Here is a 279,177-nt window from a genome sequence, read left to right as displayed (position 1 = left end):
GGCAATGCAGCTCTATTTGCCCAGGCAGAACCAGAGCTCCTTGCAGAGATGCTCTCAATCACTGAGCCGCACTCCAGTGCTAGGACAGAATGCATCTGTGAGGTTATGGATTCCCAAGGCAGGGAAGGCTTAGCAGGATCTCTATGTGCTCTGTATCCAAATATGCCATGCAGTCTAATTCCAGCAAGAAGCTAAACCCTTGCAGACAGGCTGTCATTTGTTTAATGGTAATGATGGGTTGGAGATTTGTACCAATAGAAAGGCGATGCTGCCGTGAGACCTGACCATATTGCAGACAGATGAGCAGGTGATCGTGTGCCCAGGTAGCCCGGGGCTCTGCATAGCCTGAATTTTCTTGTTGGTTCTTTACTCCTATTACTTTACATTCTTTGTTTCACACCCATTAGAGATGTAATGTGGTACAACCCTTTCCTATGGATCTCCTAGAAATACGATCTTGGGAAGCAGGCAGCTGGAAGATGTGTTGGTGTCTTTTATTCTTTGATTTACAGCTGTTCTGAGGGAGGAGCTGGATTTTCACATCTGATGTCCTGTAGGCACATGATGTGAGAAAAGCAAGCAGGCAAACTGCATCATCTGAGATCAGAAATCACAGGTGGCCCTTTGCAGCACCATTAATAACGCCCTGACCTTGTTTGGTCCTTTCCACCCACACGTCTGAAGGTGCTTTGCTAATGAATCGAGCATCCCGGTGTCTCCAGAAGGTAGGGAGGTGTTCAGCCCCGTCTTGCAGGCAGGCAGTGACTGCCCAGCTTGTCCCAAAGATGCTGTGATTGCAGCTGAAATCAGCGGGTGCTTCATAGGAGAGTTGCCTGTGGACATCGAGGCTTATTGTAATCCAGGGACTCACTCCCTGACTGAGCCGGGATACGAACTCCCATTCTCTGATTCATAGTCTTGTGCTCAACCACAGACAAGTTCTTCCTCCCCTCCATCCTTTTGAAGGTGGAAAGAAGGGCCCAACTCGCTCGGTACTTTGTTATTAATATCTGGGATGCAAAACCTGCAGATTTAATTTTGCTCAATCAGGGCTTCCCTCCCCCCGGCGATCTCTCTCATAGTTTTTCATTCCACTTTGTGTTCCCACCTCCCCCTAATCTCATGTGTTCCCTGGATGTCATTTCTGTTCCTGCTTGGCTCTCCCTGTGGGTAGTTCAGGTTTCAGTCTGCCCTCCAGATTTCCATCCCCGTCCTGTTTTGCCCTCCTCTCGAGGGGAGGTTCCCATCCTGCTTCCTTCTCCCCTCTGGGGATCAATTCAGATTTCACTCTCTCTTCTTCTCCGCATCGCCCCGGGGTCTCAACCAAAGTCTTGCAGCTGCTTTTCATCTCTTGAGCCTCTTCTAGCTGGAAATGGGCCCGGCTGTCCATATCTACCTCGGCTGACACTGGATCTAAGCAGAGCACCACCTTGGGTCTTTCCCTTTTGAAGTTCCCTTGCTCCATCCCAAGGATAGACTGATTGCATAAATTTGTATGTGTGCTGGTTCTTCATTGAGATGCAACCCCTTGGGAAAGCGTCAGAGAAAGCCCTGGCTGGAGGGAAAGTCCTGTGTTTCTAAATATGGCACTGCTTTGCTTAGAACAGAGATGTAGAGGAACCTCTTCTGCAGGCTAGTTTTGTTTTGGCACCTCAGAGGCCCTCAGATGAGATTGCTGGGAACCAACTCCAAAGCACGCTGCTGACTCTCTGGAGATGCTTATGGGGGGAAACGATGGAAATAGGAGGAAGGATTTGGATTTGTTGGGTTTTTATGTATTCATTATTATTGTTGTTTCTCAAGGGTTGGATTGAAATCACTGAATTTGTTTGGTTAGCCACTCTGATTTGGGAACAGCCCAACATTGCTTCGGAGTTGCTGGGCTGTACCAGGTTCTAATGTCCAGTTGCAGTCCATTCACAAACTCCATCCGTCCCTCTCTGACCTGTATTTATAAGGTATTTCCTACACTTGTGGCCTTGGCCCAATGGAAATGCATCTCGTGCTGTTGTTCCAACACAGTCTTATAAATCAGGAATGGACAGGCTGGTTTCTTTGTGTGAGTTCTCTGTTCCAGTCATGCTCTTCTCACCCTTTGGTCAATGTTTTCTGAGCTTACAGGGGATTAGCTCTGTTTTCATGTGCTAAAGAGACATAATGATCTCTTCCATAATAGAAACTGAGCTCAAGGCATAGTTGTCACCATCAAGGCGATATTTAGGTTGCCCGGCACCTTTTTAAGCATGGATATGACTCTCTTGCCTGCTGGAGGATGGCTCATTGGTAATAAAGAGAAGACTCTAAATTCTTGAAGGCCTTTCATCTGGTGAGCTCCGAGAATTCAATCAAAGCCTGCACCACCCAGCAAGGGTGGGGCCCTGCACCCATTTTGCAGAAGGGCAAGTCATAGCATAAGAAGGTGAAGGCGATGGGGTTTCAAGCGAGGCCTCTAATTTTGGCAGCCTGACATCAGAGCACACTTTCTCCCGTCCCGGAGGTGATGTGCTCACACTCCATGTGAAATCAGTGGGTTGGGCTGGTGGAGCTCAGCCCCTCGGGGGGCAGACGTGGGGTTCTCCCTATAGCACACCCAACACGTGGAAGTCACCCAGAGTTCTGTACCCTCCATCCCCTCCCTGCTTTTCATATCGCTGCCTATAGTGAGGGGTTGGAACTAGATGATCTTTAAAGGTCCCTTCCAACCCAAACCATTCTATGATTCCACTCCAAGCAGAAAATGATGTGTTGCTGTCCAGCAATGTCGATCTTTCTCACTCTCCCATAATAAGTTATATTCCCTGTGTGCCTTTGATTCCATTCCTTTCCTTGTGTTCCAGTTCCCATGGGCTGTGGGTGCCAAAACTCCTCTACCCCAGTCAGAGGGACCTGCAGAGCTGGGTTGGAGCCAGTTGATTGCAAGTGAATTCCTTACCAATGCGGGATGTGGTGAGAAGCACCATGCCACTGAGGGACCCCCCAAGCATAGCGCTGCTGGTGGGTTGTCAGACCTGAGCACTGCCTTCCCACAGTCCCAGGTATAGGGATGGTTTGTGGCTGGTTGGCAGCCAGAAGGCATGGAGAACAAGCAGAGTCTGCTCCCCATCGGCTGGAGATCTGTGGGAAAGGGGAAAAATTTCATGAGCGGTTGAAGGTTTGGTTCTGGCCCCAGCGAAGCTCTATCAAACAGCTTTGCTTCTGACTTCAACAGGAACGTGGTCAGGTTCCAGGGAACCTGTGCAAGCACGCAGGAGGGCCTGGGAGAAGCCATGTAGCCTGATGTGTGTGAAATCGGATTGATAAGGAAAGGGGCAGGGATGCAGCTCAGGGTGGGAGAGGAGATAAGCACCAAGGTGTAGGCAGAGGTGGAGTTCTGGAGAGCTTTGGAAGTTGGGCAAGTGGAATTGAGTGCGTTTCAGGACCAGTGCTGCAATGTATGGGGAGATTGGTGCAGGAGGGCAGCGCTGGGGGGCAGTCCTGGAATGGAGCTGTGGGAGAAATTGCAGCCTTTATGGTGGTAAAGCAGTTTTCCATGCTTTGTTTGGAGGTTCTTGCCATTCTGACTGAGAAAGTGACATCCTTTCCTCCCTTTTTAATATAAATACTTCCAATCTGCCATGTCCACAAGTCCTGGCAGGGAGGCACCACGTGCCTGAGTACCAGTAATAGGAGTGAAGATGCTCTGACTGTCACTATCCCTTGGCCAGTTCTGTGTTCTCTGGATGCCAACAGCCACCCCAAAGCCCTCAGCTCACACAGGGACAGTTCAGCTGTGAGCAGTGACCATTAGGGGTTGGTGCTCATCCAGCTCTGACTCCAGTTCCCCTCTCAGTGCTGCACATGAGCATTTTGAGTCCTGTTGCTTGGTGCAGAGAGCATGGGGGACTTTTTCCTGTTCTATGCCTCAGTGCAAAAGCAGTGTGGTTAGGCTGTACCAGAAGTGCTGTGAATGCAAAGTGGAGTGTGGCTCCATCAGTTCCCCTTTGTGGAGCACATCTCTCAGCCACGCTCAGTTTTGATTTCCCACCCATCCTTTTACTGCAGCCTTGGCACAGCCAAGAGCGTCCTGCGCTGAAGCTCAGAGGGTTAAAGTATTATCAGATCAGACCTCAATTGATAAGCGCCAAGGCCTCTTAAAGCTCTGATGCAGGTGCATTGAGTTTAGGGATTGCACTATAATTTTTCAGTGCGCTGTTATTACTGAGCAGTAGGATGTCATCTGTAGGCATTCAGCGTGGGATTGATTCTGCTTTTGTCATGCTGTCAGCTCCTAAAGATCCCACCCTCTGGTGTGAGAGGATGTCAGTTTTTATAGGGGGGGATGCTGTTGTATTAATGTTGGAGTTTTCTGCTTTCTTCTCAGTGTCTGTTAAGCCCTGCTGTGTGTGCAGGATAGCACACGTGGAAATAGTAATTGCAAGCCCATTATTCTTATTGCAGTAATTTATTATTAGCGTGTGTTTTATTTTATGGTGCCCACATATGCAGGTAGTTCACAGGGAAGCACGCTGACGCCATGGGAAGGTGGGAAGGCTTGGTGATATTTGGTTCTACCATAAGGTATCTTCCCTTGACTTCAGGCAGTGCTGCTTTAGGAAATGGCACTTGGGAAGTGATTCAGCCCAGGAAGAAATGTACTGCTTCCTTTTTGGTGAAGGGCAATTGGCTCAGACCCTCTGAAGCTCTGTGTGCCCAATCCCCTCCCCAGCAGCCATACCCACTCCTCTCTGCAGCTGTAGCAGGAGGGATACGCGTAAGTCAAAGGCTTAAACAGTCATGAATTGCTGACTGTGAGATAAGCTAGATACGAGGGCAGATAAATACCTGTTTCAAAGAAGTTACCGGCTAAATAGAAACTACCCAACACGTACAATTGTCTCCAGCCCTAAAAGAACGACCGCAGCTCCTGCACGGTGCTGGGGAAGGCTGGTGTGGCTTTTGGGGTAGCTTTTATCTCAACATGGGTTAAGCATCCCAGGGTGGGCTGAATCACTCAAGTCCCATCTGTGCAAAGAGGGGTGCTGCGTCCCATCAGTGCTCTCCCATAAGAGGTGGCTTAGGGCTGTGTGCGGGCAAGGATGAGCCATGCCAACACACAGTGCCCTGCTTTGCTTCTTTCTGGTCTAGGGGCCGAAGCCAGTTGCTTGTTGTTCATTACCTGAATTGCTAATTGAGGCAACGTGCAGCACCTCCAGCCGCCCCTGGCATTGGCGCTGGGTGGATGCCAGGAGCTGCAGCCAGAGCTCTGTCCAACCAATGGCATCCTGCTGCCAGCTCCCCGCCGTGCACGTGGCTCTCTCTGTCCGTCTGTCTGTCTGTTGGAAGGGCACGGCCTTCCACGTGCTGAGACCGGAGCTGCTAATATGAACCTCTCCAACTTCCTCGTGTAAGGCCAGCTCCGTGCAGCTTTGCAATATGTCTGCAGGATGTTTTCACCAGCCGAATGTTTGCCAAAAGTTCACAGATCAGTTACAAAACAGATGTACTTTTCTTCTTCTTTTTTTTTTCCTCCCCTTCTTCCTACTGGTAAGGAAGAGTTTGTGCAGTAATTGCAGGCAGGTTGGGAGATGTTTTCTTCATAATTCTCCTTCTTATGAAATGTTTATGAAACACCATCCACAAATCAGTTACGCAAGCAAAGCCGAAGAGCTTTGATCATTTTCCATCGCCCTCAATATGTTTCTTAGTTTGTTTTGCTTTTTGTTTTTGTTTTCGGGCTAGAGATAGGCAAGAAACAATCCATCATTGGCCATGCCCAGCAAGTGCGCTCGCCAACTGAAGGAAGGGACTCTCCTTTCTCCAGTCACCCTTCCTGTGTTTTTTTTCGCTTGCATCGCTTGGGGGCAGCTGACCCTATTTTAAGGCTGTGAAAACATCCACCTGAGATTTGCAAGTGTGATTCCTCTCCCCAAAGGAGCTGTGAATGCGGGTGCCGCCTGCCGTTACCTGCTGCAGCCCGGGGCAGGCACCCAAAAGCGAGCAGGGAGCTTTGTGCTGTTTGATCTCATCCCGTTTTTCCTACCAGGTCGCTTAGCCTCGTAGAGTGCAGTTATCCCAAATCCAAGTCAATGGGAAGAAATGTTGGTTCTTCCCATGCTGAACATGGTCGTGGTTGGGGCACAACAGCAAGAGCTGGTGCTGACTTCAGCTCTCAGCCATTGCTCTCTTGCCATGCTGTAGCATGGAGCTTGGCCAATACCAACATAGGGTGACCGCGCAACAACTTCAACCTCATTTGGTTTCTTAAGTAAAGCTCTCGTGTCTGTAGAAAATACCTCCAAACACAGGTCAAATGTGCTGGGAAAGGAGAAGGCAACTCCTGCCCTTGTTTTATTACTTTGAAATTAACATGATTTTAAGGGAGTCTCATGATTTTGAGTGGCCGCACCCACAATGTGTGTGGTTTTGGGGGGGTTTTTGGTTTGGGGTTCTTTAACGTACGGTTGGTAATAGTGCTGGTTTAGCTGGGGAAAAAAAAGACAACAAAAATGAAGGTGTGGGATTTGCATAAACCAACCCAAAAGTTTTGGATATCCCCCCAAACTCTCGCTAATGAACAATTAGCCAGCTGCAGGCCTGGTGGGGAGAGGAAGAGGAGGGAGAAGTAAAATTGAGTTTAAAACCAATGAAAAAAGGTGCACGGGAGGATTTGTCAAGAACACCCAGGATCCCGCCCACTGCGAAGCAGGGAGCCAGAGAATTCCAGGGACGGGGGAAGGAGCAGTGGGAGATGTTGTTGTTTTTAAATGGGGAACCGGTCCTTTGCCAAACCCACCTCCCGTTCTCATATTGTGCGATGCCGGGATGCAGCTACACACCCCTTTCAGGCTGGAAAGCTTCCAGATCATTCCGCTTGGCAGCTGTAAAAATTGATTTCAGTTTGGAAATGGCTCGTGCTCCTTCAACGCTCCGCTCCTGTTGGGATCCTCACCCAGGCGGGATCGATTGCTGAGACACAGACAACTTCATTTCTTTCTTCTTTTTATTTGGGTGTGGGTACTGTTTGGACTTGGATGACGGCGCTGTGTTGTGCTGACCCATGGATTGCCAGCAGGGGTGACGTTTATTTATTTATTTTTCACTTTTTTGGCTTAATTTTATTGGTATTGTTTAATTTTTTTAACGTACCCTCAGGGAAGGAAAAATACCAAAAGCCATTTCCCTCTGCCGAGCTGATGGCTTAAGGGTAGCGGTGCTTTGCCGAACCTTTTGCTACCATTTATTCAGTCCTTTAAACGCATTGATAGCAATCAAAGAAGCTCTTCCATCTGATTTCTTTCTTCGCCAGGCCGTGCAGGATGATCATGCCAACCTGAGAGGTAGGAAAGAACTGGAATTCATAGCATGTACAGCCCTTGTCGCAAGGAGCTCATGTTATTGCAAAACGAGTTTCGGCAGCATCCAGAGCTGCAGTTGTAATGAAAGGAGGTGTTGTAACTCCTTTCCCTCCTCACAGCCCTTTCCAAAATGTTTATTGGGTCTGCAGTGATCGCATCTTCTCTTTCTCTCCTTGGGGGATGTTGTGCCTTTGTTTGCTTTACTCCAACTGAAGTGAAAACTCCGTTCAGGCTGAAAGTACACGCTCGGGCTGCGGTCTTTAGAAGGGACATTTCTTGCTCCCCTCTGCTGGTTGGAGGCCGCATCACCTACAGCACAACTCCAGCAAAGCGACCCTACTCTGCTTTTGGGTGATGTTGGGTTGGGGGCTATTTAACGGGACGTGGAAGGTGCAGCCTCAGTAGTTGGAGTGAATCTGCAATGCTGAGGCCGTGGATGAGGTCTTCAAGACGTGTCCTCTCAGGTTTTCTCCTGGTTTTTCCAGTTTGTGGGAATGGGAACCTCTCACATTGCCTTAGATTAGTACAGGGGTGGTTGAGATGAGCCTCGATCTGAGCACTCTCACACTCGGGCAGAACTTAAGCTGAAATCTGGGAACTGTTTGCTTGTATCTTTCCTTAGAGAAAATGTATTATAAGAGATCTATATGACTTTTTCTTGTGTACAGCACCTGCATGTAGAAGCTCCTCAGCTTTCAGGAATTAATCCATAAACTTCTAAATTGAGTTTCACCCCATTTCTCTCCCAGCTAAAAAATGTCAGCTAATGTGAAATGATGTAACGTTACCATCATTATACATAGAAGCAATATTAGAAATGAAGGTGGAAAGTATTCAGTCCTCACATCCCCGGGTAAATTATTCTCTGCTGATCCATTACAATGAGACCTCCCAGATTCTTGATGTTTTCTCATCGTTTGGTACATTTACTGCTGAGGGTGGTGCATCTTTAAGTCTGGAAGATAACGCTGCTTTTGGGGATCCTGCTCTTCATAACCTTTCCTCTCCTGCTCTGCTCTCCATTCACTGCTATCTACAGAGAAAAGCGTGAGGCCGCCCACAGCCAACAAAGGGCTGTGAGTCGTGGTCTATAGAGGGAAATAGCTGTGTCTTCCTAATAACATTATAGAATGCCTCAATGTTTTGTCTGAGGATAGCTTTAAAGCCTGCTAAGTCACTGGAAACTTCCTTAAGTGTTTTAATTAACGTGCTTTAATTGAGCAAACTGCAAATCCCCCCCCTTTGGTTTGGCAGAGCAGAAAACAATGTGTTGTAAACCAGAGAGCAGAAGTGGGGAACCACCCAGCCAGGGGTGGAAGCAGTGGGTCCAGACCTCACCCCCCTATTCCACAGCCATCCCTTCCCCATCTCTCCCATTTCCAGCTCTAACTGCCCCCCATCCCCCATGTCTGTTTCCTAACACCAGCATCACTTTGCTCTTTTCCAGATTAAAACTGAAGACCTCAGTGACTCCTTGCAATCTACAATCCCCCCCAGGTCAGGACACCTTGTACAGGGATCCTCAATGATGCCTGGAAGCCAGATAGCAGGGGTGAGTGCCTTTGCTGTGTGAGAGGTCAAGCCATACCCAAGGGAAAAGCCATTTTTGAGGCACTCAGTACATCTTTTGGCAGTGACAAAAAGAGATGTGAGGATATGATGGACACTGAATCAAAACAGTGAGTCTGTGCTGGCAATCAACATTCAGCAGGTCTGTGTAGTGCTGTGCCAAAGGATGCAGAGCGTTTGACATGGACCCAAAGGCAGACTGGATGTGTGCTTGGGAGAGATTTCTGTTGAGGGTTTGCTAAGGAAAATCACACCACGCTCAGGAAATCCCTTGAGCTGAAAATAATTGGAGGCTGAGACAGCACCAAGGGGAAGTGTTGGCTATGTTTGCCTTTGCCTTCCTCTTTGCCTGCTTAATGCCATCACTGGAGTTATCAGCCTAGACTAGATTAACTTTTAATCTGAACCAGCATAGCCAACTTGGTACGTGTCTGCTCCAATCGATATACAGCAGAGAAGACATTTATTCTTTGGTCTTATTGGAGCATTTTTCTCCCTATCCTAAACAAATGCCAACTCTTATTCCCCAGTCCCTAAAGATGATGCAGGGACCCTGTGTGAAGGAGCACCCAGCATCTCTCAGTCCCTATTGGCTGTTCTGTTCAGGGCAAAGTGGGGAAAGCCCAGCAGAAATGTGGCAGAGAATGGAATTTTTCTTACAAAGCCAAGAGCTGGAGCAGCTCTGGACCTGCAGCTCTCCTGTGCACAAAGGACACATGTAAGATGTGCCAGCAATTAAATGAGAAGCGTGAATAGGGCCAAGGACAGAGTAGAAGATCGGGGAGTGGGGAACCTCACAGGGAGGTGATGCTGTGTAGAGAACTGACATCTCTGAGCTTTGTTGTTTGCTTTTCCCGTAGGACATGAGCTCTCTCCACACCCTGCAGCAGCTCGTGTTGCTTCCCGGCCACATGCAGTCCGTCCCCCAGTTTCTCCTCTCCCAGTCCCAGGCAGGGCAGCAAGGTAAGAGCAATGAAAGGAGCGTTGCCATCGGCAGATCCTTACTAGGAAGAGCCCTCCCTTCTCTTTAGTCGCTTTAACTTGAGCCGCTGGGTCTCCCCAACCCTATGCTGTGTCACCAGATGGGTTTCCCCGTCCCCCGTGGGGTTCCCAGCTGCGGACGGCTCTTGGATGGGTCCGGGGCGGAGGCGCTGCGCTGTGCGCTCCTCGAGTGCCACCTGGGGGCCGCCCCAAATCCTGCTCCGTCTGTGGGGCCGGGTCGTCTATGGGGAGAGAAAGGACTGAAGGCTTAACCCAGTGCTTGTGCAGGTCCTCCTGGCGTTGTCTTTATCTCCAGCATTTGGATGGCGTTGCTCCACCAAGCGCCGCACAGACATGCCATTGATGCAGCTTGTGCTGCTTTCGGACGGATATATCCCTCAGCTCCCAGCCTGCCCTTCATTCACATTCTTATTTATTCCAGCACAGAAGTCCCTCTCTACAAGCCAAAACTCAGGGCTGTAAACCCTAAAAGTTCTGCGACTTGAGTGCAGCCATACACACACAGCTCTAAAGAAGTATTATAGTGTGGGCAAGTGGGAAACCTGTCTCTTACCTACACTGTACTGAGTGATGTATCAAGAAACTCTCTGATGTATGTTTGACAATAGATGTACATTTGACAGCAGCCCAGAATTTAGAGCTGGCAAAGCCGGGATAATCTATTTCTCGCTGCCTGGGTTTGTTCATATATAATAAGAAACACATGATGCTGGAAAACAGAACTTTGCTTCCTTTGATAGAGTTACGTTTTCTGCTGTTAAGCAGGCTGCTCTGGCAGCTGCAGCCCTTCCAACAGATGGCCACTTGTTTGGTTGTGACCCCTTCTGCTTCCAGACTTGATGGAGACGGGATGCTCTGGCGTGTGGCCAGTGGGTTGTGCAAGAGCACTTCCATTTGAATAGATGATTGTCAAGCGTTAATGACCCTCTGCTGTGTGCAGGCACAGCCACTGCAGAGTGAAAGTGGAGGCACAGCTGGGTTTGGTGCAAGGAGAAGCTTGGTGAGGGTGAAGCACCTCATAGTGATGAGGTGCAATGGGGCAGACCTGAAGTCATCCCTTAGGCCTTGCATCCGGAGTTCTGACTGATGGGTACATTAGGTTATGCATTTCGTGGCCAAAGGGTCTTGGCTGTGGCTTCAACCTTTGCAAGAGGCTGCTGGTTTTAGGTCGATTTTAGTGCATTCGAGCTGTTTTTAAGGCTGAGAAGTTCCCAGGGCTGATTCATTATGCGGTGGGTAGCAATGCTGGATGAGAATGGGAGAGCCCCGTGCTGTAAGGGTAGAATCCAGCAGCCGGGGAGATGCTGGGAATGCTCTCAGCCAAAATATTGCTGTTGAAGACTTCATCTCACGAAAACAGCCCGAGTCTCATCAGCTGTCAGACCGGTGATTCCTGAACCCAGTCCGTAATTTTCCTTTCAGCTGGAGCTCAGCTCTTGCAGAGGTGTTCAATCATGTTTTTAAAGACTCCAAATGACAGAGCATCCGCCATGTCCCTAGGCAAGCCATTCCTGTGATTAATTACCTTCTCTGTTAAAAATGTGCACCTCATTACCAGCCTGCATTTGAAATTCAAAGTTGTTCCAGCATTAACGAAGGCTTATTGAGGCCCCAATCTAAATAAATAAATGGGATCCTGCACGTTCAGATCTGAATTAAAATAGGAAAGAGAGAGAGATTCTGGAGATGATCTTTTTTTTCCCCCTTTTTTTCAGCACAAGTCCATAAATGTCTGCAGATTTCCATATAATTGTCAGTTCCAATCAATAGAAAATATTGCCTGTTTCAAGAAGGGCCATAAATCCTCACTAACCTCCTCAGCCTTCACCCACAACAGACATCAAGAGCCCAACTGAATGTCTATGGATCTACAGTGCTTTAGTTGCTACTAAATCCTTTAGGACATTCCCTGTAGGATGTATGGGCTTGTGCACGGCAGCTTGTCAACTAAACAATTCCATGGCGTCCATAAATACTATTTTTTGTTAGTTTTATAGATTTCCTCTCCTTTTTTTTCCCCCTCCTTTCATCATCTCTTGTCGGCGTATAAACATTCCAAGAGACATTCAATTTGTTTGAAATAGAGCAGGGCAGAAAAGAAAGGGTCAGACCAACATGGCGCTTGGAAATGAAATGTATTGTGGAGAACAGATTGGGCAGGTTCATGGGATTGACTGTAGGATCAGGATATTTCTAACATGATCGAGTACCTGAAAGCTGGAGTCAGCAAAGCTCCTCTTGGAAATAAGGTGCACTATCACTGCCGTTACAGTGATTAAGTGCTAGCAGAGATCACTGCTAAGAATGTGATAAATTCTCTGCAGCTTGACATCTAAAACCTAATTTAGATGTCTATAGGAGATGTCTGTGTCCTACCTGAACCTGATGTTAATGAGCTCCATACAGGGATCGATGACTGAAGTGTTTTACCCACACCATTACTCTCATAATCCCTTTCAGGCTAAAAGACCATGAAGTAAAAAAGTAATAATCACAAACAAAACCCAAACTTTCCTGTCTTATAATCCGCTTTGGAGCCACTCTCATTCGTAATGGCCATAAGTCCTAAAAGTCAGGTATTCTGAACACGAGCTGGTTCAAGTTCTCCATTTAGAGCTTCTTGGACCTTTCCTATGGAGCAACTCTGGGTGCTGACAGAGGAGTCCATCTGATGAGATGTCTCTCTTTTCTCTCCCCAGCCTTGCAGCCCAACATCCTTTCCTTCCCCCAGCAGCAGGGCAGCCTTCTCCTCTCCCAGCCAGGACCCAGCCTGGCATCACAGGTAACTTCCCCCATCATATGTTGCCACCTGGGAAGCATCCATCTGTGTAAATCACTGCTTCATGAATGACAATAGAAGTTGACCCTATGCATTTCTGTGGTTGTTTCACAGGCCGTGGGCCGCTCTGGGCTCCCTGGCTCATCTGTTGAACCCCACCTGGATGTACCCCAGCACCTGCAAGTGGCCAAACACCTCACTCCATCCGGAGCATCCGAGGAGCCCAGCGACCTGGAGGAGCTTGAGAAGTTCGCTAAGACTTTCAAACAAAGGCGGATCAAATTGGGGTTCACACAGGTGAGCAGCTTCCTCTATAGGAACCACCAGTGTCACTCAAATGGGAACACGTTGGGCTGGGGGAGTTTGGGGTGGAGGAAGAGTGTATAGGGATGGAACAATGGCAGATACAATGGTAGATATAGGTTTGCCTTCTTTGGAATTGGAATATCCCCTTCCAAATGTATTGTTCCCTGGCAGGGCGATGTTGGGCTTGCCATGGGGAAGCTCTATGGCAATGACTTCAGCCAAACCACCATCTCCCGCTTCGAGGCTCTCAACCTCAGCTTTAAGAACATGTGCAAGCTCAAACCTCTGCTGGAGAAGTGGCTGAGTGACGCGGGTAGGTAACATTCAATGCGTTTATTCACTTTATGAGGTGCCACAGCTCCCAGAAGGGGGCTGGAAATGAAAAGAACTTGAGAGATTCAGTATCTTCCCTTTTCTCTTCCCCTAGAATCTGCTCCTTTGGATTCCTCCATGAGCACTCCCAGCTCCTACCCCTCCGTGAACGAGATGTTCGGACGGAAAAGGAAGAAGCGAACCAGCATTGAGACCAACATTCGCTCCACGCTGGAGAAAAGATTCCAAGATGTGAGGAGAGAATGTTTCAATGTGTTGGGAGCTCTCCATCACTTTTCTGTTTGTTTTAATGGCAGGTTAGGAGTGTGCTTGGGAAGATGCCTCCTTGCGCTCTTCTCTTTGGGAGCTGCTGGGGGGCTCCTGTAGGGTGTAGGAAGGAATCATTTGTTTTCATGACAAATCACTACAAAGAGCTTTTGGTTAATTGGGATATATCACCCATTGAACGTTATTCATCAGAGCTCTTTCTGCCCAGCCCTTGTTTTTTTTTTCCTGTATTCTCCATCACTTCTGATCATGTCCAATTTTCCTCCTAAGGCCGTTGATGAGAATGAAAGACAGTCACTTTCAGGTCTTTCCAGGCACTTCATTCTTTAGCTAGTTCATATTGGTAACAGGAAAGCTGCCCTGGCATTGCCATGCTGGGTTGTCTTCAGCTCAGATCAAAAACCACAGAGCTAAAAGCTGTCAAAGTGTGCCAGAAAATGAGTGAGTTGGGGGGAAAAAGATGTTGGGGTACGTTTATAAACAGGGGATGGAGGAAGAAAGAGGTGAAATGGTTTTGTGAGGTGGTGCAGGGGGTACAAACAGCACTCGGAGCTGTGTCCTATAGCCATGACCTTCCTCTCCAGCTACTACTGAAGGTGCTGCTGGGTTCAAAGCATCGCGTGCTTTGTGCAACAGCAGAGCCAGGCACTGTGACTCATCCCCGCTGATTCCTTGCAAGCTGATGTTGAATCAGAGGCGCTTTTCTGGTTCACAGCACGTGATCTCTCGTACAAATGTTTACCTTTTGCCTTAGAAGCAAATTTTCTGCCATCTCCAGTTTACAACCCACCCCACCCTTGTCCAGCAGCAGAAGAATGCACTGATGCATTAAGTCAGAGATCTCTGGAGCCTTCTTTAACCTCCTGCTATTTCTTAGCAGAACCCCAAGCCCAGCTCAGAGGAGATCTCCTTGATAGCAGAGCAGCTCTCCATGGAAAAAGAGGTGGTTCGGGTCTGGTTCTGCAACCGGCGCCAGAAGGAAAAACGGATCAGTTGCCCCATGCCATCCCCCATCAAATCACCCATCTACAACTCCAGACTGGTGAGATACTTGGGGTTGAGGAGCCAGCTTCCATCCATGCAGAAAGCCCTTCAGTGGTGTTATCTGTCCTTATCTTCCATTGTGTCCATTGTGTAACCCGTGACACATTGCATGTTCCCATTTTGGCAAGAGTATTTTTCATTCCCAAGACAGAAGGAATGGTGAGAGTTAGTAGCAGCACATCCTGTGAATGCATCATGCAAAGTGCTCATCAGTCACCCTGACCAACGCATTGCCTGTAGTTGAAGTATCTCAGTTGGACTCCGGATGCCCCAGGCTCGCTTTGATTACAGCCATCACATTAGTAATAGTCACATGAGAGTTCTTGCCAATGAAGAGCTCCTCATAGGAAATGGGGCTATTTGTGCTGAGACCTGAACAAGCTGGGGCACTGCTGAGAACATCCAGAGGGCAGCAGTTCCCACTTACTGGGCATCAGCCATTCCAGAAAGCCTCACCTCAGGCTTTTCCATAGCTGACCTATACATTAAATCAGGCACGTGTAATACTCGTTCTGCTTTCTTTGCATGACCCTGGGTGTGGGAGTTGTGTTTGTCCAACAGAGTATGAAGAGGTGTATGGGGGGGTAGGGATCCACACCCTGACTGCCTGCCTCTGTTCCTCCTCAGGTCTCTACCTCAGGGTCCTTGGGGCCCCTCTCTGTCAACCCGGTGCACAGCACCATGCCTGGGACAGGTAAGCCCTTACCAACCACCTCACTCCCATTCCTTCCCTCCCTCCTGTGCTCTTGCTCTCTGGCCACTTGGCTTCCAGGCCAGGATAACCCTAGGGAAGTAGCCCGGCATAGTGTTATCTGAGGGGTGAGAAGAGCAGAACCTTTTTATTGGCTGGAACAAAGCCATGGAAAGCATCACGGGTGTGCTAACACCTCCAAGATAATCCCATTGGGATGCTGAGCTTTGGGAGCTGCACATCAAGCAGCCAAAGGAGGGCACTCCAGCACAGGGTGGGAACAGGAGGCTGGAGGGGCTGGGGCAGAAGGGAGTTTCCAGCCTCATTCTGCTCTCTCTGCCATGCAGTAACATCATCGTGTTCTCCAGGGAACTCCAGCAGGCCCTCATCCCCTGGCAGTGCCCTCCACGCCAGCAGCCCCAGCACAGCCCAGAGCAACTCTAAAGCTGCCATGAACTCATCCGGTTTCAACTCTTCAGGGTAAGGTGGAATGGGGGTGGACGTGGTGCAGTCCCATAGGTAGAGAGAACAGAAAAGCAGCGGGGCTTTGGGGCAGAGCATGCAGCCCTGTAGAGGCCCCAGCAATATGGGGGCATGCCATTACACTCACAGGCTCTGAGTCTTATTATATCACTATTATATCCCCACTGCTCTTCCCTCTTGTGCCCATGGTTTCTGCTGCTCGCTGCACGTGGCATCACGGATGCTGCGTTGGGAGGAAGGCAGCTGAGAGCAGAGGGCACTGTGTGTAGCTGCTGGGCTTTGAGTCACGGATCACCCCGTGCCATGACTCAGAGATGTGCTTACGCAGAGGAAGCCCCGCAGCCAGGTGTGGGAACCAGCAGCTCAGTTCAGATAGACAGGGGGTTATATGAGCTTCCTGTAGGGCAAAGGAGGCTGCCAAGTCTAAGCAGGAACTCAAGTGGGATAAGAATGGGGTTTTTTTTGTGTTTCAAGGGGCAAAGTTACCCACGTGGTGATGGTAGCTCTGATTCATTATGTCGCACGCAGATCTTGGTACCGATGGAACCAACCTACCTACCTCCACTGAGACCGCTCCGTCCTGTGTACGAGGGGCTCTGACCTCCAGCTATGGACCAACTACTCCAGGATCAATGCTTGGGGCAACATCTGGCGGCACGGTGCCTTCCAAGCACTGCCCCATGAAGGCCGTGCTTAGGGGAACCCTGAGCAGCAGAACTGCAGGGACTCAGCCTGACCTCCCCGAGGATCTGAACACCGACAGTGACATTTTAACTCTCTTCCATGCATTCATTCACTCCAAGAACGAGCCCTTGCTTAGCTCTATCAGCATGAAACACTGCCCTCTGCTTGCAAACCTCTGCGCTCACACCGGACTGTCCAGCAATCCCTCATCTGGAAGGATTCCTATGTCAGGACCCTCTTTCCCCCCCCCCCAACTCATTTCAGAGCTTCCCACGAGAAGGGTCTGCCATGCTGTTAGTGTCACGCACACGTACCAAACCCCCCAAAACTGAGCCGAGTTCACCCAGTTCATTTCACCAGAGACCCGTGTCTAAATGGCAGCCTTGGTTTCCCATTGGCTTCCAAGGCCAACGACTGTGCTTTACCCACCACTGCGCTTGCTTTGCTTTGAGCCCTTCTGCTTTATTTCTGATTTTTTTTTTCTTTCCTTTTTTTTTTTTTAATTAAATATTTTGCATTTTTTTCTTTTTCTTTTTCATTTTATTTTATTTTATTTTTTGCTTAAAAAAAAAACATTGCCTCCTTTTGCAAAACGTGTGTCCAGGTCTTATTATTGCTCCCAGCTGCCCAATGGAGGACGGCGCTGTTTGCAGCTTCCAACTGCAGTGACCACACAGTCTATTTGTGGAGGTCTGATGGGACAAAGACAAGCATTGGCCATCTCTTCTTTCTCTCATTCATCCATTAGGCTTTGTGTGATACCAGACCTGCAGGGCAGTGATGCAACATGTTGGTTGCCCCATGCTGTAGAGGATGGAGCTGTTCTATTCTCTACCCTCCTTCCTCCTTACAGGAGGTTGCACTGCTCAGCCGTGAGAGCAGAGAGAGTTGGGTACAAGTGATACCAAAGGGTGGGAAAGATTCTATATTGCTGGGGAGGTCATGGTCATGTCATGATTCCTCACACAAAGGGGTACATATTTAATGTTGTTAAGTCAATGTGGATTCCTGGTTGGGTTGTCAATGGGCACAAGGCAGTGAAACCAGAGGAAATGGGTGTTCGGCTCACAGGTTGTAAATAGACATTTTTTGAGCTCTGGTTCCTTTTGTTGGTTTCCGATGACTCTTTTTAGGCAAATGTGAGCTTTTGGTTTGGTTTCTTTTCCATTCTCTCCTTTGATGCTTCTTCTTGGGGACAAAATGTATTCGATTCAGTTGTTTCTTATCCATCAGTGCTGTGTGATGAGGTGGTTGCCGTGGGGGTCTGCGGGCTGCACAGGGGTCTGAGCTCCTTCACACAACACACTGAGCCCCACGTTGTGTATAGAACCCCATCTGCTGCTTCACGTGAGGTGTAGGGAATAGGGGCAGACGTTGATTGGAACGAGAGGGGAGTGAGAATGACAAGGTAACCTTTCTGTTTTGTTTTGTTACTGAAAGAAATAGAAGATATTTCCTTTTGAATATTAAATCTTTCAGCCGAAACATTGAAATGAAACTTTGGTTGTGATTTAAAAGATGAAATGAATTCTATATGCTGGGAAAGTAAAAGGGGAGCGCTGAGCCAACCTCTGTATGGCCGTTCCAAGGGCAGTTCTTCCCCCTCAGCCCCAATGCATGGAGTGGGGGGTGACCAATGGCTCCGATGTGATGTATGTGTCTGTCACCTTGGGTACTGGGAATACTGATGGGATAACGCATGGGATGAATGCATTGAGATGTGCATGATGCCATCTCTCATTTCCCAGCTGGTTCCCTCACTTCCTGCATGAGCTGGGATGGATCATTTGATCCCTATTAGGTGATGGTGATGGCAATCCCTCCCTTCCCTTCTCTTGGCCCTCAACTTGTGCAAAGCACAACAGTTCACAAGTGGCAAATGTGGCACTGTGTTCTGCTCCCACCCCAGGGGGCATCAGTTATAGTGATGTTACAAATCAGTGCTGTGAAAGTCTCACATTACCTCATAGATAGGAGCATTCTGATTGCCCTCATAACCCCATCCTGCACATTTAAACAGCCAACCCCGTGCTAACCCTATAGCTGAGCTCTAAGCACTGCTGGGTTCAGGGTCAGCTAATGGCACCCTTCAACCCCTGGTAGAGGGTCTTGGAGGTTTTCAAGCCAAAAAGTGAGCTTGCTACCATACCTGGCAGGAAATATGGCTTTCCAGCCCTCCCACATCCATATAACAGCAGTGCAGGGAACAACTGCTCATGATGGCAGTGAGAACTCCCATAATCTACAGAACAGCCTGACCTGTTACCCACGCAGACCTCAGCTGTTGGTGCATTCCTATCTGAAATACCTCTGGGTCCCATCCTATTGCTGCTGAGCATCGGGGCTGTGACCCCATTCACCTCCTGCCTGCAGAATGGCCATTCACAAGCTTGCTGGAGAAATGAGCTGATCCCTCGTAGCCCCACAATCAGGCTGACACAGCATTGCTCTGGGAGCTGAGCTTTGCTCTTCTCAGCCAGAACTCAGAATCCTCAGAATGGGGTAGAAGCCCATACAGGTGCTCAGGTGCACACAGGAGGTGCTACAGCATCACGAGTGACGTTCCTGCATGACCACTGCAGCAACCAGAGCTGAGCAATGTGAACACGGAGCCAGCAGGCTGTGACCTGATCCACCCACAGGATCGAGCTGTGCCTGGTAGGGGCAGGACCAGGAATTGGATATTTTGCTATTGATTTCTTTGAACAGAGTGAGCTCAGTTTAGGGCAGCAGGGCTTTGCTCCCTGCCCTTCTCAGCTCTCTCTGTGACCCGAGGGCTGTCCCGGAGCATCCTGAAGTGTCTCAATGTCCCCTCCAGGTCCATCCCCAATGCTCACAGCCCTGGGGCTCACCTTCCTGGTGGTTGTAATGCAGCACCCAACGCTCCTGGGCCTGCAGCTGAAATTCAGCCTCAATTTATGGATCTGGGTGGCTTTGGGAAGTGGAAACTGGAGCCTGAGCTGCAATGGGACCCCTTCCAAAAGCACCCTGAGATGAGATTTGAGTGCTCGGTGCCACCACCTGCATGGAGCCCTATGGCTGTAAGGAGGGTGTGGGGTTGTTGGGGACGTGGAGCTTCTTTCAGATGGGTTTTTAAGCAAATTGAGTGAAAACAGAACCAACACGACGCTGACTCCGAGGGTTTGGGAGCAGCGTGGCCCTTCCTGGTTACTCACCTCTGTTCTGGTTCACTCTTCCTGTTCGGCGTGTTCCTGACACCTCCAGCGCATCCCTCCCCTCTCTCCAGCCCCTATTTCCATCCCCTTCTCCCCACGCCTTGAGCCCTCCCACCAGAACAACAACTCCACGACGGCGTGCGAAACCGGACAGAGAACGCAAAAAAAACCCTTAAAACAAAGTGTGTTTCCCGTCCCTATGGGGTGAGCGGAGGGCAGGAGGTGGGCGGGCAGAGGGAGGAGGGCAGGATAGGATAAAAGCAGCCGGAGAGCTCCGCACCGCCTCTCCGGGCTGAGCCGCTCCCGTAGAGCCGCGAGGGAGGGAGGGCAGCTCCGGGTGAGCAGCGGTGGTGCGGGTGGGAGGGGGGGTCTGCCCAGCCCCGGGTACCACCCCCATCCCTGGGGTACTTGGGGCTGGATAGGGCGGCGGTGCGGTGATCGGGTTCGTTCCCACGCGGCTTAGGGCGGGGGAAGGAGGAAGGGCGTTTGGGGAAGCGGTGCTGAGAAGAGACGGCTGCGTTCAGCCCAGCGCTGTGCTCGTGGGGTGGGTGAGAAGCTTTGGGTTTCGTGGATACGGGTTGGGTGAGCATCCCCCGCTCACTGCTCCCTTTCTCTCCGTTCAGCAGGATGCTCCCCATCGCACTGGAGGTGCTCGGCAGCCTCGTAGTCTGGTTGTGCCTCTATGCTGCTTTCTGCCTCTGGAACAAGCAGCGCTCCCCCGAGTGGAACTGCCGTCTGGTCACCCTGCTCCATGGGGCCATCGCCACCTGCCTGTCCGGGTACATCGCCCTCTGGGATGGCCCTTGGCCCCTGAGCCATGCAGGTGTGTGTGGGGCCTCACCCTGACATGTCTTCACGTCATCCCACGGGTGGGGAGCCGACTCCTTTTGCTGTCTGTCCTCTTGTGTGTGTTCTGGGGGCATGGCAGGGCTCCATCCAGCTCCATGCTTCTTCCTCAGCATCTCCTGCCTCGTGTTGTTGTCCTACCCAGGCACTTGCTGAGGGTTCTCAGGTTGAATTTCATTGGTGTCAGGTGTGGCAATGTGGAGAACAGGCTCGATGCTGTTTGCATCTGGAAGGGTATAATAACTGCTGGCACCAGAGCGTGGGCTTCTGTTTGTGCTTTTCTATCATTAAATCTCTAATAGTTCTGCTGGTGGGGTCAGGCACTCCCACCCTCCTTTCTACAAGGGCGGAGAGGGAGGGAGAAATGTGGTGTGGGCTGTGGGAGAGCAGAGTTGTGCATCCTGGTATTTTCCCATTGGATAAGCTTGGAAAGCAAAGAGCAAAGCTTGCAACCTGCGTTGCTCAGTGATCTAGAAGAATATCTTGAATGAGATGCCATGTTTATGCATGTTTTTCCTTTCAGGTTCACCAAACACCGCTCTCCAAATCCACGTGCTGTCCCTGACGTTGGGTTACTTCATCTTCGACCTGCTTTGGTGCTTGTACTTCCAGACAGAGGGAGACCTGATGCTGCTCCATCACACGCTGAGCATCTGTGGCATGGTGCTGGTGCTGGGGCTGGGCAAGTCTGCCACCGAGGTCAATGCAGTGGTGTTTGTCAGTGAGATCACCAACCCTCTGCTGCAGACCCGCTGGTTCCTGAGGGAGATGGGACTCTACCATTCCTTCCTGGGGGAGGTGGTGGATTTCTGCTTCGTGCTCCTCTTCCTGGTGCTGCGCATTGGCGGAGGAGCTCTGATCATGTATGCTATGGTGACGGCCCCAGATCCCAACTGGATCCTCAAGGGGGGAGGCCTGGCTATGTACATCGTGTCCTTGGGGTTCATGGTTGAGATCTGCCGCTTTGTTAGGAGGAAGATGTTGAAAAAGTACCATTCCTGGATGCACCTGAAGAGTGCGGATGCACCTGTGAAAACAAATGGGCACTTGGCAGCTCACTGACAGTGGCTGTGGATGGGGGCTCAGCTGCTGGAGCCTGAAACTGTGACAAGGGCTCCTAAAAGTGGTGTGGAACTGATATCGTGGCATTGGCCCCAAGCCGTGGGGAAGATGGATGTTCACTCAATGTGGGAAAGCTGACCAAATAGGGATTTCAGTGGGAACATAAGGAACATGGCCTGTTTGCTGAGCTGCTGTCCCTGACTGCTCCCTCTTCCAGCCCAAAATGCACAGCCTGCAGTGGGGCTGTGCTGGATCCATCCAATCCACAGCCCACAGTGCACAGCCTGGCTGATGTGTGATTGTGTTGGAGGCAGTGTTATCTCACAGTGTACTTGGAATATCTGATCTGGAACATCTCACCCTCTCCCCAGTGGAGCCAGGTAGGGGTGTGACCCAGCCAAGATGTACTCAGTATTGTTCTCTCTTCAAATGGGACAAAACACTGGACCACGTGCTTGAATGAGAGCTCGTCAACAAGGCTGAAGTGCCCATAGGTGGACAGTGGGGTTGTTCTTGGTGTGATGTGCTGTGGTACGTGAGGGTGAGGCAATGTTCTACCTCATTGTTTTTAGCAATACATTTCCTTCCTTTTAATACTTGCATTTAAAGAGATATTGATCTTGGACAGTGCACACCTCTGTTCCTTGCAAACAGGAGTCTGGAAGCAGACTTGTGCTGAACCTCATGGAGCTCATCACCTCACCTTGCACTGCTTTTGGAAGCTCAGGGGCTGTGTGTGTGAGGGCTGACAGAGCAGAACCCTCTCTGGATACTTTGCCTGTCCTGGAGCTGACTTGCTGCAGGCCAGGAATTCTGAATGCAAGGCTGACAGGAGTCTGGTGTTCATTTCCAGTGATGTTGAGGTGGATCTCGGTGTCACATCACTCCATACAGTTCTCAACATATGGATCAGTTCTCTTCTTTACCTCTCAGAATCGTGGTTCTGACTTTCCCCCTGGGGTTGTAATGTGAATTTCCCTTGACTTTTGTAGCAGCATCCTGTTGGAGCTCGAGAGTTGTGGGTTTGCAAGAGGGGAGAAGCTGTGTCACCTCTCTGCCCTTATCTTGCTAGCTGGGTTCTGCTCAGCACTGATATCTGGGCTGCAAGGTGTCTGGAGAGATAAAAGCTAATAGTATGAATGAACTGAACTTTAGGTGTGTCTTCTGGATGCCTCCCAGACCCCAGGCACACAGCAGGTCTATGGAGCCTGGTGCTCCTGGGGGGAAGGCAATTTGGAGTCATGGGTTGCAGTCAGAGCTCCCCGGGGTGATCAGCCATCCAATAAAGTTGTATTCTTGTTTTAAAAGGGAATGGTTGCCATAATGTTCTTTTGTTCTGGATCTGAAGGAGGCAGCCGGAGCTAACCAGGCTGGGCTGGATGGGGCAGCCTGGTCTGGTGGTTGGAACCCTGCTGTACCCTAATTCTTCCATGCAGAACAGCTGACTGTGGTGCCTCTGTGGGGTGGGAAGCAACGTGCCTTCAGGTGGTCGTGGCTGTGTCTCAATTCAGGCATAGCTTTAGTGTTAAACCTCTGCTGTGATGCTGGAAGGGCATCTGGCTCCACCCCCACCATCCCATTGCATTTCCTACTTGTTGACCTTGTGATGTGATTTTCTTATTGCTGGCACCTGACTCTTGTTTCTGTTAAACACCTGTGGGGGGATTTTAGCATTACAGAAAGTGACCACTGCTGTGCAAATGACTGTCAGCAGAGGTTTCTGTCCTGGGCTGTTTTGCTGATTGCTGTTAGTCTGCAGGCAAAGCATTGGGATAGCTGACTGTGCAACAAAGCAAAGGAGGGAATGAGTGGATGTGCTGCACCTCGCTGCTGCTGCCATCCATTGGGTGAGATTTAACGTGCCACCTCTCAGCTCAGTGCCCACACCCAGTTCTTTTTTTAAAGCGACCTTTAGCAATAAATGGCCCTATGTAGGCTTTGATTTTGGAGTCTCGGGGTTTTCTAGAGCTGTGATCATCGCTGCTGTTCCCACCTCGGTGAACAGGTTGCTCTTTACCCTGAGCTGAACGCTAGCACAGCTCCATCCCGTTTATTATTGGGGCTGCTACAGCTGGTCCAGCAAAGGCGGAGGAAGGATGCTATCCAACAGAGCGAGGAGCGTAAGTAGTGATGTCGGTAAGGATGCCGGGGCTGTGCGCTCTCAGCCTGCGGGTACAGCCGGTCCCATCCCCTTCCAGCGGCGACTGCCGTCCCTCCTCCCCGCCGCCAGGTGCCCCCCGCCCGCTGTCGTCGCTTCCTCTTCCCGGCGGCCCCATTGCCGCGACGGCGGCGCTCGGAGCGGTGGGTCTGGCAGCGCTGGGGCTGCAGGTGGGTGTTGGGCTCCGGGATGGTCCGGTCCGGTTGTGGGGTTCTGTTCTACAGCGATGCGGCTGTGTGCTGGGCTCCTCCGGGTATTGAGATGCGTTTAATAGCTCTACAGCCTGCTTTCACCCTCCCCCCCCTTCCTCCCAGCGCTGCTGATAGAATCAACCCTCTTATTGAAGAAATGGTGAGGATAATAATGTCATCGTTGCGCTTTTTAAAGGATGTTGCCCTTTTCGGAGGTGTAATTCATAGATGCAATACGTGCCGTGTATCCTAAGGGCAAACATTTAGTTTTGAGGCATGATTGGAAGAAGCCCCCACCTTTTGGGTGTAGGGAGATGTGTAAATGTCGCTCCTCCTTCTCCCGATGCTCCGCTCCCTTCCGTCGCTCTGGATTCCTCCTGCCTCACCCACCCTGACCCGGACGCCTCGAGCTCAGCTGCTGTCACCGGTCGGAGCGGTTCGTCGTGTCCGTGTTTCATCTCCCCGTGCTCCCATTAGAACATAATGGCTTTGTTTATCCCGCCCGAGCCCTGCTGGTGACGCTTAAAACAGGCCGGGCTGGACGGCTGTGAGTCAGCCCCGACCCCGCACCACGTGCGGTCTTCCCGGTGTTCTTCACCTCCAACGGGACCGGTGACACTCGGTGACACAGCTGTGACACGGCTGGAAGAGGTGCCATGACTCAGCTCCTTCTGAGCTCTCAGCTAGAACTATACATACCTCGTATTCCAGGTGTGTGGGCATCACTGCTAATAACCCTTTGGCATCTCACAGGTTTGAAGGTCTCGGTGCCAGGAAAAAGGGTGTGAGGTCCACAGGTGGGAGAGCTCAGCCCCATCTCACTCCTCTTTTCACCACCCCTATGCATCCCTGTGGAGGGGGCAGTGGGGTGGGAAGAGTAGTTAGCATTGGATCTAGCAAGACAACACATGATGTGGGGGCACCCGCTTATCCCAGCATGTCCAGTGCTGACATGATCAAATTTTAGAGCTCCTGATGCCTTTTGTCCTTCCATCCCCATACCAGGATGCTGCTTGCCCTGCCCCTGCGGGCAGCCTGTAGCCTGATGGCCTGGCTTTCCCTCTATGCCTGGTTCTGCCATCGCTACAAGCACCGGAGCTATGAATGGAGCTGCAGGCTGGTCACACTGACCCACGGCATCCTTGCTACGTGTCTCTCTGCTTACATTGGCTTTATCGACGGCCCCTGGCCTCTGAGTCACCCAGGTGAGTGGCAAGAGTTGTGGTGCAGATCCCTCCTGCTGCAGATCCCACCTCGTACCCTCTGTGCCCTAATGCTATGCCCTAAATCTTCATTGCAGGATCCCCAAACACAACCCTGCAGGTTCACGGGCTGTGCTTGAGCCTGGGCTATTTCCTCTTCGACCTCTGCTGGTGTGTGTACTTCCAGACGGAGGGTGCCCTGATGCTGGCCCACCACCTGGTGAGCATTGTGGGCATCACCGCATCGCTGGCGCTCGGTGAGTCGGCCGCCGAAGTCAACGCAGTCATCTTTGGCAGCGAGATCACCAACCCACTGCTCCAAGCTCGCTGGTTCCTCAAGGAGATGGGCTGCTATCACAGCCTCGCTGGGGACATGGTGGACTTCTTCTTCGTGGTGCTATTCACTGGGGTGCGGATTGGGGTGGGGGCTTGGCTGATGTACTGCGAGCTGGCCTCGCCAAAGCCCCGCTGGTACATCAAGCTGGGTGGTGTCATCATGTACGCTGTCTCCTGGGTCTTCATGGTCAGCATCTGCCGCTTTGCCCGGAGGAAGAGCATGAAGAAATACCACGCGTGGAGAAGCCAGAGGGGTGAGGAGCTGAGCCTGAGAACAAACGGGCATCTGAAAAGCCACTGATGCTGAGTAAGGACTTCCTTGAGCTCACGGGCTGGCAAGGAGGGGATCGTGCCTGAGATGCCGCTGTCGGGAGAGAAGCCAGCACACGTTGGCAGTTCTGGAGCCAAACTTATTCCTGGCATAACTCCATTGAAATGTAATGGTGGAGCTATGCCATGGGATCTGCAATGCTTGGCCTGGCAGAGGCTGGCTCAGCACGTGTGTAAGCACACCTTAAATTATATGACGGAAAGAAGGGCTACTGTTACCTCCTCAACACAACTGGTCCAGCAGCGTGGGTGTGCATAGCAGTGCTAGCAGCTCACTCCTTCAGCACTGGTGTGATCTTGGAAGAAATGGGAATATAGCACTAGATGTTGGTGTTCCGTGTTCTGTACAGTCTAGGCAGCTAGATGACACTTTGTCCTGCTAGGAAGAAGCAGGTTGGTGTGTTTTATGGGAGCTGGGGTTCCTGGCTCATCCTTCAGCCTGTTGGGTGACCTTGGGCAAGTCACTGAACTTCCTAACCCGGTGCCTCATTTCCCCATGTGTGAATGGGGGGGAAGGGGTGATGTTTCCATCTGTTGTGCACTTTCAGACCTTTACTCCAGAGGTGCTACAGAAACACAAAATGATGGTTGTATCCACTTTGCTCTTTATCCCAGTGTTTCCTTTGGGAGAAGTGGTTGAGCTACCCTTCCTAACTCCATTCTGTCACTTATTTGCTAACATAAGGATAACTCAGCAGCTCTGCTCAGTGTGAGCGCCTTGCAGGACTTGGTGCTCTGAACCCAAAAGGTGCCACCCTTGATGTGGAGCATTTTGGGGACCTTCTCCCTCCTCTTCACCCTGACTGTTAAAGCTCTCCAGCCACACATTCCTGCCTTTAGCTCTCTGGGTGAGCAGCGTTATCCTTTAGCAGGAGCCCCATCAGGACTTGCAGTTAGAGCGAGCATTGATGTTCTTCCCTAGGACTGTAGGTATCTGTTTTGACATCCAGGGATGTGTGGTGAGGGAATGTCCAGAACACATCCCCTAAATATGCTGCTTAGGGTGAGATGTTACAAAGCAAGGCTTGTCATCTGCCTATTGGGCTCCAGCATGGAATCCCAGCCCCAAGGTAGAAGTACAAAGCTGTATGGAGCACAGGGTGGGATCTGCCCTCAGGCCAACCTGCAGGCTGTAAAAGGGAGCTGCAGAACTAGCGTGAAATAATAACTCGTGTTTGAATTACTGTGTAATAGCAACTAATGTTCCACCAGTGAATGGTGTAGAAGCTTTGTATGATGTTTTATAAAATAAAGATTATTTAATTACATGAGGAATCTGGTTGATGTCTTTGGGTTGCAGCCCTTCTGCCGCGCTTGTGTTGCTGCACGGGTTGGCGTTGCCATTGGAAATCGTGTTTGATGTCAGAAGGTGAAGGTCTGTTCAGTGTAACTGATGAGAAATAACATTATTTTTCTCCTCCCCGGGTTTTACCCCAGTAATAAATCCCTTTTCCAATCAGAGAGCATTGATTCAAGCAGCAGCAAGAAGACTATGGCAGCGCTCACAGCAGCTTTGCCCTTACACATGCTGCTGCTGCTTTAATTATGCTGATGTGGAAAGAAAGCTTAGTGCTATAAAAACACTCGCTGTGGCGTGGCTTATCCAGGTTTAGGCACCGTAATACGCTGTCACAGTGGAAGCCCTGGGTAGATTAGCCTATCTGTGCCTCAACAAAGGCAGCAAAGTATTGCGTGTGTCCCAGTGACTTAAAGCAGAGAGAGGCCCTGTATGCATTTCCAGTGGGCTGGATGAAAAACAAGCTGTTTGTCTCTATAGGAAGAAAACAGTGTGGCTGTGTTAAAGCATGAGATGCTGGTGTGGAATCTGAGCAAAGCACAAAAGTCAGACTTCAGTTTTTATGATGGAGCTCAGCTATGAGACCTGCAGCTCTGTGTCAGGGCACGTTGCTTTACAAAGCTGTCTGTCCATCATTGAGGTCTGCAGGGGATGCTCTGCACACACAGCTGAGCTGTTTATCCCCAGGTTGCTCTCATTAGCCCATCGTCCTCATGTTAGAACGATGCCATACCCCACAACGTGAAGCTATCAGGGCTCTAACAGCCTCATAGAGTTGCCAACCCCTATCGGTGCGCACTGAGCTCCATTGGGAGCAATGAGCGGCCCTACAAGGTTCCCCCAGCAGGTGGCATCAGGGCCCCGGCTGAGCCCGGAGCCGAGCAGGGATGCTGAGCCTGCTCAGCTCTGCTGATAACCCCACACAGTCCCATATGAGGGACCCCCATGGATCTGTCCTTATCTTCCCACCTTTTAAGGCAGTTGATAGGACTCAGCATTCCTCCTGAGCTGAGATGTTCCAGGCTCTAATAGCTGGGATAGAGTGCTGGGATTCAGCCCCATAGCTTTAATGGGGGTCCAGGTTCAGATGGCAGCACTAACCCTAATTGTGGGGCACTGCAGCCACAAACCAAAATCCATTCGAATTGCTACCGCCCAGCATAATTGCTTATTGATTCCCCCCAAAGAATTAAAGCAATAAAGAAGTGCTGAGGCCTAATATGTCAATGCCAACCAGTGAGATGGATCTCCCAACCCTCTTTGGGTGCACAGAGGGGTTTATTGCATTGAAGGTGCAGAAATGAGCTGTAATGGGTACGGGCTCTCAGTGTTGGAGGTTCTGATGGATTCACGTCAGCACTCTCCTATTTTTCCTCTTTCTCCCCCCAAAAGGAAGCCGGGGAAGGAAGCACAGATTGCTCAGTACCATTTACACCATGATTTCATCCCACTTCCCCTCTTTACACCAAACTTCTCCAAAACAACAAAGCTCTCCCATCCTCCGGCACCTCTCACTTCTCTCCCTACATCCTCAACACCCCGAATTGGGGCAAAACCATTCCATTTCCAACCAGAAAGCTGCAGAATTACCTATATTTAGGAAGCCATACTTCACAAGGACCGAAAGAAATCTCCATCATCTCCTTCTCCAGAAAGTTTTATTTCAACTCCATCTTCAAAATGACTCTTTCGTGCCTCTTATGCTTTACTTTGAAGGTTGCTTTGGAGATAATTACCCAGATAATATGACAAGTCGGATTTCTTTAAGCAGGCGGAGGGATACAGCGGAGGAGGAGTTATTTTACCTCTCTCAGCGCAGGCTCCGTCTCTCCCAGCCGCCGGAACAGGAGGGGCGCGGCTCGCTGTGTGTCCCTCAGCCCAGCAGGACTTTGCCCGTAGAAACACAGGCCGAAAAGAGAACGGGGACATCGGGCTTCTCTGCGCTACGAGCCGGCCATGGCCCCCAGGGCCTAAAGGAGGCGGCAGGCAGCGGCCTAACCCCCCCCGCCCTGCCCGCCCCGCTCGGGCCGACCGGCGGGCGGTGGGTCGGGGCGGGCGGTTGCGGGTATGGGCGGCCTGCAGGGAGCACCGCACAGCGAGCGGAGCTTCCCTTGTTTGTGGGCTTTTTGATGAAGTTTGGCGTTGTTTTTTTTTCCCTTTGGATATTTAGTACGCCAAAAGTTGGGGATTTTTTATTTTTTTTCCCCTTTTTTTCTGTTTTTTTTTTTTTGCCCTTTTCTGAGGTGTTTTTCTCAGTGCGGGGGCCGCACTGACAGCCCCGCAGTGATCGTACCATGTAAATTGGATAACACGAGCTCTGGGCAGAGGCTCCAATGAGTGGCACACAGCCCGCAACCACGGACAGGTCAGTAGTTGGGAATCGCTCTTATTCCGGGCTTTGATTCGGGTGACAGCGCTTAAAGATGGGCTCTGAAAGCGAGATGGGATGGGGGGTTTATAGGGGTTGCTTTGGGATGTGTAGGGCTTCTGTCCTGCTGTTTCTTGGTGTCTTATAGAGTCGGTAGAGCAACTAGCACTGAGTGCTGCCCATAGATGTGCAGCCATCCATCCCTGCTGCAGCTGGGGTCAGCCCAGGTGAGGCTGCACTGTGCCCCTCCTGCCTTCCATAGCTTATCATTGGGAGGGTGGAAGAATGGGTTTTCTATCTCAAAGACACATCAGTGGCGTGGGGATGGGGCTATAGGTGCCATAGGGAGCTTGTGGTGAGCTGGGGGCCACATCCATGCTTCACATGTGTCCCTTCTGATGGGTTTTGTGCTGGGAGATGAGCTGGATAAAGACACCGAGCCTTTTTTCCCCTCTGTCACAGTGTATATGTATTAATATAGGCAGGTATGTGTTCCTGAGTTGCAGGCTGCTATCACATGTGTGAGACAGGTTAGAGCAGCATTGGGATTCTTATAAGCAGGGCGGCTGAGCGCTGCGTGAGGATGGAGAGCTGAACTCGCTGCTTGGGAACAACAAAATACTTTCCATTATTGAATTGGAATGGGCAAATTGAAAACGGAGCACAGCCCAAAAGGGGGGGGGGGGGAAGAAGTCTCCATTTCCTTTTGCGTTCGGTCACGTGGAGGGGATGTTTGTGTTCAGTGCTGTGCTCAGAGGACCTTTAATGCCAGGTAAGGTGCCCAATATCTGTATTGCCTCTTTACGTCTGGCTCTCGAGGGTGGAATAGAAAGCAGGTGCAATAGAAATAAACCTGACGCTTTGGGTGTCGTTAGAGCCGCACATGTCATGTGATGGGGTTAATTCTCCCTTTATTTATCAGTGACCTTCCTCAGGTTGGGAGCTGCCTTAAGAACATAACAACAAAACTCAGCTTGCATCTGTGCCAAAGGTGTTTGGAGCATAACACAGGGCCTGCTCTTTTCTCCACGTGAGCTTTGAATACTTGTCTTAAGAGTCTACACAAACCTATAAGGCAGCAGGTTGCACTTGTCCCATCCTCAGTGTGTCCTGTGTCTTCTTGGAGGTGGTGTGATGTATGGCAGTAAAGCACACGTGAATCAGAAGGGAAGTAAAAATGGCCATTGCTGGTGGTGTGATAAATGGCATTCTCATTAATGGGATTTCTATTTGGTCTCGTGGTGTTTGCTTCTTTTTCCCAGTGGATCTCAGTATCTGAGACTGAAATTGTCTGATAGGGGCCATTCCTGACCAGCTCCTCTGCTGCTGGAGATAGAAGGTGATCTTATAAAGTAATTCTAGAGGTTAGAAATGAACACACGAGCAGAAAGCAGCCCATGATGGCAGTGGTGTGAGCAGTGCAGGGTTCCCAGCCCTCACATTCACTTCCTCCTTCTCTCAGGAAGTTCTTTGACTTTCTCAGCTGCTGCTTTTCATAACCCAGCAGCTCGGATCTCACGGTTCATCTGCAGCCTCACTGCTCTGACGCTTCGTGTTTGCAAACACTTACACCCTCTTAATGTAATACTCTCCTTGCTGAGCTTGTGTTTGTTCAGAGGGTGGCATTTCTCTTAAGCCAGTAAGTCTTGGGGTGGGCATCTGCACTTGGGCTCTTAAAGTTGATGAGGGAAAACAGGGCCATTGAGGGGACATACAGGAGGTGTCAGGGGTTGATAGAGCACCTTCTCTTCCATTCTGGATACAGGAGGGGTTTGCTGTGCTCCTGTCTTATTACTTGGCTGCATTTCTAGTGCTGGGGTTGGAGATGGGGTCAGTCTGTGCTCTGAGGACCCCACAGTGGGTACAGCATTGGGCTGCCAGTGCTGGAGGGGGGCTGTGTGCCATGGGGAGGGGGCTGCCCCACTGTGCTGCCTTGGGGCATTGCTGGTGATGCATGGAGGGGTGAGATAAGGGCTGTGTTCTTTGCAAGGGCGTGCTGGGCTGGGATGGAGCTCAGCCATTTGCAGGCTCTGGTTGGTTGCTGAAGGATGATCACGCTGCTGCTATATCCTGTTATGACACCGAAGAAACATTAGTGTGCCATTAATATATATGTATGTTTGTCTCACAGTGTTTTTTTCTCCCTGTAATAGTTCTAAATGTGCTGCAGAGTGAAGCAATTGCTGGGTGCAGGACTCACCCCTGCTCTCTGCTGGAGCTCTCTGAAGGATGGATGCTCTTAGAGCATCTTGTGGGGCACTGGGAGCCTTTCTCAGTTGCCTTCCAATGGGTTTTATTTATAACAGCCCCATAGTTTCTGTTGCTATGGCTGAAAAACAGGAGAGGTAGAATTTACACATAATTACCCCTGGGAGGCTTTTAATTGCTGATTTGCTCCTCACTTGGTACTAAAATAGGTCCTAATTGCTTCTTATCTACCGAGATGCACTTTCCCTGTCTGAGGCTGTTTGTAAGACCCCAGTGTCACTGGGACTCCTGTAACTCTGTGGTGGGGGAAGGGCTCCTTTGGGTCTATGGGACAGGAGGAAGAGCTGGACAGGGAGCTGCAGTGCTGAGTTATTACCGGGTACCTCGATGTTATGACTGAACGTTTAGTTAAGAAACTTAACAAAACTCTTGTTTTGTTTCCACCGAAGCTGCCTGATGTTTGCTATTGGCCAGGAGAGAAGCAAACGCTCCCACTTGATGCTGCATAATTTATGAGGCTTTTTTTTTTTCCCTACTAGAGTTGAGGTGAGCTTGATTTTCTAGTTTTGAATAGAGCTGTGGGCGTCGTGATGATTTGGGTGGAGGCAGGAGCAGCATTTCGTGGTAGCCCCATTGTATAATTCTGCGTGCACACAACTTCTGTTACAGCTCTTGGATGTGTGAATCGGGAGCAGCACTGGATAAAAGCTGCTTCAGTGTCAGGCTGTTGGAAGCCTTGTTCAGCTCAGCAGCAATGGACACACTGAGCAACAGAGCTGGTCCTGGCAGCACTGAGCACCACCCTCACTCCTTAATCTGTTCCCTATCATATTGCAAAGCTGTGGGTCAGGCTCTGAGTATAAGCAGCCTGCATGAAGGTAATGCACAGTGCTACTCACCTGTACCAGTTGTATTATATATATCATAGCTGTATCTTTTAGGGTCATGATGAGGCTCTCAGCCTTCAGCCCACCCTGCAGCCTGGAGCTGTGCAAAGTGCCACCAAGAGAAGCAGTGTTTGCCTTTGGAGTCTGCATTATCTGCTCAAACATCCAGGTGGTCCTTGTGGTCACTGGGATGTGTGCTGGCCAAGGTAGGCTCAGGTTTTTGCTATCAGGTCTCCAGCCCACAGGTTTCTCACTAATACCTCTATCATCCATCTGAAAATTGATAGCAAGAGTCCCAGTTGAACTTCTAGGCTGGGTGAGCTGAGGTGCTGCTAAAAGCACAGCTGAGGCTCCTTAACTTCACTCTGTCCAATACCACTTTATCTCCTTGGAGAAAGGCAGGTCTTTCTCTTGCAGACAGAGATGATGCTTCTATGTGTCCTATTTTTGCAGCCCTGTTCTGGATAATTACCGTGTTTAAAGAATGGAAACGTTGGTTCATGTCTCAGCTTGATTAAACGAAGGGTCAGGGATGTGGAGAGACACTGGGCTGAGAGTGAGGGCGAGGGAGGGAGCAGCAAAGTTATTATTGAAATGAAAAGGGATGAGAAGCCTGCGGTGTCTGATGAGGAATGTATGAAGGGTAAAACACACGGCAGGATACCGAGAGGCAAAAAATAGGAGCAGAACTTTTAGAGGAAAGAGGCAGGAAGAAACAAGGTTTGCTTCTTTAATTAAAATAAATACGTGAAAATGGCAGGAAAAAGCAGCGTCCTTATTTCATGTTGAAATGTAAGCATCATTATTAATAGCATAAACAAAACAATGGGCAGACACAGACGTTCACAAATAGTCTCCTCGATGTCGCTGGTACATTGTGAGTGCCCTGAATCCTTTTTGGGTTTGTTCTCTGTATTCTATCTATTGCAGAGTTGTAGGCAGGAGCCCACCCGTGCCCATCCGTAAGGCTGTGGAGTAAGAAGCGATGCTGTTTCCATTGGTTGGCAGATGCTTAGAAATGATCTGCTGAGCTATTTTAGGCTTTGTTTTGACAACGCTGATGTCAGTCGGTGAAGGTACTTGGTTCAATTGCTCAGGCACTGGCAAAGCTAATGAATGGGGTTGAACATGTGAGATGGATGGAAAAGACCCTCAGGCACAGCGTGTGAGTTCCTGTATTTGAAATAATTCGGTTGTAATCTATCTGAATCATTGTCATATTTGTTACTTGGATGCTTTAGTGTCCTCCTGGAGGTTTGCCGTGTCCCTCCCTTATAGCACGGCGTGTCCTGGCCTGGAGCTGCCCCTGGGCCTGGGTTCATTTCAGGCCTTCAGTAAAACAAACCTTTTATGATCAGGGCTATATAAAGCATAGGAAAAGCTGCATGACCTGACCCAAAGAGCCACTTTTGGTGTTGATGTTGATCCTAAGAGAGAATCCAAAGGTATGGGCAAGGTGCAGCGACCTGTGCAAGGTGAAGTGCTGTGTGCTGTGGTCCTGGAGGAGGGCTGGAAATGGACATTTCCCAGCTTGCAAGAGAAGACCCATCTCTATTAACGCACTAGGCTGATCCAAGGGAGGCAGAGGATCAGGTCCACCACTCCCATAAATGTGCAAGCTTCAACCTGTAAGCCTGCATGAAGTATCTGATGGCTGTTAGGGCAGTGTGCTTGCAGGCTGCTCACAGCACTGCATGGCACAGGGGCATTGAGGGCTCTGGGGACATCCTGGGTGGGGGGGGTGTGGAGATCAAAGGTGCTGGGAATGGGAGGAGGAGGAGAGAATGGAAGGAGGGAAGCTATAACGAGCAAGGAGAAAAGGAAATAGGAAAAAGCTGCAATGCAAGACATGAGAAAGTCAATAGGAAATGAGTGAGAGGGATAGAAATGGGAGAACTGGTGGCAGCTGCCGGATATGAGAGAGGTTTCCTGCCTGCCTTTGCCTTCTAGAAGCACACATCAACAGCACAGGGCCAGGAGCTGCTGATGGAAGGTGAGAACTGCAATCCAAAGCCAGCAGCACAGCCGTGCTGACTGCAGGTTGGTGCTGGGAGGACCTCTGTGCTCCTGGAGGGGCTGTGGGTGTGCTCAGGACCTTCTGAAGCTGTTCTGCTTGGGGTAGCAGCAGTAGTAGGAGCTCCGGCCCTTTTGTTGGGGGCATTGAGAGCTGGAGGTGTGGCTCTGATCCGCACAGATAGGACGGCTTTTTCCGCCCTCTGAAACATTATTGTGCGGTGTCCGAAATTAGATGATGACTTCAGCCGACAGCAAGTTATGGGCTGTTTCGGATTTAAAGGGATGTTTCCCTCTGCTGCCACGGGGCGTCCAGCCATCCAGCCTGGTTGAGAAAGCTGGGGGAACCGTGATAGGACGAAGAGGATGAATTTGTGTGATGTGAACTGATGGGCAGCGATGTGACGAGGAGAAGAGTTTCTTAGACAGCTTAGAGGTCTCGGAGCTGGCCGTGTGCTGCTGCCTGCTGACACACAGCAATGGGCTGTGGTTTGCCCTGCTCAGTCCCTGCGGTTTCAGCTGCGGAAGTGGTTGGTGTGGGTGCAGATGAGATCTGAGCAAAGCAATGCTCCATCGTTTTGGCTGGTGGAGGTGGTATGGGGACACAGCGGGAAGAGCCGTCTGCAGTTGTTGTGGGATCATCTTTGTTTCTATCTGTGTGCATCAGGAAGGTTGTGGTGCTGTCTGCAGGTGCTGCTAACACAGATGCCTTTGTTGCATGCGAGATGCAGAACCTGCAGCAGCAAAAGGGAAGCAGCTGGTGGTGCACTTTGCTCTGTGTCCACCCCATTGCCTTGCTGCCATACCCCCTCCTCAGCAGCAGCCCTTTGCAACGTGCTGGATAGCCCCAAGTTTTACACTCTCTGAAGTTCTTTCTCTACAGTGTGCTGCCCACTTATGCTATGGGAATAAAAACCCCATAATACATCCAAAAAAACCCCAGTCCCCCCCAAATAGAAGCAGCCGTGCTCTTCTGTTCATGCTTTTCTGTTCATCCAGTGGGAAGATGGAGGAATGTTGGTGCTCGCTTTAAACTCTGGAATTTTGTTTACTTTGGATGTTAACCAGTGCAACTTCAGCTGTATGTATTGCATAGCAAACCTTGACCTCTCCCTTTTCCTCTTTGTAGGCTTATTATCAGCTTTCGCACTCGTCCATGAGACGTTAGCTGTGGGTTTTGATGCCTGCACCTGTTGTGCAGTGCTTTTGACTCCCACTCTGGAGCTGGGGCTGTGCCTGCATTCTGCTTGCAATAACCCAGCTGGTTCGGGCCAGGAAAACACTTCTCTCAGCATTATGCAGTCAGGGAGTTGTTGCTGCTCTGGGCTCAGTGTGATGAGGGGATTCCCACTGCCCTGGGCTGCTGGCACACAGCTGTATTGTGGGTCTGGGGCTGCCTGCAGAACCTTCCCCTTTCCTCCAACCTTTTGGTTTTCAAGCCCAGCAATCCCTCCCACAACATCTATGCTCTTGGCTTAGGAAATGGCTGCAGAAGCAGGGGGCATGCCCAGCTCATGGGTTGCAATGGGGCTGGGGAGGAGGGCTTTGATGCAACACATTGGGAGCTGTGCTATCTGCAAGCATGGCTGGCCTTCAGATGGAGCTGATAAGAGGAACAAGCATGATGTTTCTGTAGGTAAGCTGCATGCGTTCACTGCTTTAATGGAAATGATTCTTTTTTTATTAATGTGTTTGAACAAATGTTATCTGAGGAGTGACTGCAGTTATTGTGTTGGAATGAGTTTGGCTGTTGGCCCCGCAGAGCTGAGAGCTCCTGCAGGGCAGCAGCAGTGCCTGCTTTGGGGTGGGGATGGAGAAATGTTCCATTTACCCTATGAGCCCCATCTCTGGGGGGAGATGTCCATAGAGGTGATGCTGTATGAGCAGCCCTGATCTGGGGTTTCAAAGCAAGAAGCACAAGGTGCTCTCATAGTTCCACGTCCAAGCCTTTCATTTTCTTTCTGCCCCCCTGCATGGTGTGCTTTGCTTTTGGGGCAGGGTGAGCCCTGTGAACAGCCCTGGAAAACTCTGTTCATTATGCGCTGCCTGGAGGGCAGAGGGGGAATTGTCAATAGGGCGGGCTGTGAAATAAAATGAGTTGTGGGGGAGCTCAGGCAAAATGAGCCAAAGCTCACAGAGAGTGTCTGGAAATAGTGTGAGTTCTGAACATCAGTGCTTGTATTTCCCTTGTGCTGCTGAAGCAATGGGAGTGAAGTAGGTTCCGGTGCCCTTGAGAAATGGATCTATGCGTCTTCAGAGCCTGGGGCTGTGAATACAGGTATTGGTGCTGTGCGTTCGGTTGTCTCCTGCTGTCATGAATACCATGATTCTAAATGCTGTTGTGTGGGATTGCCACCTTGCCACTGTTTGTATCCTTTAATTTTGGGGTTGCATTGTAGGGTAAAGCCAGAGACGGATGAGAGCTGAAATGCCATGAAATGAAACTGCAGAAACCTTTGGAAAGAATGAGTCAAGCTTTTTTTTGCTTCTTCCTGGTTCTTGATATGCAGTTTATTAGGCCTCAAAGTATTTATTGCCAAAAGCTTCCTGCTCTAGAGCACACCACGGCTCCGTGCTATCGGCTGCTGCAGCCGTGCTCTTAGATTGGGGTTTGCTGTCTTTGGGTTATAACGCTGTTTTTCAGCCATGGGATTTCATGCTGGTGGGAATTGGTTAAATGCACTTCAAGGCAGGATGAGCAGGAATTGTTTATATGTGCCGTTCTGAGATGTTGAGTGGCTTCTAAAATCGCTCATGGTAAAAGATGAAGAAAGGAAACAGTGTGACCTTTAAATGAAGCTCCATGTAGCCCGTTTTCCTACACCAGGAGTCAGAGCAGGCATTGAGAGATGGGAAGAATTGGGGCTCTTGAAACGTCCTTTGCTTTTTGCTTTTGCAGATTGGTTGGTTTAATTCTCCTCCCATATTGGGCAGATTTGACAGCTGCTTGTGAACCACGTTTGCTTTGGAGCAGTTCTGAGCTCGGGTTTTGCTTGCCATCCCATGGGTGCCCTGGGCTCCAAGCAGCGAGTCCTGAAGCTGCATTAAGAACATAAGGGCATCCATCTGCTGGGGCTTCCCATCCTGTGACCAGGCCCCTGAAAGCTTTCAGGTAACGGTGCCAAACAACTCTGAATCCTGAAAGCTTGCAGGTCTTTTGGCTTTACCACATTCAATTGCATCATATATGCTAAATACCCATGGCTTGTTTTCTGCCCTGTCCAGGTTTCAGATGCAATGGCTGCTCAAACAATCCAGGCTGTGCTTGTCCTTCAGCAATTGTTGGCCTGTTCTCTTAGTGCAGAAACAATTTCCTGTTTCTCTACCTCAGTTTCCTATTTTTCAAACTAAGTTACAGTAAATGAAGGCATGTTCCTAAGGAGCTGAAACGACGCGATGTTTGCATATGGGAAGCGGTTGCTTTGTGCAGTTATTGCTTTACCTGCTGTAAGCTCTCCTGAAATTGCTCTGAATGGCAGAAATTCCTGGGGGGAGCTTCTGTATGTCTGACTTGCACTGCTCCATCCTTTGCACGCTCCATTGCAGTGCCTGTGACATGGCAGCTTCTATTTGCATGCTGCAGAGCAGCGTGCTATTCGGAGCACACAGCTGTTGCTCAGATGCATGCAGATGGTGCAGGTGATCGGCTGGGCTCTGTGTTATTGCAGCGTGCTGCTGATACACGCGGGATTTCTTGTGTATCTATACCTTCACATTTACAAGATCCTGATCATTAAAGAAGGGAAGGGCCAGCTTTTGTTGCTTTATGGCAAATACACAAGAAACCAGCATCCTGAGCCCATAGTGGGCTTGTTGCTGCTGCACACCATTAGCCTCTGAGACCACAGCTGATGCACAGGGTGGTTCTTTCAGCTGCTCAGGGCTGTATGGAAGCACAGCTGTGAGCTGCTCCTGGTGGCAGTTCCATCTATCCATCCATCCATCCTCTGGGGACCTCTTTGCTTCCGCTGGATGGAGCTCTGGGAAGCTGATCTTTTCCCATGTCTGGCTCCTTATTGGGGTAAAGGTCTGTGAATTCTGCATAAATATTTACCATATCCCATCCTAACCAGCTGAGAGCTGCTAATGCTGTTAGTTAACAACAAGAAGAGCTTTGCTTATTTTCTTTGCGGGTGTGTGGCTTGTGTATGGGCGAGAGGAAATGTGTTCCTTAATCAATAGAGCGTAAGCGAAGGAATAGGGACTGCAGTCGGGGTTATTTGCCAAAGAACAGTGGAACAGAAATAGGAAAACCCTGGAATGTTAAACCTGGAATGCAAAGGCTGTGGTAGCACTGAAATAACTTCACTGTCTTAATGTTTTATTACACTGGCTAAGTGAGCATCTGCTGTTCTTCTCTATGTTCTTAAGAGGTGTTTGGCTGTTGGCTTTCTTAATAGTGTGGAAAGTGCCATCACCCTTCTGTTTTCTCTTTCCTCTGCCATCTGAGACTAGAAGGTAAGTTTAGAGCAGGGACCAGCCATAGCCTGGCTGTCTCTTCTAAATACCTACTTGCTTTTTTTTGCTCTAAGATCTATTTATTTGTGTTTTCCAGATTGTTTTCTTCTTATGTCCTGTGGCTGAGAGAGTATGGAGGGAAGGAAATCTGGGAGATCGGAGTAGGAAACGAGATAGAAGCTTCCATTCCTGAGCCTTTCTTGTTTTTACACCGTTTCCTGGCAGCTGCTTTGGGCTGTACTTGAAAGGAATGCATTGTGTTGCTTTTTTTTAACCCCCCCCCCAAAATCTGCAGATAAAACATCAATCAAAATGCATAGTCAAAATCATAAGCCCCAGCCAGCAGTGAAGCTTCAGCCTGCAGTGATCCCACTGGGTTATAATCCTGTGTTAAAATGGGTTGTTAACATGCCCATCCTTATTGGGAGCGAGCAGGAGAACTGGAGCTCAAGTGCCAATGGAAGTCTCATTTATTTCCCATGTGTTTATGCCAGAGAGAGAGAGTTCTGATGCTTAAAGGACTGAAAATGTCCCCCTCTGAGGTGAAGGCACAGCCCTGCACTGTGGTGTATCCACACTGTGTATGTCTGTGCATTGACCTGGATGCTTTCAAACCAAATACTGGCCGTGTGGATCTGAAAAGCAAGCTGAGGTAGGGGAATGAGTGCATGAGTAGAAGCAGGGAGCAGATAGGAGCAGATAGGAGCAGGAGCTGCTGTCTTTTGCTTCCTGGCTGCTGCGTAATTGCAGCCATGATGCAGCTGTGGCTGTGAGTTTATATTTGGCATTGCATGGGGCAGCACAGGAGGGATGTGAGATCTGAGGGATTGCTGTTAATACAGCGATTGACTATGGGTTGATCTTTATAATAGCCGCTGTGATTGGGGAAGGGGGTTGTGTTGAAGCAGGAATAGCAATTGAAACCTCTAAAGATGGGATGGAAAATAGAAACGAGACAAATGGCTTTGTAGCAAAGGGGTACCCCAGGAATGTGGCTTCCCCAGCAGCCTGTGAGCACTGTGCTGCCTGGGGCACGGCTGCAGCGCTGGGAAGATTTACATTAATCAAACACAAACGGACAGCGTAGCGTGAAGAAATTTCTATCCCGCTAGCAATGCTCACAAACTTCATTAGGTTATTGGGGCAGAAAAAGAAAACAGCCCCTTCCCCCCTATGATCCTTTTGCCCAGGGCTTGGCCAGCCTGCTGCCCCTTGCTCTGACCTCTGGGTTCCTTTCGTGGGCTGGCAGCAGGCGTGCTTCCATTCTCACCCATGTATGTGTATGCATATATGCATACAGAGATAGATGCATCTACACACACATGCACATAAAGGTGTATGTAAATAGACATCAATGGATATGTATGGTATATATACACACTGTCTATCCCCACTGCACGCAGCTCTGTAAGGGTGGATGCTGCTGCTGCTGGAGGAGGAGGGGTTTGTTCCATCCCAGCAGTGGAGCAATTGAGCGATGCTGCTGGTGGATGTGTGAGCGTGCAAGGAATCAGAGAGCTTGCAAGAGGGGAGGTGCATGGGGAGGGCTGGGTGGCAGCGTGCTCCCCCTGGATGTGGGCCTTTGGGATCTCCCTGTGCTCTGAGCCTGGCTGGTGAACCAGGTAACGTGGAGTCTTTGTTCCTTTTCACGTGGATGTGCTGAAAGATGAGGGAGCAGTTCCTTGAATGCAGAGGAGGGAGGAAGGATTTGTCTTTAAACGTGTTGGAAAAAGAAGGGAGGGAAAGGTTTAGGTTTGTATCTCGTGGGGCTTTTTTGCTTTCTTTCTAATAATAGCTGCTGTGTGAACCTCAGTTCTTCTTTTAGATTTTCACTGTAAAAATGGCCAATTAAATACAATGTTAGGAGGATCTGTACCTTGGTGTCTCAGCTCAGGAACAAAGGTTTGGCAGCGAGGGAGGAAGCTGTGGGTGCTGTCACCCATCCTGTTGGATCCCAGTGCTGAATTACCCCCCAGCCCTTTCCATCAGAGCAGAACCTTCTGGCTTTCAATGAACCAATGTGGTTTTGACGAGCTGACATTTTATGCATGTTGATATTACATATCGGCATTGAGGAAACCAGCTTTGAGATGGTTTTTTCGTGCTGAAAATGGTTTTTGTTGATCTTTTCTCTTTCTGTGTTTGTGCTGTGTTTTATATATATAAATACAAAGCAAACAGCATTGGTAGAACGCAGTCATAATGCTGCTCTGAGCAGTGCTCTGGTGCAGAACAGAGGCTGTTAATACAGCAAGAGAGCATCGGGAGCCTCCTCCCCATTAGCAATAGTTTCCGTGGAAGCCGGGGTATGAAGATATGATGTGAAAGGGTTGGGGTTTGTCATCGCTGCTGGAGGGCAGCTTGCTGGCACTGGGGGCCGGTGGTTCTGTGCCATGGGGAGGGAGGAGGCTCCTGGCTTCGTCGTGGGGTGGGGAGGGAGCAGAGCTGATAGCGGTCGCCAGTAGCTCTGTGAGCTCTGCTCTGCTGTGCCACGTCCCAAGGAGTTCTGCTGCCATCGCCTTGTGACGACCGGTGGGTTTCCTAAGTCACTGCTTTCTTCTTCTATTTTAACAGAACCGGGAGGCTAATACTAACACATGCACTCGGAGGCCTATTAATAGCCATGTGTTTGACTCAGACGTCGCTCTCAGGATCTCGAGCCATTTTACAAGCATGGTAGCTTTGCTGTTGTTTTTTTTTCCCCTTCCATTTTCTAGCTGGAGAAGCAGGGTTTGGTGCTGTCAGTGCTGTGCTGCTGCTCCAGCCCTTTACAGCTGTGTGCTCACACTGTAATGCAGGGCAGGATGCAGCACCCCAGGGCACAGCGTGCCACGGCTGTCACTGTGAATGCCATCACTTTGACTGCTGTGAGCATGGAGTAGCTCTGTGCTGTGTGCTCAGAGGTGAGACGTGTGTCGGGGGTGGGGGGAGAACCAAGTGGGTTTGTGTCTCATAGAGATCTCTCCATTTTTCCTAGCAATGTAAATAAGCGAGATAACCTCAGCTTTGCTCAGCAGCAGAGCTGGTCTCTTTATAGTTCAGTTTACATCACACGTTTTTCTCTTTGAGCTGTGACAAACTTCTTGATACGCAGTCACATTTTCCATGGGTGCTTGAAACCAGAAGCTGCACCAATGTTCAATCAGTTGCATGGTTTTAATGTAGTCTCAGGCAGTTTGGGCTCCTGGTTTGGGCTCTACGTTAGTAAGACTTCACCAGGAGAATTAACTACATTAGAAGCTCTGAGGGACTGTGAGAACTAATAATACACCATTCAGGTTCAGTAACGATGTGGTAGTGATTTCTGTGCTATGGCTTTCGTTTAATACATTGTGTATATCCCATTTGTTTTCTTGGTGTATATTGGGCCACTGGGAACGCTTTGCCTTTGGGCAGGTGAAGACGTATTAGCTGTAAATGAGTTTATTGCAGCTGGCAAATACACAGAAGCTTTGCAAAGGTCGTTGCGTGCACATCCCATGCAGAATGGGTGTAGTTTGGCCAAAGGTTCATGGCTGGGTGGGAGAAGCAAAGGCTGCAAATGCTTTTTGGTTGAGTGTCTGCTTATAGCTCGGAGCTGATAGATTCCTGGTTCTGATGAGCTGGCAGGTTTGGGGCCCGAGGTGTTGGCGTTATGTTTCTAGGTAGTAAATGCCCATTAACCTTTAAAGGGAGCTGACAAGAGAATCGAAGGTAAATTTAAACCACGTCACGGTGCTGTTCTTGGAGCTGATGTTATCCATACTGACCTTTTATACTATAGGAGTAACACGATGACACAACAGAGTTGTACAGTAGGTTGGACAAACTGATGTGTTCGTTCCTTTTAAGTACATAAATCCATCAGTCAAGGTGTTGCAGATCCATGTGTTCATGTATCTGATGCTTATTTCAGGTCTGTTTTAGCAGGACTCCTAATGCTTCCTCATGCAGCAGCTGGAAAACAGAACCATTCCTTCCTGGTATCCAGAACCTGGGAGCTGCTTGTTCTTCCAGAGGTGCCGTATTCCTGTGCCAGGCGCTGTGCTCACTCACTCCCCAGAAATGCAAAGTCTGGGCCAAATATTCAAATGTGGCTCTGAACCTTGTACATAGATTTGCAAAACTTCGAGCTGGATAATTGGAGTTAGTGTTACGGTATTTTGAAAGCTACGGTTCCAGTTGTATTGCATGAGCCGAGTTGTTTTATTCTCTTCCTTTTCTCATTGCTTTCTTCTGGTTTGCTGAAGTGCTTCCACACCGGCCTTGCTGCTGGTTCTTACCGACCACGAGCTGGGTATGGCATTAATAGGGAACTGGGCTGCGTGCCTAATGAAATGCATTAGGGCTGGGCAGGCTGGGAGTGATCTCTGAGCCTTCTGCATGCATTGGAAGTCCCAGGGCACTCCGTAGCGTTGGGTTTCCACACTTGGTTTAGGAAAATAAAATGGTCTGAGGCAGCGCCCGTGTTCCTTTGTCTCTCGCTTTGATTTCTGCGTTCCTCTGCCCAGAGAGCTGCTCCAGACTCCGTGTAGGAGGAGTGCTGGGAGGGAGGCGGAGAGCAGCGCTGCTTCCAGCTCTTAACTGCAGTTCCTGGCAGGCAGAGCAAACATTGCATTTCCCCCCTAATTAGCTCCAGTTTACGGAGGCAGGTTGATGCTGAGCGTCACGCCCTGTCTGTGCAACAACCCGCCGCTGCTTTATTGCATTCCTGCACAGCAGAGCAGGCTGTGGGCAAAGGGATTTCTAGGTGATCAGAGCATCCTCTGCTGTGTTTGCTTCCCTCATAGAGCTCACACTGCTGAGATGATATGAAAATGGGGAGAGAAAGGCCATTCTGGAGCTGTTCTGCTGTTGCCGTGCCTCACTGATTTCAGCTCCCTTTCCTCCTCCAGGCAAACTTGAGCTCTCAGTGTTTGCCTATAGCCTACTGAAAAATAATTACATAAGAAAAGTGGGTCAGAACTCCTGGAATCGCAAGGCTTGACCTTTCTGCTGCATGCAGTCGGTTCTGTAACGTGTGTAATGCAATGAGTCCTTGCAGCAAACGAACAAACGAACAAGCAATCTCCCTGTTGCTTGACTCTTATGTTTAGGCTGAACCTGAAAGTGGATGCTGGAGCCACTGGTGTTACTTATGCTTCCTCCCACTGCCCCCCTCCTTGCTTTTGGTTGGTCTGTCTGCTGCTTCCCAATTGCAGGCACTCAACAATCGATGTCCTTGTGTTGGAAGGCAGCAGCTCCAGGCTTGGAGATGGAAAGCTAATGCTTCCAAGCCTTGGAAGTTGGTCAGGAGTGGCTGCTGAAAATGGCTCTGTCCCTTCCCCTTTGTAGAGTTTTCGAGGGGACTGAGAGTTCTTGCAGGGTCCTGGCTGCAGCAGCAGAGCAGCACAAAGGCCACATTGAGAATGGCTGCAGGGGAAGCCCTCCTTCCTTGCCTGCCCTGTAAATGCAGCTCTTTCTCCACGGAAAGCCCTGACATCAGCTCTTGGAAAAACCCAAGTGCTTGTGTCATGGAAAATAGCTGAGGCACTTGCTTGGGCTGGGGCTGAATGACTGAACTGTGGATGAAACTTTCTAGAGATGCTTTTCTTCAGCCCCTTCCAAATGTTACTGTTTGCAGGGAAACGGAAACCTTTCCATCTGAAATCTGACAGGGAAGGGATGCGAAGGACTGAGCTGCAGTTGGCTGTAGTATGTTCCATGTGCACTGCTCGCCTCTTCTGTTTTCTTGTTTTGAATCTGTGTTTAACAGACACTGTTAGAAGCGCTTTTCAGAGCTGAATAGATCTTGCTAAAGTGGCAACTCCAAAAGAGAACAGTTTTCCTCATAGATGGCCACGACTACCTGCATCATCAGGAAATGCCACCCAGCTCCTTACATGGAGGCAGATCTTCATGTTTGGGATGCTCTTTACCATCCTTACACTGCTAACTTCTCATACCATCTGAGCCTTGCTGGCTTTCCATGCTTGTGAAAAAGCATCTATTTTTTTACTTCTCTCCTTGATTTTTGAATTGATCTCACCCTGATTAAGCTCTTGACTCAGCACTTCTGGTTGCTGTGGGGCTGGTGCCTTGCATTGATCCATATGCTGATCCATCAAGAGGTATGATGGTGGCTTGCATTGCCTACCCTGTTTCCTGACCTAAAGGCAAAAATGAAGGGCATGCTCCACTTACGAGTAGAGATATTGCTGGGCCATTGGTAGGCTGGAGGTATGTGCTGATGCTTTCTTAGGACCAGCCAAGCACTGAAGTCACTGAGAAAGTTTAAAGGATGGGGAACAGTGTCGAGTCCCCTCAACAAACACCAGCCCTAAATTCCCTGTGTTCTTGTTCAGAAGCTCTGCTTGCAAGCTGTTAGTAATCTAAAGCTAATAATGCCACAAACGGTTCTTCCATGACTCATTGCGTCAGCTGTGGTTGCTGCCTTAGACAACTACAAAAATAACATGGAAACTTTTATTGCCCAGCTCAGTTTCGCCTCCTGGTGCACTTGCTGCAAGTTCCTGGGATCTGTGTGTTGCTCCCAGGAATCCACACCATTTGGTGCCCTCCTTCATCTGACTGCTTCTCCATCCACACCTTGCACTGCAAGCTGTTGTCATCAGTCTGTACTTGGGGTTTTATTTGAGGGGGAAAATCTCGGTGGTTTTCTGAGCTTGTGTGCTGTGCTGTGGGGAAGAGATGACACTGCTCTTTAAGTGGGTCAGTGCTGGGGCCATTGGGCTCCATGTTGGATTAGTGCAGCCTGCGGAGGGCTGTGTGCTTGCAGCTGCAGTCTGTGGGCAGCATGATGAGCTGGAAGGCTTCTGTCTGTGTTTTTTCTTGGTTGCTAATAGTAGCCCACTTGCTGCATCTGTGTCCCTCTTGACCCGCCTGTCATTTGTTATCTCATCAGTTCATTTTACTCATCTGCTGTCCTGTACAGAACACATCTACCCCGTTTTGTTGTGGCAGAAGACTGCCTTTAGCTTTATATTAAGGTCACATTGGTACTGCTTTTGTTCAAGTCATGTCTGCAGTCTCCCATAATACTTAACAGTGCCATGGTGGCTGTGCCTAGCTGCAAACTGGAGAGTTGCACAGACTATTTGTTTCTCACTGCTTTCAAGTGCCGTGCAAATGCCAATGCAAAATGAGTGAACCTCTAATTGTTTCTCTTTCCTGTTGTGTTCAGAGTAGTTGGGTGATTTTGCTGCTTTTCCCCTAATCTGGAGTTCTCAGTGACAAGCAGTGCCTTATTTAAATGAATCTAATAATGCAATGAAGAAGCTTCTGTTGCGACTGTTCATCTCCTAATTAAAGATGAGTTCTGTCAAGCAAGCAGTTTTTGGCTGCTCTCTTTTGTGTGGGTTTCACAATATTTCTTACTCATCTCGGCACAAGTTGTAGTAATTTATAATTCCACCATGGAACACGCACAGGCCTCGAAATTTCAGTGATGTGAGCAGTGAAGTGCACGGAACTGCCTTGAATCTAAATATATTTTTAGTTTGTTCGCTTCTGGAAATAGAAGTTAATTAAAATCTTGTAATATTTCAGAATGGGAGGAACAGGAGAAAAAAAAAGAAAGCCAGCAGCCCCAACATGGTTATCGGAGTGCTGTGCTATTTATGGTCAGATATATTTTCAACCTCCAGGGCTGGAATGGAATGCTTTGTGCTGCTGGAGCTGGGCAGCTTTCCTCGCTCGGGTGTGTTTGGACACATAGATCTTCAAACTATCTTTTTCTGCAAGGAAGCATGCAGGCATGGCTCCAGCACTGAATCGAGCATCCATGTGTGAGTTGTAATGTAGTGTTACTCGTTCTTGGTATGCATTTCTCACTTGGTTTTCCAGTAAATAGGTTTCATCAACGCAGCGTGACTAACAGGGCATACTTCGAGTAATTTGATGCATTTGAGTTACTGAAATTATTTGACCCGGTACTTTAGAGCCAGAATGTGACTTGGGCTTTTAATTGTTCCTGGTATTTGGGAGGAGAGAGTGGAGCAACTCGTTTGAAAATGTGCTGATGTTCATCAGCTATCAAGACAAAATGTCTGCAGGCTTTTATCGTGGAACCCGAGCGTGCCAACAACGATGGGAGGCTGAGCCTCCAGCTGCAAACCGCACCCTGACGTTTATTTCACGTGGTGCTGAGTGAAGTGACACAACGAAGCAGGTTCGGTGCTGCTTTAGGATTTAATATGAGGCCGGAGCTCCTGCGGCCTACTCAGGCCTGCGGCCTACTCAGGCCTGAAGCCTGCAGGCCCCGCGGCCTACCCGGCCTTCGTCTCTCCAGGCCCCGCGGCCTGCTCGGCCCTTGGCTCCCCAGGCCCGCGGCCTACCAGGCCCTCCCCTCCGGCCTGCCCACCTCCCTCCGGCTCCGGCCTTTCCGTGCAGCTCCGCCCCGCAGCGAGCTGTGGGCAGGACGGGGAGGGCTGGAGATCTGCTTGCAGGGTCGGCATTGCTGAGGGCTGCAACCTTAAAAGAGCGTTTGAATCCCCCTCCGAACTCAGATCGAAAGAAATGCCGAAGATCTGCATGCCGTTCTATAAAAATAAAAGCCGTCAGCGTTTTTGTTAGAAATAATTAGTGCCAACAGCTTACATGCGTTAAGCAGAAACATCATGACTTCTAGACCTCAAAAATCCCCTGTTTGTGCTTCTGCTTGAGCACATAGTAAATAACTCGGAGCTGTTTGGGAAACAGTGCAGCAGTGAAGCTGGTTTGGTTTTGTTTGTCAACAGCTCCTTTTGCTTTAGGAGCTGAAGCTCTGGGCTTCTTGCACACTTGGTAGGTGTGGAGACTGCAGAATAAGCAGCGTTGGGTCCCAGCTGGGTTGTCCCAGGATATGGCTGCTGTTGGGTCTGCTGTGTGTGGTTGTTCCCTGTCCCAGGCAGACAGCGTTGTTGGTGTCGCTGTAGGGTCACTCACCTGGTGTGTCACCAGGTGCTCATTTCAGTGCTGTGCACTGTATTCGCTATATTCAGTGTGTGCTTGGACTCAAGCTGCCTGGTCTTAGGGCTGTACACGCAGTTAGCTGAAGTGAAGGATTAAGTTGGGTGCTTCCACTGTGTGTCCAGTTATGTTTTCCAGGTAACTGGGAGGCTGTTAGTTCTGAGGCTGCTGTTTCTGGTTGTGCAACTCAGTGTATCACAGAACCTGGGTGGTGTACATGGAGGAGAAAGGAGCTGCAAACAGGAGCATTTGGGGCAGCCTTCCTGCCTGTGCTCAGGGGATCTCTGTGGGAATGCTGCAAAGTGAGTAGGGAGCTGAAACTCATGAAAGGTATTGAGAAAAGCAGAGTAGAGGTTGGTGCTTTAAGCTGGGTGGCAAAATCCTGGCTCAGTCATCTGGTTCTGGTAATTTAAGGAGAAAAATATATCCAGGTTTTGTAGGTCCTGCTTGTTTCGTTGCATAACACACATACACTTGTGGCTGCTTTTGTGTCTGAACTGTTGCATATGTTGTCTGCATCCCAGAAGTATCATCTGGGGTAGTTACTGTATTTCCAGCTTAACTTTACACTGTTGTCTCAAATTTAACAATTTCATGAATATAATTAAGAGATCTTGTTAGGGAACCCCTGCAACAAGCTGCAGGATTGCTGGGCTTCATGGAACCCGCATGGGAGGGAGCTAATGGAAGTGCTATATCTATAAGAGAATTTACAATGACAGCCTGGACCTTCTTCAAATGCTGGATAATCAGTCAGTCAGCAGGCTGGGAAATTGAGCTATGTTAATTTTCACTGATGGAATTAGTTGTTATAAGGGGAAGGTGATCCATGAGCTGCTTTGCTAATGGGAAAGATAGACCTACTGGATTTGACAGCATGAATTCTGTTCTGTGTTCTGTTGGAAACCTTGACAATTTCTTGCCTAGATGGGCCAATAATTTGCTGAAGTGGAAGAGATCAGTTATTCTCTTCTGAATGCATTGCAAGACTGTAGGATAACTTTGTATTTAAGCATAAGCATTAATATCAAGCATAATACTGAGAATCTAAAACAGCTCATTAAACTTGTTGTTTCTCCTTTTCAGGTTTCCTCTCAAAAAACCTACAAGGTAAGTTGCTGCCATTTGGCTGCTTATCTCCATTGCACGTTATAACACAGTATGACTAAAGGAGGAATGCTTTTAAAGAAATGCATGCAAACGTGGAACTACCCAGTACTGATGAGATGCAGATTAATAGTTAGATCAGGATAGAGTGCTAAAAACTTGATGTACTCCAAGTGCATGTTGCAGTGTTACCTTTTGCTCTGCATGCTGGATGGTCATTGGAGGTGGGCAGGGAAAGCAACGCTGCTGGTGCACGATATGCAGGCACTTCTTCAGGTGGTTGGTGGTGGGCATTCCATGTCTTTAACTTCTGCTTGGATGGGCATTTAATGTTTGCTAGGAAATTTAAGATTTGGGGAGGTTTTTCAGTTCTTTGGGTGATCACTTTTCATCTTGGAGGCACTCAGGAAATAGATCTAGCAGTGAGCACAGTGTGTACCATCTCTGTAAACTCATTAGCAATCAGGGCTAGTTAAGATTATTTCCAGGGACTCCCAGGTGGAGCAGTGCTGTTGTATGCAGTAGTCAGGACTCTGCTTTGCTTGCCACAGGCACGGCAGCATTCTGAGCAGAGAGTCTCCAGCCGACAAGAAGCAGAAGGTTGAGCGCTGCAGCAGCACCCACGACTTCGATCCGACAGGTAAAGCTTTATAACTCCACCGGTAAAGATCCAGGCTTGGGTTTGGAAGGTTCTGGGGATCAGAATGAATCCAGTTTGAATATGTCAACATGTGGTTTTCAGGAGTGGTGCTGTTCTGTGCTTGCAAAGCCATTCTGAGGCACGCAGGCATTGAAATGAATACAGGCTTGCTTTTAGAGACGCTCATCGACAAAGAAGCTGTTAATTGTGTGAGAATAAACCCAGATTAGTGGTGTCAGTGAGTAATTACAACTGCTTCCTCTTTCAGGAAAGTTAGTCTGAAATTTCAGGAGGCAAACACTGTAATTAGTTGTGAGTAGTTCTTTTGGCTGTTGAGTAGAAAAAAAGCTTGAAGCGTGAGACCCTTTAAGACTCAACTAGAGCTAATATTCCTTATTGGATCTTCTGAACTGTAGTGGATTTTGAACCACCTCTGTCCTCTGTAAAATGAGTTTGTATTTTCCAACGTGATACACTTTATGATGAGCTCCTATTTTTTTAAAGGCTAAGCTGTCCTGTTTTTTAACCTCCTGAGAGGTCAGCTTGGTCAACCTGTCCAGTGCTGTCATGGAAATTAGGGTGCATGCAGGGATTTTTCCTTCCCTCTATGAAAGACTAACCCAGTGACTACTGTGTGTGTTCATAAAATGCATGACAGGCTCTTGCCTGAGCCTCCTGGCCCCATGCAATGTGCTTTTCCATGTCTGTGCATTCTGCTATTTAGTCCAGTCAATTCCCTGGGGCTTGTGGAAGAGATGAGAGCTGAATTGGAAGGCTGTAGAAGTTGCAGAATGTGTTTTTGCACTAGGAGCTGATGTTTATAAACCGTGCTGCTCGTTAATGCTTCCTGCCACTGGCTGCATCACTCCTTCCTGATGTGCACAGAATAAATTGAAATGAGCTTTTGATGTCTGTTTAAAATATATATATATATATATCGTAAAGGAAAAGAGTCTGAATTAGTGGCTGTTTTCCTTTGTCCTTGGGAATATGTAATGTAAAACTGGGGTTGGCTGAGGGAGGGCTCAGCCTATGAACCTCTTTGGTAGAAAGAATTCTTTAGAAGCAAACTTCAGGAATCTGCTAATCTTGATTTGATAAAAGTAATTCAGAATTTGGAGGGCTGTTGCCTGGCACCACTGTTAGGACGCTCGTGATCTGATCTGAGAGATGAATTCTATACTGTAGCCACCATAAAACTCCCTTCTTTTTAAAGGGTGAATCAAGAACACTGTACTGTCGTGCATAGCAGAGAACTTCCTTTATTGTGTCTCAGATTCTGTGATAAATTCTTTGTGGTGTTACCTGTGTCTTCACACTCGTATTATTCACCCCTTATTCCAAGTGTTTCACCTACGTTTTGTCCCCATCTTATTTGTGTTTTGCACGATTTAACCTAATAAATCAGTCTGTGTTTTTCATGAAGTTTTTTTTTTTTTTTTCTTCTCATGTTTGGTCTCCATATTTTCTATATCTCTCTCTCCTTCTCTCCTGCTCTCGTGCAGATAGCTCCTCCAAGAAGACAAAGTCTAGTTCGGAGGAGAGTAGATCCGAGACGTATGGTAAGCTCCAGCAGCTGCTGCAGCCTTGCACCTTTGCAGTCTGCTCCATGCTTTCTGTCTGTGCACCTGAGGCTTTTATTTATCCCTTACGTGATCCGCATGGTTGGCTCCGCAGCAAAGAGTGGGATACTGGGTTTAAATGTTGCTTCAGTGTATCAGCTTGTAGTTCTTGTAGTGGCTGGAAACTAACCCATAGGTGGCAAGCACAGGTTGTCACCCCTTCTCTCTTCCTAACTTGGTGGGGCTGCTGTTCTTGGAGACCTTGTGCCATCATGTGTTTTTGGCACTGTATGAAGGTGGCTCAAGCTGGGCTCCACAAGGAGTGTGTGTAGATGAGCTGGTAGTTGATATTTTGCACTGTCTGTAAAGGATCCTCTATCACTTTCTATTCAGTATTAGTCTTCAGACTGTGACACTCTTGTCCCTACACTTATGTTAATGACCTGTTGAATTTGTGATCCCTAAAGAGATTCACACTTGTATCTTAAAAAATGAACTGCAATAAGTTTTCACATGTTGGTGGGTGCTCTCTTGAATTCTGCCAGCTTATAAAACCATTGGGCCCTTGCTGTGCATCGTGCTTCTCATCTTGTATTTCCAGCTCTGTCTTGACTCCAGTTGTGGACTGGCTTCCTTGCCCTTCCCTTTGTTCTTCCTGGTATTTGGAATAGTTGTCCTTAATGCTTTCTGTTTCATATTTTTCTTCGCTGGTAATTGTTCTTGCTGCATAACCCGCTGTAGCCTTTGAACAAATACAGTGACTCTTGAAGTATCAGCTGTGTTATTTCACTGGAATGAAGCTACCTGGTGTTACTGTGATCCAGCTTCTTAAACTACCTGAGTAATACGTGTTGCTGTCACAGCTCTGATTGTAAGGAGCATAAAGAAATAAAAGCAAAACAAACAAAAATCCCATAGAGTTCCTTCTAAACCAACACAGGCAGGCTAGCAAAGCCATTCAGTAGCTGTGGTTTAGGGAGATGTGGTCTGTTCCTTCTGTTAATAGGAGATCTTTACGATTTCCTTGGAATTTTGAATCATACATATTTCTTATTTAAAACAATAAAGTCATATGAGACAGTTGTGTTCCTCAGGGTGTGAGACTGTTCCTTGTAAACAGGTTTGAGGGTGCCTTAATTTGTTTCAGTAGAGCTGGAAGCCTGACCTGCTGCAGGTTACAGATCTGCCTCCTCTGCTCAGGAGGGGTGAACAAGGAAACAAAATACTCAGAAGGTGCCTGTTTGGGGCTGGTGTTTCTTATGAGCTTATGTTGAAGCCTTGACGAGTTCTTTCCTTTGCTGGGTCAGTGCTGGCTGGTGACAGCACAGCTGACTGCATCCTATGGCTTGAGCCTTCATAGAGTTGTGCCTGATGCTGCTTACCCATAATATACTGGAGGTGCTGTCAGACTATTCTAGTTTAATTACAGGAAACATTTGGTATGCTTAATGGAATGTATCTGTGTTTATACTTCTCCCTCAGTCTGTACAGTGTCCTGGTTTTCATGTACAGCAGAAAGAAACATGACTTCCTAACTTAAGCTTTCACTTCCCCCAAAGTTTCCTGCAGATGCTCTGTCCGTGCCCAGTATCTTTGGGAGCAGTTTCCACTCATCCTTCCTTTCCAATGGCCTTTTCTGTGTTGGACCTCGCCCTCCCTTTTGTCTCTCCCATCTGCTTTTCCCAGGTCCTGCGGTATGTGCAGAGAGGTTTGTTGTTTGCTTTGGAAGGGATGGAAATATTTGAAGACCTGCAAGTAGAAATACTGTACTGATATTTTTCTTGCTGTTAACTGGCTCTTTGTTGGGCAAGCCTTTGGAAAGGGGGTAATAGGAAAGTCCTGAGTGACATCAGGAAAAGGAGGTGTGATTTCTATGTATGTGTTTGTTCTGACCTCTTGAAATTCTTAATTAAGGAGCAATAGACCAGAATTTGTTGAAATACCTGAGTTGTCTGGGAGAGAGAGTGGTTAGGTAGGGAAAATATTTTGATACACAGAAGCTGATTTATAGTCATATCAAACTTAGGGGTATTTTCTCCCATAAATCTTACCAGCTCACATCTGCGTGCTCAACAAAGCCTAGATGATGAGCAAAGAGATTGGGTATAATTTTGAGTATGCTATAATTTAGTAATTAATGCCACAGTCTTCACAGTGCTCAATACCTCTTGCTTCAAGTAGAATTCCTGTCTCTCAAACAAACTGATAATTGAAAGTAACTCTAAGGGTGAGAGGTTGGATATTACTTACCTTTCCCCATGGCTCGGTTGCTCTCCAAGGATACCTTCTTTTCATATTCAGCGTTGATCATTTTCCAGCCCAAATGGTTGACTAGGCTTTACATGCACTCATTCACTTGTTACCTTCAACTTTGGGGCAAGTTTTTTAACTCTTTGATTTTGTTTTGCTTTGAAACTCCAAATTTTTGCTCCTGTTGATGTGTTTCTAGATGGAACCATAGAGAATCTTTCCTTACTCTTCCTGTTTTGTTTCTTACCAGCCTTGAGTCTTTTTACAGCCTATTGAAAGGCCTCTTGGGAGCCCCTCATCACTGCCCGTGTGGTAGCCAGAACCAGCCCTGATGAGAGCAAGGGACACTTGACCACAGGGACTGAATGCATTGTTGCTGTGGGAGCTGCCAGTCCTATGTTTAATGGTTAAAACACATCATTCCTTTCTCTTATGAAAGCTACTGTGCCTTGCTGTGTCAATGGCTTCTAGTGCCATTGCCATGAACAGCTCTATCAAGGGGCTGTGTGTTGCACTCATATCAGATGGTATAGTTTTTGCTTTGGCTTTACATGACTTCCGTTGCCAAGTTAGTAGAGGAATCTGAAGAATGCCGCCGATGTGGCATTTCACATGGAGAACTTGGTAATAACTAAAATGTAGTGAAATACAGAATTTCCCCCAATGTTAAAGTTCCTGTATAAAAGCTGAAAGTTGTATTTATTTTGTGGAGCGGGTTTTCTGCAAACACTGGATGGAAATAAAGCTAATAAAGCTTCCCTACCAAAGTGAAACATTTGGACGTTCTCAAAGCCCCAAGGAGTTTGTTTTTTGTTTATCGAATGATTCATGTCCAATCTCTGTACTGAATTGCATTTTCCCATTGTGGCCTCATGCCTCTGGGGAGGTTATAGTTCAGAAGTCTCCTCCCATGTAGTGTCCCACACAGTTGGAGCAGAGCAGGAACTCCTTTTTGCTATGGGAGATGTAATTTGTGGCTCTGCTCTCTGGAGAGTCATGTTTTCAGTAGGAGCTCCTGATTTATTTGGAACATGAAATTTTGTGTTTTATTGAATAGCTTCAAAAAGTTTAGCATCTGTTCAGATGGTAAAGGACCTCTTGACTAAGGAAGCTCATGGGCAGTTGAAATGTATCTGCCAAATCTGCCTTAAATGCTCATTTTTACCATAGTGTGCTGGTTACTTTGGGGTTGGGACTTCAGCCTTCCTGCTGCCCAGGAGATGGATTGTAAGGGACAGTAGAGCCATGCTGCAGTGTCCCAGAGGGCATAGTGCCACCTATTGAAGAGTTGGTCACCTTCACTTTCCTTCTAAGGCCTTTATTTTTGAGATTAATTCCTAACTGCTTTCATTTCTTGTCTCAGACCTCTCACCACAGCACACACTGAGCTGCTTTGCTGCACCCTTGGCTTGAGGTCCCAGCAGCTTTCAGGAGTTGCGATATGCATGAAGAGGAAAAAGGATTTAAGGATTTATTTTCTCTTACAGAATTTTATGAATCCACTCAAAATATGAAAATCTCCTTAAATTTTTACTTAAAACACAGCTATGTTGGCATTTCTTCATTGCAAGATGCTGTTGTGTGAAAGCAAATACAGGAATAAGATCATTATTGATTAGATTTTGATTACTGTCAGCAGTGAGTTCCATTGACCTTGTAATTTTGCTTAAGCTTCAGCTGGAAAAAGTGCAGTACCACAGAAAGAGCCTTCACAATGAACTGCTCGTAGTTTCTGTTCAGCACAAGTGAGAAATGAATGAAAACCCATCACCACTTGCTATTGTGGGCTCTTCATTGCTGCACCAAGCTGCCAGACTTGTCTTGAAGTGGGTGAAGTTGTTTCCAGGTAGTGCTTTCCATCTCTGTAAGGCTGCTGTGTATCTCTGTCGGGCTTGGCTTCTCAGCTGGCCTACATAAACCTCATCATAATCTATTAGACCCTGTTATATTGTCTTAGAGAAGGGCTGAGTACCTGCTTCATATCCAAAGTGAACAACTGCAGGGAAATGGCAATACTGGAATAAACTGGGTTCAAGCGAGCCTAATTAAATGATGGTCTTGGATGAAACAGAGACTTGTTCTGTGAAGCTGTTCAACATGGTTATTGCTGGGACTTAACTAATACTCTGATCAGCTTTTGTTGCATCCTCTAATGCTTTGCCTCTGCTTTAGCATCAGGTTCATTCTAGGATGAAGCTTATCAGTACACTAGATCCAGGGGTTCTTGGTTCTGGAGGAGAGAATTGTCATGGCAGAGCAGTGAGTATACAGGGCTATGCTGTGCCTTTAAGCAAGGAAAGTTCTTATGAGTCAAAAGCTTAGTTAGTGTCTTACTCATAAAACCTGTACGTCTGGCAGCAGGGTTTAAAACGAGCTGTTTTTATGAAATAGCATGTGTTCTCTTTCCCACACCCCACCCTGGGGCATCATTCTTGTGAAGTGAGACTTGAAGAAGCTTGGTCATATAGAAAAATGGGAGGTGCAAAAGGGAGAGGCAGGTTCTCTCACTTAAGCGTATGAAGAGAGTGTGAAAGGTGGTGGTTTTTCTTCCTCCTGTCTGCTTTCACCTTGCATCCATCTCCGCAGCTTGCATACACTGTGTGTAGCATCATTTGTTGCTACTTTCTGAGCAGAAGGGAAGTTATTGGGGCATGGTACTGGGACCAGATGGATGTAGAAGTGCTGCAGTGCAACCTTCTCCACCACTCCCACACTGCTTCCAAATGGGCCACGCTCCAGGAGAACAGGGCTGACTGGGTAGGCAGTGTTTCGTTTGTGACTCCTCATTTCCATTGGGAGTTGCTGCAAAGCCATGCTGGTGCAAAAACGATTTGAAACATGGATGTGACTGTGCACTCCCTTAAAATACATTCCTTACAAAATGAATCCAGCAAAAGCTGCCTTCCCAATTCCTTTTGTTCCTGCCACACCAAACCCTGCCACAATTCTGACTGTGGAGGAGAAATCCAAGTCTATCTCAAGATGTTGGTGGCAGAATTTGTTGCCTGATGTGGCTTGAGAAGCAAAGCAGCAAAGCAGGCTGCTGGAAGGAAGGGTGATGTTTAGTAGCTCTAGTGGTTTCTGCTATGTAAATAAAACAACATCCTTGAAGCATTTTGCAGAGTTCTAAAGTCGTTCTTCCAGATAAAGGCTCCATTGTGGTAGGTGCTGTGCAGATGCTCTCAGGGAAATGCTCTGCAATGAGTGTGCAGGGGCTGCTGCCTTCTCCTTTATTTTCCCCTTTCCCACATTCAGGTGTACAACTGACATATCTTGCACTTAGAGTGCTGCACCTACTGAGTACGTCTGTCTCTGCAACAGTATTTGCGTTCACACTGTAACACTATACTGAGCATTTCCAGTAAGAAAGACCATTTTCCTTTGATGTCATACAGCAAGTGGGAGGAGGAGCAGATTCAGACTTAGGAGATTTTGGCCCTGTGCATAGCTCAGAAATAGCTCAGTGAGAAGCTGGGTCTTGGTGCAGCATGTGTAGCAGTAACTCCTTACTGCTGCACCAATGGGTCTCTGCTCACCTGGAACAGAATTTGCCCTGAGATTTTTGCAGAAGAGCTTTTCCTGATCAGCACATCTGCATTAGTACAACCATTGGTGTTGGTGTGAGAGATCTGTGACCTGTTTGCACTTTTCTTAAGCAGCTTGTAGAAATTGTTTCTGATAGTGTACTGGACCCCGTCAGCCAATGCCATGCTTTGAAGAGCTATTGGTTCAGACAAAGAGAAATTGTGCTCATTGGTACATGCACATAGCTGCTCTTCTTCACAGGCTGCTGTTACCTCAGGTTGTGCCTGATGTGCCCAAGCTGTCTGCATCTCTGCTGTTGTATATCTCTGTGTTGTGTAACTGAAGCAATAAGCTTGACCTGCCTTGACATTCCTATCTGTTTCTGGACTGCTGCCCTGTTTCTGTCTCTCATATATATTTCCCTCTGTTGTCTTGTACCAGTTTCTTTCTGTGCTCTGTGATTATCTAGGAGGATAAGGTTTTGGACTGATGCCTAGCTTGTGTCTCTTTGTATTTCTCTCTTTCTCTTTCTTCTGCCCTTTCCGCACCTTTCTTATGCAGGTCTTGTTCAGCGGTGTGTTGTTATCCAACGGGATGAAAATGGATTTGGGCTGACAGTCAGCGGAGACAACCCAGTCTTCGTGCAGTCTGTCAAAGAAGGTAAGCAGACATGCCACATGTGCTCACCAGAGAGCAACATAGAGGGTTTGCATGTGAAACAAAGAAACATGTGCATGAGCTGGAGGAGAAAGCTCCAAATTCTTTCCTTATGGGTGGGATGGCTGTAGCTATCACAAACTGTGGAGCATATGTGTATGGACAAGGAGTGTTGCAATGCTGGGATGCAGTGAATCACCTCCTCTCAGCATCTAGGTGCATTTGCAGACTGACTCTTACATTTAAAAGGAAGTAAAGAGTTAGGGTGACGTGGTAGGATTGTGGCTTGATGTATCCACTGCAAAATGGAAACGGAACTTTCTTCAGTCTAGAGATTTTAGTCAGATAAAGAAAGGGGAAGCTGGGGTGGGTATGGGAAGTAGCTTCTCATGGAACTTCAGAAGTGCTTAAACCATTTCTGTTTCCTGTGACATTTATTGAAATTGGAACTAAATGGTTTCTTGCTTCTCTAGATGGAGCAGCCATGCGAGCTGGAGTGCAAACGGGTGATAGAATTATCAAGGTAAGAGCATTCAATTTGTCTGTGAAATTGATCCTTTCACTCAAATCAGCTTCTTCCCTCAAAGAAAGTCATTGATGTCTCTGCACTGATGTTTGCTTTTGCCTGTTGGGGAGAGGAATGGAGTACATTTTCCTGTTCTGGAGATGTACAGTAGCCACTGTGAGCCCACTGCTGAATGCTGGTTTTGTTATGGAGATCATTCTCATCTTGGGACTTGATGCAAGTCCAGCATCCTGCAAGGTTCAGACCTCAATGTAGGCGACAGAAGTAGCAGCAGGGGAGAGGAGTAGATCTGCACCCAGAGCAGACTTATCTTTCAGTCTCTAATAGCTTAGAAATTAAATCATTAACTAATGGGACTTTGTAAGTCAGTGCTGCAAAATGATGGCTGTGTTGTTGCTGCTCCAACACGGACACGCTTGTTTGAAACCCCACTTCTATAAATTAATGAGTAAAATTAACTACCCTAACTCTTCCTCTGGTGGGTTGTTTGTCTACCTTTGGTTGGTCGTTTCCTTTGGTATATGTCTGTGGTTTTCTTTTTGCAGAGCTTACAGAATGAACAGAGAGAGAGAGGTTGTTGATCTGTTAGTGTCTTGAAAGAACAAGGAATAGAGATAGGGGAAAAGCATTACTTGTCTGGAAAACTGTAACCAAACACAGTGTGCTTTCTTTCCCTCCCTCCTGTATCGCCAGGTGAATGGCACTCTCGTAACACACTCAAACCATTTGGAGGTGGTAAAGCTGATCAAGTGTAAGTAGAGGCATGTTCCTATTTTTTTTTTCACTTTGCTCCCTTAAAAAGCATGAAAGGCACAATTTAAAGGACCAATGTCTAGTTCAGCTATCAAGTGACATGGACAAGGTCTAATCACGCCCTGCTGAGAGGTAAAGGTGTGTGTAAAACAGGCAATAAAGTGAAATGTGGGGTGGCTGCTTCTGCAGTTTCTCCTTTGTTTGGCATCTGAAGTTACTGCCAGACCTTGCCTGCTATCTCTCCTTGTTTTGATTTCACCTGAAATGCTGTAGCTGCTCAGGCAGCATTAAGGCAGATTGCTTTATGCTGCTTGCAGAGCGCTGGCGTTTCCAAAGGAAGTGAATTCTTGGTTGGAAGAAAGTGTTAGCGGTTTTTTTCTGCCCCAACGCAGTTTATTTTGTGGTATGAGTGTATGTGTACAGTAAATGTAACCTGGTAGACTAGAAATTACACTGCGTGCTTTCATTAAGAATGATTATCACAAAAGGGGGGAGTAAATGGCAGCCTTAGAAATCTGCAAGTATGTCTGAAATATGGCTTCTGTTCTCCCTGCAGCGGGTTCCTATGTAGCTCTCACTGTTCAGGGGCGCCCACCAGGGTCGCCCCAGATTCCCTTGGCTGATTCTGAAGTGGATCTGGCAGCATTTGGGCATATGTCTCCCATCATGACATCTCCCCATTCGCCTGGAGCATCAGGAAATGCAGAAAGGATTACTAGCCCGGTGCTTATGGGGGTAAGATTTAAAGTGTTTCTTTCCAGAGAACTAATTCAGCAGTGGAAAAAATGTAGTCATGTATTTTTATTTATTTATTCCTCAAAGGAATTTGAGCTTCTTGCACAAATAACAAATTGGAAATAGAGTATTTGCCTGGCCACCCAGTGGGCATAGAATCACATGGGAAAAACATGGTGCGAGTGCATAGTGCAAGTACATATCTTGTCCCATCTGAGATAATGCAAGGGCAATTGAGAGGTTATTCTATTCCTAGGTTGTCTTTGAGTTACGTTACAGTTTGCATGGTGTGAGATGACATGATCATAGGATCACAGAAGGGCTGAGGTCAGACGAGACCTAAAGATCATCTGGTTCCACCCCCATGGGCAGAGCTAACTGTCTGATCCAAGCTGATCCAATACTGTAATGTCTATTAAAAATTGGATGTAAGGCATGCAGACATGTGGCAGAGAAAGGAAAGCAAATAAATGCACAAACACTTTTCTTTCTATTTTTTCCTTCTCTATAACTAACCCTTAATTCCTCCGTATTTTTTAGGAGGAGAATAATATTGTCCACAACCAGAAAGTGGAGATTCTGAGAAAGATGCTACAGAAAGAGCAGGAGCGGCTGCAGGTACTGCATTTGTTGATTACCTTCAAGAGGGGTGGAGGAAACGGGAGGGCCTGAATTATAAGGAATGGTTGTTGATGTTTAGTATTGTTTTCAGCATTCCTTAATGTGACTTGTGTTTTCATCTAGCTCTTCTGTATGCAGAGTTCTGACTCTAATTACTCTTATTGATCAGCTCTGCAGTTTTTAATCCTTGTCAGGGTAGGAAAAAAACCAGCAGTGGGTGCTTTAAGTGGAAACGTACATATATGTCAGTCTGGTCTAATCCTAGGACACGTGAGCATCTGTGACTCAAACGAAGTGTGAGTCATTTCTCGCTGGGAGCCACAGTTGGCACAGTGCTCCTTGGTGGTGCTGACTTACTGTGTCTTCAGCTGTATCCTCACTGCAGTTGTGATTATTTCAGTAGATCTCTAGAATGCAGTTACAGTCATAGAGCACGGGACAAAGGAGAGCTATTTAAAATAGGCTTTCTTTGGCATCTACAGTGGTTGTGCAAACGTGCTGAATGTTATTTTAGGTGTGTTAGTGGAATGAAGATTAGTGGTAGGCTGTAGTTGTAAGCTCTGGTACCAAGGAGATACTGAGTAATGAAACCTCATCAAACTACTTTTCAGTCTCTTCAAGAAGAGTACGGCCGGTCTGCCAGCTCACGACTGCTCAGAGAGATACAGGAAACGAAGAAGCACATTACTCAGCTGCAGGAGCAGCTGTCCAAAGCCACAGGCTGTGCTCAGGTAACCAAATGTGTCAGGCTGCTCTGTGGTATGTTCTGGTTGAAAATTCTTGGGAACTGATGGTGTTCTGGGCAAGCAGGATTTTCTTACCATGCTCTTTGGTGCTTGTACAGGCCGATGGCACCCTCTAGAGTTGAGACGTGTGATATGCTGGCAGAAGCAATACAATGCAATGTCAGTATATGAACTGTGCTTTAGAGTGGACTTCCACACAGTCTGTGAAGAGCTGCTTTTAAAACAGTAAATGCAAATTACAAAATGTATTAGTTTGCATGAAAGCGTGGCATGATTTTCTGTTATATTTTCTCATAAGACCATTGCAACCTCATTTTGGGTACGTGGAGAAAGTTTTATGAATGGTTTATAAATAAGCTTTTATAAATGGGGTCGGCTGTCCAGGTTTTGAAACAGCTAATGTTGGAGTTCTGTCTCTTGAAATATTTTACTGGCTCAGTGCTGCTCACAGCTCACTTTATCTTTTTAGGATGGAGTTTTGTCCTCCAGGTCTGTGGCAGAATCGCTGCAGGTCAGTGAAGTGGAGGCAGAGAGTGGGGATGCTCTGAGCAAACTGGATTACAGTAGTGACAGCCCCTCTCGACCAAACAGTGATATTGCTGATGTGAGTATTGCACACCTCCATGATTTTGATTCTGTACCTCTTGGATTTGCTTTCCTTGTGCAGACTTTTAAAGTTTGTGATGTTCTGTGTATTACAGATATGTGCTGTGTCTCAATAAGGCTATGCATGACTAGAACAGGCTTCTAAGTACTCACCAAAAACATTTCCCCGAGGAATCATACTACATTGGTTTTCCATTAGGGACTGGGAAAGAAGTAGTGTGGGTTTTGGGGATTAGATTTTCCTGGCACACTCCCTGTAACCAGACAAAGAAAGATGGATGACAACATCTTTCTCAAAACTGAGAGAGGCCAATTAGAGTATCTTTTTAAGAGCATGTTAATGTTCCAATTACGGTAGCTGTGACTCAGATCCAGTCACTGGGCAAGCTGCCACGAAAGTGAGGAAGAGCCTTACTTCTACCAAATAAGCTTCAATTATTGCCAACAGTAAAAGCTCTTAGTCTGTTCTCTCCTCGGTTATCAATCTGTGCTTGTATGGTCTCCTTATTGGAGTGCCTTAACACCTAATCCTTAATTAAGTCACTGTCTGATTAGTGCAGTGGAATTGACTCTCTGTGCTTGGGCTTTGACTTAAGTTTATTGTTTAAGTTAAGGATGTGGGAGCCAAATCTGTGTTAGTAGTTGGAAGTGATAGGAAGATGGGTCAGGTATACCTATAGAATGGTATTTCAAAACACTCCCCTGCCAATTCCTTACCTTCCAGCATTCCTAATGAAACTACTTCTGCACTGGGTCGTTCTGTTTTGTTGTGGGGGTTTGGTTTTTGTTGGTGCAGTTTGCCTGTTTGTACCTCAACTGGTTAAAAATTCACCCCGAGAGAAAGGAAAACATTTGTCTGTTGTGGCTGAAAAACGTACCGTACTGTTCTCATTTTCCTGGATTTGCTGTTACTCACCAGAACTGAACTTCCTTTTTTCCCAGAGTCCTCGCAGTGGCCTGAAGGAGCGGGTTTATCTGGATGAGAGCCCAGAGAAGACTGAGATTCAAGATACTGTGAGTCCAAAACATAAAGAATCGCAACAGCATCGCTTGTAATGGTGCCATTTTGCCTGGTTTTTACCCCTCTTTTTGGATGAAGCACCCATAAACTTCGCATTAGAAAATGAAATGCAATTAAAGTTGTGCAGGGAATGTTAATTAGCTGAATAAATGTTTATGGAGCTTAAGAACAGGCCCATTTAGAGACGAGAAATAGATAATCAGCAGTAAAACAGCTGGACCTCAAACAGCTAAAGCTGTTGTGCGTGTTTTATTCCCTGAAATCAATCCTAAATGAAAAACAGTGTTTTTTCTTTAGGTCATTATGGCCTCAAGAGTGGATAGAAATGGAACATGGCTGGAAGCGCTATCATTTTCCTTAGGATGACTTCTGAAGTACTTTTCCCTCATCTATACGACTTTCTAAAGTCATATTTCTCCATTGATACTAAGCTGACATTTGTCATATGCTGCATGCTTAGTGTGCTCAGAAATCTGTAAATGATGCAATTGGTTTTGAGTCATCTGCTTTGACATTTCTGAATGCTTCCAATTTGGGAGAACTATGCTAAAAGGAATCTTTCAGCTCAAAGCTTGTACAGGGTTGAATGAAGGCGCTTGGGTTTCTGTTGAATTTCGAGGAGAAATAGAATGATAGCAGTATCTTTGACTGGGTGAGGAAAGATTACAGTTCCAAGGGAGTAACTGCAGTGCACTTCCTTCCCTTCTCCCACTCCTGACTCACTCCAGGATTCTCAGTCCAGCATTGGAAGTCCTTCATCCCGTGTGGGGCCACAGATCATTGGAGCAGAGGATGATGACTTTGACACTGAGCAGGAGCAGGTGGGAATGACTTGTAGCCTCAGCCATTCTTCTTCCCACATTGACCAGAATTCTGTCTTTCTGTGCCTTAATTGCAAGTGTTCCATGACTTGTTTTAATTGAACTGTTAGCATTTTGAATTAAGAATTAGGGCATGTGATTCCTGTTACCACTGATCATGCCAAGTGGTAATACTTGGGGATTTTTGTCTTTATTTCTTTCTGTTACTCTTAAATTTCAAGACAGTTTTATTTGCTTTATTTGGTTTCCTTTTGCTGATTAAGTTACTTCTAACTGTTCTGCACTGTGGTCACAGCAGTGTACCTCACATGGCTTTTGACATATTCATTCTGTTACGTTAGCTCTCCTTTGTTCTGAGTTGTATTTCATTATATTACATTCAGTGTTGAGGGATGTGTTTAAAAGGCACATTGTCATTTGTAAGCCCTTCCTGGGATATTACAGTGATACTGTGGAGGTTCTGAAATTGATCAGTTTTCATTTCAATTAAACAAATGAAGCACTAAGCTGCTGGAAGAAGCTTCCTGGTTTTTTGCACAGTAGCTTTCTTGAATAATTCAAATAGTTTCCATGTCTCTCAACAGATAAATGGACAATGCAGTTGTTTCCAAAACATTGAGCTCCTGAAGTCTCGCCCGGCTCACCTGGCTGTTCTTCTGCACCATGTGGTGTCCCAGTTTGACCCTGCAGCATTGGTAAGATGTTCTAGAATTGTTTCCCTTAGCCAAAATTTGGAGGCTAAACCACTTGTGTGGCATTACCAACAATGTTGCTGGATTGGCAAGGAGAGAAATACAGATCCTTTGCAGTCATGAGCATGTGTCAAATAAAGGAAGAGAAGACTGAAGAGAAATGTCTCTATTACATTCAGCTATTTACAAATAAATATTTAACTCTGAAAGTGTTTAGTTCAGCCTAACGTAGTGGGATGATCCCTTAGTTCTGAGTTGTGTAGTCTGATCTCTGTGTCTCTTCTCCCTCTCCAATACTGATTATGGGGCAGCATAGCTGACCAGCTGAAGTTACCTGTGCAGACTGGTTGGCTGAAGTTAGCTAGGAAGGCTTTCAAATCAACAGTGCTGAATTCTTTGCAGGACAGCGCGGAAACATTTGAGTTAGGGGTGTTAAAAAGAGTTGTTGTAGTGTCTCTAAATTAATTCTCCCCCTGTTTCCCACAGTTGTGCTACCTTTACACAGACTTGTACAAGCAGACCAATGCGAAGGAGACTCGGCGTGTCTTCCTGGAGTTTTACCAGTTCTTCTTGGACCGAGCTGCAGTAGGTTCCAGAGCTTTCTTATGTTTTCAGGCACATCTAGGAACTTGACTTTTACCTTTCACTACTCTCTGAAGTGGAAAAAACGAAGGAGATATTCAGGCCTTCAAGATCTCAAAAGCATTTTACCATGTTGTTTAAAATATTGTCACTGAATAAAGTGAATAAATGCCATGTAGCCCCAGATGCCTGGTAACTATAAATCACAGGAAATGCATTGTCTGGTAGGAAAAATAGTTTGGTTACATGCAATCTAGCTTTAGTTGTTATACACTGCATTTTAGTTCATATCTGCTGCGTGTATTGATGTGTCTGTTGTGAGGGTCAGGCAATTTCATACCTTTGTTGATAAGCCTGAGAAGCCTCTTTAGCATCTCATGTTATACTACCACGTTGTGTTGCAGAGACTGTTATCACCTGCTTAGATGAAATCATCCTTGTGTATTATTTTATATATATATACATATGTATTCAGAAAACCCCTATGATACATTCAGCTGTTCAGGTTATATGATTTTGGGTTTGGAGGGCTTTGTATTGTGAATTTTATTGGTGTGCTGCTTGTTATATGTGTTCCTCCAGCGTTCCTTTTCTTTTGCAGAATCTTAAAGTTCCAATACCAGATGAAATCTCCATAGATCTAGGTAAGGTACTCCAACCTCGGAAATCTGTTTTTCTTCTACTGTTTGAGGCAGTCCCTGCAAATAACCACGGGGTTGCTTTAGGTGTACATTACCGTGTGTTTACAGGGAGAGACAAAACAAGTACTTGTTTCTTGTAGAGAACCTATTGCATGCTCTAATAGATGCATTGGTGGTGGGAATAACTGGCCATGTTGGCAAGTGTATCTTTTAGTCTAGTGCTGGATGTGACCAAAGCTATTTACACTTAATGCTCTAAAATTCATATTATCAATAAGTGGAAGGCAAAAGGGTATTCTTGGGTGGTTTAAATTGTGTATGAACAACTTTATTCTAAGGTAGTGTGAACTATCTTTCTTCTCAAAAGAATAATCTGTTAACTTTCTCTTCTGACTTACAGAGAAAAGAAGGCCAGAACTCATTCCTGAAGAGCTTCATCGACACTATATACAAACTATGCAAGATAGAGTCTGTCCAGAAGTTCAGAGGAATCTGGAAGACTTCAGGTAACAGCAGTTGCCTCTACAGTTTGTGTTTAATTCATGCCTGATATGAAGGGAGTCCAAACTCAGGGAATATCTGTCTTGGACTGAAGATAGCACTGGAGAGAGTGCTCACCCTGGCCAGTCTTTGAATGTTTTTGATGCTGTGCTGCATGTATCAATTCAATTGCAAGATCACTATCAAAGACTGGATTCTTTATTCTTGAAGTTATTGGAGTCACATTCAGAATATTGTTACCTAATGGTGTTATATAAATCCTTCTTAGAGCTGTAGAATCGTTTGAGTTGCAAGAGACCTTTAAAGGTCATCGAGTCCAACCCCTCCGCATTGAACAGAGACACTGTATTTTTAATAAATGTATATCATTTTATACTTTTACTTCCCTTTAGACAAGAAATAATCCACTTTAGAGAGCTGTCACATACAAATCATATAACTTGATAATTGAAATGTCCTTTCACGTACAGTCGTGAGCATTCTGTGCTGGTGTGAGAGACCATCTCAAGATAGTCTGAGTATAATTAGCTTCTTCATAGCTGGAAATATTCAAGTATATGCTTTGGATACTGCAAAAAGAATGCCCACTTTTACTTGGCCACTGCCATAGCTACTTCTCTTGATAAATGCTGTGAAATGTTTTACAGTGAGTGCAAATGTTATAAAGAAATGCCAAAAAACCAATAAGGCAACCTTTTTGACCTTCTGAGTGTCAGGAGGTTGCTTTCCCTTGTTACAGGTCAGTATTTGTTCTGAAATGATTTTGTTCTTCCCTCTGTATTTCAGGCAGAAACGTAGCATGGGGTTGACCCTGGCAGAGGGGGAGTTGACCAAGTTGGATGCAGAAAGGGTTCGTGACCGGAATGCGGTGGAGAAGGAAAGAGCATGTGCAGAACAGATTATTGCCAAAATTGAGGAAGTCTTGTGAGTATTGGCAAGTGTAATTGAAAGGGGTAGAAATGGTTTTATCCTGAACCTGACAAGTGCAGAGCAGAAGATTTAGGAGCTACTCACTGTAGTGATTTGATAACCAGGACTTTTGCATTGCTTCCCTGTTTTGCTACTGATGTATCTCTGAGTAATTACAGAAAAAAGTAAGGCAGAAGTTAAAGTTCATATATCTTTTCAAGGAGGCTACTGCACAAATAGGAGCAGCAACACTTCCGTTGTTGTCGTGTGCATTATTTGATCCAAGTCCTTCACTTGGGCTGTAGAAACAGATAGTTTCAGAACCTTGTTTGTCTTTTAATTTGATATGAACCCAAATTTCCCAACTGAACCTCCATTTTTGTTCACTCTTCTTTTTCCTGGGGCTTTTTTATATTGCAAAGGACACTTTGAACACAAGTGTTGACACTCTGGGTAGATGTGACTGGGTATTAATTGTTAATTGAGTTTCTTTTTTTAAATTCTCATTTACATTTACATTTTTACGTAGGATGACATCTCAGCCTTTGGAGGAAGACAAGAGGTAATGAAATAAGGACTCTGTTGCTGATGCTGGTTCTGCTGGCTCTGTTTTTCTGCTGAGCAAAACAAGGCAGCCCTCTGCTGGCTGTAATTCCAGACTCTCCCTTTCTAAAATCTGCTGCCATAATTATATCCAATTTGGAGCATCAACCCCTTGTTTTCAAACTCTCCTTGTTCTGCAGTTCATTGTCTTTGATTCAAAGAGTTCATCTCTTTCTTTTGCTTTTGTTCTGTGGCTGTTTCAATCCAGTCTGACGTTCATTGTCTGTGCATGCTGTGCCCCATTTGGTTTGTTTGACACCCTACAACCAGCCTGTTAGCTTTTACTGTTCTTACTGTACTGATTTTCAGTGTAACTCTAAGCCATGATCTGACCAGATATGTGCCTTATTTACGAGTTTACAACTGGTAGCATTTTAATTATACATCTTAGGCTGGTACACCTTTTATAAACTACATCTTTTGTTTACAAGAAATCAGATTCTGATATTGGTTGAGTCTTTCCCATTGTATGTAGTGCATAGTTTCATAATAATTATAATAAAGGTTCTGGTTTAATTGATTGATTTTTTTCCATGGAACCTTTAGGTTTGATCTGTTTTGTTTTCTTGACAAAATGGATTTTTCCCAGGACATTTCTCCTTAACCTCCATCTTTGTTTTTATTTGACAGTTCCACCATACAGTATGTGATTCTTACTTACATGAAGCACCTGGGAGTCAAAGCTAAAGAGGCTCGGAACCTGGAGCAGAAGCGGGGCCGTATTGGTTTCTTGCCAAAGATCAAGGTAGTAGTGTTGTAGCCATCATGCATTTGTTTAAAGCAGCCCAGCATGGATACTTCATTAGAACTCAAAATATGCTTTGGTATGATGCATTAGAAGTTGGTATGATTCATTGTGTCGAGAGCATCTAGGATTATCAAGCTTCACAGAAAGCCTAACAGTTGTGATTGGGTTATACATATGCTTTCAGATACATCTATTCAGGCTATTGGTCAGTATAGTTCAGTTTTTGTCTTTAGAAACTTGCCTAATAATGAGTTCTTTCACCCAAACTCGATCTCCATGGGTGTGTGCTGTTATTTCCCGCAGTATGGGGATGTGTCTGGTCTCAGTAACTGTATATTTTCATCAGCATTCCATCTTCCTTTGAAATGTTAAGGCTGTCATAAGCAGTTCTGCACTGACAGTGTGAAAAGGTTAGATGGAGCATTAGCAGCCTTTCTGAAGTGGTATGCTAAGTTGTATTTCTACTTCCCAGATTAGAATCTATATGGTTGTGGAGCTTTGGAGTCACAAGATGTGGTTCCTTAGAGAAGCAAAGCGCTGCTGGTTGCTGTAAATGTGTCTCTTACCCCAGGGAGGAGAGCGTTTTTTAGCTCCTGCTAAGTTAAAACCAGGGTGTGAGTTTTTGCTTTTAACAGATGCATCTCTGAGGATGCTGTGACTCCCTGCTGCTAACCCTGTTACACACCATTCATAAGCTACTCGTGCTCTCCATGCTTGTTATGCTGCAGGATGCTGACCCCTGAATAAGTTGGTACAAGTAAATTGGTACCAAAGTGCTGCTGCTGTTTGAAATAATTAACCAGTGCCTCAGTCAACAACTGAACCTGAAAAAGTGAGTTACCTGTTTGATTTGCTCTTCTGTCCTCTACATTATTGCAGCAAAGTATCAAGAAAGAGAAAGAAGGCGATGAAAAAGGAAAGAGGAGAGGCTTTCCTAATCTCTTGGGCCCACCGAGGAGACCAAGCCGACATGACAGCAGTGCAAGTATGTCAGACAAGGAAATGTATACACCCCAAGCATGAGTTTGAAAACCAATTCAACTCTGTTTTTAAAAGCAAAACAAAATACACACACACATATGCATAAAAAGCACTAAAGAGACTCAGCAGATCATTCTTCTTTAACTTAAGATTTGTCTTTAAAAACATGTTTTAAGTAGCTATCCTGAAATACTTCTAATTCTGACTGTCGGGAGCAGCTAAAAGCTCTTTCAGCCGTGTAACAACTCTGTGTTTGTTTAGTTGGCAGAGCCATGGAGATACAGAAGCAGCGCCATCAAAAGCACATCCCTGCAGTGCCTTCTGTTAGCCCAGAGCCTCCAGATTTGGGCAAGGTGCGCCAGAGTGGGTCCTCCAGTGAAGGCACAGATGCGCCGTACCCACCTGCCAACCCAATGTCTCCTTTGGCAGTGGGTCCTTTTTCATCTCCAGAGGGAAACAAGGACAGCGAATCAGGTTAGGATGATACTGTTGCAGAGGGACTGTTATAAGTTGTGTTGGGAGCAGAATATGGAAAGTACACTTCTAATGCAAGGAACCTGAGAAATGTAGATGTGTTTATGTCATAACACATAATCTTCCTGAGTGCTCAGTCATCTTTTCAGACATGGTCCTTGATCAAGTCAGGAAATCTTACCACGGCCAGAAATTACTGTCTGGTTGCTTTTGTCATGGTGTTGTTGGATCATTCAGTAGGAAAGAAAGCAGCCTGAGGTGTCTGCATGCACAAATCAGTGTTGCCTGGAAACATACCTAATTGAGATTTTTCTATCCAAGCTTACAAAGTCAGTTCTAGCTCTGAGTTGGAATGAGGCTGTGAGTGAAGAGGCTGTGAAGAGGTTGTGAAGATATACTCAAACGTGCTCTAATTTGATATGATTCTTGATGTTTCTTATTCATTCCCTCTCAGGCTCGAAGCAGACAGGAGAAGCCCCACCTGCTAATGAGTGTGTGGATGGCACACCCCGCACACCCAGTACTACTTTTGAATTCCCATCTCCCTTGGAAAACTTGCCGGAGGAGGAGGGAGAGTCAGAGAGGTAACTGGTGCCCTGGTGATTAGGATGTGGCAGTGGCTGTAGAACAGCTGTTGGTGGGCAGCCTGCAAGCTGTGGTTCCCTCATACCTCCTTTCTTTCTTTGCAGAGTGGTCGACATGGGGACACCAAAGCCTTTTCGCAAGTAAGTGTGTTTAAAACTGTTTGAACTTCACTGATTTGATTGACATTTTAGTTGGTTATGAAGTAGAATGCAGCAGTGTTCATTGTTCTGAGCCAGTGTTCTTAAGTAACACGTGGATGAAATGGAACACCTGTGCATGGGACAGGTGGAGCAGGTAGTATGCAGATAAACCCTTTGATAAGCCCTAATGTTAGAAGGAGATTTATGAAAATACTGCAAGAACAGATATTCACTTAGTTGTTCTGTGAAGGGCTTAACATTCTTGTGGCTTCAGACATCTAACAGCTTATTGGAGAGCGTATTTGTGTAATGCTTTACAACTGCTATGTGTACTTTGATTCTTCTTTCTTCCTTGTATCCATGCCTAAAGTGGGAGTGATGCAGCATATTTTTTCTCCTTAGGGTGGACAGCGTTGGTTTTGCAGATGTACAAAGTGAAGATGAGCTGTATGACTTTGATATGGACACAGACCCTCCCAACTGGCAGCAGCTTGTGAGCCGAGAAGTGCTGATGGGGCTGAAACCTTATGAGATCAAGAGGCAAGAAGTGATTAATGGTGAGATGCAGTACCAAACAGAAAGTTGAAATCTAGTCCTGCATGTGTTTGCAAGTTCATACTTCTGACTTGTATTTAGTTCATATTTGAGCCTATATTGTCACACTTCTTTAAGTCAGTGGCTATAATCCTGCCTTTCTCTCTTCAGAGTTGTTTTACACTGAGAGAGCTCACGTCCGCACCCTGAAGGTTCTGCATAACGTTTTCTACCAGCGTGTCACCCGGGAAGGGATCCTCAACTCCAGTGATAAAAAGAAGATCTTTTCAAACCTGGAGGATATCCTGGGGCTTCATGGTAAGAGTGGCTGAGGTGCTTCTTGGCTTCACAATCTGAGCTGGAATTCAGGGTACAAATATCTGAGGAAAAATTGACACAGGTATCCTGAAACAAGAAGCAGCCTCATGCAGCACTTCCCCTTTCCACACACAGTCTTCCCCTTTCTGATTTGCAAAGATACTTTGAAGAGCACATGTGCTCAGTAGTTCAGCTCATCAGTGTACACAGACTGTTGTGCTCATTCATGTTTGTCAAAAACAGCAGTGCTTTGATGAATAGCCTTTGTAGGGTAATGTTCAGAAAGTTACAGCCGTCGATGAGGAAAACATGAAAAAGCCATGGAAGGATTGATGTCTTGCAGGTGGTTTTGAAGGGTCACTGTTTCTAATTGTTTACAGAAAGGACTGTTCAGAATCACATTTCTGGCTCTGTCAATGAATAATCAGTGGTAATTTGTAGGCAGGTGGTTTGAAGCGTGTTCTGAATGAGCCGTGGGTTTTTAAAAGGTCAGTGAGGTTGAGCCTCATATAAGACGAGACTGGAAAGATTCTTGCAGGTCAGTTAAAGGCAGGAGAGCCAGAAGTGCAAAGGAGGGATATGACATTTTCTTAGATATTCTACTGAATTCATTGCATCACAGGACACTTTTTTAAATGTAATTGAAATCATTGCAAGTTTGGTCTTTTCTTAGAAGTTTTACTTTAAAAGAAACTGAAAGTAAGGAAAATGAAGCACAGAACCTGTATTAATAAAATGTTCTTTTTTTTTTTTTCTTTGTTTCTAAGTTGCATTGAATGATCAGATGAAAGCGGTCCGGAAAAGGAATGAGACTTCTGTTATTGACCAAATTGGGGAGGATTTGCTTTCTTGGGTAAATTCCATTTTTCTTCTCGAAAACATGTTTCAGAAAATGGCCAATAGTGTCAGGGGTTAATGAAGGTAATTCCCAGCTAATGGGAACTGAAGGTCTGAGAGCTGTTATTTGTGTGGAGCCAACAAAGAGGTAGGGGAAGAGGTTTAGAGAAAAGCGGAGGCAGCTCAAAGGGTTTTCATTTGACAAGAGGTCTAGAAAAGAAGAAGAAAACGTTCCTTTTGATGCATTGGTAAAATAGAAACATAGCTTTGAAGGTGTAAAACGAGAGCAGGATGTAATAGCTCAATTTACTGCGCTAATATTGAAACAAGCCTCGCATCACTTTTGATACAGTTAAAGATATTCGAAAATCATGATTTCCAGTTATAGAATTTGCATAGCTGAGTCTCTTCAAACTGATAGCGCTATTTGCAGGCTTTGTTTCAAATTTGAGATCCAACTGATGGGAGCAGGAGTGAAAATCTCTTTGGCTTTTTTTCTTTAGCCTCTCCTGGGAGTCTCCTGTTGTGTTGTTTGTTTTCAAGCCTGCTTAATATGGGATTGAAGATTGATCTGCTTCTTCTTTTCAGGCGTTCATGCGGAAGTCTCTTGTGATTTATATTTTTGTAATCCTGCCATTTCTTAGTATCCCAGAAAAAAAAGGGAGGAAAATGAAAATCAGATGTGGCTGGTAGTGAAAAATCCTCTTCTAGTTCTCCCCTGTGTGTTGTGAAGAGCGAAAAATAGCTTGTGCATTCGTTTTTGAACAAGCTAAAGCAAGCTAGACATTACAAGTGTGATCGTTACATGTCCCTGACTGGTGGCTGGTTAAGTGGCTAAAACACAAATATTAAACTAAAATCTCATTCTCCAGAGTGAGTATTTTCAGCAGTTGGTTTTGCTGCATTGCCAATTGGGCAGTAGGGATGGGGAAGAGTTGCAGTGACAGTGGATCTGTCTGTCATCTGCGGCACATTTCTCAGCTCTGCTCAAGGCTGTTGTTTTCCCCAGCCATGTTTCTGTGTTTCTATGTTATATTCTTGTCCTTAAGCATGGCTAATCCTGGAGGGAGCAGCCCCTTTGGTCTTGGCTTTGCTGCCCAGAGTCTGGTAAATAATCACTGATCATTCATCCAAATGCTGTTTTTGCACTTCTCTTACAGCCTATAGCGAGTGGCTGTATTATCTCCCTGAATCTGCAGTGCATTTGTAGAGGGAACTGGGAATGCTGGGAGTGGTGGCAGAAGAGCTGTAGGGTTTTACACATAGCAGGGCTTCTAAATAGGCTGGACGAACAAAGACTTAAAAACAGAATGTTTAAGATACTGTATTCCATGGAAGCAACTTCTTAGATATAAAACACAAATGAATGGCAGGAAGCTGTGCCATGGGAGGTTCAGGCCGGGCATTAGGCTTCCTACCAAGGTGGTTGATATCCCCAGGCTGTCTGCATTAAAGGGGTATTTGGATAATGCCATCAATGACATGATTTGATGACCATTGTAGGTCTCCCCTCTTCCTCCTTTTTGCTACTATTCCTCCCTTCCTTTCTGAGACCAGCGGTGCTAGTGGCTTTATATCTGTTAACAGCAGCTCATGCTGAAGTTGGGTCTGTCTAATTTTGACTTTCATGACTTTCTGGCACAGTTCAGTGGAGCAGCAGAGGAGAAGCTGAAACACGCCACTGCCACGTTCTGCAGTAACCAGCCCTTTGCTCTAGAGGTCATAAAGTCCCGTCAGAAGAAGGACTCTCGTTTCCAGACTTTTGTGCAGGTGAATTTTATGCATGGCTTTGAGCTGCTGGTGTGGGATAGTGAAGGGCTTTAGATTAAGTTGTTACAGTTAATGAGATTGCACTTCGCATTGTCTTCAGATTACGATACACAATGCCCTGCTGGAATGAAGGAAAGCACATGTTGCCCCAGGCAGCATCACATCTCACTTGGGTGGCTGTTTCCCAAGGATAAGTACTTCTGTGAGGAAAAACTGCTTATAGCAGTGCAATTTTGATGCATTCCAAAGTCAGAAGACAGATACTGTAAACCTATTCTGCCCACCAGGAAAGGGGCTTGAATACTTCTGGCATTTGGAGAGGAGAACATTATCTTCATTACCACCAGCTGGGAAGAACTGCAGTAATACAAAGGTTGATGTTATTTTGAAAAATGTACTGTAGTTTTTGCTATAGCATGAAGAGCTGAACTGATATCTTCCCTGTGTGGCAGTGACTGAGATTGATTGGAGATGGTGCCAGGCCTCTGTGCAGTAATGAGGGAAGGAAGCCACTGCTTTGTGAGCCCTTCCTGTACGTAATTGCAAATGGAGAAGGGATGTATTGTCTGAATGATAGATCTTGGCATTTCTTGTCTTGTATTTAATTACCAGAAAGTGAAGTAATAGACGTTTATGTGATGAATAGATGTTACACGTTCAGGTAATTATAGTCCTAATAAAAATGACAAACGTACTTATTGTGCTGTTTAATTTTAGGATGCTGAGAGTAATCCCCTGTGTCGCCGCCTGCAGCTGAAGGATATCATTCCAACAGAGATGCAGAGGCTGACAAAGTACCCCCTTCTGCTGGATAACATTGCCAAGTACACAGGTAAAGCATTTCCACCACGTAGCCAGTGGTTGGTGCTTGTGTCTCAGCAGGTTTGCTAAGCAAATGGGATTTCATTGCATTTTCCTTCTCATGAAAAATCAGAAGGGCAGGAGGGGGATTGAGTTTGGAATGGGTGAATGGCAGCGTGTGTTGGGTTAGATTTGTCATCATTTAAATGCAGCCTTGAAAAGTCTGAGGGGTGGAAGCTGAAGTTTTGAAGATGAAACCACTCTACTCATAAAGTTACTGACAAAGCACTTTGATTTGCTGATAGTTTCTGAAGGCTGGAATTCCTGACAGTCTTCTTCCTCTCCTCCCGTTCTTGGGCTGCTTCTTAATTTAACACTGTTACTATGATTACCTGCTTTCAATTATTGTGACAGCTAAACTGAAGGAAGTGTTTCCTCTGCACCCTCACATTCCCAATGGTACATGAGTACACAACAATGCCAGTAGCTGGAATTGCATTCAAGAGACGAACAGAGGAAAAAGAGCGAGTATCATTTAACTCTTCCTTATTCATGTTCTGATAAACTAAAACTAGAGCTGACAGTGAGGCAGGTTGTCTCTGTGCTGTTGTTTTTGGGTAGTCATTAGCAGGCTTGTTCTCTCTGTAATTTTATAGGCATATTTAACTCCTTTTTACAGTTTGGAAGGAAATAACTGGAAAGAATTCAGTCACTGAAGACGATACTTCATTTGTTTCAGTAAATTGATTTTCAGTAATAAATGTGCACTGAAAAAACGTATTTTTTCTTTCTTCTTTAGCACACTAAGGTAGCTAATCAGGCTATTAAGAGAAAACACATTTGAATGAATTCCAATTTCCATGTAGATGCACTTGAGAGAGAGAAAAAGAATAAGATCTTCCAATAGCAGAAATCCCTGGTTGTCCATTGCCGGCATAAAAATGTGAAGAGCGAGGAATCTAATAAAAGCTCATCAAGTTATGCAGTTACTTAAACGAGCGTGGATGGATGTTGGACATAATTCTGAGCAAGGAAGTAAAAGATAAAAGTATCAGAATCTAAGCAAAAATCAGGCAACGCTGAGGCTGATGCGTATCAGCGTGTTCTGAAGAACAAAGGGCAGATAATGCAGAACAAATTGATTGTTGTGGGGTTTTTTTTTTGTAAGGTCAAGATTTCTGCTGTGTGCCACACTGGAAGTCATTTCCTGTGTAACAGACAGAAAGGGCTCATAATGCCATGAAATGCCTTTTCAGGTTTCCTAGCAGATAACTGTTGTGGTGTAATTTAATTACTAGCAAAATAGATACTCTATTTATAAGTCACTCTAATCATAGTTAAGAAAGTGACACTCCATTATCCTTGATGAACTTGCTTATTTGTCAGTTAACTACATGTGTAATGTGGCTTGTGTTGGTGAGAATTGATGGGGCTCACCTGTGTCTGTGTATGATCTGGAGGGTGGCTGGAAAGGTAACTGCTGTGTGCTGTTGCTGTAGCAGGAGGATGGTTTTTGAGACTAGTTTGTGGACAGCAAGGAGCACATTTGTGGCCTTTATCAGAGAGTTATTGCATTTCCCTGTTCTCATGCAGAACTGCCTGAAGAGAAGGAGAAAGTGAAGAAAGCAGCAGATCATTGCCGTCAAGTCCTTAACCACGTGAACCAGGCTGTCAAGGAATCAGAGAACAAGCAGGTGGGAGCTGAACTGGGTTAGCACCAGTGGTGAAGAGAGGGAGGTGAAGGGGAAACAGGCTGTGTAACATGGCTGGAATCTCTACACAAGTGACCATATATTGTGCTTAAAGGTGCTCTGTGGCACAAGCATTGCTATGAGAGCAGGAATCCCAGGCATTTGGGAACTCGGAAATACTCACGACTGCCTGCTCTATGACTCTAGTGAGTTCTGTTAATCAAACTGACCATTTTCAATGGTTGCTTTGGTTTGTTTTTGCAGCATCTGGAAGATTATCAGCGTCGTCTTGACCTGTCCTACTTAAAGCAGTCTGAGGATCCCATGATGGATGAGTTCAGGGTAAGTGGCAGCACAGAAACAATTGCTCTGTGCATCATTATTGTAGCACTGTTGCTCCATTTGTGGCTCTATTACTTTTTTGGATGTGCAATCAAATGGCCTTTGGAGAGAAATCTTTAGATCTCCATGGATGTAACAATGTGGTTCTGCACATAGGAGTGCTGGTGTAGCTTGTAAGCTTAGTTAGATACCAAGTTGATGGTGATGATTTGATACTTTGACCACCATCGGTGCCAGTCCCACTTATGGGTTCTGTGTTGTTTATTTATCACTCCTTTATATTCTCCAAAGTCAGTGTGTATTCAAAGGAATCTTTATGTGATGATTTGTCTATAAAGCTATATCCTGTAATCTTCCACAAATAAACCCCACAAGCATTGAGTTAGGAAATGAAGAACTTACTGGCAGTTATGAAAGCTTGCTGTTATTGATTGTAGACTGAGACTTGGAAGGAATGACTTGTGAAAATTGTCACTTCTACTTGCCTGCAGATCTAAATGTCACAAGCACTGAAATGACTGAAGAATCCATTGACATTATAAAGTCCATCAGATCATTGGAATGCTTTTTATATCAGTATGTCATTCGGAGGCATACTTGACTTGCAAATAGGGTGCTGAAGCATTAACCAGTTGTAATACTGGAGCTGCAGACTTTGTATGGGCTATTGCAAAAACTCCTAGAAATCAGGTGACATTCTAGTGCCTTAAAAACTTTACTTTGAAGGGAAATTCTCCATGTAGTCACCTCAAGCATCATTAAATGAATGAGGAAGAGTGACAACAGACACCTCTTTACAAGATTTTGGTGTACAGGGGTGCCTTGTTCTCACTCAGTGGTTCTTTTTCCACACTGGGTTTAGCTGCTCAAACTGGAGCACCTATGGGTTGCCTTCCCCCCTGACACTCGTGCTTTACTACTGCTTGCTTTCCAAGACATTTCATAGTGCTACTTCTGTTTTTTTTCTTCCTCCTTCTGACAGAACTTGGATCTCACCAAGAGAAAAATGCTTCACGAAGGACCTCTGACTTGGAAGGTTAATCGTGACAAAACTATCGGTGAGTCCTCCTTGTCAGCTGATGTGGGGTTGAGTTTGTGTGTTCTTGCTGAGAGGGAGGGAGAGAGAAAGCACTTCTGCAGTTTCCAATTACAATTCGTGCTGCCACCTATAATGATGTGTATGTGTTTCTCAAAGCTGATTAAATCATTCTTGTCAATTCTGAAATGTGCTGGAGTGTCATTAAGGCCATGCAGGGACACAGCAGTCAGTCGTGAGATGATCCAATCCCATCTGTAGCTCTCTGCTTTAGTTTTGATGAGGAAGATTTGCAAGCTTTGCCTAGAATGGCATAGCACTGATTAGTGCCTCTGCATGAGTAATCAAAAACGCAGCCTTTTTTCTTTCTGCAGGGGTGTGATAGAAAACCATGAATCTTTAACTCGTTCTGGGTTCTTTTGTGCCCTGTGCAGATCTCTACACTCTGCTCTTGGAGGACATTCTGGTGCTGTTGCAGAAACAAGATGATAAGCTGGTCTTGAAGTGTCACAGTAAAATCTTGGCGTCGACAGCTGATAGCAAGCACACCTTCAGTCCTATCATCAAACTGAACACTGTTCTGGTTCGTCAGGTGGCAACAGGTCAGTGTAACCAACTGCGAAAGCAAAGGAGGACACCAGAAATGGGGATTAGATCATCAAGGAGAGGCTTTTTTGTGGAGTGTTCCAGAGTAGAACATGGAAAAATGCGTAGGCTTAATTCTTGGTTGTCCAACATCTTGTTCAGTAGCACTGCGTGAGCTGTTTAACTTCTCTGCATTGATAATAACCTTTTTAGGCATGGCTTGAGTTATAAATAGACTTCTGTGTTCAAGTAGTGTGGTTTTATTAGATGAGAGGTTCCCTAGAAATGAAAATCACTATGAGGGAAAAGTGGTTTCAAAGTAGCTTAGGCAAAAATTGCTCTTTTCTTTCAGGGCTAATAGTCAGATTTCCTGGTCAGGTAAAGACTTCTCTCTGTGTTCAGTACCACTGAACGGTTATTTCATGGTCTGTTCTTTTACTGCTTCTGAATGGGGGTTATGTCCAGTTCTAGGAATGTCAGGATGCTGTACAGAATGAGGCGTGTGATTAAATGCTTCCCTCTTTGTGTTGCTCCAGATAACAAAGCTTTCTTCGTCATCTCCATGTCAGAAAACGGTGCTCACATTTACGAGCTGGTGGCACAGACAGTTTCAGAAAAGAACGTGTAAGTAATTGGTTCAGTTCCATCTGCAGCTTGACTCGTTGTACATGACAGAGCTTTTGTATCTGATTGTGTGTAGCAACTGTGCAGGTGTTCACGAGTTGCCTAAGATTATTTGTATGATGCATAGCAGCCTTTGTAGTGTGCGCTGTATTAAACTAATCAGTGCAACGTGAAAGGTTACATAATGCTTGCATTTATATTTATACATAAGTATAAGTCGACAGCTCCTGCTAAGGTCCTGTCATTCATTTCCTTCTGCTGGAGCATCCTGGTGAGGTGAGCGTTGTGCTGTGCTGCTGCACTTGTGGCTGCAAGGTATTACAGAGGCACTGACTGTAACAGGATTTATAAGAACAACAGGATTAGACGTTTCTGTTGATAAGAAAAGCAGTAATTATATTAGCTGGATTTTAAAAGTGCTAAATGGAGCAGTATCCGTTATGCTTCACATCTTACATGTTTTTATGTGATGTTTTTATGCAGATGGCAGGACCTTATAGCTCAGATGGCAGGGAATGTGAAAATGGAGAGTAGCAGAAGAGTGATTCCATTACCACAGTCGGGACCTGGCGAGTAAGTAACAGCAGCTGGAGGAGAAAGGGCTGCTTTTCTTTCTCCAGCATCCCATCTTATGTCAACCAAAGCAGTGATTGGCATGCAGCATTCACATACAGGTGACTAAAAGTACATGTTGTTTCTTTCTTCCCTGCAGAGAAGAGCGTGAAGAAGAAGAACAGCAGAAGCTCAAAGACCAGCATGACATTCCTGCCAGTAGCCTACAAAGCCCAGGTAACGCAGTGCTCCAGGTAAAGGCTGTCAGTACAATTGATGCACAGAGTGCAGAGGGTCCTTGTGTTCCTTGTGTCCTGGGGCTCTTCTGGTAACACTTATTTGTGGAAGGAAACAAGTCATATGTAAAGAGATGATGCTGGAGCTCCTTGAAACATACCTCTTACTGTTGCTATTACAAGATACCGATAAAGGTTGTTTTTCTCCCTGGAAATGAACAGCCTTTTACCAAGGCTGCACTCAAGAACTGTTTTTTAGTGTTTTCAGAGATTACGAGAAGTAGAATCTTCTGCAGTTTAACATCAAATTTGACACAGCTGTTTAACCTGAACTCATGTTTTCTGTTTTCTAGACAAAGATCTGGGCCTAGACTCTCCATTGATACTGAATGCTCAGACTTCACCCACCATGTCTGAAAAGTCCGAGGTGGAAAGTCTTCTCGTGGCAGAGAGGCAGTTTGATAAAGTGCAACAGGCAGACCTGGCCATGAAGGAGTCTTCTCCGTGCTATGAACACACAGCCACCAATTTACCTTTGGTATCAGGAGGGCAGTGGGCATTGGATGCGTTAAGGAACCGTAAGTGCCTGTGAGCCTTGCTTTGGTGATGGAAATTGTGAGGTCGACCTTCTGAATCAATGAGCTAAAATAGTTTTAATGCCCGTTTCTATTAAGTAAAGTTTTTTGTCTGTGCTGTAGATGACAGCATAGCAAAACAAAGTGGATGTGACATGGAGGAATTCTGAGCTCTGAATTCATACACCGCTCCATCCAGCCACTGGCATCTCATTGCTTTGCAGTTGTTTTTCTGTGTCTAAAATGAGGGTAATCATGAATTGTTACTTATCATCCACCAAGTGCTTTGATGACAAAATCACATTGCAGAGCTCAGTGCAGTGCTGTAAAATGTCATTGCCAGTCAGCAGATTTCTCATAGCCATTGCAGTTACCCCATGGACTTGCATTCACAGCACCAGGGGTGCAGAACAGAAGGGGTTGCCTGAGTAGCAGGCTGTGATGCGGCTTATTTCTTTTGCAAAGTGATGCAGATGAGGTTGGATGTTTTACATGTGCAAGGCGAAGTCTAGATTCAGATTGTCAGAGCATTTGGGAGCTGGCTGGGTGCGATCAGGTTGGTACTTGTCTGTGCTGAAAGCAGGTTGTTCTGATGAACAGATAATGCTGTAAAATAGTTTTTAGAAGGTTCTCAAGCATTTCCTCTGTTCTGTGATCTACCTTTATTCAGAGGAAGAACGCGGGGCTGCGTTGATCAGACCCAGCATTCAAATTCCTTGCATTTCTAAATATATCTGCCTAAAATTTGAATGAAATCATTAATCCGTGCATCTCTCCCTGGCAATTCAGAAGTGGGCACACAGTCCCTGAATTGCACTTGAAGGGAATACTCTGTACTGCTTCTTTGTGGGTCATTTGCTGTCACTAGAATGCAGAGCATTCATATCCTTGGCCTCAGTTCCCTTTTCTCTCTCCAAGTAATTACAGTCTTCTGCAGTTTAATAGTTTCCCTCAGATCTTTTGATCCATTTTCTAGGATTCAGAGTCCTTTTCTAATTTTGAATGCCGTACAGATGTTCTTGGTACGCCTTTACGGAGACCAGCAATAAGAGGGTCTCAGTCCATGGGGTGTGTTAAGGTTCTATTAGTGACCCAGCATCTCTTGGCTGTGCCGATGCAGTAGGGCATCTGACAGCATCACTCTGGCAGCAGCAGTGGGTCAAGACAAGAGCCTTCCCCTTAGCTGAGGGACTGCTGTGTGAGCCCATGGATTTTCTTGGGTGTTACGTGAGCATTACATGATAAGAAAGAACACTATACTTGCACTCTTAGCAACGTCATATTTTTGCACTGAACAACGTGTCCTTAATATGAAGTGTTTGGTTGGGATAATTTGAGAGCTAAAGGGATGTGGGTTGAAGTTCAGATAAGAATAAATTTACATGAAATTGGAAGGAAACTTTTGCATCTGTCATTTCCAAACCTAATGGAACATACTTAATGTGCTACTTCTAAATTGGGGTCCCCCTTTACTGCCTTTTGTATTTTAGCTCATTTGGAGGGGGGTAGCACCCAGGCACTCACCTGCCCTCCAGCTCACTGGGCAGCATCAGTAGATGATTTCTCTGCTTGTTCCAAGCAAGGTGAAGCTTGGACTGATGTGTTTACCTTTCCTTGTAAGGTGAAATGTGGAATAAGAGCTTCAAAAGACCTTTGTATTTATTTTCACCCCTGTCTTTCCTCCTGAGAGCAATGAGAGGGCTGGCTGCTCTGAGATCTCTCATTTGAAAGGAGGGGCTTTTATGTCTAGTTTGATCACTGTTATGGAAGACACGGTCTGTGAAGCTTTGCCAACGTTATCTCTACTTGCAGTGGACTTGCTGAAAAAGCTGTTGGTCCAACAGCTTGGCTTTGCTGAGAAGGGGACCCTTGAGGACCGGCAACGCTTTCCCAGGTTCAGGACCGTCTCTCAGGAGGCTCAGACAGAGGGTGGAAGTGAGCTTGGACTTCAGCACTCCGACAATAACAAATTTCACCAGCCTGGAGCAGACCCCACGCTTCCAAGAAGCGGAACTAACGAGCCCACAGCTCATTATGGCCTCCGGACTTCAGCTGAATCACCAGCTCCAGGGGATGCCATGCAGCTGGGAGCAAGAGACCCCAGGCCCAGCAGTAGCTTAGCGATGGACCGCGTGGGTATGAATCTGGAGGTCTCCGCCACAGAGCTGGAAGGGGTGGGTGCTGATGAGAGTGGGGAGCATTTCTTTGATGCCCGAGAAGCTCACAGTGATGAAAATCCATCTGAAAGTGAGCTAATGGAAAGGAAGGACGAGGAGGATGTGCAAATACGGATCTCAGGTGAGCTGATTTCCTTCCTTCTTGGAATGGCACCCTCTCCCAATTCAATACTAGAGACACGGGCTCAGTTTTAATTAGGAAATACCAAAGAAAACCGCAGTTATGTTTTCCTAGTGAAGCTTCTCTTGCTGATACAATTTAGGACGTTTATTTAAAGTTATTTCTTTAGTCCTTGACAGTCATTTTAGCCCGGAAAAGAGCTGAGCAAACACGTACCTAATGAATTTTCTACCTTATGAAAGAAGAAACTAAATTCCTGTGGGGTTAATACACTGTGACAAACTGTATTTACAGAGGCCTGGGCACAATGCAAGCTCTTGATTGCTGTTGCCACTGGACCGTGTTATCTCTCAGCTGACGGCTGGAACCTGTAGGAAAAATACTTTCCCTGCAGGCAAAGCGTTGCTGTAGTCCATACACAGAGCCGTGGCTCACCTATTTTGTAGCTATTGCGTTTTGGCTTCTCCTGATTGAGCTTAAGAGAAACTTGCAGTTCAGCTTGGCACTGCAATTGTCTCCAGTGACCTCACCCCCAGTCTGAAGCTCTTAAAAGCTTATTATTATTTCCGTTGTTATATATGCTATATTTGGCAGTTGCCTGAGCATCTCCAAACCTCTCTCTTCAAGAAGGTTGTGGAGCTGTTAACTCAGCAGAAAGGCAGCTCGAAGGCAGCAGTTGTAAGCACCTTCATGGGACTTTGCACACTTTGCATTTGGAAAGTCCTGTGATTTTGATCAGCCAAAGTGGTGACCCTGCACTAAATTTAGCACACGAGCTTCTCCTATGCGTGCCGTGGTGTAAGGAGGCACTCACAGGTAGTAGATTCCCTATCTCTTATCTGAGAATATGCTTTTATTTAAAAATTGGATTCTTCATAAGCCAATTTGTGACTGTCCAAATGCTGCCTTCCAAGTGTGCATTGAAAATCATTCGCCTTTCCCTGAATTACAGCAACGCTTTAAATTATTAAAGGTGAGCCAACAACTCAAAGCATCGAATTACTTGTCACCACTCACACTCTTTACTTTCTTAACTGTGTAGGGACATCGAAATCAGACTGACCTGTTTGCAGTCAGTTCTGCTTTCACGTGCAAGTTTTGCTGTAATGCTGCAGAGAAATTATTTAATGTAATTGCTGGGTACAGTTTGTGGATGCATTTCTGTCTGTAATTGCATTATTTTTTAATGTATTTTCAGCAAGCTGGGTTTTAAAGCTAAACTACCTACAAATGTGCTCAGTGCAGGTCAGAAATGGAATGGTTTGGGTTGGCGGGTGCCATGAGTATGTGTGAAGGGTTTTCAGGCTGGAAGTGGGGAGCTGTGGGGAGGTGATGAGCTCGTCTGGTCACGTCATTGTCTGGCTGTGGTCCCCAAACCAGCTGTGATCTGCAGAGCTCAGCTCAGAACCAAGCTAGTCTGGTCTAATGTAATCACTGTTCTGCATAGCATTCACAAATGCTTTCTTTCATCTGTTAGAAAATGTCTCAAGAGATGGGCCTCTCCCCACTTGTCTTCCTTAAAGTCTGCTTAAACTGTCCACAGTTCAGCGGTTCTTGGTGATGATGGCACGGAGGTGTGAGTAAAAAGCTGTTCTCTTAACAGGAAATTATTTGATCCTTGATGGATATGAAGCAGTGCAGGAGAGCTCCACGGATGAGGAGGTGTCGTCTCTGGTTCTCCAGGGTGCTGCAGGTGGTCGCACCTCTTTGGACTCTGCACAGCAGCAGCCCCTCTCCCCACGGGACACGCAGTCGGATGGAGGGAGCTCCCCATTTGCAGAGGAGATGATGGTTACCCGCTGGGGAGGAGTGGAAGAGCCCTGCACAGTTGTAGCAAACCCTCCCTTCTGGTCTATAGAGTCACACGCGCAGATGATGCAGTATATTCAGAAGATAGAGAATGACCTTGAAAAGTTAAAGGTACTGTATTTCTATTTGCACTGTCCACGGTTTTCGTATTTCTTAGGCTTTGTTTTAGAAAATGTTCAGTTTTGAGGAAGGCTGGATGGAGGTCTTGAGATCCAGTGTGGGTCACTGTAGGAACAAGAATGATTCCAGTCCACTCTCCTGTTTCGCTTTGTTTTTCAGGAGGTTGAGGAAGACTACATCATTCTCCGTCGCCAAGGGCTGGCTGGGTCAGCCTCCACAGGAGAGCACTCAGGTATGACCTTCCAGAATGGGTAACGTGCAGCACACTGACATCAGGCATTAACCAAAGAGTACACAGTCTGTTATTGATGTTTTATACACACACAGAAAAGGGGTTCATCTGCTTCAGCATCTCTAACAAGGTGCTGGTTCCATGAAAGCCCAGATGAATCCATTGAATCTCACAAGTGCGGAGGAGCTTGTCTTACCCACATCTCCATCTAAGGATGTGCAGCTTCTCTTTTGAGAAGGCTGAATCGATGTAAACTCCCAAACAGAGATTTCTGAATGTGTGAAATGATTCCAGTCTTCCTCTGGGATTTCTGTGGCACTGTGTGAATTGGCTGCTGTGGGTTGATGACCTCTGGCTCTATGTAGTTGCTGGAATTCAGGTTATATATGTGCTCTCTCTCTCACATTGACATGCTTTCTGTGCTGGCATTCAGAACCATCAGGCACTCATCTCTCATTGCACGTCTTCTTCTCTCACCACCGTTGTTTTCTATTTCCCCCCATCAGAGAAAAGTTAGTCGTGTTTTCAGGCCGGCTGAAGATGGGATGAGGACTATCAGGACTCAGCACCCGCTTCCTTCCTTGTGGACTCTGAGACAAGAGGGTTCAGACCATCCAAACGTGAACCATCCTCTAGCAAAGCGGGCGTGGGTGCTTTTCCTGTGGGGCATCTGCACTATTATCTTGTCAGTGAGGGAGGCTGTTCTATTCTATTCTATTCCTCCTCTCCTTGCCACCAGAAATTCCTTTTTGTTTTTGTTTGTTTTCAGAACAGAAAAAAAACCAAACCAAATGTACAGAGCTTTGGGTGTAGGAGATAAAAAAAAAGAAAGAAATGTATTTAGACATTTAAAAAAAATAAGAAAAAAAGAAGAAAAAAAAAAATCATTGTATTTATTTGACTTCATTCCGTGTATCAAAAGCACATTTTAATTTCTTTTTTTTTTTTTGTTTTAATCTGCCTTTTTTTTTGTTGTTGTTGTCATTGTTGTCGTCGTTGTCTTTGTTCTGTTTTAATTGGGTAGTGACAGTTCTAGCCCTGTGCATCCAATGTGCTGTGCATCCCTCTGCTCCTGAGCCTCATTAGGTCCAAGGGCAGAGGCTGTGCCTTCATGTGAGTGCACCTTCACATCACTGGGCTGGACTCTGCACTCCCTGCTGGCACCAAACTGCCAGGCAAAGAGCTACTTATGAAGGTGTTACCATGACTTTGTGGCTGGAACTTCATGCATTCAATGGTCGCATGGGAAATGCTCCCATCTCAATGGTTTTCCATGCTCTGAGTAGCCAGACGCTTGGGCAAAGGGTTTGTTTCTTCTCCCCCCCTTCTCTCCCATTAGGATTCTCCTTTGTTGACACTCAAGACTGGGGAGAGGAGAATAGGTTTAACTTTCTTTTCTTGACTTTGTTGGCTTTGATCATCGTCTCCTTTGTAAAGTGATGAAATGACTTGGACCTGCAGCACTTTTGTAACTCTTCTCTGGATCAAAAAAGAAAACAAACATGCAAACCCAGAAGTGTTTCAAAGATGTGGGGCGGACGGGTGTCTGTCCCTGATTCACTACTGAATGAATAAGGGCTGCCATTTGAGTTAGCCGCAGGTACTGCTGATTCTAGGGCCAGTAAATTTTAGTACCTGAACGTATGTCTTGCTGAGGGCTTGGGGTGTTCGGTTGTTGTTTCTTTCTTTGTGCCAACGTGTTCTCACTGAAACAGAGGTGTGCAAAGCAAAGGGAGCTGAAACAGCTCTCCAGCACTTCTCTGGGCCTGTTCTGATGGGGGTTTGCTGTTGAAATTCCTTCCTGTCTGGGAACAAGATGTAACCATCAGCCACCAGCAAAGCCAATGCTGGGCAGCCTCTGCTGGGCCCATCCTAGCACAGGGTGGCTCTGTGAGTGGATCAGCTGTAGTGCAGAGCAGTTGAGGCGGTCCCTTTTTCCACCCTCTTTCCAGGTTTTAAACTGTTTAACGAACCCGAACTGAGCATCATGCCAAACCTGCAAATCCCATTAACCCATCAGAACTGCAATAGCAGCTGCAATGGCGTGGATCATGAAGTGCTGAGAATCTGTCTTTGGTCAGCAGAAAGATCTCACTCCCTGCTCCATTAAAAGAAATGTTTTCTCATAAGCTGTTGGCACAGAGTCACATCTCTCCTTTTTTGACACTTAAGCTGGGAAGGAGATCCTCCTCCTCCTTCTTCTTCCCATTAGAAGCAGGCAAGGGATAAGTTCATATAAAGATGGAACAATTGGAGCCTGGTGTGAAAGATGGAGCTTATGGAGTAGGGAGGAGTTCCTCTTTTAAAGAGCTGATTGCACAGAGTATCACTGTTCACCAGCAGGAGCATTGCACTGCCAACACAAGCCAAAGTGTTCTCTTCCATGCTGGCAGGAGCTGCTTCTTCCTTGGGCCCAGCTCAGGCCCGTCCTGCTCCCCCCATGAACGTACTGTCAGTATTAACCAGGCTCTTCCCTTCTTGCCTTCTGGGACCTCCCCTCCTCACCTTCAGCCCCGCGGTTCCTTTGGTTATAAGCACCCAGAAGTCAAATGCTGCCTCATGCTGATGCAGCAGCTTTACCCGATCCTGCCAAAAACTGAGCTGGGCTGCAGCCAGACCTGCTGTCCAGCACCCTTTTATTCCCATATAGGACAGGATTCTTGCTCTCCCCAGATCCCCTTGATCAGTTGGCACAGTGCTGGTCTGCAGCCCACACTCCAAACACAGGAGCAGTGCTTATGACTGTTAAGTCAAACAGCATAACAGCCCACAAGCTGCTGGAGTCCCCCACCATCCCAAAGTGCTGGATATAAGCTGGGCTGAGGAGCTGCTCTGTCCCTTTCCCCTCTCAGGATGCCCATGGGGAGATCCCTTTGCTTTCAGGTGGCAGGGAATGAGGCCTTTGGGGTGGCTGGGCTGTAGCACAGGGGGCTGCTGAGTGCTGTAAGGGATGGTGGAGAGCACTGAGCTGTTTGAACCCAGCTGGATGGAAAACAGGAGGGTCACTCCATGCTCTGTGCTGATGGGTTTTGGTTTCAGCTGATCTGCTGCTGCTGCGTTGGTCATCCTGGCAAACAGGGCATTACTCCCCTAAAGAGATGGCGGTGGGGTCAGGGATCTGTGCTCAGTAACCCCAAACAATGAGGGATTCCTTAATACTCTCTGGCACATCTACTGTATGGCAGAACCTCAGGCCGTGCCTCGCTGTGCGGAAGGAGCTGGAACTAAATGCACTTTTCAGGACTCCCCTTTCCCCCTCCAAGCCATAACGTTACTTCAATTCCAACTTCCAAGCTAAGAAAGCATTTTAATTCCCTCCTGCTTTTGGTGACTGTACATTCCCATCCTCAGACTGGACAGCAGAGCAGGGCAGCACTCTGCTTTCATTGCCCAGCCCCATCCATTGCATTCTCTCTCTGCTCCCTATAGAAACCCCCTTTATCTCCACCCTAAAGGTGCCAACTGACAAGCAGATGTACAGCAAAAGGGATCCCTCAGCCCAACCACTGCTGTCACCTTTGAGTTCAGCCTTTCAGAGCTCTCTTCGTATTAGGTTTTGACACACAATCACGTACTCTTAACACAGAGAGATCTACTATAAAGAGAAGAAATCTGGAAGTATTCTTAAAAGAAATACACGAGAATCTTTATTAATAATCCTGTATTTTTACTGATCATGTCTGAATGTCTCAAAAAAAAAAAGACTTTATTGTTCTAATTATCCAGATGTATGTTTGTAAAATAGCTCTTTTATGACGTAGCTGATAATAAGGTCGGACGTTTCTGGGATTGAAAATATTGGTCACTTAAAAGAAAAAAAACAAAGAAAAAAAATGTCGGGTTTTTTTTTCAGGACCTGGGAAATAATAGAAAATTTATGCCTTTCAAATATCATTAAAGAAGCTTAAAAGAAGCTGTGGCTGCTGGATTGATTTCTAAGGGGTGGCTCCAAGTGCTGAGCAGTGCATTGGGGGGATCCTCCCCTTTGTGTCGCCATCATCTGCTGGGTTTCTATGGGGCTTTGCTCATTGGAGGTGATGCTGCAGTGCAGGAGCTCAGTGCTCCCTTCTCCTTTCCCTTCCCTCTTGCAGCACGGCTGGGATGTTTCCGGAGAGGTTGCAGTGTTATAATTGCTAATCAGAGCCCTATTATTCTTTTCCTAATGATGCTGTTGGTGGTTTTTTTGCCTGTTCGGGTGTTATTTTATATATTCCCTTTATTGCACTGCTGTAAATAAATGAGCACATACAAACAGCTGAGCTGCTGCTTGGTGCCTTCTGCAACCCATGCCCTTGAATCCACAGTAGATCTGCCATTGTATCCCTAAAACCTTTTATCAGTGACCTTATATCAGGTGCTTTTCTTCTCCATTCAGATACTGGAAGACCCCAGCGATGCTCCTCCCATCTCTGCCCTGTGCAGCTGTAGCTCCTTATTGGGCTCTCAATGCAACGAAGCACCCGAAATATCCCAGCCTGTTTCTTGCAGCAGTTTGTTTGTTTCCAGATGTCAGCGGCTCGTTCAGCATCAAGTATTTTTCCCCCCATCAATATTTTCACCTCCTTGTTGATATTTACTCAACGCTGCTGTATAAACGTTGCTAAGTGGAGCTCTGTGGGTAGCATCTGTGTTCTACCAGCCCTATGGAGGCTTTGGCATCACTTACATGGTCTGGATTTAATAGTGATGAGCACATTTCCTACCCCCTCCTCTTAAAGGCCTGATTTCCTTATGGGTGCCCCCCTTGTTAATGGGGATGTGAGCAGCTTGGTCAAGTGGGTTGGGCCATCTGCAAAGGGGGTGGGGGGATTGCTCACAGGGTGCTGATGAGCTGTGGCTGTTGTCCTGCAGGGATTGATGTGTAAGGGATGAGCTCGAAGCTCCTGTTCCCTGTGAGCAATCTGTCTCTGGAGCAGAGGCGGCTTGTTTCTCTTGTGAAGTTGATTCTGCTTCTCTTTCATCCCAGCAGGAGGGGAAGATGAATTTTCTATCAAATGAGAGTTCATTGCTCCAAATGCAGGAGTCCGGTTAATAGATGGGTTTAGGAGCTTTGTTTTTCTTGCTTATAGAAAACAAACAACCCTTCCAACCCAAACCATTCCAAGGCTCTGTGATTCTACAACATCTGGGGGAGAAGCAGGGCTGTGGGTGACAGGAGCGAGGCCCAAAGCAAGAAATGAGGGGGGATCAATGGGGAAAAGGCAGAGCCCTTCCAGATAGCAAACATCCCTCCCAGGAGTGTTGAGTCTGGGCTTATGAAAACCAATCCCTTTTGGAAGCAGAGTCTGCATCTCTCCACCCTCAGCTTCCTGCATCCCTCTGTCCCTGCACCCATCCTCCTCCCTCCATCCTCAGTTCTCTGCCCTCCCTCCATCCCTTTGCCGTACCCCATCCTTCTCTTTCCCTGCATCCCTCCATCCCTGCGCTGCTCCCCATTGCCCCATCCTGCTCTCCATCCCTCCCTCCCATTTCTGAGCCCTCATCCCATCCCATCCCATCCCATCCCATCCCATCCCATCCCATCCTTCTGTCCCTTCCTTCGCGTCCCATCCTATTTCCATCCCACTCTCTATTCCCCCGCCCCTTCCCCCTCATCCCACCCCATCCCACCCCTTCGCCCTCCCACTGCCCCTCAACCCCTCCCCATCCCACGCCGCCCCCCGCCCCCTGTACTTCCCTTTGTGGCCGCTGGGGGCTTCGAACAGGCGGAGCGGACCCGGAGCACCGCGGGCAGAGCCGCGCCGCGCAGGTAGGAGCCGCCCGGGGGGGAGCGGTGCAGGGCGGGCAGGGGGGCAGCACCGGGGGGTGCCCACCCCGGGGGGAACCGAAGTTCGGAGAGTGCGAGGCGAAGAGGGAGGAGGGAGAACGGGCGGCGATTGGAAGGTGTTGGTGGTCCGGGATGCTCCGTGCTCGGCGGATGGGGGATGCTCCGCGTGGCCGTTGTTCTCAGCATTCGGACGGGGAAAGAGAAAGAGCTTCGTTGCGGAATGAGCGGCGGCGGAGTCGGGTCGGTGAGCGGCGTTGGGTTCGCGGTGGTGGCGGCGGCGTTGGTGTGCGCAGCCGTGCGGGTTGGTGCTGTGCGGGGACAACGGAGGGAACCGTGCGGAACCTCCCCCCCCCCCCAACCGAACCTGGGCCCAACTTCACTCCGTGTCGCTCCGAACTCCGGCTGATCCCGCCGTGCCGAGCAGTGCCGTCCCTCGCCGCCGTCGGGGGCTCCATCCCCGCTGAACCCTCGTAGCTGTGACCGTCGGGACCGTGACCTCACGTCGGCTGCGCTGCGGCGAAAGCGGGGCCGGGGAACCCGCAGCATCCCCGGGGCCTTAAAGCTCAGCTCCTCCTGCCCCGCTGTCCCTGAGCCCCGGCTGCAGCCAGCGGGTATCGACTATTCCTCTCTCCCTTCCTCGCTCCCCTCCTCCCCTCCCCATGTGGCAATAGGGCCGCGGTATCGTTTGAGCATCCCCGGTACCATCACGGCACCTGGTACCGATCGCTCTGTGCCTTCGCTTTGCACGGGAGCAGCGATGTGTTCGGTGGGAGGCGGCTGCAGTGAGGCTCGTGTGCACCGTGTGTGTGTGTGTGTGTGTGCACGGGGACCGCTGGGGTAGAAAAGTGCTGCCCAGCCTTTCCCCATCGCTCCCCATTTCGGGTCGGGGCTGCTGAGAGCAGCCAGAAGTTGGGAAAGTTGTGCGTGTGGTTCCGTAGGGGTTTGATTCCCTGTGTTCGGGGTTAAGCAGTGCCCGAGGTACTGAGCTGGGCTGGGGGCTTTGGGTCTGCTGGGAGAGCAGCTGAGTGCAGTGCAGGAGCTCTGCTTTGTGCTGGGAATAAATAGCCCTGGGGGGATGCACTGCGTTGTGTGTATGGCCCTGGGGGGGGCTTAGCCCCTCTGTGCTGGGGGTGGGAGCAACGGGGTGAGCGAAGTCTGATGGCTGTGGAGCTGTGGGTGCTGTGACTGTGCTGTATAGGCGAGGAGAGCTCACTGCTCCAACAAACTTCCATTTCCTTGGCTCTGGGTTAAGTTCATTTCGCATGCAGGCGGCGCTGGGGGCGTACAGCTGGGCAGTGCCCTTAGCAAAGGCCTGGGGACGCGGCTGGGCTGCTCGTATCGATCCTCGCCGTCTTTAGGGGGAGATCTTCATGCACAGCACAAGTTAGGGCTGAATTCTGCTCCTTTCTCCTGCTGCTGGGAGGCCTGGCGAGCCTTCCTGATGGTTGTTGGGGGCAGCAGGGACAGGGCTGGGTGTGAACATGGCTTGGGGGGAGCTCAGCCTGGATTCTATGCACACACATCCCTATGGGTGGGATGCTCCAGCACTTGTTGGCTGCTTGCTGTGCTCTATGGGAAGCATCGTGGTGGGGTCAGCAGCATCACAGTGATGCTTGGAAGCACCTGGGGCTCTGGTGGGGGAGTGGGGAGGGCAGAGGGTGGGCTGCTGTGTCAGGACGTCCCCGTGTGCAGTGCATCAATGGTGACTGAGTGGTTTAATGAGGGAGTAATGGAGAGCAGGTGCTGTAAATCTGTAGGTCAGAGCGGTGCAGCTGAGGAACCCGAGTAAATCAAGTGGTGAAAACAGGGATGGTTCTGGCCCCCTCTTTGCTGCTGCCACTGAGGCAGGGACCCCGATGGAGCTGTGCCACGGCAGGAGGGGTTTTGCCATGGGATGCCTTTACACAGCAAGCAAACCTGGGGTAGAGCACAGCAGACAGGCAAGTGGGGCTAATTAGCTCTGAATAAGCTGGATGGGAATTACGCTGGGGGTCAGACTGCCATACCCTATAGAGGATGGGCTTATAGCAGTGAATCTTCCTTCTTTATGCTGCTGCAGGTCGGAAGCTTAACAAAATGGGGGCTGAGGATGTACCCACGGATTTAATGGTGTTCATTTCCTCATTAGGTTCTGCCAGTGATCTATTGCTGGGCACTAAATAGCAGAATGGGGGCAATATACAGCTCTGGTGGGTTATGGGGCTGCACATCCCCCCCTCCCAGTGTCCGGATAGCGGCTCGGATCTCCTCCTTAATGTCTGCAGGGTTGATTTGCATCCCTTAGTGAGGGAGAGAGCCAGGCGTGTGGGTTTTATGCTCTGCTCCTCCCCACCCGCTTCCCACTTTGTTTGGCTCTCTCGGCATCTGCACGGTGATGTGGAAGCAGCACGGAGGAGCTCCGTATTGCATATGCATAAAGCGAGAGGAACGGAGCACACCTTCAATCCCAGCTAATGGCGATGCTGCTCTGACCCTATAACAACCTCTTTGCAATGAGTCTGCAGAAACTCATCCCATACACAAACAAGTCGTGTGAGCTCCGGGACCTCACGGCAGCATTTAGGGGTAGAGATGATGCTCGTATTCATCTGCTGCTCTCCAGGTTCCATTCATCGCTGCCTCGTAGCTCTGCCGTGTCGTTCACGCCGTGGGGAAGTGGGTGTGAAGTGGAATGATAACGTTTCACACTTCATCCTGCCTTAGGTTTGACATCCGAACCCGTCGGAAGGGGAGTAACGTGGTTGGAAGCTGAAAACATCTCCATCAGGTGGTGCTGATCTCAGCCCTGCTTTGGGGTCAACCCAAAGGTGGGATTTGTAGGTTCTAACACAGGATCTCAGCAGTATATTGCCTTTAGGCCGACATCAATAGGAACATGAGTTCAGTGCTGGCTGTCAGTGTTGTATTTCCTTAAGGAAACCCTATAGAAGTGACTCAGTGCTACCTGAAGTTCCATGCTTGAGAAATGGGTGTTTTGGTTTCAAGCCATCCCGACCTCCCAGGGGTCCTTAACGTAACCCTTTGTGCTGTGATTGAGGCTGACACGGCTTTTGTTCTGCTCCTGCTGGGTGTTAAACAAGATTTAAGTCCCCTCTGTTGCTATTTAAGTTATTGAGCAGCCGTCGCAGCCGCCTCAAATGCAAACAGAACTGTCTGGATGTTTGTTTATGCACACATCATTAAGAAGTCTGTGGGAAAAAAAGAAAAAGGCAACAAGGCAACGTTCCGGTCTGTTAGATAATTAATCTGCATCTTAAGAGTTGTCGAAAGATGTATTTGCAAGCTGGTCCGTTGAGCTGCTATCTAGTCAATAATCCCATATTTAATGGTCTCTAAGAATGTATTTCCATACCGTGCTGCAAGCGGTGGGGGAGTCTGAGTCCTGTTTGTCTTTGGGTGTCAGTGCTGGAGCATCTTCCGTATCAAAGCCTGTTGTGATGGTGGGTGGAACATCCAGCTGTGTTGGCTTCCATAATGTCCCTCCTGGTGTTGGATGCTGAGCTCTGGTTCTGGAATACAACGTGTGGTTGGGGGGGGTCTGTGTGACCCAATGTGTGTCACTGAGCTGAGGTTTGAGGGTTGGGTGTTGATGTTGAGTCAAGGCATCCATTATTTAGGGTGGAATAAAGGGAAATACGCACACAGCCCCAGTGGTGCTCACTTACTAAAACCTGCTAATGAGAGAAGGGAGCAGAACCCACACCTGGAGGGAGGCAGTGCTGGGAGCTGCTGCCAAGGTGAGGAGCCAGAGCTTAATTTCATTATCTTATCAATAACGAGCTGGTCCTGGCGTGGTGTGAATTCTCGGGGAGTGTTAGTGCTATCTTTGGCAGTCTGAGCAGAGAAATAATGAATCCGAGTAGGAAGAGCATTGTGTGCAGCCCTGGTATCTGTACCTTAAAAATGATGTCGGCAAACTGGTGAGAGATAAGAGAAGAGCTACAGGGATGATTGGGGGCCCATAGAGTGTGTGGGAGAGGCTGGGGCTCATCTCTGCCCTGTAATGAGGAGAGGGTTTAGGGGGGATTTGAGTGCTGGCTGTGAATACCCGACCAGGGCAGGGCATGGCTCTGTGAGTGCTCCATCAATTGTGATGAAGAAAAAGGCATGTTTGATGTTTGTGCAGCTTTGTAGGTAGGTACGGGAGCAAATTGAAATGATACATCTTGAGGAGCTGCTGTAGGTGAACCGCACAGCGTGGTGGTATGGAAACAGCACGAGGCAATAGCAAATAAAACAAGGTTCTGAATACGGTCTTTATTGTCCTTCACGTCTTTTAATTATGTCATTAATCTCCTCTTTTCTTGAGAGAAAGAGCAGAATCCACCAGCACTGTGCACAAGTTCTGTTCCTTTGGGCAGTACTGTACTACAGTCACCCATTTCTTTGTGCAATGGGCAATGTTAGGCTGCCCATCTTCCTCCTCAGACCAGCAAGCTTCTGCTTTATCAGTGGGAGGGAGAGCACCAAAGCACGTTTGGCTTAAGCTGTAGCTGTTAATTGAGTGCTCATTGATTGCCTGTCAGCATGGCGTTGGGCTCTGTTGCTCCCCTCCTGGGTGGTGACCCAGTGCTGGTAACACAACAGAGCTGCTCTGGCACCGCTCAGAGCCTTCACTGTTGGTATTTTCTCCCCCAGCACATCTATTTTGTATAATCAGCACCATCTCCTCTTTGAACCTGTGCCATCCTTCTCCCCGAGTGCTGTAACCTCATCCTTCATGGTCATTAAGTGGCCCCAGGTAAGGATTGAACCATAGACACCTTGAGCTCAGCCCAGGAGCTGCTCCCTGCCTGGATTTAGGGACCCGGTTGGCTGGATTTAGGATCCCAGCTTCCCCTGAAATTGCTTCATCCATTAGAGGTTCTTTGTTGCTGAAGGTTCAATTATGGAAGTAAAGAGAGAAGCCAAAGCCAATGTCACGCTCAGAGTCTGCTGGAGCTCCTCATCCCCACATCCTCAAACCCCAGCACTGACGATGCTCCTCCTGTACCCTCCATGCAATGCAGTTGTTGCTTTCCCAAAGGCTTATGGCTCAGTGTGGGGTGGCTGCATGGCTTTGCATCCCCCATGGCTTTGGCTTCACTGTTGAGCTGCAGGATGTGCAGGAGATGCTCTGCAGCCATCGGCCGCTCTTTGGGATCGTTGTGCTGTGTGTTTGGTGGGCTCGAGTGCTTCTGAAAGATTAATTAACCCCGGGTGAGAGACGATGACCGAACGTTTGCAGAGGGGGGAGGGAGATGAATATTCCTGCTGCTTCTGCTCTGAGTGTGTTTAAACTTCTGCTTTCGGCTCGTCTGACTTGGAGGAGCCTCTGACTAGCAGAAATGATGGAACAATTTATTTGGGATGATGAATTAGGAGAATATAGCTCATAAACCCAGAACACAGCGTTTTCAATCACGTCTTCATTGCACTGGTAAGAGGGTTGTGGGGGGAAAAAAAGAGAGGTTTTCATATCTTGACATGTTTATCCTTTGGAGACGGAGTCAATTATCGTATTGTAGGAGAACTCGTTCCGTAGCGCTCGGATCTCAGGGAATGTCTGTGTGTCAAGAGGAGGATCGTGCAGGGTTTGTTCTGGCAGTGAGGAGATGGGGAGGAGAGCAGAGCTAGGAGAGATCTCTAGGTGCCATCCAGGAATAGGAAGATGGCTCTATGAGAGACGGGAGGTAGAACCTGCTGAGGTCTGAGACGGAGCTGCCACAAGGGAGGCACGTTGTCCTCAAATACTCCTTGCTTTGATTTCGGGCTGGGATGCTGTGGCACATTGAGCTCTGGCAATGCTCCTGTGTATTGCTTTGTGCTCCATGTGCTATCAGGACCAGTGGGTGAGGAGGTGTCAGCACAGCTCTGAGCATCTCTCTGCTCGGTTGTGCTGAGCAAATCTCCAGTCCCAGCAACAGAAATACCCGAGTCCATTTTGCAGACATCGGTGTTAATGCAGTGCAGCTGACACGCTCCATTTGCTTGCATAAATGCAGCTCTTAAAGCTGTGCATATGCTCCATAGAGCTTCTACCCCTCACCTTTCCTTCTTGCGACTGTTAGGCCGTTCCCGGACACCGCAGGCAGTGTCTGTGTGTTTGCACATATGTCAGGACCAGAAATGCACCATTTCCAAGCTGCTGTTGTGAGGCATCGCTCCCGACACGATGTTCCAAATGCAGTTGTGCAGATGGGAGTTTTGGAGCTTGGCTCGAACGCTCCTGTTTCCTCAGGTTTGTTTACGTGGAGGTTTTGATTTTCCCATTATTGAGGTGGTTATGTTTTTATAGCGTTGCATTACTCACAGGTCCCTTTTATTCCCTTTCAGTTCTCCAACCCGTGACTAACAGAGGGTTTTGTCGCAGCCCTTTGGTGGAGAAGAGACTCAACTGAATGGAAAGGGGTCTTTTCCTTTCCCTTTCCCACCAGGGTTTGTTGGGGTATGAGCCTCTTAGTGGCAACAGGGTTGGTTTTATTCCCATTATTAGCACAGATGAAGGGCTCCACTCTAGGACAGAAGTGAATCTGTTGGGGAAGCATTGAGCTTCGGTGATGGTCGCCCTGGTTGATCTTCGTGGTCTTTTCTGACCTTAATGGTTCTATAAGCTTTCATTCACGTGTCAGCAGCCAACCTGGAGTAGCCCAGGAGCTCAGAGTTGCTTTGTATTTGGGGCATTGTTCTTTTGCATCAGAAATGAGGTAAGGGTGGAAATAGTTGTTAAAAGAGTCACATGGAGCCACCGGGAGCCGTTAGTCAGCGGCTGCGGGAAGGCGCCGGCCCTAATGATGACAGGGGAAAGTTCTTTATGGGGTCTGGGAGCAAAAGGCAAAGAACAAATGGGCGCAGGCTGGAGAGGCAGAGGGTGAATCCATCAGGGGAGCAGCGCTGCAGATCATTGCGTGCAGCGGTGATGGGTTGGGGCTGTCCCATCCTTCTTGGGCAGAAGGAGAGGGAAGGTTGCAGGAACCAAAGGGAGGTAAAGCATCAGCCCAGGGGTGTGTAATATAGCAGGAGCATCACCCTGTGGATGTTGATGCTCTGGGGGCTGTGAGATGGGCTTAAAGCAACTCCCTCTTTGGGTACCTGCTTCTGTTTGACCTTTGGTGCTCTGGACCACTAAGGAATGAGACCTCACTGTGTTTTATTACAGGCTGTAGGGTGTTAACCTGTCAAATCCCCTTACAGCCATCGCATTGGGTTGTGTGTCCACATCTCAGATGGGGAAAACCCTTTGGCAGAGCTGCATTGCAGGGCTGGTTCTTGGGGTGAGGTGACAGCAGGCTAAACTCACTTCTGTAGAGAGGGAGAATCTCCAGCAGGTGCTGGGAATGATTCTGCATCTCCAGAGGCCACGTGCTTTTGCTCAGAGGGAGATTTGGGGGTTGAGACCCCTTATCTATGCCCCCTGTGCCACTGGGGACTGAGCAGTGCCAGCCCTCCCTGCAGCGTGGCCCTGGCAGCTCCAGCCCTTGGTTACTCTGGCAACTCACAGAGATCAGGCAGCTGAATTCAGCCCCTTGTTCTGGGGAAAATGCTCTCATTGAAGGCAAACCGGAGCGAAACCCTCCTGCCTTCATCCCAGTGAATGGCACCGACACCCATCCGTGTGCCTGGTGGTGAGGAGAGGGCGTGTGGGGATGGGTGAGGGGTATCCCAGAGGGGAGAGCAGGGAGATGTCATTGAGAAGGGAGCTGGGAATTGTGCCCTCGTCCCATTGGAATAAAGGAAGTCTTGCACGGCGCTGTCTGTCGTCAGCTTAAAGCGGTAACAAAGCCATTACGGCGCTGGGGATGCGCTTATTCTCTGGGATGGAAGGAGCTGCCCAGAATGATAATTGGGTCTTTTTTCATTTTTTAAGGAGCTAACAGGCTACTGCACAAAGTAATTAACTGGACAGATGGGGACGGCAGAGTTTGTAAACGTCGACAGCAACAAGAAGGAGCGTTTGGGGAAAGGCCTTGTGTCAGCAGAAGGGCTGCGTTTGGGAAAGCAGTGAAATTAATGGGACTTCTTAAAGAATTGATAACGTTAACAGCTGCATCTGGTTCAGGTGTGTGGTGGTGGCTGTGAGGAGGGGCAGGAATGGAGGAGTTGCTGTGCATCTCTCTATCTGTCTATGTGTCCTTTGTAAAGGGGACGTTCCTTGCCATGTGTGTGATGGGGCTGAAATAAATACAGCTGGTGCTGCACCAAACCCCACCAGCGTGATTTGTCTGTCCTAAACCAAACATCTCCATCCCTGGAGCTGCTCAAGGTCAGGTTGGATGATGTGGGTGAGCTGACCTGATGATGGACAGAGTGTGGACAACCAGCCCATGGCATAGGGTTGGAGTTGGGTGATCTCTGAGATCCCAAGCATTCCACAACTCCTCCCTTCCTCAGCACAGCTTCTTCCTTCCCTTTAATTAACATGCAGGGCTCGGGACAAGTTGCACAACTGCAGGAGCTGTTGGGGATGGGGAGAGAGGCTGCTAAAAACCGCTTTGTGTGAACGTGGTGAGCTCTAATAGAGCGAAACACGACAGGCACGTGTGTGTCTGCTGAATGGTAATGACCCTTCTGAACCACTGCCTTGGAGGGGGGAATGGAAAGCACTTAACAGATCAAACACTGTAGGGGAAACAAGTGCAACTGTGCCCGGATGGGGCTGGTCTAATCAAGGTAACTCGTTTATGGGATTGTGATTAAAGCTTTCAACACTCTGATGGCAGAAGCACCTTTCCTGGGGTTTGTGCTGCTGCTTTCCTTTTCCTGCTCCTTGGAGAGATACCCTGCTGTTCCTCCCCTTCCCTGATAAAGAAGTTTGCAATTCAGTGCCAAAAGTGGATTGTTTTGATTAACTGAGAATGATCTTTAAGAAGTTGCACTGGGGAAGGTCCTTTTAGTTTAATCTCTGGTTGTTTTTAGAACGTACCCGTGGTCTCTGTGCCAGCATTGAGCCTGTCCTCCCCCACGTAGTGCAGTGTCTGCTTTGCTGCAAGATACCCTTGAGCTCAAAGTCATCCAGATTGGGCGCTCGCGGGGATGGCGAGAGAATGAGAACTGCGAAGAGCAAAGGGTTATACAGTCAAGATTTCCTTCTTTATTTTGATAGGATGGAAATATTTCTGATACTGGACACGGCAAAGGCTGAGCATAAATCTCCTTCAGGACAAGTTAATCTGTTTTTCCTTGTGAGTTCTTCCAAATCCTCATTCTATGGGTGCAGGCCAAGGACTCGCTCATCTTCTGGAGCCATTTATAAACTTCAATGGTGATCTTTTGGCTTCTTGAGCTCCAGCAAAGCCCTCTCAGTGGGTCCATTGGGCTCCACTTTGCAATGAGCTGAGAGAAGCTGCATCTCCCAGTCCTTCCCAGCCTTGGTAGCAGCAAAGCCAGCATATATAGGGTGGGTGGGTTGTCTGCTATTAGCTGACTCCTCATGCTCTGCCTATGGGAACAGCCTCCAGTCGTTTTGGGGTGACTTGGCTGTTAGAGGAGATGGAAGCAGATGGAGGTCCCGTTCATCTGAAGGGGCACAATAGGGGTTGTGCATCCCTTGGCTTTTTATGGTGATGCCACAGCACTCCGGACTCTGATTTGTAAGACAAAACTCATTCAGTTCATTACAGTTTGGTGATTAATAGGTGCTCTTTCAAACCTGCTGAAGCTCAATGCTGTGAGGTTGGAGCAGGATGGGAGCTTGCCAACCCTTGGGTCACTCATTGTGGTGTAGCAGAGCAGTGTGGCTTTTGAGTTGGGCTTTGTTGGAGCAAGGAGCTCTGGTTGGACCCAACAGAGACATGACTTCCCCTTGATGGAGTGATTATGCGGTTCAGAACTCCTTTTATTTCTTCTCCTTGAAGCAGTCAGGAGCGTTTTGCAAACGTTGGGAAGTACCGTGACAGCAGCACAATATAAGTATTGTTCAATGTGATTGTTGCTTTACCTCTCCTCCTGCAGCCCCCACTCCTCTCCAAACACCTGCCTTTTAGCCAATTTAATTTTCACACCTCCTCCTGCTGCTGCCATCCGTGCCAGCCTATCTCTGTGGTTCTGCTGTGGGTGTCTCTTGCCTTACTGCCTTGAAGGTGCTCATCCCATCCCCTCTGGCTCCTGTGGACAACAACTGATGTTGTCTGTCAGGATTTCAGTGAGGCCTTTGACGTGGTCCCCTATAGCATCCTTCTCTTCAGAGTGGAAAGATATGGATTGGATGGATGGATGGATGAAGAACCCAAAGAGTGGTGGTCAATAGTTCAGTGTCCTGTGCCAGAGGTCAGTGGCCAACATGATGCTGCTCTCTACTTAAGGGACCCACAGCTCTCCAGTTTAATGTCCAGTGCAGCACTAGAGAGTATGTTGGTGTTGGGCTTTTATGGAGCAAGGCTGGAAGGAATGGGAGGGAAGGGTTGGCACTGGTACAAGCACACAGCACCTCAGGGCCATTGGTACAGGAGAAAAGGAAAAAGCCCCAAAGAGTGGCAGATATGTCAACATGCCCCTTGTTAAAATGGAGAACTATTCCCCAGTTGTTTTTCTACATACTGATTTTGTTGTATGTAATATCTAGTGTTTGCATGCTAGTGATGTGCTGTGATCCAACTGTCCCTCAGGGACATGGAGAGGAGGTAACACCAATGGGATGGATCCTACTGTCCACCTGGCACCTCCTTGTGTTGTCTCTCCCACAATCTGAGCACGTCCCAGTCCCACCAGCAACACCAGATCAATTCCTTATTTAGCTGAAATCTACAGTTGGATGTGTGCAGCCCCACGCTGATTTATCCAATAAAGGCTGCAGCTCAAGATGGTTATGAGGGACCTTGACAAAAAAACCCAGAGGTTATCCTATCTGGGAGGAAGGGAAGATGGTGCAGCACAGCAGGGCTGTCTGCAGCTGGTCACCTCCACACATCTCTGCCTTTTCTATTTGAAGATGCAGGGAACAGGAGAAATTGCTATCCTTATGCTTGGGTGAAAAGAAAACAGAGTATGAATGGTCATAATTTAGTGGGCTCCTGGGTAAATTTGTATTTCATTCTGATTATTGAGTGCATTCCCTAATTGTGGCAATAAAAAGGAATAGTCCATCTTCTAAATGCAAGCAGTAGCGCTGATTGTTATTTAATTAGTTGATTCCAGTGGTCGAGGGGTGAGCTTGGAATTACAATTGCAGCTTGTGTTATTTCACTCAGATTGCCGAATTAATTAGGAGAACAATGGGATTCTTCATTGTTGGTGTCTTAAGAACTTGTGAAGATAAGTCTCTGTGCAGGACAGTGATGCTCCAATACATCTGGAGACCTGAATGGTCCATTCCCAGACAGCAGAACTTAAGGGCAAGGAGGCAGTGACCGATGGAGGTAAGGGTGAGATCAGCCTTGCTGGGTGCTGTTGGCCATGTGAGCCTGCTTAGAATCCTTCAGGGAGAGGGTGGTGATCTGGAGAGGGGAAGGAAAGAGAGCAGCGGGGAGGAGGCGGATAAAAGAACGGCACCCTGGAGATTTGGAGAAGAGCCAGAAGGAGAGCGGTGTGCGAGATACTGGGGAGCTGGCGGTTAATTTACAGCCTCTGGGAGAGGAAAGGGAAAAAGAAGAGGGGGAAAAATGCCTCTGTTGCAAGGTGTATGGAAGAGGGTTTGTGGTGATGTGGGAATACGTTTCTTCTTCTTGCCTATTGGGTTTTCTTCTCTTTCTGCTGCAGCAGACCCAGGTGGGGGCAGAGCTGGAGCTCACACAGTTATAGGACACTGCTTTCAGAATCATAGAATGGCCTGGGTTGCAAAGGCCCACAGTGCTCATCCAGTTAAAACCCCCTGCTGTGTGCAGGGTCACCAACCAGCAGCCCAGGCTGCCCAGAGCCACATCCAGCCTGGCCTTGAATGCCTGCAGGGATGGGGCATCCACAGCCTCCTTGGGCAACCTGTTCCAGTGCATCACCACCTTATGGGTGAAAAACTTCCTCCTAATATCCAACCTAAACCTCCCTTATCTCAGTTTAAAACCATTCCCCCTTGTTCTATCAAGGACGTAGGGTTTGTGTTTTGAGCAGTGCTGTGTGGATCCAGAGGTTGAGTGTTGTGGGTCTCTTCCGACTTGGACTACTCCATAAGTTTACAATTCTAAGCAAGGAGCCCAAAGACAAGATGCTTTAATGGAAAAGAGTCCTTCCCTGGATGAATCCCCATTCAGGCCAATGGGAAGCCAGGTGCTAGGGAGAGATTGGGACGCAGTGGTGATTCAGCTTGTTCTGTGATAGAAGGGGCTGCAGAGAGCTCAGGGAGCAGCACAGGACGTGTCCAGGTAGATGGCTCACCGGCCCATCAGGGCTGTCTGCTTTGACAGGAATATAGATGCAGTGGTTCTTTTTCACTCTGTCTGAAATTGCTTTGTAATAACAGTAGGAGTTGGAGAGGCACTCTTATTGATTAAACAATTGAGGCTATTTGTCTTTACAAAACCAAAAATACAGAGGTGTCTTTGGCTTCCTGCATATACGTTATGCACGCTTATTATATGCAGCAATCTCCCTGATCAGGCTGATGTCCATAATGGGTTGGGTTATAGCACTGGATTGTGATGGTGTAATACGGACTGAAGAGCAAAGGAGAGCTGATGTAAGTACACCAAGCAACAGGGGCTGGGCTGAGCAGATAGGTAGTGAGGTGCGTATTATGGCTGTGTGCCACAGTTGCCTCCAGCCCCAAGGATGCAGGGTTGGCTGAAAGCATCACACATGGCACATATGTATGTGCTGCTCTGCTGTCCCTATGGGATGTGTTGAAGGGATATTAGATATAAGCCCAGAAGGAGATGCGTAGCCCTACCTGTCTTGGTAGAACTTAGCGTGAACCATCTCAAAGCTGCTGTTGGTTTTTCCCCTTTTTAGTTTTTTGGGAAGGCTGTTCTAGATCCTTGTTGTCCTGATTGTCAGGGTGCCCCATCCATGGAGGTGCTCGAGGCCATAGGTGGGACTGTGGGCAACCTGCTCTATGGGGTGGCAACCAGCCCATAGCAATGGGTGGAGCTGGGTGATGATTGTGGTCCCCCCTAACGTGACCTATCTATGATTCTATCAGGAAAGGATCTCATACCAGGGTAGGAAGGTTTTGCTTTGGTTCTGCTTGGCATGGAAAGTATCTGATGCTGTCACTTGGTGTGTGTGCCTGCAGCTTCCAGGCTGAAGCCTGAAAAAAAAACTTCCTAGCAAAATGTTAACTTTCTATATTTGGTGTCTGAGAATCTTTTTCACCTGAATGCCTTCGTACAGCATCCTTAGAACACAGCATGTTACATACCTTGTTTTTTTCATCTTTTTAATCACGTTGTTGTATGCAGATTTCTATAGTTACTGTGTGTGGTTAATTGTCCAATATAAGCATTTTCTCAGTCCTAGGTGAAAAAAGCCCCACATCAACTACTGAACCCCACTGGGTCTGTCCCAGTGTTGGGCTGGGTGCAATGAGCTGCCATTGCTGGAGGTCCCAGTGTCACTTTGATGCTGTTTGCAATGCTTTAGGACCCACCAAGTTGTCTTTCTTCTCTCTGCGGTGTCCCTCGACGCTCGTCTTATGTCTGCTTTAATTGGGTACCGCAGCAGTAGTATACATCAAAATAAATGAACTTTGTACTGCGAAAGGGTAAGAGAAGGAAGGAGACAGACGATCCCTCAGCAACAGCTGTTTGGAGGAAGAATCCCACAGAAGCCGCTTCCTTCGCTAATTAGAAATCTGCTTTTCCTTTAGGAAGGATAACGTCGACGTTCTCCGCTCCTCTTCTCACTTCTAATTACTTCTTGGAGGGATGAAGAAAGGCGCCGTTTCGTATGTTTGACTTAAGAGTTGCTGAGGCAAAGAATGTGGGATGGGAATGTTTGGTGGTGATAGGAAGGCAGGAAGGAAGGCAGGAAGGAAGGAGAGGAAAGAAGGAGAGGAAGGAAGGAGAGGAAGGAAGGAGAGGAAGGAAGGAGAGGAAGGAGTGGCCAAATTGTAAGAAAAATAGCTTAGAAAATAGAAAGGTTGAAGTTAGAATTCTCAAAGAGAGGAAATGCACCAAGTTCACGTTTTATAAATAACATGCTTTGATTGTTTCCCATTATGGAGTAATTTTGTTTTGAAATGTGGCTTCATCTTTTTACTAAGGATATAAATACCGACTATGGAACAAAAGGGTTTTCTCCAGCCTGAAGTGATGCTGTATATTCCCAGTGGATGATGGCCAGGCTGTCCCTATGCTTCTGCACGTTGGGTTTTGTTGGTCTGGATGTAGAACGAAGCTCTCCCATCCCCACCGAGCTGCCCTCAGCCTTCAGCAGGTGTTGCTTTGCAATTCAGCAAAGCAGCCGTTTCAATTACTCAGGGCAATAAATCTCAAGGTGTGTGTGCTGGGAGCTCCATCATTTGAAGCGCCGATGTTTTTCTTTTCCCTCGCGGTCTTCGAGGTAGAATCATCAGCATTGCAAGTAATGAAGCCTGCTTTCCCATGGATTTCTTTCTCGTGGTTGGATTCTCTGATAACTAAATAAGCTTTGACTGAATGCCCCGGCTGTGAAAAAAGCTCCAGAAAAGCTGTTGTGTGTAAATTCTCTATTAAGAACGGAGCTTGCGTGGCATCCTGCCTGTCTATTGACAGCTATATTTGTGGAACCTAAATATCAAAGGGAGCCGGCCCTGCCAGGTGGGGCTGCAGGTGGCAGGTGGGTTCTGTGGGCGGCTGGTTGCCATAGGAAGGCAGGTTAGAAATAGAGTCTGGGAGGTTCTCCATTGGGGTGACCCCGGGGGAGTCGGGCTGTTGATGCAATGGCCATAAATCACTGCACCTTTTCCATTTTGGTCGATGTTAGAAGCGTATGTGTGTGTGTCTGAAATGTGTGCTCCATCTCTTGAGCACAATCCCTTCTGCTGAACCCATGGAGTGGATCTCCCAGCCCTCGGGTTGTTGGATGGCAGCTGCCATTCTTTGGCTTTGACATTTGGCAGCCAATGGGGGAGGAAAAGTCGTGGGTGTAAAGTCGGGATGACAGAGTCAATGGACAACTCTTCCTTTGCGAATAACTAGGGGTGAATTGATAACTGGCGACCCTGGTAAGCAATTAAGCCAATTGGTTATATATTAATTGATTGCGGAGGTCTCCTTTATGTAGAGCCCTGCCTGAAACCTTCGTACCCTTTCTGGAGGAATAGAATAGACGTCTACAGAAATTAACAGTGACTTTCAAGCAGAATAGATGATTAATGAGAATGTATTGCTCCTGATGGACAAATGAAGCACTTCCAGTTTTCTAGTGAGTGATATTGGACTTTCTTGTCTCCAGGAAATGATTCAGCCACTCAGACCTCGTTCTGAGCCCAGGGAGAGGTAAGGAGAGGGGAGAGGAGGGGAGAACTGCCCCCTCTCAGCTTGATTTATTATCCGACTCCTTTGTTACAAGACTTCCAGTCTTGTAAAATATTAAATACATCCTTATATTCAATATCACATTTTGAAACATTTCATGCCTCATTTGCTTCTGGAGTCAAGGACAACTTCACATTTTTCATGGCGCAAGGCCCAGATTTGTCTATTTATTTATTTTTAATCACTACATTTTTCTTTTCCTTTTTCTTTTCTTTTTTTTTTCCTTTACCTGTATCAATTCGGATTAAATCTTGGCAACCATAGCAACCTGTTCCTCTGGGTGGTTTCAGATCTCGGCAGTGGAGGTGCTTTTTTGGCTTGGCTGATCCCCATGGGATGCTGTGCCCATCCAGAGAGGATGGTGGGCAGTAGGGATTGTGATTTGGGGCTGGATGTTGAGCTCAGCTCTCCCTGACAGCATCACTTGTAAACAAAAGGCTGTTTTGTTGAAGGGCTCACGTGATGTAATGAGGAGGATTAAGTGGAATTTGCTGCCACATTTAAAGGAAGATGCATGTAACTCCCCTTAATTAGAAAGGACTCACTATTTGTCTTCCCCTTCATCTGTGTGGGAGCTTTTTTTGTTTATTGCTTCTCCTGGGAGGGATAAGCAGCTGAATCCTGATAGACAGGGCCACCACTGCACCTTCTGCATGCAGGTTGGGGTGGCAGCTGGGGGCACTGCACACCCAGTGCTGCAGCCTTGTAACTGGAATGTGAGAGCAGCCCCATTTCAGCTGTTCCACATTGGGTGCATCATATGGACCTCTGGTGTTGAGCTGTATGTGGGGTTGCTTTTTACACAGGGGTTCTGTGGAGGGAGAACTTGTCTGTGCTGGCGTGGGGGTTAGATGGACTCATAGAATCATTACAGTTGGAGAAGCCCCCTATGATCCCCAATCCCTGCCCACCCCCACCATGTGCACATTGGCTGTTTGAGATGTCACAGCTGATGCCCAAACAACTCTCAAGGGTGATAAACAAGCAGGTTTTCTCCAAAGCTTGTCTCTATATGGAGAACATCTATGACTTTGAATCAAAATAGCTTCAATGCCCTTTTAAAATGGAAGTATCAATAGGAGTCGGGGCCTTTATTAGTTCTTAACAATCCCACTAGGTGTTTATCTGCCTATTTAGGTGGCTGATATCCTTTTAAAGGCTGTCCCAGAAGTGCTTGAATCACTCCTGAAAATGGAACGGAGACTTCTAAATTACCCAGTTGCCTGCAAACGTTATCCATGGCATCGGCTTTTCCTAATGGCCACATCAATTAGAGAGAGCTCTTTGCATCATGCTGTCAGCAGACCCATGTGAATGGGGGGGAGCACAGGAGTTTCACTCAGGCTGCTTTTTTATGATCCCCACGCTTTGCAAATGGAACAAAATTTAGTGAAGGAACTTGTCTTTGTTCCCCTCCTTCCCATCCAGCAAACTAATTGAAAGCAACATGAATGTTAATGATGCATTTCGCATTTGGAAGTTAGAGGGGTGATTAATATATTGTAGACTGTATATTAACACCTTCTCAGGGGCATAATGAAGAGGAAATATGTGCTCTGAGGCGAGGCTGTTTATTTCGTGGCGTGTTTCCTGACTTCCACCATCCCTTTTTCTCATTGAAATATAAGCTTTCCAATCCAAAGGGTTTTGTTTCAAAGCATCATTTTAAATCAATCAATAAACTTTTATGTCTTAATCCCTCCTCTCCCCCCCCCCACGCTTTTGGTTGGAGAGCTGAAGCAAAGTGCATAAAGAGAATGGAGATGGGAGGCAGGAAGAGGTGGAGGATGATGTTGAAGGGCAGTGATGGGATGGATTCCTGAGCATGAAGCTGTCATCTCACTGTGTTTGTGGAAAATGGTCTTTTATTGGAGGGAAGGCTGATGGAAGTTGACCTGGTAGAGTCTAGGGAAGGCTTTTTTCCTTCTATGCCAACCTGTGAATGCCATCTGCCTATTGAGGGTCACTTGTGATGGAAGGCATATGGTTCTGTTGAGCACATCTGGTTGAGTACCCAGCTGTGCTCACTTGGAATCTTGGCATCCATTGAACTGCTCATAAACATGTAGGGTCAAAGACGTTGTAACCTGAGGGTGCCCTGTGAGCCCTGTATGGGAATGGCCCATTGACAGGTGTGTGTTTGCCTCTTGCTGAAGTCTCCTGGGCTTCCTGAGGACCACAGAAGGTGATGAGCATCTTGTGTTGGTTGTGTTGCTCATAGCAAGAAACTCTGGGAAATGACTGCTTAGCAAGATCTGCTGTAACGCCGTTGTTGGAGGTGGAAGTGTGTGGTTGTGGCTGGTTCTGTAACTCAGCTCAGAAAAGGAAGGGGACCACGCAAGTTATAACACATCTATAATTAAGTGCAATGAATGGCTATAAACCAACAAACACTTTGAAGTGTCGTTCTTGGCCACATCTGAATTATTTCTCTCCGTTGGCAGAATCGTTAAAGGAGGGGGAAAGCGTGTGTGTATCAATCCACTCTGCATGTTTGAAAGGGTTTTATTATTATTATTTTTTGATGAATGAAAATTGGAGCATGAGAATGGGTAGAAAGTCCCCGTGGGAAGGGCTGAGATCCTGTAGGCTGTAGGCAGCCTCTTATTAACAGCACTGGGCTCTGCCATTCCCACCAATGTGGAGATAAAGAGCAGCAGTTCTGATGCCCTTTTCCAGAAGGGGAGGGAGGAAGAAGTAACCCATAGTAATTAAGACTTGGCAAGCTCAGTGTTTATAGACTTTCTAAATATTGATGAATGGAAATGCGTTTTATTAATTAAAACACATTAAAATCCTTTTTCCTTTGGAACTTGACTACATTTTTCTCCTCCTTTGGCACACCCTGAGCTCTGTGGTTTCTCTCCCCCAAATTTTGATGGGCTCACATTAAGCTTCAAGCCGGCCTCTTGATTTCAACCTGCTCTTCTTGGCTCTGTCTCCCCACCTTAGAAGCAGTATCTTGTGTCCGTGTGGTTGATCACCACACCAACTTGCTGTGGCTTGGTTTTGTCTTCAATTACTTCCTTCTTTGAGTCCAATTTATCTTCTTATAGTAACGTAGCCCAGAAGATACAGCTGTGGGTTGCAGCAGTCCCATATGGGGTATGAGATTTAGAACGATGGTAGCAAGAACATTCTGGGAGAACCACGTCATCCTTCAGGATGGTGTAACAGAACAGTTTTATCCTTCTGTCATTTCCAGGCCAGCTGTGGTAGGAGGCAGAATTTACTGCTCCTCTTCCCTGGCAGTCAGGGCTGTTCCTCTGACCTTCTGCTCCAGCAGACGCTCAAACCTGGACATAAATCTGGGGTGCTGTTTCTCCCAGGCATCGTGGTGATCTCACTGCTGCCTTCTGCTCGCTGTTGAGTATCCATCTGTCTGCTCACCGCTGCTCTTGTGCTCGGATGCTAAGGATTTGGATCAGCGTGGTTATCTTTTTGCTTAGCTGGTTTGGGTTGGGACTGTCAGGGAGGGAGGGTTATGCTTGCACAGTGGCATGCTTGGTTGGCCTGAGTAAAACTTGATGCTTATAGGAGTGTGGATGATGGGCAGCTGGCTGGAGCTGGGTTACAATAGACTGGAATAAGGTGATGAAGGAAAATCTGGGTGTTGCCAAGGTGGTGATACCATCTTGGAAGCTAATGGATATTTCCTATAAGGAAGCCCTTTAGAGGAGGGAGAGGTACAGTCCTGTATCTCCAGCTGCTTGTGGTTGGATATTTGCTCTTTCATAGGCTTTGGCACTGTGGGTTGCCATCCTTCTCTGCTCTATAAGTGTCTGTACTGTGCTGGCCTGCTTGCCAGCTCTCCAAAGCCTGCGGGGATGACACATTCTAATGAATGGCTTTGCTCAATGATCTTGATGGGATCAGGTGGGATGATCCGATGACTGCCTCAGCAATTGAAGTGGGCTGGAATGGTCAGGCAGGAGCCATAACCGAGCTCTTATAGCACTTGGTGTATGGAAGTTTCCATACCTCCAAACTGTCGCAATCCATAAGCTTAAGTCCTCATCTTCAGTCTCTGTAGCAGGCAGCAAGAGCTGATTCCAGAGCAATAACTCAAGTGATAAGGAGTCCCCAGGGTCAGCTTAGAGATGGTCTGTATCTGGGCACTGGGCTGGCTGACTGAGCAGATACGGGCACAAGCCTGAATATCATGTTAGAAACCTCGATCCAAAAAGTTCAGTTTCAGAGACTCTTAAGATAATGAAGAAGGTCTGGATAAATGCTCTTTGAATGTGTTCTTGTAAAAAGGAAGAATCTGGCTTTGACTTTGTAGGCACGCTGCAGGAGAATGTAATCCACTGTACCCAAAGGAGCTGTTTCCGCTCTTCTCTCATCAAGGCACGCAAGGATTTTAAAGCCATCCAGGTTTGAGTGGGGCTGGAAAAGGAAAGAAGCTTGGGGGAGGCAGAAATGAAATCACAAATGTTCACAATAAAACGGTTACAGAGATGGAGGTGGACGGAGAAGATGATAGAATCAGCCTTCAGTCTCTGGAGACCAATAACTATTTGAGAACAGTTTCAGGCTGCTCTCAAGTCTTCTGTCTGTGTGCCACAAAGGCTGAAGTAAATCCACTGTGTTGGGGTTTGGTGGCAAACCCTGTGATTCCCACTCAGCCAAATGCTTGGGTGCCTTCCTCCTCCCTATCTGAGTGTTGTCTGAGCCCCAAAGCCAGGCAATGAAGTGAGCTGCAATGTGAGCACGTGTCTGGAGGTTGTGCTGGAGCAGGGCCAGGTGCATCTATTCACATCAAGCTTCTGTGTGCATATGTTCCCCAAATGGATGGGTTTTCCACCTGAATGCTGAGCTCTGTGTGCGTATGTATGGGAAGCTGGTTGGGTTTTTTATAATGAGATTTCATTTTTTCTTTGGTGTTTCTCATCCTAACTCTCAAACCTCCTTAGGGAGGGAGTGCGACCTTGTCAGCGTGTGCATATGTTTCTGTGCACTCTGAGAAAGAGTTGAAGGCATCTCCCCTCCATGCAGAGTCATTGCGATCCACCTTTGAATCAATGCTGGGGCTTCTAGGTAAGCATATGGTGTGACAGAGGAAGTGTTGCTGTAGCTCATTTGGGTAGATCCATACAGTCCCAAGGCAAGAAGACCCATTTTATAGATGGGAAACGGTGGGAAGAAGAGGCAGTGAGTTATTTAAAGATAAGGAACAGGGCAGTTGAAGAGCTAAAAGTGGATTTCTGGAGTCTCAATTCAGTAGACCAAACTACCACGCTGTGTGTTATCTTTTACACCAGTGCGTACCCAACCCACACAGCCTTCATCTCCATTGCTGTGTCAGACATTGCTGATGGGTGAACCCTGAAAACTGCAAGGCATTACCAAGATTTCCCTGGCTGTGAGTCTAAGAACGTCAGCCCTTTGGGTTTACCAACCTGAGCTGGGAGCCCCTGGGGAAGCACCTGTTATTTTTAGTGTCTCGTTTCTTAAGTGGATTCCCCTGCAGACTGCTGAGCTCTGATTTTGTGTCTCGCAGAGCCTAAAATGGGAAGGAAGACATGAAACTTGGGCATCTTGAGCATGTAGAGATCTGGGCTATGCTTTGCTGGGGTGTCTAGAGAATGTGTATGAGTCTCTGTCCTCTCTGTACTTTCTCCATGTTATTTCCTCCTTGTATTAGATGTTAGGGTGCATGTTTAGTGTGATTTGAGGAAGGGAACGTGCTCCAAATGCAGCTGGAAAAGTGCAGTTGGAGTTTTCCAGCCTCTGGGTTGTTTCTGGCTGGAGCTAATGATGATGGATGAGTCCTGCAGAGCTTTCTTCATCATGAGACCTCAAAGCCCTTCACTGGAGAGATCTGCAGTTTTATTCTCACCAAGTCCAGGTGGTGAAATGAATGTGTTAAGAGAGAAAACAGTTGATCCAAGCAGCAGTCCTGGGGATGAAAGCCCTTGGTGTGAGTCTTTGCCTTGCTTGGAGCCATTGCCCATCTATTCCTATGAGATGGAAGTTCCTGCAGTCCATGAGCACGAGGTCAGCTTGGCAATCTCCTCTATTTAGATAACACATGAACCCTCCCCTTTTCTGCTGAGCAGCACCATGTGTGGGTATCTCCTCTTGTAGGCTCAGGGCAGTGCTGTCATTCACGTTCCTTATGAACTTGGAGCTTTGCTCCCATTGCAGGGGTTCATTCCATCCCCCAGGAGCTGGTTAAATGCACCCACTGAAGTTATAGGGAGCTGGAGTTTGCCCCATAGCATGTTGGGCTGACAGCACCCTGAATGGCCCCAAATCCCAGCTGTGGGGAAATCTAATTAACATTTCCCAGCGTGCAGGAAAAAAAAAAGAGAAAGAGATGAAAAAAGACAAATTCCAAACAAAAAAGCCCCCCACAGAGTTCATCTGGCGGATGGGGTTACATTAAGCGAATGGAAATTAAAGGCTTTTCATAGAGATCTTCAGCGTAATTTGATGGAAGACTTTAATTATTTCAACGCGTCGAAGAAAAGGAGCTGGGAAGGATTGGGGAGTGCTCATAAAAATCTCTCTTTATAAAGTGCTTTGAGCCATTCTCAGGCTGAAAAGCTGCTGTCAGCTTAAGGAAGAGGGGATGGGCATTGGTGGAAGGCTGCGGTGGGTTTGGATCTATGGGATTTCGCAGCCAGAAGGCTCATCTTCCCTCTGGCACCCTGGGAGCTTGGGTAGCTCAAAGGTAGAGCAGCCACACTTGGATCTATGGGGTGTGAGCAGGGAGGCCCCATGTGGATCTGTGGGGCAGTAGCCCATGGGGAGCTTTATTCTCCTGCTGGGATGGCTGTTCTCTGGGTCATGGATGGCAGATGAACCTATTTATTTCCCTTTAGGTTTGGTGGCTGTAAAAGGAGCAGAACTGCTTTTTGGCCACAAAGTACTTTGTACAGGTTGAGGTGGTGGAGATTTCTTTGTTTGTGTGAGGCTGCATGGCTTTTAATTGCTATTGTTTGCTGATAGGGATAAATGGTGGGCATGGGGGAGGGATGAAATCCTGCATATAATTTTATCATCCCTATTTTTTTCCCAATTGCTTTCTACCTCAATGGATGTGAGGTGATGCCAGCCCTGCCCAAGGCTGTATCCTTCCTGTGCTCGTAGGCTGGAGGCTGGAGGTCACACTGCAAGACATCTGACTTAATTGCTTGTCTGGGTGAGGAATTGGGACGGGGACATATTGTTTTTACCCTGAAGCAATGAGGGCAGGAGTTGGTCAGGATGTGCTGCTGGAGGGGAGGAGATGGAGAGCACTGAGATTTTGCCTGCACCAATACCTCGTGGTAACGATTTACCTGCATTAATTACCCATTTTGCAGCAGAAAACATATTGTTCACGGCTTTGCATGGGTCGATCTTTCAGTTTAATTGAACTCTCATTTCAGCAGCCCTGGGGCAGATGTGTGGTTCCCTTCCCCCCACAGGTCACACAGCACATTCTCTGGCCCACAGTCACCTGTTGCAATGCTTTTCAGCCTCTTTCCTTCTCCTCAGCTCCTGAAGCTTTGAAAAGAAAAGCTTTGCAAAAGGCAGCAGCTCTCTGAAGGAATGGGGGAGGCTCTGCGAAGCCATTTGTTGATATTTCCCACCAGTTTTTCAGCATTCCTCGCTGCTCTGCAGCTGTTCAATGCATCGAGGACGGGCTCCAGCTTTTCTCGAGCCTCGTTTTCTCACCATCCATCGAGGGATGCGCAGAGAGATCCGTCAATGCTGAAGCCACCTCCAAAGTAGCATTTTGTTTGCGAGTCTGCTGCTGTAGAAGCAAAATAGGGTTATATGGGGACTGTGGGTTTGGAAAGTGAGGAGTTTGCTGGAGCAGACGTGGCACAAGCAGCAGTGCAGCTATGTCTCCTGATCACCCTTAGCAGGGCAGCTCTGGGTATGGCTTCAACTATCACTGCAGCAGCAGCAGTCACAGGAGGGATTTATTCTGCGATTCAGTGTTTTATTCTCCCTTTTGGCTCTTTGCTGTGCCAAGAATTCTTGTGTGGAAAGCTCGAGGTGTCAGGAAGACGTGGCAATAGCAACGGAGAGGAGTATTGTCGCTCGGTTGTTAAAAATGTATAAGCAGCTTCAGGAAGGCATTGCTGCTTCTGAGAGGGATATTGTCCTTAATTCTGCTTGGTATTTAAGAGACTTTTATCTCCTGAGAGAGCCCACAACTGTTTGTCGAGCCTTGATTTATTTCCTTCTGTATTTTCAAGGCTAAACGTGAAGAGAGAATTAAAGGGGGAGGGGGGAAAGAAGACAGCAAAACATGGCTGGCATTGGGCAGCCTGTGGTCCAGAGCTGGGCTATAAGGTCCTGCAGGGCTGCAGTGCTTTGAGAATGGAAGCCCTGATGCTTTGCTAAAGCAGCAGCATCTGCTCCCTGCTCTCTTTCTCATCCTTGTGTTCCACTCTTTGTCCCTGCTGCTCGGTGGCTCGTGCACGTTGCTGGCGTGTCCTGTGAGCACCTCCATCACCAGATGGTCCCTTGTAGGGCAGTGGGAGGCTGTGCAGTGCTGCTGTTTGCTGAGCACAAGGTGTGCTGCTATTGCCAGCAGCTGTCCCTTGGGTTAGAGCTCACAAAACCACGTGCTGGGAAGTTGTTCTGAGCAGTGGATAATGCTGAGGTGAAGGCAGCCTCCCTCTGTGCTCCACGTTCCAGGTAATTACAGCCCCGCCACTCACAGAACAGGGCACAGTGGGTGCCCCGTGTTTGTTATTTGCTTTTGCTATTAACTCCATGCTGGCAATGCAAAGGCAGCTGCGTGCCTGCAGACTGCGTGTTTCACCTCTTTGCCACATCAAACTGCAGACAGGAGCAGCTTTTTGTCCTGGGTCTGTGTGCTGGCTGTGCTGCATTGGGATCAGTGTGTGGGGTGCACACTATGATGTTCTCCCTCTACCTTTCCCATAAGGCTGCTGCCCTAAAGATGCAGCTATAACCCTTGCCCATTCATTTTAAGGCAGCTCAGCACATTGGGGCTTTGGGCTCTTTGTGCTCTGTATGGCCCCAGAGCCGTATTTGCAGGTGGGTAAGTGCAGCTCCTGCTGCTTTGCCAATAGCTCGGAAAGTTCTGCAATAACTGCTTCGAAGTGCTCAAATGATATGTTGCTCCACAGTCTGACTCTGCTGCTGCCAACGCTTCCGAGCAACCAATTTACCACGCACTTCACCTTTTTGGGCTTTTCCCTGGTAAGCATTGCTCTGTGACTCCCACTGAAAAGAGAAAATTGCCATTGCCCTTTGCAGGGGTGGGGTAATGACTTCCAGGTGGGATCGAGCAGCTCCTGCTGCTTTAACATGTGCTGAGCAGGAAAGCAGAGCACACTTGGCATGCCCAGCTAACACCTGAGTGTGAGGATCCCTGGTTTTCTTATATGTGATAGCAGAGGAGCTTGGATTTCCTATAGTGATGTGGTGCAGGAGGGTGAGTGTGGGCTCAACCTGCTCTTTGTTCCATCAATGCTGGGTTGGAATGGCCCCTCTGGGTCTTCTGTTGTTGGGAAGGAAATGGGGCTGGAGCAGCATGAGGAGCTCCTGTCCTGGTCACTCTCTGACTCTCATCCCTTAACTCGTGTTGTGGTATGAGTGTGTTTGGTCCTGTCCCAAACCCAGTAAGTTGCAGGTTGCTTTAAATTTAAAAGGAAAAATATATATATATATATATATACGAGGAATGAAATAAGATGTGACTCAGTATTGATTTCCATTTGTTTTTGTGGAAATGCTACCAATGCCAAGATGAAATATTTGGATTTTTCCTTGTGTTTCTCTCCCATATTTTGCTAGAAGCCGATTGCCCAATTTGACTCCAATTCCCAACCAATTCATGGTCTGTCAATTGCTCCCTCCTCCCAGTGGGTCCTTATTGTGGCTCCAGCACACCATCATCACTCCATGGTGCTAACAGTGCTGTGCTCTCCCCACAGAGTGATGTCATGCCCAGACCACCATTGGGCTCCATGAGGATTTATGGAAGATGCCCCGTGTATGGGCGCCTCTGGTGCTCCTTCTGCTGTGGCTGATGAGGACGGCTGCCAGCCCACACGCCCTGCGGATCGGTGAGTGCCACTTCTTCCCATTGCTTGAGCTCTTATTATGTTGCAAATGAAATCTATTGGGGTTTTATGGTGGTTTTTTTTGGGTGAGCGTACACGTTTGCATCGATTTTTATGGCGGTAATGTTTCCTGATGGGAAACTCTTTCTGTGTTAAAATGGGAAGTGAATGCTGCTCCTGGGGGAGGCGCTGAGAGATGGAGCTCCCCCCCCACCCCATCTCACCCCCCTTGAGCTCTGCAAAGAAAGAAGTGATTTTGGTTGCAAATGTATTTGTCCCCACGTTGGTGAGAGAGGAGCGTTTGAGCCCGAACTGAGCGTCCCATAAGAACATTAATAACTCAAAGCTGCTCCATTTGTAACCGAGTCCCAGGCATTGCTTCTCCTCTGGGCTTTATTAAAAAGTGCTCAGGAAGAGGCGCTGTCATCTCTGCTTCTGCCTGCATGGATTAGGGAAAAGAAATGCATCCAGAAACCTCGTAATGAAACTTGCTGTTGGGAAGGATCTGCCTCTCCTGGCTGTTCTCCGGAGCTATCAGCTGTTCTTTTAACTCTTTGTTGCAGATAAGCTAATCTCTTCCTGTCTGCATTTGCAGCTTTCACAGGTGATGCATGAAGTAAAATTACTTCTCCCCTTTGCTAGCAGAGCTCAGAGCGGCTCAGAAACACAACCAGGCTGTTAGACAACCCCTGCCTTTATGGTGCTTGGGGAGCATTGGGGTTGCATCTCACGTTGGTGGGAGGTCCTCCTCCTGGGGTGAGGATGGGCAGTGTGTTATGAGGGAGTCGTAGGAGGAGGATGGGTGGATGTTACATTGAAGGATGGGGATGGATGGGATGTTATGATTTGAAGGACAGGGATGGATGGGTTGTTATGAGGATATTGAAGGATGGGGATGGACAGGATGTTATGAGGATATTGAAGGATGAGGATGGCTGGGAGGTTGTAGGTGAAATCTCCCTCGTGGCACTGATGCTGAGGAGCTGAAGTGGCTGCCCTCCTGCACTGGAGAGGAATGAGGAGGTGTTTCTAAGAGCTGAGACGTGGGAGGGGGATCTGCCTGCCATGGCTGCTTTTGTCTTCTGTGCTGCTTTCCCCAACTGGCTAAAGGAAATGTTAATGCTCCAGTGCTTTACACCTCACACCCTGGGCAGCTCTTGGTGGGTTCAGCCACTCAGGTGTTTGGAATGGAGATCTTTTGCTTTCATGGGGTGAAAGCAGTCCTAGCAAGAGCTGCTCTGTCATTCCTTTCATTATTTTTTCATATATCTTATATATATATGAATAAAAAAGTCAATTACGTGAATGAAAGATACTTGGTTCCCTGCCCAAACAGCTGCCAGAATAAATTCCAGCCCTGAGCCCAAGCCAGACCTGTGCAGAAAGCCCTGGTGCAGCAGGAGCCCTGTGATCAAGCATGCTTTGCAGGTCCCTGCATGGCCCTGCCCCGGGCTCTGCCTGCAGGCAGCCAAGGAAGGATGGATTTCCTATGCTCTGAGTGGGTTTGGCTTTTCTGGATGATATCCATAGAGCTGCAGACTGTGCTTGCTGGCTGCAATGTGCATCAGGGGGACAAAAGAGAATAACTATGATCCATGCCTGAAATAGCAGCAGGTGGAAAAGTGGGTGCCCCCAGCCTGGATTCTGCTGGTTGTTGGGAAAGTCCAAGGGCAGGTTGAGGGAGCAGCCTTCCCCAGAGCCCTTTGTTGGGTGCTCCCTATGGGGAGGAGATGTGCACGGGGCAGGACCGTACAGTCATAGAATGGGAAGGGATCCATAAGGATTGCTGCGTCCAGCTCCTGGCTCTGCACAGGACCACCCCAAAAGCAGATCGTGGTCAGCAGAAATAGAAGGCACATTCCTTCCCATGCCTTTAGCATCCTTGCCTGCTGCTCAGGAGCACTCAGCTCCACAAAGCAGAGAGGCAGATGCTTGTGGATCAGCACAGAGAGTGCAGGAGGGCAGGTGAGTTTCCCCAAAGATGCTGCTAATGAATTCCCTGTGCACCTCCAGACACTGTAGGGGTTTGGAGAAACTAAGTGGGGCTTGATGTGAAAATGATGGCTGAATGTCAATTCTGCTGTGGAAACCAATTTGGGAGCTGGATAGGGCTAGAAGAATTAAGATAGTTAAGTGGAAATAAGTCTACTTGGTAGAGATGAAATAAGGTTTAAATGAGTGAAATTATCTGCGGATTTACCCTTGTTGGAGTACTGCCTTATTTAATAAACTGGGTTTTTATCAGCTGGAAGAGAAGCTCAGCCTATGTGCACAGGGTGAAGGGAAGGGACCATCTGTACCACCATCCTCCAGAGTGCATCCATGAGAGCAGAGGGGATGGTTTGCCCATGAGGGCTTTGTGAGGATGTTGTTTACTGCTTGGTACGTGCTGTGGCCTTTGTTCAAGCTTCTTGGGTACTTCTTTTCCTGATAGAATAGAAGGAAGGTTAATGCAGTATCTCCTCTGGGTACTGCGTGTCCCTGGATGGCTGTTCCAGCACAGGGCTATGCAATGTATTGTGCTTCCTGGGATGGATGGAGTCAGATCTCCTCTTAAGCAATACATAGGAGCACTGGGAAAGAACCTCTCTGTTGTCAGGAGGAGGGGAAGAGAGAGTGCTGCAAACCTTGAGGGCTGTGATTTCATTATGAAGGGAATCTAGTAATTATTAATGCGCCCTGATGATCTCCTTCTGCAAGAGCAGGTCTACTGCAAAAGAGCAGCCAGGTGCTCCCAGCTAACAGTAGCTGGCCTCAATGCAGATGTCACCTGTCACCTCACATGTGTTTCTGACCCGTCTCTCTTCAGCAATAGTCATAAAAGCATGACTGCTCCAGATGCTCCTGAATTGTCCATGGAGGGAAGGACCTGATCTCAGCCAGAGCCATCAGCTCTCAGCCCTGTAGAACTCTGCTGTGTGCTGCTGGAGCTGGAACCAGGGCATGAAAGCTTGCAGCATGCAGCAGGGCAGACAGAGAGGGTCAGAATGAGAGGTACAGAGGGCTGATGGACAAGGGTAAACGTAGTAGAACACCTGCTGTCTGCTAATGCTGGGTGCTCATGCATCCTGTGCTGCTGCACTTGTGTTCAGGGAGGGAGCTAGAGCAGGGTTGGAGGGAGGGGGCTCATTGCACATGCATTTCTCCTTGTTTTGGGGTTGCTGCAGCACATAGCAGATGCTGGGGTTGATTGGCATGTGCTGTGTCCTCTGGGATTATTCCTGCTTTCATATCATAGAGGTGCAGTCAGGATGAATGCCTGAGATCTCGCCCTAGGCTCATCCCACGTGAGCTTAAGTCTTCTGTGATGTTCCTGCCAACCCCAAGGGATAACGTAGACTGAAAACTCACAGTGTAGTGTCACTTTGGGTTTGTCTGAGGATCTCCTTCCCAGCCCCCATTTTTGTGGTTGTGCTTGGGTAAGACAAACCCACCAACCTGCCCCATCTCATTGCTATGTAGAGGCCCAGCTGTGCAGGTCTATGGCAGGAGCTCGGGGACCAACAAGCAGTGCCCCAAGCTCCCAATGGAACTCCCCCATAGTCACCAGCATTTGGGGTGATGCTGTGGGATAGCTGCAAGCGTTGTGTTTGTCCAGCTTGGCATGGCTGAGGAGCATCACCGGGGTGGGATGTAGGGCTGAGCAATTGGGTTTTGGAGCAGAAAGCTTGTTATCATAGTAATGGCTGTGGTTTGATGCCTGCTCTGCTCTCCCGCGTTTAAATCCCATGGAGCATCTCATTAGAAACAAATGATGCCTCAGGCAAGTGGAGCTGTAGAAAAGTAATCTTTATTAAGCACCCTCAGCGGTCAGAGTTGCTTGATGAGCTCCAGAGTTTTATTTGCAGGAGGTTTGGGTTGTCATTCAACAGGAAGGAGCTTTGAACTCCCTCCCTTCCCTGTCTCTAGGTTACTGTTTTCTATTTCTGTGCCGTTTCAGTCCCAACATCCCTGCAGATACTGCTGGAGGAGTTGTTGATAGTGGGAGCAAAATGAATGGACCAGCTGTGAGTAATCAGGGACATGTGGAAGGGGATAAGCCCAGAGAACACGAGGGAGAAGAAGGTGTCTGTGCTGGGTGGGTTGGCTCTGGGCTGACATGGAGGCAGCCCCATCCTTGCTGTGCACTTGGGTGATATCAGGGCATCTCAGGGTAGAAAAGGAGGGAGAAAAATTAATCCATGGCCACTGTGCTTGGCTTTATGAAAAGGAAATGAAATGAAAGCAGGAGACCCAAAGTTCATCTCGTCCGCCTTGTCAGGCATGCAGAGCTGACACAGCAATGGGCTCATTACAGGCTCCTGTGTAAATACAGGCTCTTTGCTATCTTTTTTTTTCTCCCATAACATGTCTCATTTACTTGATGGTCTGTAATAGCTGTGGAGGAGCAGGCAGTGCTGAGCAGGTAGCAGCCCCTTGGCCACCTCAGCAGCAGGAGCTGCAGGCTGATGGAATGGGGAGTTCTCCACAGCCCTACTGCAATCCCTTCTCCACCCCATGGCCTTAAACCTTTGGGTTTGGGTGAAAAGCTGGAGCAGGGATGCTTTCTAACACGAGAAGGTGCCCAGTCTGCAGCCGGCATCTGCAGGGCTGGTGCAACAGGTTGCTGTCTGCCTGTTTTCTTTCATTATCATTATTACTTTGCAGCTGTAAAGGGATAGCAAAGCACTCTGCATACAGCAGTGCAGGCAGTGATGGGGCTGTGCTCTGTATTTGCTCTGCTCGCTCAGCTCAGTGCAGACTTCCAGATGCAGAATGCAGTGAAGTGCAAGCATTACTTTTTCTTTCACCTCATTTATTTCTTTCCTTATTTTCCATTTCTGATTCTAATCTCCAGCCGTGGGATCTGGGCCCTTTGGATTGGCTGTAACATACGGCCACGTTCAGACGAAATACAGGACTGGGGTCTTTCCCTGTACAGAACATCTTTCCCTGGGTGATAAATCTGAAGGCATTCAGTTAAAAGCTGAGGGCTTTGGAAGTGTGAAGGAGAAAAAAATAAAGCTTTACTTTTATGTGTTTTTCTAGCTGGGAAATGGAGGTGTGAGCACTGAGACCGGGTGGTTCCTTGCTGTGCAGAAGAGATTGTATTGGAGAGCAGTGGGGGTTGGCTGCTGTGAGAGGGCATAGGGCTGAGCTCCTCGCTGCCTTTATGCCTTATCCCTATAAGCCTGGGCATGACACATGCCTGGTTTGGATTTCAGCCTCAGCCAGCTAATGTGCTGTCTGAGCTACGGTGGAAATAGCAAGTAATTATTTACTTACTTGGGTGCAATTCGGCTGCGCAAGAGCTTCATTAGAACAGCCAGCCTGGGTGATTAGTGAAGGAGGATTATTCTATTTCCCGTGCCACTTGGTCTTCTAATTTGGTGGGCCTGGGTTGTGCCCTTTGTAGGAGCCCTGAACGGGGCTGTGAGAGCAGAAGTTGCTGTACCACGTTCCCCTTTCCCCATATCAATCCTCAGCATCCCTCTGATCCCACTTTGTGCTGTATTCCCATGAGAGCTGGAGAAGGCAGCACCTCTCTTACAGGCCAGCGTGATTCCATTCTCATGGCTTTGGTGATGATCCCCTTCACCATGATGCTCCTCTCTGAGGAGCTCTTCCCTTCAGGGTTTCACAGGTCCCAAATCACATTTTATCTGTATTAAATTAAAGCTCTCCCAATGGCTGGAGGTCTGTGTGTCCTGTGTTTAGCTTTGGTGTGGTTGTAGCTCTGCTGCCTGCTTTGCTGCATGGTTGACCCTCTATGGCTCAGGGTAGGGATGCTAGACACGAGTCTTCAAGCTCTGAGCTGCATCCTCACAGCAGGGAGCACCAACTGGAGCTGCCTGGCAGCCCTGAGCACCAACACAGCTTGGCAGTGCTCCCTAAGGCCCTGTGCATGGTCAGAAGCTTTGAAGGTGCCATAGGCAGCTGACGGTGTTGCAGTGGAAGCAGTGCTGCCCTGAGGCTCCCATTGCTTCCCCTCCTGCTGCCAGGTGCTCGGCAGCCAATAAATATTTTGCTCACAACTCACTGGAGGTGGCACCTAACCAGCTGTGCTCCCACTTGGTATGGCAGGAGATTTATTCAGTTGTCCATTTATAGCTTATTATTTTCTTCTTTCTTCCCCCCTCCCAAACTTAATAGCAGTTTACTACCCACCAGGGTATACATTTTCTTCTGATTAAGTGCCATTTAGCCACTGGCTGCTTGCTCATTTTGCTTTTATAGACACATTTACAGCGGCACAGACAGAGGCACCAGCGCTAGGAGCAAGGGTAAGGAGAACGGAGAGCTGCAGTGCCTTGATTAGATTGGATTCTAATAAAGTTTGCAGCTGAGCTGCATCACATCCATGTCTTGAGGCGATGATGCTCCGACCTGGTGGGGTCCGGCTGCATTCAGCCCACAAAGCCCTGACCATAAGGGCTGGATGGTTTCTGCTTTGCTCCAAGCGGGTCTCTGCAGAGCGCAAAGCGATTTCCCAGCTTTCAGCAGCTGCTAATTAGTTGCAGATGATGAGATAATTTATAAAAATTAGGAACGATTTTCTTCATTGCGCTAATATCGCTTGGCAATAAAACGGCTCTTCTAAAAGGGTGCCTTTGCTCTAATGTGGGGATCAAGGCTAGAAAGAAATACACGAGAAAGAAATACATGTTGAACATGAGAGCGTAAAGCAATCTGTCTGCTTGGGATGGGGCTGCAGCTTTCAGGCAGGGCTGGGCTCAGCAATGGGGTGAAAGCAATCTGTGTCCTAAAACAGCCCTGAGGTCGTGGTGAGCATGTCCTTGAAGGATGGTGGATTCCCCATCCCTGCTGGCATTTATAAGACATGTGGATGGGATGATTAGGAACGTGGTTCATTGGTGGACTTGGGGTATCATGTCATGGTTGGACTTGGAATGTTGCATTGTGGTTTGGACTTGATGATCCTAAGAGTCTCTTCCATTCTATGAGATTCTATGGTGGTTTCAGTCACCAGGGGGTTGATATATGGAGCTCAGGGGACGTTCTGTGCGCAGAAAGTTTTCATGTTTTAAGGCTTTGGTCAAGCACATAGAAGAGAAAAGCACTTAAGGAGTTATTAAGTATCTAACCAACACCGGTTTCTGAAGTTCCCTAACCTGAGAGTAGCTGAAGGCTGGGAAGCTATTAGCAAGAGTTATTGGATGGACTTTGGGTTTGACGGTAACATTTGTTCTCACGGGCTGGATGTGAAGCAGAGACACAGAGAAAATGAAAGGAGTTGCCTGTGGCAAGCTCTCAAATGAGCACCTGCATTTCCCAAGTCTGTTGTGCTGGGAAGGGCTGTGCTGGGGGAGAGGGATGGGCAGGAATCATTGGGTGCAATGAATGCATGGCTGCACTGCCAGGAAATCAATCCCAGGTGTTGTAGAAGCAGAATTGCTTTAAACTGAAGTTCAGGTGGTTTTTTGGGTTGTTTTGTGTGTGTTTGTATATGTGAAAAACCTTCTCCTGTCTGCAGTTCCACGTTCATTTCTTGCTTTTAATGCCATCCTTAAATATCTCCTTCATCTCTAAGTGATTTTCTTTTGCACTTTACACCGGAGCTATCTTGCTCTCCCCATCTCTCCCTGCATCACATTTAGTTGCTGCTTTTCTAGGAATGCTGCTACGCTCCTTCAGCCTCTATGTAGATGTTGATACATCATTCTTGCCAGCGTTTTATTCGCCTCCCTTGGATCTGTACTAATTTAAACACCTGGTTTATAGCTGTGGGTGCCTGGCTTTATCTTCCTGTGTATACATGAAGCACTGTGAGCACAACCTGAGCAAGACTCCATTAGGAGGAGTTATGTCCTGGCCCAATCTTTCCCGTGATAAGCCTTTGAATCATTCCTTATTGCATGTCCTTTTGCAATTCAGTCTCTCTTCAGCCTTGTTTTTCAAACCAGGAGCTTTCTGGTGGTGCTGCCTTGGAATGTTGGCTGGGATGCCCAGCCTTGATGTCAAAAGAAATTCCTTTGCATTTTTCAATCACAAGGGCTTCATCAGCTCCTGTATGATGCAGCCCTGCCGTGTGTTTGCAGCTGGCTTGTGCAATGGATGGAGTCATCCTCTTTGAGTATATTGAGCTCAGTAGCATCCTATGGCCTTCCTGCTGTCTGATGCTTGTCTTTCTCAGTACAGATTCATCATCCCTTTGCTTCCACGATGCTTTGCATAAGGGAGAAGACTCCATCACTGTAACTCAAGGCTGTGCAGTGGCAAGGGTCAGCTTTTGTGGTACATTGTGAGTGCTGGAAGGTTTTGTGCTTTGCAGAGGAATGGCAGGATGAATTCAGACCAGAAGGGCCTCACTGAAACAGGGTGAATTGGAACAACTGCTGTGTGTGTTCAAAGGGGGAATAAAGTGGTAGAGAGGAAGCAGCTCGTTTTGGGTAGGTCCATGTCCCAGAGGAACGATGGGAGCTGCTCACGCTGAGCTATAGGGCTGGGGAGAGCAGGAATGGGAGTGATGAAGCAGAGTGATTTGGAGGGACCCGGCCCGACTCTCATTAGCAAATGCTGTTTGCTTTTCAGAAGGAAACAGTGCAACATGTTGGGCCCGTTGCCCTTCGGGTCAATAAAATGAGCACTTACTAATGCATGAATCAGGGACTTCACAACTTTATTACACGTGTAAAATCAATTGCCATTATCTAGCTCCCTTTCTATTGATCCGTGCTGCAGTGTGTCAACATGTGCTGGGAGCAGACCGTGCTCTGCCTCGTGGATCCATGTGTGGTTGTGCTGAGGCCCATTGGAACATGCATGGGGCGTGTTGGTCTCTTCTGATGGGTCAGACCATCCGCAGGGCTGTCTGCATGTATTTCCCACGGCAGCTCACCCTGAGCAGCAATAGAACCTTGTGCTGAGCACAGTGGCCAGCTTGCAATACAAAAGGCCACGCAGCCTTGTGAGAAGGGTTACTGAGAGGAATTTGTAGCTTCCAGGCTGCCGCTGGGAGCCTTGGATGGAAATGGCAACCTCGCTAATAAGGCCTAATTGGCTATTAAAGGAGGAAGCAGCCCCAGAGATGCAAAGGGCCAATTAACCCTGGGAGCTGGGAGCGTGGCACTATCGCTGTGCAGCGGTGTGTGCAGGAGCTCTGAGAAGTGGGTACAGAAAAGGAGCAGCAGAGGTCCTTACCCAAATCCTTTTGAGGCAGCTCGGAATGTTTCAAGCACACAGCAGGGGAAGGGCTGCTTTTGTGGCTGGGTGAGTGCTGAGCAACCTACAGAAGTGAAGCATCTCAAGGGGGCCTTTCGTTGGGGTCTGCCCAGGTTCAAGGAGCTGAGAGCTGCACCAAGTGGGATGGACCCACCGTGATGGGGAGCCTTGTTCCTGTATGTGGGTGCTGGGAGTCAGACAGCCCTGCAAAGGCTGAGATGGCTTTGGGAGCACACCAACCTGAGGCTGCTGGAGGCAATGGGGGCCAGGGAGCTCAGTCAGTTGTTGTGCCTCCAAACCCTTTCTGAGATCAGGGCCACTGGGACCGCTGTTTTGACACAGGCTTGTCAATGATTTGACTAAACAAATTGCCTCTAATGGTTTTGTCCTCTAATTGATACCGGTCTGTCTTATTAAAGGCAAACAGAGGTACTTAGCATTGCAAAGGAAGCTCCTTTTTTTTCATTGTCTGTTTTTCTGTGAGGAGAGTGCAGTCAAAGGGTTGGGTGCATGGGGAACTGGAAGCTGACATGGGCACGTATTGAAACCCATTGCCTTCCAAACCTTTGTTGCCTTGGGCTGGCAGTGTGTGCCGTGCTGGTCTTCTTTCTCTCCTCTCTGTTGATTTGATGATTTCCAATTCCTATGTTTTTGCTGCTCTGAATTGGACCATTATGTATAGCTGTGAATCCTATCCCAGCCAGGGATGGGTTGGATAGCAAGACTCGGCTTGCTGGCCTTGGGGAGCAGCAGGATAATGTTCTTTGTTTCTTACTTGGCCTATCACACTGTAGAAAGAAGACAACCATTCCTGTAGGGTTGGCCTCATAACACACCCATGGTTTGGCCCATTCCAGTGGAAGAAATAACGCTGGTGTACCACTAATAGCTTCTCACTGTAGATCTCCACAAAAAGCACTGCTGAGCAGAAGGAAAGAGTTGTCCCCATTTCCTGATGGTCTCCAAGGACGTTTCTCTTGTCACGTCATGTTCAGGGAGCAGATGGAGCGAAGATCCAGTGCTGACCTAAGCAGAATAGACAAAACTGATTTGCTGCTTTAAACCTCTCTTTATCTTAAATTCTGTGCGGGTCAGGAGACTTCTGTAATGGGGTGTGCAGTGGTTTGGAAGAGAAGTAGCTTGAGCTGAGGGCACAGACTTGCATCCTTACCCTGAGCACCGCAGCTCCATTATAAGTGCTCTTGCATTGATGTGTGCACCTGCTGGGAGCTGTGCTTGGGTTCTGTGCTGGACTTTGGACCTACAGGGGCAGCTCAGTGTGTAGGGTGCTGTGTTCCAAGCCCACCTTGGCCCCTGGGGTCTGGCCAGGCCTCCATCACCTTTGGGTTTTGGGATGCAGGGGCTGCCTGCTTTCCATCTGCACTCAGGTATGAAAGAGACCAAAGCTGCTTTTAGCCAAATAGCCCCAAGTGCTCTGCTGAAACCGTTTCTGTTATCTTTTATCTGCCTCAAAGGAGCACTTAAAAAATTATCGTGCCCATAGCGGGTAACCTGATGAACCTAATTTGGTGGTATGAAAACACAGGCTCGTCGAGCTTTCTGTTCTGTGTTCTGGCTGATTAGGAGCACTTTCCCTGCTGGCTTTTGCCCACTGTGCAGTGTTGCATGTGCTCAGACACCCTGTGGTGAGCAGGAGGTGCCTGAATGTGTGTATTTTGGCTTAATATGCTCATGGAGGTGAGGGCAGCAGCTTGCAGCAACGTCCTTCCCCAAGCTCTCCTATAGGTGAGCATTCACACACTGATGAGCCTGTCACCTGTTGTGCCAGGTATATCTTAAACCAAACCTGATGTGCTCACAAGTTGCATAGATCTCTTAAAGAAAAGATGTTTGGAAGCCTCCAACCCAACAGAAAGCTCTATTGGCCATGGGGTGCTCTGTTCAGAAGGGTGATGTGGCTGGCTGTTCCATTGCAGTAACGCATGGAGGGCTGGGCTGTGGGTGGTTTGTTCAGGCACTTAAGCAACCAATAAAGGGGAATCGGTAGAGCTGTCTAATGTCATTACAGCAAGATGGGAATGAATGGGGTTTCATTAGATCTTGTTTTGAAGTGGGAGGCTGTCATTTTCTGATGGAAAGCCTGGATGACAGGGAGCACTGGTATTTGAAGTGCCTTTTTTAAGAGTGACCTGCTCTGCCTTGTTGACATCAAACGTATGTATTGAGGAAAGAGAGCGATAGTTTGTTCTTTCTGGTGCAGCGGAAAATGGAATGCTCCATTTTTAGCCTTAGGTTTCCTTATCAAAGCATTCCCTGAGGGAGGGGAGAAAACCTGGGATAAAAAGGTGGATAAGCCCAGTCTTTGGGCAGCCTGTACCAGTGGGTATGAGCTGTATTGGTGGTTTCCTGTAGTGCAGTGATCTCCTTATCATCAGGAGGAGATGAAATCTGGGAGGCTATAGGTATGGGAGCACCAAGGAGGGTGGGATAGCAAAGGGATGGCCCTCATTCTGTTACAGCAAGGATGGTATGCCATCAAATGACTAATGCTTATGGAAAATGTAGCAGATGAGTAATGTTGCAGGCAGGGTAATTGTTTGGAGGACCGGTGTTTGGAGTAGGAGAAGATTTAGAGTGAGCTTTCAGTAAATACAGGAGAAATTGTTCCTGAAGTTCAGGGCCAAGATTTGGCAGCTGAGATTGGAAAAAGGGAGCGCTTGCTTGATGTGTTTTAAGGAAATGAAATAATTCTTCAGGCTGTCTTTCACTTAATTGAATGCAGCGTGAAGGGCTGGGTCGAAAACCTGTGTTCTGTAGACAAGCAGAACAAGCACCCACCTCACCAAGGCTGCTTGTAGCAACCAGCCCTGGTTGTTAACCTATAGAGCTCTGTAGGACTGAAAGGGACCTTCTGCATCCCCGCGGCTGTGATCCCATGTAAATAGGATTTGTTTCCCTTTTTTGTGCTGTTACAGCCATTAAATAATGCAGTCCTCGGGCAATCCCCAGTGTAAATGTGAGGGTTGCTGGAGTTAATCATGCACAGCAATGCTCGCTTGTCTGATCTGTGGGTGCTTTCCTGAGAGCTGGGTTGTGCCATCTCCTGCACCCAGGTGGGGTAGGGGAGGTGGGAGTCCCTTGGTGATGGGCTGGCTGTGTTGTAGTCCCTAATTAGGATGTGGGGCTGCCCGCAGCTATACAAGCCCTTGGTGGCTCCAGCACTGAGAAGCCATGGGATGCTCTACCCACATTTGGGAGCCAGGAATGCTGAGCCCTGGGTGCTGCCAAGTTGATTAATGCTACAGCAGGGCTCGTTGTGCTGGAAAGGAACCTTTACTCCAGGGACATTAAATATTAATAGCAGCAATAGAGACACAGATAAACAAGAGCGAGTTATAAACTGTTCATTTTGAGGGCAGCGGTGTTAACACTGGCAGAGCTGTGTTACAGGCAGCTTGGGAACACAGGCCAAGGGCTGGTGCTACATATCAATCCCTGGATGCCCACCTTGGAGCTCTTGAGCGTGTCATGCAGCAAAGCCTTCCTACCCCACCAGGTCCCACTGCAGATGGACAGCAAAGGAATGGTTAATGTTAGAGAAAACCAACCCTGATCAATGGGAAGTGAACAATGAAATGGAGTCCGCAGGCTGACCGGTGGGGTTTAAAATCCCCTCTTAATAACGTATGCAGCAGCTGGGAAAATCAGAATGGAAATCCAAAGTTTTAATATTAAAGAAAAAAGGAAGCAATAATCAGGCAAATAAATCTTTGTTTAAAAACTTGCTCCACCTGTGAGTGAATGATATTCAGTTTCTTTCTTTTAAAGCCCGTGGGACAGATGCATCATTTAATCTTTGGATTCTTGCATGGCCGGACTCAATACAATGCATTGATGTTTGTACAGCTCCTTTTAAACGTTCCATGATGGTGAAGCAGAGCTCTCTAGTTCAGGCTCCATCCAGCCCTGCTACACAGCTGGATATCAGCACCTGCCAAAGCCGTGTGCAGGTTTCTGCTCATGAGAGTTAATGAATGGCCCCAGTTACATGCCTGGGTAGTCTATACAGTAAGTAACGCTAAGCACGTTGCTATGAAGCTGTGCTTAGAAGTAACCTGCACAACTTGGTTGTAATAGATCATCTATCTGTCTTCAAAGCCCGTATCTGCCTGCTGGTGAACTCAGTGCCTACATGGAATGTGAAGGGTACGTTCTGGCCCTTTTTTGCACCTGCTTAATAATCTGTATTGATGAATTTCACCCCAGGTGTGCAGCTTTGTTATAAAAGCAGCGGTAATTGGCTGAGGAAAGCAGTGCTTCATCTTCTGTCAGAGGGAGCTGGTATGAAATAGAGCCGGTCCTCAGGCTCGGTCCTTGCTGAGCGCAGCTTTGGTCATTGGAATGAGTTGTCACAAGTGTCTTTTGATGTTCTCAGGTCGAGATTTGGCTCCTTTCTGGAAGGTCTCAGTGGGGTGTTCAGCATTGGGCTCACTGCAAGTGCAGTGGGTCAGGCTGAATGGGGCTCTGTGTACCTGATAGAGCTGTGGGTGTCCTTGTTCATTGCAGAGGGGTTGGACCAAATGGCCTTTGAGGGTCCCTTCCAACCCAAACCATTTTGTGATCCCATAACCTGCTGAGACCCATTTGAATTTGCCTGTTCTGGTCACAATAAGCAAATCCATGGAGATGTGGCTCATAATGCTCCCAGTTTGGTGCTGATGTGACAACAAACATGGACCCCTGACTTCTGTCCCTGCCTCAATCCTTCCCTGTGTCGTGATCCCAACAGCTCCTGCATGTTCCCATGCCCAGCTGTGGCGTGTGGACCCCACGGCACGATGGATGGGGAGAAGAGTGTAGTAGAGAATTGGATGGTGTACTCAGAAAATGGCCCTCATCACTTATATTTATGTTATTAATTCACTCTCCCGCTATAATTGGCCATTGTACAAGGCCCCCGTCAGCTCTTCTGGTTGGAGCACTTTAGAGCGGTTTGTTTTCGTGTGATTTATGGCTGTGGTGCTTTAAGGGTAATTGAGACTGCAGCAGCTTCCTAGAGAAATCCTGAAGGATGTTTTGGAGGTGGGGGGGATGAAGGGTACACACAGGTTTCCCCCCTCGCTGCCTGCAATGCTGGCAGGAGCATCTGGAGGTCGCTGGTGTAGAAAGGCAGGATAAAGCTCGCTGTCTCTTCTCGAGTGAGACAGCTTAAAAGGGTGAGAAAAATATGGAGCCAAGTGTTTGGCTAATGCTCGCTTTCAGTGTTATCGTTATTCCTCCCGGAATGGTTTTGGTGGCATGGCTGGAGATGGATGGAGCATTGTGAGCATTGTGATGGGAGTTCAGCACACGGACTCGGAGGGAAAAGGCAGTGAATCTCTGGGAAGTGCACTTCAGCCAAGCTCCTACAACGGGTAACAGATGCTGTGCTGGTTTAACTGTTGGTTTTTATCAATCCACGTCGCCCTTGTTTGGATGTGTTGGTAAATTGCTGCTCTTTATGGCTGCTGTTGTAGCACGTGGGTAGACTGGCTTCCTGCTGTGGATGCAGCGGGGAGAGTGGTGGGAGACTTCAGTGTTGAACTGTGGGCTCTAAAATGAACAGACCCCATGGGGATCGTGGCTTGTGTGTTCGCTTTGATTCCAGCCATGGCACTGAAATGCAGTGCAGCAGTCATTGCAGAGCACACCTGAGGCTGTGGGGTTCAGCACTGCCCCGGATCAGGGCTGTTGTTCTGGTTTGGGGCTCAGGGACCTCAAAGAACAGAATGATGCAGAGTGCAAATGGATAAGTGAAGTGAATTGGTGACAATGTAGAGCCAAGAGGCTGGAAGCTCTGGGTATTTTGTGATGAATCGATATATAACTGATGCAAAAGACTGGGGAGAAAGCAGAGCTGGAAACCTCTGTTCTCCTCCTCCATTCCTGCCAGGGGTCACATAGAGCTCCATTCCTTGTAAGGCTCTTCAAACCTTGTTGTGCCAGTGTCACACGCAGTGAATGCAGGAGCGTTAACTATAGCCACGCTGGAGGCTGAGTTGTTGTAATGCCATTTGTCTCAGTTATTGCAAAATACAGCTTGGTGCAGAGTTTGGCTGAAGGGATCATAAAGTTTGTGTGAAAAGAGCTGGAAACAAAACAGAAAAGGGCTTTAGGAGAAATAGTGGCTTGGGAGAAGGGGGGTTTGCCAGAAGGATGCTGTGGTCTGTAGCAGCTGGGACACCCCCTGGGCTCAATGTGCCTATGGGGATGCATACCCAGAGCAGCTGTCACTAACAGAGGTAGGTCTCTTCCCCCTCTGATGTGCAAAATCTGAATCAGAATCCAGGCTTCCTCCTCTCCATCTACACCGACCCCATCAGAAGCATTAAGTGCAGGAGGAAAGGAAGCCCAATCGATTGCTGCTGCACGTAAATCAGACAGGAAAGCCCCATCCTTCCCCCAGGCTCCTTCCATCTGTCACCGTGCTGTGCTGGCTCTGGGTTACCTCAATAGGAAAACTTCACTGAGGTGATGTCATGTCAGGAAGGAACGACGCTGCCGTTTCCAGGCTGCTTTGTGCAGAACCACTCTGGGCTTCTCGCCTTGCAAGATTCTTCCCTCTCTTTCTTCCTAATAATGAGCTCCTATATGAATTCTTTCTGTGCTTGTACAGGCAAGTGTCTTGGTGTTGTTGCTTCTTCTGTTTTTAATAGCTGTGCCACAGTCAGCGTGTTGAACACGGAGGTACAGAATGAAGGGAGTGCTGCCGACAGGTTGGGCTCAGGGTGGGTGAGAACAGAACATTATCTACTCTTGTTCAGACAGGGAGATGACACCAGGAAGCTAATAGGGGGTTTTAAAGGGACTTACAGCCCTCAGTGCTCTGAGCATCCCTTCCTTCGTTACCATATGAGGAAATGAAGAGCTGCTGTGTGTTCATGGTGGCTGAACCCATCATGCTTTCCCCTTTCCAGTCCCTCTCCTCTCTTTTTAGAGCTGATGTTAGGAACTGAGGAGCTGTGTTTCTTCCATTGGTGCCAGAAGGAAACAAGCCCCCCCAGCCCAGCTGGCTCAGGGCTGGTGCCATTGAAACAGGCCCAAGTGCATGGTGTTGGGATGGGATGGTGGTCCAGGAGCCTCCAGTGACCATCTGGACACACAGGCTGGTCTGCTACTTGGATGGTAAAACGTCTCTTTGCTCTGCAATATTAACCAGGGATAAAGATGCTAATTGGTTTAATTGAAGCTCTGAATGCTGAGCCATGGGTATTGGCAAATCTCTTCAGCTTTGGTGTGTGGTGGTTTGTAATATCAGAGGTGGGAAACACAGGGCGTGTAGGAGGAAGGGAGGAAAGTAGTTGTTATCCACAGTGCTTGGCAGGAGCTTAGCATCAGGTCTAGGCACAACTTATTGCTATTAAGCCCTGTTCGAAGAGCTGGGGCAGCACATGGATGTCTCATTGACCTCTCCACCCAAGGGTTAATCCATCTTGAAGCCACGGCGAGCCATGAGACACCCTGCTGCTCACACACTCAGCATCCCTCAAGATCCCTGCGAGACCCATTGGCTGATTGGTATCCAGACAATACAACTCTGAGATCATGGGTTTGAGGGTCAAAAAGCGGTCAGGTGGATGTTCTCCAGCATGCAAAACATCCTCCACCATCACCAAAGGCAGGTGCTGCAGGATATGTGTTCCATGCAGTGATGTCCCTGGGGAGGGGCTGTGTGCCAGGGCTGCCTATGCTGCTCCAGGGTGCGGGCTGCTGTCAGGAGGCCTCACAAATGGTGTTCCTACATGCTGCTGCACATGTTAATTGGACTTGACAGATGATAATGAAGAAGAGGCTGTGGCTGAGAAAGGGTAGGAGGAATGTCATAACTCTCAGGAGGAAGAGAAAACAGACAAGTCCAAATGTCCAGAAGTTACACAAGGTAACTCGAGACATTAATCTTTGCTATTTCTGGTGCCGGGGCTGATAGCTGCAGGGGAAGATTGGTGACTGTAAGGTGGGCAGCATACAAAGGTGATGTTCTTTGTGGCTTGGTTTTGGATGAGGAGCCATTGCTAATTATTCCTTGCAAGTAAGTATGGGGAGGGGGAGGCTGGGTGGGTGCTGTGTCTCGACAGACCTTGCAAGTGGGACACAACTGATTTGTGCCCATGAACTTCTCTTTGAATAGGACTTAATGGAAGTAAGCTCCTCTCACTGCTGGTAGATGCTGAATGGGGTCCTGCCCCATGTGCCACCAGTGCTATAGGCTGTTCCAAAGGGACCTGAGCAATAGGTGCACGCTTGGTTGGCCTGTGACTGTGTAATGCAAAGAGCAGCCTTGTTGATCGTCATCGAATCAGATAAAAGCAATTGCGTTTGTAGTGTGCTCAAAGGAGGATGCTGTGAGCCAGAGGCAACGTTTCCCCATGCACAGAGCCTGCCCAAGGACCGACTCCGTGAGCTGCAGCCAGGATTAGTGCACAATAACCTCGTGGCAAAGTCATCCTGTGATCCTTCCTGCAGGGCCAGCCTTCCTCCCAGCGCATCTCCTTTAGATGTGAGTTTCCTGATGGTGGGCTCTCCTGTTTCTCTTGTAATTGCCAGCAAACTGCCTGCAAAAGAGCTGAGACGTTTCTCCCTGCCTGGCAGGAGAGCAACACCCACTGATGAGTCAGGGGAGGAAGAGCTCCCACTTTACAGCGCAGGATAGTGGGAAAGGGATGGGAGAAAACAGGGAGGGAGAGCTGCCAGAGAGTTGTGGGATAAATGACATTTGTTTAAAGACACATTAGAAGATTAATGATGGGAGTTAAAGTATAAAAGCAACAGGGCCTAAGTGTAGCATTAATGGAACCCATTTTCTTTACCATCTCCTGCAGGAACTCTTGGGAAATACAGAGGGGGAAAAAATCACTTTACAGTAATAACTGTTATTTATAGAAGAGAACAACATTGGATGTATCAAAATGTGAGGTTTCAAGGTAATAACTGGACCCTCACAATCGTCGTTATCCATTTAAAAGGCAATTTCTGGGATAGTGAATAGATGGAGGAAATAGCTCCAATCCTGCAGCTGGTTGTAAATGAGGTTTGTTTTATTATTATTGTTATTAGACAGTTCCCAATCTGGTCAGATTGTGTTAAGAAAAACAGGAAAAGGCTGGGAGAGCTGATTATCATTCTTGCAGGATTGGATGGGCCCATTGGTGGATGTATCAGGTGGGTCCCATCACAGCATCATTGATTCACAGTGGGGAGGAGGGGGTCAATTGTGGTTACTGTTGTTGAGTTTCACAAGGTGAAGTTTTGCCCTGGGTTTCATTAGGACTGTGGTTTTCCCTTCTGCTCTGCCCCTATTCCAGGCCATGCCCAGCCCTGCTGATGTCGAGATGTTCAGCTCTTCTTAGAAGTAGGAGGATTTAATGATCTGAACCATGACTTGATTTAATTAATCAACACGAATGTTGCTTATTTATAACATAAACCACAGCTTATGGATAACTCTGTTGTTTAATTAAGCTTATCACTGGGAACCTGATCCAGCTCCTTGCTGCGTTAATGTAACTAATTCAGTACCCTCTCTAAGAAGCATCATAACAAACTGCAGGGGATGTAATTCACTCTGCTTTACAAGATGAGTGTGGCTGGTGCTGGTGCATCTCATCCATGACCCCACTGTTGGGTGGTGATATCCTTCTGCTCCTTCGTTAGCATGGGGCTGCTTCCATCACATCTAGTGGGAACCTGGGCAGCCTTGCCATTGGGTTTCTATCATCTTGCTCACCAAGAATTGCTGGGTCTGGTTTGATGCAGCTCAGGCAGCTCTGCTTTGTCTTTGCCTTTTGAATTCCTTCCTTTCTCTTCACCCTTTCTTGCTTCTGTGCATCGTATGTAAAACTTTGTGCTGCACAGATGCAGGAGAATCTGTAATGAGCTCCCAAGCCAAAAGCAGAAGATGTTTGCCTAAAAGTTGTTCTTTTCCTACAGCTGAAGAGCACTGTGTGGAAACCTCAGAGATTCTTTGTGGTACATTGAGTGGTGTTTAAGGATATTGTGGTTATTTCCCGTTGTAGTTCTCCAGGCAGCTCTTGTCACCCCACGTCAGGTCTCCAGCAGGGATTCACATGCACCGCCCCAGGCTTAGAAACCTCAGGACTCTGTAGGTCTCAACAAGTCATCCAGCAACAAAGTGGAGCTGCTTTTTTTCCAGCTGAGAGCATCCACATGAGAGTTAAATGCTCTGTAACTGATGCACGTTACCTGCAGATCTCTGTTTGTGTATCCCATGTATCCGTGTGCTTCTCGGCCTCTTTAAAGCATGCATGGCTGTGGTTGTTGGTTTTGCTGGGGTATCCTGAGTCAGAGGTTCAATGGGCACAGGTGCTGATGTGGGATCAGCTGTGCACGAGCAAAAAAGAGCAAAAACAGTTTTGCATTAAACCATCATCATTTTCTTAGCAAGCAAATATTAGATGAAGCAGCAGTTTGCTCTTAAGAGATGCAAAGGGAGGGAAAGCTGTCAGAGAATCCCTGTCTGGTTCTTCTATCCAGAAGCCAGGGGGGAAATGCACTGAGCAGAGCACACCAGAGGGGAAAGGCAGGAAGACATTAAAGTAACCTATTAAATTGGTGAGGGCTGAGTGGCAAAAAAATAAATAAATGGAGCCTGTGTAGATTGATGGAAATTGGATCTGAAGGGCTTCCACATCTGGTGTGGCAGCTCTTTAGCATCTCATTTCGCTGTGACTCAGCAGGAAAAGTTGTTTTTTCGACAGTAAAACAAAGAGATGAAAACTCTCCTGAAGGGCTCCAGTGTCGCGTTGTAATTGGATTGAGCTCTTCCATGGAGCTTAATGCATCTGGGTTGTCTGCAGTCGGGGCGAGGTCTCCAGTGCTGCCATTTCCCACTATTGCTTGTTGTTTGTGTGATCATCTCCTGCTTGTAGGCTGCACTCTTCCCTTGCTCATTTACACACTGATATCTGGGTAGTTTGTGTCTTCCATCCAGGCTGAGGCCGGCCCCTGACCCTGCTCCTTATCTTCACACATCCCTCTTAATGTGCCACTTCTGGAGCTCCCAGACGCTCCGCTAACAGCGCTCGCTTGGCTGTAGTGATGCATTTGGATGCCTGTGCATTGAAGCAGAAGTGCCAAGTTGCGGTGGCACTAAATAAAAAGGTGTTAGAGAAGAGCTTCTGAAGTCTTCTGGCATATTAACTGTGATTATTTGCCGTGTGGTCTTGCAAAACCTTGGGGAGACGCTTTATCTATTGGTGCTTCTGCTCTCCATCCATCACAAGAGAATGAAAGTCATTGCACCCATCATTTGTCTGTCTGCTGTCTTTAAAGGCGCTGTCATGTCTGATATCCGCACCCAGCGTGGTGGGTCCTTGTCCTTGGATGTGTGTCTTAGAGATTTGTAACAGCAGCAGTGGGTAATGGTTTGTAACAGGAGTAGAACTGGTGCAAAATATCTACAGGCTCCATACTGGTGAAAGCAAAACCCCACATCTCCCAGCTAGTGCAGTTCTTTTCCAGTTCTCACTTTGATGTTGGGGTTCCATCCAAGGCTGTTTGCTGTCCCTGTGTATGCAGTTAATCAGTGTTAATCAGCTGGGTGGGGGAGTCCAGGGCTAAGGCTGGCACTTTAGTGCTCCAGCTTTGGGTCTGAGCTGTGCATCCTCTGCAGTGCGCTCATGTTTGCCAACTGGGGAGAAATCAGGAAGAGCTGCCAAAACCCAACATTCTCCAAATGAGGGGAGTGCAGAAAAAAGAGCATGTTGATATTACATAGATCACAGGAAGGGTTAGGAAGAAAAGGCTCACAAAGAGCTTTTTCCATACCCCACTGCAATGAATGGAAATCTATTGGCTTTAGAGGAGCCTCAAATCCCTCTTGTCCCAAAGCGTGCTGGGGATTGGAGAAATGGCTCTATCTGCAACAGCAGCAAAGTGTCAGTGTTGGAAATGTTGCTCTCCTTCCGTCACTGTCAGTCAGTAAATCCCAGAGTGCTGCAGAGCTGTGTGCACTCTGGAATAGCCTTGGCTGCCATTGAAATACAGCCACCCCTGAGACGGAGCCCTGTGCTGCTGTGATGATCTGTCTGTAGGTACAGGACATGCTTTATGGTGTGTGTGTGACCAGGAAAGCGTCCTGTGTCATTTGGGGGTCTGCAGCCCCTGTCCCATGGAGCCCCATGGCCACATGATGCGTTGCCATCTCTCTGTGATGATAGCTTGAAATCCGGGTGGATTTTTCCCATTTGTTTGTTGGTTTTATTATTATTATTTCCTTTATATATTTAAGCTTAGGGTTTTACACATTGTTTCTTCCTTTGTCATTCGTTTTGTTCGCCTGGCAGTGGCACCTGGGGGTTGTATGGTTGTTTTTCTTGTATTGATGCTCTCCACTGACTTAATTAAGATCTTTCTCCTTTCCTGGGCTTGCTGAGCATGCTGGCCCCACCAGGGCTTCCCATTGCTCTCCTCCTGCAAACCACAGCTGCTGCTGGCCACCGGGGACCACAAAAATGGGCTGAAATTCTTCTTCTTGAAGCACAACTCAGCTTGGCGTTACTGAAGCAGAAGACAGGCAGAAAACCACGTTCCAAACATCAGTGGTTTTGGGCTGGTTTCCTAAGGCAACAAGATGTAGGCATGACGAGCAATTGTGTGTGGGTATGGGGACGTGTCCATCCAGGAGCTGGAATTCTGTGGCAGGCTGCAGGCTGGTTGGACAGATATGGGGATAAACAGGAACCCCCATATTGGAGATTGGAGCCCATCTTGGTGGTTCTTCCACCTGATCCACCCACAGCCTCCAGCGTCCCACTCCCCATCCCCTGCCCCAGCCTCACCTGTGTCTCAGGAAGGTGAAATCAGTCATCTTTATTTCTCCCTGCTTTTTTTCCTCCTCGTTCTTGGGAAGTCTCTTGACAGGCTTTTTGAGGGATTAAATAGGACTTAGCAGGGCATAAAGGCATGATTGGAATCCGCAGCTCAGGACTTTATCCACAGCTGCACGTGCCTCCAACCTGACTGTGCAGAAAGCAGCAGGAGCTCTGGGTGCTTTGCCAGGAGCTCAGTTTGCTGCTATGCAAGAGGAGAGCTTCATATCTGAATAAGGCATTACCGTTTTGTCCCCATCCTCATCCCTCTGCCCCCATCTCCTTGATAAAGTGCAGGAGAGGACACCCAACCTGGGAGGGATGGTCCTGCTCGGATGCAAAGCAGGTTGTCCCCACGCTGGGGAAGGAAAAGAGAGCAGCATCTGTCTTGCAGGAAGCTGCCGTCCTACAGAATGCCGTTCTGATATTGTGTACACAAAGCAATTATTAAAGAAGAGAATAGAGGCTGCATTTCAAGCAGGAGGAACTAAAGCCCTGAGCTGTTTTTTATCACGTCTCCCTTCCCCATCTCTCCTGAATTCACTCTCTCTGGATAGCAGAAATGAGAGGGAAGCTCCATTTAAATGCAGATTTCCACTGTTGGCCAAGAGCAATAAGTAGCCCTCTGCTCCCCAGACGTTATCAGGTCCCTTTGTCTGTGAAGGAGAGAGTTTATGTTTGGAGTTTTCCTTATTCCTCAATGAGGTCCCCCTTCCGTTTGGGGACAGTATATTGTCGGCTCCTGATTTTGTTCCCCATGATGGGGAATCAGCATGAGGGGGAAAGTGTTGGATCTGGGTGTCTGTGAGCTGGCTGCTGCATCTAATAGGGTGAGCTGCTGTGTCAGAGCCTGGCTGCAGAAGAAGGCTGTTTGAGAGCACCGCTGGCAGCACTGCTTGTCTGCTGTCAGCTCTGTGCTGAGGAGTGGGGCTGAGCTGCTCGCACATGTCCTTCATCCTCCTGGACAGAATCCCTGTGCTGAGACTAGAAGCATCGGCCTCTCATCATGCCCGTGCTGTGGGGTTAAGGAATTGCATCACTGCTTCCCACCCCCTGAGCAGTGCTCCGCTGCCTGTGTGCCCTTGAGGGCTGGGGACAGGGCAGGTAAGCTGTGGGGAGAGGTGATGGAGCTGCTCTCAGAGGGCACCACCTGTGTGCATCTGCACCCAGTAACACCTTCCTTGTTCTGGTTCTTGTTCAGTCCTTCACTTGGAGTGTTTAATTTGAAATCTGTGCTTGATGGGGTTTATAATTGAGAAGTCACTTGTGCTCAAAACCTGAGCTACAGAACTCTTCTGTCTATAGCCTCTAGGTTAGGTGCAAGGAAAACCTGGGTTTGTGGTCTAGAATAGAGGTTGTTACTATAACAAGGAAGTCGATCCATCAGGATTGGAACATCCCATGGGATAAGACATCTCCAGCCATCTCTTCCCAGGAGATCTCAGTGCCTCTCTCCCTTCTGCCCCCACCTGGCTCTGCTTCCCCATCCCTGTAGGATTCCACCGCCCTCATCAGGCATCTATCGCCGTCCGCTCTGCTCCCCCCATGGCCCCCCTCTTCCTCCCAGTATTTTCCCTATCATTCATTGAGCAGGCAGTTGAGATTAGGGGATGTTATTATGACGGGGAACAGAGAAGTGATTTTTGAGGCCAACAAAGTTCAAAGACTTTGCTGTAAGTTTTCAGGATTAAAGACGTACTCGATGCCGCTTCCCATATTTAATAGACAGGAAGAGATGAAAGGGAATTTATGTAAAGATTTTCGTTCATACTTAATGATGCCGCTATTAGAATGTGCTGCGTCCCGAGACATGAAGTTTTAAAACCAACCTTTTTCAAACTTTAAACGACCTTTTCCATCTGCGAGGTCTAATGCATAAAGATCAGCTCCATCTCATTCCCCAGTCCATCCCAGGGATTGGTTTAAGATTTAGTTAATGCTAACCAGGCTCCCAAAATGACCAAGTGCTGCCGTGGGGTCGGTGGGTTGGAGTAGTGCTACCATCCATGGTGGCATTGTAGGGTTTGCTCCCAACACAAGCTGCAAAGCTTGGATCCAATTGTGCTTAGGTGACCTGAAGAAATGATTTGAAACGCTTTGGTTTCAACTCTTTCCATTTTAAAACGCAGTTAACTATGCATTAGTTTGCTTTGGAAACTGGTGATTGAAGTGCGCTCTTGGAGGCGTTGTCCGGCGTTGTGATTTCTGAGCCTCTAAAGTGCAGAATAATGAGTGTGAGAGCGCTGACGCCGCTCCCCTCCGTTCTGCTGGGTCAGCTCCTGGCAGCCGGAGGCATTGCGATGCTCGGCACTACATGTGCTTTGCTTTACCCTTTCCTGGAAAGCGAGCTGCTTGCTGGGGCACCTTCCTTGCCCAATGTCTTTGTAATTAGAAGTGGTCGCTGACCGTATCAACATCTGAAATCTGGCCATCCGTGCTCCTGGCCTCAGAGGAAAAGCACAACCTTTCTCACTGTTTAATGAGACCAAGATTAACAGCCTCGGCTTTGCAGATAGTGGTGGTGCTATGTAGTGTTCACCCAGACATCTGCACATCCTCCAGAGCCCCACTAATCTGTGCTTTGTTCACCTGCACAGGCACTTCTGAACGGCATTTACTCCCTTTGGAGTGATGATGGGAGGGGGATGTGACCGTGGGTGCCTTTCTAACACCCCCAGCACAGCCCATAGGGCAAAGCAGTGCCAGTGGGGGCAGTGGCAGCGCTGTGATTTACGCTCAGCTCCCATCTCTTTTTGCCTTCCGTCACGGGAACAAAAATAATCCCACTCTCCATCTCCCTCTGCCTAACGCAGCTTTCAGTGGGTGGGCCCAGGAGCTGAGTTCAGGAGTCGAGTGCTTTCTGTTTGAAAAATATTTGTCCCTTCCCACCCACGGCTGCCCACGTGCTTCCCGAAATACTCCTGCTATGAGAGCCAATTTCGGCACCGTACCAACGCTTCCTTGTGAATAAAGTGAGGCTGTTTGGGGATGTTGTTTGTGTGCTGGGATGATGGGGAGCAGCACTCAGGTGAGCGAGCTGTAGCGGTGCAGCTGGGTGCTGTGCTGTGGGAGGGCTGCAGCATGGGCAGCACAATGTGAGTAGCACGGCGCTGCTGCAGACTTCACACCCACGTGTCTGGCGAGAGCTGGAGGTGGGCGAAGCTGCGGGAGGGAGGATGTGGCAGGAGCACAGTGCTGCTGCAGTGCAGGGTTGGTGGGGGTGTAATGGGATGTGGGGTGCCCCGCCAAGCCTAATTGCTGTGCTCTGCCCCTACAGCTGCCATCCTGGATGACCCCATGGAGTGCAGCCGGGGGGAGCGGCTCTCCATCACTCTGGCCAAGAACCGCATCAACCGTGCACCTGAACGCCTGGGGAAGGCTAAGGTGGAGGTGGACATCTTTGAGCTGCTGCGAGACAGCGAGTATGAGACGGCGGAAACCAGTGAGTATCCTGCAGGGCTGCTCCTGCCCCATGGGGCTCTGCCACCCACTGCACACTGCCTGCACTGCAGAGCATCATTCTGTTGGAGGCTTGGATCCAGGTCCCCCAGCAGCATTACTTGGCTCAGCAGCCTGGGACGAGTTATTTTCTTTAATCTGTGTGTCGATAAGCAGAAGCAATGATACGGGAGGTGATGCTCCTTGATGGCGTGCAAATAAGAGACTCTGGGCAAGTTCCGTGCAATTAAGTTATTTTTAAAGCCCTGTGGAACGCCATGTGTCAGCTAACATGATGGCTTTCTCAGTGCTGTTGATTGGCAGTGGATTTGTTTATACAAAATGGAATATTCAAGTGGTGTTTGAAGTCCCATGGATTGAAAAGGGCTGTTTCTGAATAGCAGCTGCCTCCCATGTTGCAGCAACTTCCCCCTGTGCAAGCAGGTCACTGAGGCTGGTGATCCCATAGAGGCTGGCGATCCCATTGAGGTTGGTGGTCCCGTTGATGCCCGATGTGTTAACAGCACAATGATGAGTAAAGGATCCTCAATGGGCCCCATCCCACAGAGCAACTGGGAGTGACAGAAGCCACGAGCATCCATAATAGCTTCTTTAAGAGGGGAAAAGGCTTTGGGATATGATCACTTCCTTTTAGGATCAGTTGTGAGATGACGTGGAGTTCAGAGGAGGGTGATGTATTTTTTAATTACCAATTACTTGGAAAAGCTGAAGGAATCGTTTAAATAATGGGGATTTTAGATGTGTTTCCCTGCAGCTCTTGGTTCCAGGTCTGTGTAACCCGCAGAGCATCCCGGGAAGGCTTCGCTTCCATTTCCTCAATTAGTGTTTGCATTATTTATAGACTCGTTCGGTTAATAAAGTGCATTTCAGCAAGTACCTGTGAGCCTATTTATAGAGCCTGCGAAGCAGCCGGGATGGAACCGCCACATGCAGCACTGCTTAAAACAAGCAGACCTCCATCCTTTGGGATCCCTCATCTCTTTGTGTCAGTTTCCCATTTGCTGCTAGGTCACCTGTAGGATTGCAGGAGGGATGGGGACAGTCTGTGTATCCTAAGCTGTCTCCAGTTTGCCCCCAAAGCCATCCCAACACTCCCCTAGGAAAGCAGAGCGCTGCCAGCTTTGCCGTACCCCGCTGTGCCTTTGAAGGAGTCCATTCTTTTCCCTTTCTTGCTTGTCGTGGTGTTGCTATCATCTTGGCTGAGGGATTGCAGGAAGCAGCAGCCGGATTGCTTTGTGCCATCGCTCAGGGATTGCTCTGTCGGGGTGTTTTTCAAGCAGAATACCCATTTGCTGAGGGGATGTATTCTGCAAGAAATGGTGGTTTGCAGTGAGTGTGGTGCTTGGGGAGAAGGTAGATAATGGGATAAACGAGGAAGAGGCAATTTCCCATTTTGAATTTCCACCTCGGGCTGATTTTCTTTGTTTTCTTTCCTTTGATTAAAGAGTATCAGGAGTAGAAAGTGGAGCGAAATGATTTGATTTTGGTTTGCAATACGTTATTTGCCTTTTCCTTCAGAGGGAAAAACATCTTGGAGGGTTTCTTACAGAAAGAAAAGTCTGGATTCTGTGTGACTCTGCTATGAATGCCACAAGTTACTCCTGGTTTATACAGCTGGTAGAGGACAGTCCCTTCCCTTAGCAGAGATTTCAGGACTTCCATAGCTCTCCAGTATCTGACCTCACAGCTTTAACACGCTGCTGATGTTTGCTAGCAGACGTCATGTTAATAAAAGCAGTTTAGATGTTTTAAGCTACGGCTGCACAGCATTTAGACAGCTGTTTAATCATACTGTTCTCTAAGCTCACACCTTTTGAGCTCACCCCTGACTGTCACAGCCTACATGCCTTCCTGACCACTCCAGGAGCGATGCTATGACGTCGCATCAGTGATCCTGTGTGTAATTAGGGCTGTGAGAAAGGCTTTTAGCGTAGCACTGAGCCATTTCCCTTCCCTGTTCCCTGGACTGACTCAGTGCATCTCACTGTGAGGGACTGCAGCATCACGCTCCCTGCAGCAGGTACAGCATGAGTCAGTCTTAATCGCATTCATGCATGGTTTGCTATTTCAGCTTTAGATGTGAATGAAGACAAACACTGACTGTTCCCATAAGTGACATCTGTAAAGTCCTCTGTTTTGAAACGGGTTTGTAGTGAAAGCTGTTTTCCCATTAGAAGCAGAGCTTGCTTTCAGTCTGTGTTTGACGTTTCAACTCCTTTTACAGAGACCCAAACCAGCTCATTAAACGTGTCCTTATCTAAAACACCCTATTGCTTTCAGTGCCCAGGGAGGACAGCCAGCATTCATCTTTTAAGCATCATTCTGCTGTTCATCCAAACATCTTCATGGCTGGACTTGATGATCTTCAGTGATCTTTTCCAATGATCTCAGGGGCAGGTCAGCAGTCAGCGAGCAACCAGGTGGTTTTTAGTTTCTATGTATTCACACCGGTGTTTCCAAGTCCACCCAGTGATGCTGATCCCAACACTTGTGTGATCCTTTTGCATTTCACCTTTAGGCTGCTTCTAGCTGTGGGTCAGGTTGCTTGTAGGGCACACAAAGGGTGCTCCATAGCATTGCCTGTTTATGCAGTCGGCATTTTTTGTATGAGAAACCCATCCCGGCCATTCATGATCCTCTGATATGTTTTGCAATCGCGGAAATGTTGAGGTAATTGCACGCCTTCCCTGCTCGTTTATTTTCAATTAGAAGCAGAAGTCTCTACGTGCCATTGCAAACCCCTGGATCTGTGCAGGGAGGGAGATGCTGTGCTCTGCACACAGCCAGGATTTGGCTTCATCTTTGGGTTTGTTCATCTTTGACCATGGAAAAGCACAAGAAAAATGAGTAAAGCGAGTGTGGAAGTGCACCCATGTGGATGGCACTCAGCTTTCACATGCACAACAAGTCGCCTTGGTGCCCAATGTTCACTGGGGTTTTGAGCTGTTTGATACATGAAGGCCAGGTAGGATCTTGGATGGATGTGTCTGAGTGCAGCATGGCAGCAGGGTTCTGCCTGCTGTCCCTGGGGAGTCTAACAGCATTGGGTGATGTTTGTAATGGCAAATGTGTTTGGATTACAAGAGCTCCCCCAGCAGGGCTGAGACCTTTGCCTTGGGCATCTCCACTTTGTTTTCATTCATTTCCCTTAATTCCACTGAACTCCTCAGCCTCAGAAGGCCCAGTGGGCTCTTTTTCTTCTGGCAGTCATTGCAACTCCATTGCCATGGCTACTTAACCTGATTTTTGTTCTCAATGGGCGAGATGAGAAGAGAAGCACTCACCAAAATTTGCCCTACACTCACAACCAAATCTGCCCCAGGACTCTGGCCCTAATGACCTGTGGTTGAGCAGCACTGAATTGCAGAGCACCCAATGGAGCTGTGCGTGTTGCTTAGACAGCATGCAGGGCTTGCAGGTCACTGCAGCTCTCATCTGAAAGGATCTTCTTGAAGAGGGCTAAGTGCCCATAAAATTTTAAACAGGGAGAAAAAGGGAGTGCTGCGTTCCTTTGAAGATGCCACAGAAGTAGATTTTCTGTGTGCTGTAGGAGATTGAGATGGTAGAGGGGGAGAGAGCGTGGGGGGGAAGGAAAACCCCAGAGAAGGTGTTTGTATGTCATTGGCACTTCTTGCAAGAAGTCAGGGCAGTGGTGCCCCATCCCTGGATACCCCATAGTCAGGGAATGGGGCTCTGAGCACCTGTTGGAGCTGTGAGCATCACTGTTAATTGCAGGGAGTGGGACCAGGCAGCCTTTAGGAGTCACTTCCAATCCATTCTATGATTCTATGAGAAGTCCCCAGAGGGACAAATGAAATCCTCAGCTTGTGGCTCCGTGTCCCAGCCATGAGGCCATTAAGACTTCTGACATGTAATGCCACCACCTCAATGATCTGAGCTCCTACAGGTAACAGCTGCGTGTGTTCTCTTGCTGAGCGCTGTGCTCAGCCTCGTAGGTCACTGGTTCAGAAAATCCTGAGCACATGATGAGCTCTCATCTCACATCCAGCCTTGATTTAGAGCCCTGAAGTTGACAGAAAACCTGCTCTGTTCTGTAGTGCAGCAGTCCTGGTGATAAATTCCCTTGCCTACAAAACACATGTCTTAGTTTCAAGTATCCCAGCTGCTTTTTCCCAGCTGTTGAACCTCACTAAATTTCTACAGCCACCACAAAATCTTGTCCAGCGTGTCACCCCAAAAGTGCAATGCAGAAGAAAGCAGTGTCTTCAAAATCTCAGCTTATAGAGACATTGCTTTAGCTTTCATAGGAAAATGTGCTGCCAAGCAATCTGAAGCTGCATTTCTAGGTGATGCGGTGGCAGTGATTGCAGCTGGGGCAGTTGGGGGAATGCCATTCAGTTGAATTTGTGCAGGGAATTAAAAGGACGAAAGGTTACGGTTTAACCCGGGAAGCTTGAGGAAAGAGATTTAACTTCTTCATTTTGTCGGGGCCTTTTTATTGTTCTGTTAACCTTGGTGGCGTGGAGCCAGAAGATTAACTGCTGCTAGGGAAAAAAAAAACCAGAGATGAAAAACAGTAATGTGATTCCTTATTATTACCACTGAGCTCTGCAGAAGATGAGGGAAGAAATTCAGACAAGTTTGTTTGCTGCTGGGTGATGCTTTGTAGCTGGGTCACTGCTGCATTTAGTGCCTTCCATAAACTTTGCTTAGTGTTGTCCTTGGATTGTAAGGGGAAGTTCTGAGAGAGGCTCTTGCTCTGAGCTGGAGATGAGGATGAGGGGGCTGAAATGGGGTACAGAGATGCTGGGGAAGGATGGTGTCACAGGCTGGGTGTCAGAGGGAGCAGACAGATTTGGGGGCATGTGAATGGCAGGGAATAGGTATATTGCATATATATATATAGCAAAGTGAAGCAGGTGCTGCTGGCATCTCTGTCTGTTGGAACAGGGCAAATTCTAATGCAATTTCTTCTTTCCGTGCTTACAGTGTGCCAGATCCTTCCCAAAGGGGTAGTGGGTGTCCTGGGACCTTCCTCCAGCCCGGCCTCCAGCTCCATTATCAGCAATATCTGCGGGGAGAAAGAGGTGAGTGGGCACATCCCATGTGGGGTGGGTCAGTGCCATACCCCCCTCCTTTCCTTCATGCTCTCCAAACCCTCTGCAGCTCCATGTGCCCCCTGTCCCCATGTCCCTGCAGCAGAGATGCTGCCTGCCTTAGCTGGGGGCAGCAATGTGCCTGCAGTACTTCAGGACATCTCTGGCAGAGGTACCTCACTGGAGTCATCTGTTTACTGCAGAGTCCTCCCTGTGATCTGCTGTGCCTCCTAATGATCAGAGCTGACAGCTTGGTTTATCACCTCTTCCCTTATTGCTCGCACTCTTGCAGCTTCTCCTCTTTCCATTTCCTCTCTCATTTCTGCCTTCCTTGTCCTTGCTTTCATCTCTGTCACCTTTTCCTTCAGTTTCCCTCACGTGCAGCACCAATGTGAGCTGTGTCTCTGCTGACAGGGCTGCAAAGACCCTGGAATCCCTTTGGAAGGCTGCAGACCTCTCTGCTGCTGCCGCACCGATGCAAGCCATTTGTAGCTGTGTCCAGACTACGTGCCTGATTTAGTATTTTATAAGCCTTGAACTGTCTTACACTGATCCAGCTCTGCTCACGGGAGAAGAAATTGAGTTCCCTTCTCATAGTTCATCCCTTTAAAGCCAGATAACATCTGAGCTACTCAGTGAATGCTCTCTGGAGCCTCCAAGCGAGGGGAGTGCCTGAACTGAGTGCTGGAAATAACTTGCATTCGCAAATGAGTGCTGTCCTTTGTTCCATGAGAATCAGAAGTGTTGAAGAGATAGAGGAGGTCTGTGAGAGCTGGTGCTCAGGGCTACAGCACGATGAGTCTCTGGAGTGTATTTTGTAGTGCTTCCTGCAGTTAAACGTCCCAGACATGTGCTCCATTCCAGGTAAAGGCAGCTCTGCAGTAACAGATTGCAAGTGTTTTTCCCCTAACATTCACATTCAAACTGAGTCTCTGATCTAAGTCTCTTGTTCAGAAATGAAAGGTGAGTGCTAGTACACTTCTAAGGTGTTTGATTCTTGAGCTTGATCCCAGCTGCCCTCCTAGTGATGTAAACCTGCAGCAACTCCCTATGATTTATATCACAGGAGCATCACTTGGTGCCGTTGTGTTAAATGCAATATAGCAAACAGCCAGAGACACTGAGCTTCCAGATCTCTGCCAGGTGATGGAAAGAGCATCCTGGTTGTGCTGCTGGTGCACCTGCTGGAGGGTGCCTGGCCTGGTGCTCACCTGGAACACCTGCATTGCATCTCCTGCATTGCCCTTCCAGAGCCTTTCCTTCCAGATTTCATTTCTTCCTGCACAGGGGGCAGAGCCCTGGGGAAAGAGAGGTGGCTCGTGGCTGAGCACGAGGTGGTTGCAGAGGTGGTGGCTGCATCTTTGTTAGTGGCTGTTGCTGCAAACCCCAGGCTCCATCTGGCTCCCAGGAGTGATCAGCAGGCTGGTGTTGGAGCTGCTCTTTCTGCTCTGCTTATGGGAATTTGCTTACAGGCTGCCCCCTCTCCCTGCAGCAGAGCCTGGGATGAGGGCTGCAGGGTGAAGTCAAGGCAGAGGGCAGCTTATTACTCTTTAACTTTCCTGTCGCTAACCGAACAGCTTATGCTGTTGGTACAGCAGCGATCACAACATACTAATGGCCTTTCCCAAGAGGAGAGAGGTCGGAGGCAAGGGATGATAGTTTCTGGAAGTGCTAATAATGGAAGAAAACAGGACTTGACAGTCCTCTAATGAAACAGAAGCAGATGTTTCCCTTTCTATCTTCAGTTTCTTCCAAATAATTCACTCTGCAAATGGAAAACACCATTACCCGTCGTCGTTTGGCTGAACCCTGGTGCCCAGGTTCCTGCGTTGCAGGGTTGCAGAGGGGCTCGGGGCAGGCAGCATTGTGCTCCTGCTCTGCTTTATTAATGATAAACGTTATTACAGCTCAGGGCCATGGCTCCACTGGAGCTTGTGTGCTGTATGACCACCTGTTGCCTCTCTGCTGATCAAAAAAGCCCAAAGCTTCTGGCTGCCACAGCTGTTCCTCTCTCTCCTGAGCCTTACCAGAGTGGGGTCATCTTGTTCCTCCCTTCATCTTTCCTAATTACCTGGCGGCACATGGGGACTGCAGGCGGAGGTGGATGGGTAGCGCTGCATCCAGCACAGAGCAGCACGGGCTGTACAACTGCCTGACAGCATCTTCCATATCCACCCAGGCAGCGAGCCCAAAATGAAGGGTGGGCCTGACTACAATTAGTACCCAGACTAATTACATTGAACTCATCCAGAATGGTTTCCTGTGCTGTAATCACAAACCCCATTGCCTTTCTCTGAGTGGCTCAGCAAGACTTTTCCTGATCTACTCCTTCCCGCAGCTTCTTGTTGCTGTGATAATTATTTCCCTCTGCTATTGCACAGATCCCACCCTCCTCTCCTCTCTTCAGTGACGCTTCTGCAGTTTTATTGGGATATTTCCCTTTCTGCATGTCCTTTGTGGTAAATTTACTTGGTTTTATTTCTATTCTCTTAATTCTGGTTCCTTCTTCCTCTTCCCCTACTTAGGTTCCTCACTTCAGGGTGGCACCAGAAGAGTTCCTGAAGCTGCAGCTCCAGCGCTTCACCACCCTCAACCTCCATCCCAGCAACACCGACATCAGTGTGGCCGTGGCAGGAATCCTCAACTTCTTTAACTGCACCACTGCCTGCCTCATCTGTGCAAAAGCTGAATGTAAGTCCTTCCCAGGATGGGTAGTGGCCCTTCTGTTCCTGGTTCCCTTTTTGTTTCCCTCTACATGCTCAGTGTACATACTCAGAAAGAGTAGGGAAATTAGTGTATGACAGCTGGGGGCTCTGCTACTTTGGGTTTGTAACATGGAACCTCTTTGGGCATAGCATCCAAAGCAATGCAGCCCTGCAGGGCTGTCATCCCACCTTGGTGCCCCACAGAACCATTTGTTGGAGGAGGAATGGGGATGGGAAAGAGGCTCATCTGCCTTCTGTTTGACAATCTGAAGAGTGTTTTGCTTGCACAGATGGGTTTTGGAAATGGAAGGGGGAAAAAAAAATATAGGCTTAAGCTTGTTTCTGGAGATTATTTTAGGCAAGCATCACTTTTTGAAATATATCTCTCCCAAACCCACGTGCAGTTGGTGGCCTAAAAGCAGGACTTGATTAATAGTCACTACAATGCACACCCTCTTGGGCACTACAGCCATACATCTGCTGGTAATTGTGCATCTGGATGCTGGAGTGTTCACCTCAGTGAGCCCATATTCAGCTCGACATAACTCTCCTCACATGGCAGGAGGGGGCTGTGCATCCTAGTGCTTGAAGCATGTAAGGCAGCTCTTGTAAGGCAGCATGCAGGCAGGAAGCTGATGTGTAGTACCCCAAACTGCCTTTCTTTTGCTCTCCTGCAGCCAGATAAGCATCCAAACCAGCCTAGAAGAGAGGCTTTATGGAGGCACATGGGTCCAGAGAGAGCTTTGGGACATGGGAGAGAGCTCTGCAGTGTCTGGTGGTGGGCTGAGCATTGTAGGAATGGCAGCATCCTTCCTGAACACACTTGGGCAAACCTCACCCCACAGCTGTGCCAGTGACGCTCTGCTGTGGCAGACTCCCGCACAGTCAGAAGGAATAACATGGTGTTTGCTTTTTCCTTGTGCTTTACATGCCCTGGGGAGATGACATCTTGAGTGTTTGTAAGTCATTCAATTGCCTTCAGCGGGCATGCTCAGATCTGCCCTAGCGGAGGACCTGACCCAAAATTATGCAATTAAAATAATGCAAATAGTCTCTTACATTGCATTCAGCTAGGACTTAGGCACACCATGCTCTGGCTGTTCCAGAGTGCAAGAAGGGCATGATTCAGCTTTGTGTAGGAGCACAAGCCCTCGTTTTCCCTTAAGGCAAGCAGTGCTCCTAAGCACAGCACTTTAGACAACTAACAGGAGGCACTCAGGGCTTTCAGAAGGTTCCCTGGAGGCTAATAAGGGGAGCATATGAGCTGTCTGCTCATCAGTGAGGAAATCTTGTTTTGAAGGATGTTATTATTTAGATCCCAGGAGGGAAAGTCGTAGCTGTTTTGGTTTAAGTACAGGGCTGTGTGATGGGACTCCTGGGTCCTATCCCGTCATGCTCGTGCTGTCAATGGAAGAAGTTGCATCCTTCCTCTGTGGGCTGATTATCATTTCTTCTGGTGGAAGGAAAATGTGACCTCAAAGTCAATGGAGTTAGGCCAGTGTAAGTGGAACATAGTGATGACTGGAATAAGATTGTGTGACTCAGTTTCCCTGTGGTGGGGAATAATAAGCTTGTTTGTGAATTGCTCTGAGGTCCCAGCCTGGAAGGTTTGTGGGATTCTACAGAATCCTCGACCAGAAAAGGCAACCAATACTGGTGTGGGTGGTCATCATAAGAGCAGCTCTGTAAGGCCTGACTACCAGAGGGAAGAAATAGGAACTGACCACAAGGGTCAAGGATTGCAGCAGCACAAAGCCCACAAGCAGAGCTGTGAACAGACAAGCCTGTGGTGCAAAGGCAGATTTGTTACTGGGTCTGCCCAGTTCCTGCCCTCTGTGGCAGCACATCTTGCAGGGACAAGCTGCAAGCAAAGTGTCCACCAGGCTGCTATTACAGCGACCTGGCTGATCCTCATAGTGTGGAGAGAGATGGAAAACGAATCAAAGAATCAAATTCACTGATGCACTTGAAACCAGCACACTGAGCAGTACTCAGGTGAGGTCTGGGCTGCTGCTGTTGTGCAGTCACTGAGTTCCTACTGGAGTAGGGGAAAATGCAAGAGGTAAATGCATGTGAGGAGTTCAATGCACAGCTTGCTGGCAGCCTCTTGCTGTGAAGGGGAGGCTGCTCATCTCAGATCTTTACCTTTTAACACTGCTTTGTTCCCTTTGTGAGGCTCTGGCAGTCCCTGGAAGCAGGGCTAATCGCATCACTCTGTGTGCTTTCTCCTGGCTCCATCCTACGTGGCACTAAAGGCCCGGTCTGGTTCTGACCCCACATCAGCCAGGTCTGTGTTCTGCTCCCAGATCTGCTCTTCCAGCCTCCTTCACCCCAGCTTCCCTCCTTCCTTTGCACTGTATGACCATGTGTGCTGCCTGTGTTTTGCTAGTGATTAAATCTCACGGTCTCTGGTCAATCAAAGTTGGCAGAGGAGGTTATTTCCTGAGGAAAACCAGCAGCCACCTAGAAGAGACAGAATCTCTCAAATACTCTTCCTTCAATAAGAAAAGCCGCAGCAGGAGCTCTTGTTAGATACCAAAGGAGCCTGGAAGGAGACCTGACCAGGAGAAGCCTCAGCCAGCAGTGGGGGAGAAAGGGAGGCCATGTCTATAGAGGCCTAGGGAGGCCTGACCTCATCCTACAGTGCTCCCAGGGTCAACCTGCTGCATTACCAGAGCTGCAGGGCGTGAAGAGTTGCTTCTTGAACCAGATGTAAAACATCAAGGTGTCTATTTGTTTTGGTTTCTTCTTTTTGTTTGTTTTTTTGTGATACGAAGGCCTTTTAAACCTAGAGAAGTTGCTTCGGCAGTTCCTTATTTCCAAGGACACGCTCTCAGTCCGGATGTTGGATGACAGCCGGGATCCTACGCCTCTCCTCAAAGAGATCAGAGATGACAAAACAGCCACCATCATTGTCCACGCCAACGCCTCCATGTCCCACACCATCCTACAGAAGGTGGGTGCCTACAAATGCTGCTTCCACTGGGCAACGTGCAATGTGAAGAGTGCATGAACATGCAAACTCAGGTGTTATGTGATGATGGAGCACCACAATTGACTGGAAGTGCTCTCTGCTGAGAGGGGAATTGCCACTGGTGGAGTTTCTAGGGAAGATAATTTGCTTGTTCTTTTCAGGACCTACAGAAGCAAAGGTTTAATTGCTGTGAGCTGATGTGATTGGTAATGCATGCCTGTGGCCCCTGCTGCAATCTCTTTGCTGTGGGGGGCTGCTGAGCCCTCTGAAATCCCTCAATTGGTGCAATAATTGCATTTTATTATTTTTTTCTTAGTCCATTCCTAACTTTTCACTTCCATTTTTATTGTCTTATTAACCGAGATTTTATTTTAATCGTGTTTATTTTTAAATGGTCTCTCGCTGCAGTTTTTAGCGTTTGTTTTGATAGCCTACTTCAGAACTGAGCAAGTGGCTCCAGATGGAGCCTAAAGTTGGGTGTAGTTTCCCACGTCCTGGAAGGAACAAGGAGTACATTGAATTAAAGCAGGATCCAGGCAGCGGGGTCTCCCCTTGGCTGCTGTTGCAGCGTTATATATGAAGTCCTGGCTATGTTATTGGGGACTTTCATCACTGTTTCACATTTATCCCTGATGACAGCCAGCAGAAACCACTAGAGCTGTTTGTGTTATTTTTCCCCCTCCTGAAGGTTTTTTCTTCTTGCAATTTTGCATTTCTAAATAGGTGCTTTTGGGGTATTTTTGGGGCTCCCTTCCTGCCTTTTTGTTTTGGGAGCTGTTTTCTTCCTCTATACCTTTGGGGTTTTTCTAAGTGCCCATGTCAGTAGGAGCATGCAGCTTGGCAGCCACAGGCTGTCCTCTGCCTGTTGCTATAGTGACTTCCTGCAGACCTGCAGCTCCTCCGTGCTTGAGTATTCTCCTTCCACTGATAGAGATGTCAGAGATTGCTGTGATTTTTCAGCACTTCAGTAAAATGTAATGTAGTCTTCCCGGCCAGAGGATTGTATGAGTGGGAGGTAATAAATAATGAGCTTCTGATGCAGCTGCCTCTTGCATCTGGGGAGGCTGAAAAATGTTTTCTTGATGGGGATGAGGTCATGGTGAGTCGGTGCATCCTGCCCAGAGGTCACCGAAAGCAAGAGAAACATGTCATCAGTTTGAGAGTGTTATGTCAGACCTTTTGGACAGCGAGAGAAACGGCAATTTCTCATGTCTCCCTCCCTGCATATGGTGCGGAGACACATGGTTGCTTCCTCTATTACCAACCTGTCCCACTGCCCACCTGGCAGCAGGCATGTCGTGTGGCTGTGAGCAATGGGAGCGGTGCTCGCAGGAGATGCTTTGTTGCTTGCTTTGATTTTCTGCCCTTGAAATCAAAGGCTTTGACTTCAAAGTAGGTCAGGGTGAGAGCTGACATGAACGCTGTCCCCAGGAAGGGAGAATGGAGGAGCGTGAGTGCCACGTTTTGTTGTGTGTGGGTTCGGAGATGAGGCAGTGGTCTGGGAAGCTGCTTGAAAACCTGCTGTATAGTCATGGTGCTCTTTTGGCCAAATGGCTTTGCTGATTCCACTTTGGCACCTGCACAAGGGACAGGGAGACAGTGTGTAGCCAAGGCCACCATTGGTCCCTCACTGCCTCCAATACCTCCAGGTGGTTGGGATGATCGGAAAACTGCCTTGCCAAGGTCCCGGAGCAGAATTGAGACCAGCTGTGCTTGGCAGTGAGACATAGGCTTTCAGAAGGATTTGCAGATTAATGCTGAGCATCTGTTCCACCAACCAAATACTGATCTAGTATTGAATTTTGGAAAGTAACTTCAGTAACTGGTCTGTGGTCTCTAGAAGAGATCATCCCACAGAAAAATCATCCTTCTCTCTGTATCCCCATCCACTTTTACCCTCTTATTTTTGTGGTCATCACGGCCCTGGTTAAACTCTAGAGAACTGTCAGAGCTGTTAGGTTTCATCCACATTAGTTAATTCTCAAGACTGGGGTCCGAATCTGGCTGATGCCTGTTGGGAAGCCACCACTGAGATGACTGACTGTCCTTTTTCTGTAATTCCACAAGAGCTTTTAGTGCCTTGCTTGTAGTAATAGGAGATAAATACTGAGCCCTCTCAGCTGCTGCTTTCCCTCATTATGTTCAAAAATCATGTTCAAAAGTTTCCCTCATTATGTTGATCCTTGAAGAGGAGAGAAGTAGCATCAATTAACAATGAAACAAACGTCATCTAATCTTTCTCTCCAAACCCACAATTATACCAAGAACCTCCAGATAGGCTGGGTCCTGCTGGACTCTAATCCCATGGATCAGGTTGTGCTGTTGTTTTCCAGCCTTCCCAACAGTGACAGTGAGGGTGGGAAAGCAAATCTGGCCCTGTCTCCTCTGCTGGGGCTGAGATTGCAGATTGCCAGGCTCAGGTCTAATCTTCTTTCTTCTCCTTCACAGGCAGCCGAGCTGGGAATGGCATCTGCCTATTACACATATATCTTCACTAATCTGGTAAGACATTTTTTTCTGGGCTTTTCTTGGCTGTGTGTGTTGAGTCATGTTAATGAGAGTTTGGGGAAAAGCTGCCTGAGTACGGGGTGGGGGTTACCTGCAATCCCTCTGCAGTCCCCCTGCAATCTCCAGCATTAGGTAAGGGAAGACTTGCTGTGGCTTCCAGGAGGAGAGAGCCAACTGTGTGAAGCAGAGCCTAGAGATGTGGTTGGTGTTTGATCCCATGTTACGGGGTTCGGGGTCTTTGGGAAGAAGTAGATGGATGCTTCCTAATGAGGTTCTCGGAGGCTGCTCAGTGCATGGGGAGAAGGGCGGGCAGCAAGGCGGAGGAGGGATGGAGCCATAAATGTGGAGAAGCAGAGTGGGCATGCCTTCAGCACAGCCCTCGGTGATTTGGCTTTATAGCCACTAATAACGTTAATGTGGGGATCGTGTGGCTAAATCCCTGAGTGCTGTGCTAAACAAGGAGTAATGGGCTTAGACAGCAGCAGGGGGAAACCCAAAATAAACACCGGAGAAACTTCTATTGCTGCAGCAGGCTTGAACAGGCTGCCAAGCAACATGGGGAGAGCTTGGCCCAGAGGGAGCAGGGCCCTTATATGGGGGACTGATGGGATCCTGGGCACACAGGACAGGCTGGGTGATTCAGTGGAGGTGCCTTCCAACCCCCAGTGATAGTCATATTCTCTAATTTCTATTAATATTTATGCCAGGGTGTGTGTGTGCCAGGAAAGCCGAGAGCTGAATCACGCTTTGTGTTTGGGTGGGAGACAGACGGCAGCGGATGGAGCCAAATGTGTGGGAGGGGGAAGGCGAGAAATGCAGAGGCTGAAAGCCCAGGGAGCAATTGGGATGGAGAGTGGAGAAGGGATAGGGAGAGATGTCAGAAGAGAGAGAAATGCAAAAGAAGGAAAAATCCACAAGTCCCTAGCAGAACTAATAGCGTTCTGGCTGCTGCCCAGCACTTGATCCATAGGTCGTAGCCTTGCTCAATATCAGTCCAACATGAAAGAGCTGCACTGCTCCTATTTATCCTCGTGCACATGGCCAGCACTGGGCAGGCAGGGATGGAGCTGGCGGGATGGAGTCTCCATCCCACTGAACACCTGCCTGGCACACGCTGCATGTTTAAGGCATGTAGCAGTGCTGGGAAATATAACACATTCTGGGTAGTCTTGGTCACAGTGGGGCCCCAACCTGTAATTTAAGCTCATTGGGGCTGCTGTAGTACACATAATAAGGGATTTCCATTTGTACATCACCAGCACAGTGGATCTGTGTTCATAGGTGATGCCTGGACAATGGAAGCAGCTATAGAAATTAAGCTCCCCGCTGCATAATTAAGCTTATGACCACCTCAGTTTTGAGCATGAATGTTATTAAGCATTTTCTTGAGGTCAAGAGGTGGCATATGCCTTTGAAACCCATTCATTTAGTGCAATGAGGGGATGAGGCGGGTGAGACTGAAATGAATTTGGTTGTCATTTGCTCTCGCAGGATATTATTCTGTTTAGCATGGTTTATTTTACCACTTTGTCCAAGAGATGAGCTCTGAGCAGAGCTATCTGGATTTTTGGCAGGGCTGCTGAAGAAGAAAGGTGACATCGGGCAAAACCTGGGCAGATGGGCGAGATGTTTAAGGAAATTAGTAATATTTAAATGGGGATGAGAGATGGGAGTGAGCAATTTAGACTAATAAATCTGGAGGGATTATCAGGCTCCTAATGAACCCTCTGAGGTTTTACAATCGCTGCCTAATAGAAAAGATAAAATCAGAGCGAGTTGCTGTGAAGGGGAGCAAGCGAGAAGATGGCTTTAAATGGAGGGAGAGCCCATCAGAGGGGGAATAGACAGTTTGTACAGCATGATGTTACTTGGAAATGGAAAAATATGTCAAGCCAAAAAAAGAATAGAAAAAAGGCTAAAATGCCAAATTAAACACCTGCCCTGCAGCACTGGAAGGGAATTCTGTTTCTGTCTTCTGGCATTAATTTTATTTAATGAGCATATCCCAGCTGACAGCAAGCTCCATGTCACAGTAGGGCATGAGGCAGAGGCAAGGGGCTGCCGCCCCCCAAGTGCCATTCTATGGGGCAGGACTTGGGGGTCCTGTGGTGCTGGGGACACCATACTCAGCAGGAGGTAGAGCTGCATGCACAAGCAGATGCCAGCCTTTGGCAGGAGGCTGCGGGAGCACATGAGGAGGAAGCCCTTGGATCCCCAATGTGTTTCCATTGGAACCGAGGAGAGCAGAATGAAGTAAAAATATCCACAGGCTAATTTACTGCGTGCAAATTCATTATCAGCTTCCTTCAGCCAGCTCAGGGGACCCCGGTCCATCACTTCCATGCCAGGTGCTCCTTTTGTCCACATCCAGTCAGCACGACTTGAGCTAGGTGATGTTTGGGAGGGGAGGGCTGGAACTTGAAGCTCCATCAACAAATTTAGTTTGTAATAATCCTACTAATAAGGCCACTGCGTAAGGAGAGCATTGCAAGCAGGCTGTTGTGTATTGGAAGAAATATAAATAGTTTCTCCTAGTGCTGGAAATCCTTGAGATCAGCAGTTCTTAGCAGAAGGGATGCTGGATGCCTCCAAAACCCTGTGGTACAATTAATTCTTGTAGCTCGTTAATTCTGGGTAGCTTCTTGTTGTTTTTGTCTTTTTCTTTTTCATCTAATTTATAGACTTCAGGCTGGGCTTCAACTTCAAAACATTTATCAAGGAGATTAGATGGAAATAGTCAAAACAATTAAAATTATGACTGTAAGAAGGGAGGTGTAAAGGAGTTTTACTAGTGCCTTGAGTCAGTCTATTCAGCGGGTATAGGTTTGTTCTCACAATATTGTGTGGAGGTGTTGTTGCTGATAAAACAGCTGCCGTATTCAATTTCCAGAGACCAGATAAATCAGCTTTGCTTTGTTTATTTGTTTCCTGTTTTTCCTTCTTAGTTGGTGATTTATAAAGAGGTTGGTCTTTCATATAGGACGAGTTATCCAAGGCTGTGTTGTCACTCTGGATGCCCATCGGAACAGGGTGGGCATGCAGGCAGCTGTACAGCATCTCCATCACACTGTGTTCCACTGCTGCATGAGGTCCCTAAGTATCTCTCACTCTCCCCTGTGCCCTAATGCAAGCAAAGGATGCTGACTTTCTTGTTAGGCTTTGACAGATTTTGCCTTGCAGACCTTCCTGATTCCCAGTAACTGATGCAAACCTTTTTACAGAGCCCCGGCCATTCCCTGGATTTATGGTTCATGTTTCCAGCAGCATGCGGTAGGAGGGCAAACAAATTGGGTTTGTGCAAGGATGCCAAAGCAATTTCTCCTTCTTTTCGTTAGCATGAGAAAAGGATTTAGGCAAAACAGTGATTTGTGCCTGTCTGTGTTTTGCTGCCTGTGTTACCTTACCTGTCTGGAGTCTGCTTTGTGTATTGTTCCAAGTCCTGCAGGAAGTCCAGCCTGTGTTTGATTGCCAGTTGTTGAGTAAATCACGCTCTCAGATACAGCCCAGGCCTTCTGCTGTGAGAGCAAACCTCCTTTGTTCCTCTGCCCTCATGCTGTCTCGTCCTCTTAGTCTCAGGCTCTCTGCCCCCTGTTCTCTGTGCACTGTCCTCAGGTCTCAGTGCAGCACTGGACCTCTTGGAGGCTTTGCCACTCCTTGAACCCCAATCTCCCTGCAGAGAAGTCAAAGTAAATTCTATTTATGCCAATGTATTTTCCTAAAGTGCTCTCTTTTCAATAGCAGCCTACAAAAATCTAACAGCTCCCCATGCATAAGGATATAGAATGCCCGCCCTGACTGGCATATGGCACACTGATGCTTCTATGATGTAAGAGCAACCAGGTTATGTATAGGAAGTTGCCTAAGCTGCCCCCAGTTTAAAGCTGCTCTTTAACTGCATGCATGGCCAAATGACATGGTGCATTGGGTCGGTCTTCCACACCCACTTGCTGCAGTTCGTTGCTGTGCTGAGGTTTATTCCTTCCAGAGAAATTGATTTAAACACGTGGCCCATTATGAACTTATTGACTCTGTCAATAGTTTATAAATAAATTGCGCCTTTCGAGAAAGCCATAAAACGCTTAACATAATATTGTCCACTTGAGTGAATAAATAAGTGTCTTCTTAGAGGAGCTTAGGGATGATTAGCGCATTCAGTTACACAGCCCTGAGGGCAACAGGATGCCGAGTGCCAGCATGGGAGCTGTAAGCTATGCTTGGAGTTTGACAGCTTTTCTGAGCAGCAAATACTCCTGCAGTGGAAGTTTTCCAACGTGAGGTCTTAATAATAGAGAAATGGAAGTTCTGGCCCAAGATTCTCCTTCCTATCCCATATAAAATTAGTGCAAGAACAGTACAGCCTGTTCTGGAGCCACTGGTGTAAATCAGGCTTTGCCAGGGGGCTGGATCCTTGGCTGATGTTGGGGCTGAGCATTGGAGGCTGCTCATCAGCACAAAGCCAACCCAGTCCATGCAGTCTCAAGGCTGAGCCTTGCAGCCATGTTTACAAGAAGGGGAGCAGGGAGGACCCGGGGAACTACAGGCCGGTGAGTCTCACCTCCGTGCCTGGGAAGATTATGGAACAGATCCTCCTGGACAACATGCTTGATCACATAAAGAACGAGCATGTGATCCGAGACAGCCAGCATGGCTTCACCAGGGGAAGGTCATGCTTAACTAATCTTGTGGCCTTCTATGATGGAGTGACGGCGTTGGTGGACGAAGGGAAGGCGACCGATGTCATTTACCTGGACCTGAGCAAGGCCTTTGACATGGTCCCCCATCACATCCTCATCTCCAAATTGGAGGGAGGTGGATTTGATGGGTGGACAACTAGATGGATAAGCAATTGGTTGAAAGGCCGCAGACAGAGGGTGGTGGTCAATGGCTCTATGTCCAGGTGGAGGCCGGTAACGAGCGGTGTCCCTCAAGGGTCTGTCTTGGGACCGGTGCTCTTTAACATCTTTATTAATGACATCGATGAGGGAATGGAGTGCACCCTCAGCAAGTTTGCTGATGACACCAAGCTGAGTGGTGCAGTCGATACGGTGGAGGGAACGGATGCCATTCAGAGGGACCTTGACAGGCTGGAAAGCTGGGCTCGGGTGAACCTAATGAGGTTCAACACGGCAAAGTGCAAGGTTTTGCACTTGGGCCGGAAGAACCCCAGGCACCTGTACAGGCTGGGAGGAGTTGTCCTTGAGAGCAGCTTGGCAGAAAAAGACCTAGGGGTCCTGATAGATGAGAAACTTAACATGAGCCAGCAGTGCGCTCTGGCAGCCCGGAAAGCAAATGGGATCCTGGGCTCCATCAGGAGAGGGGTGGTCAGCAGGGATAGGGAGGTGATCGTCCCTCTCTACTCTGCTCTTGTGAGGCCCCATCTGGAGTACTGTGTCCAGGTGTGGAGCCCTCAGTACAAAAAAGATATAGAGATTTTGGAAAGGGTCCAGAGGAGGGCCACAAAGATGATCAGGGGGCTGGAGCACCTCCCCTATGAGGACAGGCTGAGGGAGTTGGGTTTGTTCAGCCTGGAGAAGAGAAGGTTGCGGGGTGACCTCATTGCAGCCTTTCAGTACCTGAAGGGAACTTACTCCCAGGAGGGGAGTAAACTCTTCGAAAGGGCTGATAATAGCAGGACTAGGGGAAATGGTTTTAAGTTGAAGGAGGGAAGATTTAGGTTGGATGTTAGGGGAAAGTTCTTTACTAGAAGAGTGGTTAGGTCCTGGAACAGGCTGCCCAGTGAGGTTGTGGATGCCCCGTCCTTGGAGGTGTTCAAGGCCAGGTTGGACGGGGCCCTGGGCAACCTGATCTAGTAAAGGTGTATGTTTGGTGGCCCTGCTGGGCAGGGGGGTTGGAGCTACATGATCCTTGAGGTCCCTTCCAACCCGGGTAATTCTGTGATTCTGTGATTCTGTGTGTTTCATGTTGGCTTTTTCTGCTCAGTGCCTCAGTTTCCTCCTCTGTCCAATGGGTAGAATCCCATTGGGTGCCATGGTGCATCCCTGTTGGTGTCACAGGGCACTGGGCAGGCCCCGAGTGATGGAACTGCACCATATGGGTTTATGTTACTAATGGAACGGAGGTGACTGCCTGTAAATCTCCCAGTCGTAACTCACTGCTATGACGCCAGAAGCTCCAAGCCGGTGGCTTTAAAGCCATGAATTACTGAGCCTGACCACGTGGCTTTTATTGGGCAGGTTCCCCCCATGATCTAAATGCTCAGGTCACCCCAGAGGTTGTGTGTGCTGCTGTAAAGGGAGAAGGCAGGTCGAGTGCCGCATGAAGCACAAACCCAAGAGTGACTTCATCCCCTAATAACTCCTCCTGTGCCGTCTCCCAGGGAACCCCTTTGTATTCAATTAGCTAATGTGTGCCTAGCGCTTTGAAAATATAGAGTGCCGTAGAATCACTAAGTGTTGTTATTTAAAAGCACGTATTTAGTGGCTGCAGCCTGGTAGTAGAAGTCAGAAAATCTACACTATAATTGCCTGGTGCTGCTGCAGGCTTCGCTGTGATGTGAGCGAAGCCTGGGGACTTTTCTTCTGTAAAAGTTCATTAATTTTGGCTGCAGACCTTGAGGGCCCTGTTTTTCTAAGATCTCATGGAACAGGATATTGACTTTTTGGTGGGTGCTCTGAAAAACAGAACCGAACTGGGGGAAGAACTCAGGCAGCTGGGATTTGTGCACCTGAAATTAGGCCTGACAGGTTTGTGATCTTCTTCATGCCTCGGGTTGCACTGGTGGCATAAAGTTAAGCCCCCCCCCATATAGAGTCTGCTGGCAGCTGGGAGTTATTTTGCTAATGGCTCCTTGCTCTTAGTGCAATACTGAGTCCTGCAAAAGCCTCGGCCAGCACTGCAGATAAGGCAGAGTAAAGTGCCCAAAAACTGATATGTGGAAAATTCCTCCTAGCTTAGGATCATGGCAGCCTCGCTGTGTCTCGCTGAGTTGCCCTCAATGAGCAATTCTTGGATCTGACACTGAATCCCCAAGTGCCCTCTGCAGAGCCTGTCTGAGCCTCATTGCTAAAATGTGAACAGTATTTCTCTACCTCATTGTGACTGTTGAAAAGGTGAATATGCTGATACTTGCATGCAAATAGGTGATAGGGGAGGCATCTGAAATCACTGCCACGAGCAGGATTTCCATCGCTTTTTTTTTTGCTGGGGATGCTGAGCCCTGGGAACCTGCTGAGAAGTGCAGGTCCTGAATAGCAAATGTGAGTTGATGTTTGCAAACAAGGGTTTGGAAATGTCAAACGTGGTCAATGACCGTGTGGGAAAGGGAGAAAGCAGCCAAGGTACAGATGCGGCGCTGGCAGCCTGACCCCATTGCCAAATCCATCTCATCCCATTGCAGAGGAAGCGTGAGCCTCAGGGAGGGTTTGTGTGTGGTTCATTGCTTGTTTCTGACCTGGAGTCACTGGGACGTCCTTGTTCACATTAAGTGGGAAAAGACTTAAGGAAGAGGGTTGGAGTGTAGATGGTGCAGGGAAGGGGCTCACCCAGGTGCTGTGGGCCCTGTGTGTTGGGGGTGGGTGCATGATGAGCAATGGGGCTTTCTGCAGCAGGAGGCTCACCTGGAAGATGGGTGCAAGAAGAGATAAAAGCTTGCAGCTAGCATCTACCACCAACATGAGAAGAGAAAAAATGTTAGTATTACAAGCAGGGCTTGTAATACTGGGGCTCTCAGCACACAGCATCACATATTCCTCCCCCTGTGCAGGGCATTTGGCCTTGCCCTTTGCATTATTTCCTCCCAGTCCTGTCTGAGAGCTGCTGTTTGCAAGGGCTCAGCACATCCAGGAGCTCCTGAGGCCCTGCTCCTCATTAGCCATCTGCCCTCCCTGCGCCAGCTGACAGGATGCCGTGGGTAAATGGATAACCTGTCAGCAAGGCAGGAGGATAAAATCATTCAAATGAATCAATAGTTTGCAGGCAATTTCATGTTACCTAGTGTTAATGCGGTTGTGTCCAAAATGCACTTAATCCTGTGTCTGATCACATCCTCGTGGGAGTTTGCCATGCTGGAATGATCTTGTAAGTCCATGTTTCAGAGATTTACAGGCATTGTTCCTACGTGCACACATACGCAGGAAAGATAAAAAATGACTTGACTCGCTGAGATCTCAGAGTCCATGGAGCCAAACGACATTCATATTAGTGATGGAAGAGAATGGGTATCCAGCAGTTTCTGAATGTATTACTCCCACCTTCTCACTCCATTTTAGCAATTAGCAAAAGAGGAATTAGATAGGAAGGCACCATTATTTCCTGCTAATAGGACAGGGAGGGCTGGACGCTTCTCCAGGAAGCTGACGTTGTTGTATAACTGCTTCCATTGACGTGAGCAGCAAATAGAGTTCTCCTGTTTCACTTGTACTTTTTCTTAGCCCTTTTTCTTGGTCCTAGTGGGCTGAGGATTCCTCCTGGCAAGGCTGGGATGGACAACCAGTGTCTGGGGCTCTCAACCATGGCAAGGAGCAGTGGTCTCATGGGTGAAAATAGAGCTGAAGTGTTCCCTGAGCATCCCTAGGGTTACAAACTGGCTCTGGCTTACCTACAAAGCAACAAGTCCCTTTCTGCAAAGCCTGCTAGCAAGTCTCTGGTGTGGTTAGCACGGTCTGTGGCTCAGAAATGAAGTTTCCAGAGCCCATTTCAGAGGATTTGGGCCTTATTGTGGAACTTCATTTTTGCTGCTGTTTTCATTAATGGTCCTGCAGGGCCCAGTTGCAGCCAGCAGCCAAGCTATTATATTATGGGCTGGCAGGTGGCTTTCAGCCTCACTGGAAGATGGTAGGGGCAGCTTCTTGTAGCTGTGTGACCCATCTTCTCTTCAATTGTATCATGCAGCTTTGAAGTCTTTGGTGCCTGTTCTCTTTCCTGATCCTTTTATCTGTTTGGGGATTCTTTAGGAGTTTTCACTCCAACGCCTGGACAGCCAGTTGGATGATCGAGTCAACATCCTGGGATTTTCCATTTTCAACCAATCTCACGCTTTTTTCCAAGAGTTTGTCCAGAGCCTCAACCAGTCCTGGCAAGAGAACTGTGATCATGCTCCTTTTACTGGGCCAGCAGTAAGTAAAATCCTTCTCCCCACCTCTGTTCATCAGAAGCTTCATTATCCATCGGGACCATGGGGTAAGACAGTGAGGTTGGGGAGGGAAACTTCACAAAAGGGACCTTTGGGAACCAGGTGGATGCAGAGCTGGGGAGAGCTTTGGCTGCATTAGACTGTATGCAGAGCCTTAAAGAAAACCTAATCCTGATTTGAATTATACTTCATTGTCTGTGCAGGGGATGCACAGACAATGGTGTTGTCCTTGTGTGTTTGCCTTAGGAGTATGGCTTGTGGAATAGGAAGGGGGAGTCCAAATGCAAACAGCATGGGAAAGGCTGGGCTTAGGCAGATGCCAGGAGACTGTGTGGTGTTGCTGCTCTGACATCTCCCTGGTGAGTGAGGAGATGAGTGCTGAAATCCTCCCCAGGGACTCCTTGCAACTGGGAGGTTTTGCACAGATTGGAATGCAAGGGTTGTGACTGCAGCTGGGGGAAGGGAGGTAGAAAATACCATCCATGGAGCTGTTTGCAGCTGCTTTAATGAACTCCAAGTCCCCTTGACAAGCTGCGTGCTGCTGAAAATCTCCATATTATCACTATAAAGTGATCTTAAGTGGACAAAATAAGGAGATTGATGTCCTTTCTGTCTACATCCTATTGGGGGGCATGATGCTCAGGCCATGGTGGGCTTCCTCTGTGCATGATGGCTGCAGGTGTGTTCTGAAGCATGAAAGTAAATTTCCTTCTGATAGAACAAACAGAAGACTTGTAGGAAGAGGAGCTTTGCAGGTGTGATGGGGGAATAGCTGAGCTCATTGCTCCATTTTAGCTTGCGCTGTCTTGAACGGCTGGCAAAATCTGTAGGTGGAAGGATGCAAGAGTATGTTTCATTGTGGCACTTTTTTGAAGAGTGAATGAGTTCAGAGCTGAATGGAGCTGGTTTGGTTTGTGAGCCTGAGCCTAAATCACCCATCAGAGCAGTATGAAGCCAGCTGGATGCGCCTTTCATTCATTCCCAAGCACGTTCAGCAATATAGTGCACTGCATCCAGGATATGCCTGGACAGAAGGGGCTTGGCCACACTGCATCACCCTGCGCAAATCACTAGTGGGGAGTGAAGGCGTGAAGGGAGGCAATTTTTCTCATTATATCAGAGGGCCTAAAGCATTATTGGGAAGTGGGCTTGGTCCTCCTGAACTGATGTGAAGGTTCCCTCAAGGATCCATCGCCATCAGGTCATGTCCCAGGTGGTGAGAATAGTGCCTTGCCCAGTGAAAATACAGAGCAGAGGTGATATGTAAAATGCCCAGATGGGGCTTGTGTTTCTTTTGCTGTGTCTGCCAGGGAAACCCATTCCTACTTTGCAGCATGTTGTCTCTGCATTTGGAAATCTGGCAGGTCTCATCTCCTGGAGTGCATCCCTCTGTTAGAACTTCCCCCTCGTGTCCTGGGAAGCAAATCTCTCTTATTGAAAAGAGGGAAACTCAACAGCTGGAAGTGACAGGAGGGAGGTTTCCCGTGAGCTGCAGCATCCCAGGGCTTTCTTGTTGGAGCTGAGAAAGTGTCTGAGGGAGGAGGAGGAAACTACTTGCTCTAATGCCATTCTCATTAATCACGTTGCAAAGAAAGGAAATCAGAGAAAATCATTCAAATTACAGATGGCTAGATTAGGTAATTAGAATTTAGACTAAAACAGATGTTTGTAATTAAGTGTTTATGTCATTGAATAAAATCCAGATTGTAAAGTCTATTCCACAGGATTTTAATGGTTTTAATTCTGTGTTATGTTTGGGGCAGAGATACAAATGACAATGTTTTAGGACACAAAAAAAAGCTTGGCCAAACCTGGACTGGCCAAACCTGCTCATGTTTCCCTGGAGAACAGCTTGCTTTTAAACATGGCCTTTACGTGGGAGATTTCTGTAAATACCAACTAAAGCACTGCCTTTCACTTAGCTGTGTTTAACCTGCTGGAGGGGGGAAGGTATCCATCCACCGAGGAGCTGCAGCACGCTGGGATGGAGATGAGAACCTCCTATTCCCTATGGAAAAGACTCGATTTTCTGCATCACAACCCCCCTCCAAGGTTCCTAAATTGAAATTGCATGAGGTCTACCTGAAATCTCAGCAAACTGAGGTTAAGGAATAAAATATTCCAATCGATAACGTCAAATGCTTCGCTAATATCTACAAGTCTCTTGCTCACCAGCTAATAAGGGAGCATTAACTGCTCAGAGAAAAACGGAAATCAAAGTCTAACAGGAGGCAATTAAAAATGTGGGGCCGATGTTCTGGTTTGGTATGAGATGGCAAAATTTTGGTGTCATAGAGGTTGTGTTTGATGTTGTAATGTTTTTGACCAGCCAGCTGTCATTAATATGGTTCCTAATCCAGGAAAGTAATTGGTAGCCATGTATGGTATCCTGTAGCTGAAATGGGAGTCAGTCTGCTGTTATTAAGTGTGTGATAAAGAGCTGCACTGAACAAGGGCCAAGGACGGGATGGGTCATAGAGGTGCTGTTAGGAGAGGAGCCTGTGTGGAAGGGAAAAAAAGAATGGCAGGGAAAAGGATTTGCTGGTTACTTTAAGAAGCAATTCACAAAAGATACATTGCAGTCGATGAGGTTCTACTGCTGTTCTGAGTAAGATCAGGCAGGGTTAAGTCTGGCTTGATCCGTTCAAATTAGCGATGTGATGAAGTCCAGGTTTCATTGGGCTGATGGAACTGGGGGAGACGGTCCCTGCAGGGCAGTGGGAGGAAGCGAGCCAAGCTCTGGGAGGAGCAGAGGATGCTGAGCTGCCTTAGGTCACCAGCAGGACAGAGCAGCCCTGGCTGCAGACAGACCCATGGCTGAGTTGGAACGGGGAGGGATGTGCTGTGAAGTAGCCATGAGGAAAATGCAGCCTTGATAGCAATGAGCTGCAGTGGCTTAATTCCAGCAGAGTCAGGAAGTGATGATAATTAAAAGTGAGATCTTATTCACAACAGTGAGCACGAAGAGCAAATGGCCAATTATTACCTAGATCAAAACCAGCGGAACGGTTGCGCGTGGGCAGAAGTCACAGTTTGTGAGGTTTGGTGGACAAAGGAATCCCATTGAAGGCAAACAAAGCAAAGGTGAAAAGTAGAGGGGACGAGCTCCCTGGTTCTGGATTTGGCTTCACAATGCCATTACAGAGCAGGTAACAGTCAGCAGGAAAGTGGAGGCTGCAGCGAGGGAGGAGATGATCTCAATGGGAGAAGACTGGGAAGCAGGTCAAGCAGAGCCTCATTTCCCTTGGATCTATTGCTCACAGCAGTGCTGGTGGGGAGGTTCTATGGTGTCCAATGGTGGCTCATGCTGCTCAGTTGTCTTACCTCCTTAAGGTTCATCATTCTCCTTGACCAGGAGATTGAATAGCTGTCCCCAAAGGGCCAAAACCCTGTGGCTTGCTTCTAGAAGACTCATTTCTTTTTGTTCCTTTTCCCCCAGCTCTCCTCTGCCCTGCTGTTCGATGCTGTGTACGCCGTGGTGAGCGCCGTGCAGGAGCTGAACCGCAGCCAGGAGATTGGTGTGAAGCCACTGTCCTGTGGCTCTGCGCAGATCTGGCAGCATGGCACCAGCCTGATGAACTACCTGCGCATGGTGAGGGCTGTGAGCAGAGAACAGGCACATTTCTGCTCGTGCTGGCACAGCTTCCAAGCACAGAGCATCGATCTCTTTGAAGGCAGCGCTGGGAATGAAAGGAGAGGAGATCTGAGGACTGGTTTGTCACTGGCCTTGAAAGTACATGAAACTCCCATTTTTTCAGGCATTACTGTAGGAAAACTGAAGTTCACTGATAATTTTTTTTCCCCCAACATGTGAAAGTTTCAAGTGATTTGAGTTCTGCTTTGAGTGAACTTGAGCTGCTATAAGGTCAGGCAGTACAACTGCTGACAGCTCGAGGCCAGAGGTGAGCTTCATATGAAGGGGGCTGAGCTGTGTGGATCTGGTAGTTACCAGCAGTGACCAGACATAGGAGCAGACCCCTGGATTTCAGCCTGTGTTTGTCAGTCTGAGCTTCCAAACTGAACCAGGCCAGTCAGAAGGGGTGTGTGTTGTGAGTCTGCTTGGGGCACAAACAAAATGCCATTAGAAGAGGAAGCTCCCTGAGTATTTTGCCCCAGTGATGGATCAGCTGAACCTCAGCCTTCAGCTGCTGTGACCCACACATAAGCCTCTTAGCCAAAGACAAGAACATCACTTCAGTGTTATGCTGCTGCTGTAAGGAGAGCAGCCAGGTGCGTAACTCACTCTCTCTTGGACAGGTAGAATTGGAAGGTCTCACCGGCCACATCGAATTCAACAGCAAAGGCCAGCGCTCCAACTACGCCCTGAAGATCCTGCAGCACACACACAGCGGCTTCCGACAGGTAAAGGGTGGGTGTGTGGGTTGGATCCTTATGGTGCTTGTCAAACTCATGCTGGATATAAGGTCACACTCTGGTCACTTTTGTTCTGAAGCTCTTGGAGCTGCACTGAGTGATTTCAATGGGGGGAAAAATGTGGGAATTCCTCGTGAATGGGCAAAAATTGGTACTTCAGCTGAGGCTAAGGATGCTGCAGGGACAGAGCTTGGTGTCACCTATAGCAAACCATTGACATTACGTCCAAGGAACACAGCCTTTACCAGCAAACCTAAAAAGATAGAAAAAGACTTCATGTGTCTTACTGCCATGGTGACAGCTCTACAGCTGCCCTTTATTTCTGCGAGTGCTGCTTCTCCTGGATGCTGGCAGAGAACCAAAGCTGCAGTACCTTTCTATCCCACCCCACTCGGGCAGAGCATCACGGTGTTGGGAAATCTCTTCTGGTCCAGCAGCAGAGAGCTTTATCCTCAGCAGGATGTGGCCTGCCAGCTCTTACCTGTCAAGTGACAGCTCGGCTTTGATGCTGCCTTTAGCTGGCTCTGAGTGAGCAGGGATCAAGACAGCCTTTTCCCCACAGTGGGATCTCTCATAGCACCAATGCCCTTTGAATCATTCCCCAAGCCCATCACGCTCTGAGTAAAATTGACAGATCCAAGCCCATCCACATTAATAGGAGCCTACGTTCAGCTGGAGCAAGGGAAGCAAATGCTGCAAAGCTCACTCTGACTTCTGTATTTCTGATGTGCTTCTATGTGGCAGGGAGTTCACATGGAGTGCGCGGGTTCTTGTGGAGCAGTGCTTCTCCGAGTGCTCCACAGACAGCACTGGCTGCAGCGTTCCCCCTGGCAGCCCTGTGATACAGCTCAGATGATAGAAGTGATGGGTTTTCCTTCCCAGCAGCCAGTAACCGACCTTAGAGCTCGGAGGCAGCTGATATTCCAAGCCCCAGGAACACTCTGTCCCCCCACCCCCATCCCTTTTATTTTGCAGATCCCTCTGGGATCTGAAGGAGACATTGAGTTGCATCGACGACAGTGATTTAACATCTTTTATAACACAGAGCTCCTATTTTAAAGAGAGGATCTTCCTTCTTTAGCAGGGGATGGTACAGGGGCCTCTGCTTGTACTTCAGGTGGTGCTGGATTGCTCTGTGTGGTCTGTAGTTATGCTTTTCATAGCTCACAGCTTGCAAGCTTGCTTTGGGGATGGGCTTTCCATTGCTCCATTGCTGCAGAGGGAAGCCAAAGCCCCAGAGGCTGCAGCCGCTCCACCACACCACGGATGCTTATCATGTTCTCGCCTAGCGTGCTTCTTGGAATAAAAATAACTAAATAAATCATTAGAAATCATTTAATTAAACCCATCGTGAGGGGACAGGGTAAGGAAGAGACATCCACATCCTGGGGGCAATCGTGTTCCCGAGGGTTATATTAACTGATTTGTCCAGATTCTTGTTTGAAACGTTCCTATTCCCTTATTTTTAATCAAGCTCACGCTCTCTGCCCATTTCTCTGCCTCTCTCCCTCACTTTCTCTCCTCCACCCTCTCTCCTTCCATCTATCGAAGCCACAGGGACTTTCAGCTCATCAGCTTTGATAGAGAATTCACCGATCTTGAAGCCGATCCAGATCTCAGCCAGCAAACAAATTAGAGACAGTTAGATTTTAAAATTTGCTGTTGCTTTTGGGCAAGGAGAGATGGGGCTTTTTGACATCCAATTTTTAATACATTTATGTAATGTGCTGAACGTGTTTTTTCCCAGTTTAGCTTAACTAGTGGAAATTTTTCCCCAGCCACATGAAAGCTGCTCTCTGTTCATAGAATGCGCGATAAAGCACAGACTCATTAATGTGTCGGTGATCCATAGATCTGACAAGGACTGGTTGGTAAATGTCAGCTTTTTATTTTCTCCTTTTCTTTACCCATACAAAAGAACATCTCTAAGGTACCCGGGCAGCAATTTGCAGTAAACCAAGAGCTCAGGTTTGGCAGCTCAGCCAGTGGAGGGGGTGAAGAAGGGCTGGGGTTTGCCTGGCCCCAGGGAGAGGCAGGAGGATGCCCTACAATGGCACACAGCCATGACCTCACCTTTAGCTGCTGTGTCCTGCTATGGAGCAGTGGAAGTGATGGGGGTGCTTAATTGATGAGCTACAGATGAGCTACCAGCTGATAACTCTGAGATCTGCTGTGGTCCCCACTGCCACGTTGATGTTTTTTAGCTGGCAAGCAGCTAAATAGTGGGTCCCCACGGTCCCTGTGGGGCTTGCTCCTCCTCAGCATGGTTTCAGGGACAGAAGCAAAGAGACAAGTAGCTTGGTGTGTCCTGTTTGGTGATGGGAGCACAAGGAGTGTTGGGGGCTGTGTGCATGTCTTGGGGCTGGCAGGTTTCTGTGGTCACCTCTCGCTGTGTCCCCTGCTGTCTGCTGCTAACAGGGGTTTTGTCTGCTTACCTTGGCATCAAGGTGTCCTTCAGGAGTGCCTGGCAACAATATGCGCTGTCCTCTGAGGGTCTTCATTTGTTTGCTTTATCCCCTTTTCCACCCCTTCCAGAAAATCATTCCCTCCTTTCCAGGCTGATGTAGGCACCATGTTCCCATCACCTACTTAATTACATCTCCTACTGGCACAGTCCCTTCCTCTTCGGAGCAGACAAGGATCTCCAAATGGAGGCTTGATGAGAAATGAGAGCATTTTGCACTCCTTCCTTTTCCTGGGGCCACCGCAGGACAGAGGGTGATGAATGCAGTCTGTAGGACAGTGCTTGCTAACCAGAGCCTGGAGGAGAGCTGTGCTCCTTGCAGTGATGTCTGCTGCCTGCAGTGAGACAGATTCAGGACTGGCTTTACCTTAATTTTTAGGTAAAAAACAATTAAGGAGTGATAAAGACCTCGGAGAAGTCTTGCCTTGTCATTTCTCCCTGCCATCATCTGCCATTCAAGCCTGCAGGGCACTGAGCAGAAGACTTCATTAAAATCATTAGTCCACGTGGTATTTTGTCATCTCGTACCATGAGGAGCTTACAAGCCTGGCCATCACTGATGTGGTCTGAGCAGAGGAGCCGGCATGTTGGCTGCTGCTACTTTGCTATGGAGATGTGAAGTTTCTAAGTGCCACTGATCCCCCTTTGAAGGGTCTCGTCTGCCTATGGGGACACAGCAACATCACGAGCAATGCCACCTTCTTGCTTATCCCAGCCTCATGCACCTGCTTCTTATGTGGCTCATGCTGAGACTGGGTGTTTTCTTTCTCTGCTAACAAAGCCATAGATGAAGAAATGCCTCCTGCCCCACGGCGCTTTGCAGGGGCATGGGGAGAACTTCTGCACTTGGCCACAGCCTGCCACCAGGTGGTACCATCTGTATCCAAAGGTGGCAGCTCCAGATTGCAGCCAGGTGGCTGCGCTGCCCTCACTGCTCTCCTGGGAAAGCTTTGCAGTCACTTCAGCTCGCCTGATCATTAGAAGCCCTCCTCTGATTTTTCAGCTTGTTTATTTCTGGCTGGTTTATATCTATTTATTTTTTGTGCTAACGCTATCGTTTTAGCTTCAAAAGCTGTTCTACCTCACTGTGATGGGCCTCCTCCACCTGGTGTATTTATACAGACCAATCACATCCTCTACTAAAAACTCCCAGCGTCCTAAAAACTCTTAAGTCCAAGTCCACAGCCTTAACAACGGGTCTATCTTAACCACATTTGTGCAGAGCATTTGATTATTTCCTAACCCGCTTCGCAGATGAATTTGTTTTCTGTTTTTCAAAGGCTCTTCATATGTAGATGGAGATGATTAAGATCACCTTGACATCCATCTTACGAGACAGGGAGCGATCTGAGGATCCCAGGCATCTCCTGACACATTCAGCTTCAGCTCTGGCGAGCTGCAGGAGGAGTCAATTAGTGGTATTGTCATGCTGTGAGGGGACAGTGTGAGCTGGAATGGGGCACAGTGGGGTGAAGGACCCTGGCACTGGGAGCACTTGGCTTTGGTGCTGTGCTAAAAGCAAGGTCACATCCGCTGCTCTGCCAGAGGAGGAGGCGGTCAATTAGTCTCAGTATGCCAGCGGGGGAGAGATGAATTGGAGAACAGTGAGGGCTGTTGAAATTGAAGTTAATCTGTCACTAATCTATGGTTGTGAAATCTAGGGGTGAAAAAACCAAGGAGGCCTTGTTTATGGCTGATCCCTCGCTTGCAGAGCAGCTGCTGCGGAGGGGTGGTTGTTCACCATTGCAGCAAGGGACAGTCCTTTGTGCAGAGATGGGGTCAAACCTGCTCTGTGCTCCAGGTGGGCCAGCTGAAGTCTTGCTTCAAGAGCTCTATGTCCATGGAGTGAATGGCAAGTCTCCCAGTTTAGGAGCATGATGCCTGCTGGTCTATCTATAGGAAAAGAAAAGGCTCTTCCAGAGGGTGTAAGGGAGCAGGATCCCAATCTGCGTGCTCTGAGCTGCATGCTGGAGGTGCTGCTCTCTCTGTCCAGAGCTCTGAGGGAGGCAGATGAGACTCTTGAAGTTAAAATTAGGATTTCTGCTATTCCTCCCCCTTGCTGAAAGCTGCGTCACAGCTGAATCATGACACTCTTCCCATCATTGGGGTCAATTCCCCAGTGCTGCTGCCGGAATTAATGGCAGACACCTGCAGGACAGCAGGGGTTCTGCTTGCTTTCAGATGCATTACAGAGACAGAGCAAAGTGAGGCAGCTGGAGGCAGGAGCCCCATCTCCCCATTTCTGAGCTCTCACCATGAAATCACAACACTTCGGCACCTCCTGAAGTTCTCCTTGTTCAGGGAAGGTTTTGGCCTGGCATTGTGCCCCCAGGCTTGTATACCAACCCATCCATCCCCCTGCCTTACCTCTATCAGGGTGCATTGCAAAGATAACAGAGCACTCTTCAATTCCTTTTCCAGGGTCAGCCTATTGGCTGTCAGTCACCGGAGCCATATGGTGGGTGCATACAGTAACTCGCCCTGTAAATTTCATTATTGTGTTGTTTATCTCTGCAGATCGGCCGCTGGCACGTTTCTGAAGGACTCAGCATGGACAACAGGATATTCTCCTCTAACATATCCGACAGCCTGTTCAATACCACACTCATCGTCACCACCATCCTGGTAAGTGAGGGAGTCACCTGCAGTTCCCATTAGCCCATCGCCAGCCCAACACTTAGGGGTGTCAATCAGATCGAGTATTATTCTGTCCTCCTACCCCTCTCTGCCCCCATTACGCAGTGCTGCACACTGATTTCATAAAGAACAGACCATCAAATCTCTAATTACAGCACTGAGGACAATTCATGACAGTGTAATTAAACTCAAGTTGATGTTTCATATGGAAATGATATTTGATGAGTTCAGAAGCAGCTGGGGAGAGGGCTGGGATGGGGATAAGTTGCCGTTTTACATTCGTCTCTGAATGATGTTCTTGTTTTGTGTACAGCTGGTAAGTTAGAAGGGACAGTTGTCCCTTCTACCCATAATAATTACTAAAATTGGCTAAGATGGATGCAACTACTCTGAAGCATGACTTCACAGGTACAGGCACCACCATCCTCATCTGACAAATTCCCTTTCCTGGAATGCTGGGCTGGTTACCCCATGATTGTTCCAGTGCTTCTGCTTTAACGCCCCTCAAAATCCTGAAGCACTTTAGGCACTATTCCTCTGCTCCTCACTGTGTCTGTAGAAGAGCCCAAGGTGGGGAAGAAGCTCTGTGCCAAGAGTGTGGGCTCTGTGCGTCCTGTGTGAACTCAGGGCGGTCACTGGGCTGATCTAGCACATACTAGAAACAGCCACATATATCATATATCAGCCACATATATCATATCCTAGATTGGGATGATCCTGCTGTACCTCCAGCATATCCCATAACACAGGTGGAGCCAATGAACATCAGTGCAGAAATGGCTCTGCTGGCTTTCCTTTGGGTTCCCAAGCCATCTGATGAGCTGTCTCATAGGGATGTATCGGGACAAGAGATAGGTCCTGGTGCCTCATAGCAGAGCCCCCTCCCCTCCGTGCTGCCCCGGCTAAGATGGGAATGACAGCTGCCCAGTTTCGATGCAGGAAAACCCTTACTTAATGCTGAAGTGGAACCATCAGGAGCTGGAAGGCAACGACCGCTACGAGGGCTTCTGCGTGGATATGTTGAAGGAGCTGGCAGAGATCCTCCGCTTCAACTATAAGATCCACCTGGTTGGAGATGGTGTCTATGGAGTCCCTGAGGCAAACGGCACGTGGACAGGGATGGTCGGGGAGCTGATTGCTCGGGTAAGTGAATTAACCGCTCCTTTTGGCTGGATTCTAGTGGGACTTGGCAATGAAAAGCCCTGATGCTTTATTAAGTGCTCCAGGATGGATGAGGGTTTTAGCCCTTGTGCGAGGCTCTGACCTGAAGATCCCTCATTAATGTGTTCTCCTGGTTGCAAATGCATTTGTTGTGTCAGCGTGGCTGTGTGTGAAGCAGGAAGAGCAGGCGTTGGGACCTCTGGGCATTCCCATGGCTGTTTGCTTTGCCCAGACTCTGAAGTTCTTCCAAATCTTATGGGGTTTTTTTTTCAGCCTGTGAAAAGATATAATGAAAATATGAAATAGATAAAAATACACAGGGTCTGGAAGGGGTCAGAAAAATACACTGAGTGGAGCACAGCAAGTGGAAATCACATTTCTACCCAGAAAACTGTTGGCATTTCAGCGCCGTGGCTTTGAGTGTTGTTTTCTGGAGAGGAACATTGTTTGTTTGTTTGTTTGCAGTGTATTCATTGAGATCTTTTTGCAGTTCTACTTTGTGGTGGTGCAGCTGGGTTTGGTAGCATTTATGAGCTCCTCCATCCTGAGCCCCTATTGCTCACGCTCTGTTTTCCTTCACAGCTGAAGGTGCTCCTTCCCCAGGGATCCCGGGGCTTAAATACACTTCATGAAATGCTCCCAGATCCTTAGTAAAACAGGCTTAGCCAAAGCTAACATCAGGATTGATGCTATTTAAACCGCTGTTTCCTTGCTCACTTGTTCCTGCACTGTCTTGTCATTACCATTATGCCCATGAGAACTCAGTGACAGCTTCTCAGCTGGTGCCACATCTACAGTGAGGTTGTTTTTGAGAATCTTAGTGCTAGAGAAGCACCTGAGCTGCCCCATCATTACCTTCCCAACAGCAGCACATGGTGCAAAGCAGAGGAATGGGGGCTCGAGCCCATCCCCTGCTTCTCTGGGCAGGGATTTGAGGTGAGCATTCCTACATGATGTCCCCCACTATCCATCTGATGTCCCTTAGCTGACTGATGCTCAGTCCTCCCTTAGGAGCTTCAGCTGAGTGCTCACAGCCAGGGGTAAGGGAGATGCTGAGGGTTGGGGTAGGGCACACATCAAGGTCCCTGCTCAGCTGGTGTGTCCCCTGGGTCACCATCCCCAGCAGCATCAGCTCCTTACACCAGTTGAGATCCCCTCTGTCTGCCTCTCCTGAAGAGCCTTGTAGTTGTTTGCAAATGCTCAGGGCTATTGGCATAGTTATTATACATCTCTCACTCTGTGTGTATATATATAAATATACACACACACACAAGTACATATAAAACAGTTCTGCAGCATTTCTTCTGGGATGAGAGGAGGAAGGCGCGTGGAGCAGTGTGTGATCTGTGCAGGCAAAGGAAGGGAGCAGCCATCACATTTTTGGCCTGCTGACCTTGGCAGCGCCTCCCCATTAAATGTGAGCTTCTGGATGGTGTTTTTTGGTCGAGATAAGTGTTTTAACTTCATCTTCACACAGAAACAATTTGTTTCTTCTTCAGCTCGAGCCTTATTTGGGAGGATTTTTCCTTCTGCTTTGGCAGGAGCTGGCAAATTCATGCGAAGCTGAATCAGAAACTGGAAAAGAGAAAAGGTTTTGTCTGCTTTGCTCTTCCTGGGTTGTGGTGGGTCCCGGGGTCAGGCAGGGCAGAGCTGGCTGTGTACATGCATCCCACCCTGGGACTGCTCCAAGCAGGAGAGCAGCTCTGCTGGCTGCGCGACTTCTTTGCCTTCATTGCTTCACTCAATGTGAAGCTCAAGTCCATGCCCCTTTAGCACAGGGAGGGCATCAGTCAGGACACAGACTTGCCACAGGTGTCAAGACATCCCAGACCCAGAGGTGAGGTTTAACACACATACTGTGCAGGGCTGGAAGCTCAGAAGCATATAGAGCTCCATGCAATACCTTCCCACTGTTTTATTTTCATCTCTGGAATGCCCCCATGGCAATGAAGCTCACAGCAACTACAGGCTGTATGTGAAAAGTGTTTTATTTTACTGCTTCTAGATGAACCAGCTATTGATTTATTCCTAAGCGTTGAAAATTCTATTACAGCTAATTGTACGCTGTGGTATGATTGAGAAGGGCATGGTATAAATAAACATAAGTTTGTTGTTGAACCAAATTGACAAGTATGTATCTTATCGACCTGCTCAGGAGCTGAGGAACACAGGGCTGGGCCAGGCAGGGCAGTGAGGATGCTCTCATGGTGGAGCTGGTTTCCCTGTGAGCCCTATTGGGTCTGGCACCAGCAGACTTCAGCCTCCAGCAGCCAGGCTGACACCTTACACGCCTGCTATCTGTAACAAGCCAACAAGGGGAGCAGCAAATCTTCCCACCTCCTGTTGTTTGAAGTTGGAGCCTTAGGGGACAATAGGGCTGAAAGAATTATGGCTCGCTTCTTCCCACCACAGCACAAAGCCTGGCTTTGACTCCCTGATGTTGTCTTGTCTTCCCTTTCTCTCTCTCCCCAGCACATCCTCGAGCTGAAATGAATTCACTAGTTAGCTACATACCAACAGATGTATTCTCAAGGCAACGTGACAGCTCTCTCTTTGTTCCACCACGGCTGGATTTGCTGTCTGGGTAGTGGAGCCCTTTGGTGGCTGTGTTTGGTGCTTGTATCTCAGCTCACAGTGAGTTGCTGGTGTTCAGCATCCTTACAGGGTGCTACTGGCCTTGCTGAGTGCTCAGTGTTCTTGCTGCTCCTTGAGGAGATGGCTGGTGCTACTGCAGGAGGTGTTTAGGGTGGAGAAAAGGCTGATGAGAACAAGCTCCTGCTCTTTGCTTCTGCACAGCATCGCTTGGTGAGCAAGATGGAGTGCAGTAACACCAGACATTTGGCTTCTGTGTCAGCGGTCTGAATCTGGCTGAGATTAGCAGTGATTAAAGCTCTCTTTAAAGGGGGGGGGATCACAGAATCACAGGATACCGTTGTGCATCTCATGCCTCCTGCTCAGGAGCACCAACACCAAGAGCTGGAAGAACTTCAAAGCTTTTGGGGTGAGGTTTTCCAGCTCAGTCTCTAGCGACCAGTTGCATGAAGATACTTTACAATCAGACCCTCTCTTCCAACTGCTCCAAAAAGGGAAAGGAAAGAAAGGAGAAGGATGGAGAAGTTCTCCCCAGATTGGCAGAGTCCTGCAGTGGGTGTTGGTGTTGAGTGAGGAAAGCTGTGCGTGGGTGATGGAGGGAGGGGGAGTCTGTGTGCACAGTGCAGCACTGCAAACGTGATGAGAGAGATGGGAGAATGGGGGTGAGGGAGATGGGGGAGTGGGAGGGAGGGGTGGGAACGTGGGAGGCTGTGAGCAAATAGGGTCTGCATGTGCTGCTGGTTTTGGTCAGTGTGGTGGGAGCTGAGCGAGTGTCCCTGCAGGCTTATGGGCCCCATTCCAGGGAATGGGCTGGTGCTAAGGGCACAGGAACAGCTGACACAGGCTTTTTCTCCTCCAGTTCTTAGGGATAGAGCAGGTGAAGGAATGCAGATGGAAGCAGACCTGGTGCTGATGTCTGCTCTGATTGCTGATCGCCCCATCTATGTTAGTAATTTAAATAGAGGGCAGCAGCCTCTGGGGCTTTCTGGCTGTCACTTTGCATGTGGCAGGATTCATGCGTGTCCTTAGAAAAGTAGTTTGGAGTGACCAGTTAATAGTCTGGAGCTGCAGCACTCAGTGAGAGCCTGTCCCAGAGTTGTGCTCGTGTTCCCAGGGCTGTCCCTGTTTTGTCAGCACAAATCCTGACGCTGCTCGGGCTCTCCCTGCATTTTGTGTCATACCTGGACAGTGCATCGCCACTGGGCTGACATCAGCCCCATTCATCACCACTCGCTCCTGATGAGCCTTGTCAGCAGCCCCAGTGAGGAGATGGATGCCTCCTCGTGGCTGGCAGCCCCTGCAATATCCTTCTTAAAGCTGCTTAATTGTTCCTCTTCAGGAGCCTGGTTCAGTCCTTTTGCTTTTCTCATCCTTCCCAATGGCAGCATCAGCCTGGCTGCTCCTATAGGCAGTGCTGGATACGGCCACAGCAGCTCCTGCTTTTATCTCAGACAGCTTCCCCTCACCTAGCAAAAGGTTTGGCCTCGTTTGAGAGGTATCTACCCCCCAAATGCCCTAGGTCTTTTTCTAAGCCTATTTCACACTGATGTTTATAGCTGAAACTGTGCTGGAAGGCTGAAAATCGCACAGTGTTTGCCCCTCTTTCCCCCAGTCTTTTCCCTCCTGGTTTCCCTTTTCCTCCTGGAGCTCAGGAGCAGAAAGCAAAACCCATTTATTCCCCAGACACACCATTTAGGCTTAAAGCTGTAACTGCTACCCATGCTCAGGTGGGGAGGATGGAGAGCAGGGAGCCGTGGAGCTCTGTAACCAAGAGACGCTGACCTCGCTGAATCACACAAGTTTTGTGACCATCAGGGAGCAAAGCTGAAGGCATGAAATTGATGAGACTCAGGCAGAGAACACATCGCCATGCCATCCCCAGATCAAAGTTTAGCGCTGTCAGAAATCAGCCCTTAACTTCCGAGCCTGGGGAGAGAGGAAAAGGGGAATCAGACAGAGCAGAGCTGCGAGCAGCCAGGTCTGTGCTGCAGGGAGCAGGTAGGGATGGGCACAGGCTCCAGCAGCCTGAATATAGCTGGGGATCCAGTGCTGGCCCTGCAAGAGCAGAGGTTGGGGGCAGGCAGGGGATGGGCAGAAGGAAAGGGGCATAGATGCCCATGGTGCGTTCTGCACCCCCAGCTCAGTCAGTGCCCTTTGATGCACCTTTGGTGCAGCATACCTGACATCTGTTGGTCTGTGGATTTGCTGATGGACTTCTCTTGGTTCTCCTAACTGAATGCAAGTAATCCCATGTCAGAATTAAGCTGTATCTTTGCAAAGGGCTTTGCTAGCAGAGCTCTCCCCAGGACAATGGTACCTGTGAATCTTTATAAGCAATAGACAAGGGAGGTTTAGCGAGCTTTAGGCTTTCCCTGCCGATAAAATTCCTTACACACCGTGTTCCACAGATGACTTGATCCCATCTTTGTAATCTGCTGCTGTTTACACGGGGCTGAACTGCTCTCGCACAATGCTGTGATTACCAGTGCCTTTTAAAAAGCCTGTGGGTAAATGTCTGGCTAGGCAGAAATTCTCCCCTGCTCATAATTCATTCCAGCCTGAACCTCGCAGGAATCTGTAATAGCTGCTTGGAAACAATTGCAGAAATCTGGCACCGGTCTTGTCCAATAAAGCCGTCCTGCGTGGACTGTGAAATATCACCTTCTCTGTGACCTGTGCACCTTATTTGCTGGTGGGCAGCATTGCCAATCACCGTGCCTTGCTTTTGCTTTCCCTTCTTGCTGCTGGCTTTAGCAGGGCTTCTACAAGCCTTGCCTTCTATTGGCTTTTCTCCTCATCTGCCTTTAAGCCTGGTGGGGATGGAAAAACAACGGGGCAGACCTTGACCTGGAGGCACTTAGCCCTGTTTTTCCTAAGGAAATAGAACAAGAGCAGGGGCAGAGAGCACGGTGAGAGCAGTGCACCCACAAATTTGCCTTTGTGTGATGCATTTGCAAGTAGGGCATGGATCCAGGGAGATAAGCTGCATATTTTATCGAGTCGTCAGGCCTGATGGTGCCTTGGCTTCTGCACAGACCTATGAAACTCGGGGACAACAAGTGCAAATAGCTTTTCCTTTCCCCCCCTCCCCTTCTTTTTCTCCACATGCATAATTGTCATCCTGCAAAGCAGGCAAACAAACCTACAGGAGAAACGGGGGAGGTTTCGTTTTTACACAAAGCAATTACAGACATTAGAAGAGCTGTAGTAATAAAAATAATGTTTAAAATTCAAATCCCTTATCCATATTGCGAGTATATTAACGTCGCAAGAAGGTATTTCTTTTTTTTTGCCCCTTGCTTTGCGAGGCAATCTGGAAACATTTATGCCCTGTCTGGAAGGAGAGCACTGTGTTAAGCTGGGGCTGTGGGAGAGGCAGCCTGCAGCAATAAGCAAAGGGTGGTCTGGTCCAGAGCATGAAATGGTTGTGCTTTGGGTGTTGGTGTGAAACCCAGGTGGGGTTAAACTCCTGCTGCTCTCCCCAGAGCCCCATCTCGCTATTCACCCTGCACTCACATCCTTTGCTTCTTTCTCTCTGCAGAAAGCCGACCTGGCAGTGGCGGGGCTGACGATTACAGCAGAGCGGGAGAAGGTGATTGATTTCTCTAAGCCATTCATGACTTTGGGAATTAGCATTCTCTACCGAGTTCATATGGTAAGAGACTTCTTTTATGAGCATTTATGCGCTTCCATTATTTGCATGCAAACGCTCCTCGTTATAGAAGAAAAGTGAAGGGCTCATAAAAATATTTGGTTTTCCTATTTAAACACAAATGTGCTGGACCTTGATTTCCTTCCTCCTGCCATGAGTCAGCTGAGTGCATTCGGTTCCCATCACCCCATTAGCTCTATCCCTGGGCCCCCAGATCCCAGGTGCTGCAGAAGGTGAGCACCGACATCCCATTCCCTTCCAGCAGAACATCCCATTGTTCCCAATCTGGAGCTGGGAAACATTCTTTGCGCTGTGCTGAATGTGATGAGAATTACAGTCCTGATTTCCCGTCATCTCAACAATAGCAGCCAAAAGGATAAAACAATTAGAGCTGCCTCTCCCAGCCCCCTCTCTTCACTCGTGATGCTGTTAAAGATGCAGTGTTCAGTACAAATATAAACAAACTTGCGCATACATCTCTCTGCACTGAGTTGCTGCTGCCAAGAACAAACAAGTAATTAAAATCTAGTTAAAATTCCATTTCTTCTGGTACGTGCAGGAATTAGGATCGGTCATTAGCTGATCAGGAAAGGCCAGACCTTTAGGTAACCATCCCTTCCCAGCTTCACACCCAGTCTCCCCTGTATCCAGAGGTGTTTCTGCCAGTGCTTTGTGGCTGGGGTTATAGTTGAGTTTCTTGCTTTCTCACATGTCTTTATATGTCTTTTAATGTCCTCCCCACAGCCCAGCATGTCCCATGAGGCCCCATTCAATGGACAGTGTGAGGCTGCATCACTCACCCCACAGGATGTGCAGCAGTGTCAGTGCAGGGCTTGCATGTAATGAGCTGCTTAAGTGCGAGGCGTGTGCTGCTGTCTCTGTGCACTCAATGTAAATGTGTCTGACACATCCACTTCGAGTGCAAGTTCTTCAGGGCAGGGACCGTCTGCTATAGTACAGGTGTGACACTGGAGAGCTGTGTCCCAGCTCAAGCACATCCCAAAGTGAGCAGGATTCATGTTTAGGGTCACAGGAAGCATTTGGCAGCTGCTTTCCTGCTGTTGGTCAGGGCTTGGTCTGCAGCACTGATGAGGGCTGTGGCTGATACACAGAGTGACCCCATTAGGGCTGCAGAGGGGATGCAAGCATCTCCTAGTACTGGGGGATCCCCAGTTTCTCCTCCGAGCTGTAAGTGAGCAGTAATTAACTCATTAAACTGGTAAATATTGAACTAACAGGGAAAGGCAAGGTAGCTTGTTGCTCTGTCTCTCCATAGAGATGGGGCTTGCAGAGTAGCTGGAGGCAGCCCCCCACCCTCCCCACCATCACCCCCGTGATGCCAGAAATTGCAGCTGATGTATGTTCATCACGGCTCAGATCAGACGTAGCCTCATAAATAAGCACAAACACATCCCTTGCTGAGGAGTGGCCTCCATGCCCCAGTCTCCTCCCAGCGTGATGACATTTTATGTGCATTTCCATTTAACTCCGATTGCAAATTTCTCCCCCCACCCCTTTCCCCTTCCCACCCACCCAACCCAGCCACCACACTGCCTCTCTTATCACACATAACTGAAGATGGCAGCTTTAAATGGGGCTGTCATTTTTCTCAATTTCACTTGTTGTGATATAATCAAGTATGGATTTCTGACGCGGGGACTCTAATAGGCTTTCTGACTCGCAGGCTGCGAGGAGAAAAGGCTTTTTTGGTTTATTACATCCCTGCTGTGGTCCTGCAGAGGGCAGGAGGTAGATGGTAGGTCCTGAGCTATACCAGGTTCAGGGGAAGGACTGGGGCAGGTATCTGGTGCTTTGCTCTGCACAGAGGTGTGTTGGAAGGCTTATTTGTTGCATACACTTGCTTCTGCTCATACCTGCCTGCAGTAAAGGAACTGAGGGACCTGCTGGCACATGGTCCTTGTTGATCTGCCTTGAAAGTCCTTTCTGTGCTCTCCCTTAAGATGAGATGACATACGTTAGGTGAACTGAGGCTTGAAGAGTTTCTGCTTGAGTGCTGCAAAGGTATGAGCTGGGAGGACCAACTAAGCAGCCAGTCCCTGTGTTCTGCAGGCAGGCAGTGAGCTGCAAGGCTCCCATAGAGCTGCATGGTCAGGCTCCATCCCTCCAGAAACCTGCCCTTGCCTGGCTGAGAATGAGGCCTTCCAGGAAGCAAAGAAGCACGGAATAGCTTGGGTTGGAAGGGACCTTGGAGATCAGAGAACCTCAGAATGGCTTGGGTTGGAAGAGATCTTAAAGCTCTTCTAGCTCCAGGAACCACTGAATGAATCTCTCTTGCCTCCATCTGAGGATATGCAGGAGACCTTCATCAATTATTGGATACTTTTAACATTTCTATTCCAGGAAAAATAGCTCTTCCAATTAACAAAGCCGTATTGGGACCCGCTAAAAATATCTGACAGACGCCTGATATTGTCAGTCCCATCTTCAAAACAGACAGATAAGAGAGAGTTTGTGCCCTCCGTGGGAACAGAATATCTTTATTCTTATCCTCAACTGTGAATGAAAAGAATATGTAGCAGCAGCCTGAAAATGACTGTAGCTGAAAAGAACCAGAGCTACTACTACTGTAAAGTCACAGGAGAGAGTCACTGCCAAGCTGGAAACTTAAAGCTTCCAATGCAATTTCCTTAATGAGCGTAATTTATTGACAAACTGCCCCAGAAACACAGAGAAGACACGGAGGCCCTAATTACAGCGAGGAACTTTGCTACAGGAGCATCTCACAAGGGATCCCAGCCTCCAAGTCCAGCCCTCGTTAAGGACCCAGCAGGAGATGCTGTGGGGTGGCTCTCATAGCAGTTTGCTGTAGTTGGGAGCATCACAGCACCCGAGGTATTTATATTCAGGAAGGTCTTTGTGTAACAGCCCGCTGCCTTTTCTAGCGACATCCCAGTTTTTAGAAGAGCTGAGAAGACCTTGTGAAATGCAGCTTTTTGCATGAGAGTAGGAATATTTCAGTAGTAAAACAGTGTTTTTATGGAAACAGAATTTCAAATGCTTCTCTCGGCTCTGGGGAAGGAAGAAAAGGCAGAAAAAAACACCAACCCTCAACTCTGTTTCCCAAAGACTTGTGTGAGAACAGAAAATCACTCACTGCCTTGGGATTAAGTGCAGCTCTGAAGCACTCGGGTCTTGGATGGCACCGGGTTTGCTGTGGCAATTGAAGTGAGCTGTTATTTATTACTAGCTTCTATTAGTTTATGTGGTGTCATGAGCGGAGTTAAGGCAGCGGGCTAAGAAAAATGAGGGCTCTGTGTATCAGAGACAACCCCAGCAGCAGCCAATGTGTAAGGGAGCATCTCACAGCCCATTCTGGGACACCCCTGTACAGGTGACATTGAGTTTGCTCAGAGATAAATTGGGAGCTGCTTTTTCCCCACTGAGCCGAATGGGAGTTCAGCTTGAGAGAAACGTCTGGAAATTAATCCTTCTCTCATCCCAGCGTTGCTAAACTTGACAAGATTTCGGTGGCTGCCTTGTCCTTGTGAGTCGGATGTACTTGAAGAGCCGAGCAGCCCAATTTCCCTAGCAGCGAAGGTGTTACTTCTCAAGGAAAGGTGGCATTGCTGAGGTAGAAGCAGGAAATTCTGACGCATCCTGAAGATAAAAATATCGCTTCTCTGAGATAAAAGTAATAATTGTACCGAGTTATGTAGGGAGGGAATGTCTGAAGGCAGAAGCAAACGAGCCTGAAATGTTGCAAATATGTTGTGGGGTGGTTTTTTATCCCTTTTTTTTGCATTAAAATGTGTTCTCCCCGTTTTGTTTCCTGCTGAGGCTCCCACTCCCGTATCCCCTCTTTTCACCCTGGGAGCCCCTTTGTGCCCAGCACTCCCCTATGGGTGACCAGCAGCTCCAGACCTGGGTTCCCCCCTCCCATGTCTGTCCTGCAGCACAGTGTCTCCCATCTTCCATCACTTCACCTGGTTGCCTGGAGGAACAAAGGAGGCTGTGCCAGGGAGAGGAGAGGTCTCAGGAAAGGATCCCTGCAGGGCAGGTTCACCTGTGGCACTGCCTTCCCTGCAAGCCTTTTGCAATTCCCTATTTGCTGTATTTCCCTTCTGCCCCTCCCAGCCATTGTCAGCATCAAGGCAGGTGCGTCTCTTTGTGTCCTTTTCAGGACGAATCACTCAGTGTGTAACAAAACAGGTCAAACTCTCATCTGTTTGCCTTGCAGGGCCGCAAGCCTGGATACTTCTCCTTCCTGGACCCCTTTTCCCCTGGTGTGTGGCTCTTCATGCTGCTCGCCTACCTGGCCGTCAGCTGCGTCCTCTTCCTGGTTGCTCGGTAATGTGGCTGCTGTTGCCTTTCCTTTCCTCGCGGTGCCATCTAGCGTCACTCTCCCAGCCCCGTGGTGAGGGGCTGCACATGGGGATGTCCCCCAGGCCACCAGCATGGGGTCCTGCTGTTCCCCATCAGCTGGGGATGGGGCTATGCTGGGCACGCATCAGTGCTGGGTGGCCATAGGCATGGCTGTGAGCTGTGCCAAAAGCTGTCTGGGAAGGGCAGGAGGAGGTTTGAGATGAGGCTGTTCCCTAGAAGTGCTCAGTCTACAGCAGAGAAAGCAGAGCACTTGTCTTGGCCGTAAAGGGCAGATGTCAGCACAAATGCATTCAGAGATGTTAATGCAAACTCCAGTACTGGTGTCGGTCCTTTAAAACGCGCTGTATTCAGAAAGTGGAAGTTCATTAATATCCTTCAAGAGCTCCCAGCTGACGTGCAGAGCCTCGCCTGACAGCCCTCAGTCGATTCCCTACGACTAATTTAAATCAGCTTTTGAATATGTCACAAAGCACTTTTCTGCAGCACATCTCCCATCGAGGTGTGGGGGTTGAGATCTAGGGCTGCATTCCCTGACCTGATGGCAAAACGTTGCCATTTGGTGCCACAGATGGAACTTTCCACACTCAGCTCAGCTGTATCTTGGCAATGCATTCAAGAGGTGTGCTCAGGGCTCGGACGCTGCTTCGGGACGTGGCGAATACCCTCTCCTCATTACAGAAATGGAACAACCGTGCTGCCACTCGGTCCCTTAGCATGGCTGAAGTTGTCATGCTGACAAGGCTTTAATGCTTTCTTTGAATCCCATTACAGCCTCACATGCATAGTCTTGAAGAAAACACTGAATAATGGAGCAGGGCACTCTCTGCAGGCTGAGATGTGGTGCCCCTCCAACCCCTCTCTGCATGTTTTAAACATTGCCCTCTAGGTCTTGTGCCTGTAGATGAGGTGAGAGATGCAGGAATGAAAGCCTCATATGGGTGAAATGCTGCAATAGAGCCCTGCAGCTGCATTTGCACCCAAAATAACCCTCTCAAGCACCAGCTTTGTTAACCATTAGCAATAGAATGAATGGCAGCGTAGGATTTAGAAGACTTTCTTAGCAACCGGGGAACTGAAGAGTGAGAACAGCCCAAAAAGAGATCCTGGCTGCCATCACTTCAGTGACATGCTGTTGTTTATGTGCAATTACCACCCCTGTCCCATCTCTGTGAGCTCTGAAAGCAGGAGATGTTTTAAAACAACCAGCACATGGCCTCAAACCAAACTCAATGGTTAGACCTTGCTGGGGCCACCAGACCTCGGAGTAACCGATTGCAACCATTCTTTCTCAATGATGTCATGCAGTCAGGTCTTAACGTGTTCCACTTTGGGTCTTGCCATGGATGCTCATTATCTGGCAGAGATCCCAGCAGGAGATGTTTGATTTCAATTTCACATCAAGACCACGCGCTTCTGGAGTTATTGTCATTGTCTGTGATGCAAATTGGCACACAGGACTCCAACCTCCCTCCAGCTCATGTCCTTCAGCAGAGCCTCCCAAAACTTCTGCACATCTTACAGCAAAGCCTCTGGCTCCTGAGTCTCACTCAGCACAGCTCTGTGCCCTGAGCAACAACTGGCAGCTGAGTTTCCTCAGAAAAAAGCTGCCTCCGGGAGAGCTGGAGCTTTGCAGCTTTTCTTTTCCTGCTATGTTTCTCTTCAGTGCCCCATTTCCCAGCAAATTACCTCTGCTTCCTTCTCCTTGTCGTTGCAGCTTGACGCCCTATGAGTGGTACAGCCCCCACCCCTGCTCACAAGGCAGGTGCAACCTTCTCATCAACCAGTACTCGCTGGGCAACAGCCTGTGGTTTCCTGTCGGGGGGTTCATGCAGCAAGGCTCCACCATCGCCCCCCAAGCGCTCTCCACGCGTTGTGTCAGTGGAGTCTGGTAAGTTCCTCTCAATGGGGGATTCTCTTGCAGATCAGCCCGTGGGGAAATCTCAGCTTATCTTCTTTGCTTCCCCTTCCCTCAGGTGGGCGTTCACGCTGATCATCATCTCGTCGTACACGGCCAACCTGGCGGCCTTCCTCACGGTGCAGCGCATGGACGTTCCCATTGAGTCTGTGGATGACCTGGCAGACCAGACCACCATTGAATATGGCACCATTCACGGCGGCTCCAGCATGACCTTCTTCCAAGTAAACCCCGTTCTTTTGCTAGCTGGGGTTGGGGGTTGCACCCTTGAATCAGATTTGGATGTTGCTCAGCCTGCCATGCCTCTCACTGGTGTGTTGCATCCCAGTTGCTGGCACAGGGATGTTTGGGGAGGGCTCTGGCTGCTTGGTAGGATGGATGTTAGGGGTTTAGGTTGGATGTCAGGGGGAAGTTCTTTACTAGGAGAGTGGTTAGGTCCTGGAACAGGCTGCCCAGGGAGGTTGTGGATGCCCCGTCCTTGGAGGTGTTCAAGACCAGGTTGGACGGGGCCCTGGGCAACCTGATCTAGTAAAGGTGTGTGTTTGGTGGCCCTGCCAGGCAGGGGGGTTGGAACTACATGATCCTTGAGGTCCCTTCCAACCCGGGTCATTCTGTGATTCATTCTGTGATTCTGTAGCAGTTGTCTTTAGCAGCTGAGCATTTGCAGTCAGATTTTTATGGGTCCCTGTGCATGGTCAGTGTTGTCTTATGTTCTCCACGAGAGCCCCTTGGGTGAGCAAAGAAGCATCTGCAGTCCCCTAATGGGATATCTTATGTAAACGTGCTGGTGTAAATCAGAGTCTCTATGGGGTCAGTGGCTCTGAAAACGTACAAGTCAAGTATGTGCCAATGTAATACTGGTTAGCTCAATTTCATTCCTGTCTTCCCTGCTGTATTCAAAAGGGAAACAAATGAGTGAATCTTTTCTGCAGTGCTCTGAATGCACACAGAACTGCTCGAGGATTATTTGTTTATTGGATGTTGAAATACCAAGAGAGGAGAAAGCTTTTCTCACTTCTCCTCTGAGCCTGAACTGAAGCAAGAAGGCTGAGAAACCTCTCAAGCGAGCCTGAGCTTTTCAGCTCAACTTTCCACCCTTCAGGGGTTTGGCAAAAAAACCTTCTTTTGAGCAGAACATCACGTCTAAAACGAGCTGAAGAGCCCAAGTGGGTAAGGTGGCTGCATACGAGGCGCTCATCTCTTTTCAGGCAGACTTTCAAGGTTAAAATCCTGTCATGGCTCTGCACTGTGCCCGTGTCAAAAAGGAAATTAGCACAAGGTATTCTTGTACCATTTGCAACACCTTCTGTCAGGGCGGTGAGTCAGGTGCTGCAGTGGGTTGCGCAGACGTGGCTGAGGCTTGTCCTCACCCCTCAGCTCTTGGCTGCGTGAGACATCCATTGCTGAAGCTCCTTGCAGTGCAACCTGTCCTGGCAGCAGTTTCCCTGGCTGCTAACACATGGGATTGGGGTGTAGAGTGCTGTGAATTGTCAGCGAGCACACCCTGCCCACCTGGCCCTGCACGAGTGACTGCACAGAGGACAGAGCTGGGTGGACAAGGGTGTCCTGAGGCCCTTTGTCACAGCGTGCAAGACACTGAATTCGCTCCTCGCTCCATCAAAGCAAGGCAGGTCCAACCACCAGCACGTTCTGGAGATGTGGGGCTTGCTGAGGTCTAGTTCAGTGCAGCCAGTGAAAAGATTCCTGGTACAAAATCCAGATGGAGGGGGCAGTGAACTGCAACAAGCTTTGACTGCCCTCGGGCCTCAGTGCTCTTCTCAGGTTGGTGCTGTCTGGCTCTAGTGGGATGTTTGAGCACAAGGGTATGGGGAGCATAGAGTGGCTTAAATTAAATACGAGCTGTTTCCTCTGATTCTTATGAATGTTTTTGATACACTTGGACAAAAACGATGTATATATTTTTTTTCTAAAATGGAATTTCTGCAAAGAGATTTGCTGGAACCTATTGGAATTAGGTATGCATTTCACACCCAGCCTCGCCAACAAAGTCTCAAATCCACCAAGACATTCAGACCTCTAAATCCCATTGGAATAACTGAAGATTAGGCATCGGAATCCCTTTGTGAATCAGGCACTAAGCCTGTTCTGACTCCCCTCCATGTCGTAGCCTTTACACAGGAGGGTCCACTGAGGGCTGTGTGCCACCACACTCTCCCCCTGCCTTACCTACCCTCCTCTCTCTGCAGAACTCCCGCTACCAGACGTACCAGCGGATGTGGAACTACATGTACTCCAAGCAGCCCAGTGTCTTTGTGAAGAGCACGGAGGAAGGGATCGCGCGCGTGCTGAACTCCAATTACGCCTTCCTGCTGGAGTCCACCATGAACGAGTATTATCGTCAGCGCAATTGCAACCTCACGCAGGTCGGGGGGCTGCTGGACACCAAGGGCTACGGGATCGGGATGCCCGTCGGTAGGCAGTGAAGACAAATTCTAGTCCTTCTCAGCTGTCAGCAGAGGACCGGAGCATTTTGAAAGGCTGAGCCGGCTCTAAAGCCAATCTCACGTTTCATGGCTCTGCCCGGGGTCCTTTATTAATCTCGGGAGGAAAATCAAACACTCTGCAGTTGCCCACGGTGCGCAAACAGAGCCAGATGTGCAAGAGCCAGCTCTGGTCCAGAGCCTTGTGACACGTGACTGTGGCTCCTTCAATAATTCATATGCAAGATGTTTCAAAATTGCTGCTTGTTTTCTGCATACACGCTCTTTGCTGACGGTTTCCCTTTTAGAACCAGTGTTTTTTGAATCGTTTTGTGCTCCTTGTCTCATCTCAGATGTGCCTTGAAAGTAATGCTGGTACAATTGCTGTTAGGTCTTAACACCGGGTGGTTCTGATAACTCCAGGACACAGACCCGACAGTCAGCAACTATCTCACCCCACAATCAGCTTTCAACAGATGCGGGTTCTTGTCTTTCAGATAGGGGAGCTAACAAAAGAGCACCATTTCCCAGGGCAGCAAAGGAAAAGGAGGTAGCCGTTGTTATTCCAGACGACTGACCCATCTCTGGGCCAGTTTCAGGCTTCAAGTGCCCACACTTTGCAATACAAAGTGAAGCTGGATGACGCAAAGCCCTCGTGCAGGCAGTCACTGTAGTTTAGCTGACATGAGTAAGCTTGTAAAGTCACAGTAACCCGGTTGTGAGTACAAATGCTCACTGTCATGACTAAATCTGTTCTGACATTGTCTTGTTAAGCAGCGAAATTGTAGCAGATAAGAGGAGCAGAATGCTGCTTGCTGGGACAATAGTGCAGAGTTACCAGGGGAGCTGTAGGCTTTCCCACGGCCCTTCTGCACCCCCAGAGCATGGAGCATCTTCTCCCATACCTCGCTTGTGTGTTGGGTTCTGTGCCACTGCAGTGCACCAGTGTGAAACATGAGTGATAGAGCAAGGTTGGTGCTGGGGGCAGATGGGCAGGAGAGGGACCTCTGTGGTTTGATTGAGGAGCAGTTTGGTACTGAGCTGCCCACTCAGCTCCTGCCCATGAAGCTGCAGCTTTCCTTTATAACTTGTTTACATGCCACATGTGGGTCTTGGTGTGCAGGCAGCAGTGCCTTAGCACCCACCTCTCGCTGTTGCAGGCTCTGTGTTCCGAGATGAGTTCGACCTGGCCATTCTCCAGCTGCAGGAGAACAACCGGCTGGAGATCCTGAAGCGAAAGTGGTGGGAAGGAGGGAAATGTCCCAAGGAGGAGGACCACAGGGCCAAAGGTATGCCGTGCTGCTCTGCAGGGAGCCGTGCAAGGATGGAGATCCATCTGCATGTGTGTGCTGCTGGGTTTTCTGCCAAAGAATTACTTTTTCCCCTTCTCCTGACCTGCGATTCCTTCCCCTCTCTATTCAAGGAGAGAGCCAACCAGCTCTGCGCTGCCTCATGCTGTGTGTTTTTGCCTGGGGCAAAGATAGCGGGAACAACCAAATGACAAATATTGGAGGCATATGGAGGGTAAATTAGCTTCTAATGAATGTCTGCAGCATTACGTGGGAAAATGGATGGCTAAAGAGATCGGACCAAAACCCCACGTTCCTCCAAGGGAGATGGATCTCCACCACAGGCCCACAGCTTAGTGCCTCAGAGTGAAAGAGCCATGCACACAGCTGAGGGAAGGGACACAAGGACATCATTAGTGCAGCTGTAAACTGAGGAGCAAATTCCTTTTGGGTAATGCTATGCAAATTGCCATCAAAGCTACCACATTAGGCTGATGTCCCAGAGTGCAGCAGTTGCCAGCAGTTGCTGTGGGGTTCTTTTTTTGTTTTGGCATTCGCCCTTTCCTCAGCAAGCAGTTTTTGGGAGGCCAGCAGGTTCCCAGCTGAAGGGAGAGGCTCCTGACCCCTCTGAATGCAGACACAGAGCCAAGCTGGCTGTATGGCTGCTGGTTTGTTCCTCTGACATTGCAGCAGTTGTTTGTTGGGGTGCGTGTAGAGCTGGATGAGACCCTGCTGGGACTGAGAGAGCCTGGCTCTCTCCTACAGCATCTAGCCTCAGCTCAAGACGATGAGGAGTGATATAATAGCTGTAGAAGGCAGGCATGCAGGATGGAGGCTTCTCCCCTGTGGATTTCCTCCAGGCTCCGTGCACTCACAAGTCTGGGCTGTGAGGAGGTGGGTTTGAAAAGATGCTCCTGGGCTGGTTCTGCCAGTGCCTGGGTTGTTCTGTGACCCTGGGTGGGTTGTTCTGGTGCTCTGTGCCCTTCTGTTGTGTTTCACATTCTCAGCTGCAGTCTGCTGGTCACGGTAATGAGAGTTCTGTCACATAGCTGGTGAAAAGTGGAACAGGGATGAGACAGTGTCTTGGTGGCTTGTTTGCCTTCTTAATAAATACCCAGCTATATCCTAGCAGAGAGAAATGAGTGGTTTTGGAGGATTTGAGGCAGTAGAGGGAATAAAATGTGTATAGAGATACCTGCCAGGTGAGCTTGGGTACCTGAGTGGACATCCAGGTGAACCATGTTGAGAGCCTGGTACTGACCTGAAGCTCAACCAGGAGGGATGCAGTGAGGGGAGGACGGCCTTTATCTTGGGTCTGAGTGGTGATTATGTGATGTGTTCTGCCCTGCAATTGCTGTCTTAGTGGAAACGTTTCTCTGCAAAGGGCTGATTTACGCAGACACTGGATTGCTCCGGAGGCAATGCCAAAAGAATGACAGAGAAGGAGGGAGAAATGTGACCTCTTGAGTTTTAGAACAAAACAGGTCAGCGATTTACAAGGATTTTGGTGAGATTTTATGTCTAAGAGCCACGCAGAGATTGTCGATAAATCATTGATTCCTGCACTTTGATTTAATGTTACAGAGGGGAAAGGAAGGTTTTTATAGATGTTCTTGTTGAGTAATGGCCTTGTACCATCACCTCAGCACTAAGCACCGCATGCTTTTTAGTAATCAGCCCAATCAAGAGCCCTGGCCACTTGAGGCCAAACCTACAAGGGAAGGAGAGCAGTTCCTTGGGCAGTGAGTGCTGAGAGGTGGGAACAGCTCCTCGACCACCAGAGAGCAACCACCCAACCCCATCCCAGTGCAGTATCCCCATGTGGACCCACATCACATCCACCTGCGTTGGGTTGTGGTCTTGCCTGGATCCTCTCCTCACGCTTCAACACAAGCAGCTGTCATCATTTCTCAACAGCTCTTTGTAGTGCAATCAAAGGAGGTTTTCTCAGTGCCAGCCTCCTTTAAAGCCCTTTCTTGTCTTCCTCGTCTCTGCTCCTCTAACAGCGTTGCTCATCCGCAAAGTTCAAAGCAACAAGAGCTGGGTGAATAATTTGCAGGTATTAATGTGCTCGATTGATCTCCCATTCTTCCCCCCCCCACCTTCTGTTCTTGGTTTGTCCACAAATTGCTTTGTACTTCCCTCCAATGCATTTGCTGTTTATCTGCAAAATCATCGCTTCTGAGAGCGCGACTTCGATCGTGCAGTTATTGCGAGGCATTCGCTCTGCCATCTGAGTCATGGGGCTCGCTATTAATAGGACAGTGCTGGCTCTGTGCTTTCGGTCCCTGGCAGGGAGCTCATAGTGCTAAGGAAACAGCAAGGGCCTGGGATTTCTGCACAGCAATGCCTGCATTTTGCCCTGCCTGCCTCCCCACAGCATTGTCTCTTCTGCTTTATTTTAGGCCTGGGAATGGAGAACATCGGTGGAATCTTCGTGGTTCTCATCTGTGGGTTAATCGTAGCCATTTTTATGGCAATGCTGGAATTTTTGTGGAGCCTTCGGCACTCTGAGCAGTCAGAGGTAGGACCTGGTAATGTCCCATAGGAGGTATCTGTGCTTACTGCTGTGTGTGAGCTGCTCAGCTCTGCTCTGCTCAGGCTGAGATGAGCGCTCCAAGTGCTCAGACTTCAAGTGGGTGCATGTGGCTGGGTGTGAAGTGCATAGACATCTCAGGTCATTCCTGCATCTCACTGCAGTCGAGTCTGAGTGCTGGCATCAAAACCCAGTGGCCAAATCTCAACCTGTACCCAAAACAGCGCTTTGGTGTCAGGATCCAGAGCAGGCACAAGGCACTTCAGTGAGCAGCATCTCTCGGCTCTGCCTTCCAGGTGTCTGTGTGCCAAGAGATGGTGACGGAGCTGCGCAACATCATCCTCTGCAAGGACAGTTTCCACCCCCGTCGGAGGCGAGGGGGGATGATACGGACTCGCCCCGCTATCCCCGAGGAGCGCCGAGCCCGCACCACCACCACGCTCAGCAATGGGAAGCTGTGCAGCGGGGGAGAGCCAGACCCCCTGGCACAAAGACTGGCACAAGAAGCTGCCCTGGTCGCCCGAGGTTGCACGCACATCCGTGTCTGCCCTGAGTGCCGCAGGTTCCAGGGGCTCCGGGCACGGCCGGCTCCGGGCTCACCCGCACAGAGCGAGGAGAGCTTGGAGTGGGAGAAGACTACCAACAGCAGCGAGCCCGAGTAACAACGGGCTGGGGGGAGCCGGGGTGGGCCGAGAGGGTCCTGTTCCATTTTACAGAACACGGACTTGTACAATGTGAAACTTGTTTTTAAATTAAAAGCAGTTACCCAGCTTCTCCAGGGCAAGGCAGAGCGCTGTCGGGCTGACGCACACGCCTGGCCGGAGGGTCAGCTTTGGAGAGGATGCACCAGGAGGGGGGTCCTCAGGTGAGCTGCCCCCATGCAGCTCCGAGGTGGGAAGGAGGGACATGGTGGGGATCGGGGTAGCAGCATCACCCACCCCCATTGGGGTGAGAGCTGATCTCAGAGTTGCTCCATCCCGGGCCAGGAGGAAGGAATTGCTACGCTGTCTCCCCATCACACAGACTCACAGGGGATGATCTCAGTGGGTGGGAGGGAGGGGGTTTTTATTTGGTGCAGATGAGGGATAGGAAGGGGAGAATTGTGACTTCGTTTTGTTTCATTTTGGGGTACTTCAGGACTTGGTCTCCAAGGCACCGGGCGTCAGGTGCTGGGTTTCTTCCTTTCCAGAGTGGGGCACTGGGCTGAGGGAGGGAGGAAGGGAGAAGCAGCACAAGCCGACAGTCTGAAGAGTTGTTAACATACATACATATGTATATAAATATATATATATACATAGATATATATATATAAAAATGCCAAAAAAAAAAACCAACAAAAAAAACAAACACAAAAACCAACCAACACACACAGAGTGATCTCAAAGAGGCCTTGAAACGCCTGGAATTTCAGGGGTTCTGTGTCTTCTGTTTAGTTCTGGGGTTATCCTTTGCTTTTTTTTTATTATAGGTTTTGCCCCTTTCTGTTTTATGGGGGTGCGGGTTGGGGATCCCTCTGAGGAGGGTGGGAGGAGAGCAGGGAGCACAGGGGAACCCATTCAGCTCTTCTTATTGCTCCCAGCAGTGCTGCAAGAGCCAGCAGAGCGGGGCTCTTATATGAGGAAACCCCAAGTCCCCAGCAGCAGCGGCAGCTCCGCCTGGTACCGAGCTGGGTTCTATAGGGCCGAGTTCAATTTTCTGATTGAAAAAAACCAATTCTATGCAATTTCTGACTGTAAAAAGGGAAGAGAAGGAGAACGGAGAGGGGCAGGGGGAGATAAAAGCCTTGAGTGAAGGTACATCCTGTTCTCGAATTGTTTTCTTTTCTTTTTGTCTTGAATGTACTGAAATAAAAGATGTCCTTGTATAATTATGCTTTTTATCCCTTTTCTTCCCCATCCACACTTCACAAAGTTACGACGCAGCTTCTTTCTCCAATGGAAGGAGGTGAGGTTGGAGGTGAGGGCAGGTATCCACACTGCTGGGTGTAGAGTGAGCACAGCCAGCCCTGTGCTTCCCAATGCTGACAGCAGCCCCCGAGCACACCTATGTTGCCTGTGAAGGCTGATACGTTTTTAAGGACAGCAGAATAGACTCATCAAAAAGAAGCCGCTTTTCACAATTTATTTACAGATTAGCAGAAGAAAAGGCTCCATGAATCATTGATGAGAGCTGATGTTTCCTCACCCCATCACTGCACTGAATAAAGACGGAGCCTGTCAGAACCTGATGTGATTCCTCTGCCGCTCCAAAGGTCTGCAGTCATCTGCTCAGACAGGGGGTGTCAGGTATGAAATGATGAGAAGCCACCCGGTTTCTCTCTGCCTTTTGTCTCCTCTGTTACCTTTCTCTGCCTGTATCATGTTTGATATCCAGGTCTGGACTTTAGGGAGGTATTTTTTCACATCCCTTTTGGCCTCCATCATTATTTCCCTCTCTGAGATGCAGGTTGGAGTAGCAGTGGGTGGGTGATACCTGTTGTAGGGCCCTGCATTTTCTGCTCGCTGCTGTAATCCTATGGATTTCACAGGGGTGAAGTTATGCTCATTTCCTTGGGGCTGTTGGCACACATTCACATGCCCAGGATGGGTTACATCCTCCCACCCAACCCCCCTCCCCACTTCCTGCTCTCATCTTTGAAGCTATTGTGGGGCTCAGTGCTAAAGCAGTGTGAGATCTGAAAGCACTTTGCTGCCCAAAAGGCACTTTCCCAGCACGGCCATCTCCTGATCAAACTGGGGTAATCCGAGGAAGATATCTCTGCAAATTCCACAGGGAGCCCAAGATTGGATTGAATAACTCCATGCTTTCTCCCTTCCTACCCCTGGCTCCATCCTCCTGCCCACCCCAGTTGTGTTCTGGCCCTTATTCCCACTGCACTTGGGCACGTTCCCAACCCAAAGCATCTCTCCTCCTGGTTTGGGTTGGTTTCCCTCTTTAACACTAACAAGGCTGGGACAGCCAGGGGGTATTTCCTGAACAGAATGGCACAGGCAAAACAGGAAAGGGTTTTTCAGTGGACGGTGAGAGCCCAGAGGCAGGAACAGCTTTAACTACTTCAGCCAGGACTCAAAAGGAGCCATCAGGAGAAGGCAGGAGCTGCTGGAACACCTGCAGAGCAGCAGGTAAAGCACTCATAGTCCCAGCGACCCCATTAGAGCCTGATGGGCCCTAACTGATGGAAAATAGAGAGCTGGGCTCTTCTGGGCACAAAATAGCACTGATGAGTTCAATATAAATCAGCACCTGGGGAACCTGAGAGCACACTGGGAAAATCAGCCCTGTCCCAGCAGGATCAGACACGGGGCAGTTTGTGCATCTTCCAGGAGACTTTTGTCTTTGCTGATGGGAATCTGCTGTGCTCCAGCCAAAGCTGATGGTCTGATCTGTTGTGGGGATGCAGCTTTCCAGCCCAGGAAGCAATGCAGGAGGGATGAGCAGCCCCAGGGCTGGGGGCACAGAGGGACACAGCGAGGAGAGCAGGCTTTATTAACCATAGCTTACTCTGTTAGGACTGCAGTTACAAATGCAGCTGGCTGTTCCAAAGACTGAAATGACAGGAGCTGGCTGTAAAAGAGATAACTGTCAGATTAGCCAGCACATATTTCCTGCCTGGGTTTTCTCTATCAGACCTATCTTGAAGGATCTCCATGCATTAAAGGGGCTGCTTGGCCATTCGCCTTTTAAAAAGTGCCTTTCTGATGCGATAAACAATGTTTTATTACAATGGAAAGAGCTGGCATTGTTTTGGGCTTTTGGTAAGGAAGAGTGTATTTCTGCTTGAGCCGGTCAGTGTAGAATGGCCCTTTCTGTTTTCCTTTGTGTCCTGGCTGTATTTTCAGTTCAACTATTGAGCTTAGTGTGCAGGGGAGAGAAGAAGTTGGTGGTGAGGAGAAGACAATTGAGATGCACCATTGGTGAGACCCACACTCTTTCAAACCCCTTATCTTCCTTCTTTTCTCTTGCTCTCTCTGCCTTCCAAGCACCTTTCTCTTTCCTATTCATCCCCCACCTATCACTCCTTGCATTCCTCAGCCTCCGAACAACCCACCTCGGATTGGCTTTTGCCTGAACTCCCAGCAACATCCCCTGGCTTTTCAGGCTTAGCTCGTGCTGAGCTGAGATTTAAAGCAATTTATTTCTAAGCCAAAAGCGAATGCAAATGAGCACAAAGAACTTGGGGGAGGAAAAGAAGAAAGACCTCTCGTTCCCAGGAGAGCACTGGGATGGCTGGTCTGTCTGCCTAAAACCAATTGTCCTTCCAGGTCTACAGCAAACAGCTGTGCGTGTTTTTGGCCTGCCTGTGGGGGGAAGGTTTGTTGGCTGGGTGCTTCATTGGCCCCGGCACAGTGCTGGTCATACAGGGAGTCAAATGGATGGATGTCTCTCCTTGAAGCTAGAATTCAAATGGAAAAGCAGAGTCTTGGGTGGGATTGCCTTTGTGGAGGTTTAGCAGGCACGGAAGCTGTATTTCTCATTCCTTCAGATGGATGCTGTATATTTCAAGAGGGAGATGATTGTTATTCTGGAAAGCAGCCTTTTGTTTTTGTTCTGTTTTGACCGAAAAGATCATTTTCTGCGAGGAGCTGTTAAGAAGCAGCAGCAAGGAAGGCAAAGCCAGATGGCCACACTGCCACCAGGCCCCAGCAGGCACAATGGGTGATGTCCTCATAGCAAATGGCTTGAGAGCAGCACCGTGCTGCCCTGGGTCTCAGCCCTGCACCACACAGCGGTGCTGATCCAAACCCTTCCAAGCAGCACGGTGTGTACTGAGTCCCCTGTTGGAGAATGAAAGTGGAGGATATTCTCTGGATTAACGCGTAGGACTGGAGGGGGTCTTGGCAAGGCTTAATCTGTTCGTGTTTACAAAGGACTCTGAGAGCTTCAAATGAAAGCTGGTGGAGATTTGCCAAGTGTTTGCTAACATTAATGGTTAATTATTATGAATGTTGGCAGCCTACACGCTCAGCCTGCATCGTACTCCGAGTCAGATCCAAACCTGCTATGGAGTTGTTATGCACACAAGACAGGAAGAGACAGCTCTCTCTTTCTGTCCTCTGCTCCCAGCCAAAGTCCCATCCAAAATCAGAGAGCTTCTCGGTCTCATTGTAACAACTAGGTGGGAATGAAGAGCGTTTGGCAAAGGGAAAACCCAACCATGTCCATGGCTGGGCTCATGTCTGTCTGCTGGCTCCTTCTCTGCCTGACTGAGCAGAGTGGAAGCAGTGATCCAGATGGAGATGGGCCCTGAACAGGGCAGCACACAGCTGTTGCACTGCTGCACAGTGCAGGCAGAGCTTGTGGCATCAGGAGAAGCCCACATTCACATTTAATGGGACTCAGGCTGGGTGAGCATCTCGGAGACTTCCCATAGCTGTGGGGTCAGAGCAGAGCATGGGGCTGGTACAGCCCTAGATACCAGCTGCCAGACATGATGTGATGGCCAGAGCACAACAGAGGTACCCAAGGAGCCACCTTTATCTACCAGTAGCCATCCAGAAAATGAAATTGGATGAGGGTCCATTTGGTCCTGCAGACACGGCTTAGCAATTCCCAAACGATGCAAATCCAATCGATCTTCAGACTGCGCCAGCACTGATTTACTCCTTATTTTTTACATCTGAATTTGCAGGCTGAGTCTCTGGGGTGTCGCTACTACCATTCAGATAGTCCTTTAGAATTAAGGCAGCAGGGCGATGGTTGCTCTAAGAGGTAACTTCAAGGTGCGTTAGTTGCAGATAATTGACAGAGACCGAAGATGTGATTTGGGGAAGCATTTATGCAGAACCAAAGATTCGAAGTGAATTGTTACCTGAAATTAATGGCGCGGCTCGGAGTTGATCTGCTGCAGGTAGAGCTAAATGAAGTCAGGCTTTAAAGTTATTAGCAAGGCAGCCACGAGACAGCACTGTGGTGGATTTATGTCTTATGGGGCCTAAATCTGCACTGAGCTGTGTGTGTATGGGACGTGCCCGACCTCAGTGGGAGCACTGAGCACTCAGCACCGCATAGGATTGGGGTCTATCACACATTGCAGCTCAGGACAGGAGAAGGGGATTCACACCTTGAGCTCCTTCTTAATCCCCGGCTGAAATGAAAGGTCTTCTCTCAACACTTCTTAAATCTCCAATTTTATTTCTCATTATTAAATCATGAAATTGGACACAAAATGTTTAAATTAAGTGAAAGGAAGAGAGATTTGTGAGAAAAATTGAAGAAACCCTTTGAGGAATTGAAGAGTAATCTCCGAGGGTGAAGAAAGCTGCCAAACCCATAAGCAAAAAGGATCAAAAAGCGGCAGAAAAGGAGGAAATATGCAATATGTTTCAAGTCCTCGCCTCCCCTAAAAGCCTCTGGTGATTTAAAGGGAGGGGAAATTACATGCAGAGGGGCTTGAATGGCTCTATCACCCCACTGGGCTGAATGCTCTCCTGCCTTGTCCTCATTCTGTGGCTCCAGTGTCAATGAGAACTGTAACTATCCTCTGTTAGGAGGTGACTCTGGTTCCCATGGCCTGCTTAACCCTAAGGGAGATGGCTGTGGGAACAGGGGGAGCCTGCCAGGGGGGTCAGCGGGTCTGTAAAGGCTTTGGAAGGAGATACTTGTCCTCTGAGGAGGAGTCGATTGAGACCCATCAAACTCAGTTCCCCCGAACAATGAGGCAGCCAACAGATAAGAGCATCGCATTGGAGCAAGCCAGGGCTGTATTCAAACTGGCACCTTGAGGTGAAAGACTATATCGTGTTAACAGGTCCCCAGGTTGTACCTTCCCCATTAACACCGTAGTTAATTAATGCACCGGTCACTTTCTCACACTTAGAGCACTGAGCGAGGCTCAGACAGATGGCTGTTATATCCAGGTGATCTGTAACTATAGAAAGCAGCACCTACAGCGTATTTACAATTAAAATGTAGCCTGCTGGTGCAGGTTGCCAGCTGAAGGCTGTTCTTTCTTCCTTCTAGCAACTAAATAGCACAGGTAAAGCGGGAGGAATAATACAAAAAGCGAGGAAAAAAACCAGTGTAGGCTCTGAATGCAATGGAGTTCTTTATCTCCCTGAAACAGATACGAGAAGCGGAGGGGAAAGGAGAAGCAAATGGAGACAAAGCTCTGCTTGGAATGTATAAATAAGAACCAAATAAGCTATTCAGAGCTTGTGGGGAGATGGTTCTTTTTTTTTAACAGGTGAGGCAATGTTCATTTCTGAATTTCTGGCCTGACTGGGTACAAAGCAAAACCAATGTTGTGTCAACAGGGTAATAAGAAAGAACAGCAAAGGGCTGTTTTGAATGTGTTTTTACAGGGAAATTGGACAATTGTTTTTAATGTGTTTTTACAGGGAAATCAGGGCATGAATTGCTCTCTGGAGGGGAGCTGGGTGGGTGGCACAGCCTGAGCCCTCCTCACAGTGTTACCCCAGGATGCAGAACAGCAACTGAGGCTTTCATAATATACATTAGGATGTAAACAAGTTGTTCTCCACAGATAGATAGACGAGGCTCTGTATGAAGAGCTGCAGCTTTAGTTGTGCTTATGAGGAGCAAGGCCAGGCCTGGGGTGCTGTGAAGGTAACACCAAGCATCCTTATGGTCCCATCCAGCACTAAGCTGTTCTGTGGTCACACTCCGGGGCTGCACTGAGCACCAGCGGGGGATGGAGCCCAACCCTCCCCGGTGCAGGCGGAGCAGGCAGAGTAGGCCGCGAGTAGGCCGCAAACAGCATCTTTGTCTCCATGGCAACCGAGCCGGCCCCGCTCACGTGACGGATAATCACGTGATGTTTGGTTGCTATCGAGCTGTTTCCGGGTCGATGAGGGACGCGGCCGCCGGGGCCTGAGTGAGTGAGATGGGCCGGGGGCTGCGGGAGGGGGGAGCCGTGATGGCCGGGCAGGGGGAGCAGTGGGTCCAGTGGGGTGGGAGGGGGGCATGAAGGGGGCTGTGGTACCGGCTGTACCGGGCCCGACCTGCCTGCTGTGCCTGCGGGCTGTTGGCCCACTCGTGGGGCCAACCCTGAGGGCCGCGGGTCCGCTCCTACAGCTGCCATGGGGTGGGATGTCAGTGGGGTTCTATGTGCCCCACTGTGCCCCCAACCCTTTATTCGTGTTGTTGGGTTCTATCTGGTGATGTTTCTGCTCGCTGTGGTGGCTCCCGAGGCTTGGGTTGGATGCTTTGAGGGATGTTTCTTAGTGTTACTCACCCAGGAGGGGAGTAAACTCTTGGAAAGGGCTGACAATAGCAGGACAAGGGGAAATGGTTTTAAGTTGAAAGAGGGAAGATTTAGGTTGGATGTCAGGGGGAAGTTCTTCACTAGGAGAGTGGAGAGGCCCTGGAACAGGCTGCACAGGGAGGTTGTGGATGCCCCGTCCTTGGAGGTGTTCAAGGCCAGGTTGGATGGGGCCATGGGCAACCTGATCTATGGGGTCTCTATGGGGGTCTATGGGTCTCTATGGGGTCTCTATGGGTATCTATGGGGTCTCTATGGGTCTCTATGAGGATCTATGGGGTCTCTATGGGGGTCTATGGGGTCTATGGGGTCTCTATGGGGTCTATGGGGTCTCCTGGGCAACCTGATCTAGTAAATGTGTATGTTCGGTGGCCCTGCTAGACAGGGGGCTTGGAACTACATGATCCTTGAGGTCCCTTCCAACCCGGGTCATTCTGTGATTCTCATGTCACTCTCAGTGTTCTTATGCTCCTCTTCACAGCACCTTGTGCCACCTCCTTCCAGCAGTGCAACCAAGGCTGCAAATCAACAGCTCCCATAGACAGAGCGCAGCATTAGCAACCCACGCTGTCATTGGACAGCTCAGGGTTGTTTCAGGATGAATTGTTCCTTCAGTAGGTCAACGCATAGAAATGTGCACCCTGCAAATTGCCCCGTGCTGCTCGTGTGCAGGCAGCATTCATGGGAAATGTGTCATGTTTGCTTTGTTAATCCTTGCTCTTAAATAATGGCAATGATGCAGAAGTGCCACAGGTGTGATGAATTGTTATAATTAATATGAAATCTCACGAGAAGGAGAAAATAACTGCCCTTGGATGTTGTTTGACATTGGCTTGCTAAAGTAAATGTGTGCAGTTCAGAGGTGATGAGCATGGCTGTCATTGGGTCAGTGCGCTGATACTGCAGCTGGAAAGGACAGGCTTCTTTCTGTGATGTCAAAGTTGTGGTTCTGTCATCCAGAATGATGTGAAATGTCAAATTCAATGGAGCTGGGGCAAAGCAAAACAGGAGGGTCCATTCCTGTGGGCACAGCAGTGTGCAGACCCCCACTGTTCTCTTGTGCCAGGCAGGTTTCCAGCAGACCCTTCTATCTCTCAAAGCAAGCAAGCAGCCCATGAGTGGTTTGTGGAGTCCTTTTCCCTGTGCTGTTTGCTCTGTGGCCTGCCTAGATATGAAGGGCACGTTTATCTTTGAGACACATTGAACAGCTGCAAAATGGAATTGGCAGGACGTGCTTTTTTGGCCTGGCCAAGTGATGGCCTCCTATGTTCTTGAGAGCATGGCATGACACAGCACTTGTGCTCTAATTAGAAGGCCAGATCTGCAAGCAGCGCAGAACATCTGCAGCTCTGTGTGGAGGCAGAGGGGAAGTGATGATACTTGCCCTTGCATTGAGTGAGACACTGCTGCCAGTGCAGATGAGAGTCCTGAGAGCCCTTTCCTCTCCAACTTGAGTAGCTCATCACACACTGTGTGCCTGCTAATGGAGGCCAGTTAGCTGAGACTGTTGTGCTCCAGGCTCTGCATTGCATTGGCCTGATTTTAACAGAGCAACTGGAGGCTGCTTTGCTTAGTGTCTCCCTACAGAGTGCTGTGGATCCTCCTCCTCCTTCCCTTTTTCCCCACCCAAAAAGCTGTTTGTTTCCTTCATTCTGTCCAGGTGAAGTGCATACACCCCTGGGGTGGTGTTGACCTGTGCCATGCAGGTGTAATCATAAGCACATCTTAATCTGACAGTGCAGAGGACATGGAGAACTGTTGGTGCTCCAGCCAATGGAAGAACTGTTTTGCATCAGGGTGTAAAGACCTCGCCGTGACTTCAGTGCACAGCAATTAGGAGTCCCCAGGCTGGGGGCCCTTCCATAGAGAAAAGGGAAGTTGGGGGATGAATTCCATATCAGTGTAATCTTTAATTTGAAAGACAAAGAAGTAAAATCCATGACCTGGCCGGTCACTTTCTATCCCACCTTCCCAAGGCTGGAGGTGACGATGACTGATTGCACTCTCTGTTCTCTGTGTTAACCAGAAGTCCAAGAAAGGAGCATGGACCAACCCAGTGGCAGGAGTTTCATGCAAGTTCTTTGTGAGAAATACAGCCCTGAGAACTTCCCGTATCGCCGCGGCCCTGGTATGGGTGTGCACGTCCCAGCAACTCCACAGGGCTCACCTATGAAAGGTACGTGTGTCAGTGGGAACAGTTTCTTGTTTGTTCTTATGTTCAATGAAGAACTGCCCTGAATCGCCCAGAAAAAGAAAAATCCTGCTGTGTTATGATGCGTTTCTTATTAAAAGGTGAGAAACTAGACTAGCAGAGACTGAAAGCAGATCGAGGGCATGAAGGTTGCTGTATAAAATGAACTGAATTTCCCTTGCCAGCACAGCAGAATCAGAATCTTTTTGGTGAGAGCTGAAATGAAGGTCCTGTGCAGCACTGAGTTCTGGGGGCTCAGCAGTCCCTGCAGCTTATTTTTGATCAGCCCAATGATATCAGCTGCTCTGTTAGTGGCTGGAGTGATACAAAAGTGCTTGATCTGTATTTGGGGTTGTTCCACATACTGGTGGTATCATGAGGTGCCTGTGGGTGCAGAGGGAGCCCAGTGCACACTGCACTGTGTATCAAACCAGGTGCTGAGCTGTGGAATCTCCAGTGAGGCTCCTTTTGTGACAAGCACCTCAAGTGGGTTTGTGGTTTGCTTTGGTTCTCGTCTCAAGGCATCAGCTGATCTCTGAGCATGCTATTGCTGAACTGCAGGAGAAATCCCTTTCCTTTGCTTCTGCCTGTACTGCCTGAAGGCAGTATCAAGACAGATGTGTGTCTGAAGCGCTGCGCTGCTCATGTACATCCTTTGGTCTTCTGCACTGCAGAATCTGTGTTGCTATTTCATGCTCTTTGAACTGGGTTTATTTGACGCCCTTTGGTCTTCCCTCAAGCTCTGATGTTTGCATTCGGTTCTGTGTTTGTACAGATGACTCTGAGATGCCCATTGATCCCACCGACCTGCTGCCTCTTTGGATAACCTCTTGCCCATCTTTGGTTGAGAGTTTAGTTTAAATTTCCGTCAGGTCAATTTGTGCCATAACCAACCCCAAGGGGGAAAAATAGGCACAGAAGAGAGCTGGATGGGATGTACAGTAAATGAGTTTGACAGAGGAGAAAAAAAGGGCCTGAGGTCAGTTAAGGATAAAACATACAGCATGTCACTCAAAATTAACACTGAGAACCATCCCGATGCAATCTTCAGGCAGTGCCTTCTCTCTTATGTTCCAGCACATACCTACCTGAGAAATGGGGATTTCTTGGATCAAAGAGGTTTCCTGTGACCAATGCAGAGCTTTTTAGTTTGTCATGGTTTGGCTTTAGCTGTGACAGTGCTTTAAGTCCTTGCCTGCAAAATAGCTGAGAACGTTTACCTGCGTGAGATGGGATAAGAGTAAAACCGAAGCAGAAGGCAGAGCAGAGGCTGAAGCTCTTCCAGGTTGTAGGAGCACGCACGTTGTTGCAAAGGAAGAGCTTAAAAAAGAAGTGTTTAAATATATCCTTGGCCCATGTGGGCTAAGCATGAGAGGATAAGGGGGCCTGGCTCTGTGCAGCTGACACTCCAGCTAGTGCTGTCTCCTATCTGCAGTAACAGATGCCTGAGGAGGAGTGTAAGTTCAAGCCAAAACTGGCTATCGAGTACAAGGGACCGTCCTTGCTGCTGTGCTATGGGCAGAAAGTAATGTCGTAACTGAAGAGCTGCGATACTGTGCCATGTGTCATGTTTAGATGCAAGAAGACTTCTTGATTTATGTTGCTCGTTTGTCATGTGAACCACCCTTATCCCAGTACCTCTTAAACATGTGGAAATGGTGGAATTTCAGGCAGATCATTGCCTTGTGATGAATTTCACACCTCCTTTGTGTTCGCTGTGACTGAGGTGTTGTTGTCTGTATCAAAGTGGTGCTGACCGCAGGGCATCTTTTCTTTCACCTTTACAGATCGTCTCAACCTTCCGAGCGTGCTGGTGCTGAACAGCTGTGGCATAACCTGTGCAGGGGATGAGAACGAGATCGCTGCCTTCTGTGCTCACGTCTCTGAACTTGATCTTTCTGACAATAAGCTGGAAGACTGGCACGAGGTAGGATGGTCCTGTGTGCATCCCTCTGAATGGCCTTGGTGGCTACTGTGATGAATGCAAACGCATCGCAGGTTATAAGAGCGCTCCATTCATTCGAAGGAGATAAATTTCTGTTTACTTTGTGAGTTCTTACTCATTTTTGAAGATGATGCTTATTTAGTTTGACAGCTCGACAGCCATAAATGTGATAAATTTAATCCATTCGGGCACTTGACTCCATTTTCTTCTTGACTTATGATCTTGGCCTGTGGGTGACAAATATATGTATTTTATATTGTGCAAAGCACTGGAACTGGCATTTCAGAAGTCAAGAGGTTAATGAGCAGTGTGGTTTTCAACAGCAAGAGCAGAGGAGGTCTGAGGAGCAGGAGTTGATTCCCAGCTTTGCTATCAAATCTGTAATGCTAAGCAAGGTATTTCTTTTCTCCCGTCTTTTGTTTTGGCATCTGCGAAACAGGTTTAATAACATCTACATCAAAGGACACTTTTGAAGCCTTGTTAATTAGCACTGAATGCTGCTGTAAAATGCTCTGAAGTGCTTGGCTGAAATATGCTAGAAAAATGCAATGTAACATAAGTAAAATAATTGCAGTCTGTTGTTGTTCCTCATCGGTTTGTGCTCTGCTTTTAACTCCTTGTTTAGTGTTTAAATACAAAGGACGAGCAATGTGAAGCTGTTCTGTCTCCATCGCATTAAACTCCTGTATCTCTGAACAGGTAGCAGAGTCAGTGTATGGCACTGGAGCTGCCAGAACTGGAGATAGGTTACCTTGTTCCTGTTACTTCCTTACTGACCTAAAAGGTGGGGAGGAGAGAGAGCTCAGTCTTGTCTGTTGAGATCAGAGCCAGGGAAGATGAAGACCATCCCTGTTTTGAGCTGGGTCAGTGCCTTGCTGTCCTGTGACCCACATGAACCCCACCCCACAGCAATGAGGTGCCTCCCTGCTCCCAGTTCTCCTCCCTGTCAGACTCTGAGCAGCTGGGGCTGCTGCACATCCACATGTCACACAAGCTGCATCTCTCACACACTGTCCTTTCATCTGTCTGCTCAGGCTGCCCCTGGACAGCACCATTTGCTGGCCTCTGTGTGAACCACAGTAAAGCAGGAAATGAAAGGTTTTCCTTCTACTTTGGCCTCTTCCTCTAAGAGAGGATTAAGTTTTCTTAGCTTGTCTCCAGCAGATAAATATCTAATCAGCCCTTACAAGCCCCCAGAGATGGGGATTCCAGATGCCCAGCTAGCTAATAACCTCTTAATCTAAACCATGTCATGCAAGTCTGCCATGTTGCAAGTTAAGGCAATTGCTGGTGCAGGCATGGAGGAGCATTTGCTGCCACTCCCTTTGTGACAGCCTTTCCTACCCACATCAGGAGCTTTCCTGTCTACTTTTCCACCTTTAGGATAATATTGAAAAAATCCAGTTATTCCTACTTTTCATTGCAGGCCCTTTTTTGTTCTAAATCCCATATTGGTTTTGTTGCTTCGATGTTCTTCCAGTTTGACTGTTTCACTCTTAAAGCTGGTAGTGCCCATAGCATGACATCAATTGAGCTGAGGCTTCATCAGCCCTTGTGGTGTCTGCTGGTTTTGTACTGAACTTGTAACTTAGAGCAATATTCCATGGGCTGTTCCAAGCCCTCTGCTTGCTGATGTGACCGGCGTGCAGATGGCCCCAGTGGCTGACATTCCATTATGCGACTTGTCACTGAGTCAGTTACTCAGTCAGAGAGGAAAATTAGATTGACGTGATGTGTTCTTTACAAATTGATGCTGCCTGGCTGTTCTGTTCACTTAATCATTTTTAGGTGACCACAAATTGACCACTTTAATAACCTTTCCCTGTATCTTTCTGTATATTGGCAGCATTCAGGTCAGCACCTACCCTGATCCCATGATCCATTATGTATGCTGCACTCCAGAGCTGTACTCTATTGCCTTTGTTTTTTGATACACATCTTTCTTTCTCTTCTTGTTTTCTTTTTCCCTCCTCACTTAGGTCAGTAAAATTGTGTCCAACGTTCCCCACTTGGAGTTTCTAAATTTGAGTTCCAATCCTCTCAGTTTATCCGTTCTAGAAAGAAGGTGTGCTGGATCCTTCGCTGGTGTCCGCAAACTTGTGCTCAACAACAGCAAAGCTTCCTGGGAAACAGTCCACACAATCCTTCAGGAGTTACCTGAGTAAGCAAGGGGAGATGGGGAGAGAAAGGGGGGCTCATTGCACACAGCTCAAGGCCATCCTAATAATTAATGTGGGATGAGAGGGGTGTGAGGAACTGGATAAGTAGAGGAATATGGAATTTCTTCATTGAGAGCTTGGGAAATGGCTAAGCGAAGGCTTGACAACAGCTTAACAGCTGAACTTGTGCAGTGCTGCAGAGCCCACCAAGGCTGCTCTTCCACATCCAAATACTGGCGCTGAGAGATGGGTAATGATCCTGACAATGCAGGACGTGACTCAGTGCAGGATGAATGGTGCACTGCATACCTGCACTAATAGCTTTTGAATGGGATGTAAATCTGAGGGTCTGGCCACTAGTCAAGTAATATTTCATCCTGCTTTTCTGTGCAAATGTGTTGATTTCTGTGGCTTGGCCGTGGTCCATCTTGGCAGTGGCATTCAGTTTCCCCGGATGTCCTCGGTGGCTTCAGTTTGATACCAGATTCCTCCCTGCACAGTTCTGTAAGCAGAGGTGATGGCAGCAATATATCCCCTGTGACCAGTGTGTGTGTGTGTAACAGGAATCAGAGGAGTGAATGTACCTGTCTGAAAACTTAGTGAGACCTCTTTTCTTGAATAGGAGACTTTGGTAGAGCCAAATATGTATTGTATAAAAGCACCCCATTAAATTAAGTGGTAAGCACTGAGAGCAAGTACCAATCACCACTGGAGCTGGGCTGGTGGCTCATCAGGCACGAATGTGGAGCACCATCCCAAATGCTGTTAGACAAGTTGTGCAGCTAAAAGTATTTGCGGACCCATGTAGAGCTGTGGATGAAGCCTACAAATGGGAGCGGAGAAGAGCAATTGAAACACTCCATTAGGAGTGCTCAGAGGGTTTCTTTGCTGTGTTTCAAATCGAATAGAAGCCGTTAAAGAGAGTTATGTTAAAGCAGTGTGTGTGTCCCTGCACCCCAGGTGCTCATCATTTCACAAGGTATGTTAAGATGATGATGTGATCTTTCTTCCCCTTGCAGCTTGGAGGAGCTCTTCCTGTGCCTTAACGACTATGAAACAGTGTCTTGTTCTCCAGTTTGCTGTCAGTCTCTCAAATTACTCCACATAACTGACAATAATCTTCAAGACTGGACTGAAATTCGAAAACTGGGAATTATGTTTCCATCTCTGGACACACTTATTCTGGCTAACAACAACCTCACCACCATCGAAGAGACAGAAGATTCCCTTGCAAGGCTGTTCCCCAACTTGAGATCCATCAATTTGCACAAGTCAGGTGAGCGCCCTGAAGTGGTGCACTTCTTGTGATGGCAGTTGATTAGAGTGTTTCCTTCTGAGAAGGTGAAAAACGCACTTGGAGCTGCTTGAAACTTAAGCCTGAGGGTTGGTTGCTTCCTAGGCTGCATTAGCAGTAATCTGCAGTCAGCACTGCGTCCTGCAAAGAGTGAGAGAATGCAGCTGAAGACAGCAGGAGCCTAAATCTTCTGGATGGTTCTGGTGCTGTGGCAGAGATGAAAATGGCCACTTACCTTTGGCCCAGTCTGTCCTGCTGGATAACCTGAAGCACACTGACCCAAGGAATGCGGTGTTAGGGAAGGAAAATGAGCAGGAAGCACACTTGCTTATTTCTGTTGGCTTTGCCTTTTTATAGTCGGTCATTACCCAGGTGGTGAGTCAGAGCAAAGTGGACTGGCAGTTACTCCAAGTGAGCTGGCAAAGGGCTGTTTTTGTTAGCAGTTTCCTTCCATTTCCTGTCCCTGCCTCGGGCAATTCTGAGGAAGGATAAATAAGTGTCTGACAGCAGAGAGGATGAAAGAGTCCCCTTTGCCTTTCCATCTCTGTGTTTTATCTTGGCTGGAACAAGCACAGGTGTGTAGGTATGTGGAGTGTAAGGGTCAAGTGTACACCAGCCAAAGCTACCTGTCACCTGTCCTTAGATATCAGAAGAACATCATGAGTTTTGCTTGAGGCTGTTTTACACTTCAGCCCCTGGGATTTTTCAGCTCCTGCTCCAGAAAGAAAATTAGAGTACTGGGAAGTGGAGAGGAGACTGCAGGGCAGGCTGGGAGAGCTGTGACGCACTGGTGAGACAGCACACAATCAGCTGCAGAAGTACTTAATGCATCATCATCTTTTGTTCTCTGCGGCCTTAAACGCTGTGTGAGCAATAGCTAAGTCTTAAGCCTGGGTGGAAGGCACTTAGTTAACCTGCTTTGCAGTGTGAGCTCAAAGAATCCACATAAGAAAGGCTTAAACCTAAGGAAAGGAAGCAAAGCCTGCTCACTGAGGAGCAAGTGCTCCTTTGATAAGCATTGGCAATTTTGATTCCGGGTATTTAAGATCTTGGGATTCTGTGTTGCATTTCTGTGGCTTGTGAACTGATAGTTGAATAGAGTCAAGAAGTCCCAAGGAGGGGGGTAGAAAGAATGGCAAGGCAGACACCACTGTAAAAGCTAAGCTCCCGAATCACCTGTATAGAGCATCTTCCCAGACTGATACAACAGCATGGGAGAATTAAAACTACTCTGTCTTGCAAGCAAATGAAAGAGGTGTTTTCAGTGTGTCATGAGCACACGACTTCCAGACAAACTTCAGTAGACACTTGCCTGTCACATATGTTGTTTGTCTATGGATACATTATGTATTATCTGTGTGTGTATAAGCAAATCTTCTCTTCTGAGCAGGTCTGCATTGCTGGGAAGACATTGACAAGTTAAATTCTTTTCCCAAGCTCGAGGAAGTGAAACTGCTAGGAATCCCTTTGCTGCAGTCCTACACCACTGAGGAGCGCAGGAAGCTGCTAATAGCCAGGTGTGTTGTTTGGCTCTGCCGTGCAGACTTGTTACATGACAGTGAGTGGCTGGGAGCTGCTAATTGGAGGATGAAGCTGCTAAGAGATGGAGCTCTGTATGAATTCACTGCTCTGAAAGACTGGAGGGTTTGTTGTTGGATTTTTGGGGGTTTTATTTTTGCTGTTTGGGAAAGAGAGGAATAGAAACCTGTAAACTTAAACCTGTAATCTTTGGGGGCGACTGTCTTGTTGGTGACCCTTATTTGGGTTTCTTTTCTCACTGACTGTACTTCTTGGTGTCTGCAAGCAGGTTGCCATCTATCATCAAGCTCAATGGGAGCATTGTTGGTGATGGGGAGCGAGAGGACTCGGAGCGATTCTTCATCCGGTATTACATGGAGTTCCCAGAGGAGGAAGTCCCATTCAGGTATGAAGCCTTTGTCTTGGAATGGAGAACTGGCAGTGAGGCCAAAGTGAAGGCAAACAAAGAGCTGATGTTACATGGGAAATCTGGGCTAGCCGGTCCGTGAAAAACACATTCCTTGTCTCTCTCCTGTCCTGCCACCTTCGTTCTGTGTGAGCTGATGCCGTTACATTGGAGTGTTGTCTGATGACTTGTAGAATCACTCCTGAGTGAAATGTAGTCTTAAAGTGTCTGTGTCAAGTGCTGTTAAACAACGTGACTGTGAAGTTCACGGTCTTTATTGCTTCCTGCAATCCCAGAGCTGGCTTCATAATCTACCTGTGCTTGGGAGTCCCCAGAAGTCAGTTCAGATTGTGCTCTTTGGTGCCAGGCCAGGGCATCTAATTCTCTTGGCCATCTGTTGTGTGGAACGAGCCTGGCGATGGGAAGCTGTCCCCTCACTTTGAAGCTCGCAAATGGCAAGTTTGATGGTTTTTCCTTGCCAAAAAGAATGCCCAATGACCTGTTAATCTTAGTAAACTAATGAACTTCGACAGATGTTGCTCAGTCTGTGTGTTGTTTACACCGGCATCTACTTACTGCTTCTTAATGGGCTGAGGAAGGATCGTGAAGTGCCCAGCCACTGCACAGCTGTGCCTTGTGGCCCATGACTCTCATGAGCTTTCCAAACAGTGAAGCTTCAGAGCTCTTTCTTTACAGAAAAGAGGACAAGAGTGACTGTGTGTGAGAGCTGGATGGGGGGCAGATAGAGGTGGGGAGAAAGTGAGGAATTGAAATGTAAAGAGATGGCAAAGATGTGAACAGCATCTGGTCGGTGTTTACTCTGGTCAGTCAGTGTTTCCCTTAGATTAACTTGCAGGTGAAACTGCCTCTTGTTTTTTGGAAGAGCTGTGTGTGTATGGCCTGCCAATACAGTGAGGACATCAGCAGGTTGGAATGGGGAATTGAGGGCAGGATTGTTTGTACGAATACTGATGAGTCCAGCGATGCTGCTATTTGCTAAAGGCACACTGGGGTTAGTTCAGAGGCAAAGGGCACCAGTGTAGTCAGGGAGATGAGACTGAGGACAACTCCTGTCTTGTAATTTAAGGAACTCTCTAACTACAGGTCATAGTGGAGCAGATGTGCTGCCCCAAGCTCAGAAGGAAGGTTTGGGCTGCAGAGGGAAGACGAATAGCTGGTAGGGTCTGATGTTGTTCCTGCCTGTTGTTCTGGATTTGTGTCTGTAGGCATTGCAGTGACGGGAGCCTTGTGTGTCTGATTGCAATGTGCTGTGGAGGAGTAAGCTCAGCAAGTGGCACCAGGAGCTCATGAAGCACATTCTAGCCATGTAAGAAGTTACTAATATCTCACCTGTCTGGTGAGGCTGGGCTTATCTTGACAAGCATGCTAACTGTCTGCCACTGCAGTAAGATACTGCAGAAATCTGCCTTCAGTTCCTTAACCTTTAAACACCGTTAAAGTCCTTTTCTCAGTCAATGGGCTCATTGTCTGAGTCCCTTCATCTGTGCGACGTATCCAAGAGACTTGTGCAGCCACTGAAGGGGGTTATTCTGTTCTGGAGGAGCTGTTCCACTACAGTGTATTTTGTAATGAGGCTGCAGATGGCTGAGAGCATCCCTCGTGCCTGGGTTCAGTTCCTGGATCCGAGCACAGCAGCCCTGGCAGCCCAGAGAGCTGCCATTCTTTGCAGAGGCATTTTGTGTATGTGGGTTTTTTTTGCTGGAGCTTCCTCCCCTTTCCTCCAGATCTGGTGTGGTCTCACTGAAGGCAATTTGTAATTAGAATCAAATCAGGACACACGCGTGTTGTTGCAGGGGGTACAGCATCTGCATTGCAGTGCAGCCTCAAGTGGAGGGAGACAACAGCAATGCATGGAAAATGCACCAGTGCAAGCAGCCCCCCCCTCCAGACTGTCAAGGCACAGTGTGCAATAAACAAGCAGTGAGTTCTGTCCCAGTAAACCTCCCCCATTTGTGTTGTTCCTCATCTTGAGCTGCAGCTTGGAAGGATCGGAAAAGGAGTGAAATGGACAGAAATAATCTCTCTCTGCGGATGATGTGAGTTAGAAAGGAGTGCTGAGTGTACAATCCAATATTGGCTGGCTTCTGGAGTGACGTTGTTGTGTCTGTGGGTTTTTAATGAGTCCTCTTCTCTGGTCCACTGTTTATCTGCAGAATATCACAGGCATTTGTAGCCAGGCTCTTTTCTCCAGCATCCTCTGCTCTGGCAGCCAGCGCCTGCCAGGCTGCAAGGGGCGATTATGGGAGTCTCCAGGGTGCCAATTACCAGGGTACCAAACATTCATTGTGCCTTTGTCCCTATCGATCAGAGGGGATCCAGTCTTTCAGACTCCCAACTTTCAGTTAGTGTATGAGGAGCGTGCTGCAAAGCTTGTTCTGCCTTCTCTTGATGCAAGAAAATGAAAGGCAACCATATATATTCACAACATGCATATGGGTAGTCCTAGCCCATTTGAGCTACTTCTCCCTCTCAGCCTGCTGCAGCTTTGTCCCTCTTATTGTACTCTGTATACCACCAGCCTGTGGACTCAGCACCATGAGGATTTCCTCACTATCTACACATAGCATAGCATTTGAGCTTGCTGCAGCTATAGCCCAGCAGGTAAAGCATGGGGAGCACATCATCTCCTCCCAGCATTAATGGCTTTTCTAAAGCAGCCTGATGGTATCAGCCAGGTGACTGTGAGAGCAGGGCACCAGCCTGCATTTGGACACTCAGCCCCAGTGAAGGCCCATTTTGTCTGTGAGACAAGGGAAATCCTAGTGCCTGGAGGCCCTTACCTCATTTCCCTTCAGACAGAGGGGCTGCTGTTCTCCAGGAACGTTCCTGCCCTAAGCAGGACTCCCAGGGGTCGCCGTCCTGCCAGGACCCGTCATCTCTTGACAGGAGCAGTGACACAGCACCGATCACATTCGGCCTGGGCTCAGGAGGGGAACAAAAAGAGCTTTCTGTGCAGCACACAGTGGAGGGCCTCTGAAACGTTACCTTTTCTCTTCGGCTCTCAGCCTTTGTCATTTCAATTGCATTATGTGCTGTGCTGCCTTTTTGCCCCTTTCCCAGCCAGGCAAGGGGGTGCTGCATTCCCAGTGGGAGCAATACCAGCTGAATGCTACATGGGGGGGGGTTGTGAGATGGGCTTTGCACTGCCTGCTTGGTTCCATGAGCTGGACCTCGGGTAGGAAGGCTGGAGAACTCATTTCCAATGGGAAAGTATCAGTGGGACTTGTGTCAGAGCCACTGCAGGTCTGCTAGCAAAACTCCTGTGTCTCAGGAGGGTTCGTGTTGGTGCTGCAGTGTGTCTGGACACTGCGAGGCAAAGGGACTGGAGTGCTGGGCTTTCTGGGTCTTATTTGCACATGTTCAGTGCTGTGCTCGAGAGGAATGTTGTGTGCTGTGTGAAGCATCAGGCTAGCAGAGCAGAAAGCAGACTCTTACCAATCCCAATTTATTCCTGATGGATGTCTGTTTAGGTTGTCTGACTCAAATCAAGGGTGAATGTTGCCTCATACAAGAAAAACACAGCTCCCTAAAGTACCGGAGATGTGGTGAAAAATGGGGAAGGAAGCCTGAGTTGTTTCTGTAGTCGCTGCAGATGTTAAACTGTGCTTCGCAAACTAATAGTGTCCTTGGATGGCTGCAAGCAAAGTGAAACAATGACTTCTGAGGAGTACAATGGCCATCTGAGGGACTGTACTGTAACTCTGGGCTTGTTTTATCTGCAGGTACCACGAGCTGATCACAAAGTATGGGAAGCTGGAGCCCTTGGCAGTCGTAGATCTTCGGCCGCAGAGCAGTGTGAAGGTGGAAGTTCATTTCCAGGACAAAGTGGAGGAGATGTCGATCCGTCTGGATCAGACTGTGGCAGAACTGAAGAAGCACTTAAAAACTGTGGTGCAGCTGTCAACCAGCAACATGCTGCTCTTCTACTTGGACCAGGAAGCCCCCTTCGGCCCAGAGGAGATGAAGTACAGCTCACGAGCACTGCATTCCTATGGCATTCGGGATGGAGATAAAATCTACGTGGAGCCCAGGATGAAGTAGCCTCTCTCGACCTACACCCCCCACACACCCACACACATGCATTGAAGGAGTGTTTGCAAGGTTTTTGTTTCGTTCGGTCAGTTGAGGTTTGGTTGTGTTTCTATAGCAGGTTAATGGCTTAGCCCGGAGCGAGCGCCCTGATGACAGAGCCATGCCCACCACCCACTGCAGGTGACCTTGAGGTGACAACTGACTTCAGTGCGTGTGTTTAGGTGTGTGCAAGACCCCTGTGTTTTCTTTGATGCTCCGGTATACTCGTGATTTGGCACGAATGGTCAGTTGTTGAAGCTGAAGAATACTAGGGCCCATAAGGGAGAAGATAACTTGCTGCGGAATTTGACCTGTTTATTTTTCTTTCCCTAAGAAACGTGGGTTGTTTGGCACCACCAGAGCACCCCAGCTATCCAACTGCAGTTTGAGCGAGCTTGGTTTTCCATCTGGGTGCTGTCTCGTAGCCTTTTGTCACACTCAAGCTCACAGAAAAAGATCTGAAACAGTGTTCACTTTGAATCAGAGCTCAGGTATTCAGCGTTCAGTGCGTCTGCTTAGCTCCGCTGGTTGGTGTGAGCGCACAGGATGAGGGAAAGACAGGGATGCTATGAGAGAGAAAGGATTTCTTTTAGAAACACGTGCCTGTAGCACTGTCAGCCTGCAGGCAAAGCAAGGCCCTGTAATTTGGGAAAGGAACTGTGGGCTGGCATTGTGTTAGAGGGGGTTCTGGGGTAGTGGGTCGGCAATGTAGTGAGGAGTGTGCTCCCCCATTGGCTTGGATACATCCCTGCGATGCCGAAAGGTCTTCCAATGAGCACTTAACCTTGCACCGCTGTGTCCCGAGAGTGGAATGGCTGAAATTGTTCTCCTGGGAGGGAGTAAGACTCGAGTTGAAGTTTGTTTGTTGTTGTTGCACCAGAAATGAAACCTGGCACTTTCCCCAGGGACCCCCGGCTGCGGGGTCTCCATTTAGGGTCCATGCTAGCGGAATGTGTTCACTCAGATCAGTTTCTTAGACATCAAGTCCAAAAGCACCTATACCCATGTGTATTGTAAAGCGGGTGTTCACTAGATCCCCCTCCCCCCACATGCACCTTGTAGGCATTGTGTGCTGCTCCTTCAATTAGCCCCCCTTCTCTAATGCAGCGCAGATTCCTGTGCGATGAAACCCTCAGTCCTTGATATCTCTTGTAGATCAGACAGCCGTTTCGCTTTTACTCTGTCCTCCCTTGTTCTTCTGTCATCCTGAAAAGCTGAAGACTTTTCAGATTACCTTGTTATAAGCAACTGCATCAGTTTCTGAAGCCGTGCAGTGAGAGCTCTGGTTACACGTGAACTCCTGACCGTAGTCTTGAAATGCTCCCTGTCCCCACATGCACTTTTTTTTCCCCGAGATGCTTTTGTCCACGCCACCGAGCTCCTTTATAGCCTTGGAGTTGTGCATTTCTCTTCATATTTTACCTAGATCGTGGGGTGGGGCAGGATGGGGAGGGGGACAAAGTATTATCTCGTGATCTTCAGGTTCGGGTTGTAGGGACCGTTGAGAGGGGATTAGTTCCGCATCCACAGTAAGGATTAAAAATGGCAGGATTTAAGACAAGGTAATTATTTCTGCCTCATCTCCCTGCCAAAAAACCATCCATCTCCTGGCACCATCGAGACGAGCAATAGTAAATGGAGCAGGAGTCGCCATAGGGTAGAGTAGAGACTACAACCACAGCTGCAGGGCCTCAGTACCCGTAAAGCACGAGCAGGGAGATGGTGGCAGTGTACCATAAGATGATGCTTTTATAAGCTAGAGCTTTACTGAAAATGTATTTTCCATTTGGGCAGCGAAAGGCGTTTTGCTGCCTTATAGCGGAACTCTTAAGCCAACACTTCTGTATGATATATACATAGATATGCATCGGAAAAGTTGTGTTTAATAAGATATTTTGTTATAAAACAAAGTTTTATGAAGATATGGTTGTTTAATATTAGAAGCCTATTTCTTCCTTTGACCTCCTGTTTAAGTACATCATCCATCGGTCGCCGCGTTGTCCGAATTAGGCAACCAGTGCGGATGTAAAAGAATCTCTGATCTAATTCTACAGAGCAGTAATTGCCTACATGGATATATTTATGGCGCTGTAACTGGTATTAGTGAGATGCTGTAATTACTGACCAGCTTGCTCAGCACAATTAAATGTCTCAGTTGCAGAGAGGGAAATAAACAAAGTCCATTAAAGAACTAAAGGGGATATTGAAGAAGACCCAGCTATGCGTTTGTAGGTTTGTTTCCCTGCTAAGAAATACCCTCATCCACACAGGGAGCAGTGCTGCCGCGCCGGCTGGGAACTGCCAGTAAATAATGGCTTTATTTATGGTGGAATTGGTGGGAACTGGAAGATGAACAAAGAGGATCACTTGTTGCTTGTGATGTGGACACGCGCCGTGTATCACCGGGGGTTTGGCATCAACACCCAAACTGGCTCCTCGGTATGAATGTGTGCCTTGCCATGTCGTTGGGGAAGGCTGTTCCTGGATGATGTTCCCAAGCTGTTCAAGCAGCAGCAGAGCATGCACTGGGTGGAAACCAAAAGCATCGCTTGGCTTCCCAAGGAGAAAGAGCCACGTCCAAAAGCCAGGAATGGCTGACACATCTACGTGATAGACTTGGAGAAATAGGGTGGAGTGGCGCACAAGCAACACGCCAAGATGTCCCAAACTGGATTGCTTTCCTGTTGTAATACCCGCTGAGGACGGGTTTTGTGTTTGGGCAATGTTAGTGCTTAGCAGGCGGCTTGGGGAGAGGGCTTTGAGCAAGAGGGGTCTTGGGGCTGGCAGTGGGCAGTGAGAGTGTCCTGAGGAGGTTCCATGTCAGTCCATGCAGTGCCATGAGGTGCTGCATCCCAGCTTTGATGACATACATCTGCTTTACTGACAGATCCCCAGTTCTGCCCTGTTCCTTCAAGGAAACAAAATCCTGGCTTGCCAGCTTCTTTAGCTCTTGTGTTCTTTTCTCAGAGTGCTACTTTTGTCAAGAACTGTTCTGTTGTTCATGCATAAAAACCTGCCGTGGGCAGTCTGCACAGTGCAAGAAGCACCTGGTTCGTATGGAATTGGGTAACAGCTATATACCAAAGTTCTGCACGGCTCCACGTGTTGAGACGAGATGCTGCGCCATTGCTTTTTCTTTTGGAGACGTCCTCATTGAATATCCATGCTTTGAGCAGATGTTACAAGCGTGCTGCTTAGCCGGCGATGCTCTGAATATGCATGGCATGGTGGCTGTCCCCCCTCACTGCCATGTGCCACTGTGGTTAGTGGGGCTCCCATGCATCCTAGTGGCACCGTGTGGTCCCCAGAGCTCAGGGCAGCTCAAAGTCCATTCACTCAGACCTGTGCGTTGCTTTTGGGATCAGCTCTTGGTTGGCCATCGCCTGCTGCGCTCTGCAATCACTCTGTCTCCGCCGCTTGCCTTTTCTGCTTTGGAAATGAGATTCTGTAGGTGCTGTTGGTTTGTGCAGATTGGAAAATGCAAACGATGTGCTGAAAGCAGCCCGGAGGCTAAAATATGTATTCCTGGCAGCTGTGCCACCCTCGCTGCTCGTGGAGCCTTTGTAGGCAGCGGGCAGACGCCATCCCCATAGCGGCACTGGGACGACCGCAGCCATCTCAGGCCTCCGCTGCTGTGATTGCTGTTCTGCACTTACTGGAAACTTCAAACATGATTTAAACATGAAGGTCTATTCTCGCACCCTATTAATTATGCATCCGTATGTAATGCTAAAGGAGAAGGGAAAACTGTAAGTCTATATCTGTTTTTATGCTGGTTTCTCTCATGGGGATTATACTTCGCGCGCCGACAATTTGCCTTTGGTTTGCTCGCAGACTTAGAGGTGGAATTCAGGCCACTTAGGTCATTGGTTTGGATCAATTCAATAAACCTGTTTAAGTTTTTGCACAAAACAAAACGCGTCCTCAGCTTTGAGCTTTGTTGTTTTCCTGAAGCAAAAACGTTTCCCTCCCATCTCACCCACAACGTGCACCTTTGGGTAGAGTGCAGGGGCCAAGTCCATGGTGTGCTGGAACAAACCTTTGCATGGGCTTTGTCCTTGGGCTGGGCAGAGATCTGCTAAAGTAGAATGCAGCGAGGCCGTCTCGTCCTTCAGTACTTGCTTTTCTGGAGGCTGAACACGAGAAGAAAAGGTTCTCTTGGAAATAAATAAAGAGTGGTTTGCTCTGCTCCGATGCGCTCCGCTCTGCAGGATGGGCGCATCCCCTGGCAAAAGCAAATAGCTTAGAAGAGAAAGTCTTCCCCAAAGAGGCAGTGAAACCTCATCAAACTTAATCAGTGTAGACTTGCCCTGTAGTGCAGGACCGGAATATTAAGCTGCAGGAGGAGCAGAGGGAAACATGTTTTCACCAGTTTTCTCTGTCTTACAAACAGGATGAGAAGAGTTGATTGATTTTTTTTTTCCTCTGCTGCTAACTCTAGAAATGGGAGGGGAGAGTTGGGGTGCATGGAGCTGAAGGATGAGAGACTTCCATGGGGATATCAGAGCCTTAAAAGCCCCCTGCCCTCCTAAAGGTAGTGAGGGGGGGGATCCGAAGCAAATCTCACTGTGTGCTCCACATGGATCCTGGGGACAGCGGTGCTAAGGCCCCCAGCAGTCAGTCCCTTGCTGACATTCCCCCATCAACCCCAGTAAAACCCAACTCTGTCCCTGCACTGTGAATGGGAGCACCAGGACATGGTCTCCAGCAGACATGGAGAAGCGTGTATTGCTGGGTAAGGCTTTCCTCTCCCACCTCTAACAGCAGAGGTAAGTCGAGATGCAGAAACTAGAACAAGTCTTGGATGGAAAAGTAACTGCATTGAAGCCTTGGGGCGCTGCCTTTGAAAGGTGCTTTAAGCCTCGCACTGTTAATGCTAATCCTGTAACACTATATAGATGGCTTTTTTTCTGCACTTACACAAAGGAGGAAGGGGCTCGATTCTTTGAGGCTTGTATTTTTCTTTCTCCCTTCAGCAAAAAAGCAATGCTGAGCAGAGCGGCTGTGGGCAGCTGACATCACACCTGAACCCAGCGAGGGGCGAGGAAGGGGCTTCTCCCCCCATCTCCGGGCCTGAATCTGATCTCAGATTAGTGTGCTGTTATCAACAGAGGCACCGAGATTGCAACCCTACACTCCTCCAACCCCGAACTGGCATTGGAGAAATCACACTTTCAGTTGTGAGAGCTCCAGGACGGGGACATCGCTGCACTCGTCAGTGTGAGTTGGCCAAGAGCACCGGCATGCGCTCTGCATTGACATAGGAGCGCTGTCCTACCAACACTGGGCTGCAAGTTCAGACCACGTTGCTCCCGACATCTACGAATCAGGTTGGTAATACCATTTTTCTTACCCCTAAAGAAATGCTTTTGTGTGTGCAATGTGCTACGTGATGGGTCCTGGGCTGTCTGCTCCCAGCAGTGCTGCCCTTGTTCTTGAGCTGCTGTTTGATGCTGATGTTGAGCTGCTGATTTTGGCCAACACAGTTGACCACTGGAACGTGGAAGCACATCTGTGCCATTGCTCCTGGCAATGGGAGATATACAAGTGTGGTGTGGGACAGATTGTGGCACATATCCTGCTTGCTATAGAGCTGTGCTGTGCATACGAGGGGATAATTAAACTAACTGGAGCTCTTGGTACAGTATAGAATGGATGTAGTGTTGAGGAATATGATTTAGCCGGGAAGTATTGGTAATGGTTGGACTAGATGATCTTCTAGGTCTTTTCCAACCTTGATAATTCTGTGATTCTGTGATTCTATGGGGAGAGCATGGCTGAAGTGCTTGGGAATGTATAAGGAGGAGACATTCTGGAGGCTGCTGTGGAAGCTCAGGGTGCACTCAAGGTAGAGATGCAGTGTGAAGCTGTTCGCATGCTGCTGCACATTGCAGCTACGTGCTACGTGCAGAGAGACAGGCAGAGAAATCAAAGCAGGTGTTTTAGTGATATTTTCTATTGGATTAATAATGACTAACAAATTGCATTAGGCACGGAAAGAATTAGAGCTGGCAGAGGAGTTTGCTTTCCTGTTCCTAGCCTTGTATTTGCTTGTCTCTGTCATTGATTCCTGTTCAGCATGAAGTTGCCCAGCTGTGTAAGTGTTGGTGTCTCCAGTGCAAAGAGGTGATTGTAGAGCAGATCAAGAATTGCCCCAGAACAAAGCTGGGGCTCTGCAATACATCCCAATGCTGCAGCTCCTCCATGCAGTGACAGCTGTCCATTAGTGGGAATGGCTCAGAAAGGGCACTTAACAAAGTGGGCAGTTTGGGTCTACTTGGTGGGTGAGGGACCCTCTGCAGTGCTGGGATGGATCGCTTGGGATGTGCTTTCCTTTGGAAATGATGCACGTTTGGATTTCTCCCTGCCCTGTAGGATGAACACACGATCATTGCTCAGCACCTGGGCAGCTCTGCTGGTGGTAACTGTGCGTCACCAAGGTCAGTACTGCTCCCTCATTCCCCAAAACTGCCCCAAAAAATACCCCCTTCCCCTTGGTCAGAGTGTAACAGCAAACACAGTGTTTCCCTGGGTCTTGAGAGGTGGGAGAATGGGTGAGTACAGGAGCTAATTGTGCAGTGGTGACAGAGTGCAGACCTCCTGCCCACACAAATGGCCCTCTCCTCATTGGGAGCAGTGAAGCAAGGATAGTTGAGGTTAAATGAGGAGCTGCCGTGCTGCTGGGAGTATGTAGTTGGCAAAGCTGATAGGTACAGCAATCCCAGCAGCTCTGCAGAGCTCTGAGCACGTAACCTAAGTGAGCGTGTGTTGTGCATACATCTGAGTGCACACGGAGGTTGCAGTGGTTTTGCCGTGGTACAGAATAGGACCATGAGGAATTTCCAATGACCAACAAGTGGTAAAGTGGATGAGCAGCGATCTGGTGTGGGGCTGACCACAGGATCCCAAGGAACTTGGAGCTCTTTTAGGGTGCCAGCAGGGTTAGGCAAGGTTTCTCCTTGTCTCCTTCCTCCTTGAGGCCAGACTGGGTTGGAGGGGTTTGCTGGTGACACTGGAAGGCAGCCTTAAGCAGGGAGCATCCTTGGGGTTGTTGAACTGAGTATCCTTGGTGCCACTGAGCAGTGCACCTTGGGGCTACTGGGTGGTACATCCTTAGGGCTGCTGAGAACAGCATCCCCAGCTCAGGCAGCACAGAGCCCTGTTTCTTTAACCAAGACCTGTGTCTGCAACCAAGGGCCTCTGAGAGGTGCAGGTTAGGACCTGGGAAATAAAAGCATGTTCCAAACTGAGGTAAACAGAGCTGGGATTGTTTGGAAGCATTGTGGCTCCCCTTAGCTCTGCTCGAATGTCACAAGGGCTGTGCGCTGCTTTTCTACATCAAAGAGAGGAGGAGGGGGAAAGAAAGCCCGTCTAAGTCTCTGTTTTGCTCAATGCGGGGTTTTTCTGGGTGCCCCACTGTGCCCTCCCCAAAACCAGGACAGGTCCCTGTAAGCACTGAACTCCCCCCCACTCTCCTTGCAGCTCAGGCCATGGCAAGTCTGTACCCATTTTGGCCAAACGACACAAAAACACCCAAAGTGGACGATGGGAGCTCTCCTGAGATCAAGCTCTCTATTCCGTTCATCTTCTTTGGAGCCCCATACAGGACGGTTTATGTAAGTGGAGAACAGACTTTCCTTTTATTCTTTTCTTCACCATTTGGCTGCACGTTAAACGCGCTCTCACTGTCGTCAAAGAGTGGGAAGATTTATTAGCACCCACCTGACAAGTTCTTAGATTTCATGAACTGATAGGTTTTATGATTAAGAAAGTCAAAGGTATAGTTAATGGGCTAATGTTCATGGGGAAGGAATAAAAAAGGCAATAAATTTTTTTTGTGGGTGATTAAATGGTACAGCGAAGCTCAGGGCTTGACACAAGGAACATTATTCCTGTTCCATGACAAGAAACGAGAACATGCAGAGACCCATAGGAAAAAAAAAGGGGTGATTGGGAGCTGTGTGGAGGGTTGCGTAGGGCTCTCTCCAGTGACCCCCATCATCTTGGGCAGGTGAACAACAACGGCGTGATCTCCTTCAACTCACTGGTCAGCCAGTTCACACCTGAAGCCTTCCCACTTGCTGATGGCCGGGCCTTTGTCGCGCCCTTCTGGGCTGATGTGCACAATGGCATCCGTGGGGAGATCTACTACCGCGAGAGCACCGACCCTGAGCTGCTGGGCAGAGCCTCCAAGGACATCCGCAAGTACTTCAAGGACATGGCATCCTTCTCAGCCAGATGGGTCTTCGTCGTCACCTGGGAGGAGGTGACGTTCTATGGGGGGAGCAGCACGACACCGGTAAGAGCAACAGCTATGGTATGCATGGTGGTGTCTGTGGGGATGACTGTACGGATGGCCATGGGGTTGACCGTAGGGATGGCCATAGGGTTGACCATATGGATGGCCAATGGGGTTGACCATAGGGATGGCCAATGGGGTTGACCATATGGATGGCCAATGGGGTTGACCATAGGGATGGCCATGGGACTGACCATAGGGATGGCCATAGGGTTGACCATAGGGGTGGCCATGGCCATGGGGATGGCAGTGCAGTGTTTTTCCTGGCTTGAATGGCGTTTAAATTGCTGTAAGCTGTGACAGCAGCTGCCACTGAGACGTCTGTGCCATCCCGTAGGAGACACACAGGCAGTGTGTGAGGGCTCCCTGCTGTCCTTTGGGGAATGGGCTATTTTGTATTTACTTGCACTTTACAAGTGCCAGAAGTTGGCTGCTTCTATCTCAAAGAGTTGGCTTCTATAAGCAGTTCAGCTCTTTTCCATTTGTTAGAGAGGCTCGAAATGTAATGCATATTTTTGTGCCAGTCCTGGCAGCTCCTGCAGGAAAAAAAAATACACACACACACACACACACATATATATTTGCAGACAGCAGGCAATATAGAGGTCCGTGTGTTGCCTGAAGAATTACATTTGCAACACAATGCAATTCATTTTGGTACGGAGCAGCATTCCTGCTCAGTAGTGGCCGAGGCTGTGGGTTGGCAATGCAGCAAAGCACAGTGCAACTTAAGCAGGAAATTCATCGCAATGCAGAAAAGCTGCAGAAAACAACTTGGCAAATGTGGCCTCAGGGACACAGTGGTTACTCCGGTCTCTTGTTGGCTACAGAGCAAAAAACATGTGGCTTATGATGGCTATTTTGTATGGTGTGGGTGCTCAGTGTTGCAAGTGCCAAGCTGGGAAGTTTGGCTGACATTGAATAGATCCCATGGGAGGCTGCTGCATGGGTAAAGTGAGCAGAGTATAGGCACTTGCTGTCTGTCTGCATAAGGGTAGAATTGAAGAGCTTGGGTTTATGCTGCCTTGCCAGCCAGCAAAGTGTGTCCTTCTTGCACGGGGCCTGATTTTGTCTGAGTGTTTGGGGCTGGAAATGCAGAGTCATTTCAAGCGAAAGGAAGGGCAGATTGAGCAGGTAGTGATGGGAAGTGGCAGCCAAGCCAAACACATAACGTACATGGCTGCCTCAGCTGCAACGCACCGTTAATCGCATTGTGGAATATGAATGCTGAAGGGAGCTGGGTAAGATAACATGTCGAGAAATAGAGCTAAGAGAGGGTAATGGGAGAGAACGGGTCATAGCAGCCGGCTGCTGGTCTACCACAAGCTTATTCTCTTGCTGCCATCTATTGGCACAGAATTGGATGGGGAACAGCGCTGTGATTTCCCCAGACTGAAGCACCAGAGGGGATGGAGAGGTTGGAGTCACTGTATATTGAGTCCCATTTGGATCCTGCCATACATCACCATGGTGCTCCTGCTGTACCCCAGGGTGCGGGTGGCACAAGGGTGGGTGAGCAGTGGGAGAAAAGCAGCCTCACCTTGTGCATCTGTTGGTGCTTTCCCAGGTGAACACATTTCAAGCTGTTCTCATCACCGACGGGGTGTCATCCTTTGCCATATTTAACTACCAAGAGATCAGCTGGACCACAGGGACAGCCAGTGGAGGGGACCCCCTGACTGGGCTTGGTGGGGTGATGGCTCAGGTGAGACTCTCAGTCCCTCTCCAGCTCTCAGAGAACTGCCCATAGCTTTCCTAACGTACCCGTGCTTGCTTGTGCCTCCTGTCCCTTCAGCATCCCTGGCACTGTAGATGGGCAGCCCAGAATTTGGTCCCAGCAGCCATGCCACAGATACCCCATCTGCCAAAAAGATGCTGCTGAGATGTGTCCTAAAGGCTACAGACATTGAACTGTCCCTTCTGGGCTTTGGAGGTCCCCATGCCCAGAAGAATATATTTGTATTTATATGTGCAGGGATGTGCAGAGCTGCTTTCCTGCAGCAGGATACCTGACAGAATCTGCTCTCTATCCACATTAGGCTGGTTTCAATGGTGGAAATATCAGCAACTTCTTCAGCATCCCAGGCTCCAGAACCCCAGACATAGTCAATATAGAGCAAACAACCAATGTGAACATTCCAGGGCGCTGGGCTTTCAAAATAGATGGCAGAGAAATAGATCCAGCCAACGGCTGCAGCCTGAGAGGTAAGGGAGGAATGGGGATGCCTTGTTACGTGCTGTGGGGTGTAGAAGAGCTCTGGGCTGCATGAGTGTGGTTTTGCCTGGGCAGACAAGGTCTGAGTGGGCAGCTCAGAGAAAACAGAGGGGCTGAAAGAACATTGGGAGCCCTGCTCTGTGCCATTTCCAACCGACAGCAAACAAAGCTGTCATCGGTGCTGGCTTTGTTTACATCCCTGCAGATTTATCTGCAATGCATTGTTAAAAGCTTCCATTTCTGCTGTCCAGGCCTATGATGTCAAAGGCTGGGCAGTCTGCAGCAGTCAAATGCCACTCAAGCCATCATCTCAACTTATTTATGCAGTACAATGGGAAGGACTTGGGGACAGTCATGTCCCCTTGCCCCTGGGATGGGAATGGTGGCAGAGTGATCTCATGTCCTCTCTTTCTGTGAGAGGAATCATAGGTTTCTGGGCAGGATAAATTCCATGCCCCTTGCACCAATTACAGCATCTGCACGTGTCAGTTCTGCCGTGGAGATATAGAGGGATTAACTGCACAGAGAGACAGAACAAGGACTGTGGTGTGGAGAGATTAAGGCATTGCCATTGGGCAAATAAAACTTATCAGGAACATGTACTGTGCAACAAGCAAGTTGTCGCCTGCTGCTGAATGCTGTCACCGTGCTGGGACATTTGGCTTCTTCACTGGCAGCCTTTAGAACTGTACTGAAGGAGACCTGCACACCCCTGAGGCTCTTCCAGCCCAAGATAGGGTCAGACTCCCACCACCCTAACAGCTTCCAGCTGCCACCCCAAGAAGAAAGACCAGGTTTCACAACGTGGATAAAGCCAGCCTCTGCTTACAGCCACGAGAGCAGTGTGCACGACCCATCACAAGGTCTATGTGTCCCAGCAGCTGCCTGCTCACTCTTACAAGGGGAGATGAATCATGAGATGGAGATGATGAGGCTCACATTTGGCAAAGCTCCGTACACCATCAGGACAGCTGATGCAGGAGCTGTTGAGCCTAAGAAGAGATGTTATTTGTTGCAAGCAGTTGGGAAATAAATAGCACTTTTTGTTGGAGGCATGGAAGAGCACAAAAAGTTTAGGAGAGGTAAAGCAGGCAGCTCGCACATCCGCCTGAAGGAGAGGTGTGAAAGTCGACCATATGGAGGAGAGGGAATCTCTCACGGCGTCTGCCACCCTGCACCCATCTTCTGCCTCTCACGTCTCTCACCAGGGAAACCTGCCTCCCTTGTGACAGCAGGCTGAGCATCCCCATCACCTATGTGTGGACTGTTACTCATCAGCAGATCTTTGATTCCCTAAGTACCGTGAGCTCTTTTGGACTGGAAATGAATTGTCTATGTTGACAGAAGCACTCTTCGATGGGCAAAGCCACCTAAAGGGGGTTATTATGGGAAGAAGGGCAAAGTGCCGCAGTGCTGGTGTTGAAAGTGCTCTCCTCAGAGCAGTTGCAGAGCCCTCAGCTTTATCTGCAGGTCACAGAAGCAAACCCAAGGACTTGTGTGACTGACTGAGCGCCGCTGTGCCTCTAGCAGTGGGTGAGGTTCCAATGTAAGTGTTTAATTTCTTTTCCGTGCTTTTTAGGACAGTTTCTCCATCAAGGGGAGATCTTCTGGGAGAACTCAAACTGCAGCACCAAGTGCCGCTGCCTGGACTTCAACAATGAGATCTTCTGCCAGGAGATGGCTTGCGGCCCATTCGAAGCATGCGAGCCGAAGATCAAGTTCTTCCAGTGCGTGCCTGTGGAGAGCAGCACCTGCGTGGTGTTCGGAGATCCACACTACCACACCTTCGATGGCTTCCTCTTTCACTTCCAGGGTTCCTGCTCCTACCTCCTCGCCAGGCAGTGCTGGCCAGGCTCCCAGCTGCCCTACTTCAACGTGGAGGCCAAGAACGAGAACCGAGGCGGCTCCTCCGTCTCCTGGCTGAGGGACATTTTTGTGGAGGTCTACTCGCACAAGATTGTCCTCCCAAAGGGCAGCTTTGGGAAAGCCAAGGTAAGAGCCACACAGAACAGCAGGAACTTAACAGGTCTGGTCCTGTTGGTGAGACCGTGATAGTACTCTTGTGTATTCCTTGGGAAATGGGAAGGGTGGAAGGCATGACAGCAAAGCCATGGGTCAACTGAGGCCGGCAGCTCAATCCTCTGGTCATGTTCCCACAGGTGGATGACTTGGTGGTGTCCTTACCCATCTCCCTAGAGCTGGGCGCTATCAAAGTCTACCAAAGCGGCTTGTCCACAGCCTTGGAGACTGATTTTGGCCTGATGGTGACTTACGATGGCCAACACTACGCCTCCGTCTCCGTTCCTGGCACGTACATCAATGGCACGTGTGGTCTGTGCGGGAATTACAACAAAGACCCCGAGGATGATGCACTGCGTTCGGATGGCAGGTTGGCCTCCTCAGTGCCAGAACTGGGTGAGAGCTGGCGAGTGCCTCACCCCGAGAGGAAATGCTCACCTGGCTGCGTGGAGAACTGCAGCATCTGCGATGCCTCCACCGAATCACTCTATTTCTCCCCGGAATATTGTGGCTTCCTCAACAAGACTGGAGGGCCACTGTGGGAGTGTGGCTCCGTTGTGGACCCCACCGCCTTTGTACACAGCTGTGTCTATGATCTGTGTAGTGGACGGGAGAACAGCACCGGGCTGTGTCAAGCCATCCAGGCGTACGCCGCGGTGTGCCAAGGGCTGGGGATCCCAGTGGGAGAATGGCGTGCTCAAACAGGATGCGGTAAGTGTGGGTTTGCTGGTGCACATATATATTATATTGTTGTGGGTTATGAGGTGTTGTGGTCCCTAGCTCAGAACCACATGGTAACACACTTGTCCTGTTGTTTGTATCCCCTTGGCACCTGCAGAGGCAGTCGTGCAGTGCCCAGACCACAGCCACTACTCCGTGTGTGCCAGTGGCTGCCCTGCCACCTGCTCAGACCTGACTGCCCCACTGCGCTGTGCTGCACCCTGTGCTGAGGGCTGTGAGTGTGACGATGGCCACGTGCTGAGCGCCGACCTCTGCATCCCTGTGCAGAAGTGTGGCTGTGATGTGGATGGACGATACTACGCTGTTGGAGAGGTGTTCTGGGCAACAGCGGACTGCACTTCAGAGTGCCAGTGTGAGGACGGCGGGGAGGCCAAGTGCTTCAACACCAGCTGCCCCGAAGGAGAGGTCTGTGCCATTGAGGATGGCTACCGGGGCTGCTACCCAAAGCGGGAGGGCCTGTGTTCGGTGGGACAGAACCAGGTGCTGCGGACGTTTGATGGTGTCACCTTCCCTTACCCGCTGGAGCACTCTTACACACTGATCAAAACGTGCATGGAGAAGCCTGACTTCATCGAGGTGGACATCAGCCAGAAGAAGCCGGGATATGCTCCCAATGGGCTGCGTGTTGTGCGGATCCAGGTGGTTGGCCAAGAGGTGAAGGTCGGAGGAGCCAGCCTGTCAGAGGTCAAGGTAAGTCTGTCACCAAGGTGGGAGGCATCATCTTGTGCCATGCCATGATGTCCCCATGGAGCAGAGCTTATGGGTGTAGAGCTCTGGGTTGTTCCTTGAGATCAGAGCCATCACAAGTGTCAAAGTCTACCCATCTCTCATAGCCAAGGCAAGAGGTTAAAGGACTGGGATTGCATTCACCTATAGTCCCCATCCCATAGACTTCACAGCAGCTGCCAGCACTGGTGGAAAGACCACAGGTGTTCACCAAGACCCTGTTCACACAGCCCAGCTCATGCAAACCCTCCACACCAAAGAGCTAGGGGAAAGCAGAGGATATCTTGCTGTATCTTGAAAGCACTTGTATTTTGATTGAAGGCAGAACTGGTGGTTATAATGTGGCTACAGTCAGCAAAATAGCTGTGGAAAAGAAGGAATATCCCAACCTTGAAGGTCTCTGTGCCTTCTGAATCCTAGCCATACCCATTTTTACTCTATTTTGCAGCTGGGGTTTTGCTCTTTGTCCTGTCAAGCCAAGCCAGCCACAGTAGAGCAGGCAGAATGCAGACCATCTTGCAGAGTCACGTTCCCCTTCCCTTGCAGGTGAATGGCTATGATGTAGACCTGCCATATTTCCATCCTTCTGGCCACCTGGAGATCTACCGCACTGACAATGGCACTGTTATGGAGTCAGAGGGACTCCTGAACATTGGCTACTATGATTCAGGCCTCCTGGAGATCCGCCTCTCCACCACCTTCTTCAACTGCACGGGGGGCCTGTGTGGCTTCTTCAATGGCAACGCCAGTGATGAGTTCTGCACGCCCAAGGGCAAGTGCACGGACAACCTGGAGCTCTTCCTGGAGAGCTGGACAACGTTTGATGAGATCTGCAATGGGGAGTGCGGGGACCTCCTCAAGGCATGCAACAACGACTCGGAGCTGCTTAAGACTTACCGGAGCCGCTCCAACTGCGGCATCATCAATGACCCCACCAACAGCTCCTTCCTAGAGTGTCACAGTGTGGTCAACGTCTCAGCCTACTACAGAACATGCCTCTTCCGCCTGTGCCAAAGTGGAGGCAACCAGTCAGAGCTGTGCGATGCAGTGGCACGCTATGCCAGTGCCTGCAAGAACGCCGAGGTGGACGTCGGCCAGTGGAGGAGCCACAGCTTTTGCCGTGAGTCTACAAAAGCTTTTGAGTACCTGGGGCAGTAGGGAGGAGATGTAGCCTCCCCCCCTACTCTGGGATGGGTCTTTCTTGGGAGTATTTATAGAAGTCTGAAATCACAGTAGTGGGTGGGCAGACTTGCATAAATTGGGGCTGTTTTCTTGCTCTCTTGGCTACACCAGACAAAGGTTGGTGTCAGAAAGCTTCATCCAATGGAGCCATCCTCCACAATGGAGGCTGAGGCATACAAAGCACTTTCCTCAATAGCATACTAAAGTCTCACAATTGTTTCACTTGGGAGGCAGCATTTGCAAAGCCCGTGCTGTATCCTGGTCAGGAGCTCACTCATATGAAGAAGGGCAAGCTAGCAAGTGACCAGTGCATAGTGGGACCACAGCATGACCCAAAGACGAGAACACTACATCTCACCTATGGATGGTAGTTTCTAAGTGACACTTTCGCCCACAGGGACAGATTTCCCAATTAAGTGGTTTAATGGTGGTGTTTCAGGAGACACAAGGAGGTTTATGATGCGGTGCAGGAGCGTTCCAGGGCCGCAGATGGTGGCTGACAGTACTGTAAGCCATCACCAAAGGATAATTTGAATACAGCATGTTTTTAGCTGTGGTTGTAAACTTGCCGTTGATGGGAAAACATTCATAATTCAGCAGCGAATGTGAAAAATCTCCATCATGGCTGTAGATAGTAGGCAGCCCACATCTCTGCTGTGCAAGTTGTAGAGAGGAATCCATTTGGGAGTGGGGCGTTCATTTGGAAGAAGGAAGCAGGACTTCATCTTTGGGTTGGCAGGAGGAGGTGTCACTTGGCATGGGACTGCAGTGTGAGGAGGGAGATGGCAGAGAAGAGTAGGACTAAACAAGGGAGTGGGAATACCCAGTGGCTGGGATGCTGCTGGGACTAGTCTTCCATTTATAGCTAGTGGGTCAGTATTCACCTTGTGTCCACCTTCTGTCTGTACCCCCCTCGGTGCTCCTTGCACCATGGCTTTGGGAGCTGCTGACTCCCACTCTGCATTTGATGCCCCCAGCCCTGGCGTGCCCAGAGAACAGCCATTTTGAGGAGTGCATGAGCTGCGTGGAGACCTGCGAGACTCTGGCTACAGGCCCTGTCTGCACGGACACCTGCACAGAGGGCTGCCAGTGTGACGAGGGCTTTGCCCTGCGTGGCTCTCGCTGCGTGCCCCGTGGAGAATGTGGCTGCAACTTCGAGGGCCGCCAGCTGGCCACCAACCAGACCTTCTGGATGGACATCTCCTGCCACTTCCTCTGCTACTGCAATGGCTCAGACAACAGTGTGTACTGCGAGAACGTCTCCTGCAAGGATGATGAGTACTGCCTAGAAGAGAACGGCCTCTATTACTGCCATGTCCGCACTGATGCCTCTTGCATCGTCTCTGGCTACGGGCACTACCTGACATTCGATGGCTTCTCATTTGACTTCCAAAGCAGTTGTGCCCTGGTGCTGTGCACCACCATCTCACGGCCGCGTGCGGAGCGGTCAGACACCTTCCCCACATTCACTGTCACGGCCAAGAATGAGGATCGTGACACCTCCCTGGCCCTGTGGGTGAAGCAAGTGGAGGTGGAGGTTTTCAACTACAACATTGTCATCCACCGTGCCTACAAGTACACCGTGATGGTGAGTATGGCTGCGAGGGTTGGGTGGCAGAGAGGGATGATCCTTTCCCTCACCCAGCTGTGGCTCCTGGAGGTGGTTTCCCTAGGCACAAAGTCTCACTGTCTCATTATTTCCTTCCCAACAGATCAACAATGAACGGCTCTACTTACCCCTGAAGCTGGGCCAGGGCAAAGTGAATATCTTCGCCTTTGGTTTCCACATTGTGGTGGAGACTGACTTTGGACTGAAAGTGGTGTATGACTGGAAGACCTTCCTCTCCGTCACCATCCCACGTAGCTTCCAGAACCTCACCTATGGCCTCTGTGGCCGCTACAATGGCAACCCTGATGATGACCTGGTGGCTGCGGGTGGCATGCCAGCCTTTAGCGTCACCGACTTCGTGCAGAGCTGGGCCAAGAGGGACACCTTCTGTCGGGTGGGCTGCGGTGACCGCTGCCCAGCCTGTGGCAAAGTGGAAGGCTTCTGGAAACCCCAGCAGCTCTGCAGCCTCATTCCCAGCCAAAGCGGAGTCTTTGCCAAGTGCCACAGTAAGATCAACCCCAGCTATTTCTACAAGAACTGCCTCTTTGACACCTGTGTTGATGGGGGAGCCATGCAGACGGCCTGTGGCTGGCTGCAAAACTATGCCAGCACGTGTCAGACACAGGGCATCGCCATCATCGGCTGGAGGAACTTCACCTCATGCTGTAAGTGCTGCCCTACTGATGGACTTTTATTTACTAGCTAGCTCTGAGTCCTCATTTTGGTCACTAATATAGAGAGGTAGTCAATTGGAAGCCCCAGGACCGTGGAAGTGTCAATGTCATGACAGTGGCACAATGTCAGAGTTGACCTGGGGCACACCAGGGCCACAGTGGTACAGGCACATGCAGCTGAATTTGTTCCCCAGGAGTTTTTAGTTGTGAGCTTTGCAGCCAGCAGTGTTTCCTCTAATGAAGGTGCTTGCTATTGTCAATAAGATTACACTGCAGTGTTCAATTAGGCTCCTGAGGATGGGAGTCGTGAGTCTCCCTGGCAGCCGCTCTATCTGGTAAATCAGCTGGGAAGTAATTGCTATCATTAACAAGGCCAAAAATTAAATTTATGTCGTTCTTCCTCCTAATGAACCACCTCACAGCTCTGGAGGAATCATTTCAGCAGCTCGGTGGCAGCATGGCCACGTGCCTACATCTCATGTGCCCTGCCACACATGGTTCCTGGTGAGCTGGTGGCACCTTTGGGTGTGCAGTGGCCGAGCAATGAAGGTGAGCTGTCAGTAACACATACACTCAAACATGTTTCTGTGCTACTTGGGAGTCCATGGAACCACCAGGGACAACCCTGTCCCCCTGCATGGAGCTCAGCAGGAGTGACCGGTAGCAGGGCAGCAGATGGCAATAAGGGTTTGTGCACTGTATGCATCATCAGGATGTCTTTGTGTGCCAGCAGTAGGACTCAATAATCCCGGTGTGACCCTCCCAGCTCACAGTAATCTATGATGAATCCCCACAAGATTATGGCTGGCAGCAAAGAGGCTGTAAAAGGAAGGAGCAGGTAGGACAAGTCCTTCATTTGCAGGGCATTAATTCACCTCCTTCATGTTCTCCCCTCCCATTGCAGCTGTCAGCTGTCCTCCCAATAGTCACTATGAGAGCTGTGTGTCCCTGTGCCAGCCCCGCTGCGCTGCCATCCGCCTGAAGAGCGACTGTGGCCACTACTGCGTGGAGGGCTGCCAGTGTGACCCTGGCTATGTGCTGAATGGCAAGAGCTGCATCCTGCCCCAGAACTGTGGCTGCTACTCTGATGGCAAATACTATGAGGTATGCCAGGAATGTTTTTCCCTCAGTGCCCTCACTGTAACCCTTTATAATAATCCTTAAAGGTGGGATGTGCGATCCAGGGGGGTGTTGTAGGGTGTCACATTGTGCCTGGTCACCGTGGCATGTGGTGGAGGGTCTAAGGATCCAAGCAAAGCTTGCATGGGAAACACCAACCTCCCAACATCGTATGGTTGTTGGGCAAGGATGGTTTAGGAGAGGGTGCTGGGACAGGGGACTGGCAAGCAGGGATGTTCAGTGCTTGGTGTCAGAGTCCAATGCTCTGCAACCACATTGTTGTGCATGCAGTGAGCATAGTGTTGCTTATGAAACCTACTTATTTGTAACCACGTGATGTTCGTTGGGATTCTGGTCTATCAGAGTGATGCATTAATCACCACACCACAGTACAGCAGTTGTAATGCATCATGAGATCCCAAAGGACAGAGGCAGTGCTGTCTTGATTTGTGTGTATTAACTGTTATGGTGCAGGATGAGGGTTGTTTTGAGGAAGGAATGGTTCAAAGACAACCAGGTGCCATAGCTGTCCTCCACATTTACATTGCTAGTGGTTCATGTTCCTGTTCTGTGTTGGGTTGGAAGCAGGCAGTGTGTACTTTGTGCTCATCATCACCCAGTTTCCCTTTCTACACGGAGAAGGGGAGTAAATCCATGCAGTATATCCACAGAGGGCCATGCAGAGGTTCCCAACCCCCTGAACCCACCACCCATTGCTCTTGCAGCCCAAACAGCTCTTCTGGAACGGAGATTGCACCCGGCGGTGCCGCTGCTTCCGACGCAACCTGATCCAGTGTGACCCACGGCACTGCAAGTCGGATGAGGAGTGTGCCTCACGCAATGGTGTGCGTGGATGCTTCAGCACACGCAGCTCCTTCTGCCTGGCAGCAGGCGGCGGAGTCTTCCGCACCTTTGATGGAGCCTTCCTTCGTTTCCCTGCCAACTGCGCCTTCGTGCTGTCCACCATCTGCCAGAAGCTGCCCGACTTCTCCTTCCAGCTCATCATCAACTTCGACAAGTGGTCCTCGCCCAACCTCACCGTCATCTCCCCCGTGTACTTCTACATCAACGAGGAGCAGATCCTCATCAGTGACAGGAATACGGTCAAGGTGAGGTCTTGCTGAGGTTGGGGCTGCAGGGGACCATCTCCTGAGCCGAAGTGGTGTGACATTGCTGGTCACAGCTGTAGAAGCAGCTTCATGTGAGACAAGCAGCCACTCTCTGTTGTGCTGGGCAGAGGCACGTTGGCCAGGTTGAGAGGAATATTGGCAGGTGGTCCAATGGAGGAGGGTGAGCCAGTGCCCATCGTTGTGCCCATCATCTCATGCACCCTTTTGGTGAGAGGGGGATGCAGATCCAAGAGAATAATCATTCAAGTGTAATATAAACCACCAGAAACCATCATGTAGACTGCCATCCTAATTAAGAAAATCTGGAGAACACAGGCAAGTAAAGAGAAGGGGACTGCTTTGAAAACAGATATTTGCTAGGCATCAATATGTAATGGACTCTGGCTTTTTACATGGTTGGAATGGCAGTTATGGTAGTACAGCATCAGCAGAAGTTGAAGTTCCCTTATTCTTACATTGGCTTAGTTCTTATATAGAACTGATCAGTGGCTTTAAAGTGGAAGAGGGTAGATTTAGACTAGATATTAAGAGAGAAATTTTTCACTGTGTGGATGGTGAGATGCTATAACAGGTTGCTTGGGGTACTGGAAAACACTTGAAGAGACTGCAGGGGGGCAGTGATCCTGCACAGCAGTGGGCAGGATGAAGGGATGTCATCCCTGCGTCCCCTCCTGCACCAGGTGAATGGCAGCCTCGTGAGCATCCCCTTCGTCACGGGGCTCTCCACCAAGATCTACAGCCATGAAGGCTTCCTGGTGATCGACTCCGGCCCCGACATCCAGATCCGCTACAACGGCTTCAACGTCATCAAGATCACCATCGGTGACCGGCTGCAGAACAAGGTGTGCGGGTTGTGTGGCAACTTCAATGGCGACCCGGCGGATGACTACGCGACGCTGCGGGGTAAGCCAGTGGTCAGCAGCGTGGTGCTGGCACAGAGCTGGAAGACCAACGGCATGCAGAAGAGGTGAGGTGGACACGGTGGGTGGGTGTGGGGCTGGGCAGTCAGGGACCCCCCCCACCTTGCGACGTGTCCGGTGCCCCCAGCTGCAACGAGCTGCAGTACTCCCAGTACGCTGCGTCCTGCGACAACGTCCAGATCCAGAAGCTGCAGAGTGACAGCTACTGCCTGAAGCTGACGGACATGAAGGGCTTCTTCCAGCCCTGCTACGGCCTCCTGGACCCTCTGCCCTTCTATGAGTCCTGCTTCTTGGATGGCTGCTATAACCGCAAGCAGGTGCAGCTGTGTGGCTCGCTGGCCGCCTATGGTGAGGCATGCCGTACTTTTGGCATCCTGGGCACTGAGTGGATTGAGAAGGAGAATTGCTGTAAGTGAAATGGGCTCCTGCGGGTCCTCTGTGTGCACCGGACCTGGAGCACAAGGGTAAAGGTGCGTCTCGCGCTGTTTAGCAGGAGTGGTGGAGGACCCCTGTGCAGGCGCCGACTGCCCCAACCGGACCTGTGAGCTGGATGACGGCGGGGAGCTCTGTGGCTGCATTGAGCCCCCACCCTATGGCAACAGTGAGCCCAGGGCTGGGAGGGATGACTGGGATGGGGGTCTGGGCCTGGGGTGTCCTTTCAGTTGGTTCCATGAGCCTTCTCCTTCTTTCCTAGCCACTCATGACATCATTGATGCAGAGGTGACGTGCAAGGCTGCCCAAATGGAAGTGTCCATCTCCAAGTGCAAGCTGTTCCAGCTGGGCTTCGAGCGCGAGGGCGTACGGGTCAATGACCGTCACTGTCCTGGCATAGAGGGAGAGGACTTCATCTCCTTCCAGATCAACAACACCAAGGGCAATTGTGGCAACCTGGTGCAGGTGGGATGGGATTATGGGCTCATGGGCCTGGATGCTGCAGGCATTGGGCATTGTCTCATCTGGGAGCAGTGGGGCAGGAAGGGCAACAAGGGCACAGTGTGCTATAGGGTGGCTCTTCAGTGGGTGAAAGGGACCCAAGAGGTGGCCAGCACTTGTGGCACATCTTGCCTTGAGCCTCAGTCATATTTGGGTAAGAGAAGTGGAATTGTCAGAGTCACACTATATGTTTTGGGTCTGAGCAACAAGTGGGAGATCAGAGATGGTCACTTTAGAGGGATGCCATGTTGTGCCTTCTGCAGTCCAACAGCACTCACATCGTATACAAGAACACGGTGTGGATTGAAAGCGCAAACAACACAGGCAACATCATCACACGAGACCGGACCATCAACGTGGAGTTTTCTTGTGCCTATGAGCTGGACATTAAGATCTCTCTGGACTCAGTCGTGCGGCCAATGCTCAGGTCAGAGCAGGGCAAGTAGTTCATGTGTGTGCATGGACAGGAAGGTTACAATATGCAAACAACAGCCAACATGAGGTCCAAGACTCATTGTTTTTATTCTTTTTATTAGTGTGATCAATCTGACAGTGCCAACCCAGGAAGGGAGCTTCACAACCAAGATGGCCCTGTATAAGAACTCCTCCTACAAGCACCCATACCGGCAGGGGGAAGTGGTGCTGACCACGCGGGACGTGCTCTATGTGGGGGTCTTTGTGGTGGGGGCTGACTCCAACCACCTGATCCTGATGCTGAACAAGTGCTATGCAACACCCTCACGGGACAGCAATGACAAACTGCGCTACTTCATCATCGAGGGAGGGTAGGTGACCACAGAAGCCTTTGTATGGTTATCTATGGAAAGCATAGCTCTGCAGGAGCTACTACTAAGACAGCTAGGTCTATCCTAGCCAAAACTGGCAGGTAGTATAGGGATGCAGAAACGTATGTCCCGTGATACTCATATATAGGTACAGTGGCATCAAAGAGAATGATTTGGCCAAGGGGGTCTCATAGGGACAGGAGCAGGCAGTGCTGCTTGAGGGGGGGGGGGTCTTAGTCACAGAAGCACCATAGCCAGCTTTTGTCCTGCTCACAGGTGCCAAAACTTGAAGGACAACACCATTGGCATCGAGGAGAACGGGGTGTCCCTGACCTGTCGCTTCCACGTCACTGTCTTCAAGTTCATCGGGGACTACGATGAAGTCCACCTGCACTGCGCTGTTTCACTGTGTGACTCAGAGAAGTACTCCTGCAAAATAGTAAGTGAGGATAAGGCTGAGGGTCGCTGGGAGCTTTCTGAGACAGAAGTAGAACATGCTGTGCATGGCTTACCTGCTCAAGGGGCAGCCAGAGGCAGCTTGGTCTGGGTTGGAGGTGGAGAGGGCTTGATCAGTGGCCAGGAGTGATAAATATGCTGCCATCTCCATGCAGAACTGCCCCCAACATCGACGGTCAGCCAGCGCCTTCGGCCACGAGGCCCACGAGCAGATCCTGTCAGTGGGGCCCATTCGGAGGAAGCGTAAGTGTTTGTGTTTGAGGACAGGCATGAGGGGTCCTCCACCTTATGTGATGATCCCCCTTGGTGCAAGGAGAGATGGCCAGGAGCACCTGGAAGGTGATGGGAGGGTTCCAGTAGGTCTTCCCATCACTGGATGGAGTGGACACCCTGGCTGGGCAACTGAAGGCTGCTCAGGATCCAGCAGCATCTCTCATTATCTGTCTTGCACTAAGGATCGGATTGGTGCGAGGACAATGGTGGCTGTGAGCAGATCTGCACGAGTCAGGCGGATGGACCCCTGTGCAGCTGTGTGACAGGGACACTGCAAGGGGATGGCAAGAGCTGCAGGGGTAAGCACTGGGGTTTGGCACAGTCATCATATAGGGTGGGCAGGGGCTTTTCCTATGCAAAGAAACTGGGGAAGGAATGGACTTCCAAGCATCCATTGCATCCATACACAGAATCCTTTTTCATTTCACAGCCTCCAGCTCATCAGCAGACAGCCGAGCCCAAACGAGCCTTCTGGTGTTGGCACAGCTGTGGCTGTGGGCAGCTCTGCAGGACCCGACCTCATAGGGGCGGCTCTGCTGCCCGGCCATGTACTGTTCTCGTGTCAGCCCGAGTCTCTGTAGGGTAGGAGCCAGCACCCCCAGCGACAAACCCACCGCCCAGCCGACCCCTCGGGGATAGGAGGGATCGGGATCAAACAGGAGGGAGCGATCATTGGAAGCACAGCAGGCACCTTGATGGCATCACATCGTGGATCAGGAAGCTGGCAGGGCTTGGAGCATCTCTGTTAAGAGAGCGGAGGAGCAAGTTGGCATCGTATGGGAACTCATCGTTTGGCTGATCTCCAGCCAAAGGAGCGGCTGCGGTGCGGGGCAGCCCGGAGGGAAGGGAGGGGGATTCAGTGCTTTTGACAGCGTGTTATGAGCTAGAGGAGGAGGAGAAGGGGGGGGACACGGTGCCTTTGGGGTGAGGGAAGGGTGGGATCACGCATTAAAGGGGGTGTTGCCGGGGGTCGGCGCTGGGGGGTCGTTTCTGCGGGTGTCTGGCTTGGTGTTGGTACTTTGCGACAAGGCTGCGTGGGAATAAAAAGTGTTGTACTCCTTCGTAAGCGGTGTTGTTTTCCTTGGTGGAATAGAGCAGGGGGGAGAGAGACCGGGGGGGGCTTCGAAGCTTATTATGGGGGGGGGGGCGGGACGGCGAGCCCGGGACTCGAACTCGTGGGCAGATCAACCCAGGGCCCCCGCCCCCTCGTGACGTCATGTGGGTCGCGAGGTGGGCAGGGCCGTGACGTCACGTGGCGCTACCGGGCGGCACCGCCCCGCACAGCGGCGAGCTCAGGGTCCACGGCAGGTACGGAGATATGGGGGGATCAAGGGGGAATAAAGGGGGTCCGGGGGGGTGGGCGAGGGGACAGCCGAGCTGCGGTACAGAGATCCGCCAGCGGGGAGCCCCGGTGGGAGGAGGAAGCCCGACCCACGCAGGGGGTCGAGCTGCATCCTACAGCATGGAGCCTCCATCAGAACCCCAACCCCCCCCCGGTCCCCTATTCACAGCCCTACTCACTCCTCCCAGCTGCCCCACTTTCCCCATCTCCCCACCCAGCCCCATCTGGCAGCTCACAAACACCCCACACCCCTATAAAGCACACAGCCCTGCACATAACAGGGCTCATAACACACCTCAAAGCCTCCCTCCCATCCCTTTCTCTCCTCCCCAGACCCACCATGGACCTGGTACTTGAGGCTGCTGACTACCACCTGCTCACACCCTACGTGTACCCCACGGGGTGGCCGGAGGATGAGCCGTGCCGCCAACTGCTCAGCCTCTTCGTCATCACCAACCTGGGAGCACTCACCCTCTATCTGCTCTTTGGAACCCTCAGCTACTACTTCATCTTCGACCATGAGCTGAAGAAGCACCCTCAGTTCCTAGAGGTGGGTACCCTGCTACCTCCCCTGTACATCCCAGATGCTGCTGGGTGCCCATCCTATGTGGCTGGGCTCCCCTTTGACACTCTGAAGTGTCCCCCCTGTCTCACATGGATAGGTCAAAACTGGGCTGGAGTGCATTGGAATGGATCAAAACAGAATAAAGCAGACAAGATCAGGGCAAAGTCCAACAAAGCAATAGAACAGAGAACAGGATGGGCCTGAACTAAAATATAATAGAATGGGTGTCACATAGAATACAAAAGGTGTCAACTACAGGAATAGAATAGATGAAAACCTCACATAATAGAGGCCAGAAGTCACAGAGCAGCAAGTGCTTGATTGCAAGCCCTGTGTACCTAGAATTAACCTAGCAATGTCTTCAGGGTGGGATCCAAAAGCCTTGTGACCATTGACATCAACCATCACGCCCAGCAGCTCATCCCTGCATCAGGCATCCCAACAACAAGAAGACACTGAGCACACAGAGCAACACAAACCACCTTCTTGGCCATCTGCAGCTCAGCCCTGCTCACACTGCAGACTCATCAGACCCTGCATGACACCCTCATCTCTGCACTCCCAGCCCCCTTCTCTTTCCCCCACCGACACCACTTACCCTGGCACCCACTCTCCACACCCACAGCGCAGCTCTCCTCCAAACAACCTCTCCACACACCCTGCCCCCAGGAATACACCTGAACACCTGCCCCAAATACCAAACTGCATGCCAGATTCCTGCCCATGGCCTCAATGGCACAGCACGTACTTACCCCTATGCCTGTCCCCTGACCTGGCTCCTTATTTCTCTGCCTCCCCACAGAACCAGGTGCAACGGGAAATCATCTACGCGCTGCGCTCCCTGCCCTGGATCAGTGTCCCCACCGTCGCTCTCTTCTTTGCTGAGGTCCGGGGCTACAGCAAACTGTATGACAACATTGAGGACTCCCCATACGGTGAGCTGCTGCCCAGGTCCCACCACCCCCTATTCTCCATTGCTCTGCCCCCATCTCCACACATTCCTCTTCCATTCTGAACCATAGGCCTGCAGACACCTCCCATACCCCCCTGCCAGAGCTGGCAGCATCAGTAGAGGCCACCTCCCAGCTCCAAAGCATCCCAGTTATGCCCTTGGCACCCTGTTGGCCCACGCACAGTGACAGCCAAACCCCTACCTCAGAGTCAAGAATGCCAAAGGGATGCACACCCTGTTCTAGCTGCATGACATTCCATCCCTTGTTGTATAATCCCATAGGACCCAGCTCACTTTTCCCACCATGACCCTGCTCTCTTCCCAACTCCTCACTCACCCCTTGGAGCTGTAGCACACACAGAAGGAACACTGACATGATTTCCCCTCTAGGATGGCCTGGAGTCTTCCTCAGCATGCTGTCCTTCCTCTTCTTCACTGACATGGGCATCTACTGGATACACCGAGGCCTCCACCACAGGCTGTTCTATAAGGTAAGAGACCTTCTTGAGGGTCTGGGGGAGCTGGCTGTCCACCAAGGCATTGACACTGCCTAGGAAATAGGGATGGGTAGCCCACATTCCCACTGACAAGTGAGCCTGTAGTCTGTTAGAACCTATGGCTCTCTGACCCACCTTATCTGCATCACTCAGCCACACGCAGCAGCTACCATCAGCTATGCTGGCAGGTAGCTACCCCAAAATAGATGGGCCTGGAAAGGGGCTCCTATCCCATTGACCCAAGCCCCTTGCCTTGGTCTTAGCACCTGTCCTTTCCCCACAGCGCTTCCACAAACCCCACCACCTCTGGAAGATCGCAACGCCCTTTGCCAGCCATGCCTTCCACCCCGTGGATGGCTTCATGCAGAGCCTGCCCTACCACGTCTACCCCTTCCTCTTCCCCCTGCATAAAATCACCTACCTGGGCCTCTACATCTTCGTCAACGTCTGGACCATCTCCATCCATGACGGCGACTATCGCGTCCCCCGACTGCTACAGCACATCATCAACGGCTCTGCCCACCACACCGACCACCACCTCTACTTTGACTACAACTACGGGCAGTACTTCACCCTCTGGGACAAGATTGGTGGATCCTACAAGAGCCCCAGTGCCTTTGAGGGCAAAGGCCCCCATGATTACATGCGCAAGCTGCGGGAGAATGGCTCAGCATATCCCAATGGTGACACTGACAAGACCAAGTAGGTGTCCCCGGGTTGGCTGCAACCCCAACAAACTCTGTCTCATCTCACCCCTCCTGGGCCTTTTCGGACAACATTCCCCCATAGAAGGAGTCCCCACTTCCTCCCATTGCTCAGCACATCTCAGCATCCCAAACCCTTCGCTCCCCTGGGCTGATGTACACACAGAAAGGAGGATGTCACGCAGCTCTCTCCACTTCTACACCACACATTTACTACCCGTGGATGCTCATTCACAGCCCATCTTCACAATCTGAGCCACTCTGGGACCTCCTCTGCTCATGGGTGCGTTTTGGACCCCCCAAAGCATCCCCACCCCTCCTCATGGCACACAGACACCTTAATGCTACGCAAAGCTGCTATTCGGACATCCTGGATATATATTCGTACCCCATGTCTGCTGTGCTCTCTCTTACCTGTATGGTTGTGAGTATTGCCCTCTCAGCAGGATACGTGCACTGACAGCAGCTCCAAGAGCTCCATCCTTGCTACCAGAACAGCGCTCTCCATCCTCACTTCACTCTGCAAACCTCAGCTGCAATGCAAACTCACCCCATTGCCATCACCACCTCCATGCAGGAGCCATGCACACAAACAGCATTGCAATACAACACAGCAGGAACATCACACATTGCTGGGTCTCCATCCATCTGCACCCATCACTCTTCCTCCCTGGGCTGCTGTGGAGGCTGACGGATCAAGTCACATCAAGACAAGAGGCAAAAGGCATCGTGCATTTTGTTCTGCAGTGTGACCTGCACAACTGTGTTTCCTGATAAAACACCATGGCCTCCTACCTTGTGTGCAGCCAACAAGGCACTTCCTGATGCCTCCTCGGCCTCTGGATGCACTGAGACTTCTTGGCACTGGACAAGGGCTCCTTCGTCTCACCTGAAGATGCCACATGACAACTTAACACAGAGGGGCACACCTGGAGATCAGAGACAAACACTGAGCTCAAAGCTCACAGGGGAGGGGAAGCGGGAGGGCTCAGAAGCTGGGGATGGGGGGAGCTGTGGTTCCTGGCTGGTTCTCCCTCTCCCTCCCACCCCAGAAAGCCAATGTGCTTCCTTTGGACACCTGACTGCCCTGCCTTCAGTCAGGCTGACCTTTAATAAAGCTCATTTGCCAACTTTGATGACATCTGGCATCTTCATTCAATCTCTGTACAGCACAGAGACCGTCCTGGCCCCCCATTTCTGCCCACTCCCACCCATCAACCCCCCATTTTCAGCCCACAGGAAGAAGTTACTGCTCAACAGGCCCCTCCACCAGCTTTGTGCCCTAATACCCCAAGCCACAGAGAACAGCAGAGCACAGTGAGAACTGTTCTGAGCTTTGCCATGCACAGTCAGCATTGCTCTATCACTCCCCCAGACCTCTTGCTCTAACAACCTTCCACCTTCCCAACCCAAGGCAGATGATGGAGCACACCCCAAGGGCCTTCCCCCTTACTCTACAGCAACCACCTAAACCTTCAGCCCATCTTATCCCTTTATTCCTTGCAGAGGTTCCCAGGTGCACGAGTGGGAATCATCTCCTATCACTGCCCCACAGCAATTTCAATACACGCCATACCACACAGGGCGTAACATTATAATGGTTGGAAATTACAGCGATAATAGCAGGGTGGCAAAATCCTTGGCATCAGCAAATGAGGACAAGCCTAAATGCAGCAACCATGGATGCAGAAACAGGAGAGAGCCTGTTTACCTTCAAGAAGCCTCAGGTAAGCACACATCTCCAGCCTCATCCTCTTCCCTCACTGCCAACCCTTAAATGAGGGCTGGGAAGGGGTGGATCCTGGCTCCAGCCCTTCCATCACTCAGTACATTGCATGCACCTGAGCTGCCCTGGGTCGGCCCTGCCTTCCCACCAGGTGCTCCATCACTGCTTCAGGCTGTCACTAAGCATTTCCACTGCACAGGGGGACCCATGTAACACTCTGCTTCCTTGAGAGACCTTGAGAGTGCAGCTACTGCAACAGACACATGCACCCACTCCTGGGACAAAGGGCCCTCATGCAGACCCCTGTGATGGGCACAGACCCTCTAACCCCAGGAACTGTATTCCCCCACACCTCATCTCCCTGCATCCCTCCCCTTCTCTCCCCTCCCCTCAGTTACTGAATCCCCATGTCCACATGAACTCTGGATGCACAGTAACTTGGCGCTCAGACAAACACCAAAGGTCGAGGCAAAGCCTGGATTAAATGCAACAACAGCAGCACGGATCTTGGCACATCGGAAAGGCTCCATCTCTGCCCTTACCCTTCTGCCAGCCCTCCTGCAGGGCAGCACACAGCATCACCCGACCACCTGACTCCTACACATGCCCCTATATCCCAGGAGAGAGGCCACAACTTAGAATGAAATCAAATCCTTCTCCCTGTGCCTTGGCCATATAAAGCTCTGTCTCACAGCGGAGCTTGCAAGCCCCCATGCACTTTTAGGGTCGGCCGCCAGGTGGCGCTGCTTGTCCGTGTGTCCGTGTGTCCGTGTGTCCGTGTGTCCGTGTGTCCGTGTGTCCGTGTGTCCGTGTGTCCGTGTGTCCGTGTGTCCGTGTGTCCGTCTTATTCTGGTCCCAGGCTGCCCAGAGCCACATCCAACCTGGCCTTGAATGCCTGCAGGGATGGGGCATCCTCCAGCAGTCAGCTCTTACACATGTCTATGCACAGAGGAATTGCAGTTCCTCATTTCTCACCAGTTTCTATTCTATTCTGAATCAGTTTCTTCTATTTTTTTTTTACTAGGGATTGAGGCAGCGCTTTGGGAAAGGATGCTGCGGTGTGTTGGGTCCCTGCTGGTCCCACCTGCAGACATAGATCCATGCACAGACATCTATCAACTCTGCCTTCACCCCTATGACCCGTGTTCCTCCAGGGGGACATTACCCTGAGTCGAGACAGCTAAGAGCCTTGTTAGGAGGGCTTCTAATTCTATTGGCTCCATAATTGAAACACTCTAACTAGGTTTCTAGGCAAAAGGTACCTTTGGGAACACTCCGGGCATCGTTTCCTCTATTACAGCCAGCAAAATGCAGGGAGCTGAGCCCCCCCTGTGTTGGTCTGCACTGTGCCCATGTCACCATACACCACCCACCCCACATCTATGGTTGGCAAACACAGACTTTGTAAAGGCTTTAGCTGAAAACTCCCCCCCCTCCTTCCTCCTTTTCTTAGTGTTTATCTTCCGTTGTTGGTTTTTGCTTGTGTACTTTGCTTATTTTCTCTGTTGATTTTACACTGTGTACTTTGCAGCGCTCGTTCCTATTACCAGTTCAGCCAGCTTCCTTTTGACCTCCCCTTTCTCATCACGGCTTTTCTTACCACCGACCTCCCATCACTCGGTGTTAAGCACCACATACCACATCTTCCATTTGGGGGTTGTTTTTATCACCTATTTCTAAGCTCAGACTTTCTTACATCCAATCTCAAAGTATTCCCATTCTCTTTTTCAACCTTATCTTTCTCCTCGCGGCTTCGACACCAACTCAGCCTTTCGATGACGGCTTTCCCCCGACGTTCGCACCTCTCAAGCTCGGTTTAACCCCTGGATGATGAAGCGGAGGGGAGGAGGATGAAGGGGGAGAACACATCGCTTTGGGGGCGGGCATGGGGCGGTGCGGTGGAGCCCATTGCACATTCTGACCGGGCGGCGGCGCGTCTCCATCGGTCCCGCACGGTTCGGCCCGTCCCCCGCCACGAACATGGCGACGGGGAGCAGCATCGGGGCGAGAGGTGCCGTTCTACCCCCGCATCTCCTCGCCTTGTTGTTGCTGCTGCTGCTGTCGGGGTTGACGGCGGGGGGCGGCTCCGAGATGCTGCGCGTCCCTCCGGGTGCACCCGAAGAGCCCCCTCGGAGCCGCCGAGCAGCGCAGCGCCCGCAGGAGCCCATCCAGGTGTACGGACAGGTGAGAAGCGGCCGAGACCTCCCCTTTCTTTTCCTCCCCTTTTCTTTTCCTCCCCTTCCCCCCCATCCGCATCATATCTCATTTATTCATTCTTCATTCATTAAACCAACCGCACGGCGGAGCGGTGCGTTACATCACCCATGCAGCGCTTCCCCCCCCCTCCCCTTTTTCTCCTTTCCCCCCCCCACACACACTGCCTGTGTTCCTCCCCCCTCCCTCACGGTGTGAATGCTGCGCTCCGTGTTTCCCCCCTCCCCCATTCCCAGGCGCCGGAGCCCCCTATTGAACCCACGAGCGCCCGCACTTAGACCCTGATCCAAACGGAGCTGACCGGGAGATGCTGAACGCGGTTACATCCATCCCAGCATCTCCCCCGTTGGTGTCGGAGCCATCGCGACCCAGCAGTGCCGCCGGGTTGGCAGGACACGCTCATGGGTCTGAGCCGGGGACACGGCCAGGTTGGCTACAGGGAATGGGATCCCAAAGCTGGGAGCTGCAGCCGGCGTCTGTCTCCCACTAGATGTGCTCAAATGGGACGTTTCGACCCCTAAACTGGGCTGAAAAGGGGACTTTAGCCCGAGATTGTGCTGTTGTGAGGTGCTGAGCCTGCTCTGTAAGGAGGGCTTCTCCCTGGCTGTGTGTCAGGCCAATTGGCCCTTGCTTATTAATGTGAAGAGCTGGCTGGCCACAGAGAAGCCTACAGATGTCTGTCCCTGAGAGCATCCCTGCACAGGCTCCATTAATTAGCAAGTGTTGCTGCTGGGACCACTTTGCTTCACTTTTTGGGGTGGGATGTCAGCACAGGGCACACTGCCCATGTTCCTGCCCTGGGAGGCTGCAGGTTGCCATTGCCTGCCCATTATTATTGTGTTTTACTTCATATCTGTGTGCCATTGCCTCGTGTGACCCCTGCTCGCTCAGGCTGCTCGTGTCCCACTGTGTACCCCAAGGGCAGCAGCCACATCTGCATTTCCCTCCAATTGAAGGGAAAACTTTCCCTCTTAACCTTCTCTATTCACAATAATTTCCCCTTCATCTGTACTATGAGGACATACATGGGGCTATTTTCCCTTCAGCCCCCCATGGCTGTCACTCAGGCCACCCTGGCAGGTCAGGGTGGAGAGCAGCACCTGTAGCTTGGACTTGGAATGCTTGGAAGGCTGCAGTGACATCCAGAGCAGGTCATAGAGCAGGCAGGGGCAGTTATACATACAATTGGCCTCTGCTGGGTCTTTTCTCATTGCCTGAAGCATTTGGAAGGGATTTGCTTGGAGCAATGAATTGCTCTCGCTGGCAGCATTACACACAACAGTTGCAGACTTTAATGCAAAAATTGGCCCTTCTGCTGCTTTTGGATGTGAGCATATTAAAGCCCAGATACCATACCTCACCAGGCCTTCATTAGCCCTACACAACCCTTCTGAGCCATACACTGCTTTATATCGTGGTGTCTTACAAAAGGAACAAGGACAAAAACCAGCACTATGGTTTGTGAGCAAGAGGGAAAACAAAGCCACATGCTATACTGCTTGCTTCCTGTCACAAGCATTGCGTGGTCCCCACCCCTTTCCTGTGTCTCTGTTGCTCCCCTGATGCTGATGGGGTTATCAGTTGGTAGCAGAGGGACATCAGCAAGGTGACAGTGCTTGGAGAGAGCCACTAAGAGCCCTATAGGGGATCCTTCTCTAGGGCACGTGCTGCTCCCCGTGCCTGGCAGTGCACTCGGCCATATGCTGTGTGTTGGCTCGCCCTGCCCCGGTGTAACCTCATGGCACTGCTCATGCAGAGCTGCCCATCACTGCTGCATCATAGCCAGGGGAATGATGGAGTCAAATCAGCTCAGAACCTCATTCACTCTTAGGTGCCGACTTGCAGGTGACAACCTCTCCTGCCTTAAAGAACCACCAGGTTCCATCATTTTCTGTCCATTTACCATTGCACTGTAAGAGGACCATATGACCTTCCCATCAGCCCACCCCTGAGGACCTGTCAGTGCTCAGAGAGCCAGGCACTCCTGCATCCCACATGGATGACCACCAGCTCCTCCCCTGTGCTGTTACTCAGTGACCTTCATCTTTACGACAGCTTTGCAAAGCCCAGCAGAGAAGAATTCATCTCCTGTTCAAATCACTGCACCGAGACGACTCTGTGCAGGAGACATTCCCATCCCTGTTGCACTAAAGCTCTCACAGATGACCAAGAAAGCAACACACTCACTGGGAGAGCAGCCTCCTTCCTTGCCAGAGCAGTGTTTGTCTTCCTGTATGGTGCTTGTGGGCTGAAAGGTGTTTGAGTGCATTGAGTGCACCCATAAGCTGCCAGTACACAGCAAGAATGGCCCCAAGCACAGAGCACAGGAACTCTTCTGAGGCCATGAGCACCCTACAACCCAAACCACAATGCAGAACATTTCTGCTCTCCAGAACAGAGAAATGAACATTACAGGATAAATGCCATCCAGCTCCGTGATCAGAGAAATCAATCACAGCCCATCGGACGTGAACCATAATTAATTGTGACCTACATTGCCCGTGCCTTGGGTGCTGGCAGCATATCTTGGTACAGGTCCCCAGGCCCTGAGTCCTATCCTTCCTCCCTTCCTTGCTCATTCCTGGGGGAAAGCATTGCTCCTTACCCAACCCAAGCTTTCCCCTGCTATCCTTTTCCTTTAGGCACAACAGCAAAAGGAGAGCTCTGTTGGCTGTAGCAGAGAGCAAACAGCTCCGCGAGCAGATGATTTCGGTATTAACACAATTAACAGGGGTCTGGCGCTCGCTGAAATGAGTCACTCGTGTTTCATACGGGTGATTTCAGGCCCTGGCATTTTCAGCCCGAGCCACAGGCAGCACCACGGCAAGCACAGGAGGTGGCTTAAAATACCACGCGGGGATGGAACAGATGCTCTGTGCTGAGCAGAAGGTGGGAGTGCACGAGGAGCGATGTGTGCCACCAACACAACCATTGCAGTGCCACCAACGCAATGCATTGCAGCACCCCCCTTCCATGATGCCATGACCCCCTTTGGCATTGCTCTTCTGCCACCCCAATGGAGTGGGGGGCTCAGGGAGCATGGCAACCCTTTGATACATGCTCTTCTCTGAAGTCCACTCTGAGGCAATGCCATGCACTGCAAGCACAGCTCATATCCCCCACCCATCCCTGCACACTGGATGCCCTTCATGCCAGCTCCAGTGTGATGGCAGCTCTGGGGTTGTTGTCTTGCTCTGAAGCAGAGGTTTCAGTTGTGGGAAGTTAACAGGAAATATGAATGTGAGCATCACTAGTACATAAGCTACGTTAACTAGAAATAGAAGCAGCCTCCCTTACATCTTGGCTTCATTTCTCCCCTCCTGGACTTCATTTGGCACCTTACATATTAGGAGGACAAATTAGAGTTTCATGCATATTTCATGTATCCTTAATCGCTTGGCAGAAAGCAAAACACAGCCCCATTATGATGATTTTCTACTAAGTGCTGTTTCCATTGGGCACCAGCCATTGCCTGCTTGTGGAACCAGGCAGCTCCTGAAGAAGGTTTCTCCATCAGGAGAAACTGGTGATAATTAGCCCTAATGAGCTGCCCCAGTGAAGTACCAGGGCTCAGCTGCTGCCCAGGCCTTGGCTTTGCCCACACAACCCTGGTTCTCTGCTCAAGGACAGAGCTCTGACTGCGGTTCAGTCTCCCTGTTCATGGGGAATAATGCTTTAGAGGTCGTTTGGCTGAGTTTAAAGCAGGGCACGGGTCAGAGCCTCCTCTTGTTTTGTTTCTCTAGCTAAACCAGTGTCAGATTTCTTGCAGAACAACTTGCAAAGTGCTACTGAAAATGTCATGGAGGCGTCAACAAACCCGTCCTGGGAAAAACACATGGGGACGAGGTCAGGCTTTCCACAGGATGGGACTTTGTGGGGGCATCCATCACTGCTGCAGCCATAGACCCAAACAGGTGGCACTAAACAGCTCCTGCTTGTAGAGGAGTCAGATCTGATGGAAAAGGGGGTGCTGGATTAGGGACAAAGTGCTGCTATGGGATTAACACTGCAGGCTGTGCATGGGGGAGCATCACCCTCTCCTTCCTCCCTACATCCCCAAGGTCTCACTGCCCCCACTGCTGGGTTGCAGCTGTCTGCAGCCCTACATCTTTGAGCCCCAGGTTGGGGGACACAGCCCAGGCAGCTGCAGGCATTGGCCCTGGGGGATGCTCACTGTCCCCCTATTCGCTTTCTAATTTGCTCCTTTTATTCCCTTTGCACAAACCCATTACGTAAGAGGGATTTGGGGACTTCTGTTTCACTTGCCTCTCTTGGAATAAAGCCATCGTTTTTTCCACGCATTTCTTTGCCCATCACTGAGGGGGAGGAGCTGCTGGGTTCCAGCCCTAAGCAGGGCTTAGCCCTGTATTTCTGCAGCTCCCTATGGGCGCTGTGTTTTGCACAGCAGCACCTCGAGCCCTGTTGCAGAGATGCTGTGATAGCTTCCCCATAGAAACCAGCCTTGTTCTGCTGCTGCCAGGTACAGCACGAGCACAGGCAGCACTGGGTTTGCTAGCTTCTGTTTTGGATACCTGCACGTCCTTCTCAGCATGGAGATCACTGTAAGGTGATGACTTTGTTTCGTGCTGGCCCCTTGCCTAGCCAGCCTGCTTTGTATTGCTTCTCCTTCCTTGGTTTTAGTTTTGCTTCAGGTCATCCCACAAATCCTCTTTCTCTGAGGAAAAGTAAATGGGTGCTGACCCCTTCAGACTCATGGGTTGCACAGCAGATCCTCCTTCACCACCTCCTCCCTGGGGAAGGTTTCTCTGAGTGCTTTAACCACTTGGCAGCACATAGTGAGCACTCAAATCCAAGCTACGGAGTCCTAACCCTCACCCTGACCCCACAGGGTCCTGTTGTCCATGGGATTGTTTCAGTCCTGTTCATGTTTGAATACCTTATGCCATTGTATGGATTCCCCAGGAGGAGGGGACCCCATGCTCTGGCTCACAGTGCCCATTCCCTTTGCAGGTCAGCCTCAATGACTCCCACAACCAGATGGTCGTTCACTGGGCAGGAGAGAAGAGCAATGTGATCGTGGCCTTGGCCAGAGACAGCCTGTCCCTGCTGGGCCCCAAAAACAGCGACGTAAGTGTTGTGAGCTGCCTGTCCCCTGCCTGGCATCCTGCAGCCCTTCTCCTTTAACTGAGTCTCTTGCTGCAGGTTTACATTTCTTATGACTATGGAAAGAGTTTTAAGAAGATTTCGGAGCGGTTCAGCTTTGGGGATGGGAACAGCAGTGCTGTGGCCATCTCTCAGTTCTACCACAGCCCGGCCAACAACCAGCGGGTGAGTGGGGGCGAGGGGGGCACTGTGCCCTGTGGTGCCCCTTGGGGTGCAAGGGAGTGGGGTGGTGGGGGGCTGCACCCACAGCAGCTTGTGCTGACACAGTTAAGGGCTGTGCGCCCATCACCATCATCATAGAATCATTAAGGTTGGAAGAGATGGCTCAGATCCCCAGCCCATCCCCACTATACCCACTGACCGTGTCCCCAAGTGCTACAATTCTTGAGCACCTCCAGGGACCCTCACCTGCCTCTCAGTTGCTCCCCAGGACTTGTTGCTCTCATGGGGAGCTTGAGCCCTGCTCTGATTTCCTTCCCTCTTGGTTCTTCTCTCCCCAGTATATCTTTGTGGATGCCTTTGTCCCTTACCTCTGGATCACCACTGACTTCTGCAAGAGCATCCAGGGCTTCTCGATCCCCTTTAAGGCAGCAGATCTCCTTCTGCACAGCAGGAACCCCAACCTTGTTCTGGGCTTCGATAGATCCCACCCCAACAAGCAGGTGAGCACAGCTGCCAAGGCACGAGGGCCCTGGATTTTATCCCAATTACTCCCTGATGGGGAGTGGAAGAACCTAAGTCAGAAATGGCCTCTACGGTGCTTAATGTGTGCATGTGGTTTGCCCTTGTGGGGTAGGGGATGCATAGTGGGGCTGATGTGCCTCCGGGCTCGTATGTTTATTGCTGCTGATGTTGCTGGTGAAATAAGAGATACCATCTCTGCTCAGGAACTTTGCCCTCCTCCCACCCGTGGCTGGGCAGTGGCAGAGCACTCGTGTGGCTGTAACATGCTCCAGGAGGGAGAGGCTCTTGCCCTCAGGTTTATCCTTGCTATCACACATACCATGAGCACTTCAGAGCAAGTTATTTTGATTTCTGAGTTCCTGTACAACCAGGCAGCTCTATAAATTGAGGGCATTGTTTTCCTGCTTGGGTGGTTCTCACCCAGGCTTGGAAGTCATAGATATGGTGCAGCTTTGAGGTGGATGTGTCCCTGTCTTCTGCTGCCTTGAAGGTTGCCCTCCCTTGGGTTGCATGCTCTGAGAGCACTGCAAGGTCCAGGTCTATCTCTCACCTTTCCCATTCCAGCTCTGGAAATCAGATGACTTTGGCCAGACCTGGATAATGATACAGGAGCACGTGAAGTCCTTTTCCTGGTACGTGCTGTAGCCCTGTGTTCCATCCAGCTCCCTCCCTTCTGCCTTTGTGTCTCCCTGCATCACAGTGCTCCTAACCCCATCCCTAGGCTGAGCATTTGGGTCACAGGCTTTCTTCTTTCTTGGCCACCACATGCCTTGCAGATTTCCAGCTCATCTCCTCAGGGTCACACAACAAGGGACGTCCCCTGACAAACAGGGCTTGCAACATCTCCAAACCCCATCCTTCCTGGCCTTAGCTGCAACACAAATAGGAAGCACAGAGCCGTGGATAACATCAGGAGGCCAACACACCCATGCAAACGTCATTACAATTACATTCCCCACATTGTGACCAGTCCTCCTTCCCCTTTTGGAGTTCCTGGGCCATTCAAAGCCTTCTCCCTCTTTAAGGACTTTGCACCCTGCTGCACCCTGATTTCCCCAGACCCTCCATGCCAAACACATCTCTTTAAGGGGCTTTAGCTCTTCTGTGTTGCTCTGTGAGTGTAAAGGTGCTAAGAACTCTCTCATTCTTTGCTGTCCAGGGGTGTTGAGCCCTATGATAAGCCCAACACGGTGTACATCGAGCGGCACGAGCCCTCCGGCACCTCCACTGTCATTCGCAGCACAGATTTCTTCCAAAGCCGAGAAAATAAAGAGGTGATCCTGGAGGATGTTGACGATTTCCAGCTCAGGGACAAGTACCTGTTTGCTACCAAGACTGTGGTGAGTCCCTGCAGCCTTCAGCTCACCACACTGATCCTGCAGATGGAGCAGTGCTGGCTCTGCACGTCAGCAGGGTGGGCAGAAGTAGGTCAGGCTGCAGAGCACCAGGGCTGGAAATGCATGGGGTGGATGCGGAGGCAGGAGGGGGGACGGGGCTGGGTGAATGGAGGCTGCTTGTCAGCAGGGATTAGCTCAAGCGTGAGCTGGGACCAGGCAGCCTTACATGCTGCAGCATGGCTCATCTGTGCTCTCACTGAGGGCGAGTCCTTCACAGATGACCAGAGAAACCAAGCTAGAACCCAAGGAGCAATTTCCAGTTTGGAAGATGGAAGCATTGCTTTCCCCTTGCTGCTGCCACCAAGCCTTTTCCAATGAGCACTTTGCCCTTTGCAGGTGGCTCTTATATGCTCTCACTGTGCATCCCCAGCAACATCACCCCCATCTAAAGAGCACTTTCAGCTTCTCAGAAATCTCTCTTGCAACTTGCAGGGCACGTTGCCTTGGCCCTGTGCCTGCTGTGCTTAGCAGATGTTATCTGGGTGTGCTGCTGGGGCTTGGTGAGATGTGGGGACGATGTCCCCAAGGAGATGGCAGCCCATCCTGCACAGCCCTGTGGGACCAGAGGGGTATGGGGTCTCCTTCTCCCGTCCCTGGGAGCTGTGGTTGCTTGGTGATGTGGAGCCGAATAAAACCAGGCCGCTTATTTTTGGAGCCTAAATCTGGGTTTGGGTGCTTGCCGTTGGCAACCTGCACAAAACACATTGCCCCCAGCTTTTGCTTTTTTGGCTCAGCTCTGGTGTCTTTTCCATTAAAAATAGGAAGGCAAGGACAGGCTGTTCTGCTCCAATCCGATCTCTCTGCCTCCACCTGAGCTGCCAGCACAGGCAGCAGGAGGCTTGCTTGTGTTTGCTGCTCTTGCGAGTGCCCTCCCCATCCCCACAGTGTTGGTTCATGCACAAGGATGAGGGTGATTTTGGGGTTTGGAGCCACTCCTGATGTTTCTCTCTGCTCCCTTTAGCGCTTGCTGGGCAGCTTGCAGCCATCATCAGTTCAGCTCTGGGTTTCCTTCAACCGCAAGCCGATGCGGGTGGCCCAGTTCGTTACCAAGCATCCAATTAAGGTAAGTAGTGGATGACCTCCCTGCTGCAGGGTGGAGAATTACTGTTAGCTATCTATGAGGAAATGCTACACTGACCTGTATGCAAACCCTGCTCCTTTGCCTATGCACTTAAAGCCTGCACAGCACTCCTTTGCTTCCCATAGGAGTACTACATCGCTGATGCATCAGAGGACCAGGTGTTTGTGTGCGTCAGCCACGATGACAACCGCACCAACCTCTACATCTCGGAAGCAGAAGGCCTGAAGTTCTCCCTGTCATTAGAAAATGTGCTTTACTACAGCCCAGGAGGAGCAGGCAGCGACACTCTGGTCAGGTATTGTGCTCCAAAGTACATAGAATCATCATAAAATGCCTTAGGTTGGAAGGGACCTCAAGGATCATCCAGTTCCATCCCTTTGCTATGAGCAAGGTTGCCAAGCACTACATCAGGTGCTGGGTCAGATTGGCTCCATCCAACCTGGCCTGGAGCACCTCCAGACAGATCCCTGGGGACACCACTCATCACCGGTCTCTACCCGGACATAGAACTGCTGACCACAACCATCCCACCAACTCTTTATTCTTTATCCCCTTGGCAGATATTTTGCCAATGAGCCTTTTGCTGACTTCCACCGTGTCGAGGGTGTGAGAGGTGTGTACATTGCCACGCTGCTCAACGGCTCCTTCAGCGAGGAGAACATGCGCTCTGTCATCACCTTCGACAAGGGAGGCACCTGGGAGCCCCTGCAGCCCCCAGCAGAGACACGCTATGGGGAGAAGACACACTGTGAGGTGAGTGCTGAGCCAGGCTCCCAAGAGACAGAGGGGTCTATGGGCTGAGCTGCCTGCAGGATGCTACATAGGAAACCCCTCATCTTCCAAAGCAGATGCTGCAGGATGAGTTGGGATTGAGGCACTGATGATGGTGTGCTTTGCTTCCTCAGCTTTCCCAGGGCTGCTCCCTCCACCTGGCCCAGCGACTGAGCCAGCTGCTGAATTTCCAGCTGCGGAGGATGCCCATCCTCTCCAAAGAGTCAGCACCAGGGCTGATCATTGCCACCGGTACCATTTCTCCTTCTGTTTCTGCCCAGGGGTTTGGGGTCACATCATTTTCAAGGCACTCCTCTTTCCTACCCCTGCCCGGCTGGATGGTTCCTTGGACGTGCAGGAATTGCTGTTTGTCTTGCTTTTTTGCTGTAGAAAACAAATGGAACATCTCCATGGAACATCTGCAGCACCACCAGCTCATTTTGTTTGATCGTGTTTATAACCATATGTTTTTCCCCAGCTGCTTTTAAAACTTGGGATAGTCCTTATAATATTTGATGTTAAGAGTTGTTGGCTTACAGTGGGAAAAACCCACTCCTCCATCATGGTATTTGACTCACAGACAAGAATAGCTTCAAGGCTGCCTTCATTTAAGTGTGTCTACCCAGAGAGGGATGATTGTTCTCATTCTCCTAGGCTCCATTGGCAAGGGCATGGCGAAGAAAACCAATGTCTACATCTCAAGCAGTGCTGGGGCGAGGTGGAGAGAGGTAAGGGCTGGCTGGTTGGCAGCTCAGAGCGTTGACAGCAGCACAGATTGGGGAGCTGCAGCCCATAGGCAGTGAAGGTGACCTCTGTGCACACATCAAAGAGCTGCAGTCAGAAGATGCTGAATGCCCCTATTAGCAATGGATGTAGGAGCAGGCGCTGTTGCCTCGTGCTAAAGGCAGCAGGTTCAGATGCAGCTCAAGCTCTGTTTGTTCAGCTCATAAGATGTGTCCTCGGTGCAGGTCAGACGGTCCCTTGTGGACAGGACTGACAGCCTGAGCTCTGCACAGCGCCTGGAGAGGCTCCAGCCTCTTCCCAGACCACAGGATGCTGCCCTCAATGTATGCAGATCTGGTGCTGTTTACTGAGCGGGTGTTTGGTCTGCGGTGGTATTTTTGGTCTGCCTGTGTGTTCTGCTGTGAGCATAATACGGTATTTCAACATCTGCAAGCGGTTTCATCACATGCTTTAGGCAGCCTCCTTTTCCTCCCCTTAAGTACCCAGTGGGCAGGGTTAGTGCTGGGTATGCCATGGGTCTGGCTGCTGCCACAGCCTCTGGGTCTCAGTGGAACAGCATTGCACATGGACAGTGAGAGCAGCCGGCTGCTGTGTCTGTGCAGTCCTCTGGCTCAGTCCTCTTTGCTTTGCAGAGCAATTAAGCCCTATCAGGAACAAGCAGAACCTGGGCACACCGTACTGAGCTGCTCCTTTGTGCTCAGTGCAGAGGTGTGGAACGGCCTCACATTGCTGTTGCTCAGCTGGGGGGAGCAGCAGCACAACATTTTCTTCCTGTTTTTGGAAGCTGCTGGAAGGGTTATTGCTCTGCAGAGTCTCAAAAAGCAGATTAAAGGCACCAAAAGTGTTCACTGACCCTTGTAGAGCATCCCCAGGTGGGTTGGTGCACACTACCAATGGAGCTGGGTGGGTCTGTGCTCTCTGTTTTGAACCCAGATAGGAAAGCAAAAGTGGTTCTATGCTGAGGGGAAACACAAATGGTTTCTTTCTTGGAGTGATGTGCTGTGCTGCAGGTGATCTCAGCACTCCACTGGGGCATCCTAATGCACAGGAACAATGTAGGGTCTGCAGAATGCCCTGGCGCTCTGTATCCCCATGCCTGACCTTCTTCCTTTCACCACTGTTTCTCTTCTAGGTGCTGTCGGGACCCCACTACTACACGTGGGGTGACCACGGGGGCATCCTGGTGGCCATCGCACAGGGCATGGAGACCGACCAGCTCAAGTAAGGGCTGCAGCACAGAGCTGGGATGTCCTATGCCAGGTGGGGTTGCATCCATCCCCATTCTCTTCCTGCAGGTACAGCACCAATGAAGGAGAGACGTGGAAATCCTTCACCTTCTCGGAGAAGCCGGTTTTTGTGTATGGGCTGCTGACAGAGCCTGGGGAGAAAAGCACCATCTTCACCATCTTTGGTTCCTACAAGGAGAACGGCCACAGCTGGCTCATCTTGCAGGTCAACACCTCCGATGTGCTGGGTGAGCGTCCTGCCCTGGCTGTTAATGCTGTCACCAAACCCCATCCCTTGTCACCGAGGGATTTGTTCAACAGGAACGAGGAAGAAAAAAAAAGCCTTCTGAAGGCTTTGCCCATGAATGTTTTATAACCAGATCCGGCTTTGATTGCGAGGCAGCGTTTTAATCAAAGAGCAGTTAAGCTTGGCAGAGGAATTTGCTCGACTGAAATTTGTAGCGGATTCCCCTGACGTTTTGTTAGAAGTGGATCTGTTTGGCAACCAGAACGGCTCCAGTTAAACAAAGCACCGCAATTCCCCATCAGTGCAGCAGAGCTGCTGGGCTGAGTATCGCTGTCATCTGTTTCGGGCTAAAACCTTGCAATCTAGGGCAAAACATTCATCTTATGCCAACAGAGGGCATCCTTGTAGGGTGCTGATGGGCTCCGCAGAGCTGCTCCCACATCCCAGGTCCAGGTGCCCCATAGTGCAGCCTGGGGTGCCCACCTTTGACCCAACGTTGTCCTTTCTTTAGGGGTCCCGTGCACAGAGAACGACTACAAGCTGTGGTCGCCCTCAGACGAGCGAGGCAATGAGTGTTTACTGGGGCATAAAACTGTTTTCAAAAGGAGGACTCCTCATGCGACTTGTTTCAATGGGGAAGATTTTGACAGGCCTGTCATGGTCTCCAACTGCTCTTGTACCAGGGAAGACTTTGAATGGTAAATACCAATTAATTTCCTTTGGTCTGGGTTGTACGTCCGAGATAAATATCTGTGACCAATTGCTCTGAGTGGACACACATCCAATTTACTCTGCCCTTTGTGTCGCTGCTTGATGTTATAGCAAGGAGGAAACTAAATAGACTGAAAACATCCTTTCATTAATAATGGGGCGTGAGACTTAATTAATGTCCCCTGAGCCTTTGGGGAACCTCTGAAAGGTTCTATACAAGTGGAAGGTATTGTTAATCCATCACCTTCTTTCAAATGGTGGCAGACAATTTACTGTCACACGCAGGGATGCTCTGTGATGCAGCCCTGTGACCCCACAGCCGCAGGAATGCAGCTGGCCCTGCAGAGTTGTTTCATCTGCTGCTGAAACCGCACAGCTGTCAGGATTAGGGAATGGGTTCTGGCACTCGGAGGCAAAGGCTTGGGGTTAGTAAGTGAACGGCTTATTGCTGGCTGAGCTTTCACCTACAGTCCTGTCTGTCCCTTGCTGAGATCCAAGAGGAATCTGGCTAGCTGGGAACATTGGAACCACAGCAAAACCAGAGTGGTGTAGGCTCATCCAGGGCGTTTCCCAGCCAGCAGCACATCACAGCTCCCATCTTACAGATGGGAATGCTGAGGTACAGACGTGGGCCAGCTGGCTGGGAGCCCAGCCCCAGCGGTTAGAATGGGGAGGCTCAGTGGTGGTGGAGAGAAGTCCTGAAGGAAAGGAGCTAAGATGCACAGCTCAATATTATTATACAGCTAGATACTGGATTGAGATCTTCACACTTTGCGATAGTAGCACAGCAAAGCAGCTCTGTTGTCCTTCTCTCCCTTCCCTGCTAACATCATGTCTCTCCTTGCAGTGATTTTGGCTTTAAGCTGAGTGAGGATCTATCGCTGGAAGTTTGTGTCCCAGACCCCGAGTTTGCAGGGAAGCCCTATGACCCACCAGTACCGTGCCCTGTGGGCTCAACCTACAGGAGGACTCGAGGGTAGGTGTTGTGCTTAGGAACCCCATCATCTAAGGGCTGGGATTGATGGTGATATAACCAAACACATGCACGCACACCTTGCAGGTGACAGTAAGTGGACTGCATGCTGAGACATACAGCACAACATCCAGTTTGTAGCTGAGAAGCACTGGCTGCTTCTGATTCACACAGTGGTTATCAATGCTGCTGCAACAGCAATGAACTGTGTGTGTTGCAGCTACCGGAAGATCTCTGGGGACACCTGTATGGGTGGTGACATCGAGGCACGGCTGGAGGGGGAGATGCTGCCATGCCCCCTGGCTGGTGAGTGTGTGAGCTTGGCTTCGGCCCATTCATTAACTGAATCCATTATTGTGAATTAGGCATGAATTAGTGATGCCTACTGAGGCCACTCCAAAGGCTGCCCTTTTATCCTCATACCCGTACCCAGTGAGATTTCACCTCCACGTCTACTTACTCTCAAACATCCAAGGCACTGACTTGCTCCTTGTGCCCACACGCTGCCAGCTATTTGCGTTCTGCTCTTTGCTGCTGTAATTTAATCTGCTGTCACGCTGCAGATCGAGCCTGGGGTGGGTTTGGTGCTGGCTGGTGTAGGTTCAGCCTTCCTCCCCACTCAGGACTGACATGCTCCACACCCTGCTGTGCCCTCTGAGCTATTTGGAGAGCTGCAAAGAGCCCAGAAAACAAACCCTTGCTTCCTCAGTTCCGTGGTGGCTCACACCCTGGTAACACTTTCATGCACGGTGTCTGTTTCTTAGCTCTATATAATCCCATTAGGGGTGTGTAGCCAAAGCTGCTCTCTGACATCAGCCCAACTTGTTAATAGCATTAATGGACTTTACCTGCAGCATGCAATGCCTGGGAGCTTGGTTCCAGGCTGGTTTTGTTCTGCACAAACTGAGGACACAACCCCTCTGGGATCTTTCCCATTGGAAAGTGTCCCCCAGGACTCCCAGGTTTGCAGCACAGTTATATTTTTTATGAGAGCTCAGAGCAATGGGAGATCACTGTTTTGTTTGTGCTAACGTGGCAAGGTACTGGTCACAATGCTTTCTGCCATCCCTACCTCCTCCTTCAGCCCTCTGAGATAAACAATAGCTGCAGTGTTGCTGCGAGGGAATAAGGGGAGCATGTAAGGCTATTAGCGTATTCTAATTAACCTAATCCCATTGAGACAAAGGGCCTTTGCCTCCCTTCCACTGCTCTGCTGGAACACACACACGTGGTCAGGGCGATGGGAAAAAAATCCCCCATTTCCTCCTCACCCCACGAACACCCCAAAAACCACAGGATCACCAGATCAAACCCACCCCATAACCCAGTAATGAACTCTTACCCTGCAGAGGAGAACGAGTTCATCCTGTACGCCACCCGATACTCCATCCATCGCTATGACCTCGCCTCGGGGCTCAGCCAGGAGCTGCCGCTGGCTGGGCTGCGCGGGGCGGTCGCGCTCGACTTTGACTATGAACACAACTGCCTCTACTGGGCTGACGTCACGTTGGACATCATCCAGGTGAGCAGGGATTCACCAGGGTGGGAGCAACAGCCTGAGAGTCAGCATCTTGTTTTGGGGGCATTTCCCATCTCTCTGCTGCTGTAGAATCGATCATAGAATGGCTTGGGTTGGAGGGGAACTCAATGGTCAGTGTGCCCATGTAGTGTGTTAGTCTCATATAGTGCTGAGTTTGGGGCATTGGGCTCCACAGCTGAGAAGGTTCCATGCTGGGAAGGTTTTGCTTTTTTAGTCCTTTTTTTTTTAATCCTTATTTTTCCTCCAGCGTCTCTGTCTCAATGGCAGCTCTGGGCAAGAAATAATCATAAGCACTGGGTTGGAAACAGTGGAAGCTTTGGCCTTCGAACCACTCAGCCAGTTGCTGTACTGGGTCAATGCTGGGATTCCCAAAATTGAGGTATGGTCACACCACCTGTGCTGCAGAGGGGACTCCCATGGCACAGCTGTTTTCCACTGCCCCGCAGTGCAAGTCATTGTGCCCATGGCAGCTGTTAGATTGGGATAATATGAATTACTGCCTCAGGTTTTATGCAGTTTCCCTCCATACAGCCTGCAACCAGCACAGCCCTCTTCTTTTGTTACGACTCCAGGTTGCCAATCCAGATGGGGACCTGCGTCTCACTGTCCTCAACTCCTCCATCCTTGAGCGACCCAGGGCCCTGGCGCTGGTGCCTCGAGAAGGGTAAGCAAGGAGACCTCCCTACTGTCAGATCCCTTGTACACCATGCAGATCAGACCCTCCCCTTTAACACTACAGCCTCACAAGAGGAACAGGGGAATGCTGCATGGAAGGCTTATCACAGAGTTATGGAATGGCTTGGGTTGGAAGATACCTTAAAGATAATAGAACCCTGGAATGGCCACTCACAAACTGCAGCTCAGTCAGCCTGCCTTCTGCTCACAGATCCAACGCTGCTCTCATTTGAATTGCAAAGAGTTCCTTTCCCCAAAGGCACCTCTTACAAGAGGCAGGGAATGCAAAGCTCTCACGTCTCTGCTTGATAACCTGCTCCCTTGTGACAAGCTGTGCCGTTCCTGTTGCTGGTAAGCTCTCTGCCTGTTGCAGGCTGATGTTCTGGACGGACTGGGGAGACTCCAGGCCTGGCATTTACAGAAGTGACATGGATGGCTCCTTGGCTGCCTGCATCGTCTCGGAGGGTGTGCGGTGGCCCAATGGCATCTCTGTGGACGACCACTGGATCTACTGGACTGAGGCTTACATGGACAGGATTGAGAGAGTGGATTTCAATGGGTTGCAGAGATCTGTCATCCTGGACAGCCTCCCGCACCCCTATGCCATTGCTGTATTTAAGGTACTGCTGCAGCCAACCGTGTCCACTTTGTCCATGTTTCCATTGCATGGTGGGAGCACTCAGCACACTGGGTTTGGTGGGAAGCAGCTAGCATAGTGCTCACTCTATTTCTGCTCCAGACATGTTCCCCAAAACTCCTGCATCTAGCAACTCCTGCTTCCACTCCTGCTCAAATCCCAGCCCATATCTTCCTCATATTCCTCCCAGTGGGCTGGGAGGGATTTGCACTCTGCTGCCCTGTGGCTGTGGGTGCTCAGGTGCTTTAGTGCTTAGCAGTGTGTGCCCTTCAGAACGAGATCTACTGGAATGACTGGTCGCAGCTGAGCATCTTCCGTGCATCCAAAAACAGCGGCTCAAGGATGGAGACATTGGTCGGCCGATTAAACGGGATCATGGACATGAAAATCTTCTACAGAGGAAAGACAACAGGTAGTTGAGAGCACAAGCCTGCAGGTTATCTTTGCTGGGGGCATTGATCTAGGCACCCACCCCATAGCTCAGGTTGCAGACCGTGGCTTTCCATACCAAGTACATGGGGCTGCAACCTCAAAGCTGAGATGGGGGGTGGGATGGGGCTTCCTGCTTGCCTACAGCCCCTGCTGATTGTGTCCCTTTTCTCCCTGGTACCAGGACGGAATGCCTGCATTGCCCACCCCTGCAGCCTGCTCTGTTTGCCCAAGTCCAACAATGGCCGGAGCTGCAAGTGCCCTGAGGGTGTTTCCAGCACCGTGCTGCCCTCAGGGGAGGTGAAGTGTGACTGTCCTCATGGCTACAGCATGAAGAACAACACCTGCGTGAAGGAAGGTAACGCCAGGCTTGGTTCCTGCTCTTGTCATTAGAGGTAGCAGCTTCTTCCATCGATGACCTTCCCAGCTGCCCTTGGGACAAGGAGCACATCTGATATCCAAGAACGTGGCGTCATTCCTCACGCCAGCTTCTTTTTGTTTTCCCCTCTGCACCAGAAAACACGTGTCTGCCCAACCAGTACAGATGCTTCAACGGGAACTGCATCAACAGCATTTGGCAGTGTGACAACAACAATGACTGCGGGGACATGAGCGATGAGAAGAACTGCCGTAAGTGTCCCATGGTGGCATTTGCCTGTCCCAATTTAGATGTCTGCTGCGTTGGCACTTCAAATGAGCTGATGTCCCACGCTCCCTTTGTAGTCATGGGGAGCAAGAGGTGTTCAGAGTGCAGTTCCTGCCCTAGGAACTGAATATCACGTTGGGGGGGTGAGCTGTACCCTGCAGTGTTTGCCTCTCTATCCTCTGCCTGGGACACATCACCCCCAGTCTGCAAGCAGCAGTGGGGTGGGATGCACTTAGTCCTGCTCACCATCCTCCCAACACCACCTTGACCTCCTCCTCTCCCCATCAGCCACCACCGTGTGTGATCCCGAAACCCAATTCCGCTGCCGGGAATCGGGGACTTGCATCCCTCTGTCCTACAAGTGTGACCTGGAGGATGACTGTGGTGATAACAGCGATGAGAGTCACTGTGGTGAGCTGCTCTGCTTCATGCCTCCTCCTTCCCTATCCCCGTGTGAGGGACCAAAGCCCTGTGCTGTCAGGCAATGCAGTGCTGCTCCAGATCCCCATTGTAAGCCCCAGCCAACAGCTGCCTCCTCCTATCACTGCAGGAGATGAGAGACGTGCAGTGAATTCCCCTATTGCTGCAGTCTGGCAGGGAGGTTCTGTGCTCTTAGCATCCTGCCTTCCCCTGACCCAAAGCCAAACAGTTGGTTGAGATTAAAGGCTGTCCTTGGGTAGCCACCCAGCAGGCACGTGGCAGCGTGGGCTGCTCAGTGTTGCTTCTGAACTATCAGCCTCCTCTCCCTGGTCAGTAACCTGTGTGAAACTTTCCTCCTCCTTTCCCCAAGTCCTAAACTCATCTGACAGCTGTCTGTGCTTCTTTACAGAGGCTCACCAGTGCAGAAAAGACGAGTTCAGCTGCAGCTCAGGGATGTGCATTCGGCTCTCCTGGAGGTGTGATGATGACAATGACTGCAGGGACTGGTCTGATGAAGCCAACTGTACCAGTAAGTGCTTTGCTGTAATCAATAACATATTGCCATCCCTCTTTATGGGCTCACAGCCTTTCCCAGTAGTGTTCGAGTTGTTGCATTCGAGGTGTTGCTTTAGAGAGGTTGCACTGGAGGGGCTGCGCTGGAGGTGTTGCATTGGGGAGGTTGCACTGGAGGAGCTGCATTTGGCTGGCTTTGGAAGAGCAGTATTGCACCAGTTTTGCAGCAGTGGCTGCTCGAGGTGCATCATGGCATGGTGCCGGCCTTTGAGGCCGTGCTGAATAGGGAAGTGAGACTGTGGCTGCCAGGCAGCCAAAGAATCCTTGTGTTCAGAATGGGCTCCTTTGTTGGAGGCAGGCAACAGACAGGGCAGTGTGCACTGATCTCATTTCAGAGCCTGAAATCTGGCCATTTTCTTGCTGTGAAACACGTTGAAGAAAACTAGCATTTCCTTCAGACCCAGTAACAGCTGATAACAACATAGCAGTCTTTTTCACTCTAAAAAAGCCCCAAATCTCAAGTGTTGCATGAGGAGGATGCAGTTTTGAGGGCTTAAGGCCATCAGTGAAAGGCAAGTGGCTGTGTTGTAGAGCAACATGCAGGATAGAAGCTTTTGGGTTCTAATGGGGCCTTTGGGTGTTGATGGGGCTCACAAGAGCCCCTGGAGGGATCACATCTGCTGAGCTGAGCTCCTGCATCCTCTATCCACAGGGTTAGATGTGCCTCCAGCACACGAGGTGCATAGCAATGCTCAGAGGGCTGCTGTTGTTGGCATTCAGTGCACATCTCTGTCTAAGGAGGTTTAATTTATATTGGTATCACTTATCTCTCGTATGAGTTTCTCCAGAGAGAAATTCTCCTAGAACAGAACCTACTTCAAAAAGCATCTCTAGTTCGTAAAGCCTGAAGTTAAAATTATCTGAGAGGATCACAATTATTTGAGAAACATTTCATCTGACTCCGCTGGCTGTATTTATTGCTCTTATCTGAAATAATTACATTTCACACTGAATACCTAATAGAATATTACTGCCATGAAACTGTGGCATTTTGAAATATTGGCAAGCACATGTCACAAAGCTGATGTGAAATTCACGAGCTTGCCATTTAATTAGGCTGCACGTTGCTTTTCTTGTTGATAGCACTGAGTGCTCGCTTGGCTGGAGGGTGCTATTTGTCTCTAGAGCAACAATATACGCTTGGCTTCAACCAGCACACCCTGCAGCAGATCCTTAGCTAAAAGGAGCCCAAAGGAGGCCTTGAGCCCTTTGTAACCCCAAAGTTTTCTCATTTCTCCCTGGGGTGCAGAGGGTTTGTGAGCAAATATAGCACAGAGAGAAATGGACCCTCTCTCTGCTCTGCTCCCATCAGTGTTCCGCACCTGTGAGGCCTCCAGCTTCCAGTGCCTTAATGGACACTGCATCCCACAGCGCTGGGCTTGCGATGGTGATGCTGACTGCCAGGATGGCTCTGATGAAGACCCCACCATCTGCGGTACGTGTCTGCAAATGCACCCCATGAGAACTCCAATAGGGGTCAGGGGAAAAGGGTTTAAGGGCTGTGCTTTTGGTACTGAAAATTGGCAAAATCTGCTTAATTTCAGAAAAAAAATGCAACGGTTTCCAGTGCCCCAATGGCACCTGCATCTCAACCAGCAAACACTGCAATGGCATCACTGACTGCGCTGATGCCTCTGATGAGCAGGACTGTGGTGAGTGCTGGGGGCTGCAGAGGGATGTGCCCATGGTGGGGTAATGTTGGTATTGAGGAAATGGGCTCCTCTCTGAGCATCTGCAAAAGGCAAATAAGAGGTGTTGGTGCCATGGTGCCATCCCCTCCTGCTGAACTTTGCCCAGAAATTCCCCTGTGCACCCGCTACATGGACTTCGTGTGCAAGAACAGGCAGCAGTGCTTGTCCCACTCCATGGTGTGTGATGGTGACATCCAGTGTGAGGATGGCTCCGATGAAGACGCCAACTACGCGGGATGTGGTGAGCGTGGTGTTGTGCATCTCAAGGCACTTTGTACAGGGAGGGCTGGAGGGAGGAGACCACAAGCATGGGGAGGGTGCCACAAAGCTGCCATGTCTCCTAAGCAGTGATCCTGGACTGTAATGCTGTGCTTTCAGAAGTCCATGACAGCCTCCTGCTCCATGTGAGGTTCCCTTCCAGCCCCACACTGACACTTACTTTCCCCTCATGCCTCCCCTGCAGCTCAGGAGCCTGAGTTCCATCGCACCTGTGACCAGTTCAGCTTCCAGTGCTCAAATGGGGTGTGCATCAGCCTGGTGTGGAAGTGTGATGGCATGGATGACTGCGGCGATTACTCAGATGAAGCAAGCTGTGGTGAGCAAAACCTCAAGGTCCTTGTCATTATGGCTTCTTATTCCTTTGGATACCAGGAGCACAGGGAACAAGCTCCATGCATCTATATGTGTGCATGTATGTGCATGTGTGCACCATTCTCTTTCTGCAGGTAGATTAGCTGCAGCACGCTGTACATCCGATCTGTGGGCACGTGTTGTGGTTGAGTGAGTCTGGTGGGACCATATTGCCTCCAGATTCCCAGCCCAAAGCAGACAGGCAGCTCACAGCCAAGTTCAATATTTATCAGTGTTCCCTGGGCAGCACTAGGAGCTGTGCACAGCCAGGCAAAGCAGCTGTGCCTTCATTGCAGAGCTTCAGGGCTTGCTTCTCTGCTTCTGCTGTGCTCTATGAATTCTACTGCTGCTTATTAGACCATAGGAACTGTTTGGCTGCACCCAGTGCACGTACATTATAATGTTGTCAACAAAGCAATGATAGCTGTGAGAAATGGGGGAGTTGGAGAGGAAGAGAAAGGATCTTGCTCAAAATGCTGGGAGGATACTGGGGGAGTGCCTTGTTCTTGTACCTTGGCTGTGTTAGAGGCTGTTGAGATAGCACTGGGGCTCAGAGAACTCTCCTCTCCTTGTCAGAAAACCCAACGGATGCCCCCAACTGCTCCCGGTACTACCAGTTCCAGTGTGGCAATGGCGAATGCATCCTCCTTAACTGGAAGTGTGATGGAGACGAAGACTGCGGGGACTGGTCAGATGAGAAGGAGTGTGAGGGTGAGTGCCCCTGATGCTGCACCAGGGCTGCACCCCTAGTATCCTGCACCAGCTCTGGGTCCTCCAAAATCCCTCACAAATGGGCTGTGTGCATGTTCTGCCTGCCTGAAAATCCCAATTGGGATCCAGACGCAGATAACACCACATGTCTTGCCATGCCTTCCCCACTCCCTTCTGCTGGTGGTGCTCTGATACCCTGTCCGGTGTCTTTCAGGCTCCCCACTCCTTCCCATCACCACCGCCATCCCTCCCACCTGCCTCCCCAACCATTTTCGATGCGGCAGCGGCGCCTGCATCACCAACAGCTGGGTGTGTGATGGGTACCGCGACTGCGCCGACGGCTCCGACGAGGATGGCTGTCCCACCTCCCGTAAGCATCCTCACCTCAATCCTCCTCTATCACGGCTGGGGACCTCCTCTATCCTCCTCTATCACGGGAGGGGAGGGAGCTGGGGTGGCTTTTCAGCTCATACCTGCGCTGAAGGTACCTGCAGAGCAGTTGCTTTCTCAGCCCTCTGCAGTCAGCAATGAGGATAGTTCAGGCAGCCCAGCTAGCTGCTAGATGGGAGGACATTGCCATCTAGTGGAGCCGGCACCAATGCCATGTAATGAACTTCGGACCGCTGTCGGTGCTGCTGGGTTCTCTCCTCGCTTCTCCCACCCGCAGACCCCAATGTGACCGCCAGCCCCCCAGCGCCTCGTGGTCGCTGCAGCAGAGCCGAGTTCGAATGCCAGCAGCTGCATAAATGCATCCCCAACTGGAAGCGTTGTGATGGCCGGAGGGACTGCCAGGATGGCACCGACGAGAGGAGCTGCCGTGAGTGTGGGGCTGAGAGCATCATATCTGGTTCTATCTCTTGGGATGCTCTGTGTGGGGATGGGAAGGGTTAATGCTGGTGGAATCCTGGCAGTAAAAGTGGGGAAAAAAGTCCTACATGCCAATGTTGTGGGTTGTTTTTTTTCCCATTAGAAGTCCAGCTATTAATTTTATAGAATCATTGAGTCATTTAGATTGGAAAATGCCCATGAGATCATTGAGCCCAACCATGCCAACCATGATCCAGCACTCCATATCCAACCATGATGTGACACTATGAGTCCACCACTAAACCACATCCCTAAGCACCATGTCCACACATCTCTTAAATACCTTCAGGGATGGTGACTTCCCTGCACCAGGTCCTTCTGGTGGTGGACATGATCATGGTAGAATATGCAGCAGGGTGGAGATAGGGCTGTTAATGGCACTCTGTGCTCCATCCATGCATCATTCCTGCTTTGACACCAGCACTCAGCCCCATCCCTGCAGGGACCTTCCCTGCACTGAGCCCTGCACCCTTTCTGCTTGCAGCAACGCACAGCTCGCTGTCGTGCCCCCAGGGATACCGCTGTGAGGATGGGGAGGCCTGTCTGCTGGCGACCGAGCGCTGCGATGGGTACCTGGACTGCTCTGATGGCAGCGACGAGAGGAACTGCACGGGTGAGCTGCAGTCTGACCATGCACAGTGTCAATGCTCCCTTCAGTCAGTTTCTGCCTCCATGGGTTGGCAGTGGAACTGAACTCCTGTTCTGGGCAAAGGGCTGAATTCCCTCCTGCAGGTTCACACTCTCTGTTTTAGATGATACCATTGTGTACAAGGTACAGAACCTACAATGGACGGCCGACTTCTCTGGTGCCATCACCCTGACCTGGGCTCGGCCAAAGAGGATGTCCTCAACCTCCTGTGTCTACAACGTGTATTACAGGTACCCCACTGCCTCGCTGTTTGTATTGGGTGAAGGGCAGAAGCATGAGCACAGACATCAGTGATTGATGGGCTGATGGTTGGACTGGATGGTCTTAGTGATCTTTCCAACCTTAATGGTTCCATGATCAGCACATGTATTTACAGCAAGGCCCTGTACTGAATCAGATTTCAAAAGACAGAGCTTTGCAATCTATTTCTAGTTGGAAAATCTTCTAGTGCTTCAATGCAAAGCGGCCCCCAAAATAGCTGCAGCTATGGGACCTTTGTGAAAAGCTGCCTTTGTTTCTTTCAGACTGTTTACTCTACAGAAATGTGGGTATTATTGGGTGTTCTGTTCCTGCTTGGGTCTTGTCTTTGTGGGACCGCTAACAATGAGAACAAAGTCAAGAAATTAGAGCACAGCAGTGAGGGCAAACCTCAGAGGATGGTGATGGTGCCAATAAGGCACCGAGCTACACTTAGTTCAGACTCTGAAACAGCTTTCCAAGCTGGTGGTGGGCTTTGCTGCCCAGAAAACTAAGCAGCATGCTCTTAAAATACAAATTGATTACATGTCCCCCTCTGTCACCAAGTACATCCCTGACTGAAGGGGTTTGAATCTCGTGCAGAACGGTCGGGGAAAGCATCTGGAAGGTTCTGGAAACCCACAGCAACAAAACCAGCAGCGTGTTGAAGGTCCTCAAGCCTGACTGCACCTACCAGGTGAAGGTGCAAGTGCAGTGTCTCAGCAGAGTCTACAATACCAATGACTTCATCACCCTGCGGGTACCCGAAGGATGTAAGCAGAGCTGTGTGGTTTTAGCTGGAGTTTGGGAGGGGTTCATAAAAAGCAATGAACCAGCACAACTAGCATCACTGCTATCACTAGAAGCATCCATTGGCCCAGTGAGGGTTGAGCAGGGCTTGGGGCACACCAGAAGACCACGTCTACCCTCTGCTTTGTTGGCAGACCCTGCCCTCCTGTTGCTGCTTCTCAGATGACAGCTGTGATCAATCCTAATGCTTGTGCTTCTCCCCCCAGTGCCGGACGCTCCCTTTAACCTCCAGTTGGCCCTCAAAAAAGAAGCTGAGGGGGTGGTGTTGTGCAGCTGGAGTGCCCCTGTGAATGCCCACGGCCTCATACGGGAATTCATTGTGAGTCCTGCTGCTGTTCTGAGCACAGACATCTGCATGGGGCTGGAGGGACATGAATGGTGTGTTGAGAGCAACGTTATGGGGCTGTAGACAGCAACACAAACTCAAAACCACTATTTTCTTTCTTGTTTCCTTTGTAAGCTTGATTAATTATTTTTGGCATAGAAAGACCTACAGAATTGTTGACCCTGGAGTTCTCATCCCCAGTTTTGGTGCTTGTAGGTGGAATACAGCAGCAGCGGTTCCAAGGAGTGGTCATCCCTCAGAACCACCAAGAACTACACTGAGATCAAGAACTTACAGGTCAACACATTGTACACAGTTCGGGTGAGCATCTTCGGAGCTCAGTCTATAGGAGAGCTCTGCACTACCTCATTACTGTTTGCTAAGCAGTTCAAGTCTTGTGCAGCCAACTAATTGCTGGAGAAGCATGATGTTAAACTCCAGCCTTTTAATGTCAGCCCTCTGTGGGGTGCTGGCATTTGCACTGGCAATGTGTATAGATTTAAGACCAGAGTTGTGCCCCTTGATTTGCTTTTCCACCCAAGAGGCCAGGCTGTGTTATGAAACCTATTCTACCAATTTCCCATTCTGGTGTCACTGCAACTGCTCCAGATCTGGGGCAGAGATAAATTTGCTCCTGAATGAATGGCTGCAAAGAGCAGCAGGTAGGTGTGGAGAAGGCACACATGTGTCAGAGTCTGGGTGATTGCTAATAGAATGGACAAGAAGTGAAAGTGTGCCAGCCCTGGGGAATGTACACTGCCAGTGTCCATGTGCAAGATGAACATGGGTACCTATGGATACAGGCATGATTCTTACCTGCATTGGGGCTGATCCATTCTGTTCCATGGTTATAGGATTTTATAAGAGAGAGGTTATCTGCAGAATGGATGCCCATTCCTCCATTTAGATTCTTTTAATTGACTTAAAGTGGTCTGCTTTATCTCTGTAATAAGCATTTTATTGCCAAGTAATGAAGCTATTGTTTGCTTCAAAGTCCTTTTCCCTGAACTCCACCTTGCCCATAACCTTGCTCTAACCTTGCTCTGTTTGCATCATGTCTTGCTGGTGGCATTCATTCACATTAACTGACCGTCTCATTTGGAAGGTTGCTGCGGTGACCAGTCGAGGAGTGGGAAATTGGAGCGTCTCTAAATCCATCACCACCATCAAAGGCAAAGGTGAGTGCTGTTCTTTCAGTAAACATTGCTGTACATCGCTCAAAGGGCTGCAGGCAGATTGCCATTGATTCATATAGGTCCTACCTTGGGCTGGGCAGGGTGCACCTCCACCAGCTCTTCCAGCATCACTCATTGAGAGAATACTTGCTAATTCATCCCCTTCTTGCTTGTGATTGTGATAGTTGCTGCATTTCCTGTAGATTAAGCCCTAAAAGACTACTGAGGTTCCCAGAAACTCTCGCTGTGTTGTGGTCTGACAGTAGGTAAACTCAAACAAGGCAATAAATTGTTTCCGTCTGAAGTGCTGTTTGATAAGCCTTTTGAAGTCATTTGTATTCCTGACAAGACTTTCTCCTAGTCTACATTCTGATGTCAGAATTGCCTGCTTTCTAGTTTGTTAGATAAAAGTGCACACTCACGGTGTTGACAAAGAAAGGGAAGAAAACATCGTGCTACTAAAAATGCAGAATCCATGATTGTGTGAAATATGGGAACACCTGATCATTGGAGATAGTTGGAAAGCGGAGGTAGAAGAGCCATCAGAACTCTCTATGAAGTTTCTTGGGATTGCAATAACAGCCATTTCTTCCTTTCCTTCCAGTCATTCCTCCACCTGTCATACGCATTGAGGGCTTCACTGAGGACTCCATAAGCTTCAGCCTAAAAATGAATACTAATATCAAGGTAAAATTGTACTCTTTACTTCTGAAACATCAGTAACAGAAAAGTTGGATGAGTGGTAAATACTGGATGGAGTAAGCTATCACCCAGTTAAGTACTGCAGTCATTTTGTGAAACTAATTATTCCATTCCCATTCATTACTTGCTACTCATCAGCTGTCCCAGCTCTCTTAATTAGGATGGAAAATATGACTTAAAGACATAAGTGATGACTCTTTCACTGCATCCAAAATAGCTGAGCTTATGTCAGTTCATATCGTGTGCCATCTCTGCTTGACAGGTCAGCGGTTACGTTGTCAACATCTACTGGACATTTGATGCACACAGGCAGGAAAGAAGAACTCTGACCATAGAAGGAGAAAAGTCAGTCCAAAAAGGTAAATTGTTCAGATGTAAAGTCTTACTTTGGTCACCCCCAAATGGAGGGTGTCTGAGGCCATCTAATGCTGCTGACCACTTCCTGATGCTTTCACCATGCCTCACCTAACAGTGCAAATCTCTTTCCTTGCTCAGTGGCCAACCTGACAGCTCACACCCCCTATGAAATCTCTGCTTGGGCTAAGACAGAGCTAGGTGACAGCCCTCTGTCTTTTGTGCACGTTGTGACCAGCGGGACGAGACCCATCCCACCAAGTCTCAAGGCCAGGGCCATCAACCAGACAGCAGTGGAGTGCACCTGGACCGGTCCGAGGGATGTTGTAAGGCCCTGAGGTTCTCTTTTCTCACTCACTGGGATGGGGTCTTGGCAGATCAGAGCTAAACTTGGTCCCAGGAGGAACATATCCCTAAGGAACAGCAGCACACCAAGGTTTGGGTGGGAGCTCCATGCCATGACAAGCTTTGTACCATCCCTCTTGTCCTCTCCTCTGCAGGTCTATGGCATCTTCTATGCTACATCCTTCCTTGAGCTCTACAGGAGCCCTCACAACACCACCACAACCTTCCACAATGCCACTGTCATTGTGCAGCGGGATGAGCAGTACCTGTTCTTGGTAGGCTGCTTTTCTGATCCCCTCCTACCCCCACGATGGGCTCACATTTGGCACCGAAGCCTGAAGGCACTGCACTAACTGCTGGGTCATCCCTTCAAGGTCCGTGTGATGTCTCCCTACCAAGGGCCACCGTCTGACTACGTCGTGGTGAAGATGATCCCTGACAACCGGCTGCCCCCGAGGCACCTCCATGCAGTGCTCACAGGCAAGACCTTCACCATCATCAAGTGGGAATCTCCCTACGATTCACCCAACCAGGACATGGTAGGACCTCAAAACCTTCTCCTCTTCCTTTGCACACAAAGCCCTTGTTCAGTGACAGATCCCTGCCCCATCATCAACTTACCCTTCCTAAGCTGGTGCCCAGGCTGTAGCAGCAAAGGTTTGCTAGCGAGTCTGCAGGAAAGTGAGACCTGTCATTCACTGTGCCTGCCTTTTCTCCCCTTCAGTTGTATGCTGTTGCAGTTAAGGATTTAGTAAGAAAAACAGATAAAATCTACAAAGTGAAAACACGGAACAGCACGGTGGAGTACACCATTAAGAAACTCGAACCAGGAGGCAAATACCACGTGATTGTTCAACTGGGAAACATGAGCAAAGAAGCCAGCATGATGATTAACACGGGTAAAGGAACAAGTATTGATACGAAATGCCATCCTGTTGTAAAAGCCACCAGCAGACCCTACCAGCCATCCCCTCCCCTCCAGCACAGCCTGCACTATGCTGACAAATAAAGCCCCCCACCCCTCTCAGAAGTGCCCCCCTTGCTGTTTTCTCAACCAGAAAACAAGTGGCACTCCTATTCCAACCTAAACTTCCTCCTGTTTTCTCTCATTTGCAGTTCCACTCTCTGCACCGGATGCCTTAAAAATTATAGCAGAAAATGACCACATTCTGCTCTTTTGGAAGAGTTTGGCTTTAAAGGAAAGCAATTTCAACGAGAGCCGGGTAAGGGGCACTGGGGCACTCTCCCCCATCCTACAGGCAGCATTTCATTAATGCTGGGAGCAGAGTTGCTTGCAGGACTCCTGCCATTACCCTGTAAATAGAACAGGATGCTCAGCTCCCTGAGAGACCCTGATGGGCCGTGTCGTTGTTTTCACCCCACTCAGGGTTACGAGGTTCTCATGTTTGACAGCCTGGTGAACCGCACGGCCTATCTTGGGAACACTACTGAGAACTTCTTCAAAGTTTCCAACCTGAAGACAGGTCACAACTACTCCTTTGCGGTCCGGGCCAGGTGTCTGTATGGTGGGCAGATGTGTGGGGAGCTGGCCACGCTTCTCTATGATGAGCTGGGAGCTGGTAAGTCACTGGCACAGCCCCCTCTTCCTCCATGAACACTACTAACAAAAGCCTCAAGAATGGATCCAACAGGAGATAGCGGAGTATTATACAAATGGCCACTTGGTGGCTTTGCATCCTAGCAGGTCTGTAAAAGAAACCATCCTGAAGTTGTAGGATGGAAACGTTAGCAAGTTGGATGCATTCGGGTTGGGTTTGTTCCACAAAAACCCACAGCCTTTGAACACTGCACAAGTAGCAGCAGGAGAAATGTCATGTTGGTTACAAGTGGTGCAACCCTGCTTCCCTGCTCTGTAGGTGAAGACTCCTCTGAATCCAAAATGGGCAGATCCACTGACGTGGCTGCCATCGTGGTCCCCATCCTGTTCCTGCTGCTGGTGGCCCTGGGGGCTGGCTTTGTGGTGCTCTATACAAGGCACCGCCGGCTGCAGAGCAGCTTCACTGCCTTTGCCAACAGCCACTACAGCTCCCGCCTGGGCTCGGCCATCTTCTCATCAGGGGACGACTTAGGTATGTAGAATCCAAGAGTTGTATTATTGTTGAGGTTGGGAAAGAGCCTTAGGATCATTAGGTCCTGCCAGCAGCCTAGCATAACTCATGGGGTCTGAATTGGGATCTCAGGTACCCCACATCAACACACAACCTAAATCCTTTATCATGCTTTGGGACGTCTTTAATGTTAAAATCCTTATGGGCTTGATCTGATTCTAAGATCTATAAACCTGTCCCAGGGTGAATGTTGTTAATAGCTTCACTTAAACATCCCCCTCTAATGAAAATTCATTAAAACCTGGACAACAACCATTAAGAGCCACATGATGGTTTGTTTTCCAGGAGATGAGGATGATGAGGCTCCCATGATAACTGGATTTTCAGATGATGTCCCCATGGTCATCGCATGAAGCGCGTTTCTGACTGTAAAAACCAAATGGTGTAAATATTTTATTTGATAAGAAAAAAAAAAGAAAAAATAGTCGATTGTTTATTTTAAAAAATGCACTTTGAGTTGCAATATGTTATTTTTCTATGGGCCAAAAAAAAAAAAGGAAGAAACACTTTGTAGTAATCAACTGTGAATTGCAAACTAGTTTGGTTTAGTAACAAATTGCTTTGATTTAACATTGATTTAGTCTTACAAGGCTATGCTTGCTGGGCATGCTTTTAAGTCTGTGAGATATTTTCTGTTTACTAAATTGGCTACTCAATTTATTTTTCTAAGACAAGAATAAATTTATTTTACAAAAATTCAGGAGATTATATATGTAGAGAGAGAAGTAATACAGTCCCTGAAGGTTTTGCTTTTACTTAAGAAAAAGAATTGATAATCCTTTGGACTTTGTTTTATATGAAGTAATTTTTGTTGTGTTAATTTATTGGGAAATCTGCTCGAGAACAGATTTCTGAAGCCGTCAGACGTTGTACACATTGTTGTGTAGGACATGTGCCACTTTATCTTGCGAGGCAGTAGCATCTTGGCATCCCCACCATTGTTCTTGCCACGAGGATAGCAATCCTTAGTTTCACGTGTTCTTCCCCTCATTCAGAGGCTCTCTCAGCAGTGGTGTAATCAATCTGTAATTCATGTCAGCAATGTCAATGTGAGAAATCGCCACTGCCTTAGCACTTCATTCCCAGGAAAGCTCTCCCCGTGTTGCTGCTCGAGGTGGGAAGATGTTGGAGGGATGGAAGGGGACCTCCACCAGCTCTGCAGTCACAGAGCTGCAGGTACCACGCATCTCCACTCATCAGTCTTTGCTTTCCTTCATCATCGTAGCTGCAGTTGCACCTTCTGCTTCTGAATAACATATCTATAATATATCCCTATCACTCATCATGCCACACGTGCTATAGACATAATACTGGCTACACAGCAGTAGAAATGTCTTTTTCCCATCACTGAAATTATTGTTTAGGTGATTCTCCCCTCCAATCCCACTACTTGCCAACCCATATGAGCAGGTGCCCACAGCTCATGCTTGGCCATACTCTATATATGCAAAGCCCAGGAGCTCTGTGCCAGTGCAAAGAGAGCACACTGTCTTGTCGTACTGGTTCCTTGGTTTAAACCCAAAGTATTTTTGCTGTGTAAACTGCAGTCTTCCTACAGATGAAACAAGAGAGGCCAACTATGTTTTGATACGCAACCAACCTGTTTAATTTCACTTACAGAAGATGTATAAAGCGTTGAGGTTCTGTAGGGTTTGATACGCTATAGAAATACTGACTCTATTTTTAATTACTGGTGTTCTCATCCTCATTGACAGATTTCCGCCCTAGAGTTGGGACCAGATTTTAGGAGCAGCAGTTGCAATACTTGTACCATGTTTGAGGGTCAGACACTATTCTTGGGTAGAAATCTTGAGTAGTTCGATCAGCATGTATATCTGCTGCAGGGAGAGCAGACCCTGACCCAGAAGCAAAATGATCCTATAGATATAAATAAGAAGATTTATTATGTTTAAGCAAGGATGGGGGAGGCAGAAAGCAGAGATAGAAGCATTGCATCCCTTCCTTGTTAAGTAAATATTAATCCTGGTGCAGGTATCTGAGAACTGCAGTGTGGTATCCCAGAAGGTGGTACCTTCAGAGAGTGGGTAATAAGTAAATACTGCTGCTCTGCTCCCCTGGGGAAAGCTCTGCTCGAGGGAGGGCTGCAGAAGGCAAATGCCAAAGGGGAACCTTGTAGCCACTTTGCATTCTGCAGCAATCCCTCGGCTGGATGCTTTCAGCTGGGGATGGGTCACCTCTGGCCACAATGAAAGGCTCCTTTGTGCTGTGATGCTGTGAGCACTGCCAGGAGGCGGTCTGCTGGAATACCAGCATCCAGAAATGCCCCCAGTGCAATGCAGTGAAGGCCTGTGCACTGCAGCCCTTGACTTTGTGTAGAGCTCCTGCACTTCTGATCACTGCAATGCAATACTCGGGCACTCCCTCACAGTGCAAAAATCCCCGCTGTGCTCTCAGCAAAGCAACTTTACAGGGCTAGTGTATTTTATATATAAATAGAGAAGTCTAAGCTCCAGGCAGGGAATGGGTGGGATAGATGCAGTTCTGGGTAAATTGTATATTTTTATGAACTTCTGAAGCACGGTATCTTGTTCACAGAGATGTATATGGGGCGGGAGGGCTCTGGTGTACATATGGTACATGGATGTGGATGCATATTTTGTTCCTTTTTTATTTATCTTTTTGTTTTTTCAGTAGCTTGATGCAATGGGACGCGAATCCTTTCCCTTCTGGAGGTGGCCTGGGTTGACCTGATGGAAACCCAGGAAAATGTTGGGATCTGTAAGGGGAAAAAGGGTATGGGAGACACAGGCACTGGGGGGAGCTTCTGGTACCTGTGTTTGAGCCCACTGAAGATGCTGGCTGGTGTTCTTAAGTCCATTTGAACAACAAACTGAGGCTGTAAAGGTCCTTAGTGCTCTCAGGTCAGAGCAGAGGTCACAAAATGTGAAATCTTTATTTGTAGAGGCAGACTTCAGCAGTTCAAAAGTGGAAAGGTAATACACCATTCAGGAAAGACCCAAATGGCATTTCCCCAAACGACTTTCAATCTCTTTCAAATGGACTTCAGAACAGACTGGGTGCCATGGAGTTATTTACTCTGGGGTCCTGAGAGCTCCTGGTACAGCCCTAACAGTGACAGCCTTAGGGTGGGCTCCAAGCAGCCCAGTGAAGCCAGTAGTAGAATCCACTTCTAATCAGGTTCCCTGAGTGATGTTTAATACTGTACTGTTTGAATTGCTACTCTGTGTCTTTCCTTTTTTCCCCTCCATTCACTGATTTCTGCTGTGTTATTATTGCACAATTTTGAAGGAATTTTTTGTCTGTTTTTTTTCTTCTCCCCCCCCCCTCCAATCTTAATAATAAAAACGGACTGGGTGAATAAAACAGCTCCTGGTTTTCCAAAATCATTAGTGAACCTTTCATGCAATAAAAGGCAAAGCATTCCTCTGAACCAGCTTTTTGCATCCCGTTCCCATGCTGCACAAGATGCCACTGCTTTCCCATTGCTGTTGGCAAGCACACCTGACACCCCGGCAGCTACAGGCAAAGCAGAGTTACGACTCACAGAGAGGTAATGAGCAGGCAGCAGTCTGTTCACACATACCTCATGCTTTAACCTACATAATTAGAAAGGCAACATGTGAGCATGGTGGACGTCGCCGAGGCACGCAGGCATCTTAAGTGTTGCACTTCATTAGTGTTTAGCTTAAGGCAACATTAACAAACAGCCGTTCCTTCCTCCCCCGTCGCTTCCTTCCTCATGAATGAAGCTGACTTTTTCCCTGTCGTTGCTGAAACAGATCTCTCCCCCTGGAGGTACGAGAAGTGACACCTCATTCCCATGCACCCACTTCTCTCTCCAAGGCAGCCAGGTGCACGGTCAGGACAGAGACATCTCCATCTTGCACCCTGATGGAGCTGTGGGTGTCCCTGTTCTTTGCAGGGGAGTTGGACCAGATGGCCTTTAAAGGTCCTTTCCATCTCAAATGATTCTATGCTGCTATGACTTGCAGAAGCCCTTCCCAGTGGGTGTTAAGCATTTCACCAAATAGATGCACTCTGATGTTGAGTGAGTGCAGCTGAAGGTCTGGCTCACTGCTCCTCTTTTGAGTAAGCAACCCAAGTTCCTCATGCCAGACTCCTGAATGTTTCTCATTCAGGATGAGATGAAATAACTGAGGATATTTCTCAGCAGAATGCAAGCTGGAATTCAGGATGGGGAGCCAAGAGCTCCTAGATAGCCCAGCCCCTCCTGTATGGAGGGAAGGGATGGTCTGTGGGAAGGAAAGAGCTGTGCTAACCATCCATACTAACCATGCCCTGCCACGAGCCCCTCAACCTGCCAAGTGTGGGACATGAGTAAAACATCAGCCTGGGCTCTTATAGTGCACGTTTCTTTCTTCACTGTGAATTATCAGCACTCAGAAGCCCACATCCTCTGGATCCTCATGGCTGAGCTCACCCAGTGCCTGGAAGCATCACCCTGCCCAGGACCTGACCTCCTGTTTGGTTTGAGCACCTTCCTGGGGCTGGCTGGAACTCCTCCCACTGCTTCCCAGATGGAGGATGATGACAACTAGACAGCCATGTGGGGAGGAAGGCCAGGAGGACAGCCAGTGAATGGGGAGTGGGGCTGTGAGCTGAGTGGCAGTTAAATAAACACACCCTGAAGCCTGCTGCCACCTCATACCCTTTGTGCAGGGAGGGA

General features: G+C 48.9%; 9 protein-coding genes and 1 long non-coding RNA gene across 20 annotated transcripts in view; 9 read left to right on the top strand and 1 right to left on the bottom strand.

The window, feature by feature from the left end:
• POU2F3 (POU class 2 homeobox 3) overlaps positions 1 to 16,990 on the top strand; it is a 33,450-nt gene extending 16,460 nt beyond the window's left edge. The window contains exons 5-14 of one of the 2 annotated variants that reach the window (XM_015884213.2): positions 8,782 to 8,886; positions 9,764 to 9,866; positions 12,605 to 12,687; positions 12,799 to 12,981; positions 13,162 to 13,303; positions 13,418 to 13,554; positions 14,471 to 14,632; positions 15,262 to 15,328; positions 15,673 to 15,805; positions 16,337 to 16,990. In XM_015884213.2, the coding sequence (XP_015739699.1) occupies positions 8,782 to 8,886; positions 9,764 to 9,866; positions 12,605 to 12,687; positions 12,799 to 12,981; positions 13,162 to 13,303; positions 13,418 to 13,554; positions 14,471 to 14,632; positions 15,262 to 15,328; positions 15,673 to 15,805; positions 16,337 to 16,376 (1,155 nt within the window). In that variant the 3' untranslated portion in view covers positions 16,377 to 16,990. The remainder of the gene's footprint in view (positions 1 to 8,781; positions 8,887 to 9,763; positions 9,867 to 12,604; positions 12,688 to 12,798; positions 12,982 to 13,161; positions 13,304 to 13,417; positions 13,555 to 14,470; positions 14,633 to 15,261; positions 15,329 to 15,672; positions 15,806 to 16,336) is intronic. The other variant, XM_032449090.1, reaches the window with a different exon arrangement.
• A 2,907-nt stretch (positions 16,991 to 19,897) lies between these two features.
• On the top strand, positions 19,898 to 22,888 carry LOC107324290 (TLC domain-containing protein 5-like). 3 transcript variants are annotated; one of them, XM_015884207.2, is made up of 3 exons: positions 19,898 to 20,005; positions 20,292 to 20,491; positions 21,038 to 22,888. In XM_015884207.2, exons 2-3 carry the CDS (start codon positions 20,296 to 20,298, stop codon positions 21,574 to 21,576), a joined length of 735 nt encoding a protein of 244 aa, XP_015739693.1. In that variant the 5' UTR covers positions 19,898 to 20,005; positions 20,292 to 20,295; the 3' UTR covers positions 21,577 to 22,888. The 3 variants fall into 3 exon arrangements, with proteins under 3 accessions (XP_015739693.1, XP_015739694.1, XP_015739695.1); XM_015884208.2 differs by having other exon boundaries at positions 19,911 to 20,005; positions 20,295 to 20,491; XM_015884209.2 differs by lacking the exon at positions 19,898 to 20,005 and adding an exon at positions 20,114 to 20,212 and having other exon boundaries at positions 20,295 to 20,491.
• Positions 22,889 to 23,820: 932 nt separating this feature from the next.
• Positions 23,821 to 27,064, top strand: TLCD5 (TLC domain containing 5). Of its 2 annotated transcripts, none has more exons than XM_015884210.2 (3): positions 23,821 to 23,904; positions 24,931 to 25,130; positions 25,226 to 27,064. In XM_015884210.2, exons 2-3 carry the CDS (start codon positions 24,932 to 24,934, stop codon positions 25,762 to 25,764), a joined length of 738 nt encoding a protein of 245 aa, XP_015739696.1. In that variant the 5' UTR covers positions 23,821 to 23,904; position 24,931; the 3' UTR covers positions 25,765 to 27,064. The 2 variants fall into 2 exon arrangements, with proteins under 2 accessions (XP_015739696.1, XP_015739698.1); XM_015884212.2 differs by having other exon boundaries at positions 23,889 to 24,636.
• Positions 27,065 to 28,907: 1,843 nt separating this feature from the next.
• ARHGEF12 (Rho guanine nucleotide exchange factor 12) lies at positions 28,908 to 85,607 on the top strand. 4 transcript variants are annotated; one of them, XM_015884042.2, is made up of 41 exons: positions 28,908 to 29,455; positions 49,039 to 49,062; positions 49,611 to 49,699; positions 51,205 to 51,261; positions 57,598 to 57,696; positions 58,167 to 58,216; positions 58,913 to 58,970; positions 59,529 to 59,707; positions 60,248 to 60,325; positions 60,940 to 61,059; positions 61,544 to 61,678; positions 62,623 to 62,694; positions 63,430 to 63,522; positions 64,107 to 64,217; positions 64,701 to 64,799; positions 65,398 to 65,440; positions 65,838 to 65,943; positions 66,725 to 66,862; positions 67,377 to 67,409; positions 68,081 to 68,198; positions 69,078 to 69,183; positions 69,441 to 69,653; positions 70,108 to 70,237; positions 70,343 to 70,378; positions 70,781 to 70,935; positions 71,084 to 71,230; positions 71,998 to 72,083; positions 73,712 to 73,837; positions 74,555 to 74,669; positions 76,232 to 76,332; positions 76,594 to 76,671; positions 77,654 to 77,729; positions 78,142 to 78,309; positions 78,829 to 78,916; positions 79,400 to 79,489; positions 79,629 to 79,705; positions 80,058 to 80,282; positions 82,092 to 82,577; positions 84,181 to 84,497; positions 84,666 to 84,738; positions 85,245 to 85,607. In XM_015884042.2, the coding sequence occupies exons 1-41, from the start codon at positions 29,424 to 29,426 to the stop codon at positions 85,253 to 85,255; spliced, it is 4,638 nt and encodes a 1,545-aa protein (XP_015739528.1). In that variant the 5' UTR covers positions 28,908 to 29,423; the 3' UTR covers positions 85,256 to 85,607. The 4 variants fall into 4 exon arrangements, with proteins under 4 accessions (XP_015739528.1, XP_015739525.1, XP_015739527.1 ...); XM_015884039.1 differs by lacking the exon at positions 28,908 to 29,455 and having other exon boundaries at positions 68,081 to 68,195; XM_015884041.1 differs by lacking the exons at positions 28,908 to 29,455; positions 51,205 to 51,261 and having other exon boundaries at positions 68,081 to 68,195.
• Positions 85,608 to 90,410: 4,803 nt separating this feature from the next.
• Positions 90,411 to 194,968, top strand: GRIK4 (glutamate ionotropic receptor kainate type subunit 4). Of its 2 annotated transcripts, XM_015884046.2 has the most exons (20): positions 90,411 to 90,487; positions 115,782 to 115,913; positions 141,177 to 141,341; positions 146,309 to 146,406; positions 148,941 to 149,106; positions 151,898 to 152,076; positions 154,543 to 154,596; positions 163,515 to 163,676; positions 167,133 to 167,285; positions 167,951 to 168,055; positions 173,049 to 173,156; positions 174,108 to 174,311; positions 180,463 to 180,576; positions 184,772 to 184,881; positions 186,632 to 186,805; positions 186,891 to 187,056; positions 189,040 to 189,265; positions 190,434 to 190,562; positions 192,968 to 193,086; positions 193,395 to 194,968. In XM_015884046.2, the coding sequence occupies exons 2-20, from the start codon at positions 115,832 to 115,834 to the stop codon at positions 193,758 to 193,760; spliced, it is 2,880 nt and encodes a 959-aa protein (XP_015739532.1). In that variant the 5' UTR covers positions 90,411 to 90,487; positions 115,782 to 115,831; the 3' UTR covers positions 193,761 to 194,968. The 2 variants fall into 2 exon arrangements, 1 of the variants encoding a protein (XP_015739532.1); XR_004309616.1 differs by lacking the exons at positions 192,968 to 193,086; positions 193,395 to 194,968 and having other exon boundaries at positions 189,040 to 190,244; positions 190,434 to 190,547.
• A 5,848-nt stretch (positions 194,969 to 200,816) lies between these two features.
• Positions 200,817 to 217,137, top strand: TBCEL (tubulin folding cofactor E like). The gene is made up of 8 exons (XM_015884044.2): positions 200,817 to 200,932; positions 203,346 to 203,495; positions 205,298 to 205,437; positions 207,435 to 207,616; positions 208,634 to 208,890; positions 210,299 to 210,425; positions 210,716 to 210,832; positions 214,576 to 217,137. The coding sequence occupies exons 2-8, from the start codon at positions 203,363 to 203,365 to the stop codon at positions 214,892 to 214,894; spliced, it is 1,275 nt and encodes a 424-aa protein (XP_015739530.1). The 5' UTR covers positions 200,817 to 200,932; positions 203,346 to 203,362; the 3' UTR covers positions 214,895 to 217,137.
• Positions 217,138 to 218,944: 1,807 nt separating this feature from the next.
• On the top strand, positions 218,945 to 238,599 carry TECTA (tectorin alpha). Of its 2 annotated transcripts, XM_015884043.2 has the most exons (24): positions 218,945 to 220,254; positions 221,300 to 221,364; positions 222,407 to 222,540; positions 222,936 to 223,223; positions 224,791 to 224,928; positions 225,263 to 225,428; positions 227,018 to 227,430; positions 227,598 to 228,168; positions 228,296 to 228,888; positions 229,471 to 230,044; positions 231,084 to 231,694; positions 231,819 to 232,380; positions 233,294 to 233,493; positions 234,234 to 234,617; positions 235,319 to 235,605; positions 235,686 to 235,966; positions 236,049 to 236,159; positions 236,253 to 236,455; positions 236,755 to 236,918; positions 237,028 to 237,276; positions 237,553 to 237,715; positions 237,888 to 237,975; positions 238,188 to 238,304; positions 238,436 to 238,599. In XM_015884043.2, the coding sequence occupies exons 2-24, from the start codon at positions 221,301 to 221,303 to the stop codon at positions 238,528 to 238,530; spliced, it is 6,456 nt and encodes a 2,151-aa protein (XP_015739529.1). In that variant the 5' UTR covers positions 218,945 to 220,254; position 221,300; the 3' UTR covers positions 238,531 to 238,599. The 2 variants fall into 2 exon arrangements, with proteins under 2 accessions (XP_015739529.1, XP_032305031.1); XM_032449140.1 differs by lacking the exon at positions 218,945 to 220,254 and having other exon boundaries at positions 221,156 to 221,364; positions 238,436 to 238,552.
• Positions 236,638 to 241,315, bottom strand: LOC116654382. 2 transcript variants are annotated; one of them, XR_004309618.1, is made up of 3 exons: positions 241,202 to 241,315; positions 237,789 to 238,747; positions 236,638 to 237,705 (listed from the first exon to the last, which is right to left on the bottom strand). It is a non-coding gene; the product is annotated as an uncharacterized LOC116654382 (long non-coding RNA). The 2 variants fall into 2 exon arrangements; XR_004309617.1 differs by lacking the exon at positions 241,202 to 241,315 and adding an exon at positions 240,665 to 240,754.
• SC5D (sterol-C5-desaturase) lies at positions 239,194 to 243,204 on the top strand. The gene is made up of 5 exons (XM_015884045.1): positions 239,194 to 239,313; positions 239,681 to 239,897; positions 240,715 to 240,847; positions 241,255 to 241,355; positions 241,645 to 243,204. The coding sequence occupies exons 2-5, from the start codon at positions 239,688 to 239,690 to the stop codon at positions 242,065 to 242,067; spliced, it is 867 nt and encodes a 288-aa protein (XP_015739531.1). The 5' UTR covers positions 239,194 to 239,313; positions 239,681 to 239,687; the 3' UTR covers positions 242,068 to 243,204.
• Positions 243,205 to 245,712: 2,508 nt separating this feature from the next.
• Positions 245,713 to 277,873, top strand: SORL1 (sortilin related receptor 1). The gene is made up of 48 exons (XM_015884157.2): positions 245,713 to 245,975; positions 250,977 to 251,093; positions 251,169 to 251,294; positions 251,630 to 251,791; positions 252,378 to 252,445; positions 252,973 to 253,153; positions 254,172 to 254,273; positions 254,417 to 254,586; positions 254,852 to 255,044; positions 255,197 to 255,314; positions 255,717 to 255,790; positions 256,939 to 257,027; positions 257,102 to 257,280; positions 257,791 to 257,977; positions 258,838 to 258,966; positions 259,184 to 259,269; positions 260,313 to 260,485; positions 260,751 to 260,882; positions 261,076 to 261,167; positions 261,552 to 261,798; positions 262,089 to 262,227; positions 262,429 to 262,602; positions 262,761 to 262,874; positions 263,179 to 263,301; positions 263,720 to 263,839; positions 265,196 to 265,318; positions 265,428 to 265,535; positions 265,681 to 265,815; positions 266,038 to 266,169; positions 266,781 to 266,915; positions 267,130 to 267,285; positions 267,583 to 267,732; positions 268,267 to 268,395; positions 268,535 to 268,661; positions 269,272 to 269,441; positions 269,685 to 269,797; positions 270,020 to 270,124; positions 270,909 to 270,981; positions 271,583 to 271,665; positions 271,943 to 272,039; positions 272,176 to 272,360; positions 272,535 to 272,654; positions 272,754 to 272,918; positions 273,104 to 273,278; positions 273,496 to 273,602; positions 273,767 to 273,959; positions 274,257 to 274,469; positions 274,794 to 277,873. The coding sequence occupies exons 1-48, from the start codon at positions 245,772 to 245,774 to the stop codon at positions 274,859 to 274,861; spliced, it is 6,561 nt and encodes a 2,186-aa protein (XP_015739643.1). The 5' UTR covers positions 245,713 to 245,771; the 3' UTR covers positions 274,862 to 277,873.
• Positions 277,874 to 279,177: the final 1,304 nt, after the last annotated feature.

This window comes from Coturnix japonica, chromosome 24 (assembly GCF_001577835.2).
Source record: "Coturnix japonica isolate 7356 chromosome 24, Coturnix japonica 2.1, whole genome shotgun sequence".
NCBI classification, from domain to species: Eukaryota; Metazoa; Chordata; class Aves; order Galliformes; family Phasianidae; genus Coturnix; species Coturnix japonica.
The sequence above is the reverse complement of the archived record's forward strand: the minus strand, read 5'-3'. Positions and strand labels throughout refer to the sequence as shown.

What these genes read in the sequence shown, in the direction of transcription:
- TECTA (XM_032449140.1), top strand. Translation starts at nt 221,157, where the DNA reads ATGGCTCAGAAAGGGCACTTAACAAAGTGGGCAGTTTGGGTCTACTTG. An exon ending in GAGGAACTTCACCTCATGCT is followed by an intron (nt 232,381 to 233,293) that starts GTAAGTGCTGCC and finishes CTCCCATTGCAG; the next exon opens with CTGTCAGCTGTCCTCCCAAT. An exon ending in GGGGCCCATTCGGAGGAAGC is followed by an intron (nt 237,976 to 238,187) that starts GTAAGTGTTTGT and finishes TCTTGCACTAAG; the next exon opens with GATCGGATTGGTGCGAGGAC.
- ARHGEF12 (XM_015884042.2), top strand. Translation starts at nt 29,424, where the DNA reads ATGAGTGGCACACAGCCCGCAACCACGGACAG. An exon ending in GAGTAGATCCGAGACGTATG is followed by an intron (nt 51,262 to 57,597) that starts GTAAGCTCCAGC and finishes TTTCTTATGCAG; the next exon opens with GTCTTGTTCAGCGGTGTGTT. An exon ending in GAGGAGGGAGAGTCAGAGAG is followed by an intron (nt 70,238 to 70,342) that starts GTAACTGGTGCC and finishes CTTTCTTTGCAG; the next exon opens with AGTGGTCGACATGGGGACAC.
- TLCD5 (XM_015884210.2), top strand. Translation starts at nt 24,932, where the DNA reads ATGCTGCTTGCCCTGCCCCTGCGGGCAGCCTGTAGCCTGATGGCCTGG. An exon ending in CTGGCCTCTGAGTCACCCAG is followed by an intron (nt 25,131 to 25,225) that starts GTGAGTGGCAAG and finishes TCTTCATTGCAG; the next exon opens with GATCCCCAAACACAACCCTG.
- SORL1 (XM_015884157.2), top strand. Translation starts at nt 245,772, where the DNA reads ATGGCGACGGGGAGCAGCATCGGGGCGAGAGGTGCCGTTCTACCCCCG. An exon ending in GCGCTGGTGCCTCGAGAAGG is followed by an intron (nt 261,168 to 261,551) that starts GTAAGCAAGGAG and finishes TGCCTGTTGCAG; the next exon opens with GCTGATGTTCTGGACGGACT. An exon ending in GTCTACAACGTGTATTACAG is followed by an intron (nt 268,662 to 269,271) that starts GTACCCCACTGC and finishes AATCTCGTGCAG; the next exon opens with AACGGTCGGGGAAAGCATCT.
- SC5D (XM_015884045.1), top strand. Translation starts at nt 239,688, where the DNA reads ATGGACCTGGTACTTGAGGCTGCTGACTACCACCTGCTCACACCCTAC. An exon ending in AGCACCCTCAGTTCCTAGAG is followed by an intron (nt 239,898 to 240,714) that starts GTGGGTACCCTG and finishes GCCTCCCCACAG; the next exon opens with AACCAGGTGCAACGGGAAAT. An exon ending in ACCACAGGCTGTTCTATAAG is followed by an intron (nt 241,356 to 241,644) that starts GTAAGAGACCTT and finishes CTTTCCCCACAG; the next exon opens with CGCTTCCACAAACCCCACCA.
- GRIK4 (XM_015884046.2), top strand. Translation starts at nt 115,832, where the DNA reads ATGCCCCGTGTATGGGCGCCTCTGGTGCTCCTTCTGCTGTGGCTGATG. An exon ending in ATATCTGCGGGGAGAAAGAG is followed by an intron (nt 146,407 to 148,940) that starts GTGAGTGGGCAC and finishes TCCCCTACTTAG; the next exon opens with GTTCCTCACTTCAGGGTGGC. An exon ending in GTCCTCTTCCTGGTTGCTCG is followed by an intron (nt 184,882 to 186,631) that starts GTAATGTGGCTG and finishes TTGTCGTTGCAG; the next exon opens with CTTGACGCCCTATGAGTGGT.
- TBCEL (XM_015884044.2), top strand. Translation starts at nt 203,363, where the DNA reads ATGGACCAACCCAGTGGCAGGAGTTTCATGCAAGTTCTTTGTGAGAAA. An exon ending in AGGAAGCTGCTAATAGCCAG is followed by an intron (nt 210,426 to 210,715) that starts GTGTGTTGTTTG and finishes GTCTGCAAGCAG; the next exon opens with GTTGCCATCTATCATCAAGC. An exon ending in GAGGAGGAAGTCCCATTCAG is followed by an intron (nt 210,833 to 214,575) that starts GTATGAAGCCTT and finishes TTTTATCTGCAG; the next exon opens with GTACCACGAGCTGATCACAA.
- LOC107324290 (XM_015884207.2), top strand. Translation starts at nt 20,296, where the DNA reads ATGCTCCCCATCGCACTGGAGGTGCTCGGCAGCCTCGTAGTCTGGTTG. An exon ending in TTGGCCCCTGAGCCATGCAG is followed by an intron (nt 20,492 to 21,037) that starts GTGTGTGTGGGG and finishes TTTTCCTTTCAG; the next exon opens with GTTCACCAAACACCGCTCTC.